The 230332-nt window shown below is 33.2% G+C and overlaps 7 protein-coding genes across 12 annotated transcripts; 5 read left to right on the top strand and 2 right to left on the bottom strand.

Moving 5' to 3' along the window:
- Positions 1-3809: 3809 nt before the first annotated feature.
- LOC124356838 (N-acetylgalactosaminyltransferase 7) lies at positions 3810-29112 on the top strand. The gene is made up of 11 exons (XM_046808079.1): positions 3810-4349; positions 7116-7324; positions 10368-10534; positions 11702-11909; positions 15476-15652; positions 17346-17463; positions 17683-17808; positions 18576-18797; positions 19243-19341; positions 23402-23527; positions 25525-29112. Exons 1-11 carry the CDS (start codon positions 4188-4190, stop codon positions 25666-25668), a joined length of 1758 nt encoding a protein of 585 aa, XP_046664035.1. The 5' UTR covers positions 3810-4187; the 3' UTR covers positions 25669-29112.
- Positions 29113-34176: 5064 nt separating this feature from the next.
- LOC124356837 (serine/threonine-protein phosphatase 2A 65 kDa regulatory subunit A alpha isoform) lies at positions 34177-69263 on the top strand. 2 transcript variants are annotated; one of them, XM_046808078.1, is made up of 12 exons: positions 34177-34487; positions 43577-43768; positions 48803-49022; positions 49966-50126; positions 51576-51731; positions 53340-53611; positions 56291-56408; positions 57086-57251; positions 57820-57974; positions 59430-59572; positions 61055-61155; positions 69042-69263. In XM_046808078.1, exons 1-12 carry the CDS (start codon positions 34404-34406, stop codon positions 69044-69046), a joined length of 1773 nt encoding a protein of 590 aa, XP_046664034.1. In that variant the 5' UTR covers positions 34177-34403; the 3' UTR covers positions 69047-69263. The 2 variants fall into 2 exon arrangements, with proteins under 2 accessions (XP_046664034.1, XP_046664033.1); XM_046808077.1 differs by lacking the exon at positions 69042-69263 and having other exon boundaries at positions 61055-61312.
- Positions 69264-69451: 188 nt separating this feature from the next.
- LOC124358157 (phosphoglycerate kinase-like) lies at positions 69452-69913 on the bottom strand. The gene has a single exon (XM_046810450.1). It carries the CDS (start codon positions 69911-69913, stop codon positions 69452-69454), a length of 462 nt encoding a protein of 153 aa, XP_046666406.1.
- A 2181-nt stretch (positions 69914-72094) lies between these two features.
- Positions 72095-142094, top strand: LOC124356835 (formin-2). Of its 4 annotated transcripts, none has more exons than XM_046808074.1 (19): positions 72095-72218; positions 96246-96324; positions 102038-102217; positions 117860-118038; positions 119483-119642; positions 121674-121828; positions 124281-125406; positions 127446-127557; positions 128998-129127; positions 129440-129527; positions 131185-131246; positions 132726-132935; positions 133955-134102; positions 134242-134418; positions 135586-135678; positions 137044-137095; positions 138044-138199; positions 141259-141334; positions 141855-142094. In XM_046808074.1, exons 1-19 carry the CDS (start codon positions 72132-72134, stop codon positions 141897-141899), a joined length of 3315 nt encoding a protein of 1104 aa, XP_046664030.1. In that variant the 5' UTR covers positions 72095-72131; the 3' UTR covers positions 141900-142094. The 4 variants fall into 4 exon arrangements, with proteins under 4 accessions (XP_046664030.1, XP_046664032.1, XP_046664031.1 ...); XM_046808076.1 differs by lacking the exon at positions 72095-72218 and adding an exon at positions 72288-72350; XM_046808075.1 differs by lacking the exon at positions 72095-72218 and adding an exon at positions 89381-89521.
- Positions 142095-144721: 2627 nt separating this feature from the next.
- LOC124358156 (coiled-coil domain-containing protein 170) lies at positions 144722-154880 on the bottom strand. The gene is made up of 15 exons (XM_046810449.1): positions 154773-154880; positions 154438-154533; positions 154177-154308; positions 153810-154094; positions 153013-153180; positions 152131-152275; positions 151854-152026; positions 151508-151708; positions 151203-151346; positions 150844-150921; positions 150386-150549; positions 149300-149408; positions 148713-148823; positions 146056-146181; positions 144722-145699 (listed from the first exon to the last, which is right to left on the bottom strand). The coding sequence occupies exons 1-15, from the start codon at positions 154878-154880 to the stop codon at positions 145352-145354; spliced, it is 2388 nt and encodes a 795-aa protein (XP_046666405.1). The 3' UTR covers positions 144722-145351.
- A 26272-nt stretch (positions 154881-181152) lies between these two features.
- On the top strand, positions 181153-185633 carry LOC124358634. Of its 2 annotated transcripts, none has more exons than XM_046810935.1 (4): positions 181153-181280; positions 181945-182077; positions 184084-184305; positions 184994-185633. In XM_046810935.1, the coding sequence occupies exons 1-4, from the start codon at positions 181275-181277 to the stop codon at positions 185407-185409; spliced, it is 777 nt and encodes a 258-aa protein (XP_046666891.1). In that variant the 5' UTR covers positions 181153-181274; the 3' UTR covers positions 185410-185633. The 2 variants fall into 2 exon arrangements, with proteins under 2 accessions (XP_046666891.1, XP_046666892.1); XM_046810936.1 differs by having other exon boundaries at positions 181168-181277.
- A 5034-nt stretch (positions 185634-190667) lies between these two features.
- LOC124358155 (sodium-coupled monocarboxylate transporter 2-like) lies at positions 190668-198877 on the top strand. The gene is made up of 8 exons (XM_046810448.1): positions 190668-190754; positions 191893-192098; positions 192325-192484; positions 193088-193153; positions 193336-193387; positions 195970-196037; positions 196403-196557; positions 198727-198877. The coding sequence occupies exons 2-8, from the start codon at positions 191893-191895 to the stop codon at positions 198875-198877; spliced, it is 858 nt and encodes a 285-aa protein (XP_046666404.1). The 5' UTR covers positions 190668-190754.
- The last annotated feature ends 31455 nt before the right edge of the window (positions 198878-230332 follow it).

Raw genomic sequence — 230332 nt, 5'->3', positions numbered from 1 at the left:
TTGATGTAAACTTCTCACTCTAATATCCTGAAACGATGTCATCAAAGTCAAAATTAATAGACTAAACATAACCCCTTTCATTGTATGACATGTGGCCAAACTGGCCAACTGACCTAAAAAACCCGCTGGGTCTACACAAATGTCTTAAAGGAACTTCATTTGTGTGCAACTAGTAAATTACCTATGGCAATGGACGGCCAATTTTTTCTTTTAACTTGCTTATAACACCGTTCTATTGAACAGAGTAACTGTATGTAACAGTAAGTAACTGTCATAACCAATGCTAACTACAAATTCTAAAATTGTTTTCATAAAAGTGTATTCAATGATAAAATTTGCGATATCAACAACTTAACCGAATTTAGGACTCTTTTAACGAAGAAATCGTGATTAAGGTTCATTTATAAGTAAACAATGTTCTGTTATAAGTAATAGTTTTGCTGTAGAGTTTACCATCTATATTTTTGTTGATATGTAATCTATATAAAGTCTCAATGTCATCAAAATAAAGAGTTTTCTACGTTTTTTACTCATCAAAACACGTAGTGCTTTTTTACGCACTGTTATGAACTTTGTACCGTTCTCGGCTTACTTTGCTTCTGTTTACTACAAAAGCCTCATTATTTAACTGTGTACTGATAGATACGTTAGAAATCATAAGACAGTGACAAGCGAGCAGCGGCCGATGTCGACGGCACATAGTGAGGATGTCACCTGCGCTGCGTAGTCAAGCTCCAACAGCTGTTGAGTGATGTGCTCTCTGCTATATACTGTTTTTAAATACTTTTTGTCATATTACATAAATCAAGTGAATATATAGTGACGTATGTCACCGGTAGTGAAATGGTAGATGATAACTATTCTATCTAATGGGCGAATTTCAGTGCATCTAATAAAAACATAGTTTAGGGAAATAATAGTATTTTTCTGGTACTAAGATATGACCGTGGACGACTGATATGAGAGGACGGCACATAAGACATTCTCTTATATAGTAGAAACTATTTCTCATCAGTTGGACCATAATTTTAGCATAAAAATATCATATCATAAAAAATATTTAAAAAATAGGACGAAATTTCAATTATTAGGGACGAATGAAATAAAGCTAGGAAAATGTATTTGTTAATTAACTAAATAAACTAAATTAAGTCGAAAATACTTTTTTTACATAACTTTAAAAATTATAAAAAAAAATATTTTTTGTAGTGTTTTGTAAAATATTCATACAACAATACAGCTATGTAACCTTGAATTACCATTAAAAAACTACATACTCATACAGACATTCCCTAATCGAAAGAATATATGACATATCTTAAAAGAAACTGTTTTGTTGTATTTTGGTAGGGGAAACGAGTTTAGAAATTCAGTCGGTTAAATTCAGGGATCCTGGATAAGTACGCATTTCATGTATGGTCCCATCAAATTAAAACCAACGTTTATGTAAACAGGTTAACAACATGATATGTTAGGTTAATACATACATTTATTACATATTGTAATACATACATTACACCTTTATACATATTGTAATATGTTTAAAGGTACGGAGTCAAATGTGATAGGGATTTGAATATCAACTATTTTCGAATATATCACAAAGAATAAATAATAGAAATAAACAATTTGAATAAAAAGGAAAATAAAACCCTTAGTAAATATTTATTATTGTAAATAGCTAAAATTACATTTGTATTATAATTTATTACTAAAAGGGCTTATTGCCTAATCATGCGTCATTACAACAGTAAATGTTTACCGTGGGGTTTAGTTTTCTTCTCTATACTAATTATAAGGATAACTATTCATTGTAGAATCAATAGTATAACAATACAGAAATCTAATTATATACAATAATAAGTACGGTACTAATAGAGAGGGACGGCCTTGAACGGATCAACCACAAAGAAGCAGTGTGATAGACCGGGTCGTAAGCATCCTTATAAAATCAAACTAGTTTGATTTTTACAAGCATCGCTGTAAACATCATCGCGATTTACTCATGCTGTCCATCCTCGTACATAAACATGTGTTTTATTTACATGGATGTAGAAATCGACCGTGACTCACTTTTTATGTTTGCACCCTAATAAAGCTTAGGCTAAAGTTGACACAGTACGATCTGGGACACTATATCTGTCACATAATGTAGAAAACGTTAGAATTTTCAGTTTAGTTTGAGAGAAAGTAAACGATTATTATTTAGAATATTCGATTGAACACTGCACTGTATTTTTTGTGTATAAGTGTACTTAAAAAAACACAAAACTACGAAAATAAAAAAAATACGTTATTTTATCTTAGTGCGCATACTCAGAATGTTCTGAAACAAATATGAAGGATATGTGTTATGTTAAAAATGCTGATTTAAGGTTTATTTCACTGCCCTTAGGATAGACCACAACATTTCATTCCAAGAAAACTGTTTTTAAATCCTATTTTGAAAAAAAAACTCAAACCTTTAACACCCACAAAGCACAGACTCAAGATCATCGTTTTTATTTCGATCTCTTTTTGGGATTGCAGGTAAAAACCATTTATATGATCTATTCGACTCAAGATCATATTATAAATAATAAGAATTTTACAGTAGTGTTCCAAGGTTTAATTTACAGCTATTAAAACATACGCAGTTCAGAGATTCATATTTTGTTTTTTGTTCATTCCACCCTAATGAGGTGTATCTTCAAGTAGCACATTTATAAGTAAAGCGTTATTCCCAACATTTTTGTAAATGATAGTATCACTGGATACTGCATATAAAAATCTATAAGGTTACAATGGTTTCCGATGCCAAAATACGATTAAAATTAATTAGAACAATATTAACCGATGTCCCATTGTACAAGTTGTTATGAAGTACATTAGTTTCATCTGTATTGTTTTTCTTTGTAACAGTGCGTTAAAATCATAACTGACCTGGAAACTCCAAATGAAAGATCTAGGAATAAGTATTATACTATGAGAAACGATGGAAGCTAAACATGACTATGAATGTGAAATAATATAGTGGGAACTAATTGTAAATCTGTCTCTGAGAGAGAGAACACTGCACATATAATTCAATTTAGTTCAAAACGCCAAATACCTTCACATTACGCAGCAATTACGAGAGTGAGGTTGGTATCTTGAAGGATTGTGACTATTATATTAAAAAATTTTACTCAACCCAAAATCGATGCATCATCTTAACTGTGAAGGCGAGATTACAACAAAATTTTAAGCGAATGGATGTGTAGTCGCGTTTTAAAAAAGGAGTAGAATTTCGAGGGCAAAAATATAAATCGGTAACAGTTTTGTACATTTGTTGATTAATTAAAAAGTTATTGTTATATGAGCAGTCACAGCGTTTATTCAAAGGGCTATGAGACATGCTATTCATCAATGATTAATCATATCTCATGATTTGATCATACATGTCTAAGCCATGTACATATACATGTGTTTAAAGGCAACTAAATCTAAAAGCTTAGATATCGCGTTTTTAATTGTGGCTCCCAAAAGATGTGGCTTAGTACGTTTCTACGCCACTATACACGACGGTAGACTAGAAAGTTACATAGGTTTATATTTATTAAGAATTGACCGTGTTAGAGCCCATAACAAATATTCATTCAGTTTTACATAACAGTTTCACATATTATGATAAAAACTATTATTCTTTGACCCCCAAGCGCCTAAGTTTCGTCTTATTTTGTTCGACGTTAAGCTGAACGTCTAAGTGAAGTGCTGTGCTACAGGAGGAATAAAAAAAGTGAATCAGCTGTTAAAAAGGATCTCGCATTCATGTTGTTGACGTTGACAAGTTATAATTGACATTTTGCTGCTGAGTGTTAATGTTAAAAATATAGTCTGCGTTTGAACTGAGTCGGTACACGTATTCACATACTTGTGGGTGCAGAATAAATGGATTAGTGAATTTGAAAGGCAGTAAGGATTTGTAAGAGTCGAAACACAAATGATTATCAGGCACTAAAAATAAATCAGTCATAGAAAGTTATAAGTGTTTTAATATGTAAATAGACCATGTTAATGTTGCTATAAGTGTGTAATAAAAGCGTTTGGTAAATGATTTTTATATGAACTTTTAGTTTCAGTTGAAATGTTTTACAAAAACATTGTACATTCTTATTTGTAAGTTATTAAGTAATTGTAATTTTTAGTCTGGACAATTTGAAAATAAAATGAGGGTTATGCAAATCAAAAGATATAGGTTGCTCAAATTAATAGCGGTTGTATGCACGATATTACCTTTATTGTATCTTATAATTAGCAGTTATCTCAAGTCAACAGATTATAAATATGATAACTTCATGAGAAGAAGATCGGAAAGAAGAGTTGGCCAGGTATGATATTACTTAATATTGACTTATAATTTTTATAATCAGTGGCTGAAGTATAATAAGTGTCCAACACTCAGAGTGCTCAATTATATCGAATTATCAATTAGAATTATTTAAATGCTGTCAGACATGTTTTGTTTACCCTGGTAAATAATTGTAACTGCCCAAACTTAGTATAAAGAAAGTTGTATTCTTTTATATAATGTAAAATTCATATATTTCTAAGACATATAACACTTTAGTGTCACTAGGCTATAATACAATCTTAAAAGTCTTAACGTAATTCGGTTCAACATTGTTCCAAAGTAATTAAAACAAAGTTAAACCAAGTATGTGGTATATGAGTAATGGCCGCTAGATGGGATGTATTGTTGTTTGTCAATACCTATTACAAAATAACGTGTCTTTACGTTGTTATGACCTGTTACCGTAGTGCATGTTATTATACAAAAATTTTATTTACCCACTACAATGTAACATATACTGATAAACTAATACATTTATAAACGGGTTAATTGAAATTTGAGTATACAACACAATTATTGGCTACTAAGAAGTCCTTATCTACTATTTGTTATTAGGCTACACAGAAGTTCGTATTATAAGTATAAAAAGTTAAAGATAACTTTAACAAGCAATCACGTGATCTGAGCTTGAATTTGGGTACTATCTCAAGGGATGTTTTTGTTTTGTTTTGCCAGAAGTGTGGAGTGGTGGTGCCGCAGCAAAAATTTTTAACAAAGTCCTACTCTCGACACGTCTTACTGCTTTGAATTTATCTTTTATTTCCACAAAGTTTCTTTTTGAAGATAGTGAAAAAAATAAACCCTTTACAATTTCTGACAATAGCCATATTAAAATATTTTACCTCTGATCTAATATTTTGATTCAACGGATTTGTCCTGTATTATTAATTGACTTATAGTTATATTATGCAAGACGTTGCCCCACAAGTAACGATTACCGTTCACATAGTTTCAATATGTCCTGCTAGACTTCAGTAGCACTTTGTGTTCTTCAGTGAATTATTACATATATCACTGTTTATAACAGTTACAGATGTCTTTGCTCGATGCAGACAGCATTGATTTATACATATGTATGTAAAATGTAAAAGAAAGAAAGAGAAATAAAGAAATACAAAAATTTAGTAGTAATAATAGATGAGGTAGTGACAGACATCAGCAATAGGAAAGTTATTATTTTTAGAGACCCTGCTAGTTTTATTATATTCCCTTATAAGTAAAACCAGCTTGGGATGAAGTCACTGCCACCATACCATAACAGCGCTGTGAAGCTTTTAAAATGTGAACACCATGCATCATGTGTGGTAGCTTTGTATTACATATCTAGTATGTACTGGATGTCTAAATGCTGTCTTACTTTGTAGTATGCATTCTAGTTAAGAAGGAGATGATTAAAACCTGAACAAATTGAGTATAATTCTGATCTATCTAGTAAAGTCATCTAACCTGTTAAGGATCCTCCCTGAATTAAAATCACCTGTTAAACTGTGAAGTGCTTTGGTCTGCCATTTATTCTGTAGGTACTTAGTAAGTACTATAGTTGTTCTCTATTAGGTGAATGATCTTTTAATCCATTCAGAACAGGAAACTGCTGTTTTAAACTGATGATTTAAAAAAGCTTTGCAATCTTCCAATCCAATTGGGAGTGCCAATGGCTGAGTGGTCTAAGACGTTGGACTTTGAGTCTGAGTTAGAGATAGCGCAGGTTCGAATCCTGTCTGTGACCGTTGCACTTTTTATCAGTACCATCAACCTTGTACTGTATCGACTCTCTCCCTTATTCTGTTTGATAAGATCCTCGCACAGGCCAGTGGCCCATGAGGACGGGCAGAATAAGGCATAGAAGGAGATTGGCTTATCCTTTTGTAAAAAAAAAAATCATCAAATCAGAGACAGTGAAGTTAAAAAAGAGGCCATGTAGTTATCATCAGACGTTGTAGCATGGAAAAGTCCAATAGGCACATTTATGCACAGCTGCATATCTATACAATTAATAATGTTTCTATGTTAAATGTAGTTAAAATGTTTTTGTGAAACTGCTTGTTGTTATTTATTGTTGCTGATATGTTATATTTTGTCTCGGGATTGTGACAAGTTTAGGGTAACAAGTAGTAGATAGGCATAGGGTAGTCTCCGGATAATACCAAAGTACAAATAAAAGAGTCACTTTCAATAGGCGAAGAAAAAAAGCACAGCAAGAAGAGTTCATTCTAACCCAGAGTGGCCATTTTTAAATATATCTTCAATCATACTTTTCAGAATCAGTGCTAACAATTAACAGAGACAACAAATATTTCCAAATAAGAGTTATCTTTCAATCCTGTTATTAACTTATGTATTCCTATTAACTAGTTTTTCTTAGTTTGAGAAGTAATATTAGTAGCAATAAAAGAAATTCGGTAATTGAAATGGGAATAACTATTCTCCAGGGTTAATTGTTTTAAAAATATCTGAGAATAGACGGAAATTGCTAAGCCTGTGAATTTCAGCAATTTTTAAGATCTTAGGTATTGTATTGAACTATTACAATTAGGCCAAATTGAACTAGACACTACAGGGTGGATTTTATATTTATATTCTATTCACTTTGGAGTTTAAGGACCAAGAGCTCTACTCTCAACATATTCCCAGGACTTCCAATTGCAGAGAAAAGCTCTGAGTGAAGGATAAAAAATCTTGTTCAAACAGTAGATATGGATGAGTAATATATATTTGAGTAAAATCTATGTTTGCTTTTTTACAGTCACCTGTATTCAAACAAGATGGCCAAGGTAATTTTGAACCAAAATCAGAGGAAGGCCGGACAGGACCTGGAGAAGGAGGAAAGCGCCATGAACTGCGACCTGATCAAGAGAATGAGGCATCGCAAGCCCTCAGCGAGTATGGCATGAACATGGCTTGTTCGGATGAAATCAGTCTGGATAGATCGATTCCTGATCTGCGACTGTCCGAGTAAGATTATCAGTGTGCTCTATTAGATTAAGATAGCCTAAAGCTCTTTAATGAATATTTTATCATTTTATTTATTTTCAAGCAAGTGGTATTTTTGTAGAATAAACATAAATAAAAGACACTGTTGTTTAGAAAAAAATGTCATAAGAAAAGCAGATCACAGACTCTTTGATAATCTCAATGTTAATTATGTGATATTGATCACAGCAGTTGATACCAATACTATTAATTAGTATTATTTGTCATTAGCAGTGATTTGTTCTTTGATTTTTAATGTAAAATCAATTAATTAACAGTTTTATAGTTGAATATTTCCTACACATAGTAGATTATTTGCTGATATAATCAGATTTTTGAAATTGCTATACTGAACAAGCAAATCTCATACCTTAATTATTACTCTTCTTCATGAATTAAAAAGATATTCCAAGAATTTACTGGTATTGCCCATCATTATAGTTATAAATATTTGAATGCAGCCTATGATAAGGGAGATCAGGAGAAAGCAAGAGGAAGGATATGAGGGATCAATCACCTTCAAAAAGCCTTTTTCTTAATGAATATCTTCACCGAGATAACCATTTAAAACCATAAAAAATTCTAATAACATGTTAGACCGCACATGTTTACATATTCTTAATAGTTTACAATATATGCTCTCATCCCCCAAATTTCTTGTACCCTCTGAAATAAGTTCTGAGTATGTCTCTGAGAGGGCTAAATGTGTGTGTATGTGTAACTGTTTAATCATAAATTTATAATAATATATTGTATTTTATCCAAAAGCATCTTTTGAAAACTTGTAATCAAGTATTTTTATTCTTCTGGAAAAATTTAAATTTTACCTATAGATATAGATATACCTCACTAGATTTTCTAAAATATTTCCAGTTTTTTTTTTTTTTTTCTATTAGAAATTATCAGTCTAGCAATTATTTTGATATATTTGTTTTAATAATAATCATTTTTTTATTATATCCAAGTTTTGTAAGGTATTTTTACTAAAAAATTTAAATATGACTGAATAATTAAATTTAAATCATAATGCCTCTGACATTGCTTATTAATTATTATTATTTTATTATAATTATTATAAATAATGTGCGAAGGCTTACTGTCAAGGTCTCTGAACTGATCTCAGTTGTCTTTCATTTGTAATATACACACACAATTTTAAATGTAAGAAAAGGCAATTTAGAGGCTAAATTTCACCTCGTACAGGAATGTACTAAATAAAAAATAGACAATACAATATTATGGTTAAGTGAAGTAAACAATACAAATTGAAACATTCCTAAATGTGTGGGAAGCCTTTGGGTAACTGATAGTGTTGTTTTGAATTACAAGTTGGACATTTATTTAATATTTTTTTGTAACAACAAATGTTGTAATATTTGTTATTGTAAAAACAAATATATATATATATATATATTTTTGTTTTCTTTATTACAATAAACCATATCGTAAAGTATTGTTTTATTAATATTTAGTACTATATCCTCATCTGTTAGTAATCAGTCTCCATACATATATATATATATATATATATATATATATATATATATATATATGACTGTATGGAGACTGATTACTAACAGATGAGGATATAGTACTAAATGTTAATAAAACAATACTTTACGATATGGTTTATTTTTTGGACAAGGCCTATCTTAAGATCAGGATCTAGATTTAAAATAAAAATAAAAATCTGGAAGCTCAGCAGATGACTTGTGAAGGGCAGGACAGTTCCAGACGAAGCTGGTAATCATTGTTATCAGACAAGTCTTTGGTGATTTGGAAGTTTTATTTCAAAAATGAGTATTTTCAATTTGGACGGAATAATTCAGACAATTTTGTCAGGTTTTATAATGTATTCGATTGTCTACGGATAGTTAACATGTAGGAATATCGCAATTAAATTTGTGACAGTTTAATGCACTGGCATCAAATATTACCCAACCGAGAAATCAGGAATATAACAGGAATTTAATGCACTGTGAAAAAAACTGGGAATGAGCTTGGAATCTCCCTGTGGAACTCGGAAAATTTCAAAAACAATTTTTCTGTAATGTTTAAAAACATTAAGAATTTATGAAATCAAAAAAATTGATTTTACAGCTTTTTGAATCAGAAATTTATAATCTCGAAACTTTTATTTATTATTTTATTTTATGCGACTTCGTCTGTGAAAGTGTAAATGAAGATTAACATATATGTTTGTGACCTTCACTTGATGCTGATTAATCAAAGATTGGCTTCATATTTTAGTGGAGTTTATCTTGATTAGTTCCACCCCTGTGTAGCGTTAAGTCCTCATACATGTAACGATTGATTGGTCGATTAAAGTTGTCCAACCGATTGCAAAATAACCAAGAAGAACCGTTCTGTGATAAGTAGCATATTAGTTCATTTTAAACACACTTTACAAGTGTATGTTGAAAAAGAATAGTAAAACAGATGTTTGGGTTAAGCCTATTTTCTACCAACTGTAATCAATTTCAAAATGTAATATGTATGATGCAGATGTCACCACTGGGACTATCCCACAGACTTGCCCAAGACTAGTGTGATCATAGTGTTCCACAACAAAGGCTGGAACACTCTGCTGCGCACTGTTCACTAAATCCACCGCAGTGTTTTTAGAGAAGATGTATCTCGCTGATTATTTCAACAGTAAATGTAATATGTATGATGCAGATGTCACCACTGAGACTATCCCACTGACTTGCCCAAGACTAGTGTGATCATAGTGTTCCACAACGAGGGCTGGAGCACTCTGCTGCGCACTGTTCACTAAATCCACCGCAGTTTTTTAGAGAAGATGTAACTCGCTGATTATTTCAACAGTAAATGTAATATGTATGATGCAGATGTCACCACTGGGACTATCCCACTGACTTGCCCAAGACTAGTGTGATCATAGTGTTCCACAACGAGGGCTGGAGCACTCTGCTGCGCACTGTTCACTAAATCCACCGCAGTTTTTTAGAGAAGATGTAACTCGCTGATTATTTCAACAGTAAATGTAATATGTATGATGCAGATGTCACCACTGGGACTATCCCACTGACTTGCCCAAGACTAGTGTGATCATAGTGTTCCACAACGAGGGCTGGAGCACTCTGCTGCGCACTGTCCACTCTGTCATTAACCGGACTCCACCTCAGTTTCTAGAGGAAGTATTGCTTGTTGACGACTTCAGCAGTAAATGTGAGCTATGTCGCTATAGAATATCGCTTCTTTTAAGATCAAAAGTTATTAATTATTAATTTTCTGTTCATTTGAAATAGCAGATTTAGTTATTTTCACAGAAAAGAAAATTGATCATGAATACATGTCTGTTACGTAGCAGATTTAGTTATGTAAGTGTTTAACTATGTACAGTACATGTTTGCCATTTGCAATCATGGAATCTTGTAAACAAGAAACCTACACTATAGGATAATGTTTAGTACTGTTGTGTGAGTTTTGGTTTTCGTTATTCTTCAATTTTAACTACAGGTTCTTAACTTTACATTATTCTAAACATTTTCAAAGCCTAATTCATGAACTGCATGCTGCATAGTAGACTATTGTTATATTTTGTTCCTTTTTTTCTCTCCTTATGGTATTATACTCCTAAAAGATTTCAAATAGAAATTTGTTACATTCCAAATATGTTAATTCCAAAACACAACAATTAAGTTAATTAAAAATAAAACAATAAATTTCATTATAACGAAAAAGGTGAAATGTGTTAATCAACAATAACTGACAAATTGATAGTAAAACGTTTTCAGAGACAATTTATGAGAGAAAACTGGGAATTAGTTGTTTCAATACCTTCACTGCGGAGCTATACTGAGTAATCTTGAGTACTCTTAATCAGATTCTGTACAGTAAGATGTATTCTGCAGTAAACGTGTTAAAATGATGTATGTTCATCTAATAATTTACTTATAATATTTCAGCTGTGTGCCTGACGATCACTAGAGTTCAACTTATAATACTGAGAGAGTCAATTTATTATTATCTGAGTATTATAATGAATTTACAATAAACTGAAACATTAATGAGTGTCAAATGTCACCTGTCTCTGAGATTGTTCTAGTGCTTTTCACTATGCACCTGGAAGTTTAAGAAATATTTTGTCAATGATATAATTTTTTAATATTTATTGTTAAATACATTTTTCAATCAAATTAATTTATAAACACATAATATTAAGTTGCTATTCGACCATTAAGTTTATCTAAGAAAAAAACATTTTTAAAGTAAATACTTTTGATGAACATGTTTGTTTTTATGTATTTTTATAAGAGTCTGATGATTTTATTACTTAAATATTTCTAACCAAATGTGTAATAAAATATGTTAATTGTTGTACATGTTTCACAGCACATCTCAAGGACAAGCTGCAGGACTATATTGAGAGGTTTGAGGGGAAAGTGCGCTTGATAAGGAACAAGGAACGTGAGGGCTTGATAAGGACGAGGTCCCGTGGAGCCAAGGAGGCCAGAGGAGAGGTGATACTGTTCTTAGACGCTCACTGTGAGGTGGGCTACAACTGGTTGCCTCCATTAGTTGCTCCCATATACAAGGATAGGTCAGTTACCAGCATTGGAAAGTTATATATAGTTCTGTAGACATTAATTAAGTAGATACTGTAACACTAAGAAACATGCATAAATTGTTGCAGTCTATCAGGTAGACACTGTATTTTTATGATAAGAATTACATGCATTACACAGTTGCATCAGCTGTGTAACTAGATAACATCAGTTTTTTATGTTTCAAACAATCAGTTAATGGTATTTTAATGTTATTTCCATTATCAATATCTTTAACAGTACTAAAGTAGGGACCACTAAAGAGTGCAGTTGGTGGCAACCAATAGAATGGACAGTTGTTACCACGACATCAGCTTTCCAACTCATAATAAATATGCATAATTGTGTCTGTTTTATGATAGGAAAAATCAAAGTGATTAAATTAAACTCAAAAACATTCAGACAAAGTTTTTTTTATGCTCATATTCAATCTCATATCTGTTATGGTGTATGTGTCTATGGAGCTACTTCTTCTCGAAATCTTAATAGGATTCTCATTTTACAAAAAAAGCCATAAGAATAATGTTCAATTTAAAACAGGACAACTTTGTAAAACAGCATTTTTCAAACCTCCAAATTTTAACAATAATTTATGACATATATTTTTAAAAGTATTCTGTATGCAAAACAATAACACAATTGTTTCAAATGATATGATAAGCCACATCCATACAAAACAAAGAATACATATTATACAGTATTGCTTCGACACAAACTAGAGTTTTTTTTTAACCACGTACTCTTTTAACCACGGAGTAAATTTTGTAAAACATATCTCTAAAAGCATTACTGACATACAAGAAAAACAGAATTGGAAAAGTTTTGAAGGACTATACTGTTAGTAAGGCTTTGTCTTCCTTAGAGGGACTTTGCTGTTAGTAATATTTTAGTATTTTATTTTAATTTATTTTTATATAGTTTTACAATTTTGATAATTGATTATCTATTTCAATCAATTGACACTATTCAATGTACAGAATGTGCAAACATGAATAATAATAAATAAATCGTTAATCAGAGTCGAGGTTCACATGACTTTAAAAAGTAACCAAAAACCAGAAATCAGGAATAATTTAGGAGAGGTTGTTTAATGATCCCTCAGAAGTGTGTAATATTTTCAAAGATTATTTTCTTAATGTGGGTGATAAGTCCAACAAGGTTCCGCCTAATACCTTGAGCTCTGCCTTAGGTCTGCCTTGAGCACATGTCCTCTGAATTCGTTTTTTCTTGTCGCCTACTAATCCTATGGAGATTGCTGAGTCAGTTCGCAGCCTAAAATCAAAGAATTTCCGCTGGTTCAGATGGAATATCATCTGCTTTGTTGAAAAACCATAGTAGTCTTAGAGCTGGCAGAGCCACTCAGTGAATTGATTAATCATTCATTTTCAATGGGTATATTTCCTGACTGTTTGAAACTCGCTATGGGTCACCCCTTTGTACAAGAAAGGCTGCAATCTGGACTGTTCAAATTTACAGGCCGATTTCTGTAGTTTCAACCTTCTCTAAAGTTATAGAGAAAATAGTATTAAAAAGGCTTTGGAGTTTCCTACAGCACAACAAGCTGATGTTTTCAACATCAATATGGGTTCACCCAAGGGAAAAGTACTTGTTGACGCAATGTTCTGTGTCGTGCAGAACATTGTTGATACTACTTGACTCGGGTAACCAGTCTAGTGGCTTATTTTTTTTATTTAACTAAAGCCTTTGATTTAGTTGATCACGTTCTTCTTCTAAATAAATTGTCTATCATGGGGATTAGAGGTGTCGCACTTCAGTGGTTTCAATCATATCTGGTCAAAAGGGCACAGTTTTGTTAAGGTGAGTTCTATTGATGCGTCAAATAACATCTGCAATAGTTTTTTTCCACGAAAGGAACTATCAGCAAGGGGCGTGCCCCAAGGTTCAATTTTGGGCCCTGTCCTTTTTTTAATCTTTATCAACGATCTTTGTAAGGGCTTAACTGTGCCAAACTTGTGCCTATATGCAGATGACACGTCACTAACGTTTTCTAATTCCTCCAGAGATCACCTGGAACTCGACACATTCTTAGAAGGGAATGCACTTGTTAATTGGCTTGAGCAAAACAGTCTTCAGGTAAATGTCTCAAAAACTACACTCATTGAATTTTCAATTAACAGCCATTCAAGCAAAAGTTTGCTCAGTATTCATTTGGGTGATGATGAAGCTGTTTTCTCAGAATGCTCCGTAAAATTTCTTGGCCTTATTATTGACTGCAATTTGTTTTTTTTCCATCTCCACATAGAGCATGTATGTAGGAAGCTGAGTCAGGGTATTTTTGTGCTCAGAAATCTGGCTCGTTTCGCATCAACTGAAATTCTTACTGCTACTTATTATGGCATCATCTATCCATTCATATCTTACGGGGTTTCCATTTGGGGTTCTGAAAGCACCAAAACTAAGTCTGTGTTTAGGCTTCAAAAGAAAGCTTTAAGAATAATTTGTCATGTCCCATCCAGAACCTCATGTGCTAACCTTTTTTCCTCCAACAAACTTTTAACTTTTCCTTCCATTTATATTCTGGAAAACCTTATCATTTCTTCATAAAAACTTTCACCTTTTTAATAGATTTTTTCCGACTCACATCATGTATGGAACAAGAAGTAAACCCAGATGCATTATGAATATCCCGCCACACTCCACCTCATTTTTTGAAAATTATTTAAAATATTCAGCAGTAATTCTTTTTAACAGTCTTCCATTAAGCTTAAGATTAGTCCAAGATTACACGGTTTTTAGAAAAAAATTGAAATGGTTGTTGATCGAGAAGGCTTACTATTCTGTTAAGGACTTTTTAGCTGATAAGATAGTGTAAACTTGAAAAAGTAAAATTATTTTATTGAGAGACATTATTATATTTTGTTATGATTTGTTGACTTAGCATATACATTGTTAACTCTGTCTACAATGCCGAATAAAGAATTTGAATTTGAATTTGAATTTAAAGATTGTTGCCTATTTTCTAAGTTTCCAAAGCTGTGGAACCTAAATGTTTGTACAAATCTGCTCACTTGAAACAAAAACACGATTGGTGATATTTCACTCAACAATCTCTTTCAAGAAAACATAGTTGAATGAATATCATGCAGGTGGTTGTTTACTATATATTGACTACTATACATTATTGACAGTATATCGTACATTGGTTCTGAAATGGTTAAACAAGGATTTAAATAAATGTTATTACTGAGTGTAACAGTTTCACCGTGGAGTATATTTTATATTATTTTGAATTAAGCCTAAGAAATATAAACTGAACAATGAATAAAGGTCTTACCAAAATTAAAGAAGTACAGAGAGGACACATTGAGCAAAACAATGAAGTTTTAACATTACATTATGCACCAATATTTTCAATGCTTATTGACAATTTGTTATTTAAAGTTAAATTTAAATATTATCTAAATTCAAACAATATGAGTTAATAATTAATATTGTGAACACATGATCTCTATGTAATACAATTTTAACTAGAATATCCTAATTACATTTAATTACAATTACAATTAAACTAAAACATGTGTAATATGAATAAACGTTTTAGAACGGTGATGACCGTGCCTGTAATTGATGGGATCGACCACCAAACATTCGAGTACCACGCGGTGTACCAGGAGGGCCACCACTTCCGCGGAATATTTGAGTGGGGAATGTTGTACAAGGAGAATGAGTTACCACAGAAAGAAGCTGATACAAGGGAACACAACAGTGAACCATACAAGTAAGTTACAGTCGCATTTCCAAGCACATTATTATTGTAGTCTATGATATTGTAATCATCAGCTATATATTACTCCAAAGCTAATATGATTTACAAACTTACAAAGATGTTTGCTAATGTTAATTAAGTAGTAATCTAATTTGATAATGTTATGAATTCTAATTCATAATAACAACTTATCAAAAGAATGATTGCTTGATTAAGTACATAAACATAATAGTTTTCTTGTATAAGTAATATTGTTATTTTACAGTGATATAATAAAGGTGTTGAGGTTTGGGTATTGTTAGTAACAGATTAATTATTATTCAAGATTGTTTGTAGTGACAGTTATGACACAACTGTTAATACACAGCTGTTCTTCATTTAGCCATCATGAATGAGTGGAGTAATTACTATGAATAGTCATTAGTGCTTATTTAAACTGTCTACCTAATCTCATTTGTCATATCACTTATATATCGTTTAAGGTACTGAAATTTATAATGAATCAGTATAAACAGTTTGTTATTGAATATAATATATTTTATTTTTAATGATTATTAATTTTTTAAATTTATTTTAAAACAATGTATTGGTTAACCCCTCAATCACTAGGTGTCCTGGCGATAAACTATCAGCCTCAGTAGTTTTTTTCAGATAATATGTAATTATTTATTTCTTTTATTAACCTATAATTGGCATGTTATAGCCTTGAGGTATTTAGGCCTACTGTCAGTGTCTTTTTGAATAATATTTAACCTCAACTAATGTGCTAAATAATGCTACATGTAATACTGTTGCAAAATAACAGAGAAAGGGAGGAACTTAACTGTTTAAATTAGTGATGGGCAAATACAGAATTTTCAAATCTCAAATTGATACTGAACCTTAAAATATCAATTCCTGATTCTTTAATTTCAAAATACTAATAACTGTTTTTTAATGTTGAATTCTTTGTTTGAAGTTTATTATTGATGATATACGATTTGATCGGATAACGGTTTTGCGGACATTTGCCAACGTTAATGTAAACAAAAAATAGAATACTATATTTTGAAGATTGGAATTTAGCCTCCTATATCAGGTGTCAAAAAACCTTAAGGCATACAGTTAAGCATACAGAAATATTAAAAATCTATAAAATGTGCCAAAGAAAGTACTCATGGATAACAACTGAAATAGTTGAACATAAAAACAACTCAAGTATATACTTCAGGGCACAAGGTAATGGAGAATTACCAACCATATCACTGCATAGATCAAGCCACCTGCTCTTCTATTCGTTTCATGATATCCAGATGATCTGCCACAGAAAGTGTCAATATTGATTTTTTTCATTATTAAGTCTCTCAACGTTGCTGGTGGGTTAGCACGTATCATATTACAAAAACATAAAAAATATTGGAACTGGAGATCCATATCCTAACTCAGGATTTTAATTTAGGACCACTAAAAAAATTATTTAAAGTTTATCAATGATCAATAATTAACAGATCTCTTTAGTGAGCCTATAGTTGTCATCCTGTATACTTTACTGCAAGCGCCTTTGTTTGTACCATGTTAAATTATGTATTTGTTTGTTTTTTAATGGATAAACAAATGGAATAGTAACATTTAAACTCAATTACACAATTTAATAGAAGTAATAATAAAGAACGGAAAATATCACGACATTCTAAAAAAATCTAATGAATTTGTTCTTTTGCTTCAGGTCTCCAACACATGCAGGTGGGCTCTTTGCCATTGATAGATCTTACTTTTTGGAAATCGGAGCTTACGATCCTGGTTTGCTGGTATGGGGTGGAGAAAACTTTGAATTGTCATTCAAGGTAAGAGGAATGTTGTGAATATTATGTAAAGTAATAATAAATATTTTTTTATAACTGTGCCTCATTTGATTCCACTATACAGAAATAGGTAATTCAAGCGGTTTATTTAGTCATTTCTTTTCTTCTACCCTAATCACTTTCATACACTTTGGTAAGTTCATGCTTTTAAATCACCAGTGTTGTTCACTTTGAATTATTTAATACTTTTTCTCTTTGCAGATCTGGCAGTGTGGTGGCAGTATTCTATGGGTGCCATGTTCAAGAGTTGGTCATGTCTACCGTAGCTTTATGCCGTATAATTTTGGCAATCTTGCCAAAAAGAAGAAAGGTCCACTGATTACAATTGTAAGCATTTACGTTCATATTCATTGATTGTTTTGAATATTTAAGAATAGTTAGTAAAAAGAAAATCATCTTCTTTGTCATATGTGTTTCACACATCTGCAGGCAGGTGTTGTTTTCTACACCAGTCATCTCCATCAGATCAGTACTCAGGTATTTCTGTGTCCATTTTACTTTGGAACTACTCTCTCTCTCTCTCTCTCACCCCAGTTCTCGTACTCTCTATTCTTACTTCATTGTACTTTCACTCTATTCTCCTTATTTAATCAAATCACATTACCTCATTTACATAGGTTATCTCCTCTCTTCTTCCAATTCTACAGTGTCTCTGATTTTATTCTTTTGTATTTATTGTGTTGTATTCCATACCATATTATTGGAATGTTTTATTCAAAGATTATTTCATTATTGCCACTTTTAATTTTCCCTAATGGGGGTTTTAAGAGAAAGTCCTATTATGCCATTGCTTGTCCATATTACATTCCCTATTATTCTAGCCCATTGTCCAACTACATTTTTAATCCGGTTCATGTACTCAAAGTTAAATTTTGTGCTGTTTTTTTGACCACAAGTCAGCAGTCACTCAGCATGAAGCTTTTTGTTTGACTTAAAAATTAAATATTCAGACAGTACATTTCCTCTCTCACATATGTTTGATTAATAATCGTAATAGCAGGAATGACAGTGAAATAGACATTCCAATCAAAGCTAAATTAAATAATTGATTAAGTGTTTTGTTGAAGAAATATTTTTATCTGTTTCATGATCAGAACTACAAGCGAGTCATTGAGACATGGTTTGATGACAAACACAAGGAGTATTTCTACACACGTGAGCCATTGGCACAGTTCTTGGACATGGGAGACATCTCGGAACAAGTAGCTCTTAAGGAGCGGCTACAGTGCAAGGACTTCCAATGGTTCATGGATAATGTAGCATATGATGTCTATGACAAGTTCCCTGAACTACCACCCAACCTCCACTGGGGCGAGGTAAGTGTTAAAATCTTCCAATTTCAGTTATTTAATCATTTATATATCTTTTGGAATAAAGTTAACAAAGCAAATTTCACTGGATTAAAAGCTTTTAATAATCAGTGGCAATTTGTCTGTTTTAAGGGTTATTCTTCTATAAGAACAACCCTACATCTATGTATAGGAACTTTTGTGTTTCTTTCTAGGTTACTATAGGGCTCAATACATGGATGATCCACAAGCAGATTTTAGACAATAGACAAATTCTTTATTTACATATTTTTTTATTTACATGGCGGGGCCCGCCAAAGCTGTGTACATACAGCTCTGACTAATTGTATCACTTGTTTGTAGAAAATTACTGTAGACATACTCTGCTCTTATTTTGTTGTTTTTTATTCACTGTATGGTTCAGTAGAATAGATGTTGACTATTGTAAGAACCAGAACCTTGCGTGTTGCAGTTGCGCAATGTTGCCAGCCAGTCCTGTATGGATACCATGGGTCACGGTCCACCCACACTGATGGGGATGTCCCACTGTCATGGCTTTGGCAACAATCAGGTGAGTGTCCAAATTTTTCCTTTAAACTTTGTATATAATAAAACCAAAATCTAAGCTTATTTATAAAATTGTATCCTAACTCTTTGAGAACCATTTGTGTGACTTTTGGACAGCAGAATAATATGGAAAAATACCACCCCGGTCGATTTGTATGATTATTATTATTGTTATTATTTTATGTGAAAGATCATCATTTACATTCTTGCAGTTATATTAATTGTTGTTACTTTTCAAAATAGTTCCAAATAACATTTTAATATCTTTTTTTTTCAATTAATATTGATTTCAAATTATTGCCAGTAAAAATATTCTACAATTAATATCATTATTATCTTTGTAATGAAACAAAAACTTAGTTCAGAGGTCATAGGCAATGGCCACCGTTAGTGCCATTATTTTATTTGTCATATAAATAAAAGAATCTTTGTATTCTTACTCATCACGTCATTTAAAAATTTATCTTATGTTAAGTTCATCAGGCTGTCATTATTTTAAAATTTAGTGATTGACCTATTTCTATATTTCTCAATTCTGCAAAATTTGTGTTAGGATCAGAATTAGGTTGATTATAATAATTAACCTAAATTTCAATTTAAAAAAAATTTTCAAAATCTTTTTCTTGGTGTGCCAAAGCATGTGACTTTCAAAGTTTTGATGGGACATGCCAAAGCGGTGGTTAGTAATCCTTATTCTGAGCGGATTAATGGTTTCACTAATATAATCGTTTAGACAATGTTTGCAGCTCAACTGGTACATAACATTGTTTGAATTACAATTAATATTGCTTTCGATTTGATATTCTTCTAACTGCTATGAATAGTTTAGATTCTTCTATAAGTTTACAAGTTCCACATCTTGGTTTTTTTCACTATTGGCATTCAGACGTCCATAACTTTTGAGAGTATTAGTTTTAGGATATAAAGACTATGTTCAGGGTTTAGTGAAAACAGTTTTAGGTGGTTTAGAAACATACATTTCCGAGTTTCTGCTGAACTTTGAAGAATAGAAAAAGCTACTCTCAGGATTTTGTTTATTTTGCGTAGACGTGGAAAATACTGTGTAATAAGTTTGGGGTTATTAGGTACAAATGAATCTATATTATTACTAAGAGAGTTAGTTTGTCTTTCTATAAATTTTTCAGAATATTCTCTTTCATTTACTGCTCTTGAAAGTTTACTTATATATTTTACACCAGATTGTTGGTTGTACATGTTTTTTCTCTAAGAAAAAGATTAATGATAAATTGATAAATGAATCAAGTATGATTAATTTTACATTTTCATTTTTAAACTAATTATATTGGATACTAAACCCACAAATGTATGGAACATTTAAACAAGAAACAATAATGAGTTGGTTTTTAGCAAAGTGTTGACAACACAAACATGAGTAGTTTCTTTTTAATCCCTTAAAATTTTTGGACCTTTGGCATTCTATTTTCCGCCTTTCATATATTTTAGATATCCTCTGAAGATTATGCTGATGACATGGTAAGAAAGTCAGTGTTATGCATGTTGAGATTTTGACTAAACTGGTGGAGTAAATGAAAAAATTAAGTAAGGCTTAAAAATCAGGGGCATCTTTTTTTATCAACCTCTCTTTACTCTGTCATGGTGGTGGGTTGGATACTGTAATATTTACTGTATCTTTGCTATTCTTTCGAAATGGATATTTAACCATTTGAGGTTAATATTGGAAAATAACATGATTGATCTATGGTCAAATGCTGACCCCAAATGGTTAATATCACAGGTCTCCCAAAAAACTGGGATCGTTAATTCTGTGATATTAAAATAATCCAAAGTTGATTCTCACTGTCCGGGACGATTGGCTCCAATACATTTTCCGCACTTGCTATTACTTATATCATCTTATCTGAATGGTAGCAGTCAAAATCACTGGAAATATATTGTAGTATTCTTCATAATCAGGCGAACATATCAGTATATATTATTTTTAATTTCGGTCGGATCATGTATCTATTTTTGGCTTTATAAAAGTAACTAATATCTCCAATAAATATTCATAAAAAAATATAATTTTCTTTCAAATATCAAGGATTTATATTAGTTGGTGATACATTGTAAAATTTGTAATGTATTTGAAAAAGAACTTTGAATGAAATAGTTGAACTCAATGTTTATAAATTCTCCTGAACTATACAGGGTTTAAACCAGATAAATTTGTAATATGTTGTTATGTGAAAATAAAAAGTACTTTTGAAATATAATCACAAGTACTATGTGATAGTAGAAAATACTGAACTATTCATGTTGATATTAGTCACAAGAATGCTTTCTTGCATGCCCCATCACTACACTCGACCACATAAAACTTGTCACTAATATCAGTAATGTATAGATTTAATATTGTTGTGTTTTTTTTCACCAACACCAATTCACCCTTTTGTAGTGAAAATAAAAAGAAGTCTTGAAAATATTCGTTACCCTATTCTTTAAAATATTTTCTTGATTGTGCATCTTTCCCAAAATTGAGAGGATGGGAGATAATTTAAAACATGGCGTATAATGAATTCCCAACATAAATTTAAAATGTTTTAATCAGTCTTACAGACATATGCAACATAAGACAAATAGATTTAGCATAGGTAAATGCGAAGTGAAGACAAGAAAATCATGTGTCTACAACAAGATGGCGGCAGCTTTAGTGTATATTCATAAATGAATTAATTATAAAATCAATAGCTCAAAAAGATTATTATCTTGCAGTAGATGTGTGGTGAAGAGGACGTGCAAATTCCCTTCAACAATTGCATTCATTTGACTCTGATTATTTACCGTCTATCCTTAAGTTTTAATACCTGTTTGTGAACTATACGTCTGATAATTCAAGATTTTAAAATAATTTACCAATTCTTTCTGAAATATACTAACTCTTTGATCATGTTTTAAAAATTGTGTAAACGTTTACAATCTTGTCAATAACCATAACCTAAGAAAGGAAAGTGATCATGAACAAATAAACTGTTCCATGTTGTTTGATCTTTCTCAGAAGCGAATTATATAACACATCTTATCGTAATCATTCCAGCATTGCTTGGTCTAGAAGTAATATGCGGAAGTGAATCGTTCGTTTACTTTTATTAATATAACTTATATTTTAATCACACATTTAGATTGTTTTTGTTTTTTTTTTGCCACTTGTTGCTGTTTGGTTTTATTGCTTCATCTTCATTGTTTGCATTCATATCCAAAGTGGTCAAAGGACTGGAAGGAATGGTTGGTGTGTTGATAGACCTTACTAAGACCTTCAACTCTGTCATCCCAGACTGATTGAGGGCTTGCACACATTGATTTTGCTAACGAGATACTGAGATGGCTACAGTCCTAACTTACAAATAGAAAACAATTTCTAAAATTTACCAACCCATGCTCGAAACTGGCTGGGATTAATTTTGGAGTTCCTAAAGGGTCCATCCTAGGACCCATTTTGATAACCTTTATGTAAAAAATTTGTAAACCTCCATAAACCTTGAAAACGGATGTTTTTGAATTGTAGTACTAAAAAACTTGAAATTAGTAGCAATATAGTTTTATCTCAGGTGTTATTTTTTTGTGAGACGTGTTCTGTTTTTATGTTAAGGTGATAATGTGCTTTTTAATTTTAATATTTTATGTTATAAATTTATAAAATTTTTACCATTATTGTACATTTATTGTATATAATGTATATTATTCTAATTGGACCTTTGCCATACATGTAACATGATAACAACAATAAAAGGTGATTGATTGATTAGTGTTGGAAAATGGGAAAATAAACAAAATGTATAAATATTTAGTTTGTGTAATGTATAAACTCTTAACATGTATATTTAGTTAAAGTCAAAAATTGTATATTTATGTCAGAAAGAGATACACAAAACAAAGTTTGTTTATTCATAATCATAATAAATCATCATAATAAATGGCATGAATGTAAGGTATTGAAAAATGGTGAATAAACAGATTTGTAGGTGATCAGAATGATTAACATCATTCACAGTAAATGTATTTTACAAAAAATGAACTGAACGAGCTGAAACTGTTTGTAAATTTAGCTGGTGAGGCTTAACGCCAAGGGACAACTTGCTATCGGAGAAAGGTGTATTGATGCAGACTCACAAGGCATCAAACTGGTCTTCTGCAAGTTGGGCACTGTCAACGGACCTTGGGAATATGATGAGGTCAGTGTTGCATCAAGTAATTACAGTTACGTACGTTGTGATGCTATACTATAACATTTTACAAAATCCATATTTTATAATTTAACTGAATATTTTGTTGTGTATAAGATGAGTTGTGAATCTTAATAATACAGATGTAGAATACACAAGTCTAGGAAGTGAGTGCCAATTTACATTGCATAAAAATACAACTTAATTTGTATGAAATGTATAAACCATTTCCACTAAAAATCTATCAAACTAGCCTTAGTGGAAATTGAGTTAAAATATCAAATAATACAATTTTTTTAGAGCAGACATAAGTATTTCTTAGCTAGACACACTTATAATCATCTGTCACATAATATGTTTAAAGTACAAATATGAGGGCTGTCCAGAAAGTAACAAACATTTTGAAATTAGTAAAGTGACAATAACAATTTTTATTATTTACATTTTGAAGGTGAACTCTTAGAGGCTATTTTTCTACACAATCGCCATTTAAATTAAGACATTTATCATAATATAATACAAGCTTTTGAATACCTTTTCTGTAGAAATCTGCCACCTTCGAGTTTAACCACTGGTTTACATTGGCATGTAGTTCAGTGTCAATTGGTTGAATGGTTGAGTAGCAAGACACATCTTATTTGCTGGGAACAGGTGGTAGTCACTCAGGGTCAAATCCAGGCTGTACGGCGGATGATTGAAAACTTCCTATCCAAGCTCTTAGGTACGATTGACCGTGTGTGTCATTAAACATTGTGGCGGAGAAACAAAATTTCTTGCTGAGTTTTCCCCAATGCTTGTTTTGAACTGCAAATTTTATGTTTCTAAGTGTTTGGCATTACCTCTCTGAGTTGACAGTTTGGCCACGTTCAAGAAAATCAACGAGAATCACTCCCTCAGCGTCCTAAAACATAGTAGCCATGATTTTGTTTTGCTGACAGCATTATCAGACACTTCCTCAGTATCTTGGGCGAATGTGTGTGTCGCCTTTCCATCGGCTGCCATTTTGTTTCACAGTTGACGTGCTTTACGCAAGTCTCATTGGCAGTTACGATACGATCAATGACTTGGTATCCAATTTTGTCGTAGTCTTCCAAAAAATCAGTGCTGCAGCAAGTCTCTGTTTTTTGTAGTCTTGCGTTAGGATTTTCGGAACCCAACTAGCACAACATTAGTGGTAACCAAGTTTACTAACCACAATTTTATGAACTCTGTACAATTTGGGGGAAATGTTCTGAGAGTTCTGTGATCGTGAAATGATGATTTTCATGGATTGTTTCGATGATTTTTTCCACCAATTCATCACTCACAAGACTAGCCCTACCACTGTGGTCCTCCTTGTAAACACTGGTTCGTCCATTTTTTAAATCAATGCATTACTGCCTCACTCGGCTTTTATTCATTATTCCTCGACCATACACATCACAAGTTTGGTGATAAATTTCAATTGGTTTGTGATTTTTGCTAATAAAAAGCCTTATCAAAGATTGCACTTAACTACTGGCGGGATTTTAAGTTACAGCACTCATTTCAACATTCCACTGTATACAAAGTATACATGCATGATGAATGCATGACGCACAAGCTACTACGATTGGTTGTGTAATGCGTGTAGGAACACTCTGACGCCAAGATGGCGGCTCTAGTACCACCCATTCTCTCTCTTTGTCAAAACATCTGTTACTTTTTGGACAGCACTCGTAATAGATATATCCCCGCAACTTCAGGAAATTGCAGACAACTACCAACAACTACGTTTTGACTATAGCAGATTTTATTCTAAACAAAAATAAGAACCTGTTTCAAACTGTAGAAAAACCCGTTGTACAAAAGTAAACTTGTAAGTGCTAAAAATTATTGGATCAATGAAAAAAAAACTCTCTTATGGCAATGATAGAGTTCCATTAAAGATGGTGAAGCATAGCACAATCAGCAATAGTGTAAGATTTACCCAAACTGGTCATGATGACCACATGTATGTCTAAACAATATGTCTGTTAATGTTGCAGGAGTCACACACTCTACTTCACCACATACACAAGAAGTGTGCTGGCCTGCATCCTCAGACACATCACCTATCCCTTATGCCCTGTGATCCCATCAACACTTACCAGCAGTGGACCTTCAGTGAGATACACCCTAACTGGTCATGACGATCTCGTCAGCCTAAACACTTCGTTGTGTATAAATGACATGATGATGCAACATGGTTGTTTTAGTTACAATCTGATGGACACATTTTATAAGGTTTTGTTATTGTTTCATAGATCTAGAATCAAATTTTATAGTGAAGTTTATAAAAAAAGATCAATTTAAGTATTGTTAAACTTTTATTAAAAATTTACTTATTTTACTTAATTTTTAAATATCAATAAACTATTGATTAGTAAGTAACAACCATGCTCAAATATTGTAGTTTTATAAATGTTTATCAATTTTATTTTTTTAATAGATTTCGCTCAAACAAATTATTACGTGCACATTTAGTAAAAATTAGTTTTAAGTATTTTTAGAGCATAATTCACTATTTAATAAATAAATTTGAATATACCTAGTTTTCTTGCCAATATTTGAAGATACTGTAAGTTTCTTTATATAACATCAATTACATGATAAGCTTTGATATGAGATTATGTTTTTTTCCACTTTGTAAACACGATACTGTTCTACTATTGAACATACACTGGTGATGGATTTGTAGGTTCTAGTTTAATTTCTCTACTTCTGGTTAAAGTTTTAGACCAATACGAATTTTCAGTGCTTGTTACACATACAGAATATTTGTAATGTGTAAACTAACAGAATGAAGATTGAAAAGAAGTATTTTAATCCGTCCAGTTTTCAACACTTGGTTGCACTGAATATTATCAAGATAATTTAACAACCATTATAAGTTCTTATTAAATAGTGATTATTTCAACTTATAGATACAAATTATTCCATTAAATTTATTACTATTTATCTTTTGCTTGAAATAATAAAAATTTAATGACTATAATTCTTAGATCAGTTTTTTAATTTATTGCTATTAATGTTCTAAGTTAATCCCTTTATTTTAATAGGAATTGATTTTAAAATTGTTCTTTATTACCATTAAAATCGTTTTAATATTTATTTTTAGATACAAACTTAATTTTTTAATTTACGAGGCGTGTTTTTAAAGTATGCACTGTTTTGAAATTCCGCCGCTGCAACATTGCAGCCAGGATCCAAAGCTTGCGCACTATCTATCTTTAACAGTTAGTAACCCACAGACGTAATTACGGGAAAAATCTATTGTTTTTTAAATTTGTTAATGTACGTTTTAAATGACCTTGTCAGTTGAGAATCCTGTCGACTGTAAAGTACGTGCTAAAGGCATTAAAGCAGCTGAAATTCACTGTCAGAGTTGGTGAAGTGTATGAACAAAAAATTATGAGTGATGAAATTACATTCAAATGAGTAAGAGCTTTAAAATTAGCTGAATGAATGTTCATGATGAGAAGCCAAGTGGGTGACTTTCAATGATCACTAACGAACGATTTGGTGGAGAATGGGAACATGAAGTGAAAATAAAGAAACATTTCACAATTTCTTCGTTATCATTTTAGTTTCCTCCAGAGGTATTCTTTATGAAATTTTTAATGAATGTTTAAACTATCGAGAAACATCTTTTGCTGTACAATGTCCGGCCACATGCGGTAAAACAAACTTAAGATCTCATCACAGCATTTTGCTTGGACCAATTTGATAACCCCTCAAACAGCCCTAATTCAGTACCCATTGACTAGAATTTGTTTTTTAAGTTAGAAGAAATATCTTGAATAAATAATAATAAGATTAATAGAGTAAATAATCGTGTTGCAGTCCTTATTAAATCAGGCAGCAATCTTCTATGACAGTTTACAGTAGGTTGTTTTTTTAGATATGATAATTTCCTTAATATGGATTGCAACTATGTAAAAAAGTAGATAAAAGTGTGGACTTTCGTATTAAAATAAAATTGCCACAAAAGTTTACTTGTTCTTTTTAAATATCAAAATGGTACTTACTTTAAAAAACAGGCCTTGTATTAACATCAGTAAATGCATTTTTATTTTAGAGTTTGTATTTTAGTGCATGGAGAAAAGTGTTGTGTGCATTTATTTTGTTTATTAATTATGTAATTTCTATCTGTTATCAAAGCAGTGTTTTTAGAAAATGATGTTTCATAATCTCTAAAATTAATTAAGATATATTACATGTTTATTTATTCAAATGGTTTGCTGGGGTTTTTTTTTAGGGTTTAAACTAGTTTTATATAAAAAAAAGACAATAAAAACCTGTAAATAAAGAAACAAAATAATAATATAAATCAAATACAAATCAAATGTTTTCAGATATAAATACACACAAGAAAAAATAAAATTGACATGGAACACTAATCCTGCACTGGTTTGTTTTTGTTACAAAATAAAATTGCATGGAGTGAAGTTTAGTACAATATACAATGCATGCATTTTTTCTTGCAATTATATTTCCTTTTCGAGTGTATAGAACGTACCATTGATATAAAACAATATGTAGATGTTTCATTTGACATGTTGACATTAGCCTTACGAATGCAAAAATGGACCTGAAACATAGCAGTAAAAACCAATTGAATGATTGTCAATGTCAAGGTTCGTTACTAGATAATGTATGGAGGCTAAAAGTAGATATGCCCTTTTTTGTTCTCTTAAGTGCTGAGAAATTGCACTTAGTCCTAAAGTCACTGCGCTGCTTCCAGAGTGAGGGATAATCTGGATGGGTAACGTTGGGGGCAGGGGCCGCCTCCTGTCAAGATCCTTGAGGAAGGATTTTGGACATTAATCTCATTCGAAGATGGGAAAGCCAGCTCTGTATCAGCCTCTCCAGTCAAAGTAGGCAGGGGGTGGCACACCTTTGTCTAGGCTAGCAACAGCTTTTAACAGTCATGTCCGCAGTGGCCTAGAACTATCAATCTAACTTTGCCCTAATATCTCAACATTTGTGGTCAATGATGTGCCTGGAAATCCATAGAGTTACCCAGATTTAAGTGACACATTGGTTTTTGCTGTACCCATTGTAGGTTCAACTGGAAGGTATAAACCAGTCAGAAGTGAACTAAATAGGGGAGTTAGAGATGCCCTTACTTGAGCAGGAGAAAGATTAAATTATGCGGCATATATTATATTAAATTCTAGCATGGAACTCCAATTAAATTAGCAGTTTGCTTTACCTTCTCTGTTGATTTTAATAAACTCCTAACAAATACATAAAGGTTATATTTTTCTGTTGTAACAGTTTTTAAGTACTGAAACTATTCTTTTAATTAAAACATAATTTAAATCAAAAAGATGGTTGAATTTAAGTTTCAAATTGATTAAAAAATCAGTAAATCCCCAAATCAATAACTTATTCATATTATTGGGCTACATTTTCTTGACTGATTTGCTTTACTGGGTACGTAGGTTTAATTTATGGTGCATACTTGTTAATCAATAAGTGGCTTCTTTGTTACATACAGCTTTCTGTATTAATTAAGAACTGTGATCAAATTTGTATTTATACTAGCATACTCTGTAAATAATCTAGCAAATACATTTTTTTTGTAAATGTGTGGTTGTTTTTATTTTCAAAATATCAAGTGTCATACCTAACTATTCTCAAAGCTAGTGTTTCTGTTTCTTGTAAAATGATGGCAATGTTATAAAAGTCATTGTTCCTTTTGAAATCCTCCATTGTAAAAAATAAACTGGGAATAGTTAACAAGAAGAGTCAGACATTGTGAAGATCTAAAGAAACCAGTTGCAGGAGGGGTTGAATTCTCTACAAGAATTATATTGTCGCGGATAGTCTACTATTGCTTTGGATCGTTAAGCGGTTTATGAAGAAAGTGTCTGTCATCTTTGCCAAATTTGCTCTCTATAACATTAGTGTTTAATCATAGTCTCAAGAACTGGAATAGTATAGAGAGCTAAAGGAATGTTTATTCAAAAATTGATCAAAACCATGTCAATATCATACTATGGTATACCACTCCGACAAAGAAGCGACATGATTCTGATTCACAACTGTAATGAAAATAAGTCATTCACTGTAGGGGACCTAGTTGTTATAGGATGAATTGGTCTATCTGTAGCACTACATAACAAAATGATTCTCGGCCTGCATTAAAAATACAAAAAAAGTGTAAATAAGCAGTCCGTTACAATCAATTACTAATGCTATGCAAAACATAAAATTAAAAAATCAATATGAGAGCATGCTAAAGCCAAAAAATTAATAATATACTTAGGTATTAAAAAAGGTTGAGGAGCCAGATCGGGGCAAAACCAAAACTAAAATGATATGTTAGGGCTGTTAGTGAGTCTGAAGGGCCCCTACTATAGAAAATACAAAATGAAACATTTTACGATTTGTTTTATCACCATAGGCCTAATCTTGCTGGGGCTAGATGCAAAATTCAAAGTTTATCATACTTGATACTTGTTATCTGCATCCCTGATCAGGTAGCTAGATCGATGGCGTCTAAAATTTAGCCATGTACAAGACATTTTGTTTAAATTTTAGCTATTTACACAGGCTATAGTGGCAAGATAGTGTCAAACTCGCAACAAAAAAACTCTTCCAGTGAGTAGAATGCTCTCCTCAGCAGCCAAGTCTTGACCCTAGACTTCCAGCCGTAGATGCCTTACTTGTAGAGGCAGTACGTTAAACATTTTCATAGCCAGTACAGGAAAAGAGTTCATCTTTTTACCAAGCCTACAGTAGGGTAAGGAAATGGTGTCCCATCCTCGTAAACTACGAAGGTGAATGTTGGCTCTGGTGGGCAAACTGTGTTCGTTGCTCAAGACGTATAACAAGCTGTTGAGTATGTACTGGCTATAGACAGTCAAGATCCCCAGTCTGGCAAAGATGGATTTACAATGTACTCATTGTACTCAAGGTACTCGGATAAAGAGATAATGCGCACAGCCTTCTGTAACTGAAGCACTTGTGAGCAACAAGGCGCATGACCCCACATCAACAACCAGTAGCTTAGGTGGCTATGGAAGAGTCCATGATATATGGTGATAAGACGTTCCACCGTAAGAAGGAGAGTCAGTTTATGCAGCAAAAATGTCACACGGGCCAACTTCGTACACACGGTCTCAATATGTGCACTCCAAGACAGCTTTTGGTCAAGAGTGAAGCCCAAAAGTTTAGTTGTGTTTGGTCCCCAGCTAGTGGTTCGACTCAAGGTGCACATCATCTCTTGAGTTTTGTCCATATTCAGCTTTAACCTATTTGCTGAGAACCAATCTTCAGCCCTGGCAAAGATGTTGGCAGCTTGGAGAGCAGCAGATTCAGGAGTATCACCGCCAGATAGAATGGTCGTATCATCTGCAAATAACACTAAATCACCAAGCAAGCTGATATCGTTGATTAGGATCAAAAACAGAATTGGCCCAATAACAGATCCTTGTGGAACAACGTGGCACACTTGCAGGGGTTTGGAGTTGGCCACCCTGACTGACATCACCTGCTTACGATTCTGCAGATAGGACTATAGTAGCCGCAGTACCTCCTGTTGAACTCCAGCTTCTGTAATACCATTTCATGTGACACACAATCGAAAGCTTAGCTGAGGTCACCAGGATAAGAGCTGTAGCGCCCCTTTCCTCAAAGACGTTGAGAATCCTCAAGCTAACATGTGAAACCGCAGTCACTGTCGATCTAGCCCCACGAAATTCGTGCTGGGACTCTGAGAACAAGTTGTTGCGTTCAAAGTGGTCGACTAGTTGGATTGTCATGACAGTCTCAGACACTTTCGCCAAAGCAGGAACTAGGGATATAGGCCTGTAGCTTGATATTGACTTGAAAATGGGAATTGTCCGGGAAATCTTGAGTACCTCAGGGAAGACACTTTGGCTCAGACACAAATTTATTACAGCAGACAAGGGATCGGCTATTAATTATAAATAGTTGTACTCGTACCATACAGATCCGGGCTAGGTGAGTTCTTAAATTGTTTAGTTATGCTTATAATCAGGGCTGGTGTTGTAGGGCATCATTTAGAAAATATGGCAAGGTTGTTACGTAGGCCTATTACATTTGATAATTTGTTAAGACTGTCTCTTACAGAATCGTCACTTGGGATCACTGAACTGACAATTTGGTTCACCTCATTGAGAATAAAGTTGTTAAACTCGTCTGGGCTGGTTGTACACTTCATTGCTGGTTTACATTTGTATGTTTGGTTAACCAAGTTCCATGTTGCTTTGCAACGGTTATGAGCATTCTCAATTTTTAACATGTTGGCCTGCTTCTTTGCCAGATTCACCTGTTGCCGATAAATATTTTTAGCTCTGAGGTATAAGGAGTAAAATCTATCACTCTCAGCTCCCACAGCCACCCTCATCCTGTCATGTAAGGCTATCACAATTTTGTTTAGGTTAGCAAGTTGAGGATTGTACCAGGCGTTATTCCTTTGTAACTTTGGACCTTTAGGAGAGTTTTCGTTTTTATTATTGAGTCTTCTCATTCTTACCGGGTAAATTCTATCAAAAATGGCCGTAAGGCAAAAGAAAAAAATCATTGAATGCATCTTCACTGTGTTTTCCGCATATGACCTGAGTCCAATTTACTTCCTGTAGTGCCATCTTAAGCAGATATAAGTTAGCGTCATTGACAGTCCTACTAGTTCTTAAGTAGCTACTGTACCACAGAGATAGGGCAGAATCGTTCATTGAATCTAGTTTCAAATCCACAATTACTGGGGAGTTGTCTGCAATAACTAGTTCTCCAATTGTAACACAGTATTCCCACGAATTTATAAAAGCGAATTTATTCCCACGAAAATATAAAGCCTTAGAAATCTTTCTGGGGTTGAACAAAAAAAGTCTTAAAAGCTTGGGTTTATCACTCTCATTCTCCGCCTTAGTTATATCACGGATATGAAGATTTACGGCATCGACCGGAGTGACACAGTTGAACCAAACCGAATAGAGGGTACTGAAACAAGTACAATTGCTTTTACATCTACCATTTCCTAGCCCTAATACTAGGTCAATTGCAAAAAATGAGTGGTATGTCTTGTCGCATAAAAGTTACAAGTGAGAAATTATTATTAAATAAGTTGAACATTCAATTTAATTAATAGCCAGTAATAACAGTAACGGTATAGTTGGTTGATAGAAAGCTTATAAAGTAGGATAGTTATACAACTAGGTACTAAGTATTTAATATTAGCTGGTAGCTGTCAAAGTAATTAATGAGTAATTAAAATGACATTTTAATTCAACATTATATTTATAATCTTGCTATTTTGAAGGAAATTATATAACAATAATATAGTATGTAATAAAAACATTTCCTACAAAATATTTGATAAATACAGGCATATTATTAGCAAAAGATTTGATAATTGATTTTGTACATTAACTTGAATTAATACGCGCTTTTCTATGTTTAGTTTTCAAAATCTTGAACGGGGTTCTTCTCCTTTAATAATGGCTCATCAGCCAAAATCTCTTTTTCCACTATTATATGGAACCTTACTCAAAGAATAATAGAATACGACATGTAAGTTCAAAGACACTACAGTACACCACTCTACTAAGATGAAGGTTGCCAAGTGAGCTTACCATTCTAAGAACATACAGCCCCTCAGCTAACTTTTCTCTAATCCTTCCATCTGCTCATGCCAGCAGAAGGCGTTGTTAAACCTCACTCCTAAAATATATATGTAGATGTTTGCAGCTATAATTGATGTCCATTTATGGATAGGGCAGGGATGGTGTTAGACCGATAAATTGGGGTGTAGTTGGATTTAAATATAGTTAAACTGTAAAACCCAGTTCTAGTTAAATTTAGCTTCCAAGAATTTTGGGAAACATACAGAACCATGCAATTGTTACCCAGAACCAGACATTGCTGAATGATACGATTTCAAAATACTCATTAGTTCTGCTTTTGTGTGAGGGTGTCCTATCGCCAGCGAATTGGACATTCATATTTTCATTCAGTAAGGAATCACCATTAGTTTATATAATAAAAAAAAGAATAAATCCGAGTTTCGATCCTTGCTGTGCGCTATCAAGGATAAATACCAGTCTTGATTTATTGTAGTACTCGTAATTTTATTGAAGAGAATTTTAGTTGATTTATGTCTATTTTCAGTCAAAGGCCTTGATTAGAATAACAAAACAGTCCATCACTAATTCACTCACTTTTACATATCGATTTATTAATTTATAAATCGAGTAAGTGCCAGTTGTTTCCCGATATAAACCGATACTGATTTCTATTTAAAATCCTGTATAAGAAATGCTGTTATTTGGTCACAGACTAACACCTTTACAATGAATATATGATGATAGGAGTGAAATTGAATCATTGTTACTCTTGCCTTTGTTGACGTGGTAATTTATCTTTTATAAAAATACTGATCAACATTGAACAATTTGTAAAAAAAGGAATTTGATTGAAACATTTCTGAAGCAGTGGTACTATCCCAACAATTGGTTAATCTCCAAGCTGATTCAAAACATTTAGTACACTCTTTGATTTGTTTTAAATTTATCCTCAAAATTACAAGTAATGGTTATACAAAACTAAACCTTAAAGAAAGAATTTAGTTATTGTACTAGGAATACTGAGACATTTCTTGTTGTTTCTATAATTATTGGCACACCTGCATTCACTCTGCCATTTTAGCCAAATGCCAAACTTAAAAACTCGGGGTGGCTTGTTTCAGTTTGACGTAGATAATTATTGATTTTAATTAATTGTAATTGTGATGTATTGATTTGAGTGAACCATTGTTGAAGATTTAAAGCCGTTTATTTAACTGTGGTATATTTATAATTTTGTAAGCTCTATTTTTATTTCTCACATAATTTAAAAGTTAGTCGCCCTTTTCAAAATGGCAGCAAGTGATTCATCTACGGACGACTCGCTCTATCCGATAGCAGTTTTAATTGACGAATTAAAGAACGAGGACGTTCAGGTAATTGTGTACTGATATAATCATACAGTTATCAAAGTACATTGTCTCAATAGTACTATCGTTTATAATATTTGGCTAGTTTCAACATGAGTTTACGGCGCCTACTTTGTAAGCTCTGTTTGTATCAAATTAAGGCACCTTAAGTGTAGGACTAGGTAAAGTTGCTTCCCTAGAGAGTAGGGCAATTACTATCATCGACAAAACTAATGTGAAATTGGTAAATGTTTACTTCATCACATTGTTTGCTTGTTAAAAAAATTCTTATAGCAAGTGAATAGAGCAAAAACAGAAAACTATTAATTTAAGGTGTAAAAAACCTGGGGTAGGGTACAATAAGCGGTCCCGGTTTTTTATATCGAAATTGGCAAACGATATTACTTAATCATAACCATCGATATAATCAATTGATACTGATTAATTGTTTTGAACTATTAACTTAAATAATCTATATCAACAGTTGTAAACACTCTCAAATAATACACGTAGGATAATATTTCAATTTTACAATTAAGTAATTTTCTGATTATTAAAAATGGCAGTCAATTTTAGAAAACTACACCACGTTGCTTTTTCGTGGCTTTAACATGTAGGACTTGTACCGAAAAACCCATTATGTGAAATTTGTGGGAAAGAAACAACTGTAACTGTGAGAGGAGTAAATATGGTCATCTTCAGTTTTCATAATTTTGGTTATAATAATTTGTTTGATCACTGTAAATATTAAATTCATATTTTAATTTAAAACATATGATTGTTATTGAGGACTATACAGTAGGTACTTTTATATCGATTGATAGTCTAGGATTTGAGATGTGAATATTAGGTGTCGATGACTATATTCTTCAATATAAAAAACCGGGTCCGCTTATCGTACCCTACCCTATGTTTGCTTCATCCCATTTCATGTGATGATTTTCAGACCAGGTGTGAAGCTGGATTTAAGTTAAGTTTTAACCAGCAAAGTTAAGCAATTTTAGATTTTTCCACTAGTCCTTTTTTCGTATTGTGTTTATGTTCTTTAATTCTTACATTTAGTGGTATTTTTGCCTCGCCTATGTATTCTCTATTACAAGAATATGTTATACTGTAAAAACAGTTTTTGAGTCCAGTGTGCCATTTTTTGATTTGCTTTTTACGAGACTTTGTCCAAGAGTGTGTGTGTTTTGTGTTCTAAAAGCGGTTCTATTATACTTCGTGCCTTCTCTTTTAATTTTCTCCGATAGTTTTGGCACATAAGGCATTGATGTGTACACATAAATTTTTCTTTGTTTTCATTCTCTGACTCCTGTACTTTTCTATTGTTTCATCTGCACTTATTTGTAACAGAATGAGGGGATCCGTTTTTTAAAAGATCTGATTTCACGTTTGTGATTTTTTTTTTCTTTTAACCCCTCTTTGTCTGAGCACAAGCTCTTTGTTCTGTCAAACAATGAGTATGCTTCTTCAAATACTCAAATATTGAGTATACTTCTTCTTTGACAGATTTTGTATGGTTTGATTGAAAATTTAGATATTGGCCAGTGTGTGTTTTCTTGCAATAAACTGTTGTCTTCAAGGTCAAAGCTAACTAGCCTATCTGTTTCAGCAAGTTTCAAAGTTTTTGACTTCTGAACGAAGTCTTGGGAATTTTTAATAAAGGAGTCAGTTTTTCCTACAAGTGGTGTCAGGATGCCAAAGAGGACTTTATTTCTTTTCATGGTGAATTCCGGGAACTAATTATTGGTTGGAGGGGATGCCAGGTTTGTGGATTTTAGGAAGGCCATACATGTGTGGGACTTTAGAACGATGAAGAGTTAATTTAGATCTGAATTTGTCTGAAAAAAATGGTCTCTGATTATGAAGGATTTTGGCTTTTTTGCACTCCAATGCGTCTGTGGGATCTTTATTTACCATAGTATATTTGCCATTGTTCAAAGTTTCAATAATTTTATCTTTGTACGTTACTGTGTCTAGTACAGTGGCGGTGTGTTACTCTATTAGTTTTGAAAGTTATGTACATGTTTGATTGTGGGTTACATAAGCAGTTAAAACATTATGAAATTAATTTATTCCTTGTTAGTAGGTCATCGTGTTTTTTCAGAATGAGAGTATGAGTTTGTCATGTAATCATAAGTGTTATTTTTAAATCGAGAAAAGCTCTTTTATATGATCAGAAATTACTGCTTGGTATGTAAGTAGAAAGTAGTAGTAGGCTATAAGAAATTAGGAGGTTTCTTATGTTTAGCCTACTTTAGTTTTAGTTTTATTTATTAAATTTGTTTGTTTTTTACATCATTTATTTGTTTGTAGAAAGTTTGATTAAATTTGTTTGCATTATTTTCAAATGTATTTTTATCCACACCGGTAACGAAATTCATGTTATTAACTTATTGCAATTGTCCTCGTGAACAAAATTATATAAGGTTTTGAAGGGATGAAAATAGCAGATCATGAATTTTAGAATATAAATGTGGAACTACTTTTTTTGGAAGATAGTAGGAAGTTGTGGGTAAGTGCATTTAAATATTTGTATGCTTGGTCAAGTTGCGTTTCCTAGCTACCAGTAATGGCTGTAGGCATTCGTTATAAGACCATCTAAATTTTGAACTTTTAGTGATTGTACTATATCGAGGGATATTTTTCGTATTGTACTACTTCGAGGGATATTTTTCGTATGTTGCCATCAGCATGGGGCAGCACTGAAATGGTTAGACCTATGTACCTACCTTATAACCTGTAAGCTTTGTCACAGGAAAGGTGACAAATAAAGTCGGCTAAATAAAAAAAAATTCATTATAATTTACACTTCTAATATTGAAGTAAGCTAGTTTTCAGGTTTATACATGAAACTCTCTTATCGTGCACTTTGATTTGGAAGTTATAGGCCTACATTTAGATTTTAACACAGGATAGTGTTTACTTCAGTCATACGTTACTTAAAATAATCTTAAAAACCATATGTATAACAATTTCTTAAAATTGGTCCTACTCTCATTTCCAGGAAGAATTTTTAGGCACTGATAATTTCTGATTATTTTCTAGATTGTAATATGCTTAACTTTGCTGGAGTTAAACAAAATTCTCCATTTAGACGGTGTAATTAAGTCCTTCCAACTGCCAACACTTTAGGCTAGTTATAGTTCGATCTACAAAATTGGTAAAATTTAATGTTTTACATAGAGCATTAAAGTCCATGATTGGTTAGTTGGTAGAACTCTTCGAACGTGTAGATGGCCTGGCGTGAGAGCAGTTTTCAGAGTTCGAACTTGAAATGTTTCCCTCTCTTCTTTCTTATTTGCGTTGGCAGACAGTTGCTCAGCTTTCTTCCCATGTAGGATGGTTTTTTTTTCTCGTACTGTGCTAAGTGATGAGTGGGAAGTGGATACATCGTTGAGTTGCGGGTATTGTAGTAGTGTAGGTCTTCGAGTCTTGATAGGTTTTCTCAATCAACGTACAGGACAACTTCTTGTATATAGAGAGCTGTCACGGTCAAGATCTTTAATGTTGCAAAGGCCTCTCTGCAGCTCTCCCGGGAATGGAGATTTGCAAGAATTCTAACTGCCTTTTTATTTAAGTGTTCTGAATTCTGGTCATGTTAGCATTTGATGTCCCTCCCCAAACAGCTAGACCGTATCTTAGGTGTGTCTCAAACAGAGCAAAATAGGCAGTATGTGCTGTCGTCAAGTCACTGATTGTTTTAACCTACTTGAGTGCATATAGGCCTATTACAGAGCTGGTTAATGTGAGGAGTCCAGGATAAGCTTGAGTCAATTATGATTCCGAGGAATTTGGTTTGTTCAACGAAGTTGACATCTGGTAGACAGTTAATTTGTCCTGCTCTTCTTCCAAACCCTAGTTGGTTAGTTTTAGAGGGGTTAACCACTAAGTCATTGCCATCACAATATTGATATGCCATGTTGACAGCAATGAAAACATTCAGACTGAGATATTCAGGTGTATTGTCAAAGATTAAAGTTTTATCGTCAGCATACATCAAAGTTTTAGAGTATTCATGTAAGTATTCTGGAAGGTCATTAGTAAAGAGAATGAACAGCACTGGGCCCAGCACAGATCACTGTGGTACACCTCTTTGTATAGGCTGAGGTTGAGATCGGATTGCTTTGGTTAGTCCTCTTCCATTTGATCTTAGTTCAACTACTTGACTTCGGAGGTAGCTTTCAAACCATTTCAGGGCTGTTGCTGTTACACCCAATTCTTTTAGTTTCTTCTGTATAAGGTCATGTCCCAGACAGTCGAAGGTTTTACTTAAGTCCAGAAAGACAGCTGTTGTCAGGTTTCCATTTTCTATGCTATCAGTCACTGATTCCACTAAGTCAATCATTGCTGTTATATTAGACTTGCCTTTGATGAAACCATACTGAGAACTACTCATCAGGTTGTTCACATTACAATGTTCTAGTAGCCTGATGAGGACTATTTTTTCACAAAGTTTCGAAACCGTTTTGAAAGTTACAGAATTGTTTTACATGAATCTTCTCTTAGACATGGAGTGAGTGGTTATGTAACAACACTGTAGATCTTGTGGATTGACTGTAAGCTGTACAGAGATTTTTAAGGACTGGAGATGTTAGAATGAGTGGGAATTTCCGTGATGTCCCAATCAACTAAGTATATTGGGTAGGTCTGTAACAATTGAAACTCAGAATAAATGTTGCCTACTTATACAAGATTGTCCATGACCACCTCAAATGTTCTGGAGAAACTTAATGATGACGTCAGGGGGCCTATTGGAACAAGATTAACAAATCTCTTTTACTTTTGTGTTTAGTCCACACTTAGTAGATATAGTAATCTACCATTGCCTTCATCTTGACAATCGAATTTCATTTGAGGTTGATGCTGATTCCAATGCAAAACTAAAGTCACCAATTTTACTGTCTCAACAATAAGTCTGTGGTGTCTTAACGTTTCCTTTTTATTATTGTTCATTTACTCTATTTTATTGTGGTATATTTATTTACTTTATTGTTGCTTATGTGTAGACATCAAGGTAGTTCTAATTGCAAAACTGGCTTTACTGTTGAAAATAAAAAAAAATATCTTATCAACTTAGCTTGAGAATGTTAACACTTACACTTTCAGCATTTGGTTAAACTTCAGCACGATCTAAACGTTTTAAAAGCCTAGACCTGCTAGGCTTATGTATGTATGTAGTGTAATTGGTTTGGAGATTTGGATTTTGAGAATGAATTACCAAATACCTAATGGGTAATGGCCGATTGGTTCTGTAAAAAAATGAATTTAATGATGAACTCTTCTTTAATGAAGTTTATGGAAATAATCAACAGATGAGAAGTTTGTTTTTCCTAAAGACAATATTTTTCAATCGTTGAGTTATCTGTTTACTTTTTGCTTAGTTTCTTTATCTATCCCACTAAATTACTTTTATAATCACAGTTAGAGTAACCTTACTTAAAAACTCACAAGTTTTTGATTAGTAACCCTTTGGGTACTAACATCAGATATCTGGAAGTTTAGAGAAGTGCCAAGAAACACTAGTCCTGTCAATGGGATACGCCCGTTCAGAAATACAAACTTCTATATTATTTTAATTTTAATTTTCTAGTCAAACTGATTATATTCAGTATTAATCTGATGATGAATAAAATGTAGCTTACTTGATATACAGGGTCATCGAAAAATAATGCCTAGATTTTAAATAACTGTCATAAAAAAACTATTAAAGGTAATTTAAAGGTTGTAGTCTTAAAATGTGCGGAAAGAAATAAATTTTTTTTCATACCTTAGTATGTTTCAATGTGAGCACCGTTCGTTGCCCTGCAGATATCAAGTCTGTAGTCAACTTCCTGCCACGTGCGTCCAATCATATCTGGCGTAACAGTTAAGATTGCGGAAGAAATTCGCTCCCGAAGATGGTCCAAATCCCGAATCTTTTCTGCGTAAACTATATTTTTTATGTACCCCCAGAAAAAGAAATCCAAAGGGGTAAGATCAGGACTTCTAGGAGGCCACGAAATGGGGGCTGCTCTACCAATCCAACCGTTTGGGAAGCGTGCGTTTAGTGCAGCGCGTACCTCGCGATGGTAGTGAGGTGGAGCCCCATTTTGCATAAAAATGATTCGCTGTCCAGTCTGTTGTTCGATATCGTCTAATTGGGGGAACACAAACAGTTCAAGCATGTCCAGGTAAACTAGGCCTGTAATGGTTTTTTCCACAAAAAAGAAAGGTCCAATAACTTTGTCATGAAATAACGCGCACCACACATTGAGTTTGGGAGAATCACGCACATACTCGTGGATTTTGTTTGGCTGTTGCGATCCCCATACACGGCAATTGTGACGATTTACACATCCATTTATGTGAAACGTAGCTTCATCACTAAACAACACTCTCTGTAGAAAATTTGGATTATCATCAATTTCATTTAACATAAAACTTGCAAATTCAGTTCGTTTAGGGCGGTCGGTAGGTTTTATTTGCTGTTTTATCTGAATTTTATACGCATGAAGTCTTAGCCGTTTGTGCAAGGTACATTTTGTATTGTTGTTTTTGGAATGTTTAGTTGAAGACTTCGTCGAGCAATGGATTTTTTTGGGCTCCTAACACAAGATTGCCGGATACGCTCAACATTCTCTTCTGATGTTCTTGGTCAGCCTGGTCTAGATTTTTTGCCGACGGTCTCTGTTTCCCTAAACTGGTTAAACCATCGAACGATAGCTTTGTTATCAGGTGCTGTTTGACCCGGATATGTTCTCCGAAAGAGCCGCTGTACACTGACAATTGACTTTGACTCCGCATACCAAATCACACACTGTGCTTTTTGTTGCACGGTCAACATCGTACTGAGCGGCGGCGCGTCTGTGGCCGGCTGACCTTGACGATTGCGCAGCTTGTCTGCGCATCACAAAGACAGGGAAACACAATCAGACGAACTAAAAACAAAACTTGCGTTCACTAGTTATCGTCCAGTGAAAGAATTACTTATTTAACATGAAAGGTTTTGATGTTATAATTTTATTAAATCAAGGCATTATTTTTCGATGACACTGTATATAGTTATATCTTCTTTGTTGTTTATTTGTTTCAAATGTAGATGACATTGACAACCAGGCATCTGACACACAGTTGCTAGATTTTTAAGTGTTATAACATTATAAAAATGTGTTTTTCAATAAAAATTAATAAAACTTTGTGACGACTGTGTAAAATTTTAGTTATAGTGAAATAAGTAGTTTTATGCTCAATAATTCAGTTGAAGATATGTGCTAATACAAAAATAACAAATATTTTATATCTTTTGAGGTAAGAATATTATGTAATATAGTTTTTTGGGTTTTATTTGTTTCATGTAATATTATAATTTGTGGTACTAAAGAATTTCTTCTAGTACAATAACAAAAATATATAGCCTACATTTTTACCAAAAAACAAGGTAATTACAGGCAATAATTTAAAAAGGTGCACATCAGCTTAAAATGAGTCCGGTATCTGGGAGTAGTCCTTAGGAAAATGTCACTAGACTTTGAATTGGTAACTTACTTAGTTCCATAAAGAGAATACTAAAGAGATGAGTTAGAGAAGTTAAAACCTCATTGTGGCTAAACCGAGACTTTCAAAACTGTTTATTGACTTTCTTGTAAAAACAATGCAATGCCTCTAACCTCACTGGAAGGAATCCAGGACTTTTGAAGGGAATATTATGAGATTGTTACATGACGAACAAGTCATACGGGTGATAACAATATTTTCCAGTGATAATGAACCACCACATATCGCTTCAACAGTATAAGAAGATAGTATGCAGTAATTGTATTACATGATGATAAAATACAAGTTCACTTAAGATGAGATGAGCTGCTTCCTGGATATTACGTCTAATTCTCTGTGGTGATCTACACTTATCTTATTTTCAAACTATCATCTCTTTAAAAATATCACAAGTAATACATTGTTACTTTGGATTTATTTTACCACTTCTTGGCAATATCCTCCTCACAACTAAATAAAAGAATACACAATAAAAATCTAATTAGAAGAGACAATTTTGAAAAACATACACAGCTTATTATTTACAATTGAAATTAGTAAGCCAGAACAATTTTATCAATAAAGCTCCAGTACAATAATCCACAATACCCCACATATTTTTGTAAACCGTAAAAAGATAGCTTACAAAAGTGAAATTATGATTAAGAAGTAAAACGTTTGTTCAAAAATACAGTAAAAGTAATTTGCTAGCTAATTACAAAATAAATGCTAATTAAATACCACGATACTATTCACTATCTACGTAAATTAAAAAACATTAATTCTCAGATGCAGCTTACAAAGTACAGAAGGAATTAGAAAAAACCTGACATAACATAAATCGTGAGATGAACTGGCATGAAAGGATGTTTATGTGGCCAAGTTTCAAAGTTAGAGGTGTCAATATTGTTATACAATTATTTCACTTCACATATGATAACATTGAATCTTGTAGATGCCAATTAATTCTGTACAATTTCAAGAAAACACACAATACACACATCCTAATGTATTAGTAATTAATCACTAAACTTAAAATCTGTAACACTATTTTATTTTCTGAGACCTTTGACAAGCAAGGCTGTCTTCACCGGCTTCTAACGTGTTAAAGAGCCATGTTATTAAAATTATTTAATATTTATTAATTTCTTAAAGTTATTACCGTTTTGTATTGATGTTTATGTTTATTTTGTTCTTATAGCCCTATTTATAATTTCCGGAAGACGGTTTAAGCTGAAATATAGAAATTGTTTAATATCTTCCTATTTCTTATTGAATATTAATATATATAATAAATAAAGTTGGAATGAATAAAGTTTATGAGTCGTAAATCATCAGTTACTCATTTTAATTGGATCATAATAATAGGTCAATTATTAAAAAACTGATTATTTTAAGATAATTTAGTGTGGATAAAAAAATATGAATGTTTATATTTAATTATGAAGATATTTGATTTGAAGCATACAACAAAAACAGTTAATTTATTCATTCATTGTACAAAGTTTACATGTTAAGAATGACATTGGTAAATCTAGAATTATTTGCTGTTATTTAAAATGAAAGTTATTCTGTAGTATTAATACTATTTTTATTTGCAGCTGCGGTTGAACTCTATCAAGAAACTATCAACAATTGCTTTAGCATTGGGTGTGGAGCGGACACGCAGCGAGCTGATCCCATTCCTCACAGAAACAATATACGATGAAGATGAAGTTTTGTTGGCTCTTGCTGAACAATTGGGCACCTTTACACCTCTTGTTGGTGGGCCAGAGTATGTGCAGTATTTGTTGGTCAGTATTGGTGAGTATATACAGATTTTATATATTACTAACTTAAAACATTTTAAGAGCTATCCATATACTAGTATCATAAATCAAGCTTGACCTCAGATGGTAATTTAAAATAATTAGTCTATGTAATTAAAGAGGAATTATTCCAGATTGCTTTATTGGGATATTGGATATACAGTTGTAAAGATTCATTTAACTTAAGCGTTATAAATGTCTGTAGCTTGTTAAAAAGTGTTGTATGAATTGTTTTAATTGTTTATTGTTAAGATTGTTGTGACAAAAGCTGTATAACATAAAAATTTGCTCTAACATTTCAATATTAGTCTTCAATAATATTTTGAGCCACTTTTGTCTGTGTTGGTTTTACACAGCACAGTCAATTAATTGTACTGTGATGTGATCAGATATTATGTTTTGTATAAGTAAATAAATTTGTTTATTTTCTCATTCAAACCATGTAAATACAGTATACATACAACAAAATATAGCTTAAAGAGAAAACTATATCAACCCATAAAAAATCTTTCACTTAGGTAGGAGTCATTATCGGCTTCTTCATTAAACACTAAACAGCAAGCCCAACTACAAGTTTTACAATAATAGTATAAAAATACAAACAAATTTAATTACAAACAAACTGAAATTACTGCTATTAAAATAAACACATATTAATTAGAAAAATCAAATTTTAAATATAAAAACATATATTTATAGAGTGAGAACAAAATATTTTTACTGGTTTTTATATATATATGTATATATATATATATATATATATATATATATATATATATATGTCCAAAACCAATTACTTTGTTACAAGAAATATTATTCAAACCATTATAGGCCTACATGTATATCCTTTTAAAAAATGCTGAAAGCCAGCTCTTTACTGACTCTCTCTCTAAAACCTAATTTAAATTTTTGAATACAATTAATTTTTTTTTTTTTAAACTTAAGAAGAGCATCTTGAACTAATTTTTTCTGACGAAGTAAAGATATTAGAAGATACTTTTCTACTGAAAGCATGTATTCTTTTTTTAAATACAAATATTACGGTAACAATCTTAAGTCTCTCTCTTTGAATAAATTTACTGGTGAATTGTTGTCATCAAGGTTAATATTTAATAAAATGTCAGAAGAATTGTCTCCTGTAGTTTCTTAATCTATTTAAAAGTTGTATTAGTTTCTGAATGCTTTCTGATGTGCTTAATTTGTGTTTTAATATCTGTAAGTGTAATGGGAAATTAAAACAAGGAAATTTGATTTATAAAGGTTAAAAATATGTTGAACAAAGGTGTTTAATATCATTTGGGATATATTGAAATGATTCAACAAGGTTTTTGGGTAGGTTGACAAAATAATTATTAAAGTAGTTAGCAATTTCACAAGTATTAGGTTATAGTCCCAGTCGTATTACCTGATTGAAAAAAATAAATGTTTTCTTACAGCAAACTAATGGCATAAAACAATTTAGTCAAATACATCATATATAAATAAAAAAAACCATTCCGAACCAAAATCGTCTATTAGGGGGTATAGGAGGGTGGTTTTTAGGGGTGAAAATGGTTTTTTTTTGCAATTTGTGAGTAAACAATGCATCCTATTGAAAAAAGTCAAATGTAAAAGTTGTTGGAAATAAAAAAAATCTACAACTTGTGTTGTAATCACATTTTTGCCCTATCCTCAAAAATTTCCCCAAAAAAATTCAAAAAAACCGTTTTTTTTGGTTTTTAATTTTTTTTCTTTTACAAAAATGATTCGATTGAGCGGAAAGTTGATCAAATATACTTTGTCCTATTCTAAAAATACTGTATTTTTTCATTAAGAAATATTCAGCCCGTTATAATAAAATTTCACTTTAAAAAAATATTTTTGATAATTTTTCAATCACCATTTTTGAAACATTTTTTTTAATCAAAAAAGGTTTCTCTGACGGCTCATTATTTTTGCTTTTTTAGTCTATTTTGAAGAAATGAAATAAAAAAACATATGTAGTTTAATTGAAAAAACTGCAGAAAAATTGAAAATAAAACAAAATATTGACATTTTTCATTATACATTGTATTATTTACGTGGAAAAATTTTTATTATTTATTTAAATTCTAATTTTTTTATACCAGTGCTATTTGTAAGCATTAAGCAAAATAATAATGAATCATGCATATTTAAAAATTATGTGGAAATATTTAAATAAATCAAAAAACAGAATTCGAGTCTTAGTAAATTTTTTTTAATTTGTATTTTTTATCAATAATATTTTATATTTCTTTACAATATTTTGTACAATTCTTATTGAAATTGAATCAAGAAACCATTATTTCTTTTCCAAAAGTTTTTTTGAATATTTATGTATTTTTTTTTCAGTGAACTTAAAAATATAAATATCTTTTTTTTCATATTCTATGTCATCTGATCGTGATTCATACCATATTCTACTCAATTCTTTCCTTGATTTTTTAAATGTAATGATTGTATCTCCTTTCATTGAAGGAAACACAAGATCGTTATCAAAACTATAACTCATTTTTTTTAATGTATTTATTTAATGTTGGGATATCACCATCAAAATCTTCTTTAATTTCGTTAAGGGAAAATTGGCACTCGGATGATTTTTTTTTTTAAGTAATACACGCAGTAACTTATGAAATCTTTAGAATCTACACTCGATGTATGTCTACAAGATGTTGAGCTTGTCCCATCATAAAAAGATGACATGCACCTATTATGATAATAAGCTTGAACTTCATCTGATTCTTTGAGAAAAATTCAGTCTAACTAACAAACTTTTATTAAATGATTCTGAAACATCTCATTCCCTTTAAAGTTGATAAAATTTTTCTTTAGTCTCAACCTTCTGCATGCCGCGAAATGCTCTATTTTGGTTACAAGGTTCTTCACAAAAAAACACAATGATGCTCAAAATCAAAATCACATGCTTCTTTCCATAATCTTTCTTCCCAATAGATTTTTTTTCTTGTTTGTTCTTTGGAAGCTGTAACAATTGATCGAGGTCTATTGTATGCCGATCGACAACCATCATTAATGTGTGCTTCAGTTAATTTCTGAAATGTTTTAATACTGCTTGATCATTGCTTTGTTTACTTGACGAAATAAGAGTATCTATCCCTCGACTTTTTATTTTTCACCCAAATCTCCATCGCGGCTTTTACAAATGATACAAGAAGGTACCTTTTCCACCATTTACATTAATCTATAAAATGTAGAAAGCACGATAAAATTAGTATACTGAAAATACGTAAAAATTACTAGATAAATAGCATGCGTAAAATTGTAATGTACAGAGACAAAGTTTTATGATCTGTATTATTTTTAATAATTTTTTATTGAATAATTTGTATAAAATTTTGTTTCGCCAAATTTTAAAGTTTTACTTACGATTTGTATTTTATATGGACAAAAATCTTGTAAATTGCTAATCAAGAGGCTTATTTCACGACACTACTCCAATATAACTTGATTGACGACAAAAGCATCTGCTTATTGAATGCTTAGAAACATACTGAGACCCGTATAAATAGAAGAATAGGATTCACCCCGCCCTTTTGCTTCAAGGACACTATTATATACCTGTACTATATATACCTGTAATCCAACTTTCACACTCAACAATGTTTCTAAACTTTTTCAAAATATTCGAAAATTCTTCAACATAAAAAAAATTAGAATTTAAATAAATAATAACAATTTTTTTTCCACGTAAATAATACAATGTATAATGAAAAATGTCAATATTTTTTGTTTATTTTCAATTTTTCTTTCTGCAGTTTTTTCAATTAAACTACATATTTTTTATTTTATTTCTTCAAAATAGACTAAAAAAAAAAACGAAAATAATGAGCCGTCAGAGAACCTTTTTTGATTAAAAAAAAATGTTTCAAAAATGGTGATTGAAAATTATCAAAATATTTTTTTTAAAGTGAAATTTTATTATAACGGCTGAATATTTCTTAATGAAAAAAAATACAGTATTTTTAGAATAGGACAAAGTATATTTGATCAAACTTTCCGCTCAATTCGAATCATTTTTGTAAAAGAAAAAAATTAAAAACCAAAAAAAAACTGTTTTTTGAATTTTTTGGGGAAATTTTTGAGGATAGGGCAAAAATGATTACAAACACAAGTTGTAGATTTTTTTATTTCCAACAACTTTTACATTTGACTTTTTTCAATAGGATGCATTGTTTACTCACAAATTGCAAAAAACCATTTTCACCACCCCTAAAAAAACCACCCCTCCTATACCCCCTAAATAGACGATTTTTGGTTCGGAATGGTTTTTTTTATTTATATATGATGTATTTGACTAAATTGTGCCATTAGTTTGCTGTAAGAAAACATTTATTTATTTGACCATTTTTTAACTGCTATTTCTCCTGGACTATTATTATTGTTTTGTAGTAATATTTTACTATTACTGGATGAATTTTCTTTTAGAATATCATTGAGTATATGCCACCGTTGTTTTGAATTATGATATTCTTGGAACTTATTTGTGTAATATCTGTGTCAGTAAGATAATATATAAGATCCTTTGGTCAGTAACATTTAGTTCAATCATTGATACTTTATAAGCTTCATAAACTGAGGAGTTAACTATATGTGGTTTATATACGAGGAAGAAATACCCTGCTCTCGAGTATCAAAGTCAGGAATTTGAAATCCAAAATTAGCCATTGAATCCAAATATTCATCACTAATGTTTATTTAATTTATAATAAGCACAGAGCATGCACCGGGCATTTCAAAGGCCTTTTTGTGAACTAAAAGTCTTTCCAAGAGACATAATCTATAATATCAGATATGACTCTAGTGTTAACATTTTGGTCAAGTCTCCATTCTATTATATCCGTCTAAGGCCTGGGAACTGTTAACATTTAAATATTCAGAGATGCTCAAAATAAAATAAACAATAATGTTTGGCTTGTGGCTATTTTCAGCTGATAATTATAGGTTGTTTATGAGCAAAAGTTTATTGTGTACAATATGACTAGTACCGATGTTTGATTACAGCCTCCCCTGGAGTCACTGGCCACGGTAGAGGAGACAGTGGTGCGAGACAAGGCAGTGGAGTCTCTGCGACTCATCAGCTCCCAGCACAGTGCCGGCGACCTAGAGACCCACTTTGTGCCACTGGTGCAGCGACTGGCACTTGGAGATTGGTTTACATCCCGCACCTCCGCCTGCGGACTCTTCTCTGTCTGCTACTCAAGGGTCAGCCTTTCTGTCCGAGGTCAATAAATTTCCATGTATTTAGTTGTCATTTTATGTAGTAAATCATTTTAAATTCTGATCATTGATAATATTTAAATCATGAAGTTAAGTATACAGTTTGTTGAAAATAGTTCATTTATAATTACTTATAAGTGATAATAACCAACTAATAAATTTGGGCTAGTTTACGGTTTGTTACCTCCACTGATACTGTAAATAACTTAACATTTGTCTTAGGTTAACCCTCCATCTGTTAGACAATTAATGATTATTCGCTAAAAAATGTTTCTCCAATGTTGAATGACTAGTCACAAGTCGATTTTACAGTCGTCCATTTAATCAAACTTTTGCTATCGAAAATAAAATTTAAGTAGGACCAAATATTATACCAAATTAATTGGGGTGTTTCACAGATTAATTTTGTGTATAGTTTATTGAATAATAATGTGTTATGAGTATGCACTGAAATTATAAAGTTGCAATACAAATGTTGTTTTGCTGTATATGGTCGTGCACTTTGAGAGAAGTTGAAAAACAGGACTTTTTGCCATGGGAAATTTTGTTTAGGAATGAGTTTGGCTATATCACTGTGTTCAGAATTTCTTTCTCAACAACATCATTTGCTTCAAACGTCTGTTTGTTTATATTTGTTGCGAAGAAAGATCTTCAACACAACCATTGTTGGTTATATAGACATTAAGTAAAACTGTGGCTCATTTACGGCCTTTTTTCAGCTAGTGTTAGATACTACTTCTCTTTAGTCACTATACAATCTTACCATTGATGATTCCAATAGGTGAAGTTGTACTTTGAATCTTGTTATGCATTTAGTATCAAACTCCTGAAATAAATAATAATTGAATTTAAATAAAACCCAAAACTGAATAATATATTATAATGGTTATCTTTTGCTTCAAATTCAAGTTGTACCTAACTTAATTTCTTGTTTTATTGGCTTTCAGCTGACCTTCGCAACCACTTCCGTAACCTGTGTCAAGACGATACTCCAATGGTCCGAAGAGCTGCAGCAAGCAAGCTGGGCGAGTTCGCAAAAGTAGTGGAAGTGGAGTATTTAAAGTCAGATCTCATTCCAATGTTTGTTACTTTGGCACAGGATGAACAGGTATGATATGACTGTGTGCTGTGTTATAGTCTAGAACATATTATTTTTGAGTATAATGTGTAGAGCTTGTTTGAAAAATGGTATCTTTTAAATTTGCAATAATATTTTTATCTCATTTAAAAGCACTGAACTAAATGTTTTTCTTAGTTAAACAATTTCATGACTTATTGCTTATTTGTGAAACACAAAATGCGTGTTCAAAGTCGTGTGATTTATCACCATATAAACCGTTGCAACACATTCTATGTAGAGTAAACTGGAGTACATTGACATTAATATAATGATGGTTTGTGGAGGAAAGAAAAATGCCTGTAGAGATTTGCCCCGGACCATATTTTGGAGAACTCTTTGTGTTACTTTACTTAATAAAGAGTAGATGATACCAACACCAGTCTGAATTAATGTGATTTAAATGTGGATCAAGATGCTTATATTTATCATGTTATTGATGTAAGATAATATTTAAAGCTGTTGGAGTTGTGGACAATTCAAATCTTTTGGAGAAATGAGTGAAAGAGGCTGGAAATATAAAACCAGAATAAAAGAAACAAGACAACGCTCAGAATTGGAAACTAATTTCATTACATTAAAAATAACTCAGAATAATTGTATTGATGATTTAATACTGTTCTTGGCATGGGATGTTAAATTATAAAAATGTCGATACTTTTGAGTCAAACTGAAATGTTTGCTTATTCTACTTGCCTGAATGAAATAAGGTAAAATTTGTACATATTTGTACACTGTTGCACATATTTGCATTAAATTGTAATTCCAGAAACTTTTTGACTGTACCTTGTATATTATTGGTGTACTATATGACAAATATGTGGCATTGGAATCTTTTCTTTCTGCTTAGTCATTAAAAAGAAGTCCCATTCTCCTGCAGCCATACAATTTCCCATGTTACATTTTGAGAGTGCATGTGGAAACTGAAGTTTTGACAATGTAGATTACTAAAGATCTTAATGTTGTGCTGGGTGTCTGAGGTGACTCACATAAATCATTGTCTAATTGTTGTAATTTTAAATAAACTAGTCAAGTGAACTGCAACCGAAATGTACCTGAATCTAGGGGCTGGAAGGTGTTGATCCGACTAGTACAATCTCGAGCATTTCTTAACTCTGAAAAAACAACATTGATCTACCAAAATACATTTAATTGAGTAGCACTAAAATGCAGGCTATACATTTTATGTATTGTTGAGTATCTGTTACTTGTTGTTCAATCCACAACCCAGTTGATTCTATCTTGGTTTGTATCCTAAGAATGGTTTTCAAAAACTGATTTATTAAGCCCTCCTATACCATTCTGAGAGTCAAGAGTCTGCTGAATTGTTAAGTTAAGGTATCTACTAATAGTTATAAAAAAATGAAGATTTGTAAAAATATACATATTATAATGATGCTAATAGAGTTAATGTATTAATATAATCTCACATTGTCACAGGATTCAGTGAGACTGCTGGCCGTTGAGGCATGTGTCAGTATTGCCACCCTTCTGCAGCAAGAGGATGTGGAACAACTAGTGATGCCAACTTTGCGACAGTGTACAGGAGACACTTCATGGCGAGTGAGATACATGGTTGCTGATAAGTTTACTGAGGTAAATATTTGCAATATAAAAATACAAATCGTCTCAACTGTATCTCTAATATTAACATTTTGTAAAACTGGTTTCCCTATTTTGAGGTTTCCTCAACAAAATGCTTGTATTTGAATGAATTGATAGGATACACTATATAAGCTGTAGTGATACTGACATTTGGACGAAAATATAACTCTGAATTGTGTGTTGCTAATAGAGAAATATTTCCTATGAGTTTCTTACTTGGCCTATAGATATGCTGATATCATTTTAATTCAGCACCTCTTTTAAAGGATAAAAAGAGATATAATAAATTTACTTAACAGGGTACAAACCTGAATCCTCTCATTTCAGATATGTTTGATGAGGGTATATTATGAGGAAATGAGTGAGAAAAGTGTACAATAGAAGTACACAAAGACAAGAGATTTTGCTTAAATGTGTTTGAATTTTTACTTATGATGTCCAGATATTTTCTTGAAACAAGTAATGAAAGGAGTGATAGGATGGTACAGGTGGTCACCATAACTGCTGGACATATGACTCAACACAAGTCTGAAATTCCAGATGATCTTAAAGTGGATAGTGAGTTCTTGACACTACATAGGTTTTAAAGAAAGAAATATGAGAGAAAAGCTGAGTAGCGTAGTAAATAACAACTAGGGGGTGTGTGAGCTTTAGTGTGGAAATGGTTGTGATCAGAATGGTTACACACAGAAGTAACATGGTGATGGGAAAGGGTTGATGGCCTTCACATCTGCCATGGCTACAATTGTGGAGCCGGCTTCTAATCACACAACCATGCACCTCTTATCTCTCTCCCTGTGTGGGAGTGACTGTTGGTGGTTCTTGTGGTTGCACTTGGTAACTGTATGTAAGCTGAATGAATGGAGAATGAGAGCTGATAAAGATGGGATAATTTTATTAATTGCCTATTGTATTAAAGATATTTGTGTTAGAGTTCAATCAATATACTAAATTTGTAAATTTAAAACATAAATTTTTATGTTGGATCCTAATTAATTATTAAACGTAATTTAGTTTTACATGCCAGTTATGATATTGTTATAGGAATGATGATATTTTATTTAATTTATTCCTGTTTTGAGGCTAAGTGGAAGAGAGGACTTTTTAGTCCTAACTTCACCTCTATAAATAAAGAGATTTTTCATATAATTTCATTTCTCTTTCTCTGTTAAATGAAATGAAACTTGGCTTTATTAGAGGTGAAGTTAGGACTATACAGTCCTCTCCTACACTTCCTCTGCTACACCAGTCGTAGAACTTAATTGGTTTAATATATAACTCCTCTCTTATTAAAACTTGTTTGAGGAATGATTGATGAAACAGAATGTAGGCTACCTATCTCTGATGCTTTTTTGTCTCTTTGGTTGTTGTATTTTTTTGGAAGTTAATTTACTGTTGCTTTCGCTGACAATGTTCTTAACCATTTCATCACTGCTGGAGAGGATTTTTAGGCAAAAGTTTGCAATGGCAGGATACATATACAATACATTAAGTATTTAAAATTTGAAAAGTTTAGTGTAATTTTTATAAGGAAGATTGATAACTAAATTATCAAGTTGCTTCAATAAAAGGAGTTAAATAAATATGATTGATGAACAGCTGCAGAAAGCGGTAGGGCCGGAGATCACGAAGACGGATCTAGTGCCAGCGTTCCAGTCACTTCTCAAAGACACAGAAGCAGAGGTGAGGGCGGCAGCCGCACACAAGGTCCGAGACTTCTGCCAGAACCTGGATCAGTTCCAGCAGGAGGCCATCATCATGAACTCCATCCTGCCATATGTCAAAGAGCTGGTAGCTGACCCCAACCAGCATGTCAAGAGTGCCCTAGCCTCCGTCATCATGGGCCTGAGTCCCATCCTTGGCAAACTCAAGTAAATACACAGACTTTTATTGATCTTTTAACAACTTTTGCAAAACTCTTTCTAAGATTATTAATGGTTTGAAAATGTTTACCAATGGCTGATTAATTCATGTATTTTGTGTGTGCATGTGTTATGTACAGTATAGTAATTGAGGAGATAAATATAAACAAATACTTAATTGATAATAGACAAATAGAAAAGTGACTTAATGCCTGATGATATGAGTGTCATCTCAAACTACTACTGTAACCTTTGATAGTGAATGTATTAATGGTAATGCTTAAACTAAATGACTTGATACAGAGAGCATTCACCAAAAATTTTCATATATTTTACGTATAAAATCAATGATGGACATAAAGGTTTAACCCTTGAAGTGCGGCATACAGATATATCAGTACCATTGGAATTGCACTAAGCATGGCATATGGGAATATCCATATTGTCTTATTTTAGTTTATTGTGTACATTATAAAGTCATGAAAGTGCCACGAATGTCTAGGATTGCACAAATGTTTAAATTTAAGACAGAAAGCAAATTGGACTGTGTTTTGCTCCAACATATTTATTAACGTTGACAAAATCAGGGTTTAAAAAATCTTAAATGCATGTTAATTGACTTCAGACAAATTTTCTTCAGCGCTTTAAGGGTTAAGAATGAACTGATTATAATATGTATTTGTACTTAGAGAATTACAATTCCTAAATAAATATTAGGATTAACTCTTGTAGTTGATGTTGATCATTAAAAGAAGCTAAACCACAGGGGGTGTTTTGGAATTGTTCTTGAACCAAACTGTTCCATTATTACCATATTCTGGCCTATGTTTTTTTTTACTGATTTCTAGATTTTAATTGAAGTTGTTGTGTGGATAAAAGACTATTGCTTTATCATAGTAAGAATGTTACAAATTATAATAAAAATTGAGTATTGTTACAACATTACGTATTTAATCCTAATGGTGACATGGAGGGAGTTTAACCCTTTTACTGCCGGCCATTTTTTTATTGTACCAGCCAAAATTGCCAAGGAGGAAAATCGCTGTTGTGCATTCATTTACAAAAAATGCTGTATCTTTTTTATTTTTCATTAGATTTGCATGAATTTTTATTTTATTTACTCGTATTTAAATGCTGTTTTTTAAATAATAAAAAGACATTTTAATTTGAAACAAACTCATTATTTAATTTTAAAAATAATGTAAATAAAAAATAAATAAAAAAATAAAAATTGTGTTTGGCATGTGATAATTTATTTTTTAAATTATACTAAAATTATGAGCATGATATCATTATAAACTAGAGCAATTGCTTAGAACATATACCAAATTTGAAGGTGTTACCTTGAAACATAGCTGCACTATAAGGATTTTCCCAAAACTCAACACTCCTCAAATTCTGGACATTGGATGTACACTGCAATGTTTCACACGAAAACACTTTTTTTTATACTTCTGTTCATTCATTAGTTTATAAAAAGCAATAACACACAAAAAAGTATACAAAACCTAAACCTAATTTCTACATATTTACAATATTTAAACGTGCCTGATGTAAGTTTTTAGCACCTGTGCTGTCCAAAGCAGGTGGCATGCACACCTCTTTTGCATGCCACACAAATGGTCCTTGATTTTTTTTCTTGACCCACCACTAGCTGTGCTTATTTTGATACAAACAGAGCAGTTCCTTATTTTACTCATTTTATCCTTGATCAACAAAAGTAACACTTCAAAAAACTTTCGATAACATTGTAAACAACAACAACAACAACAACAACGAACGAAGATTTCAGTAACATAACCCTGGTTTTGACAGCTGTCTAGGTAGTTTGTCAATTCTAGTCAAAGACGACAAAAATAGAAATCCAAAGTTCTTCAAATGGCTTCTTTCATTATCCTTTGCTCCTAAACAACCAAAATACCGAATATTTCGGCATTTGAACATAACAGTAGCCAGTAACAATAAAAAATACAGATGTCCGACATATCGGATGTCGGCAGTAAAAGGGTTAAGAATATAAGATGTATTTTTAAAATAACCATCCACATGGTCTATTATCCTTCAAGTACAAAAAGATAGAAAACAAAATTTTGCTGGTTTTTAATTTGAAGCCTCTGTTTTTATTTCAGCATAGCTCTCATTAAGTTTGTCGTTTTCATTCACTAAATTTATTTATTCACTAAAACATTAAAATCTAAAAATTGTAAAATGCCATAGGAATTTAATCTTTTATTTTACTTACCTTGTAATGTTTTATTTACTTAGGAATGGCAATACATTTAGCGAAATTTCTAGGTTTAAAAATCCAAAACAAATTAAAACTCTTAATTGGTTTCAGATAAAAAAATGTCTCTATCCAAAAACTATCTGAATATTATGATCTAGTTTGTATTTTGGAAACACTCATTTGAAGTTTTAAATGCAGAATAGAAAGTCTTTAACATGTGTTTGTCAATTTAGAATGTTACTCTTTTAAAACTTTATAACAGACCATATAGATGAACATTAAAGATATATTGTGAGATAATACCAAATAGCTCTTTATCACTTTAAAACTGTTGTAAAAACTATTCAAGACATTTGTTATGTATTAAAATTAACATAAGTTTTATTGACTGTGGTGACAATTCTAGTTAGTTTTATTGTTTGGAAAAGAGTAAACCCAGTAACAATCTCTTGTGTTTTCAGCACAATAGAGCACCTACTACCCCTCTTCCTTTCTCAGCTGAAGGATGAGTGCCCTGAAGTTCGGTTGAACATCATTTCCAACCTGGACTGTGTCAATGAAGTCATAGGAATACAACAAGTGAGCTGATTATTGTTTATTTTTGATACTAATATAGAACTCTGTCATGTAGTGTTTAGTGTTAAGAGATGTTGGCCTGCTCAGATATTTATATCTGTGAGAAATAGAAATTCTAGAGATGTATATTTAGTCATAGTAAATAATGACTGTTAAGTCTAGTTAATTATCCTCATTTAATGGTTGTGAGCCTCCTAAGTTCAACTATGAATCATTCCCTTGTTCATTAAGTTGTTCCATAATAAAGTAAATAATGAAAATTAATTTACAAGCTGTTCATGTTATAATCAATAGTTAATATAGGAATATTCAGTTTATCATTCATGTGCACTATTTTACTGTTATATTTTGGAAAATAATTGTGTTGTCATTTTTACTTTTTAATTAAATGTTATGTTTGCTGACATTGGTAAATTTGTTAATATTTCTCATATTGCGACGTGAATCACTCATAAAAGATGCATTATAACAATGCAATATGGTTCACCAGTGAGTCATAAAGAAGTTGGCATCAAATAGTTTAGTGTAGATTAATGCTAGAGTACTGTACGTGAAATTGGATGAACTACCAGAATGAGTTATGATGCCAGTCATTTACTGTAATGCCTTTACTGTAATGCCTATATAGGTAGATAAATTTATTAAGAATGCCAGTAATACTATGTACTGTTCTGTTTTAGTTATCACAGTCCCTGTTACCCGCCATCGTGGACTTAGCGGAAGACTCCAAGTGGAGGGTGCGACTTGCGATCATTGAGTACATGCCCTTGCTGGCAGGCCAGCTGGGAGTTGAGTTCTTCGATGAGAAACTCAATGCACTCTGCATGACCTGGCTTGTCGACCACGGTGAGTTGATTATACCACAGTTCTCTGGCTTCCTTTCTGCACACGTGCTAGCACAAAATAATATAAACATGGATATTGATTCTAAAATAGGTTTTTAAATTATCTCATGATTTATAAACAAATCTAGAGTTTTTAATACCATGAATTGGTCTATTTTAAATCAAGTTATGGACAATGGTGGAGTAAAACTGTATAATCGGTTGTGGTCAATTTACTTGTTTAAGTTCGCTGTTCTTTGAGAAAGTCATTAGCAAATAACAAAATGTCTAAAGACAACAGTGATTAATGATGATGAATCTAGACAAGTATCATAAATTTATGTGAGATATTCAAAACTGGATTGTGCTTTTGTCACCTAAATTAAAAATATTTAAATATCCCATGTCATCCTATGAAGAGGTGTGGATATTACAGGAAGTCTGCTCTATGGCATCTAAATTCAACCTCCCAATAGGCAAAATATGTTTTTTATATTCCTTTGTCGAATGTCTTGTATGCACTTAACTATCAATTTAATAACAATAAAAATTATTTGTTTCTTATATTAATTTGTGAATTTTTGTTCTAGTGTATGCAATCAGAGAAGCTGCAACATTAAACTTGAAGAAATTAGTTGAGAACTTTGGGGCTGAATGGGCTCAAAACACAGTTATACCAAAGGTCCTAGCCATGTCCAGGGACACGAATTACCTCCATCGAATGACCTGCCTCTTCAGCATCAATGTATGTCATATATCACTTTAAATGAAATAGCTAAATAACTTAGTTATTATGTTATTTAACCCTTTGAGTGCCGGAGCATCGCTGTCAGCGATCCCGCATTATATGCAAGAAATGCCAGAATCGCTGTTAGCGACTTCTGCAGTAACGCTTATATTTGATATAGTATTTATCTAAATTGGCTCAATGACTATACATACGCATTCCAAAGGCTTCAACATAACTTTTGATGTAGGTTTTGTTACATTTTGGTTAGATTCTGATTTTTACGGCGGTTGTAAAGTGAGTGCGTCAGTCACGTTTAGAATCGGCCGCTACACGGACGAGCCGTCACGTATTTTGTTTGCGCTGCTGTTTATTTCACAAATGATATTGAAAGTTTTTAAGTGTAAATGGGTTTGTAGTGTTAGTATCTTCAATTATTTCGTTTGTGTATGTTGTTCTAGTCTGTGTGTAAGTAGAACAATGACGGCCGCGAGTTACAGCGATCGTAAGCATCTAGTACTTTACTAAATACGTTTGTATAGTTTTTATGTTTGTTCAGTGATATTTATAAACAATGAGTCGTAAAAACATTGCTGACAATGAAGACCTAGTATTGCAGGCATTAGATTTAAGCATTATTAATGTAGACAATATGTTGACAAATGTTGTTAGGTTAAGTTAGAAAATTTCTAGTATTGTAGTGGTTCATATTTTCATATTTATTTTCCAAACTTTATTTATAAGTATAAAAAAATGTTTATATGTCTTTTTGTAAAGAATTAAATGGTGTATAAGATAGAATAACTAAAAGTGAAAAAATAAAATATTTCAATAATACTAAGTTGTGTCAAAATAAAAAACTAAATGTTATTGCTCATAAAGTTTTTGTTAATGATTTTTTTTATTTGTATAAAAACGTTAAATAAGTGATCAATGTATTATATGTATAAAGAAAATATATTTATCTAAAAAAAAACCCAAGACATTATACCAATAAATAAATTTGTTATGAATTTTTAACCAGACCCTTGCAGAACCAGGCATTTTCGTTCGGCATTTTATGCATACCATATAGCAAAACGCTGCGGCACTCAAAGGGTTAACTAATCAACATGAGTGTTTACTTCTTTTATTTACTAACCCGTTTAGACACAATTAACTAGGCCTGTGCAATATATTTGTGTTCAGTTTCAATACTAACTCTGGCTGTGGGTGTAATATTGTTATGTGGTGAAGTGGTATTATTATGAGAAAAAACATAAAATACACTGATTATTGATCCAACCTGTCCAATACGTTGTATTTCACAACACAAGTGTATACACCTAGTGAGGAATGAGGTTGCCATTTATAATTTGCTGGATTACTCGTTGACAAAGCTTGTCTTGTACAGTTTTACATAAACTTAGATATTAGATTTATGTTAATTAAATAACAGGTATCTGTTTTAATTATTGTGTACTTTCGGAGCAGCTGCTGGCCCCAGCCTGTGGTCCGGACATCACCATCAGAATGATGCTGCCGACGGTCATTGCTATGGCCAATGATTCCGTGCCCAATGTCAGATTCAACGTGGCCAAGACATTACAGAAAATAGGACCTGTCCTAGACCCCAAGTGAGTTCTCTTCTTACTTTTTCATGGTAGAATACTGGATGCTTTTCATTATCTTATCTTATCTAAAATATCCAAAGAGCATATTAGAAATGTGTTTACTTTCAACACTGTTATTAAATGTTCTAGTTTACTTCCAGTAGTAAATAAATTTAGACATTATTTGAAGTGAGTAAACAAAATGAAAACACTGAGGTTTAATTTGACAAATGTAACTTGTTGATTATACACGTTAGGCACTGTAATAGGAAGTAGAAAGTGTGCAGTAGATCTGCTGCACTAAAGTGACTGAGCATCAGATATCTGCAGCAGTGCCACTGTAATATCCTTGATGTTGAGGATCCTTGATTCTTGAAGTTGATGTACTTGTGGGTTGTCTTCTAAAAATACAAATCAATCTATATGATAAAGTAAAAATGTTAGATATTTAAGTATTTTAATGTTTTAGTTGAGTAAACTAATAATTAATCAAAACCTTGGTCTGAAAACAAAATAAGCATGAATCAACGTGTCAGAGCACGACAGTAACCAAGCACATCTCACATTTTTTTTAACTCAAATGAAATTTCAATCTGTATGATGTGATGTAATTAAATGGAATATTGCTACAAAGAATCTCAATCTTCTTTTTTTAGGGTAAAGCTTTTACTCGTTAAAATCAGGTAATCAATTCATTCAATTTTTACATTAAGCTTTTTCCTTAATAGAATATTTATTACTGTGATGATTAGTAATAATTTTTCTTAAATATTTAACAAGTGGAGACTGACTTAAAAACCTTGATTTTAAATAATTAAATGTTTTAAGTAAAAAAGTAAAGCCTTACTGCTGACCTCTGCTACTCGTATTTTGTCCTTCACAGTATTACTTATTGTCTTGTCTTGTTAAAAGTTTACTGCCAGCTAACTGTACTTAATATAATTTTGTAAAGGTTTCAGACGGTTGTTTGTTTATGGTGTAACTATTTTATTACTTTGGTCAAACTCCACCTCGTAATGTGTTTGAATCATAGTAGAGAGTTTTTGCTGGTAGTTTGTTGTCAATGCACTCTGCGAGTAATGTTCCGCTCCGGGAAGATGAGTTATGCACCTCACCATTGCATATGCTGCCAATCATCTGCACTTGTTCATATTAAGTGTGTAGCATTTTGTTTTTGATTAAATTAATTTAAACACTTGAGATGGTTCATAATAAAGTTTAAAATGACTAGCGAGTCAAATTCTCTTCAATCTCAAAGAATCAGGATTTTTAAAATATATTTACCCTTCCAAAAATGATAATATAGGTAGTAGACAAATAGCTTTAGAATAAAATAAAGCAAACTAAATCCTGAGGGATGTAAGATATTTGTTAAGTAGGAAAACAATAGGCTTTACTATTTTATTTCTTACCATGACTGTTGCAAGAGAGTTTGATAATAAAATTGAACAAACCACCCACATTTAATTGATAATTTGGACTGACGCTGTGTGCTTATCTGCGCAGCTGCATCCAGACTCAGGTGAAACCAGTGTTAGACAGACTAAACGTGGACACTGACGTGGACGTCAAGTATTTTGCGTCAGAAGCCATCACCGGCATTGCAGGTATAGAAGATCAAACAGAACCTGTAACCCCTAAGCAGGAAGTTGTCTGAGTGCATGGACGCATGTTTTGCCCCTTTGTACCATAATGTTACAGATACTATGACCTAGCCTAACCTGTTGTAGAGAATCTTTGCTGTCAATAAATTTAATTGTTCTAGCATGTTGTTTTCATTTACCCTTTCCATTTGCTCCATGAAGGTATCAAGGGTCCTGTGAAACTGGAAGGAGTAGTAACTCACTTTAAATTGTAATCTTGACAATAAATATTTATTACATGTTAAACCGTTATGATTAGTAATTTTATTTATTGTTCTGATTCTAACAGTTTCTTTAAACAAATATGTTAACAATTAATTAGGTATTCTTACCTCTGACTGTTGTCAAAAGTTAAATGTTTCAGAAATCATTCTTCCATCAGACACAGGAAAAAAATATAATCCACAGAATGGTTGTTAAAATCAGACAACACATATTACACAACAACAAAAGAACAAACAAGCACTCCTTTTGCAAGAACGTATTAAAAATTTGAAGGCGTACATTTTAATACTTTCTTGCGAAATGAGTGTGTTTGTTTTTTGTTGTGTAATGTGTTATCTGATGAATTGATTACCAAAATGTAACTTTTGACAACACTTCAGTTATTTTTGGAATTGACGGAGGTAAGAATACCTAATTAATTGCCTATTTAATCCAAAGGGAATATTACCAATGAATTTTAAAAAATAATTAATTTTGTATAAAATAGATTAAAAGAAATATTTGTAGTTGATTCATAGAAATCCCAGTTACAAGATCCCTGATAGGTAATTCTGTGTTGGTTTCATTTCCTCCTTGGTGTTGTACCTGTTAGTTTCAATTATTGCATGTTTTGTTTTCAATTTTGAGTGGTGTTCCAATTTAGTTTTGATTGTATTCTATTTGCCCTAGTTCAAACTAATAAACTACATGATTGGTTTATTTTTTTCTGTGTGTACCTATTCCTGTAATTACGTCTGTGTTTTTAAAATACATTTTAGATACTTACATTCTTTTATTAGCATGTTTATATGTATAACAGTGATCGAAAAGCAGGACAATTTGTTGAGAGTATGAAAGAATTAATTAAATACAATTGGTTATAACATTATTCAAAATGTTCAATAGAAATCAAACTGCTTTGAGAGGCGGTGGGAGCTGGCCAATCTGTGGCTAATGCTGTGGGTAGAATTGATACAGGAGACAACAATTTTTAGTGTAGTAATAACAACCAATTTTATATCTAATATGGCACTGTAGTTTTCTGTAATTATACCTATCAAAGGGTACTACAGCTCAGTTTCAACCTCATTAATCTGTTTATAAAGAATTAATCTGAAACGTATTATAAAGAAATTGGATTTCCTGTAGAAGATTGTTGTAATTTTTATAAAAACCAAAAGTTTACTTGGATCACACATTTTCCAATATTAATCTTTATACTAGTGGTTTCAAATTAAAATCCTTCAAATCAACAATCAACAGATGAAACGGTAAACAGCAATTGATTTCGAGAGAATCGACCAGCTTCAAAATCTAACATGTTATATTTGAACGTAACATCAATATAATAGTGTAGACAAATTCCAAAATAATCTATATAGGGAATATTTTTCAACTTAAAAATGACGAACTTGTAGCATGACGGGCAGCACCCTATCTGTAATAATGCCGATGCTATCTGATGACGGATAATGCACCTCAATGGTAGACAAAAGTTATCACCATATTATATAGAATTTAATTCTCGCAGCAAAGCAGCTGAATCAATTCAACCCGTTAGCACTAGAAGTGCACCACACTAATTCAGCTAGGAGAGGGTTAATAAAGTAGTAGTAAAATTGTGGACTGTTACTTTTCGATCACTAATGTTTATAAATTATTAGTGTGTAATAACTTAATTATAATAAAAGTGACACTAGTATGTAAACTTCTGTATTATTACAATATAATTTTAGTCTTGATAAACATGGATACGAAATGTTGTATAAATGAGTTAGTTGTTTTATTTAAATGCTTTGTACAGTAAAACTTAATTCAAATTCATGGAAACAGAATACTGTTAGAATTATGCCATTTTTGGATTAACAAAGTTACTGCTATAAAGCTAAAAAAGTATTTTGCCATTTAATTTTAGAAACAAACTAAAAACGTAATACTTCTTCATTATACCAATACATTTTTGTGATTAAACAATTTTAAAAGAAATACAATTAGTTTTCTCAGTAATCAATTTTAGATTGTAACTATGCTGTATTTTCTACTTTTATAGAAAATAGAATTTCAATTTGTTGTATGGATTTAGCTGAAATTCTGAGGTTTGAATAATCAGAATTCCTGTATTGATTCCTGTGGCACTCCAAATTTTATTCAGGGGAGTAAGGTAACAAATAATACAAGAACATGAGAAAACATCTCTATTGTAAGTTATTTATACATATTATACTGTAGATACCTACACAATTAAAATGAAGTATAAAAATACATGTTTAATTTTAAGAGGGATATTGATGTGGCTATCTATGCTGATTAAACAAAAAATTCATGAAACAAGAAAATGACAAAACTTCTTATGGATTTATAAGATTTCTGTTTTAAATTTAAGGTAGTCTCTTTATGTTAACTACACAGCATTTCCATTTATTCAATAAATATTCTCTTGTATTTGTTTCCTTTATTTTCCATGTCAATATAAGATTTTTTAAATTACTGAAAGGTCATGAACTGTGAAAAATTGAAACCGTACTTCAAATTCAACAATCGCAAAAATAATCCAGTAGCAAATAGCTTCAGTCATAAAAGTTTGCTCAGGACATGTTCTGTTCTCAACATAGAAAAAGCATTGCATAAACAGATTAGAGTGCCCCACAAATTACTGAAGAAGTTATCATTGCTTGTAGCCTCCTCTACACTTTGGATAACTTCCCGCTTCCTCTTGACCATCCTGAATAAAAACCTTGTTATCATTTAATAGAAATTTTCACTGTATGTTACATAATCATCGAAAAATTTAAAAAAGTTTATTCCAATTCCATGCAAAAAGTAACAAGTACCAAAAAGTAAGTCTTTACTTTAAGCCAAGAAATAAGTTATGTAATGGTACGTTATTACTCTTTTATAACGTACCATTTATATACATTATAAAAGATATGTATATATAAATGCATATAAACGCATATTTTTTTCTTTTAGCAACGTAAAAGGTTGCTATTCCCTTCAAAAGTTTAATATTTTAAACATGTAATTTACTTTTACAATCATGACAGTACTAATTAGAATGTGGGTTGACAACATAAAAAAATGATGGAATTTCTCTCGGTAAGATATATATGAAAGAGACTTTCCATCTTGACATTACTTTAACACGTCACTACACACCCATTTTTTGTGCACAAATACATGCCTGTGGCAATTGTGGCTCACACTGGTATAAACGGCCATCGTTCAGTGATACAAAAAAATCAGTACCGCTATGTTTTGAGATCTGTAGTCTTATCTTTTCATCAGGTAAATAACTAACCTAACACATAACTACAATCCAGGTTAAAATAAATAATCAATAGGTGTTTTTATCACTGAATGATGGCAAATGTCTGGACAAAATCATGTTTCTTTCATATTCCTTCCATTGTTAAAAGCAAACTTCAAACAGAGAATTGCATAAATGGCTAGACAAATAGGTAAATCTTCCAAAATGTGAGTAACTTCCTCTGTATGTATATAGTTTTTTAACACATACAGGTTTTTACATGGTATTTCTGATTAAAAAAATTATATATTATCTTTCATATTGCACATGCAATGCTAGTAATTTGCCCCTGACTTATTCTTCTGCCGCTATAACACAAACTAATTAAACATATTGAAGTACAAACAGAATTGCAAGTATAAAATAATAAAGTAAATATATACGTGTTATAAAATCGTACACATTAGTCAAAAACAGTCCGTCATCGTATGGCTGTTAGAAAAATATTCGCACATTAAATTGATGATTGATCAGTACCACACCGAAGACCGCTGCAGACTGGATTTACCCAAAATAAGGTAGTAGTTGTAGGGGATGATGATGCTCCACCCCTACTTTTCCGAAACAAGGAAAATATTAACGAAAATCTGTCTTAGTGGGGGCGTATAACGACGTTTTAAGATTGAACATGACTGACATTTTCATACTCTGTTCACCATAACTCAAATCAATGTGACCTGATATTATAATAACTTTGCTAATATTGGTATACTGACTGAAAACACTGCCAATAACAGAGCATTGGCACTTTAACAGCCATGGGTCTAAATATTTAAGACAGGTTTGGTTATAGGTGATTTGTCAATAAGGACTGTCATTTTGGTGGTCAACCTTCATAATATGAGGAGTGAACATTTTAATTAATTATTTATTGTAAGATCTTCATAAAAATAAATTAACTGCATTATATTTTAATCAGTACATACTTCAAGACTATTTTATTTATATATGCCTTTTAATGTGTAAATGTCCTGTTCCTTGGAAAGCAATGATTGTTACGTTGTTGATGCTCATGCACAGTTTTTTTTACTGTTCTACTATATTTAAAAGAAAGAGAAGTGTTCATTTCTTTTATTTATCAAATTTTTATTTATAGTAGTAGCAGTTACCCGTGGCATTACACGTAATTTTCAAATCGAAGTTCGTATCCTTCTTAATGAAACCACTTATGATGTTATATAATGGATCCCTGTGATATTTTTCAAACCACAAATTAATATACCTACTAAAAACAACCCTAGTCAATAATTAAATTGTTGAAAAATAAATAACTTTCTTTACTATGTTACAACAATAAAACAACAATTACTAAATTTGAGGACCTAAAAGTATACTAAGGTTGTAACTCTACTAATCGGATTTACTTAACTTTAGTTAGAGATTAGTTTTATTTTGGGTTTCATTATTATACTCCACAATGAAGTGTGGTATGAGGCCCACTCGACCAATCAAAGGTGCTGTTCTTTGGGTGCAACCAAAACACGCAGGCTTTCAAATGTAACAGCTATTTACCAAAATACTGATCAAAATTATTTACTTGAAGAGTAATTTGATCTAATCTACATATCTTGCTGTATTGATATGGATACTATATTGATCTAAATATCTTTGGAAATACTAATAACATTTTAAATTTTAAAAGAAAAAATTGGTTATTGTGGGTTGGTAACAGTTTTTAATTAATCTAACCCGTTTGTTTTACGGTGTATGTAAAACATCTAAGTATAATGAGGAACGTATGTAGGCTTCGCAATATTACATAAAAACAAGTATTTCATTGATATAAATTTTTCACCGTGTACCTCAAGAGGTACCTAAAAAAATGCTGCATTTAGACATATAAAATAATTATTAGCAAATAATAACTTTTAGTTTTTATGTTGATTACAACTTAAAAAGTAGAGGTTTATGGTACTTATCAATGAAACTGTAAAAAATTCATAATTCAGAAACTTGTGATCTATTTCAAACAAAAATTTTTTATAAGATAGTTACAAAATTCTAGAATTATATGAGAAAAGTTTATTATTAAATTATTATATTTTAAATGAATTTATTATTGACTAAAGTATCAAGAAATTTAGAACAAACTCGTTATGGAGGTCTTAAAATTATTATCTTTTTCATTGAATTTTTTAAATAACTAATTAAATTTTTAATTATGATTTAATTGCATGTATTTAGTTCACTGCAGCTGTGGATGCATTTTTGAACATGAAAACCACCTGACTGTCCTGGGCAGTGATATAAGTTTACATTTGTATGTAAAGTACATCCTTGTTTATCTGGACTTAATTTATTCAGATCTCTTGCTTATCCGGATCAATCTTTTAGAGTAATGAAAGTAAAACTTTTGAAAAATACAAAATTTTTGTTGAATTTTTAGCTCAGTATATTTGTTTTTAATTTTAGAAAAGGTTAATGTAAGATTTTAATTTTATTATTTGGAGTCCCCTGAATACAGAATTATTGATTTCAAAAGGCCTCTCACAAAATAAAAATTAATATTGGAATATTGTGTGATGAATACTAGTTGTAACATTTCCCAATTGCTCCAAGAATTTTTATTTATTGAGTTTATTTATTTTAACACTAGTAATTAAAATACCCTATGGTTGTTAACAGAGGTATTGATTGAGACACAAACTTCTGGCTTGCAATATTGTTCTTCTTTTACAAGGGCTTTTAAAATGAGAGGTCACTCGATGGTGATATACAATTAAAATTTTAACTTATACCAATACTACATTGAGGGTTATGAGTTAAAAGATCTTACATATCCCAAAAACAATAATTTTGAGTCTATATCAACCAACGTTCTCCTATGGATATTGGTTTGTATATTTCTGTTGAAGTTGAGCTATTGGGATACCTGTTGTATCATGTAGTCTTGAGACTGGCAAATTCAGATTTCTGGTGTGGTTGTAGGATTGTATTCTGAGTGAATGTTGCCCTAAAGCTATGGAATAAGGCTGCTGGTATTTATAAAGTATACCTAAGGGCTCTAAAAGTCTTTGAGATGATCTTTAAAAGTATGTTGGAGTATATACCGGGTGTCCCACGAAGAGATTTAAACGTTTGATTTGATATTACTTGCCCATTTATGCACCAAACATTTTCAAACTCTACACAATTAATTAAATAGGTTTTAAAAATATTCTGTGAGAATTTCAACGCTCTAGCAATTGTTGAAACAAAATGGTAACATTTTGAAAAACTATAGTTTAAAAACAGTAAAAAAGCAGTATTTTTAGTTTTGTAAAATGATTTATGTCACATTCTAGAGAAATAAAGCATTTCAATCATAACATTAGATCATATTGAAAACCTACAATAACAGTCCACAATTATTCAAACTGTAATCCATCCACAGCGAACACACTGATAACAGCGTTTAGCTAATGAATCCTAAATGACAACCTTCATGGCTGTTGGATTGATCGTGGAAGTAACTTTTTAGATTGGCCATCCTGATCTCCAGATTTAACTGTGTGTGATTTCTTTCTATGAGGTTACTTAAAGGAACAAGTGTACACTCAATAATGACGAGGAATTAAAACAAACAATTGAAGAGGAACTTCTCCGGACACAGTAGAATTTCTTTGTAAGAGCTTATAATTAATTTGTTAAGTGCTGTTATCAGGGTTTTACTGTGGATGGATTACAGGGATTACAGTTTGAATAATTGTAGGTTTTTTTAATAGGCTATGTTCTAATTTTCTGATTGAAATGCTTTATTTCTCTAGAATAGGAGTATTTCTTCACATAATTTAAAAAAATAGAACAGAGTAGTATTAACATTAGCTTGATAAGTGTTTTGAAATTTCTTCAGTAAAGCCATTATAAAAAATTCTAGTAAATAAATAATTTATTACATTCAGTACACTTATTTTTAAGGTGTTTCGTAACAAATAAATTAGAATCAATCAAATTTAATAGGACATTTTATTGAATAGTTTACATACAGTATACTGTAGATTATGTAGAGAGCCAGTCTCATGAGTTGTACATTCCATTTACATTCTTTCTAATTTAATCATATCCAATCTTGAATTTTTACTTTTTTACTTAGAGATATTTGCAACTAGTCTTACAACTTTTAATTATAAACACAAGTATGCCTACCTAGGCTATCAGAGGTAATCGAAAGATGAAAATTTCCATGTTCAGGATGAAAGCATTGTTCTTTATTGTATAATTTGATCTAGCAACAAAGTTAAACAATGTGTTCTTTATATTTTCACTAAGCACCCTCCTACATTTGTTTTTTATGATAATTAGTCTGTGTAGTATACCAAATTAAGAATTAGGTTCAGTTATGTTCTAACTTTTGTTTCAGCCTGAACGACTGGAAGTCAGTGCTGAAACCTTCCAATCTACACAGATACTGAAGGCAACTTGACTAAAGTTACGTAATAGGCTCTAAGTATTGTTTAAAAAGTTACTTCTTATATTTCTTGTATGGATTAACATTGTTTGATTTATCTCTCGCAATTGTATTTAAACTTGAATGTTAATTCTTTTTAAGTTATTTATGAAATAAACCAATTGTATCATACAATATGTTGAATTTTGTTACCCAGTGTTGAAATGAAAAGTAGCTTTTATAATTTAATACAATTATGAAATAGCATTGACTAATTTTATGCAACCAAAAAGGTTAGTTCATAAAGTCTTTGCATGATGATAGCTGAGCTTGCAAAGTTAGGTAATCATATTTACTTGAAAGTCAAAAGTAGTAGACCGAATTCAGAGGAGAGCTTGTTGGTTACTGTTTGAAAGAGCTGCTATTCCAGGTACAACTTTTCCTTGCAGAAGATCTTTAGCAGCCACCCCTCCGGTGGAGACATGACTTAGTAAATCTGTTTGATGCCATTGAGTAGCACACGCCACTGTATCATCTCCCAGTACTATAGACGTTGCTCCTCTAGAGGTTGCTGTAACAACGTCAAATAATACACTCTCTGTTCCAGTCCTAAAATTGTCCAGTTCATACGCTCCTGGAGGCCCGTTCCAGATAATCGTCTTGGCTCTCATGATTATCCTCTGGAATATGCTGCAAGTCTCTGGTCCGATATCTAAACCCATCCATCCCTCCTCGATCCCTGTCCGGACAGTCTCAATCTGTATAGCCCCGAGCTTACTGCAAGACATGAAATCCACTGGGAAGTGGATATTGACTCTGTTTTGTTTTGCTTTCTTCGTAATCATCCTGACGACATTACTTCCCTCCACGTCAAAAAAAGAATGACCTACATTCATATGCTTAAGCTTCCTGAGAAAGGGAAAAGCCATAGCTCCTGCGATTATCATTTCTGATACCTTATCCAATAGATTGTCGATCATGTGAAGTTTATCGATAATTTTCATTCCACCTAGAATTGCAAGAAATGGCCTTTCGGGCTTATACATAACTTTCTTGAAATACTTTATTTCTTTATTGAGAAGTACACCTGCAGCTCTTGTTTCAAACCCTTGACCAAGTATAGAGCTGTCTATTCTGTGTGATAAACTAAAAGCATCATTGATGTAAACATCACCCAATCTAGTCAATGACTCTCTGAAAGCTTTTATGGCATCAATAGAAGCATAAATTTTATTTCCTGAAGTATCCTCTCCACATCCCTCCTCCTCAATATGAAATCGTACATTTTCTAGTAGAAATATTGATCCTGGAGGACAATTCTGACTCGCCTCCTCTATCTCAGGACCGGAGCAATCTGAGAGGAACTTAACATTGGGTGAAGTGTGTGAAGCAGAATATAGTTTAAAAACTTGTGAATATTTATTTAGGCTCTTAGGATCCCTGTGAACTTCTTTCATTAATGAATCTAGTTCTTCAGCAATTTGGTTCAGAGAATATCGCATATTTCTTGTTCCCTTAGGCCAGCCGATATGAGATATAATCATTACACTTTTTGCTTCTTTCACCAACGAATACACAATCGAATCCAATCCTGCAATGATTTTGCTGTTGTTGACAATTTTTCCATTATGTAAGGGAACATTAAGGTCAGTTCTAATCAATACTCGTTTTCCAGCAAGTCCTACACATTCTAAACTAAGTTTTCTTGTCCACATTGTAAATAGGTTAGTAATTGTTGATTTATTGAACAACTTATTGGTCTGTAAGTCACAAACACGAAAAATATATTAATTTAACTTAATGTAAATTTTTCCTAACAATAAATTTAGAACTGGTCTGTTATATTCCTCTTCAAAAAGAATTGTTATCATATTTCAAGATAACATTAAGGTTAGTAACATAATGGAATATTTAACAGCTGTTGGATATATTTTATCAGATTATACATATATTTTAACACAGATGGAGAATGTACAGGACTTTAGGATGTTCTTCATTTGCTTCCTCATGGGCAGCATCAGATCTCTTCCTGACAGATGCTTATTTTCTTGGATAGTGGCTATAATTCCAGGTCATAGATGTCATCTAAAGTTGGATTAGAGGAGACATTCTAGATCTGAGGATACCTCAAGATACTCTATTCTGGAGGATAGTCAATAATGAAGACAAAACTGCATTTTGACTATCTTTGCCATCTTTTAGCATTTTGGATAAAGACCTGGTCGACGACTGCTGAAAATGTGATCTGGTAGGACTTCCATTTCACATTCTCAGGATGTGCAATAGGTGCTTGAGGCATAAGTGCTCTGCAATAGACCACTCCCTATAAGAAGAACTCACTATTACTGATAAAATTGTAGCATATAGGGAAAATTACCCTTACTTTTAGTCCAATGCGAAATGTGGCTGTCACTTTTAGTGTGCTGTCAAAATTTCATTGTATACTGTTCAGCTATACAACAGCTATTAGCTGTTAGCTTTTTTAGCTAATACAATATAACGTTTATTTATATTCTCACATAAACAAATGGAATCAAGATGAACTGGCAAGGTTGCAAAACAAAACCTACTTTTGGTCTTTTATGAAATTTACAGCGACATTCTGAGTGTTAAATTCTGATAAGAAATGTCACATGAGAATTTTATATTTTCTGCTGTTCTGCTACTTCATCTTTAGAAATCAAGTCACAACATATAGCTCAATATTCATATGTTCAATTCATGAATTAAAAATAAAAAGTTGGTGGTTTCCTTTGTACTTTTAAAGAAATATTTTAATTCTTATTCAAAAACGATCAGAACCAATTGTTAAACAACCAGCAAATTTTATATAAATTATCTCTTTTTATAGTTGATGAGTTGTTATTAAATAAATAATACAGTTAACATACTCTGAAAATGTGATAGAGCAACTATTTATAATCTGAGATGACTATCACATGGGTATATATTTGTTATGCCAGCTGGTTAGATTCTTAACATTTATTAAAAGTTTATTTTTTGGAATCTTTTTATAGAATAGATTAAATCACACTAAATCCTTGGTCATAAATCAGTACAATTATGGTCCCTGAATCAATGTTATTAATCCCTTCTCTAGTATGGATGGTGACTCTCATTATTACTGTGCTTTCTTATCTTTACTGCCTGGTAAGTCATCGTTTACTCTCTTATCGGCTGACCTAACCTTATGTATTTTTGCAAATATAAATACAATCAATAGCAGACACTGTGATGAGTGGGTTCTTGGATTGGTTTAGAAACTCCATTGAGCTATTTAATGTAAGTGATTTTTTATTGTTTGAAATAATTTTATTCTACATAATGTTGTTGCCAAACTGTGTTCGAGGCATTCAGGAAATGCCTCATGTTTTCCATTGCTTTTTGTGCTTCTGTATGAAAGTTTATGAATAGAATAGATTATGTTATTTATTCAAACTAGAAATTGGTGGAACATTGAAAATTAGTCAGGTCCTGATTTCAGTCTGGTGCCTAGTGCGCTGGGCATATAATCTTTAACCTCCATCCCATCCACTTGCCTTTCTAGGGCTCTCAAACTTAAGAATCGTTTACAAAATTAAGATAACGGTATTCTAAATTGTCGGTTTTATGAGGGTTATCTGGAAAGAAAGGTCCGATTTCTTACAAGAAAAATAAATAACAGACTAAAAACCGTTTTCTAACATCGTTTCCATTCTTTTATAAACATTTTTTATAATGTTCTGTAAGCTTTTGAATGCCGATGTTGTAGATGTCTGCCGCCTGTGAGGATAACCAATCTTAACTGCTACTTTCACCTCGTCATCATTGAAGCACTTACTGCCAAGAAACTCCTTTAGTTAGCGAAACAAGTGAAAGTTGCTCTGTGCCAAATACGGGCTGTAAGGTGGTTGCTTACTCTTTTCAACCAAATGGTTTGTATGGCAGAGTGGAGTCTGGCATTGTCATGATCCAAGAGAACTCCAGATGTCAATAGGCCACGTCTTTTATTCTGCATTTATTAGTCATCCATGTTACATAAACTGGACTAACAATACACCATGTCTATCCCAAAACACGATTGCCATAGCCTTGCGTGTTGAGGTTCTTTGTTTGTCCTTGACCTTAACCGGTGATATTGTGTAATGCCATTCCATTACGGGCGTTTCATCTGAGGATGTAAAAAATCCCATTGCAGTCAACTGGGACAATGTTCTCTAAAAGTGCATCGCATTCTACCCAGCAGGGATCACTTCTGGCTGGTTTATATCTACCAGTTGAACCCACCACTGGGCACAGCAAAAACCGATGTGCCACTTCAATCTGGGCAACCTTATGGATGTCCAGTAGCGGCACATCACTAACCGCAAATGTTGAGATTCTAGGGTTCATGGGCAACTAGTGTTCATGGGGTAGATAGGTCTAGTCTACTGTGGGAGATGACTGTTGGAGTTGGTGGGGTTTGTTCCCTAACCTCGGAGGTTCTTGTTAACCTCAACAAGGGTGTGCCACCCCCTGCCTACTTTGACTGGAGAGGCGGGTTCAGAACTGGCCTCCCCTTCTTCCGGGAAGACATGACTTTGAGATGTAGTGCCCTAATTTTTCCTCATGGATCTCGATAGGAGGCGGCCCCTACTCCCTAACCTTACCTATCCTGAATATCCTGTCACTCCGGAAGCAGCGCAAAGGTTCTTACAGGACTAAGTGCAATTTATAAGCTTCTTGTCCTAAGAGAACAAAAAAAGTGTGTCGCGTTCCACATGATTTTGGACCAAAAACTCAAAAGCATAACCCATTCTTCTCATTTTGTGTTCCTCAGTAAGCAGCCTGGGAACCCAACATGAGCACAATTTGTGAAATTCCAAATGTTCAGAGATAATTTTGTGCAATGTTGTTTTAGTTACGGTCGGAAATTCCAATGCTAATTATGAAATGGTAAATTGCCGATCATCAAAAATCTTTTTATCAATGGCATTGACCAAATCTTCCGTAATCACTGATGGCTGGCCAGAATCACAGTTCATCATTATATTCCTGTCCATCTTTGAAAACTCTAACCGACTTCCACACTTTGCTGTCGCTCATCACATTAGGGCCGTACTCTTCACTTATCTGTCTATGAATATCTGCTGCTAGAATGTTCCAGCAACTCTTTGCTGTCAAAAACCGGATCAATGATCGTATTTGGCAGTTGGCAAGTTGATAAATTGTTTTGAAAATTCTTAATCCGTATAGTAAACAGCACTCTACAATGATTTCACTGCAACCTGTTTGTATTTTTATTTGATAAAAACTTGTTTCAGTTAGATAGTTTGTGTGTATGTAAATAACTTTAAAAATAAGCTATAAATAGATTATTTATTGCAATTTATTTTTATCACATTTACAAATACAATTTTGTATGGAGCAATCAAGATTTTGAAAAAAAGGTAACATAAAGACCTGTACAGAGTGATCAACTCATGGTGGCTATCATTGGGTTCTCAGAAAGTATTAATTTTATAGCAAACTTTAAAATGGGAACTGTAACTCATTTTTAAGCTTACAATGACGTACTTTCCAGGCCACATTTTTTTGTACAGGTCACTTTGAAAACCTATTTAAAGTCATCATAATTAATTATTTTTAATAGTGATTTAAGTACACTTTTTGTATAAAACAAAGTATTTGTAAAATTAAAACATTTTTTAAACATACTATTGATAAAATATAGCACTCTTGAGTTAAATTGTATTGTTTGCAAATGGTTGAACATGCTTCTTTAATAATTGTTCAAAAAAGAATTTCTGGATCTTTCTGTAGTCCTAGCAGCTAAGTGGTTCAGTATATCAAAATAACACAAAGAATAAAAAATCTTAGAACTGCATGAAAAAACCAAAATTTGCTAGAAAAATATAGGGGTTACCAAAAGAAATTTGAAATTTGACTGCCATATTGGAAAATGGCAATCAAATTTACAAAAATAATAACTACGTAATTGTAATAAGCACAAGAAATAGGATATAATTCTCATTTAAAGTTTGCTTTAAAATTAATACTTTCTGAAATCCCAATGGTAGCAACCAGTTGATCACACTATTTATAAACAAAGAAAATTTAGTTTTTACCTCTTTGCTGCAAGTAGAGCAAGTAATAATGAGTATTGTAAATCTAACTTAAATTTGTCAAGAGTCAAAAACATTACATATCTTGTGACCAGTATCAAGTATTAATCCTAAACACTTGTGTCATCTTGTTTTATGTATGTATTTGCATCATTACTACTCTATACAAAAGATTTGTCTTTGATATGTTTGACAAACTCTTGCAAAATTTATGAAAAGTTAGTTTTCAAAATAAAATATTCTTCTGTAAACTAGAAAAGTAATGAAAATAACTTTCGATTTAGAAGAGTTGCTCTCTTAGCACCTTTTCTGCTTAAAACTGGAAATTCCTTTCTGAGGTGCAAGTGGATATAGGTAAGGTAAAAAACATCCTAATTAAAATTTCAAAGTTAGGTAACATACTAATATTGTTTTGTTTAATGTAAGAATACAATTAAGTCTTGGAATCCTTCAAGTTCAACACACATTTGAAAATGAACACATTTATTTACAAAATCAAGACTGATTTCTTCAGTGTACAGCTAGCAAAGTTTCAGTGCAGCGTTTTTCACTTCTGATGAAAAGGTCAGTGGAAGAGGTAACACTTAAAATCTAGAAGCTAATGCTCCAGTGTTTCTTTACTAATTGCCAAGTTTGATAGAACATTATTTTTAAAATTTGTTCTTTCATCTATGTTTGCTTCAATTCCACTGTCTAATCAGTATTTAATCAGTGTTTAATCAGGTATTATCTGGAGGCCACTATGTTTTTAACAGGTTTTGTTACCGAGGACCTACGAAAACCATGTTATTAGAAAGAATAGACTTTATTTGATACTGTCAAATAAAGTCTATAATGATGTACTGTGAAACGTAATCATTATTACGATCGGTTTTTATTTTCTGTTTCCAACCAATATAGGCGAGAAGTAGGCCACTATGCTACCATCTACTTCTTGTGTTATTACGTGATATGACTAGTAGTACAAAAATTACAGATAATGTTTACGAGCTCTCACGTGATCTGAGCTTGAATTTCGGTATTATCTCGAGGGGTGTTTTTCTTTTATCGCTAGAAGTGCGGGTCGCTGAAGCCCGCACTGATGGCAAAGGGCATTTTCGATTGGTACTTTCCTGACTTCATATCATGTCCAACGTTTCCGTCGACAGATCACGTTGGGCGATCTGGCACGTAATCTGAGGTCGGGAAGAATGTAAGATGTCGTTTCAGGAGCGCAGGAAAGCCTTGCGGATATTCAATAGTTTACTGACCGAGGAAAACCTCGCACGATTTTGTCTTGCCAGAGAAAAAGCTCGCGTCATATTTAGAAGATGTCAGTGGAAGAAATTTACTTCTTCGATTAATCGCACCACCCTTCTATCACTAGTGTGAAGGAGACTAAAGGCGATGTGCGTAAAACAGCCTCCTCTTCCCATTATTGTCTTAGGGGTGAATGACATCATTTTAACCGAGCCGAAAGACGCGGCAAACGCCTTGGCCTCGTCCATTTTAACGTGTCTACAGCGATACCCTACAGTCTTCTGTTCCAGCGAAATAAAGTAAAACTTGGAGCACAGCCCATACTCGTATATGACAATAACTATATTAATCTATTAAATATGCTATTTTTCCTTTGACGTACTAGAGTCTGCTCTTTCTACTATTATAAACCCAGCTCCCTGCGCTGATGACACCCACTACGCCAAGTTGAGAAACCTTGCTGTTGAGGTCAAAGCGTCTCTCTTATCTCTTTTTAATAAAGTATTTCAAGGACGCTGCTTTCCATGGCGTAATTATATCACGCTGTGCCATTATATATACCTGGTATATACAAGTTCTTCTACCAGCTACAGGGATATCTTGCGTACCAGTTGTCTTTATAAGAACCATAGGCTGGCATGGATCTAAAACACAATAATCTCCTGTCCCCGTAGCAATGTGGATTCCACCAAGGCCGTTCAACTCAGGACCACCTAGTGTGTCTAAAGTCGTCAATCCTGAATACTTTCCTTGAACAGAGGCAACTTGTTGCTGTTGTTCGATCTAACAAAAGTGAATGATACAGCTTGGCTATGATAACACCCTTTCAAATTGGAGCATTGGCGGTAATATGTTGTATTGTTTTAAAAGTGTTATGGAGTTCCTTTAATCTACACCGCAGAACTAACCGATATCTTGAAATCCTTGACATCATATGTCCAAGAACAAATAGGTTGGTAGTGTGCTCGGACTGTACAGTTGCTTAAATGACTATCAAGGACAAACCTGTCCTGCTTCTAAGATCCGCTACGCTTTGAGCGAAATGACGTCGTGGGGCACCGCATTAGTCTTAGTTTGGGTTCCTGGGCATACCGGAATACCTGGTAACGAGATCGAAAGGGAATTTCTCCGACTCCATGTACTAGGCGACCGGTCGCTTCTGATCTAGAGTCGATTGTAAAGTCACATCTAGAACTTCAGTGGAATCTATCGTGGGTTCAAGTGGCCAATAACAAACTTCGGCAGATTAAAAGTACCATGACGCCTTAGTTCACTGCTTACCGCACCAGCCGGGGAGAGGAGGTTGTTCTGTATCGACTCCGTATCGGACACACTCACCTCTCTCACGGTGATACCCCGCAGTGTGCGGCGTACAACACGTGTTGGTGGACTGCCGCTTGTGGAGAGGATGTTGTGCTGTGTCGACTCCGTATCGGACACACTCACCTCTCTCACGGTGATACCCCGCAGTGTGCGGCGTATAACACGTGTTGGTGGACTGCCGCCTCTAGGCCGTGGAGAGGAGGCTGTTCTGTGTCGACTCCGTATCGGACACACTCACCTCTCTCACGGTGATACCCCGCAGTGTGCGGCGTACAACACGTGTTGGTGGGGTGCGCCTGAATTAGCACCCCCTGGACATAGCACCCCCTCGCTACTGACGTCATTTTGACGTCACGAAAGGGGGTGCTAAATCAGCACAGTGGCCGTGTCCAGGCCCTGAATAAACACCCCCTTGGAATACGGGGGTCCTAATTCAGAGCCTCGACCGTGTTCATGTGCTGATTTAGCACCCCTTCGAATAGGGGGGTCCTAATTCAGGCGCCTTGACCGTGCTCATGTGCTGATTTAGCACCCCCTTGAATCTGGGGCTGCTAAATCAGCGTATTGATGAGATGAATAATTACTCCAACGGAATAGTAATAAACGTTTAAAACCATATTGCGATTTATTTTTTCATAAAATAAAATAATATATATATATAATTATTTATATTATATATATATATATATAATATATATAATATATATATATATATATATATATATATATATTGCAATGAGTATATTTACTGCATTGCTGTGGTTTACTTAAAATTTCAAAAACAAACAGTTCATTACCAATTATAAAAATACTATGCATCAAATATACTTAAGTAAAAAACTAGGTTCTAGGCATTCAAATACAGGTTTATTTTAAAAGTAAAGTTAATTTGAAATCGTGGTACGAACAACGCAGAGGAACTGATATTGCGTAAATCCGGCATGTGTAATAAATATACATGGTCAGAGATTATATCAACCTATTAACCACTTTAAAAACAATTATTTATTTATTTTAATTTTCGAATACCAATCAAAAGCGGGAAAATTAGAACCGTGAAATTGTAATTTTGCTACGGCTAAGAACCAATTATTTTTAAGGACGCATCATAAACTGAATTATACAGAATATGAAATATATTTCAAACACACTTGACAAACAATTTAAATATTATTTATATTAAAATATTTATACATATCAGTAAATCATCATTCATTATATCCATATCAGTTAGTTCAACTATAATTAAAAAAAAAGTTAAAAACAATGTTAAAACACGTAGCAATAAATATACTACCGTATTCAAAAGCGTTATTGCTGTCAAAACATACATTTATATACTGAGTATTAATGGATCTACATTGTTTAATTTCCCCTCTGTCGGTTAGTGTGCTTTTTTTGTTGTTAAAAATGGAATATCTTGGAAAATCTCAACGAGTAGTCACAATACAAAAATCGAGTAAACGGCAGCTCCAGAATATCTTATGCCAATCGTGCTCACATCTTAGTCCCTTCATTTAAAGTACAGGAAATACATTAAAATCTGTTGCCAAGCAACTTTTTTTCTAATAAATTAAAAAACTACTAGAGATATTGCAAATGTATCAACAATGAACGCCTTTATGAACAATGAAGGACAAAAACAAATGTCTTAATTAAACAATAATAAACTGTTGTATTTATCATAAAGCTTCAAATTTATTCACAATATATGTGAAAAAACTAAATAAAGTGACTAGGTTATCTGTTATATATTAAGAATAATAAAGAACAAGAAAATTCGTACAGTAATATTCAGACAATAATGCTTTTATAGATGACAAAATCAAAGATAAGCGGTTTTATTGGAAATACATCTGATTGTCGCTTGACTAAATTTTCGTAAATAAATATGTCCTAAAAACAACAGATATTAAAATAAATTCATTAAACATGAAATATATGATTGTATTCTATCCTTAAGATAGGCCTGAAACATGTATTTCAAATGTTTTGCATAATATATCACAAAAATAAAAATAAATAGGATAAGATACTCTAAAGTTTATATATAATTTATTTTCACGAACCATGTTTTTTTACAGTAAAGATGCTCTTAATGAGTTATTTATTATTAGTTTGAAATAGTATTTGAGTAATTAGATTTGTGATACAATCCACGATCAGATTTATTCTTGTATACCTGCTGGATTTTAAGACATTCAAAGTTAATCAGATTTAATGGCCGCCATTTCGAAAGTATTAATGAATTATGTTTATAACTGGCCTTATTACCACAAATATTTGATACAAATTAGGTAGGATTTGTTTAATTCGTTTTAAGATATTAAAGCGAATTTGTATATAAAAAACACATACAGACTAACGGATAGGAAACTAAGCACCAAAGATCTATTTCCATATTCTGAAATGCGTTTGCCATGACCTGAGCAGTTGCGGTATATAGACTTGTCCTAAGAATTACAGGACACTCTGTACATAAAATTATTATAGAGAGTGTTCCCACAATCTACTACCAATATTTTCAGACATTATTCATGGACCAAATGCAAAAACAATCATATTCACCTTTCTAAAACTCAATAATTACTCTAATAGCCACAATTTTGTTTTGTTTTTGTCTTTTTTACTTTACTATTTATATTTGATGGATTGTTTAGGTTAAAATTATTGTATATACCTTTATAACCCTTTAAGGAAAATCAAAAATTAAAATTTTCTTACAAGCTTTATTTTCAAAATAGTGATTTCTAAAAAGATCTTTAAGCGTAAAATATCTTAAAAGCGATATATGGTAAAAAAATATCTAAATTATTACACAATTTTAATAAAAAATCTAACGATACCAAGTTTTAAAAATTGGTTGTGAAATAAGGGAGATAGTTTGTTTTTTAAAACCAATTACTGTTTTTTAAAACCAATTACTGTTTTTTAAAACCAATTACCAAACAATATCCGCCATTTAATTATATGACTGAATGTGGGCTGCAACAATCAGCTGTTTTGATTTTAGCTGCTCTAATCAAGTGATTTTAACATACATCGCTGAACTGTGGTCATAATATTCTTAATTATTTCTAAACAAAGTTTCTTTTGATTGAGAGGTCAGAAAAAAACACTCTAATACATGTTGATTACCTAGACCAAAAATTAAAAATGTCTTTGTAGTTATTATATGTCTATTTAATATTTTGTTTTTAAATGGAAGACCCTCAGACCTACTTTTGGCTTGTAAATTTATACGGAGTTTGTAGATATGCTATTGATTACGGTGTTAAACGTAGATGCTTAAAATGTACCAGTAAAGATTGCTATTTGTTGCAGTTGTTAAGTTTGTTCTAACCGAGGTTTGAAGATTTTGTTCTACCCGGAAAATTAAAACATTAAAAAATATAAAAGTTTACTGTATACAAAATGAAATATTATGTATATTTGTGTAGTATTGTTTTTATTATTAATGAGTAATATTTATGCTTCTATACATCTGTTTTACTACCTATAGTTTACAAATCAGTTAGAAAAATTACAACGAATTGAAAATTAGAGTGTAACAAAATTCTCTACACTTTCCGATATAAATAGCCTTAAAATAAAAGTTACAGCTAAGCTGAAGTGTAATTTTTAAAATTACCTTTTTATAGACACTTTATTAAAGACTTCACTGAGATTTCACTCTTCTTTTTACAATATTGTAAGAATGTTCATTCTTAAGTTTGACACTTCCAGATACATGGGGTTAGAAGCGCACGTCTGACTAATGTAACACACAATTAGTTAAATATTCTTTAACTGCATACAAAAGGGCGATGATTTTCAGTTTTTGTCCATACATCATTACCGTGTTTCTAGTTTATCTTTTCTCTTTACTCGTGTAAAAGTATCCGTTACCTAGAGAGTATAATATGCTACACCTTGGGCCTGTACACTCAAACATTGTTTGATTTCTTCTTATATTTTTTAGGAAATTTCATCAAACAAATTCACTATACATAATAAGTTATGTATTAATATAGGAATAACAACTGAGAATAACATCGATATTATTACTCAACCACTCGATAACGGCCACATCGGTTTGAAAAGTAGGGTCGGTAGTGCACGCACGGGTTTCGTCAGCTTCGTCAAAATTATGTGTGGACCTACTGTCCTACAATCGATATTTGCAGGTTGATTTTCACTCTGTATATTTCATATTTGGTAGACGGGGCCAATATATAACGAGCAACGATGTTAAGGCAAAAATAACGAGTTTCAAGTTTTTTAAATGTTTACTAGCTGATACCCGCCCCTTCGTACGGAATTTTTCTAGAATAACTGGTACGTCATAGACATCTCCTTCATGTCTTTAAAAAAATGGCATACTACTGATGAAATAAATTATGGTCATTGGAAAATATTCCAATTTTAATGTCAATGCGACATTCCATGATTTTTTGAACTGATGTTCTAAAGTAATATTAAAAATCACGATCCTCCTTTCCTAAAGTATCGTAGGTAATAAAAGATTTATGATCCACATTTGAAAATAGGGTTACTCATGAAAGGAGCAACAAAACATATATGTGGGAATACTTTACATGTAATAGTTTGATATCACTTAATATGAAAGTCCCAATATGAATTCTATTATTCATTCCTCGTAATATTACACTAATTATCATCGATACCGTTAGAAAAAGTAATATAATCGAGGGTATAATCCTTTACCAGAGGGATATATCTGCTAGAAGTAAGATGGACAGAAGTCGACCAAACATTTTTTTTACATTAACTAGTTAGGAAGAAACCTTTGCGGATTAATATACTTCATCCTTAGCTACCAATGCCTCATCCATAAGTTTTTTATATCACAGTGTTAAGTTCATAAACTAATAATGTATCTTCAAGTTGTAGCCTCATGTGAAATGTATTTGATGTTTCTATAATATATTCCTTTAATCATGAAAAATAGTTAGGCATGATTCTATAGAGGATAATTTTACACGTAAGCAATAGTAATACTTATGGGCGTAACCTTGAGATATATTTGTGAGTACCATTCTACGGATTTTTGTGTAGTGTTAAGTCTATGTAGCTGTTCCATTGTGCAGATGATTCACTATACGCCTAATAGTGCATAAGATAAAAAATTATAATCTAGTTTCTTACTGCAGATGGTTACGAGTAATTATTTAAGGGCAGGCACTGAAAAATTATTTCTGTTAATAAATGACAAGTCAAAAACTGTAATTTTCATACTTCATCTGTTTTCAATTCTATAAACCTAATTTTGAAATTTAATTAAAATTAAATATGAAACAAAAATGCCGCAGAGAAAAATTCTATACTGTGTGACAGTGAACTATTTTGCCTAAAATACGAGCCTAAATTGTTTACAAAATTATTTGTTGTAATTGTTTTTTACATTTGAGTTAATTAAACTAAAAAAAGAAGATTCCATTTCCGTGAAGCTATTAAATGAAATAAATACTTTAATTATGGATTCATATACAAATAACATAGTTTTAATTATATGTAGAAACATGTTTCATTGAGTTTCACGATTGGTTAAGTTTGAACTGTTAATGCTCAGTGAATACCCTTAACTAGACTATGAGTAGACTAGATCTTTCATTGGTATGGACACCCAGTACTCAATACCTGTACAATAAAATGACACAGCAAAGATTCTAGACTAATTGTGTATAAAAACCATTATTACATTTTACCTTCCGTAATATTCCAAAAATCGACTCAGAATCGACGAGAATTTTATGTTTTTTTAAATATATATTTAGCAGTGCGTTAATTAAATTTACAAACATATTAACTGAAAAGAATAAACTGAAATAGAATAAATGAAGGATATGATTTAATTTATTATTTTAATAGGTGATATATAGAACAAATTAAGAAAGCAAAGTCAAGAGTGAAAAATTATTACACGAATATGACAATGCGTATGAGAGGGAGGAGTTCTAAGGTCTATTAGCCTTGTTAGTCGGAGCATTATTATGTAATATTAAGTCTATGGTAATTTTTAAGAGAAAGTAGCCATATTTGATTATTATATTATTTAATCGTTCATCGGAAATTGCAAAACAATCGTAGATAGTAGCTTATAAGAGGCAGCGTCACAAAAATCCAGATAACAACTATTATATTTATGATTGAATTGAATAAGTAAAAGATAAATACCCTTTTTTGCTGTTGAATGCTAGGGGTGCTAATTCAGTGACTGAGCCATGTCCATGCGCTGAATAAAGCACCCCCTTGGAACAGGGGGTGTTAATTCAGGGCCTCGACCATGTTCATTGCGCTGATTTAGCACCCCCTTGTAGCCGGGGGTGCTAATTCCGTGCCTGGTCCGTGTCCGTGCGCTGAATTAGCACCCCCCTGCCGTGACGTCAGAGCCCGAGGGGGTGCTTATTCCAGGGGGTGCTAAAGCAGCGTCCCCGTTGGTGGACTGCCGCCTCTAGGCCGTGGAGAGGAGGTTGTTCTGTGTCGACTTCGTATCGAAAACACTCACCCCTCTCACGGTGATACCCCACAGTGTGCGGCGTACAACACCTGTTGGTTGACTGCCACCTCTAGGCCGTGGAGAGGAGAGTGTTCTGTGTCGACTCCGTATCGGACACACTCACCTCTCTCACGGTGATATCCCGCAGTGTGCGGCGTACAACACCTGTTGGTTGACTGCCGCCTCTAGGCCGTGGAGAGGAGGTTGTTCTGTGTCGACTCCGTATCGGACACACTCACCTCTCTCACGGTGATACCCCGCAGTGTGCGGCGTACAACACGTGTTGGTGGACTGCCGCCTCTAGGCCGTGGAGAGGAGGTTGTTCTGTGTCGACTCCGTATCGGACACACTCACCTCTCTCACGGTGATACCCCGCAGTGTGCGGCGTACAACACGTGTTGGTGGACTGCCGCCTCTAGGCTGTGGAGAGGAGGTTGTTCTGTGTCGAATCCGTATCGGACACACTCACCTCTCTCACGGTGATACCCCGCAGTGTGCGGCGTACAACACGTGTTGGTGGACTGCCGCCTCTAGGCCGTGGAGAGGAGGTTGTTCTGTGTCGACTCCGTATCGGACACACTCACCTCTCTCACGGTGATACCCCGCAGTGTGCGGCGTACAACACGTGTTGGTGGGACTGCAGCCTCTAGGCCGTGGAGAGGATGTTGTGCTGTGTCGACTCCGTATCGGACACACTCACCTCTCTCACGGTGATACCCCGCAGTGTGCGGCGTACAACACGTGTTGATGGACTAGTGACCAAGAAGCTGTTTTAGTTATCTCTTAGCTCTTTACTTTTCTGGAGAGCACCAAATTACTGTTCAGAATATAAGCCCTATAGTACTTAGCTAATTAGCTTGTTCATTGTTCACGTATTTAACCACTAGTTTTAGTCAAGGGTGAGCTGCTTTACAGTTCATCCCTGTATTTGTTACTTAGTTTTAAGGATTTTAATCAGCACCATTGCAATCTTAATACTTATTTAAAATTTCTATGATGTGAGTGACACCACTATTTTACCGTGCGTGTCATGTAAGGCGACGGGCATTGATGTCCAACTTGTCTTTTGTCCGCGGCTACGCACGCGGGTTGTAAAATCATTCAGTCGCCTAATTTTTCAAAGAAGCTATGATGGTCCTCTATGATATTTTTCAAACGTAAGTAAGCATGCGACCAGATTCATATTATTTCAGTGTTCATGGTTAGACGGTCAGAGGTTAACTCTTATATCAAGTTTGATGTGTATAGGAGCATTTCTGGTCCAAATTAATTATATTTCCGATGCCACAACTGAGTTTGCCTCGTTGCCCACACCAAGGAAATATACACATAGGTTAAAAAACTTCTTTATACCTCTTATGATCGACTTCTGATCTACCATATTTCTAGTACCATAGTTGATTTTTTTTCTTGTTGTCCCGAAGAAGGAAATAACTTATATATACCTACTGAGGACTGAGAAGCCTTCTTCTGTCAAAAAGTGTCTACTTCCGGGCCTTAAAAATATACTTGTAGTTTAATTTATTTACAATGCTACAGTTGTTTGCCTTATTTACTCGATCAACAAATAGGTGTGTGAGTATGTGTAAATCTAAGAAACCTACTCCTGTTATAAAGCGTTGACTTCCGGTCTAAGGCATTTCCAATGCAATATTAGAATTTCCCACGTTGTCCTGACAAATATAATATAATATGTAAACACGTACAACTGAGAAACCTAGTTCGGCTAAAAACCAAAAAGCGTCTAATTCAGGCTTAAATTAAGGGTCCAATATATTTATGGTGTCAAATGGTGAGTTTGATTTATTGTCCCGACCAAGAAAATATATAAACATGTACATTTCAGAAAACTACTTCAGTCAAAAAGGGCCCTGTTACATGAATTCACAAGCAACGAATCACCAAAACATAGAATTGCCAGTAGTGTAATTCTTAAGAACTGCCTCAATACATATGAGCTATCAATTAAGAAAAAGTACATTTTTGACATTCTGCAATACCTACGAAAAAAAAAAATCGATATGATTTAGATATATATGTTAAGCTATGATAGCTTCCAATCTTTACATTATTGCATTAGCTCTGTGCAATATCTGATTTTGCTACTGACGTTACCCAAGCCACAATCAGTTCAAGAGTTTTAACCAACTGCACATGATAAAGTTATGGTTTTGCAACAGTAAAGTTAACTGTCTTAAAGTTGATTTCTGTCATAAACTTTACCAATTATTTTCGTTTAAGATGATAAATAGGTACCAATGAGTAGAAGACTTTGCATTCGTATATGAAGAACCAAAAATGTATGTGGGGATAAACGTTTTCACAGTTGATCAGTTCATACTGACACTCTTTTCCATCATAAACGGCATTTTAAAAATATTGAATAGTCGTGCATGGGTAATAGTGTCCTACCTATCACTACGAATTAGTTTTAGGTAGCTTAAGAAGCAATGTAGATATACTGGCAACGGTGAAGTTTTCCATATTCAGGTCAGACGAGAATAGTATATTGGCAAGAGAGTATCATGCGACCTATTATAGAATTTCATCGTGGGGAAATAAAATTATGGTGTTATAAAATTAAAATCCTACAAGAAAAATAAAATTGTGTTAAAATCATAAAATATATAACGTAATAAAAACGGAAGGCAATACGAAACATTGCTCTACAAGTGGAAAAATAGAAAAGGAAAAATGATTATAATACATCTGAATTAGACACCAATTATAAGTAATATTTTGTAAATATACAGAGAAACTGAGTAATTTTCTACAATACGTTATTAGTTTTTTGTATGAACAAATAATTCTGTGCAGTTAATCTTTTATCACACTTCAAAACATTTGATATTTTTCAATCATCAGATAAATCTCATAAAACAATTCATATACTTGTATATGCACGAAGACTTCTCCTAATTTGTTTTTTTAATCCACTTCCTTACACCTTTTTTTAACATTTTGTTAATTACTAAATGAAACATGGCGATCAATCAACTAAAAGTAGATTTTTGGTCTAATGTCGTCCCACTAAACTAACATTGTTTATGTCCATGCATTTCTTCTTGTAAAAACTATAAACTAAACATTTTACATGCAGTAGATATAATCAACATAACTTGTTTGTAGCATATTCGCTGCTCCCTTTATACGGAGCATCCAGTATCCATCAGGAAGTGACTAGTGTAGGTTATTATATTCTTTAGTTTAATCAGGCTTACGATTAGGTTTATATGCCTCTGAGCAATCACAATCAGCTGTTTTGTGTAGATTCATTTCGATTGGAATCACAGACCTTTGAACAACAAGCATTTTCATAGTAATGTTTGCTCTTTTTTTCATTCATGTTGACCATTGGTGAATAAAACCGTTTAAGATTGCATTACTTACACTGTAACATGAAATGAATGTTATTTTCATACTGTTGTTGGACTGATGCCGGTTATACAGATCTTACCACACATCTGCCAGTAAACACACCCATGTGCCCAGAGGGACGCTGCCTTAGCACCCCCTGGAATAAGTACCCCCTCGGGCTTTGACGTCACGCCAGGGGGGTACTAATTTAGCTCATGGACGCGGACCAGACAATGAAGTTCAATTTCTTCACAAAACAAACAAATAATTATTGTTTGTTGTAAGTTGTTAATACGTTGATATAATCTCCAAACATATATTTATTACACTAAATCAATCCCTCTGCGATGGTTGTACCTTGGTTTCAATTTAATTTTACTGTAAAATAAGGTTCTATTTGAGTGTTTATTTTTTTTAACGTAAGCATATCCTATGCATAGTATTTTCTTACAACACGCAATTAATAATTTATTTTTAAAATATCAATTACAAGTCATGGCGATACAATAAATACACACCCATTTAAAAATCACAATATAATTAGATATTTATTCGTTTATCTAGTAGGGGATGCTTATTCATCACATCAACAAAGTATAGTTGCTGATTTAGCATCCTTAGATTCAAGGGGTGCTAAGTCAACACATGGTCACGGTCAAGGCGCTGAATTAGGACCCCCTTTCGTGGCGTAAAAATGAAAATAAAAATGATGAAATGTATAGTGAGGGCGTGTTATGTCCAGAGGGTGCTAATTCAGGTGCACCGAGCCCAGACATTTTATTACCATCAAACTTTTTTGATCAAGCCTTGCATATTATCCTTGTATGTTACGATGAGTGATAGACTTTGTGCCACAATAGCCGACTTACAGCGGCATGTGTGAGTGTGATAAGACAATCTTGTTGTCAAGTCGGGAAACAATACTGGCAGTATTGTCTCATTAGTATTAGTACAGAACTAGGGACTGAAGGTAGGTTTTTTTAGATAATGTAGTGGCTAAACAGTGTATTGTGTTTTAAAAAGATTCAATACTTTATTTTTATTTTAATTTTTAAACACGCATTGAATTTAAATTAAACATTTACTTTGTTCTACTGTATGTAAAATTAAAATTATCAATATACTGTGCTAAGGATTTATATAACCTAATATTATGATAAATTTTGTTAAGACAAACCTATATATTTGAAGAAGGTAACTAAACGAGACTTGTTGGTATTTGTTTTTTTTAACCAAAATGGTAATTCCCTTCGTTACCACGATTGAAATTTGACTTAGACTTTGGTTATAAATTAAGGGACAGGTATTATCCGCTGCTTCTCACGTAATTTCCTGCTGACAAAGAGTCATATGTTCATCCTTACTAAATTGCATAGCACTCCTGAGATGAGTGGGTAATGGAAGATATTCCATTTCCTGGTCCACTTTAGAATAATTGGACTTCAAGGTTGAATGACGTTGTTTCGGGACCTTAAATTTGAAACGTAAAATCTTTTTATAATCACCAATGAAATTACTCTAATTCTACGAAACGTATTAACCATTTAAAATTATATTTATTAATAGACTAACTCAAATGTGTAAATACACCAAACAGATTTTAGAATTTGAAGGACTTTATCGAATTATGTAAAAATTAAAATATAATGAACACTGTAAACGTATTAAAAAGCTTAAGTTGATAAAATGCAGGTTTGAACAATTTAAAATGCGCACATACAGAACACAAAGATACAGGGCCGAATGGCTGGATGCGATTGGTTATCAGTGGCTATTGAGCGATAAGTTATCTGCTGTCCACTATGACAGCAGTATTAGCTAACAACTTGGACTACAAGCCCTGCCTCACTTGTACAGTGTACGTGTAGTTCCTGTTTACGATAATGCCACGGATACGCTGGTTCCTACGGGACATCATCTGTGGGGCTAAGGTTAATGACGGTTATGCAGAGGTATGTCTGGTTTACTGAAATTACCGTCTAAACATTTTAAGAGTAGTTTTTAATGAAACGACATGGATGTTTTACCTCATAAGAACGATGTTAAACTTCAACCACTTTTTAGCCCTTACTTTTTGTAGTATAATACAATTTTTAGTAGAATTAGTGCCCCATTTAAAATATGATTAATACGTGTCCAAATGATTTTTCGACTTCCTTATAAAGTATAGGCTATACCTTGTTGAGTATTTCAACGATAACTACAAAAAGGGGACAGAGTTTGTTTAAGTAAAACTCAATAAGTATATAAAAAATGCGTTTAGATGAAAATTTTATTTTATTATTATTGTTATACATTTAAAATCAGACATTCCCATAATTCTACATAAAGAAAGGCCGTAAAAGTGTTCAAGGTTTAACATTGTTATTACAGGGATACAATCAAGATTGCCAGTCTAGTATTAAGAGTAGAAAAGTATCTCTTAAGAGAGAGGGAAGTATAATACCTTATTTTTAGTTAATTCTTAATGTACTTTTATACTGAGCACTAATTTTAATATTAATTCAATTTTGGCGTTTCTTTGAAATTAGTTGTTAATAGTTACTAACTCCTGGCTAAGCAACAGTCAATCAAACACTACCTATCTTTATTTTTTAATCCAGCAAACTTTATAATGTGGCATTTATTTACTAAAACTCAGATTTTTAATAATGTCCTTTGTAAAATGTTTCCTATTTCACTTTTTTAACAAGCTTATTTTTTGTATTTTATCTGGGATAAAAGTATCGCAATAAAACGCACATGAACTTATTTATTGTTGACTACTAGTAGTAAAGTCTACTTGTGGGACCCCCATGTGGATTTAGATGGCAGTGGACGCAATCCGCATTACACTATACAAGAGGCCTACTTACGCTGAGATCTGATGCGATACCATTATCGATACCCAGATTTCATGCAAGGACGTAGCCAGCGAGGGGCTCCAAGGGGGTCCCGGACACACCCCCAAAATTATTAATGTTTTCAATTAATTTTTTAGTAAACGATTATTATTATTTAAATAATTCAGTATTACTGACATGTACTGCTGAAAGATTGTTCTCAACAACGAAACGGGTTAAAAACTTAAGGAACAAAATGCGGCCTTACTCTCTATCCATTATGGGTGAATATCAGTTTTCTGGATACCCACCCCCCACATTTTTTCCTGGCTACGTTCTTGGTTTCATGAAACATATATCGTGGCGAATAGACCAATCACATTGATAAGTGTCAGTGAGGTTGGTGTACAACACGCAGGCAAGTCATGTGTAAAAATGAATATCCAAGAGAAGTTTTGATTGTTTGTGATGGAGCTATTTAAAACAGCAAACGATCTAAGAAGAGCAAACTGTAAAAAATGGTTACTTTACAAGGGACAATTTACTAATAAAACTTTAGTTCGAGAACTCATCCAAGCTTTACTTTCTTTGTAGGGACGTTTCTAAATCGGTAATAAAGTTTTGCAATTCATATTACCACAAATTTGAAACAAATATGTCATCTGCAGAGCTACTTCTTTAAGAATCTAAATATTTTGTTTGTCTCCCGTCGAAAAATGCACTGTAAATCCGCGAATGTTTAAAATAACAAAATCCTTGGTTGCATACGGTATTGCTCTTTACATAAATCCAAAAGCCTTTGCACCGTTCCATATTTGCTGGTTTTCATAATCTTTGCTTATCGTGCTCCACAAGAACGGATATAAATGTGAAGGTTAGTGAAGTCCAAAAATCATTTTTCAGTGCTCTAACTTAGGCACCACACAGCAGTAAAGAACAGTTCTGTGATGCAAACCTGACTGAAGAATTGAAGCGGTTTCGAGACTGCACCACATTGAGGTTTTTTTTCAGGTTTGAAGGCGGTGTTACATCGTCAGCCTGTTTGGTTGTACGAGCAGGGGACGCCTGTGGTAAACTAACAAAACCCGCTCGATTATACTGTATTTGTGTTAAAAACTAAGGGTTTAAAAGGGTAGAAACTTCGGAATGCACAATATCCAGGGCGATTTCAATGTTATGGTGTGAAAGATGAGTGTTTGGGCCCTTTTTGCTCTTTCGCTCTATGGTCAACTGCAGGGAGAGTCACTGGTGGTTACTATATTATTAGTAAATAGGGACTTCGTCTGGGTATAGGTAGCACACGCATCCATACATGCACGCACGCACCTACCCGCGCACGCACGCACGCACCAGCCTCATTCCACCCTGTTAGTTACCTAGTGCACTTCCCCAATAAAACCCAGATTTTTATATTTCGAATGTTAACTCAGATTAATTAATATGTATAGAAATTAAACTTTATACCGAAAAGAATTATACCAAGCAGTGTATAATACAGTGAAATTGTCACAGGGCATTGTTTACTCATCAAATTCAAATTCCTTTAATGTCGTAAGACAACTTTTGTTGTATGACAGAGTCAAGTACATGCTGTATATACATAGCTTATAAAGTAAAACAATAAAAATACAATGGTTATACAACAGTAAATATTATACTAAATTTTTTTTATTAGTCTACATAATTATAATTATTGTAAAAAAAAAACTAAAAATGTAAAACGAGTCACAACTTTACAATTGTTAGTTTATGCCAGATAAAAAAGAAGTTTACAATTCCAACTAATAATGCAAGAAAAACAAAACAATAAAAAAACAAAAACAATATTATACTAGAAACTCTCCCACCGTGTAAAAACAACCCGCCACTAAATGCTCCTTTAGTTTTCTTTTACATTCTTCCTTATTTTGGATGCACTTCAGCGGTTCAGGAAGTCTCCAAAAGCACCTGGCACCGACATTGTGCGGTAAACTCGCTGCCCAAACGGTCTGGTGTGGAGTTTGGCGGAGGTTTACTCGAGCCCGGGTGTTGTGCTCGTGTACTGCGGATCCATCAGTAACTGCTACACTGTTAAATTTCAAACATTTCAAATATATACAATGACGGCAGCGTTAAGAGGTTCAATTCTTTAAAAGCAATGTTGCATGATTCTCGTTTTTTTTTTCAGTCCAGCGAGTACACGAACAGCACGCTTTTGCAACACAAACACTCTATTAATTTGTGCTAGTGTAGCTGAGCCCCAGACCAGCAGGCCATATCTCAAGCGAGACTCAACGAGAGAGATAATGCACTGTCAGTCAGGTATAGTGTGTTTGTAAGGTGCTGGCCCTGAAACGAAAAAGACCCAACATTTTAATTAAAGCGTGTTATACTTTTAAATTTCACAATTATTGCTAATATTGATTATAATTTTAAACCGTATACACTCTACAAAAATAGTCCTCCAACATGAGGCGTTACTCTGTCAATCACATTTGGCACTTTAGTTTACTTAGCTTTTTAGCTAACAATTAGGCTTGTACCGTATTTAAACCTTTGATAAAAAAACCAAATAAAAGATGTCCCATAGGGGGGGGGGGGGTGACCAGACGTCCGGTTTTAGGAGGACGTGTCCTCCTGTACTCCTTTCATATGTAAAATTCATAACTTTTTTGACACACATTAAAATTCTTTTCCAAAGTTCCGAAGATAGGCCATGATGAGTTATTACAGCGCGCACACGCATTTAGTAATGCCATGGCATGTGAACTGCTGTTAGATTTAGTTGTATGTTGAGTGTTGTCTATAGTGTCACTGACTCACTGTTGTTTCTATCCGCTCAGCTGCACTGGCGCTACTACCCTTTGATTTTCTATCTATGTATGGATTATAGGTTAATTTTATTATAATACGTTATATATTTTTCTGTTATAGTCATAATTTTGATATATGTCTTAACTTACTAACTTAACTATAATAATGATAGTTAACTTAACTTATAACTTACTAATAATGTAATGAATCAATGCAATGATTAATTCCAATTATTAAAAAACTTATTTTTAATATCTTTTTAAAAATTTGGGTTCAAATTAGTTAGAAACTTTCTAACAATAATTATTCAATATTACGCTAAATACAAAATAACAGCCTCAAATAATACTTTTATCCATCAATATACAGTTTCATAATATGAATTCCTTTAATTTTACGATTTATAAGTAACAATAAATCCAACTGTGATCTTTATCTTCACTAATAATGTGCTCAAATACAGTACTAATTTATAATGTGCGTTTTTAATACTGTACCAATATTTTTTTTTTTGCACAGTTTATAAGAATATTTAATAATGTCCTTTTTGGTTTAATGTCCTCCTTTTTACCCCCAGTAGTCCTCTTTTTAGGGATTTGCGTCTGGTCACCCTACCCGTAGGCCAACGATATTGTAAGGGATGATAGGTCAGGTAATGCCTAATCCAAACAACAAACATGGTTTTACTAAATGTTGCTTGGTTTCCGAGAAGTAAAAACTTTTTTAATTACCAAAACTTGATACTCTAGATAAATATCTGTTATATGGTATTTCTGTTAAAAAATAATAATTTGTTGTATGTGGTTTAAAATTTGAACCAAAGTCACAATTATTCTGGTGAAAGCTATTACGGGATTCTCCTTATAGTTAACAGTATTTAATAATCTTAAGAAGTTTGACATGATCGTTCTTCTTATTAAAACATCGTGTTGTTTATTGTAAAATCATAAATATTTTGTGGGGATTTAGATTTTGAAAGTCAATTTTACAACCATTAGCTGATCTATCACTTCTTCAAATATTATCGTTGATCTATGCGTGACTCTGTATAATATTGAAATAAAGTTTATTTATTTATTGATAACAATATACTACTCTAATATCAGCAAAAACAAAATTACTAACAAGGTTAGACTTCCAACCACAACAACAGCGCGCGCGTGTAGTTATGTCCAGTTTCCAATAAGTGTTGAGCAAAATTTGATTTAATTGAAAACAAATAACATTTTAAATTTTACTGAAAACTTGGAAACTGACCATAACTACATACATATTGAAAAGAACATTGACATTTTAGACATCGAAAGAAAAGGAGAGAAATTAAACACAAAAGAAGAATTACATATTTATCTAAATTATAAAAAAGATCCTCATAACATTTTAAAATTGTAATCTGAAAAATTAGACAAACCCAATTTTTGAAAAAATTAAAATATTAAATACAGATTACTAATCTAAATTACAGCTGTGTCATAAAATTTAACATATGTTTAAATGGTCCACATGTGTAGTTATGGCCAGTTTCCAATAAGTGTTGAGCTAAATTTGATTTAATTGAAAACATGTTTATAATAAAATCAAATTTTACTGAACACTTATTGGAAACTGACCATAACTACACAAATATTGAAAAGAACACGGACATTTTAGATATCCAAAGAAAAGGAGAGAAATTAAACACAAAAGAAGAATTACATATCAATCTAAATTGTAATAAAGATCCTCATAACATTTTAAATTGTAATCTAAAAAATTAGACAAACCCAATTTTTTTAAAAAATTAAAATATTAAATACAGATTACTAATCTAAATTACAACTGTGTCATAAAATTTAACATATGTTTAAATGGTCCACATGTGTTTATTTGATTGCTTATTATTTATTTAGAGGCTAACGTACACTGATGATGATTGAATACCGAAACCGAAACACGTGTATGGCAATAAAACATTTTGACGTGACAACGTCTTAAATTAGGTTGCGGCTCGGAGTCACTCATGAAAAAGTGTAACGCCCGGTAACGTTACGATGCCCGTCCAGTGGGTCCGCCGCACGGGATCCGCACGGGATAAAGCAGATAACTGTGGGTCCGCCGCACGGGATAAAGCAGATAACTATGTTTATTCGTGAAAATGTGGAGTGCTTAGATTCGTCATTTACAACAACTACAACAATAAAGGTAAATAATTGTACACTGATATTTCATTATCGTAAACTATGATTGATTGATTAATTGTTAGATTGACACAAAAGTTGAAAAACTGAGTTTATAGGTTATGTCATACTATTGACAAATGTTGATAGTGTTAAGTAAATTATTAGTTTAAATCACTCTGCAATCAATCGTAATTCAGTCGATTGAGAAGAAACAGCGCGTATTGCTAGTCAAACATTTAAAATAACAAATTATAACCTCTAACCTGTCATAACAGTGCGACCAAACAAACGAACTAAACCGACCAATCACCACGCGCGGAGTTAGAATTTAACTGTGTTTAGCAAGAATTTCAAATTCCAATTTTAGTAAATGTTTTATTCAACTTTACCATTTACAATAACAAATTTTAATTAATTTCAAATTATGTACAATGTTTTAGTAAACAAAATATATTTCTATAGTTAAAATTTGTGCAATTCTTATTTTCATTCAATTTCTTGTTCCTATTGTGCAATTTAATAATATTCATATCAATAAATATTCTACCGAGAAAAAGACGTTGTCACGTAAAATCTTCGCCCGTAAAACCGACTTTACAGGCAACCATAATTTTTTTAAAAGGTTTTAGTTGACTTTTCATTATACTAATATAAATATAACCCTATAATGTGGAGTTAATAACATATAAGTATATAATATGTTTAATTATTGTTATAGTTGTATATTTAACTTGCTGAATTTGATGATAATGTGTGTTATGTATAGAACAAATTCCGTAAATCATCAGCTGGGCACCTATAATTGATCATGAATGAAAGTAGTGAGCGTAGTGAGAGTGAGGGGTTGGCCGAGGGCGTAGCGACGGCACCGATTGTATTGATCCACATCCGATGTGTTACAGGCGTCCATCCAGCGTCGAGACGCGTGCGCCGCCGCCGCCGCCTGCCAGTTCGGGCTCCCGTCGCCCCTCGATAAGTCAGGTGAGTGTCTCTACCCTCGCCCTCCGGCCATAGGACGATCCTGGACCCTCACCCGTCACCGTCTAGGCAGGCGGACCAGGAGTGCCCGAGGGAAGTGAAGGGAACAGTCTTGTAAGATTGATCATACCGAGTGATCAGTGATGGTCGTTTAGCACTCATTCAGATAACACAAGTGTGAGGTTAACTCTCATTCATAAAGTAATAATTGATCGTACAAGTCTGAAGGGAGTAGATTTTATTCGCTTCTCCATATTTACATGCATTTAGAATATTTACGATATTATAATAGCATAGCATTGATCAGTATGAGAAGTTTAACATTACATTCATTAAAAGTACAATAGAAGTTTTGTTACAGTAGGTATATTATGGACTGGTAATCATGAATCAAATGATGTTTTACAATTATGCGTTATCATCTGTGTAGTGAGCTGTTCTGAAGAATAAATATAAATTTTGTATTATAAAAGATTTCAATGAATTTACAGCAAAGTAATTTATGAGACAAAAATACGAGCACTGAAGCTACAAAGTTTGTAAATACTAGCATAAATGTGAAAGCGAGGATTCATATGGTGATTTTTTTATAGAGATCGAGATGATTGCTTTGGTTAGTTAACGAGCGATAAAACAATAACGCCAAGATGGGCAACTTGCAAGGAAGTGACAAGGGCAAGAACTCCGGGAAGGCGGGGAAGGGCGGTGTGCCAAAGACGAAGAAGTCACCTGTGAAAGATCTGTTCAAACATCAGGTGCCGGGCAGTGGGGCCGCGGTGGGAACGGGGGCGGGGAAGAAGGTTCAGGCACAAAAGCCGGCGGAAGATCCGGTCCCGACGCAGCAGGCCGTGACGGCCAGTGGTGGTGGAGGGGGGAATGACCGAACAACCAGTTGTGCATCTCCCGGCGGTGGCGCTGGAGCGGTGTTTGTGACGGACTCGTGGCGACAAGTGGGCAAGTTGCAGCAGTCGCTGGAGTCGAAGGTCGAGGTCCGGGTGAGTCCTACGGAGGAGACCTCCAGCTCGGACTCGGTGTTCACGGACCCTCTGGTGACGCCGCTGTGCAGCCTAGGAAGCGACTATTCCGACGGCAAGGAGTGCGGGGAGTGTCGCCGCGAAGAGGACGATGTGACTCTGACCATGGAGACCAGTGAGGACGAAGAGTCCACCCCCGTGGCGGGCAAGAGACGCCTCCACTCCCACAGCTTGGACCGCCTGGACGAGGAAGCGGAGACCCCCGGCACCGGCAAAGCCAGGACCTCGGAGACCAAGACCGCCTTCACCGTGGTACGACACCGCAAGGTTGAACTGCCCCCGACCAAACTGAGTGAACAGTGCCTCATCAATGCCGCTGGTAAATAGTCAAATTGGATGGTACTTGTTTTACTGCTGTAATTTCTATCTTGACCATAATAGTATCTCTACATTTTAATTGTCTCTAAAACAAACCTTTTTATGGATTCATCAATTGACCGTTTTGTGGATTTCACATTGCAGTAATTTTCCCCATCGGTTTCAAAGATAATAATAAAGTATGTAATCGACTTTTCGTACTATAGTAGACTTAATAAGTCATTAAATACCTGTCCCAAACTAGAGATATATTCTTTAAAACAATTCATTGCTACTAACTGCTGCGCGAATTTTGACAGAGCAACTTGAAACAGTGTTCTCAAAACTGTATTGTGAGAAAAATGTGAGAGGGTGCGGGACGCGGGGGGAGGGTTACCAAAAGTGAAGGTCATACCACGGTACTATACTGGACAACAATGGAGAGAGGAATGGGGTCTCACAATCATAGGCTTTGTGCTCTGGCAAGACAATTAGTATCAGGGTTTACATACATGCCCGCACGTTCCTCATTATGCTAATGTTATATTCTAGATTAATTACTACAGCCTTAGTGGATGTCATAAAAACATTAACGCAGTTATTTTATGGATCATTAAACACTTTTAACCCATTTAAACCCCAGACCTACAGGGCTTTACATAACACAGGCAACTTTTTGGTGTTTCTGGTGATTATGGAGTTTTGAACACATCGGCTTAGTTCTTAAAATACCATAAAATATAGTAAAAGGCTTTCCTTTGTTCACACGATCAATTTTATGTTGAATAATTTGGGCTTTAATGGACTTACACAAGGTTTAAATCTTTGGGCTGATAAAAATTAATATGGATACAAGTGAGACCAGGTAAAAATTGAATAATTTAATGCTGGTTTATTTGATAAGAACCTATTTGAAATTTTAATAACGCGTTATCTTTTCATACAATGTTTGTAAGTTCATTCAAACTTTAGTTACTTACTTTTTAATAAAAAGCATGTATACTAAGTTTTAACCACTTTTACTTAACCCAGCAACATTTTAAGAAAGCAATGTTGTAAAAGGCAAATTTTGAGATTCAAAACTAAAGAGGGTACAGACCATAACCTTCAAAGTACACAACTAAATTAATGTGAAATTTACTAACGTACAAAAATATAATGTTGATTATTTTCTACGTTAATTTTATAAATTAAATGTTACAGCTTTATGTTATAACAATAGCTGTAACAATAAATTGATACAACGTAATGTCGAAGGATCCAACAGAGCGCAACGAAAGTTTGCCAATTTATCCACCAGTGTACCTTCATCAGGTATTGTGTTAGTATAAAAATGTCATATGACTGTATTCAGTTTGTTTACAAATTTCTTATTTCCTGCGAGTTTCTCGTTGCCATCTTGGTTACTTATAAGACCAATGTAAACATGTTAGAATGTTTTACCTTTAATATATTGTTTTATCCCAAAATCAATAGGTTTTTCTTGGACTAAGAGGAACCTATGTACCAAGTCTAGCCCATAATATTAAAACAATTTTTAATAAAACAGAACTTGTTCCTTATGCAACGAAATAAAGAAAAACACAACGGATTTGCGTTAAATACAATGTTATAAAAATGTCATTAAAATAATAATAACAAGTTGTATAGCTGTCAGGAAATAATAATGTTATGAAATAAATTAAATGCTTAATTTATGTAAAAACACTCCCATAATTAAGAAACTTTATTTTTGTTAATTATTACAAAAACAAACTGAAATTTCATAATTATTGGAGTGATTTTTCATAAATTAAGCATTTCAATTCCAATAAGAAGAAGCTGGTAGAATGTAAATGAATTAAAGTTGAGAAAAATGTAATGTGTTATAGATATTGCAATTTTAGACTTATAAAAGTACTGTAGCTTTGTTTTAGTTTGAAAGTATGCCGATAAAGATTATTATCATTGAATTATTCATTCGGCAATCTAGCACTAGTACACTTCGTCACAAAGCACTGTTAGATTTAGCAGTACTAACTAAGGTATCGAGATATTTGTAAGATATTTATAACGGGCAGCGTTTTTGAGATGTGGACAGAAGATATACGTTGAAAATATTCAGATAACGATGAATGCATCAAGATAGGGTTGAATAAAGAGCTCCTGGTGATATCTTTATAAACTGTAGCTATTAACATGTAGGCTACCATAAAATAGATTGTCCTTTTTTTAACTACAAGATTGGTAAATTACTACTTACTGATTGTGTGTGTACCTAGATAATCTGGAAAATCGTTATTCGTCATTAAATATAACTTTTGAGTTTAGTTTTCTTTTTGTGTATGTATACAAGCACTATTTTTCTGCTTATAAATAATATCTGCACGTCATACATCAAGAGATTATGTCGTGTATGTGTATTGAAAACAACAAAGAGCCAAGAACTTACCCTGTGGTACTCCATTATTTTTATCGAGTCAATTTAAATGTAAACTATTTGGACCAACAATCTTATTTTTTCTATATAGTAGGCCTAAATTATTTTTGAACCAGTTTTATGAGTCTGAGAACTGTAATTAAATACATCTTGGATTACTGAATCAAATGCTTTACTAGAATAATCAAAGCGAACTAGAATGGTGACGTCCCTATACTAGATTGCTTTATGAACACAATCCAATATTTTAAATAAGTTGTTCTGTTGTAGTGAGGATGGAACCTAGACTAAAATGGCCATTGACATTTTGGAGAAAATAATGAATAATTGGGTATAAATAGTCCTAACCTAGAGTTTGAGTAGAACATAGCAAACTTATTGGTCGCTAATCACTTGGACCTGATTGTGTACCTTTCAGTTAAGGATCCAACATTAGCTGATCACCATAGTGATGGAAGTCCACTAGTATGACAAAAAAGTTCAAAATATGATGTATACGTGATATGATAACATAGGCGTTACTTAAAGCGTTAGAATAGATATTTGACCTGTAACCCTGCGAGCAAAATATAGGCTATTAATAGCAGTTGCAGTAACTTTATAGTAGGCCTACACGTGTTTAAAATAACACTTATATAACGAGATAGGTTTATGAAAAGAGAGTTTATATAATGATGATAGTAAAATAGTTTTCAGCGCCAAAGTGAAATTACTTGTATAACATAACATCAAGTTTTTTTTTTTTGTATCCCGTGTGGTTAGCTAGATGCGACCACAACACTAAACGCTAAACAGTACATCTTCACTCAAATCAAGGTTGAGAGGACAGTCCCGGCCATAGCGTGACCAGGGTACAGTCTCTGTAGATATCAACTGGGTACCACGTACAGTCCATAGCAAAACATCTTTCTGAGTATCAAGCTATTCTCAGGCTATCTATTAATAAGAGACATTGAATAAATATAGTATGTATACGTTCCGGTATAATAATCCTAACTAATGAAGCTATAGTGATTTTTCATCATCTCTATCTCAGTTTTTATTGTACCTGTATTCAACTTCCTTCAGCATACTATATATTGTGTAAAACAAACAAATTGGCATTAAGGTAGGATAGTGCACATTTTCAATGGTAAGAAACAATTGAACTATTTGGGTATCCTCATTTCTTTTCAAATCTCTCCGTGATGTGACCTATTTTCACACAATTCACTGACTTTCGACGTCTGTCTCTAATATGCTACTCGAAAAACCCACTCTCAATCGAATGAATATATCTGAGCTGACAATATTTTCAATGATATCTTCCCAAAGTTGTCACTGATTTCATATGTGAGATCCGGGCAGTTATGAAAGCATTAACGTGCTTCACGATATCAGTATGTGCTGAAGTTTAATTTTCATCACTTACACTACTATACGAAGTTACAGTAGGAAGCAAGACATCTGTTTGAAAACTCTTCCAAATCCGGGTCTGATCCAATTTTGTTGCCGGGAAGTATGGAGGCAGTGATTTAATTCGTCATTCCTTCGTCAGTGGTTTAATCGCCCTTTAGACAACGCACGCTCTACATTATGGTTCCCTTATCCTCGATAAGCAAGGCTTAATCTAAGGTCGTCCTTCCAACTACTTTTGTAAACCTGTCCAGTATCTCTGACGTGGATGTACAAAATGGCTTCAGTCGTCATTGATCATTTAAAGGTGTCCTTGAATAGCAAAATGGCTTCACTCATCATTGATCATTTAATGGTACCCTTGAATAGCAAAATGGCTTCACTGATCATTGATCATTTAATGGTGTCCTTGAACAACAAAGTGGCTTCACTCGTCATTGATCATTTAATGGTGTCCTTGAAAAGCAAAATTGCTTCACTCGTCATCGGCGAGTAAAGCTCGAGAAGTAAAGATGATAAATGTTACTGTACTCGACTCCTCTAAGTTACTTCACGACCGACTGTGTTACAGGCAAGGATGCAGGCAGTGATTTCCGTCGCCACTCCTCAGTCAGCGACGTGCCCCTGGACAGCAATGTGCTACGGAAAGTGGCATCTCTCACCCTCGACAAGGCGACACTCGAGCAGAAAATCTCGAAGCCGAAGTTTGTTCCTGAGAAGTTAGACTTCCAACTTTACGAGAAGTTTGAAGGTAATCTCATTTTCTTATGGCTGTACTGAATTTTATTTTAATGGTTTGCTGCTTTCAGTTTTATGCATGTTAAAAGTAATAAAATTACAGATAGTTTTTAAAACAATACTAAGCCAAAAGTGTTAAGTACCTCCTTAGTAAGGAGGCACATCATCCCAATTTTACAGACCAATCTCTGCTTCCTAATTTCCTTGTGTTCAGCATTTCCAGTTTGTTTTGCACTTGCACAGCGATGGGTACTTTTTATATATGTGTGACACAAACGTCTGAGACAATCATACATCAATGTATGATTTTGACCACACTGTAAGAATCTAAAATCTCTGGGTTAACATTTTTTTGAATGAATACAACTCTAAAGTGTTGATTTTCAAAACACTTTTACAACTAAAAAGTAAACAATTAATTAATTAATTCGTAAAATTTTAGGTAACAACGAAAGTAACAGTAAAATCTAAGGGTTAGTTGCTTACAACCTCAAACTTGTCATACACATTTCTTTCTTTTCTGCATGTATTCCAGAATTAGTCCCTTAATGTATATTTTTCTGAGAACTACGAGTACTATACTTCAATCGAATTTGAGATGTATTTAATGTTACTTATACTAAATTAGAGATCGTAAAATGTAATTTAATAGTTCCCTTATTCCATACAATACTTTTCACTTCACATTATTATTAGCTAAAGTTAGTTTCCTTTGGTCGTAAACCATCAACAGCTGCTACTGCGTAGTAATAATGTTCCTAAAGAGGTGTGACATAAGTTAGGAGACAAGTAACAAAATTAGGCCACATTTCGAAAGAAGTTCTTTTCAAAGAAAAACTAGTCGAATTAATTATTAATTTACCCGCCTAATTGTGCGGTATCCCACAGTTTAGAATGTGTTAAATTAACTCCGACCTAAAGGAAAGTACCTTATACAAATTTGAAGGCGCTATACCATCGAGCATGGTCAAGCAACGTTGTCTCAGGCACATAATGAGACATTTCTTTAGTAGTAACCATCGTTGGATTAAATTAACTCGTTGGAAATGTACCGTTTATATAAACGGATATAAAAAACGATACAGTATCTGATTTCGTCATCAACTGGTGGGAGAGGCTCCGCTTAACGCTCACCCAATTTAACTTTTATTTGTAAAATATATAAATAAATTTTAAGGGCATAATTCTATATCCCACATTTAAAATATAAAATGTCCATGTAAATATTCTGTACACAAGTAAAAAGTTCACTTGCGTACTTCTGAAAAAAAAAACACGCAAATTAACAATGACTGCATTATTCAGTGTGGAAGTTAACCTAGAATGTTCGTTTTGTATGGATCCAACCAATCCAACTAAGAAACTTCATCACGTTTTAAAATTAATAAGTTACTGGAAAATTTCATATGTCTTTCGAAATATAGACTACTATGAACTTGTCTTGCAGTTTGTTTTCGATGATGAAAGAATTATTGTGAAGTAAATAGGATTTGCCGGACATTTACCGTCGTTCACTGATAGAAAAAGTCAGTAACAGTACGCTTCGAGATTAAAAGAAGTCTGGACCCCCAAATTTTCAATTTTTTTATTCCTTTTTTTTAGCAAACGATTGTAATCAATTAAATAATTCAGTATTGCTGAAAGATCGTTCTCAACATAGAAACTGACCAAGAACCTTTTAAGGAGCATAGTGGGGAATGAGCGGTTAACTGCACTTGCTTTACTTCTGTCCAATACCGGAAAGTATGTTTCTCTAGAGCGAGTAGGTACTATATACGACAGCTGAGAATCCAAAAAGAATTTTCCTTTTGTAAAACCTCTTTATCAATCCTCAATGTGGATTTGTATACTATGCACTGTGATTTGCAGGCAATAAACGGATCTTTTTTGTAATTACATTACTTCATAAGTCTTTTCAATTTCAATTATTAATTCTACACAACCTACTAAATCAGTGCCTCCACAATTATGAATATCAATCGTCAATACAATCTATTCGGAGGCGTAAAAACTTGTGCAAAATTCACTACTTTGCTTCTTCCAAACATTTGGACGTTTCCAGGGGAGGCCTCAATTTCGTCTTGACCCCCCCCCACACATTTAATCCTGATTACGCTCTTGTCCTCGGGTAAATAAGTAACGTAATACATAACTAGTTTGTAGTTACGTGTTAGGTTAGTTAATTATCCGAAAAAGAGGTCGAAATGCAGACCTAGAAAAGTGGTGTTATTGACTTCTGTATTACGGAACGATGGCAGTGTCCGGAAACAGGATGCCAAGCTGTTTACTAATGTGTTTATTCTGTTTTTCTCGTTGTATCACAGTTAATTTCTTGCCCACTAATATTGAAATCCGAATTAAACAACGTGCTTCATTTTCATTGCCAAAGTTTGTAGGGGTAGTAGAATTAGACTTTCAGCACTAATTATGACTTTCTAGGTCAATTCGTTCACCTTCACAATTAATTGTCGTGCGTACAGACAGACAGAAATCGAATTTCGTCAACAACAACTTGTGGAAAAGGTGTCGCTAAAGACAATACGCATCCAAAAGATTTTTAGTTTTTCTCGTGAAGGGTAGGCTATATAGTTATTTAATATTTAAAAGTGCAACAAGATTTGAGGTTTTGAAACGGAATTCAATAGGTGAGACTTTTGGATGCCAATAAAAAGTAAATACCCGAAGTACGAAGTGATTGTGACTGTTAATTCTACTCTAGAGGCGGGTATTGATTAACAAGAACACGCGCCTTTTGTGAATCACCACGCTCGCTATGAAGCCAGCAAACGTACGGCCAATGACGTACAGGGTATAAATTAATAATAATTCAATATATTACCATATTTTTTATACATATAAGAATGATAAGGACAATAATACTTGTTTTAGCAATATAAAAATGTATGACTCGTTCAGAAAACTGAACTGAATATAGATCAACATTTTACTGATTTACCAGTGGCTTTTTATGCAATCGACAGAGTAAAACATTTTGTACGACAAAATTGGTTTTAGACGAGTTTTAAATTATTATAATTGTTGGAATTTTAGTACTTTCTGATAGCTCATTGGTTCGTGTAACACAAATTTTTTAGTTGATTGATATCTGTGTTCCTGGGTTCGAAACCGAAGTTATCTCTTGATGTTTTTTCATATTAGTGAAAATTCCTTCTGTAGACTAAATAAAATCTTGTTTTGCAACACTACATGATCCCTTCAGAAACATAATAGCAAGACCAATTCAGCAATCCTAAATTGTAACCTAATGGTAACAAGAAAGCACGCACAACTTTCTATTAATCTTTTCGATGGTTTTGCCAGACTTATATTTTGATTTTAACACAACCTCCAACCCCTCCCATTTCACACGAAATGTTTGAGGGTTTATGACATAGACTTTTAAAAATATTTGTAGAAAAAAACTTTGCTACTATGCAACTCAATGTATGTGTGCCTGAGGTACTGAACTAATCAACACGATTCTCTAAAACCAATCGTATGATCAAGGAACATTCTCAGTCATTTTTTTGAGTTCCTTTCCTCTGAAAGAACGTCATCCACAAACACAGTAGGTTTCAATGTACAATGGTTTAGAAATTGAATTCGTGCACCCATACCATATTGAATTGAATGGCATTATAATTATATTTACTAATGCTGCACTTAATTCAACGACACAGTGCAATTGGGTGAAGGATACAAATATTGTTACACAAATGTATTATTTAGTTACTTTATTATCCAGAGCGTCGCGTCAAGTGTGAAGAACGCCTTCAGATTCATATCAGATCTTTGGAGAGCACATCAGAGTTGATAGTGGAAATCCTATTGAAGGAGCGCACTTGTAAAGTCTTTTTTTCAATATCGATTCCTTTTATTTATTGAATACTAGACGTTTCGTGCATTTATTAATGATTATGTATTGAGTATAATGCATCTACACTTAATTCCATCGTCTTCAACAGAATAAATTATTAACGACTCTACAGGTCCTTTTGGAATCGTGTAGTTGTCCTTGCATCTGTGCGATAACTCTTGATGGAAAGGTTCTAAAGAATTGAAAAATAGTTTATTGACTCCCCTTTGTTCAAGGAAAACCCATATTGATTAACGGTAAGAGGTTAAAAGGTTAAAAGCAGTCCGTTCGTATGTCTGTTTGCCCCTCTTTGCGATAATTCTTGTTAAAAAGAGCCTAGAGACTTGAAACTGGGCACTCTTAAATTCCATTTTGGTACTAGCAAGAAGCATATAGATTTTGGGATCAAAAAGGAAATGTAAATCGGTCTGTCTATCTTGTGCGCTAAATCTTTAGTTACTGTATGTCGAGTACTTTGACGCTGCGTTGTTTCGGTTCATTTAAAATGTATTTTAAAGAAGTAAATTTGTTATATGGGGTTGTTTTTTTTGCATGGATGTTACTCAAATTCAAGTTTTAGTTATAGCTAATAGCATTAGTTCAGATTCTTATACCACGTATTTACCTAATTCAACATTAACAAGTGAATGAAACAAAATTTCATCCTCCATAAAGTAGTAAGTTGCTGGAAGAAAAAGTAATTTTAGTATGTTTATATGTTAGGCAATTGGGGATTAATAAAATACCCCGGTTGTTATTGCTGGTTGTATTATTATAATTTGTTAGGATAAATGTTACTAAAATTGGTTTCACTGTAATAAATGGTTAAACCTTCACTATGGCACTAAACGGAATTAGTGCTGACGTGCATCACGCTCTAGTACGTCTGACGTAGACAACTACTATATAATAACTGTGTAGCTATAATACACGTAGTTACACTACTATACAATTATTACAATAACCGTCTACATATATAACACAGTATTAAACACCTGAATATTAATTGCATATATGTAATTAATTAAAAATCCAAAATGTAACACGTATCTGAATTTAGGCTACTAAAGAATGAAGTATGTCTCTCAAGTTATAGGCTATATTATATTCTCGACATCTTTGTAGAACTTCATCCGGCTTCGCCCCTGTTCCAACAATGGTCAAATTTGGTAATTGAGTGCCCCTAAGCACGAAAATATGTGTAGTGCGAAAATAAACTGCACTGGTCAAACATTTTAGAGACTTTAAAATTCGCGTTTGTAAAATAAAAAAGTCTATTATTAGAATATAATCTAGTAACTGTAGCAAATATCTCGAGAAGTACGGAGGTTATTAGCGGGTTGGAAGCAGCTGTGATATGGATGTAATGTGCCTGGGAGATAAGCCACCGCGGCTGAGGTCAAAGGTCAGATGACACGCTGCCCGGAACTGGGATTCATCTGGTGAACGGAGTCGTGAACTGATAGGACGAAGTTTTTGGCTGAGTATACTAGTAATTAATTCATTAAACTTAGCGTTATATGGTAGTAATATAACTTATTACGCGTTAGTTGCATTGCGGCATCGGAGATTTTTGGCACAAAGAATCAATAGATTTACAAATTTGTTATACAGAGTGTTCGGGAAAAGTGTTCTAATACTTTGGGATTTCGTTCTACACATGAAAATGATCAAAACAGTTCATGTGAAGGTATGTCCTAACACCTTTAGTTGTCCTTCCATCTGTCTGTATGTGTTTTTTAATAAAAAAGTCTTTTGAATTGATATCTTTTGAAAAGATAAAGTTATGAAACTTGAGAATTGTATTAACTTTTAGTAGACCTTTATGAAAATAAAATATTAACAAAATTCTTTTACCTGTTTCAAAATGGTGTATGTTAAAGTCAAATAACAAAATACCAGTATAATTATAAAAAATGCATAAGATACCAAATATTTAATTATTTTTATACCAATTCCAAAGGTAATTTTTTCAAAGAAATCCGTCAACGCATAAGCGAGCACGACAACTCTATAGGTATGCTTGCACAAGCCGGAAGCAACTAAGATTTTGTCTTTTGATATGCATCGACTGTTTTAAATAGGTTATACAAATTTTATAACATATTAAATATTTTTAAATTTTTATGACAATTCCAATGGTACTTTTTCCAACGAAATCCATCCACGCATAAGCGAGCACGACCACTTTATAATGATACGTTTGCACAAGCCGGGAGCGCCAAACATGTCCCAGTTGAGAGGTATCAGTTGTTTGTTGCTATTTTAACTGGTTCTAAAGATATAATTAAAAAAAAATAAATAAAAAACATACATACAGATAGACGGAAAAACTAAAGGTTTTAGGACATACCTTCATATGAACTTTTCTGCTAATTTTTATGTGTAAAAAATCCCAAAATATTGGAACACTTTTACTGAACACCCTGTAAAGTTTCTAGCCATAAAAAGTACATAGCTGTAACCTAGTCTTTTTTTCTACTGTTGATCATCTGCTTACTAGGTTAGAAATGAGTAGCAAAATGATATTTTATACAGTTCTGAACATTTGTACATGTTATCATTGCATTTTTAAGTATAGTAATAGCTAGCTGTAAATTATTGAATGAAATTCGGTTAATGTTATACAATTAGATTGCCTTTACATAACTTTGTAAAACAAGTTATACAATAGTACAGTCAGCCTGTATACGGTAACCCGGCCATTGTTGGGTAGTATTTCCTCACCTACAAAAAAGAATGACCATTCATTTCTATCTGACAGTGGTTACAGGTCTGCCACTCTACAGGAGTAAATTTTCCTCGTCCAACATTTTCACTAGTGCAATATATGGGATATTTATAGTCCCTTGTCAAATATATATATATATATATATATATATATATATATATATATATATATCAGTGTGCTCCTTGATTATGCAAATAATTGCAACTCGCAAGCTCTGGTCTGAGAAAGTTGGAATCTCATTCCTATCATTCCACAGGAGACGGTTTGATTACTCCACTGATCGTTGGTCCAACGACCCTCCTGGAAGAAATGTAATTTGTACAGGGGTCGTTGGCCCAACGACCCTATTTGTTTCATTTCTGTAAATTGTAAAAGATAGGGTCGTAGCCCAACGATCAGTGGTGTAATTGACTATGAATTGATATTAAGCAATAATAATTAAAGGGGGTCGTTGGGCCAGCGAACCTAAATGAAATGAATCCTACGATGTTTAAAAGAGGACCGATTACACCACAAGACTTCCATGGGGACAATTCGTACAGACCTCCCTGTATGTATCTGAAAATCATCAGTACAACTCTCGAAGGCCGTGATATGCAAACGAAGCTAATTCTAGTGGAAAATTCAATTGGGACAATGACAATCAATCTATCTAGGCTCAATGAAAGTCCTTGTCAGAATTTTAATCAAAGAGGAGGGAAGTAATAGGGGGGAATTCCCCTCCAGTGGTCACTACTGTCTCTTTACAACGAAGCAGAGGCACAAGCAGTGCTAAGCGTGTTTCACCAGAAGCTAAAGATGCACCTTGTATCCCCTAGCCCGACCTAAGTTTTGTGCTGGTAACTTTTGGATCTCACTTCCTGCAAGGCCTTGTCGATACCGGACAAGGCCAATAATTTAATTAATTAATTAAATAATTAATAATTAATTTCCAATAATTATTCAAGAATGTTTCGATCAAATTAAACATATTTCCGGAGTTGTAAAGTCAGTTCAATTGACAAATCAAGCAGCGCGGCAAAACGGGAACACTGAATTTTGATTTGTAACCAGGCCATAACTTCAAAAAATTAACCATATTTTTGGAACTTAGTGTTTTTGGTAGCTCGGAAGTTGCCAGTTCACTCAGCAACAGGAACGGATTTTTTAACTACGACTCGGGGAAAATAAAGTTATCTGGACAACCATTCTATTTTCCATATGATTTACCAAACATTCTAGCTTAGCTTCAGATATGTCTTTAGACAGATCGGTAGGTTCTCTATGTTTAAGAGTTGATTTAACGGAGTATCAAAACAACACGTTAGTTTTCTGCAGGCTTCAGTACTTTCACTGTTTAATTCATGATACTCTTTCCCATTAAACTTATTCAAAAAAAATATGGGATATGAGCACATAGTTCGTTTTTGATAATTTTGGAAACCTGATCATCGGATCGTACTGCATCCTAAGGGATGTTAAAGGATACCAAAAATTATACGTACCATATTTTCGGTATTTTTATTGCCTTGCAAATGTATCGATGTGAATTTACACTTCTTATTTTCTTTAAAAACAACGACTGCCACTTTAGACATTTTATCACAATTCCACTTTCTATCTGCTTGAACGTCCATTAACTTTGTTTTCCTAGTGAAAATATTTTTCTTTATTAGTGTTCTTGAATGTAGAGACATTTTTATGTACACAAGAACATAGCTAGGAAAAAACTTTGGGGGGGGGGGGGGGGTTCCAGACAACTGATATTTTCACGGAGTGGACAGATAGTAAGGCCCCATTTTGTCCCTTAACATTTTCTTGACCCGCTTCTTTATTGAGAACGATCTTTCAGCAGTACATGTCAGTAATATTGAATTATATGCATAATAATCATTTTGAAATTTGGGGAAGGGGGTCCGGACCCCTTAAATCCCCTCACCGGCTACGTCCTTGTATATACATGAGCTTACAGAGAACCTAAATATTTGAAGTCAAGTGAAAGAGAGATAGTTTTGCAATTTAGTTCAAATAAAAAATACAACTTCGTTATTGACGGATCTGGAGAAAACTTCGGAACACATGACCGTATAACATTTTCTATACTTTTTGTCACAAACAATTTTTTTTTGTATCTCTAACGCTTTTTCAGATATCTATTTCATGTAAATCCAATTGAAATTGGTCAACCGTTAAGAACTGCTGAAAGAAGTGCTAGAACAAGTTCGGACTTGGTACAAAAATTGATCTTAAACAGTCTTATCTCTTATCTTAGTCTAAGTTCGTTGGCCACCTTGGCACACAATTTCGCTCTAATATTGCGGCAGTTGAAACTTTTTAACATCACATTTATATTAAAGCGTTTATAGAACAATTGTTTTTGTATAGGTGCAGTTGGAATCGTGTATTTCTAAAATGAACCATATTGATATTTCAGCTGTCACAAAATCTACCTGCTTCTCCGGAAAAAAATGTCCGAATCAGATGAAAGTTGGAAATTATTTTAGTTCAAGTCAAGGTAGGCAAAGTATTTATACTTGTGCAAGGCTGAACAAACCACGCAGATGTGAAGGGGAAGTTGCAGCACCAGGAAGTCGGTGGGTTTGCATGGTATTGTGTTGTGCCCACACACAGTCGCCTCTCGCTGCTCAGAAGTACAGAGTATGAAAAATATGTCAACTCAAGAGACACACAATTCTGGACATAATCCTCGTTTCCAGCCTCATAAGAGTGTTCTATGGCATATTCGTCATATTTATAGTCCGCTATCTTTCCGAACCTGTAACTCAACTACAATACTGCAGTTGGAAATAATTGCTTTGTTTCCAATTCCAAGAAGATTCTATTATTGCATTGTTTAGAATGCAATAATAGAACCCTATCGTCGTTTAAATAAGTTCTGATTTGTAAAACGCGATGTATAAGCTTCCAAGTTGATTACGTAAAACATCAGTGAAAATTTAATTCGTGTAATTTAATTCCACGTATGTGAAAATAGAGGCATAACATTTATAAAAATTGTTAAGAGAACAGGATCAAAAATATAATTCAACATTGTATTTTAAATATATTTCATCATTAATCTACAGTGAATTCTGAATAAAACATTTGTAGTCCACTTTTATGTGATATCTCTTTCGGTGTCTATATTTTCAATTTCGTTAAAACTTCTCTACATGCTGCTTCGAACACATTTCCCCTTAAACTCACAAATTTGTTATTCTTTACACGTGGAAGAATTTTTAATAACAGACTGTTGTGCTTAGCTTTTATTTTGGTTATGTTTCTCTTATTAAGTCTAAGAGACTTCCGACGTCACCTTTTTGTCTGCTGGAGCAGTCCCTACAGCTGCAGGCCCAACTGCTTCACTACTACTGGAAGGAGCTTGAGTTACAGGTTCGGAAAGAATATGCCATAGAACACTCTTATGAGGCTGGAAACGAGGATTATGTCCAGAATTGTGTGTCTTTTGAGTTGAAATATTTTGCACACTCTGTACTTCTGAGCATCGAGAGGCGACTGTGTGTGGGCACAACACAATACCATACTTTTTCTGGCACAAACTGATGCCTCAAGAGCCTCTTCGAATCCTCCATTTCGTTGCTGAAATCAAAAGTCGCCAGGAATCTTCCTCTCCCTCACCATTTGTTTGTGCAAATTAAAGGAGAGCTTGAGGACACACTTTCCACATTAGGATCATCAGCTACCATTTACTTCCTCAGAAGTCAGTCCACATGGGTGGCTGACTGATTTGTCCAAAAAAAATAAAATCGCTGAATGCCAAGCTGTCGTTGCCTGCTGCAAACATTACAACACTTACAATTTGTTGAATTTGTTTCTTTTACTTCCAGTCTTTATAGAAATTCTACGAATACCATGTGAGAGCACCACATGCCCATGTAAAGTTAGTTATTCACGGTTGGAGTTCACGCATTTTCTCTGGCTCTGTTTGCAACGCACATCCTGGAAAGGTCTATTCCGGTCGTTGGGTGGAAAGCTTCAGATGAGACCTTCAGGATACCACTCTGGCAGCCGCCCTACGCGATGTGACTCCAAGAGGACTGGTACACTACTACCCTTGTACTGAACACAGGAGTAACGGCCAGCCACCACGATGTGCATTTTGGTTCTTTGAATGAAGGGCACCAAATGTAGGCCACAACTAAAATAAATGGAGTACAGCTAAAAAGTCTGGTTGGTGTGGGGGACGGGGGGGATCATCCGAACTTGGGTGACCTATCTATCCTGAACCTCGGAACTATAATCAATGTGCGATTCTCTGGTTTATTTATGTCTCTATTTAAACGCTTAGGAGGCTAGAAGTTTAAGTTTACTCTATGAAATGGACTGCGCAGACAATCCAGTATGTGCGGATTTTTGACGTCATACTAGCGGATAATATCACCTGTACATTCAAAAAGCGTACAACTGAGTAACTGACCAAACGGTACGTACGCGACGTGATCGGTGACAGTGCCGACATCGCCCTACGACACAGACTGACTGACATTCGGTAAACAGAGCCATGTGGTCTGTACTGGTATTCGGTATTGGCACGAGGTGTGGCACTGGCACGGTTCAAGGTGGACAGCCGGTTGTTGTGTAAGGTACCCCATTCATGTTTATGTAACGTGTGTCAGAACGCCGAGATTTACGGCGGATGCGGTCGGTATTCAACTAAATGTTTTGGTCCTGATTTTTTGCGTGACATCTGTCATGAATCGACTGCAAAATACAATACGTTTTTAGGAATGAAAATATGCACTCATACGAAATTAATGTACAACAAGACTAAATTGTGGAGCCAGAAATCGTTTCAAATGTTAGTATCACTTCTGTTCTGGCACAATTAAAACAATCAAAATTTGATTATTGTTTGATCGCAAAATTAGTAGTTTACTAATATACTTCAGTTTTTAAGTATCAGAAGGAATTTCAAGGATTGTAAATAGCATAATTTATTGTAGAGGTTATGTCTACGTAATGAGTGTATAAATAGACTTGAAGAAACCTTATTAGGGTCCGGAGACTCGTCTCGCCGTCTGTGCAGGCACAGGTACAAGGTATACAGGTCTAAACCTTACTAATACAGAGTGTAAACAATGTTATCATTACCGTTCAATCCCTGATAAGGAAGGAACTTCGGAGCTGAACAGCTGGAAGGAGGCAGAGTAGGCGAGAGGCAGGTAGGCTGGGTCGGTATGTAGGAGGTTATGTTCAGTCTCCGTGCCGTGTGTGCCTCACTCAGTACATCATGATGTCGCCTACCCAGGAGGACCCATGGCCCGTTCCCGGACAGTGGGTCTCGTTTCACGGTAATGAAATTGATTTCTTATCTAGGACGTTATTGAGATCCTGCCAGATTGCTTTTGGAAATAGTAGAATTAATTAAAACAGTGGTAGCGTTATCATGTTTTTCTTCCTTTACTTATCTTCCTTGCACATTCCGTAAATTTTTGACTTTTCATGTTTAATAAGCTTATTATTTTATCCCTATGATTACATTATAACATGTAACGATTTTATAAGGATAGTGTATTTAAAATTTGCAATAAGAATAGTGTGGTGTGGTATTTATTGCACGTTTATTCTGCAAATCTGCTAAAATATAAGATAAATAATACATAATATAATTTTTATAGTTCATAGAATGTCAAAAACTTCCAGATCCAATAAAAAAAATCTTTATATGTTTTGGTTCCACTGTGGAGAGGCACCTACAGTCAATAAGTTTTTAACTAAAATTACAGCTATAAATAATTATAAACTTTATTAAATTCACTCTCAACCATACCATTATCTATTACAGTGCAGGATTGTTCCTAGTTTACCAAAATATACTAAAAATAACAACATGCTTAAGGAAATTGATTTACATTTGAGTAAAAGGACTTACATATATTTTACAGTCATTTACAACAATTTCATATGTAAAGAAATAATAGAAACTAATTTAACTGTTACAACCCTAATTATTGGTCTTAAAAAATAATTAAACTTAAAAGTTGACAAATAATTTACCTCTTTTAGAATCATTCAACTCAGTGTATTTTAATAAGTCAATGAACATGTAAATTTTGAACACAGTAGACATTTATTGTTTAAAATATAGTTTATTTCTAAATTGGTTTTTTGTCAAGATATTTTTATAAGCTATGCTTATACATAAATGTTATTTTGAAATAATTTGTTTTCTAATTTCTTAACTAAATTTTGGTAAAAAATGTTTGTAAGTTAAAGTAATTATTTAAGCTATGAGCAGTTTTGTAAAACAAAAATTACTCTTTTCATTAACTCTACATTTTAAATATATATTCTGTGATTGATACTGTTCAAATCAACTGTGTTGAATTTTGTAAACCTTGTATCATAATTTGATATGGTAATACAAAAGTTCTACTAAATTTAGTAATATTGTGATTGTTTTTTAAATTTCTGTAATGAATGTTGATAATAGGCCTACTATTTCAAGTTAGAAATAACTTGTTAGTTGCAAAAAACAATTTTTACACTTTTTTTGTCATACAAGTTTTTTAGCCAGGTGTATTAATTCCAAGTTCCAGTTGGTGTTTGGTTATCTCTGTGTGCTTCAAATACCTAGGCTATATTTGTGCATTATATTTTCCAATTACCATTCATTGTAGACATTGATAGTAGGGGTAGTAGACAGTAGTGTATTGGATCTCAATAATTAAGACATAGTTTTGAATTGGACATAACATGAGGGAATTATCTAAACATAAACATAATTAATTTACAATAAAACTAATTGCAGAAATATGTTAAGCAAGATCAACTACAATAAATACATATTTTCTCTCCTTTCTTAAAGTTCAAACCTTTGGACTCTAGAGAATTAGTGTACATCCATTACAGTGCAATTTTAAGATGTTCTTTTCTTTTAGTGTCTCAAAATGTCATTTCACATTAACTCAAATTATGCCTGAGAGCTACTATGTTCTGAGAATTGCCGGGTTTAGGCAAATGTTTTCAAGGTTAAACAGCAAATTTAGAAGTATTTTAGTCCTATTAGAAGTCAGACAGACTTATTATAAATAATTATCTCTAGAATTCCTGAAAATAACAGGTTTTGAGTGTAAAGTGTACTGGAATTGGTTTTCCTTTATCACATTATAATCACATTCTTACTCTCTCTATTCCCTTGCCCTAGTAGGATGAAAATTGGCCCTAGAAGTGTGTAGCTTATTTGTGAAATGAATTATGAAAAGAGAAAATTCAAACGTAGATGTGGATTTCACCAATTAAAATTTCAATTGATGTGTTATGAAGCTGAATTTGACAGTTTTATAATAATATTCAGGCAATAAGTCGCAAATATAATTTTATAACAGGAGTTCTAGGCGTATTATATTAATGTATATATAATATTTTAAAGTTAATATACTGAAATGAAATGAAATTAAAATGAAAAATGGCTTTATTAAAGACGTGGAGATATGGCTATCAAGCTCTCTCTCTCTCTCTACCACTCAACCTCATATTGCATACAGTAAATTTACAACAGTTTGATTCAATTTAGGTAAATGATTACTTATAATATAAATATAAAATAACAAAATTTCTTGACCTATACAAAAAAAATAAACTTAAATTAAAAATCTACATATTAAAATGAATTAAAAACTTAAAATACAAAAGAAAAATTTATCTATACATATTTTTTGTAATAAATACAAGAAAAATTGAAAATGAAGAACAAGAAGACACATTCAATCACTGTAAAACACCCACTGACCACATGACCGCAACAAGCAGCACCTCTCGTCACCCCCACAGGCCCCCCAGCAGCAAGTCCCTAACCCCTGCCCTGAAGCGTGCACGGTCCTCAATATATCTAATATCATCAGGGGAAAGCGTTCCAAAGACAACAAGCTTCAACAGTAAAGGACCTATTACAATTTGATGATCGATGAATTGGTATTAATAGTAATGTGGCTCCCCTTCTTGTAGGTCGTTCACTAATATAAGAGAAAAAGTTGAAATGTTCGGAAAGATAAACATGATATTTGGTTTTGATGATTAAATGTAGAATAGAAAGTATGTGGAATTCACGTAGTTGATTAAGTTTCATGAGTGACAATTGGTGAAAATATTGTATAATATGCATATGACGTCTGAAATTAAAAATAAATCTAACACAGTAGTTCTGAGCACGCTGGAGTCTGCCTGAATTGTATTAGTTATTAAAATAAATATATAATTATATTAGTATTAACATAAATATTTAATCTGGTGACCTCATCATTTTTATGCATATGTTCCTTTATAGATTGATACCCTTAGCTTCCAGATGGTTAGAATAAAAGCCTTCTATTAAACAGCGTTTGGTTGAAAAAATATAGTTAGTACATAACTTTGTGGAAAAGCTTAATGTAGACATGAATGAAATCTTCATTGTTAGGATGCTATGAGGAACTGTAGAATTATGTAACATAATGAGTGTGTATTTATGAGTTCTGAACTCAGTTCTGTAACTGAACTCTTATTTTCATAAGTACCCTAATATATCTTGGTTTCAAAATTATGAGAAGTTATCTTATTTATCATAACAATCATTAATTCATAATTCATATCAAAGATAAGAAATAGTCTTTTGATGTGTTACAATATATGAGTGCACATTACATACTTTATTTTCATGTGGCCTTCACATGATCAGGATAACACTGTCTGAAATAAAACTACACTTAGTTTTCAGTTCTATATCCAACATTTATTGTACACACGAGTTTAACACATTGATGAATATGCTACTGGGTATTGCTTGTTCTAAAGACATTACATAGTTAATTGAGTTGTAAAGTGCACATGTGTTAAAGATTATAAGAGTAGGTACTAGGACATTTTCTATATTTTCAGTGGTCGGAAATTGGGAAAACAGTTTTACTAAAATAGTTCACTCAATTCCTATACCGGTAACTTCTTGACTAATTTATTATCATAATTTGTACTACTTTTTGTACAAGCCAAGTGTAGAAAACTTCAAACATACAATATAAATTTCTTATCAACACTGTAGTTCTTAATGTGTTTTTCCTTTTTGATGTTCATAACATGTTGGTTTCTTGCAGGCCAAATGCTGATCAACTGGTTTGTGTCTGCGTTTGCTGAGGACCACTACCTGCGCCAGAACCTGAAGACGTCAGACCTGAGACTGCTGGCTGCCCAGTTCTGTACTCACCTGCTAGCAGCCGGTGTGCTCCGACAACTGCCTGACAAGGATGTGCCTCAAGCCGAAGCTCTCTTCCGGGTGAGCTTGGCTTTTTTTTGTCAGTGGCTTATCTCGAGTCCATCACAGGAAGAGTTTATAAAAAGAATGACAGAAAATGGCTCTGGCATCCTTGAAGAATACAAAGTAAAGAATTACTGTCATAAACAACAACTGAATTAGTTCCTTCCAGTGGATTCTTGACCGGTTTTTACCTGAATCAGTGATGGATAGTTATCCAGAGTTAAAGTAGTCCGGCCAAGACAAATCTTTTATTTTCTTGTTCCCTGATTAGTTGCGATTAATTTTATGTATAACATCACAATATGTACTACTTACAAGATGCTTTTATTTTATATTAAATACATGGATACCACGTTGGTGAAAGCTAAACATTTCTGCCATACTTCACTGACTAAGGTGTTTGTTATTACATATATATCATGTATAGAGTAATAGAGGAAGCTTGAAGAGGGTATGTAGAAACAGGCCCTTCATTAGTTAGTGAAGTTTACTAACATAGAAGTAGGTACACTTCAAATGCTTTTAACCAAAACCAGTTATATTCATTAATGTATGCACTCTAAACAAAAACTATATGGTAATTTTGAATATTTACCATTTACCATGTGTTCTTATAATAGTATCAGAAATATTAACAGGAGGAATAAAAAATGTATGCTTAAAATTAGAGTTATATAAATAATTATTTATAGCATTCTATAAAAGTGTATAATTCTATTAAGAGAATGATAAATAAGATTCTAAAAGAAATAAAATAAAATCCTAGAGCTAAAAGCCATAACAACACATTTGAGATAAATTGCAAAGAAATTGTACGTTTACATATTAAACAGTTTATGTATATTAGGAATATAAACTAAAAAAGTAATATGCGTTAGATAGCCCTGGCTGGACTCCCTTAACGTGATAAAATTTTATCGTTTATTACTCTCCAATTCTTCTTGGTCGGTTAAGCGTACTCTATTGGGTTTGCTTCATAGTCTTAATTATGTGAATAAACTCTTAGAGGGCCAATATGTCAACAGGAGGATGGCTTGTTACGATTGACAGGAAAGTTTTTGACAAACTATAACCTGTGATTTGGTGGTATCAAGCTATTGAAAGCTTTTACTTTTGCTGCAATCCTTTGAGCCGGATGTGGAGGGTATCATACGATCAGAAAAAGAACTCCTGTATTGCTGATGGAAAGATTATTTCAAGTACATTGTGATGTAGGCAACATTCATTGATAGTCTCTGACCCACCTTTTCTATTATAATATTTCCTGTCTGCCTCAGATGGTGAGAATGCTCAATATTTATCAGTTGGGGAACTTATCAGGTGACTGTAAAGGATGTCCTATTTCAGAGACATGCTTATGAAATAATGCTGGGCCTCCTAATTCTCCGCAATAAAACGTTTAATTAACTTGTAGTTTATATAAGAAAAATAGGTTTAATTCATAGATGTTGTATCATTTCAGCCTGATTTAATCTACTTCTGGTCTCACACGGAGGCAGTAAATGCTGCTCCTCCCACGCCAGGTCGCCTGACCTCTGTGGCATGGCCTCCACCACTCTCCCCCTCGTCATTGCAAGGACAGGACATCGAGATACAGTACAATGGCAAGTCTACCACCCTTGGTAAGTTACAATGTTGAATTTTAATTCCTTTTACAGAAAAGTTTTTGAGCTATTTATTAACTTATAAACTAATATTATTTTCTGTTGTAGAAAAGTGTTTAGACTATAACAAAAAAGAAAGTGGAACCTAAAAGTATAAGAGTAGGTAAGGTTAAGATTTCTCAATTAAAAAAACTAAAACCTTTTTAAATATCTCAGCATCATAGTGCTATAGATTATTCCCAATTTCGTGATAGTTATCGCCCTGTTTCATCAACTTGGTGTGAAAGGACAATCATGAGTGATTTGACTCCTCTACCTTTTGTTATAAGCCTTATAGTATAGCCTGGGGCATTTATGATAGTGTTATTTTAAACCTTTCAAATTTCCCTCCCATTAATAAAATAGATAAAGGTTGTTTATATATTTAAAGGAGAAAGGTAGTATTTCTCCTGTATGTTACACAATTATGCAAATTATGTACATAACCGATGTTTGTTTGTACAGATAAATTTACACAACCAAAACAAAGCTACCTAAGTGTTTTATTCTGATATTGACCGTATATAAAGGCTAGCTAGAGTCCTTCAGGGTTCCGTCCTGGGCCCACTCTTGTTCCTTGTCTTTGTTAACGACATTGCTAAACATGCTCCCAGTGAAATATTAATGGTTTATGCTGATGACACAATTATAATAAATATTAATAGGTCTACCTTACTGTTATAAATCTACACATATATCTTGGTCAATCAGATTTTTAGTTATTTCCAAAATATTAACATGGTAACTCCTTCAAACACCAAATATATACATTTTGAATTAAAACAATCAAATCTCTGATAACTTTGACTATAATATGGGTGATATTGAACTAGAGGAAGTTAATGATACTAAATTTCAGGTTGTTAAGGTAGATTCTCTTCTGAAATGGAAGAACGTAAACTATATCTCATCCAAATTATCAACCGGACTTTTCATAATAAAAAAATATCTTCTCTAGCAAATAAACAATTTTTATCAAATTGTTGTTACACTTTCCTCTATTCACACATTCAATCATACTATGGGGTTCCTCTTCAAAAGGAAATTTAAAAAGAAATTTTATTTTAGAAAAAAAGAGCGATTAGGTATATCGGACATTGAAAGTTAATGAATCATGCAGATATGCTTTCTGGTTAAACAAATTTCAAACTTTTCTATCAATTTACATACCTGAAACCATTCTTTATGATCTCGACAATAGGCTATTAGCATCAAATATCAGGTAACATAATTAGAACACTCGCTATAGAAACACATTTTCTGAAACACACTGTACCAAGATTATTTTCTGAAAAACTCCCTCAGTTCCTGAAGAACTTAGCTCATACAACCAGTTTTAAAGCTAAACTTAATAAATGGCTGGTCATTCAGTGTTATTGCAACTTCGAGGAGCTGCTGTTATCTTGAGGGGTGGTCGGTGCTGTCAAACAGCCTATGGATTGGGAAATGTAATAGGTTTTTGATTTATACTACAAGTGCATTTTGTTATACTAGCTTTAGTTTGTAAACTTACATGATGTTTATTAATTAATTTGTGAAAATTCTAATTGTGTTATGACAACCTTTATACCCTAAAATAGAGTTTGTATAAGAGAATGAAATAAATAAGGTCAGAAAAGTGGAAGAGGTATAAGATTGTTCATGTGGAGCTACAATCAAGATGGCTGTACATATTGAATATAGAAATTGTGTGTTTTAACACTCTAATGAAAATATACACATATTCATTAGCGAATTCTTGTAAAGAGTATGAACTGTTGCTTTCAACATCGTAGTGATACCCAAGCACTGGAGAGTGAAATTAAGTTCAATACTAATGTCTAGAACAAGTTTTTAGTGGTTTTAAAGACTTTATAATATGTAGTATAAAATGTTTGGGAATTTATTCTAATCACATGTTAATCAGAGCTATGAGACTACTTATTAACTCTCTTGTATATCTACTAGTAATTTAATTTGTGTAAGTTTATAATTAAAAATTAAAATTCACCCAAAATTTGATATTTTCAGGAACAGATGAAAAACAACGTGAAAGTGAAAAACGTCTCATCACGGAGCTTGCTCGCACTGTACAAGAGCAAAAACAACAAATTGAAGATCTAGAGGCTAAGATTGACAGATTGATGCAGGAAAAAGAGAGGACAAAAACATTAGCAGACATTCAGGTAAATAAACATTACACAATCGTGTGAAATGGTTCATTGTTGTAAGCCTGGTATCTTGTTTAAATTTGGTGTTTCTATACAAGGAAGAAGTATGTCATACAATGTGTCAGGTAACAGGCTTTGCTAAGGTTTAACGTAAAACTTTGTCTTTAGCTCATTTCATTATTGACATATAGTAAGATAGACAATCTTACAACAAAGAAATTGTTATTTTACCAGCCAAACAAAAGAGATATTGTATTAGCCTGCTGAGGTATAGGCTTCAATGACGCTCAGCCAAATTCCATGGTTGTATATGCAACATAATAGAAATCATACTTGTATGGAGAAATGAAGTTTCATTTTAGTGTGCATGTGCACGTACGTGTACATGTGTGTAAGAAATATCACTGAAGGAAGTTACATAATTCTACACACCACATAAACAATTTAATTCCTCTTAAATGTAACCATTATGTACAAAAAGTAATGTGAAGCGGGTTGAAAGCCCTGGATATCAGTGGACATTTAAATCTGAGAGCACCAGATTTTTTTGCATATATCTCACTAAAGTGCCAGAGATAATATGTTTTTTTATAATTTTACTAAACATTTCATAAAAGTTTGAAAACTTGAAAGTTATAATTTTTGTTTTATATTGCTACAAAATGTATACTCTATATAAATAATTACAAAATATAAATAGGAAAATTCGTTTATCAGATATTACAAACATATTGAACTCAGAGTTGCTGTCTGGATGTTCATGAGTGAAGATCACTTATCAGTGAACTCCCTTATCTAGTTCCAGGGCAACATGTTTGCTTAATTAATAATCTGTTCATGTTCAGTATTTATTATATGCCTTATGCATTACTGTATATCGCAATTTGAATATATTGTTTTGTTGAAATTGTGATCTGTATATGTTTTCAATGTGGGGTAAGTGCCATTTAAATAATTAAGCGCTACATGTAGAAAACTGTAGCATGGATTTCAACAAAGTACTCCTAGGCATGGAAGCTGCATTGCAAAAAAAAGAAACAAATAAAAATGTACCTATTAAACTGTAAAAAATGTAACTGTGATCAAAATATTTTCTATTTTTTCAGTAATTTTAAAATACTATGTGTGTTTATATTAAGAAGTTAATTATAAAAAAAACTTATTGCACCATCTTAGGTTTTTTTAAGACAGGAAAAATAACAACACACTTTTAATCAATAATGAGTTACTAATCAATGAACATTTAAATTAGTATTTTTTATACAACTTTTAAACAACAAGACATATTACAACCATATCTGGCATACCATTACTGGTAACAGTAATCTACTTTCCTAGGTACATGGTGATCAGATGTCACCTTTGGGGGACAGCCTATTGGGGTTAAGAAGAAAATCTTTAGTGACATCCTATGTTGAGTTGTACATCATTTTAAAGGTCTACTTGAACTGAAAATAATGCCACAAACTGGACTTCAAAAGGTTGATCCAGTCGGAAGAAATTATTATTTAAAGTTTTATAAATGTTCAATACATTGTACATAAGAAATAACTAGTACTGTACCTGTTACAAGCTGAAGGGAATATTTATTTGAGTTTACTAATTTCAAAGTATGTTACCCTCCGGCAGTCTGGCAATGTGCGAAGCGTAATAAGAAATACTTGCTGCTAAAAGAAGTACATTGTTGGATGAAAGAAGTGGGCCTGTTAGGGTTTCTCTTCAATTTTCCATAAAATATGTATTCCCTTCAATTTGTAACAGGTCCATTTTTTGTTATTACGTATGTACAACGCATTAAAAACTTTTTTTAAACTTTAATCAGCACTTTCTTCTAACTGGTCATCATTTTTAAGTCTGGTTTGTGACATTGTTTTCAGTTCAGCTAGACCTTTACAATGATGTTCAACTCAACATAGGTTGTCACTAAAGATTTTCTTTTTACCCCCAATAGACTGTCCCCCAAAGTTGACATCTGATCACCATGTACCTAGGAAAGTAGATTACTGTTACCATTAATAGTATGCCAGATATGGTTGTAATATCTCTTGTTGTTTAAAAGTTATAAGGTGTCCTAAGACTTAATTATCACACAAAAAAGTTAATTTCTTTAGTTTTGACCATTTCTAGTTTTGACCATTTCTTTATAGGTCTAGTTCAAAATAGCCATACTACTACTTCTTTAAAATCCTGAAATTCTGTGTGGAATGATAAAAAAGTGATGTTTTTCCTGTTTTCAGAGGAGGCATATGTAGCCTATAGAGTTTGTCAGTGAAATTAGAAACAATTGCCCTCCAAAATCTATTTCATCATTTTAAGAATAACAATTATATCTTTGTGTTCTTATTAAATAATAAAAAAAAACTATAAGAAAACTATTTTTATCTATTAAAATTTCATAGTTTTGTCCATGATATTGCAAAAAGTTACTTTTAAATCCACATATCTAACTCCAACTTTATTTTTACAGTCACTTGTTGAGGGTGTTAAAGCTGATTTTGAATCTCCTACTAGAGAAAAAACACTGTCTTCCACATCACCAAAAAATGGAGAATCTCCAAGACATAAGCAGACTCAAAATGGCCACTACAGCATAAGTTCTACTACTTCACGACTTGAGAGCAAAATCATTTCCTCAAGCAAAGATCCCAACTCAGAAGGGAAGTTTACTTCTATTCTAATAACTGAAAGAGTTGAGCCAGATAGGTCAAGAGCTGACCCAAGCACTCCCCTATCGCCTTCCTCCATATCAGTCTCTCTGCGGTCTCCTGATAAGAAGTCTCCAGTTGAAAACAAATCACCTCAAACTGCTACTTCAAGATCACCTGTGAAGACATTTTCAGAAAACAAAATTCATGCTACAGATGCTGATGTTTCTCTAAATGGTTCCAAGCATTTAGATTTAGAAGTTCTCTCTTCTCCCTCATTAGTCACAGCCAATGCTTCATCTGCTACCTCCCTAACAAGTCCTAATGTCGCTGCATCATCTATATCTAACGATACGCCTTCATCTCCTACGTCTGAACTAGTGTCTGTTCCCCCTCCTATTCCAGATTTAATCCCCTCATCACCTTCTCTTTTAGTATCAGAAAAAGTTCATACATCATCCTCACCAGTAATACCTTCCCCTCCCCCATTACTATCAGGAATACCCCCTCCTCCTCCTATTCCAGGTATAGCCCCTCCTCCCCCTCCCCCTCCCATGCCAGGGATGGCTCCACCTCCCCCTCCTTTACCAGGAGTTACGATTCCTCCTCCCCCTCCTATGTCAGGAATAGCTCCCCCTCCCCCTCCAATACCTGGAATGATACCTCCTCCTCCCCCTCCTCCAATTCCTGGAATGATACCACCACCTCCTCCACCCATACCTGGTATGATACCACCCCCTCCTCCTCCCATACCTGGTATGATACCACCCCCTCCTCCTCCCATACCTGGAATGGGCCCTCCCCCTCCTCCTGGACCTCCACCACCACTAGCTCCTTTGTCAATGGGGATACCACCTCCCCCTCCAACTCCTGGAGGATTAGGCCCTCCTCCATCTCCTGCTCCATTCCCATCTCCCCCTGTTGGAGGATGGAATGCTCAAAGAGCAAGTAAGTTAATAACATAAACATATTTTAATTAGTATTTAAGGTTTAAAAGGAAAGTCACTTGGAGTAGAAAGAAAGCATATGATATTTCACACCCCAGTGTTTTATTATTTTCAATTTCAAAACAAATGAACTAGTATAATCAATTTCTTTGCAATGATGCAAGAAATGTTAATGGTAAATAGTATAAAAACTTCCAACAGTACTTATCCCATGAAATTGTCATAGTGTTATTAATTGGAATCACATTGGATTTGCACAAATTTGAATTTAAACTTACAAAACCTCTGAAAAATGTTCAATAAATTGTAGTGGCAATAGAATTATGTAGAGTACGAATTTAAAAATGAATTATCATTAAATATAGTCAAATGAATTAAAATAGATTTTTGCAAAATGTTTTTACAATATTATTCAAGACATATTTCTTTTTCATTATATATTTAATACTTTTATTCCCAGACATATACAAATTACCTAAAATAAGCTACAGTTAATTACATTTCTCTAATTATATTTTGCCCTTTTGTTTTGAATACCACAATATCGTGCACAATATTTGTACTCTTCATGTGCATAAACTAAGTAATCCCACTTCTTAAGTCTACAATGATGAACTAAAGCTTATATTAAAATTAAAAACACCAGTACTAAAATTTGTTAAAGATTGCATAATGCATGAAAAGTGAAGCATACATTGAAATGCATAATAAATTGCAAGCACAAGAGATAGTGTGAAGGTAGTTTGCTCACTTTCACTATTTTATAAGTTTTCAATACTGTTTTTATACATAGTATTCTAAAAATATATATAAATGGTAGCCATTCTAATTTTGTGTTTCATTATTTCTTAAAATAAATACCTTTTATACAACTTTTTTTATATAAAACGGTATTTAAATAATTGTATAGTTATGAATTTACACTACCAGTATACAGAAAGTCACATGTGATCAAACTGGCATTCTTTTGAGCTAATAATTTTAAGCTTTTGAATAAAATAATTGTCTATAAATGATGTTAACCCTTTGTGACTGGGAGGCTTGAAATGTGGCCAAAACTTATTTCTCGCTCAGTTTGGATTTAGTCTCAGGTGGTTGTCCTCTCAGCTTGCATAGTGCCCGGTTGTGTTCTGTGTCACCACTCAATGCTAGTATAACTATGTACTACGTCACTTTTACTCGGATTTAAATAGCAGTATTTGACTTTTCCTCTTTAAATGACTGAGATTTAAATGAAATCCTAAAATAATTTACAAAGTGTAGTAGCTTCAAGGTTGGAACTATAAAGTGGTTATTTATTATTTGCTTTTAAATGAACCAAGTAATGTGTTTTTTAATATGGAATCTATGTTATAGATTAATCTGCTTTAAAAGTATTTTTATTTTCAGAGTAAAAACAAAATCCGTCCCAATTAGGTCTCTAGTATCAACATAATATAAACTCGTATCCATATTTGGAGCTTTTTCTTCATCAAATACACTAGTAATTTAATAAGGGTGGTGGGGGGCAAGGTGGACATGTCCTCCCAATATTTGGCGAAATTAAAAATATTATTTTGTATAATATATTATTGTATATGTATTTTGATATTTATTAATTGTAGCGATGAATATTATATAAGATATGCGGATATGAGAGGAAAATCATATGGATTTAATGCCGATCCCAAAGGGTTAAGATTGTGTGCGGGTATGGTGAAATAAAGTAAGCATGCAAGCTGTCACCATAGCAAGAATAAGTATTGGGGGAAACTGCAATGGGTGCAACCAACACCTGTTAATTTATAAATGACAAAATATATTTGTATTAAAGCATTTGGTTGTCTGTATATGGTATATAGATTTGTGGTAATTGAAACAAAATACTTCATCTTCCAACATCATCAGCCGACACTTAAAAATGTTTTTAATTAATCATAACTTTCTGAAGGAGTTTTAGAGAGAGGAGACACTATTTTAATAGCGATTTCTTGATTGCTTTAATTGAACCATTTAGGCGTGTTATAAACACCTTGGTACTCACAGTAATTTTGGTTACAGCATTCCGTAAACAGCCTCTGAACCCTCCAGTGCCGATGAAACCTTTGTATTGGACAAGAGTGGTCGTGCCACCTCCTGTTGTGGAGGAGAGTCAGGCTCCTCAGAACCGAAGGTGATTTTTACGATTAGTCTTACAGCTATAGAATAACTCTCCTGACATGTAAATCCTTTATTTACTTTTATGGGTATGACTTTTTCTTACTGAAAAACAAATTATATAAATAACATTCCGAGGAAAAACTTTTCAAGACGGCAGTCATTCGTATTTGGGCTAACTTTTTATCTCAAGTAGTCTATTTATTAAGGTAAATTAAAATTAACACTTCATAACATTTTCAAGTAATTCCAAGCAATATATAATCTTACTTATATTTCAGTAACTTTTAAGCTTTCAAGATGGTGGCCGTTTAAAGTAATAGAAGTATACCATTGAAGAATTATAAGTGATATGTTTACAGATTAATTATAACTAAACCAAGTCCACGTTTTTACAAAGACATTTATATAGTTATATCAAATTTTTTCTTTTTTTAACTTTAAGAATTAAGGTCTAATTTTATAGTTTCAAGATTATTGTCTTTTTAAATGTTATGATTACATTAACATGCAAATATTAAGGGTTATTCTCCCATCAGTGTTGTCCGAATCAAATATCTAAAATAATAATGCATCTTCAGTTTGACGTTTCAAGATGACAGCCTTAAGTGAAATCTACCTATTTTCTGACTGAGCCGGAAGGGATATTTACCTTATTTTCAACTTATAACCTGTTTTACTTTCATGATGAATCCTGTTATATAGTTATTTGGGTCTCTATTAAATTTGAAATGTGTAGGAGACTAGTTTATATCATATGTGCCGATACTCAGAATTATAATTATGGTAGGTTTATGGTCGACCCAACCGACATAGCAAAACGCGCTGAAGTTTAGTTTCTATTGTCATTACGATAAGCCAAGGGGAAACCCAGTTTGTCCACCATGTTAGGGTAGATGATCTGAGCAACTATGATTACTTAAGTTATTCAGACCAAATATCAATGGTAAGTTTTCAGTGACAAACCTTTTGAGTTTAAATCAAAGATTTTCCCTGTTTTTCCCAGTATATCTACTAATAGCAATGAAATGAAATCCAGTGCAGATTGACTACTTCTAGGAGACTACAGATATTTTCCAAACATAACTTTTTTAGAGACTAAAAGTAGTTCAGGAGCTCTAAAAAACAAGCATTACACTGAAAAAAAATAACTGTCTCCATACTTTTTCTCATATTAAAGTGGAAGGAAAAAGTGGTCACAAAGTTAGTGAAATGATATTTTCTCACTATTTCTTCAAACATTTCAGTTTATAAATCTATTGCCTTAAACATTTTTAGTAAGTTATTTTACAATTAATTAATTATTTGATTAATTTACTTAGTTATTTAACTGATTAATTTAGTTATTATTTTAAAGATTACTTAAAAAAGTGTATTTATATTTGTTCTCTGTAATGTACATGTTCATCTAATTTTCTCATGAAACTATAATCTAACTTTAAATCTCCATTTTTAGTGTCCCTCTGTGGGGAGAACTGGAGGAGGTTAAAGTAGATAATATCGATGAGTTTGCTCAACTGTTCTCCCGTCAAGTTATTGACAAGAAAAGCACGAAAAAGAAAGTGGTGAAACCAACAAAAGCACAGGTACGTAAAATTGGAGTTAGAGAGAATATATTTAATGATATTTAATCAAATTTTACATAAGAATCCACTTGGCACCATGTTGTTACAATAATAAACGCTTGTTGTTTATGCTGATGATTATAAAAGCATAGCTTCTAGCTTTGGTATTAGAACTTGACTGGCCAACTGGAACATTACTTCCTCTTCTTAGTGTAGTGAATGGATTGTATACAATGAAAAGAACTAAAAGATACATCTTACACTCTATAAAATATAATATTTTTTAATAATGTTATCAAAAAGTACATCACAATATGTTATACTTATTTTCAGGTAGCCAAAATTCTGGATAGCAAGAGATCTCAAAATGTTGGAATTTTGTCTCAGAGCCTACATGTGGACTTCTCTGAAATTGAAAATGGTATGAAAAATATAAATAATAACTATAAATGCTAACCAAAACTATTTATAACCTTTTGATTTGGTTAAATCATGAAGCCAAGGTATATTTAACATAAACAACCCTTTTTTCTAATCAGAGCTTTCTTTTCCTTTTAGTCAGATAGAAAATGTTCATCATTAAAGATTTGAGAACATTAAACATAAGCATTGAATCTTATTTTCAAGTATGTAATTAACTATTATAGTAGAAGTCATCACAACATAAAATAATTTGAATGTAACCAGAATGTTTAATTTTTATAAAGATTCCTAACAAATAGTGGAGTGCTAGTCATGCACTTATAGGTATCTTGACAAGAAACAAGTGAAATATCTTGCGTGTTTAGTAAAAAATCCTGTATTCTTTCCTCGGTGTTTAGAATCCTTTCTTCCTTTGAAGAGTTATTGGCTGTATTAACATATCTTTTGTACTATATTGAAGCATAAGAATAATTTTTCTACATAAAAGAAATTAGGTATAAAATTGTATAATTAATATTGGCATCAGAATAGTATTTCAAATTCATAAATTGGATTGGTATTGAAATAAATAATAACAATTCTCCAAATCTTATTTGCTAAGCTTATGTGACCGGTTCATAACAATATTTAAGTTTCATGGTTCATACTGCTTTAAAACATTGCTTACACAAGTCATTATTGAAATATTTTGGCATCAGTGTGGAAAATCATCTTCAGTGAAAAGATATTAAACTGAAACTGCCAATATTTTATCTGTACAGGTGTGTTGAAAAGTTCACAGCTTTATTAACAATAGCTTAATCTATCAATGATCAATGTGATCAACTTTGTACTTTTGTTTTGACTAATTGTATTACATCTTTGGTTTTGAATCTGTTTCCTTATCCGGACATTTTGTATCCCTAATGTGTTTCACTCATTCGTGTAGATATTATATGTTCTGTTTTCTTAATGTAGATTGAACTGCAACTACAATATGGAATTTCATAGACTGTAGCATACACAATGAAATCGTATACTTCACTGGTCTTAAATTTTTGAGGTGGCTTTAATACAGTTTTGGTCTGTTGATAACAATAAGCATTTGCGGCCTGCACACAGAAACAATTGCCGTAGTGTACCACAATTCCAAAACCAAAAAAACAATGGAATTTGACAAAACAAAAGTACTTAAAAATTTCTTTACTCTTACCCAAGGGTGATAAGGAAGACTGTTGAAATACTCAGTAGAAGTTAGCGTTAAAGAACACATTGTTAAATTGTTGATAACCTGGCAGCCCATAATAATGAAGGCATCACAATTTTTTCTTATTTTATTCAATTATACCGTGATTGATTAAGCTTCAGCCAATCATTTTAATTCTTCTGTACAGATGGATGCATATTATTAACAGTTGCAGTTTAACATCTCTTGACTGAAGGTATCTCTCCACAATGATGCCGAAATATTTCAAATATTTCACTGTGTAAGCAATGATTCGATACTGTGTGAACTGCAAAACTGAATGATATATCTATGGAAAAATAATATATAAACTTGGAATATAGAGATTTAACTAGAGAAAAATATGTTGCAATGTTACTAAAGGTACATTTTATAACAGGGCTTATGGTAACACGTACAATTTTGCAAATAAAGGTGTTTTTATTTTCAGCTATTTATAATTTCGACACTTCTACAGTGAGCTTAGAAGCTTTACAGCAAATTTATGATGTGGTGAGTATAACAGTTTTTATACACTTAGAATTATACATTAAAAATTAACTAATTAACTTTTTAAGAGCAACTGTGCAATTTATCGGCGGTGGACTTTTATAATTTTTCGTAATATATATTCATGATTTACAAGTCACAACAGTATTATTTTTGTATTCTATATGTATCCTTTACTTGTTTATTTCATCTGAAAGTCAGTCTTATATTCAAGCAGATATGTTTAAGCTTTGTTTCCTATGTAGCCTACAAGATTTTGTCTGTAATCATGATAAAAACTTTTTTTTTGCAAATATACATAATTGGATTATGTATTCATATATTATATATTTGAAATACTAGAGCTTTAAAATTTGTAAATTTATACAAAATTACATGTAAAATCAAAATATAACATTTCCCATGTGTACAATTTTTTAATATACTCAATGGTTTTTCATGATCAAACTTAAATTTTCAGACATAAAATTTATTTTTTCTATATACATACATACGTACATATATAAACATATTTTTAAGTAGAATATAATATACGTAAAAGACAATACCTATTAATAATAACCAGAGTTTTTGAATAAGTAATTATATAGATATGATTATTTTCCCAAAAGCATACGAAATCACTCATTTTTTATGTACACAGGTTTCCAAATTTTCCAATGAATCAGTATGCCTTTTTTTTAACCGTCACCCATATTCTGAAGAGTTTCATAAAAAAATAAGAAACATAAACACATCTTTTGCTCTAGCACCCTTTAATGAAGAAGATGACAGAACAATAAATAGCTATGTCATTTATAGTTTTATTGTTTGTGGACAAGTATATCATACAATGAATCCCGAAACAAAATTTACCAGAAAAAATACCGAGCAAAGCTCGGTTTCCTGATATTAAATGTTGGATAACCAAGTTGAAACACCTGTAGATTATTGTATACACTTGAAACAGAGCCACCTAGCAATCCAATCTTAAGACAAAAAGAGATAATAAATTGAAAATTTTTTCCAAAAGCCATAGGCTTTAGAAATGCTTTTGGACTTTTCAGCATATATTAGTCATGGACACTGTTATTGGGGATGAGGGAGAGGGGGAAAGCGAAGTGGATGCGTCCACCCAATATTTGGTGAAATTTAAATTGTTGTCCGTATTTTTACAAATTTAATACCCCAAAATGGAGAGAACAACAATGTAGTGAATACTTATATTTTGATGCATATTAATTGTAGCAATGAATATTATATAATATATATGCTTTTAATAAGTAATCATTATAGTTCATTCAAAAATTCCCAAATATTGTTGTTATTAACCTTTTTAGCTAGTTTCAGAAAATGTATAGGTTGTTGTACTGCATCAAACATTTCAATTAAGCATCAATATTCACGTTCAAATTTCAATAAAGTTTCATACAAATGTGTGGATCCTCACAGAATTTAGTTGTTCAATGCGTTTAGTCCAGTATAAGAGTGTATGTGTGACAGAGAGCAACGGATGAGGAGTTGGCTCTCCTGAGGAACCATGTGGCTTCCGGCTCGGACCAGCCACTAGACAAACCGGAACAATTCCTCCTGGAGCTGGCCGATATCCCACACTTCACCGAACGCATTGCCTGCTTCATGTTCCAGACTGAGTTTTCAGATAGCATCTCTGGCATTGGAAGCAAACTCAATAATATCAAGTCTACATGTCAGGTTAGTATATTCTGTGTTGTATGGTAACGATTCAGATGTGGAGAGTTTCAACACAACACAACAACACAATTTCTTATAATCCAATAATCCAAACAATATGTTGGGTGAGTCAATAGCTGCAAGATATAATGCATTGGAATTCAGGTCTGGAAATTTAACTTTCTTCAACTTTATTGAGTTTGATATGAGTAACATAATTTGTAAAACATATTTGCAATTTTACCTTATTAACTATATGAGTGTAGATAGTGATTTTTGGACTTTTAAGAAAATCAATACACGTTCTTTAAGTTCTGGATATATAGTTAAGTATCACTGATGAGTACCCCAGTAGGGTTTACATCTGGCTGGATAATATCTACAGCTAAATCCAATATCACTTATGTATAGGAACTCATTGGATGTTAGAAGCAGCACATTATTAATAGCAAATGTTGATATATTGGATGTTCTGAATCGAATACTCTAGATTATTGTGAATGATGATGATTGGAATGAGGTTCTTTTGGTATTAAAAGCTTAGTTTTAGGGCTCTTATGTGAGGGAAGGCTTCTTACTTTTCCTCTTTGTGTGGTAGAGACTGTAACTGATCTACATGTATTATCCCCTTCTTCCATGATGTCTGAGATCAAGAGTGACCTTGATATGCTGTCACTCCAGAAGCTACACAGGAGGTGTTTTGATTTAAGTGCTGCAAAGGTTTCTTCAGTTTGTCATAGAGAAACAATATCACTATTTGTCGTCTCCAAATTTAATGTGCAATGCACTAACAAGGAAAGAATAATTCAGATATAATAAATATGATGTGTAAAGAAATCAAAATAATTTTAATTATGTTCGAATGACAAAATAAATTGTATTAAATACAACTTTGACAGACAAGTAAGGTGTAGCATATTTTTTTTAAATAGATTTACACACTAGGCATAAACATAATATTTAAAAATTTTAATTTTGTAAAAGTTTTTAATAAGAAATTTTTAAATTAATTAAAAACTTAAAAACCATTACAATTACAGTTTCTAATGAGCTCTGAGAGCTTGAAGACTGTCCTGGGGATAATACTGGCTCTGGGAAACTTCATGAACGGAGGCAACATGCAGAGGGGACAGGCTGACGGCTTTGGCCTGGAGATATTGTCCAAACTGAAGGACGTCAAGAGCAAGGGTGAGATTATCCTCAACTTAAGTTTAAAATTTGTAATTACAAACTAATTATATTTCATTCAGTGTTAATGTTTATCTGATTAAGTCAACAATGAATAGTGATGTTCTGAAAACAAAAACACTGCATGTTTTGATTATAGACAATTCAGTGACCCTTCTACACTTCATCGTCGTCTCATTCATGAAAAAATGTGGTGATGCTGTGGCTGCAGAGGGCAAGTTGCCAGTGCCAGAACCCAGTGATATTGACAAGGCTGCTTCGGTGCAGTTTGACGACATCGAAACTCAACTCAAGAACCTCGACAAAAAATTAAACGGTAACACCAAACGTATTTCTAAAGACAGAGTTATTATAAGAAATGTGTTTCCTTGAGAAATATGGTATTAGGAATTTAATTGGAATAAATTAAATAAAAACATGTGTTGTCCAGAATAAAAGAAACATTAAAAAACCTATTTATAGAGTGTTTGAAAATAATGCACTGCCTGCAGTGTGGCTAGTCTCTGGGGTTGTGACCAGTAGAGGAAAGAAACCAATGGTCCATGTGGACTGCGTTAATTTTCAAAATGTTGGTGAGACAAGTTTACAGCTCGTTACTTTTAGGAAAAGTGAGCCTCTGACATGGTGGAAGAGGTTGATGCTTATTCAGGGGTTATTAAAAATGACCCACCAGTCATATCAGTGATGAAATGTTTACTAACAGTATAGAGGCTCAAGCAGTTGTATTAGCACTGCTGCTGACGATATGTGAACCTACCCATCACATGCCAAGGCAGTGGTGGGCAGCACATCACTCTCAACACTCAGTGAATTGGCTATAAAATTAAAATAGATAATTGCTAAATTGTTTAAACCATAATTAAAAAAAATTATGTTTTCCTGTAGATAATAATTATTTTACTTTTCACTCATCGAAATTAGTTTATTTTCAGTGTAATATAAAATAGAAATTTAAAATCTATTTGAACTTCCTGTGGTACTATCTTAGGTTTTGTACAATTTGCATGGGTGGTGATACGCAAGTTACGACACATGTGTTAACAGTTTTATTTGAGCTAATTATATTCTTTTCCTGCTTGTAAATGTATGTATGGCAAGTTAATAGCTCTTATTAAATTAGTGATCCTTATAAAGTTTTCTTGTTGGCTCAGGATGAGTTTTTCTTAAATAACAAGAGCATGTGGCATGTGTAAAGAGCATGTGACTTGTACTTTTTATCATTATGTAATAGAAAAACTAAACGTGTTCATCCATTAGATTTGCGACTCTTCCAGAAATTATCAATATTAACTCATTATTATGTTCAAAAGAATTAACTTGATTGTTTGTTAAATCCATTGGGTTTATTTAACAATTGGTATCGGTTTTCTGCTTCAGATGGAAAAGAGGATGGAGGGAACATATAATGCATAGTTCTTTTAATGTCTCTTCATTTTTTTATAACAATAGTAAATGATATTATTTTATAATTCTTTTTTCACAGGATGTCAGACGAAAATGGAGACTGTGATTTCTAAATCCTTAGAAGAAAATGTGCAGCCATTCAAAGATAAAATGGAGTCATTTTTAAGCGCAGGTAAAGACATTTCACTCGATTATGTCATTGATGTATCATGACTAACTTTATGTTAGAATTACCCATGGTCTTAAACTATTAATTTATAATCAGATGGTTTATAAAAAAAACCAATGTCATTGTAGTATTATTTAACTTTAAAATGATAAAACTTTCTTGGATGTCAAGAATCATACAAGGACTATTTTGGCTTGTGTCTGTACAAAATTGTATCACCATTGCAACTGAAATTACGAATAATTCAATTAAATAATTAAAACCTTATAATATACCCAATTATAAAAAAGTAATCTACTTAAAAATAACTGTATAGTAATAATAATATCTCAGAGTCTACAAGCTTATTGTTAACACACAGTATTGTGATGCAATGAACTTAAAATAATAATAAGCATCATAGTATGTAATATGAAAACTAATCAAGTTTGATAAAGTAGAGTTTATCAAATTTAAGAAAAACTAGGTCATATCAAATTGGTACATTTAAGAAATTTTTTTTTGTGTTGGGAAATTAGCTGGAGAAATGATATTAAGCCAGAGTGATAAGTTAATCTACATTGAAAAGCCAACTTATATGGTATTATAGCCCTTGAAATTTTCAACCTTCTTCTCAACTTTTATGATTCTCCTTGTAATCACTATAACACTTAAAAGTAACTTACAACTAGTAGTAGAACTTTATTTGTTTTTAAATATCAATAGCACGGATTTACTTCCTATTAAGCCCAAAACTCTGTCCCTCTATAGGAAGTATTTTTGCAAAACAGAACCTTCATAGTATGAGTTTAGGATCAGTAATAAATCGTTCACGTATTAGAAACACTATAGCCAGAGTTCACCCTTTCGCAGTGCAAATTTCCTATGGTCAGTTATGTATTTTGAGGGAACAAAGTCTTGGGGACAGACCTAGCTAAGCATGAAACTCTTCTCTCCCCAGCAGTGAACTATAGTCTGTAGCACCAGTTACTACTCGCAGTTGCTTATCTTTTGTCAAATCTGTGCAGTTTTCATTTAAAACTAAATATTTGCATCTAGTAGACTATGCAATTTTGTTTAACTAATTGGTCCATAGTAATAATTGTTTTCAATAATTAAATTATTTGTATTACAAAATTGTTGTTGAATATCAAATTTGGGAAATTTGTATAGGAGTATAAAAATAATAAATGTAAAAATAACACAGGTGTTATATATTTTGAAAAATATATTGAAAGCAAATGTCTGAAATCCTATTATCTATCCTTTTAAACCATTGTCAATAACAAACTTATAAAATAAAGAAACTAATTTTATTTCATATTTGTTAGACTTTACAATAATGGTACAATATCTATCTTTTACAGTGAGATTTATTGTTTTTTACAGCAAAAAAGCAACTGGCAGAAGAATTTGAAAACTGTGAGGAGTGCAAGAGAAAGTAAGTAAATAACAAGTTAGAAATCAGAAATATAATTAATTAAGCTATTACATTTACAAACATACAGATAGGTAGTTTGGCAGCTATATTTTTTTCATTTATCAAGCGTAGTTTTACATATTGAATTAGTAATAAAATCATAATTTAAGTGTGGGAATTATAATAACATGGGTATGTAGCTTACTAAAGTTTATGAATTTTATACAACACAGTTAGTAAGAAAAATAAAAAAAAATCTTTGCGGTTTCTTAGTGGTTAATTTCTTTGTAATGTAGCTAGTTTGATATAGTTGCCATAAGACAGTACAACTTATGATATATTTGCTAAAAGTTGGGTTCTTGTTATTCTAATCAATCAAAAAATGAAAATAAGTAAAGACAAAATGAAATGAAATGCCGTTATGTTTAGGCTGTTTTAGCCTTCCCTTCCACTGAACCTCAATTGAAGCAAATAAATAAGTTTGAGACAAAAACAGTTGTACACAGGCTTTAATGAAATAATAATAGATTCAATCAAACACGTAATGAACAAAATTTAGGAAATTTTTAGTCAAATGTCTCAGAGCCATCCTTAGAAAATGTAAGGCTCGAAGCAAAAGTTTTTTGAGAGGCCTTCTTGAGCAATGATTACTGTAAGGATTCAGGGATATGGATACTCCCCAGGGGTGCCGGAGGTCCGTGGATTGTAATATTCAACAATACTCAAATTTAAAATAAAAAAAATGTTCCATCATCATGGTTTTGTTGGACGTGTAAAAGAATTGTATTAATTATAATATGAGATTTGAAATTAAAAAAAAAATTAAGGTGTCATTCATCGAATTATTATCAAACAATTATTTATTACACAAATTTCAAGTTTTGAAATACAAACTTTTGAGTTAGAGTTTGCTGTATAATCTCACTGATTCAGCATTGTAATTTCATTGAATCTCTTCCATTGTTTCAGATTCTACATCACATTAAAATTTTACCAGTTCCAGCCAAAGGGAGGGATGAAAGAAGAGGAAGTTGCGCCCAAAGACTTTTTTCCACTTTGGACACCCTTCTGTTCAGACTTCAAAGATCTCTGGCAGAAAGAACAACAGAGAATCATAAAAGAAAAGTAAGTGCTGAATTTTATGTTCCTAAATTTATCTTATATTAGAAGTCTGATTATCGCAAAGCGTGTTTAAAAATTTATGAGGTTTTATTATATTTTACATATTTTCAATTCAATCTCTGATTTCTTGTTTGAACAAGGATACCTAATGGGTATCAAGTGCCAGGGGAAATCCGAGTGTTAAACTTAAATTGAATCAAACTTTATAGTTCATAAAATTTGTTGAATTAGTTTTATTGTAGTTAATACTGAAACAATGTAACTTCATTATATTGTTAAACTTTGTGCCCAAATTAAGTACAAGGTAATCAGTAAATAGGTAGCAATGTGTAACTATATTATACAGTGTGTAAAACTCTTGTATAGATAACAAAATCCTAAATGTTACAAAAGGGTAATGACATTATGACCACAATCTATCAATGTAATGTTATAATCAGCTGATTAAAGCAGCTAAAATTAAAACAGCTGATTTTTGTAGTTCACTTGCAGTGCAGTAACATAATGACACTTAAAATTGTTTAGAATCAGCTTTAAAAAAAGAGAATTATCTCCCTTATTTTTAATTTGATTTTCTTAACCTTGGTATCATTGGATTATCATGTATTTTTTTAACCCGGGATTACTCGCGCCCGTAAAACTCCCACGATCGCTCGCGCCTAACATTTGACATTCTTCTACAAATTGATGTATATGTTGTATATACACATAGTATAGGAAATAAATAAATTGTTAACACATCTCAAATCACACATTAACATGTTTTATTTTAATTTTTAACTTATTTGTTTATAAAAAAATGCATTTATGAACAAAAATTTCCAAACTTTTACTTTTTCCAAATCACCTTATTTTAAACATTAAACAATATAGAATATAAAAATTTAGTATAATATAGAAATAATGTAGAATTAATAATTGTTAACACATCTCAAATCACACATTAACATGTTTTATTTTAATTTTTAACTTATTTGTTTATAAAAAATGCATTTATGAACAAAAATTGCTTTCTTTGGCCTCTGGTGATTTTATCATCAAATCGGATAGCTTGCACTAACATGTGGAAACGTCGTTTTGACATAGTACATATATAAATATCACCAGCAGTTCCATCGGTGGCCCACAGTTCATCAGTGTTAACGTGGTTTCCTTTTTTTAACACCGATTAGATAAAGTAGACCGAAAAATGCTTGCATTTCTATAACATCGGTATTGTTACAGTCACGTTGTCGTACATAGTTTTGACGCATTTTTTCTAGCCGCTGATTTGTAAATCGAACAATGTCAGTAACCATATCATCAGGAAAAAATATCCTCCAGCAGTCTACAGGTTCTTTAATGTCCCGAAATTCTCTTGCAACAGAAGGCATTTTTTTAACAATATTTTGTTTAGCAGTTTTTCGTGGTTGTGGCTTATGGATATTCCAATTAGTGATGCCGTCTTTAGATGTATAGTACGCACGTACCTGATCAACAGGTCGTTTTCTTTGCTGAGGTTGTACTTGATCTACAACTGGAAGAACAGGCTGTGCATCCTCTTCATCCGATTGTTCTGTATCCGTATTATGAGCATTGTGCTCAGATTCACAATCAGTGTCCGATGAATTGTCTTGCAGGTCTACATTATTATCATCAATATCATCCAACCAACAACGAATATCATCGTCATTACTCGTTACCTGAGCCATATTGAACAAAACACATCCACGCGTCAGAAACACAATCACCACACGGACAGTTCCGCGATCACTCGCGCCGTTAGATCTGGGCTAACACTAGCAGTCACATGAACGCTCGCGCAGTTAGGCGGACACTAACAAAGCGGAGCACGCTCCTTCCCCCCTCCACTGCTACCATCCCCAACACACTAAAATTCCCCAACTACTGTGGTGGTTGGTTAGGCTACTAACGAAACCATTATTCAACGCTCAGTCACATATATTCATAATTAAAAAAAATTTCTTCAGAGGAACTAAAAATGTTAGATTCAATCTAATAGCGCGAGTAATCCCGGGTTAAAGTTATTTACACTTAAAGTTTTTAAGAAACCACCATTTTGAAAATGATGTTGTAACAATTGTTATTTTTTCTTAAATTGGGCCTTTAAAATATAAAGTTGTATACGAAATTTCAATTTGTTGCAACAAGCCATTCAAAAATTATAAATAGTTAAATGAAAAATACAAAATGGCGGCTGTACAGGTAATATTTGAGTTTTGGAAATGTTAAATATGATGTTTTGGTTTGTATTTGGTTCATAAATAATATCTCAAAAGTTTGGTAGAGTGTTCTGAGACACACTGTATATACATATATCTATTCTATATTATGAGGCTTGTGGAAATGATCATTCTCCCAAAAAAGCCCAAAATAGTTGAAACTTAGTACAAAAATTGATTTTATAAATACCTTGGTTGAGTTCCGTGCTATTTCGTTTGAATAAGGTGGCTGTTCTTTACAAACTTTAAAAAAATTCTTCAAACTTTGTGATATATAAACTCAGAGAAAACAAAAGGTATTTTGAACGCTTATATATTTTGGGATTAATAATTTTTTGATAACTCATTCAGTTTTAAAGATATAAATGATATGTAACATTCATAAGAATTTTTTATCACCAAAAACTGGTGATAGGAATGCTGAAACCGGTTCAAATTTGGTAAAAAGTTGATCATATAAATATCTTGACTAAATTCATTGGCCAGCATGGGAACATCATATTATTCCATTATGGCGGTTGTTTGATCCTTAAAGAAATTCAAAATTCCATTATTTGTGAGGAATACAAGTGTTTTGGAATGCTTATAACATTCGATACACATTTCACTACAAAAATTTTTTTTATATCTCAAACGGTGTTTAATTACATGTAATCCCATGAGAATAAATTAATAAGATTTCCGTTGTCTCAGAATCTACTTACTCCTTCCGACTAAGCCGAGAGGACTATTTTACGTGGTCTCATATTTACAAATTCTTAAAAAGTACAGTAACAACCTCCTGTAGATTTGTTATTATTATTGTATAGACAACTCTCTATACAGCTCTAAAATTTTCAGACTGAAGGAGGCAAAGAAAAAACAAGATGAAAGGAAACAAGAAATAAAGAAAGGAAAACGAGATGCAGGTGGACTGGTAAGTGTATTTTGTTGTGAAATTTCCAGTAGTCTTATCTGTAAAATAAAATGTATGTAAACTTTTGTAATAACAATTTTGATAAATTACAAATAAGAAATAGTTGGGTTTCTATAATTTTTTAAAATAATATAGACAGTTATCCTGAACAAAAACACTGACTGTGTAGCTGATTACAAAACACTGGAAAAAAACGTTTATATACATAATTGTATTAAGTAAAGTGGCAACATTACTTAAAGATAAAAAAAAAACTATGAACAATTTAGAACATTAAAAAATATTTTCCTATTACAAAGATACAATGGCCATTGTTAAGAGTACTTTATTACTTTTGGCAAACACTCACAATAAGTTTAATCGAAACATGTTTTTTATAAAGTATTGATATGATAAGAGGATATATAGTATTTGATAGTTGTGTTAAATAATGACGAGTAATTTATAACATTACATTAATTTACAGTCTCTGATGATTTTTATCCATCCACTAAAAGAGTTTGCTTGTTGTTGATTCTAGAAGTCACAGCTGAAGAAACTGGAGGGAAAGCTAATGAAAACATAAGTAACTGGAAACTTCACTGAGGCTGTGAGACGAGAAAGACTGCTGTGAGCACTCTAGTCACTAAAAATACTTTGCTTTGTTAATTTTAAAGCATTTATATACTAATTTTTATACATTGTTATGCACAAGTTGCAAATATTTTTACAAAACGTTGTACTTGTACAGACAATATATTTCAGTTATTATTTTTTTAAATATAGCTGATTTAGTAGCATTGGGTTTTATTTCCTCCTGTCCACCTGTTTGTTATTTTTGTTTCCCAAAACCAAACCATTTATTAGGTCTTTGCCTGAATGTAACATAAATCAATTTTCAATGAAGAAATATATCTTTATCCCTTTGTGATCGGTTAGTGTCTTAGTATGGCCCAAACTTATCTTTTGCTCAACTCAAATCTCATACGTAGTGGCCGGCTGGGTTCTGTGTCACCACTTGGCGCTTGCGTAACCATGTATGTTTCTTTGACTTGGATTTAAATGGCAGTATTTTAACTTCGGCTTTTTAAATCACTGAGATTTAAATTCAATTCTGAAATAATTTATAAAATTTGTTAACTTCATGGTTATAACTTTATCAATTACTTATTTATTATTTGCTTTTAAACAAACCAAGTGATATGTAATTTAAGTTATAAGTTGTTTGAAAAGTATTTTTATTTACAGAATAAAAATACAATCAGTCTCATGTAGTTCTCTAAGTATCAACAGAATATAATCTGGTTTCCATATTTTCAGAGTCGTCTCCTTCAAATGCATTAAGTATTTTAATACATTGATAATATACACAATATCAGCTACAGTGACAGAAACCCGGATAAAAAAAACAATTCTATATGATGTCTATTATGGTATGTGCTGCAAATAGAGAAATATTAATTTAGTTACTTATTTGTCCGAGAGATAGCAGCACTTTCCAACCACAACTGGATAAGGATCGAAATCTCTAACTACATGATACAAGTAGTGGCCTGACGAACTGAACAGCCCAGCGAGGGTGCCACTAGGTGTGGCCCTCTGAGCTGAGGGACAGGATGTGGTCGTAAATCAATGATCGGACGCAGAGAACAGCCATGGCCACCCGTAGTGGCCCAGCGATCTGAGGGGACAATATTGCAAGTTCAGTGCTGATGAGAAAGGGTTAATTCAATGTCATTCTATGTACGTTTTTAATTTTGTCTGATTGGGCTGGTCCATGTTCTTGGTCCATGTTCTAGTTTTATTCAGTTAATTTTCAATTGCTTCTTAAAGGGTTTAAGAGAGTATACTTTGTGTGTAAAGGAGATGAGCCGTAGGATGGAACGACTCACAATCTTAGCCATTTTAGAATTGCCTTGATGAACAAGATTTAATAGTTGGAAATTACATATAAATCTACCTATTACTCTCATGGTAGATTTTATTTGTATTTTTAAGGTTTAAGTTAAGCAAAAATTTGGAATTTGGAAGTTGTATCAATTATTAAGTGTTTTAGAACAAAACATAGAAGTATCTAAGAACTCTCAAGTAGCTTGCAATAATATTTGCTCCTATGTATATTTCTTTTATCTTGTAAGGTTTTAAGATAGCGGCTATATAAAGTATTTTGAGTTATTAGTAACATTGTCGAAATAGGGATGAATATGATAGTTTCTTAATGATGGTGTTCGAAAGGTTTGAAAATTATTTAAATTATTATGCACCATAGAGCAAGACAGAAAAGTGTTTTTAAATTCTCAGGTATACAACAATGTTACAATATTGTTTCTGATATTTTGTAACGTTTTGTGTATTTGTGATAATTTGTGGTCTGTTTTTCTGTACGTTTTACATGTATTTTTTATTTTAGTACAGCTGCAAGAGTACTCCGCACACTAACAATTATAAACTATGTAGGATTTAGAGGAAATAAAAAACAAAATACCGGAAGAAAGAACAATGAGAACTAGTTTATTACATTCAGTATTGTATAGAACACAAATGGTGAACACATTTTGATTTGCATATTGCCTAATTCATATGTTTTTCTACCAGTTATTGGTGGCAAGAGTAATACTGATTCTCTTAATGGAGTAGTAACATAATGAAGATCAAAGTTCTATGTTGTATTTCTTTGTTGTGCTTCACAAAATTAACTACTAACTTGCCTTGATTCTGTTTTAAAATCTAATTAATTATAATTATGATTAAATTTGATTACTTCTGATTTACTTATTTGTTATGGTAGTCTACTTAAATATGTTTTTCTTGATGGATAATTTTTGTTTATGTTCAGATTTAAACCTTCCTGAATGCACAATTTATGTTGATACTGTAACCAAACTTAATTTTCAACATTAATGTGTAAGTTTTTGAACTTCCCTATGCTCATTACTAATATTCCTTCCAACCAATTAAAAACAAAGTGGTGATACCAGTCATGATAACTTTTAACTTTTACGCCTCTAAACTATTTCTCCTATTACTGTTGCTGTTGTAGCAGCAGAACTAGTAGTTTGTTATGAAATATTTAAGGAAGTTTTGATAAAAATATCATATTTGAGCAAAATTTGTGGGAAATATAATTTAATTTTAATGTTGATCAGACTTGATTAAGATTTTGTACTAAAATAATTTATGTTGTATGTACATACGTAGATACATATTAGTAGGTAAAACACATTATTACAATAAAAATACGCAATACCGGTATTGTAAACATGTTTTTTAGTGAATTTATTTTATTTGCACATCTTATTTATAAATAAGACTAAAATATGAGTAAGTTTATAGCGACAATCAGCTCAAGCAGTTACATTGTGGAAGATATAAAGTTGTTCAGCTTCAAAAGTTAGGCAAGTAACTTTCCTAATTGATGACTTTCAAGCTAAAATGTTCAGCTTGATATATAGAAAAAAACTATTGACCATTATCTGGAATTTGAAGAGGATTGTCAAGTAATTAAGTGTGTAATAAATCTTCTCAAAGGCTTTTATATTTTGAAACACTAGCTTAAGATAGTTTATGGCCTTTGAACAAGAAATATTTTGTAGACTAAACGTGTTTAATTCATGTTTAATGCTGAAAACCTGATTGATTATGAGTTATGGATTTATTTATTAAAATTTCATTATGTACAGACAATGAAGCCACAAATATATTATCCATTTCTTCATCAAGTCACATATGTGATACAAGACAGAGCTGTAAGTTTTAATGTTGAATCAAAAGCTGAAGACCTCACATGTTGTTATGTTCAGGAGATAAATAAAGTAATGTCTAAAAAGGTCATTTGCATCTAAGTTGTGAAAACTATATTATAGCCACCTCAAAACAGGATTAATATATTGTTGATAAATAATTAAATTAATTAAAAAGAAAAATGGTTTGTTTAAAGAACTTAGCTGTTTTGCAAATCTGCAGTATATCGCATTCACTTGAAATATTCTGTCTTACTACCATAAAAAGTAATAGAACACCTTAACAAAACTTGATTGGTCACGAAGATCTATATGGTCTTTTGTTGTAGATACTGTTGAGGTCTGAATCACAGTCATCGATGATAGGGTCTAGGAAACCGGAGTCATCACAGCGAGGGGTCTTGTGGTCAGGAGAGAAGCGAGGGGTGCGGCGGGGGCTGTGAGATGTCCGGCGAGGGCTGTGATGAGGGGTCCGGTGAGGGCTGATGTGGACGTGGGGCAGTACAGGGTCGTCATAACGCCTTGACACAGAAGAGAACTCTCTGTAAGCGTTCATCACCTTGGTGAGGCGACCTATGACCTCGTAGTCTGGGCAGGTAGTCTCCAACCCTAGCAGACTCACTACAGACGTCCGGAAACTGTTCAGCTGTACAGTAAAAACATGTCTTGATGTACAATTCTGCATTCATTGTGTATGAAATCAGTTTAAATTGTCAACAGGTAAAGCTGAACATTAATATCTGTTTTACATTTCCCAAATTGGGTATTATATTTAACGCAATCTTCCAATGTTCATTAAAAAATTCTAAGTAAGCTATCCTTTATAATTAAATGTTAGAATAATCGAATAATTATTTTTCTTTAAAACTGTGAATTATGCTAAAAATTTGGTATATAATGTAGTAAAGAGGTTTCGAGGCTTAGATAATTCAGGTGATATAAAACAACCTAAATAACTGAATTATAATGAAATAAAAACTATAAAACGTAATCATGACTTACAGTGCTCTCCCGACGAAGAGTGTCAGCCAGATTGGCTTTAGTAGCTGCCAGATCATCTCTCAACACTGACATGGAATGGTCACACATAGACCTCTCCTGCTCTACCGTCTCAGATGTTGTCTTCACCTGTCACCAGTGTTTTTGTCAATTGAGAAAGGCATTTGAGAATAATTACAACAAGTAGTACTTGAAGTTATTAAGGATTGCTCCATATAGATACAATTTAGATTGAGTGTATTGTTATAGGACTTTTTGAGAATGAAATATTTTTAATATGAAATGTTTTAAACACACTTATCATTATTTAACCTGCTGTTGTACTTTATATGGTGACTATATAATAAGCTGGACCCTAATTTGGAGAGATACTATTTTTTGTGATAGATAATCAATTTGATGAATTACAATTATAAAATTCATCTTCGAAGTGTTTAATTGATACCAAATTTTCATCAAGAACGTAGCCAATACAAAATTTTTAGGGGGGGGTTCAGACAACTGATATTTTCTCGTAGTACACAGAAAGTAAGGCCCCATTTTGTTCTTTAAAAAGTTCTTGTCCCGTTTCTTTGTTGAGAACGATTTTTCAGCAGTACATGTCAGTAATACTGAATGATTAAATAATAATAATTGTTTACTAAAAAAGTAATTAAAAATTAGGGGGGGGATCGGACCCCTTGGACCTGTCTACATCCTTCATTTTCGTATGAATTTGTCCTGATATAAATCCAAATCTCTAAATGTCCAATGTTAACATCTTAGTTAATTATGTTCTTTAGAATTTAAGAACTTAATTTAGGTAGTCTTAATTTAGGCAGTTGTACCACTAGCACAGTTCTTAAAAAGCTACGAACGAATGAGTTGGCCGTGGGCACCAACTGCTATTGCTTCATTTGGGAGATGACAGTGAAATAACATTCCTATAAAGCTTCTCTGTGTCACCGTAGTTCTGCCTCAGTATTTAACAGAAGACTGCCATTATTGTAAGTAGGTACTTTGATGATATCTGTCGGTCGACTCCTTATAGTGTAAGTGGAAAGCTTACAATAGCTTCTCAGCCAAACCAAGTCTTCCGAGCACTAATGTATGTTACATTGGTTCACCAGTGCGACGGGTTGCATCCCAGCTTGTGCAAGGGTTTCACACTGGTGAGACATGGGGTTGTACAAATTGCCATTTAGTCAGTAATAAGAATTCTGATTTATCAATTAATATAAATAATTTAATATAAATTGAAGATTGGAAAAATATATGTTAATCTTGATTTAGTGCAGTTTTTAAAGGTTTTAGACAGTCATTAAAGACAATGGACATTGTTGGTTCTTATTTTTTTAATTACAGAAATTCTAGTTTATACCACCAGGTTAAATTAAGTACTGTCCCAGAAAAATAGTACATTTCTGTAAAATAAATTTAAGACAAATTCCTCATAATAGTAGCTTTAATGAGATTAATTGTATTAAAGGAAGGAAATAGTGTTTCAGATACAAATATAGACTGGGTTCCTTTAGTAAAAAGGCCCAGGATCACAAGGTTTTAGGATTTTTTGGGATGCAAACAAAAAATTATATTGTAACGCACGGTGTAATGATAAAAACGAGTGACGATCAACAGCTCAATCTAACCCACAATTTTTTTTTATGTAAAACTAGCCATTGTAAGTTTTAAGTACAAAAAGTGACTGCATGGTTGGGTTTTATATGACAAAGACACATGTCATCTTTTGAATAATAATATTCATAGTTTTTGAGCACTTTTTACACCTAGCGTAAAATGTAGTACAGAGCCCCTCTGCTTATTGGCTGTATGATTCAGAAGCAAGCTAAAGTCAATCTTAACAAATCACAGCAATTTTGGCTCTCAATTGTAGGTAATGCTTAGAAATACAGTCATAATAGACAGGCACACATAAAGTGACTAAAAATTCCGGAATCTGTTCAATAATTTTGTAAAGGTTGAATAAAAAAATTTCAATTCTGCACAATGCATTGGGCCTAAGAGAGTAGTTTGTTATCAGTAACTTTTCCTTATCCTGTGGCGAGTCAATGAAGTCTTTAAAGTATGCAAACAAATTATGTATACAGTACTTTGAAAGGTCTTAATGAGACGAAACAATGAAATTTTGAAAACTCTGAGCAAATGACTGCCTTTTAATGTTTTTGAACATTGGATATTAAAAAATCAAGTAATTTTCCGCAAGAGAATATTAAAAAAGAACAGAACATTAATTTATTATAAGGAAAACTGAAAATTGATATTTTACAAATGCAACATATGTATTAATTATTTTTTAAGTTTCAGCGCCATTTATTTATTTTTGTTTAGGAGGTCACCTTGTCCTAATTACATTTTTGAATCCATCCTTACATTACACCCACTGTATTTAGATAAAGATGCTCTATCTAAATCTTAGTCTTAATTGGAGCCTATAAACTTCCCTGACTGGTTTATCTCGACTGCAGATCTTGAAACGGAATGTTACTCATTATAATGAATCACAGAATGAGTTATTCTTATTTTCTTTTTAATACTTTATCCTTCACAATAACAAAATATAATTAAAATCTCTAAATGCGTAATATAATGCATTTTTAATTAAATATAAAAATAAATAAATAAAAGTATTTAAATTTATAGGAGTAATACATAAAATATACCTGGTCTTTTAACAAGTTGACCTTACGAGTACAGCGAGTTCTAAGCACTTCTGAGTCTAGTAGCCTTTTCTGTAATTCATCAATTTTTCGGGCTCTCTCCAAAGCAGTTGTCTGCAATATGTAGCCAAGGTTATTATAAGGTAAAATAGTGAGTGTAACTGACAGAGTAGACTTAGCATATTACTAAATAACACATACAATATTTACCTTTAACCTTCATAATATGAAAACAAAGGAAGATCTACAATTTATGTTAATTGACAATTTCGTTTTTTTGCATTATTGGTAAGTTGCTATGTCCAGTATACAGGATAGGTTTCCTAGCATAATCTTCCATCAGTAAGAACACATCTCTAGATTTCAAAGGATTATTATAGCTGCAAGGACTAGAAATCAAAATCCTGTACCTCTTGGTCTCAAACCATTTTGAAAAATTTTCCTCCATATAGAGGGTCTGCTACTTAGTCCCACACGTTCAATTTGTGTTGAATTTAAGGTTTCAAACATTTTGTGGTATGCTCCATAGAAGTTTGAAACTGCTCTAAATTGTCTTTGAATATACAATTTCACATACAACTGTAACATACCTTGTAGTCCCCAGCTTCACTGAGTTGAAGCTTCAGATCTCTCACTTCTGCTCGTGCTTCGTTAAGACTCAGCTGCAGTTGGTCAGCTTGCTTCACCAGCTTCTTCACTCTGACATAAAATTAAGCAAAAAAGAGTTAGTATTGTTATACAAATTTTGGTATTCCAGTCGATGAAGGCAACAGTTACGCACTTCACTAATCACTAGTACATAAAATAATTTTTAGACCTTTTATTTTCATGACTTGTGAAATCTCCATTTCATTCAGTGACACATATAACATTAGAATTTGGGAGAGTATAAAATAGAAAGTGTTTGGAACATTTAGACCATAACTTTGGGAAGTTTGTAAAAGGCTATTATCCTGAAATTACACTAAACAAAACGCTTCTTCTGCCACTATATCCTCATCTCCTCTTAATAAAGTGCATTTAATGTGTCAATCTACTATTATCTATACTGTTGTCTCTAAAAATACTTCAGGATTGGACTGTACCTGTAATGAAAATCCCATACTTAAACACGTTCAAGGTACCAATATATCAGGTACCAAGCAGGTAATAAATAATGCAAGATTTAAATTTATGTACAATTTTATTCATTCAGACTTCATAAACTTGCTTGTAACAAAACAATGATCTAATCAGGTAACTAAACGTATGAGCTAAATTATGACTGTCCTGATTAGCTTCAAGTGTCACAATTAGGCGTTTATGCCTGATCGCAGTTTCGTCCAATCTTAGACTTGAATTTTGACCAGAAACAATAACATTAATTAAAAGTTAGTGTATACTATCGGTACAAGTAGACTAAATATAGACACAACACATTCGGTACACACGTTTTGGATTTTCAGGACATAAAACAGTCAGGTCCATATCAAAATTTACTTATTTGTCTTTTAAATAATTGAATCGTGATGAACCAATCCTTGTCCCAGATTCTGATGATGAAACTGTACCAAAATAAATTTAAAAGCACCAACGTTTTGTGAGACCGAGTATACTGCTAACAAAGATGAAATGCATTTGATTGTTTTGTATCGTGCTTTTTTACAGAACTTCAAACAGAAAGATAGACAGCCTACCTTTGATTGGCTTCGTCCCGCTCAGCCTCCAGCAGAGAGCGAACTCTGCAGTGGTCCTCGTGAAGTGTCAGCTTTCTCCGCAGCAAGTCCAGGTGCAGATCCCTACGCTGTAGCTGGTCCCGCAGCGTCCGAACTCTCCTCTGTAGCTGGTACACCACGGCCGACTGCAACACAGAACAGCATGAGACCATTCCATAGCTTATCTATATCCTTCTCTTAAAGCATGCATTAGGTGTTTTTAAGGCACTGGATCTATAATTATACTTGGTACACCATCTATTTCAATAAGCGCATACAATACACAAGAAAGAGAGATGTTAAAAGAAGAAACAAGAGGATTAAATAGAACTGGTAGGAACTAACATGTAAGTCTATCAAAAGCATTGTGAATTTTATAAATTTTAGAACACAGTAAGTATCTAAAGGATAAAAAAAAACAATCAAATTACTAAGCTTACTTCACACCGTGGGTAGCAACATGAGCGCTCTCGTTTGAGCCGAGGAATCGTAGTGCAGTATGGATAACTCAACAACAACTGCGCATGCAACAACAACATTATAGCTGTGTTAACAACACTCAAACATCGAAATACAATGTGATATACCATTAAGTACAGTGTAACAAAATTACAAATACGGTTGTAACAAGATCGGTTGATTACGAACATTCTTCTAAAGAGGTCCTGTGTAAAATAAGGAACTATAGGCTTACATTTCGCAAGAAGAAATGTTCAAGAGATAATTGTCATAAACTGAATATGTGAAATATAGGAAGGTAAAAGTATTTTAAATAACTTAAAATGATAATTTTCCATACCTTGTCAATGAGCTTGTCACTCTCAAGACGAGTGAGCTGTTCTGCTCTCATCAGCAAAGATTCAGTCTGCAAGTCCACTCCAACCTCTTTTGATATTTCATCCATATTAAGAGCTCGAGCCAAACGATCCAAGAATGTTACAAACTGCAACAATAAGTGGCACCAAGACTGACTAATCACACTCATCTGAAGATATTTTCATGAAATTACATACACAAAGTTTCGTTCTTATGAACATTTACTTCATTTTGTAGATACTAAAAGATAATAATTAATTTATCTATGAAGTAATAAAGAAATCTTACAATGACTTTGTCTCTACGCAAATTCTCCTTGACAGCTTCACAAGAACTCAGCTGGGCTTCAGTGCTGTGCAAACGTGTATCAAGTGCATTCTTATCCTCCTCCAAATTGCGTGCTCTTGCATTTGCTAGATCCAAGGACTCCTGTACTCGATGGAGTTGTGATGACAACGCTGCCACTTTATCTCTCAGGTGGTCCACTTGCTGCAATCATTGCTGATGTAGTCTACAAAATGATTGATAAAAGATTATCTATGAAAGATTACAAAGAGTATCTTTCATCAAAAGGTCTATTTGACAATTATAACTTAAAACGTTATTCATACTTGGTGAATAAAGCGAATCTTACAGAAGACTTATCCTTATTGTCACTCAGCAACTCTCGAATTCTATCCTTAACAGCGCATTCCTGAGACTCCACGAAACGACATGGAGTGCTAAGCATGATTGCCAGAGATTCCAGTAGATGACGCAACTCATTCTGAAGTCTCTGCCCCTTCTCTTCCCTCTGCTTCAGGTCATCTGGGTCATAATGTATTTACTGAAGCTTATTTTTAGAAGGAAACATTGAAGAATCTAACTATTCGGATTAAATGTAACTGAGGGATAAGATCCCAGGAGCCTACCTCTAAGATTGCAGATGGTAACCTCCTTGGCGGCAATGTCTCCAGTGGCTGACCCCAGCTGCCTGCTCACAGAGTTCAGTCTTTCTCTTAGTTCATGCAAGTCCTGCTCCAAAGTGTGTTTCTGTAACTCCAGTGTTTCTTTTTCCTGTAACAGATCTATGAGTTGTACTGGACTTTTCCTACAGGATGATTACACTTAGGCGGTTAGATTTTACAGTGTAAAGAGACTGAGTTGATTTAACGGTCAGATTCCGTTATATGCCCCCAACGCATAAACTTTTGTCATTGAACTTAGAACGTTATAAAACGATGTAGTTGAGTAACAGAACCAACATTCCATCAATCAACAAGCATTTCCAGGTATTGCGGTCAGGTGCGCTGATGGCCGGAGGCACTCGCATTTTGGGTGGCGGAGTGTGATCGAGAATAAAAACAGTTTTGTGTGTTTTTTTTCAATAAAGAGTTTAGTTTTTGTTTGATAATGTTTGTTTTTGTTGAATTTTTGTGTTTGGAGAAATGTAGGGGTGTGGTCGATATATAATACGTAAGTACCCTTTTTTCTTAGCTAGTAACCAATTGTAATTCATTATAATCATCCGTAAATGAAAAATTAGCGTTGGGGGCACAATATTAGTTCTGTTACTCAACTACATCGTTTTATAACGTTCTAAGTTCATTGAAAGAAGTTTAGGCATTGGAGGCATATAACGGAATCTGACCGATTTAACTAGTCATAGTATAATCAATTCAAGTAAAACTTATCCCAGCTTCCTATATTTTATGTTAGATACTTATGGACTCTGCTTATTAACCTTCTTTGAGATACATTGGTTTTCGTTGTCGAAGTTATCAATATGTAGTTGTTAAACACGTGTGACTTGCCTGTCTGAGCCTGTCGATCTCCGCAGTGTGACAGGCAGCTTGTCGCTGCAACTCGTCTCTGTCAGCCATCGCTCTCTCCAGGGCATCTCGGCAACTTCGAAGCTCTACTTCTACGCTGGATAATGTGTCTGACAGGTTCGAAGACCGATTGCGGAGGCGGCAGGTTTCCTGCACAACAATGTATTAAATTATATGATTAAAATATTACTTGGTACTTTGGTATTATCCTAAGTCCACTCTGTCCCTATCTAATATTTGTTGTTACGCGATATAAGTAGGTTTAGATTAAGTTAATATGAGTATACTACTAGTAGTGCCAAAGTTAAAGTTATCCTTTACGAGCGCTCACGTGATCTGAGCTTGAATTTTGCTATTTTTCGGATGTTTTTTCTTTTTTTCCCAGTGGTTCGGGGTGGTGTCGAACGAAGCTCGCACTGACGGCAAGGGACATTTCCGGTCGGTACTTTCCCGACGTCAGATCACGTGCCAGAGTGTCCAAAGTGATCAGACGTCGGAAAAGTTGGATGATCAGTGCGAGCTTCTTTCGGTGCCATCCCGCACTACTGTTGAAGAAAGACAAACATCCCTTGAGGTAGTACATAAATTTATTCAAGCTCAGATAACGTGAGCGCTCGTTAATTGTAACTTTAACTCTTCCTATTTATAATACGTACTTATGTATTTAGCTACTTATATAACCTAATAACAAATAGTAAGCCTCCGAATAATACCAAAGTACCAAAATTTCGTTCAGTTAAATATGCTTGCTACTAACTGTATTTGAGGTTATTTTGTACCTGCACCAATTCAGAAGCCTTATGGATGAGCCCCTCCTGGCTGGTCGGTTCTGGACTCTCTGCCCCAAGAGCTGTGGACAGACGACGCACAAAGTCTCCCAGATTGTGTCGCGCCGCGGTCTTCTCTCGTTCCTCATTGTGACACTCCAACTCGAGACGTGCCACTTGTCGTTCAAGTTCCCTCGCACGGTCCTCGTGGTGCCTCGACTCTCTGTGCAGAGTTGTCAGCGCACTCTCAGATCGCCCGCAGGTTAGAGTTAGGTTTCTTTCCTTCTCTTCCAACTCCTTATGGGAAATTAAATACATATTGTAAGCGCCTGTGGAATAAACACAAGATTTCAAATTTCCAAGCTAAACATCATCTTGCCTGAATGCGCCGACGCAGTGACGCTATGATGGCGTTCTGACGAGCTGCTTGCTCCTTGAGCTGCTCTGTCTCCACCAACAGTTCCTGGGCACGTTGGTCGCGGCTGCGTAGCTGCCCCTTCATGTCTTGCAGCTGCACATTAGAAAATGTTACTACTCTACTGTCCTTTAATTCATCGTTCAAGAAGTCACAATAGCAAAATTTGTTATTTGGCTTTGAATTATTAAAATTGTTATTTGTGAGGGTAATATTTAGAGTTACCTCGGAGAGCAGCCGGTCTCTCTTGTACTGCAGAGCAGCTAGTTCACTGCGCAAGGTCGTCGTCATGTCGTGGCCGGTCATCTCGTCCTCGGCCATCTGCAACAACAGTTTATTTAGTTTTATCTACAAAAGTTGGATGAGATGGATATTTTGCGTTTATTACAGCGTTTTTACAGTTTTAAAAGTGATCTAAAAACTTAGAGTTAGCACACTTCAGATTTGTGTTGAGACAACATAGAAGGATTTCTTTTTACATTTTACAAGAATGTAACATTGCGAAAAATCATGCGATACTTATAATAAGTAATTGTGAGAATAAATCACAAAGCCATAACCAGTGGGTGTAGTGCCGAATTTAGCTGTGCCGGAGCGACCATGGTGTAAGTATAATAGGTGTTGCTACCGCGCAGATTCCCCCCGCCACCCTCGCTCAGGTCTGGCATTGTGTCGCTTATTTCTTCGCTTAAGCTAGCGGTAAACATGTCTCTTCTTTAAGTTGCTGATTACACTAGAAATTCAACTGCTCACCATTAAATGATACGATTTTAGGGTTTAACTTTACAGAAGCTAAACAGCCTTCCCTCATGGCGACTTGTGCCTCCAGAACTCTTTTCCCCAGGTTTTTTCTTTCAAAGATTTCAGATATCGGATTGATCTATTAAGTTTTTCTGCAAATACAAGGGACGTACTTCTGTTTTACAGACTTTCAGACAACAAAGACGATTCAGCAAGAATTGTCATACATAAATGCTAAGTTTTAACAAAAACTTATGAAGAAGTCAGCTTCTTCAATAAAAGCATTATATTTGCATCTATCAGTGGATGTTCTCTCAGGATCATCCATTGCTTTAGAGAATTGACTGGCTTAAGGCTTGATAACCAAACCACACGGGCTGAAACAGTACGTACGAAAACTGCTTGCTACCCACCTCGTGCTTAAAATTCTGCCGATTTTATTCATTTGAATATCGAGCTCTTGTGCACATTCTTTTAACTCTCGCTTATTCTTTGGAGATGTGCTGTACAATGAATAAAGTTTATCCATGAATGACTGGAAATGGTTAACCCCCGGCTACTTTACTTATGGCATCCCCAATAGACCAATTCCAGTCTGTGATTCATACAGTGCCATATGATAATTAGGGTAAAACGGATAAAAATCTCCTTGCTACAACCTGAGTGCTTTTCTCAACATGGCGTTCGCCCCGTCGCTTGTAAACGAACCAAGTTTCGTTTTAAGTACTCGCCATTAAAAACCATATCCTTCAAGACACTGGTGAACACTGTTAAAAACTGTCTCAGCTTTTTGATCATAAAGTCGACTAAGTCCAAAAATAAAGTACTTGGTGGTTTGTATCCTTGCTAAATTCACATTTTAAATATACAATGAGGACGGATTTAGAACTAATGCTTTGTGCATTCATCAATGATTATTGACAGTTTTCCAGAAATTTCCTTTACCTTGTTTCAAAATGCGCATTTTTCATTTCCTTTGAAATATGATCTATTATTTCGACCGCGCTATAACCTTGAATGAAGGCCTTACGCCGACATCTAACCCATTTAGTTTTTGTAGCTCAAGCAATCCGAAATGGTCGCTGTTACGGACGGTCGTTTTGAGCAATAAAATGTGCCGATCTAAACATTAGCCTTCAGTTGAATCGAGCTGAGCTTGATTCATTTGTATCAATTACTTGTGCATCGAATGTTTGTTCGATTTGTCAATAATTGTTTGAGCGGTTTTGGTGAGCTTTCGACTGTTTATGTTCAATAATCTTTTTCCCTCAAAGATTTGAGTTGATTTGTTCTATTTGAGCCATAAAAACAAACTTTGGTACGAACGCCACTCATAAGAAAGCGAAACATGTTCTTTTTTGTAGGCTCCCCAAGATTACCGACTTCAAAACAAATTTTACACCCTAATTTACCTTCCCTTTGAGTCTATCCAAGGAAAAGCCGCCTTCTTTCTATCCCACATATCTTCTGTCCAAATTTCAGGCCACTGCGTTCTGTGTGGTGGGGGGGGGGGGTAATCTGCTCGAACTTTCTTTTCATTAGGCTCAGGCTCAGCGAGGTTAGTTATTTTATTTTTAGCTTTTGGATTTGATGTTCCAGGAACTGGATTTGAATCAGTCATATTAGGGGCAACTAAAAAATGACGTTATATATTTTTGTTTTAGGTTTTGGTTTCATCACTTCACAAAATTCACAAACTAATAATTAAAAAATAGTAATAGGCTTTTCACAAATGTATTATAGAGGACTCAACTCAAACAAAACTAACAGTATATATGGTACGCTGTTTGAACTCAACCACTATGACTAAGACTTTCGACGATAACAGCTTAATACAAAGCACTCACAACAACATAGAGACCTGGGAACGCGAATAACAAGTTTCGACCTTTCTGTGTAAGTATACGTACACTTCCTGCAGTTAGTAGTAGGAGATGGACGAGCGGTGTGGTGTGGTGTGGCACACCTGTCATGGTTGGGGTAGAGGAGAGTGAGAGAGCATCCTGATTTTATGAAGGCGCTAGTTGCGTAGTTGTCTATTTGCACAGCGCCTACAATTACCTTGATACCACTCAAACGGACATATTAAGTGATGCGGGTTTGTTCTGGCCTTTTTATTATCCAACGACTCGTCACCCGCCTACCACTTTTTACAGGCGGGTGGCGCTCCAGTTCACAGCTCCGGCTCTAGATGCTATGGCCGGAGCGACGCATCCGCTTCTTAAATAGCTGTGCCGGGAGCGCCGCTCCGGCCCCACTACACCACTGGCCATAACTCACATGCATTTTTGTGTTCCTGTGTGCTATTCCAGGTTTTTGAGCATCTTGCGTTCCAAATACCTTTTTATTCTCTTTAAGCCTCAACGTTAGCTATGTCGGCTTCGATGTACTTTGGTATTTATTAGCAAAAGTACACTATTTATCATGTCCATGATACATATAAATATATTAAAATTTTTAATATCTAGTTTATCATTAGTATATATCAAAGTAGTGTAATCTTTTTTTAATTTAGTGAAAAATTGCCCTTTCTTCAAAATAACTAAAAAACTATCAGTGGTACCTACGCCAAAGATATAAAAAAAATTTATATGAGCTTATACGTAGCTTTAAAAAAAACCTACAAAATAAATGTTTTTTTGAAGGCCTTGAATGCTTAAAAACTAAACAAAATAATATTTTTTTAGAATTTAGAACATGTATATTAATAACATTTGTATATATATATACAATTATACATTATACAATTATATACAATTAATATATATACTATTATATATATATATTATATATATAATATATATAATACTATAATGACCTATCCTATAATTGGCAACTTCGACTGTAATTCTAAAAATCTAATATACCAAATTAATTGCAAATTTTGCTCCAAACAAAATATTGGCCAAACATCTAACCATTTAAGAATCCGTATGACAGGGCATAGGTTTGACGTGTTCTATAAAGATAAATAAAACCCATTGGCAAGACATTGTCTAGAACATAAACAAGACAAAATTGAGGAGTGTTTTACATTAAAAGGAATACACCTACCACCACCATGCCCTGATGGAAATTACAACACAAATTACAATACATTAAAATTAAAGCACATGGAGCAAGCTCATCAAACCACGTTGAAGAAAAAAAATCCATTTGGTCTAAATTTAAGATAACTTTTGAAATAATTTTTATAGATTTAAAAATTGTAAAAAATTACTAGATTTATCCCATCGTTTATAAAAATCAACTGTTGCAAAAAGATTAAATTAGAAAAATTTCACGCCATCTGGACTTTATCAAATGTTATGCACTGTGTTTACACTTATGTTTTCTTGATTCTTGTTTACGTTTAACAGTTTTGTATTAATTTATATTTACAACTTCCTGAAGAAGGGGGTATTATATGTCAGTAGGTGTCAGCAGCTACTGGACCGAGTAATACTTAAGGAATGTCCAGCTTAACCATACATCCTACTTACGCTTAAGTTCGATCAAATTAAAAGTTGTTTATCATATAAATAATTTTCTTATATAATATACGAAACTATGTATTTCTTGAGTTATAACATGTAATTAAATAGATTTAAAAGAAATTTAATCATAATTCATTTAATAAGTATCATTATATAAGTAATATAAATTAATTATTTAACAAAACAGATCTTTTTTGTTTAAATCATATAATAAAATAGATAAAAAATTATCTTTATTAAATAATTTGATATTTCTCATGATATAATTTACAGTATTGTGTAATCACGACTGCGATTTTATCGCTGTTAGTCCCTAAACTAAAGTAGCAGGTAATAAATCGCGGAAGCTGATAGGCTAGCAGTGATCTTGAACCGCGGCTGCGATCTTTTCGCTATTACTAACTGAACGACATATCAGGTAAGAAATTACATTGTTTGATGTACGAGTATTTTATCTGTTCTCTTAGAGTCAATAAGTCATTTTAATAATGAAATGAAATATGCCTTCATTTAAGAGGCGGAGTTAGGGCTATTTGGCCCTCTCTACCACTCAACCTCACATAATATACAGATATATATATATATTATATATATATATATATATATATATATATATATATATATGTGTATATTGAATGTTGACCCAAATAACAAATTGAATTTTAAATTTAAAAAATACTTAAAAATCAACCAAAATATATACATACTATGTAACAATTAAATGTCAAATTTATCAGCTCAATATGTAGAAACATTACACACAAAGATAAATTAAAACTTAATTTAACAGTTTAATTTTTAAAGAATTTATCGTTATTTCTACATTCATTCTCCCAAGCACACAGCCTGACCACAAACAAGCACGCCACGAGCACCGCCACCCGTCACTCCTACAGACCGCCCAGCAACCTAATAAATGAACACGTATTCATTTATGTTAACAGTTGTGGTTAAATAAACTGTGTAACTGATCCTGATTGTTAAATTAATGCATGTAAATGAAATGAACTTATAACGTTTTTTGCATACAAAATGTGGTTATAGGTTTTCCAAGACTGAACTTCATCGTTAATAATATACCATGAAAAATAGCATTATAGCTTCGAAATATTTTCGCTCAATTTAGTTTGAAAGTGTGAATTATGATTATAAAATAAAAACGCACTTTTAAGATTATTCAAATTAGAATGGAAAGTAAATACACAAAACTAGCAGACATACGCCTATACATACACGGGTAGGCCTTTAAATACATATATAAGTTGTCTACAATTCTGCGAGTTTAGTATTTATTTTAATTTCAATAATTTTAGAAGTACGACTTTTTTGATAAATCGCTTTTCAAATTGTATTTACATATAAAAATTATATATTACGAAACAAGAACCTCTATTCATTTTACATTTGCGTAGTTCATAATTGATCCAAGAAGTCAATTCGCGAAATCGCAGATAAAATGCAAATTGACAATATGAATCAGGAACACTTGTACCTGCTACTGGAAGGCAGCTGGTAAACTCATCACTGACAATGTAACAATCATGTGTCCAAGACGAGCTGCAACTCAGCATTTTGGTTAAAATGACCGAATGCAGCTTCCAAATAATTAATGAGGGAAGAATTTCTCTTACCCTGACTTGGCGGTATTACGTAAAGGATTAAATTCAATCTTTCTCCAGGAGTACTGATACTTAAAGAAACTACATTTAAGTCTGCAAGCGGGAGGGTAATGAAATAAGGTCAATACTTTTACTGAGTGTCAATTATTTACAATCTATATTGTACAATATAAAACATATTCTTGTAAATTGTTTAAATTTTATTCGCACACACATATAATTATATTTATCATAGTTCTTTATTTTCAATTTGAATTAAAATAATCATTCAACTATTTAAAATAAAACAACAACAACGCGGCACCTAGCGGATCGAGTAAAAACTAACTCCCATCTGCAACCTGGTAGCCAAGAACTGAACTAATAATAATATAGATCACGTGTTATCTAACGACGAGAGAAGAAACTATGTTAAAAATTGGTTAAAACTGGGATTGGGACCAAGATGTAATATGTAATGTAAATACTTACATTTTTATGTGCTGAATTGCAGTGGTTTTCTACAGGCTGAATATCGTAGTAACGTTCCGATACCTGTTTATCACAATGTTGTACTTAAGTTGCACCTTTCCTCTGCGACTCCCAAGGATGTAAAGTATGGTCTCTTTCTATCCAAATTACAGATAAAAATTTGTCCAGAAATTTGTGTGGCAAGGCACTCTTCTATATTGCTGAATCTAATAGGCTAGCAGTTATCGTGAAACGCGACTGCGCCGATATAACGCTATTACTAACTGAACGACATACTGTATCAAGTAAGAAATTAATTGATGCACGAGTATTTGATCTGTTCTCTTAGTGTCAATAAGACATTTTAATAAATGAAGACGTATTAATTTATGTTAACAGTTGCGGTTAATTATACTGTGTAACTGATCCTGATTATAAAATTAATGCTTGTAAATGAAATGAACTTATAAGTGTTTGTGCACATAAAATGTGTTTATAGGTTTTCCAAGACTGAACTTCGTCGTTAACAATATACTCTGAAAATAACATTCTAGCTACGTAGTAATTGCTTAGTGTAGTTTGAAAGTGTGAATTACGATTAATAAAATAAAATCGTACTTGTATCGTTATTGAAATTAAAATAAAAAGTAAATACACAAATAGTAGGCATACACCTAAAACACACACACACACACACACACACACACACACACACACACACACACACACACACGTATATGTATGTTGTCTACCATATGCAGAAGCAACAACCTTTATTCATTTTACATTTCAATGGTTCATAATAGATCCAACAAATCAATTCACAAAATAGCAAAAAAAATCCCTATTATTTAAAAGAATCGGGAACATTTGTACCTGCTACTGGAAGGTAGCTGGTAAGCTCATCACTGAGTATGACAAATGTAACAACATGTGTCCAAATCGAGCTGCAACTCAGCATTTAGGCTAAAATGACCGAATCCAGCTTCCAAATAATTAATGAGGGAAGAATTTTTCTTACCCTCAATTTTCAGGTACTACAACTGTTACATGTCATGGAGGGATTAAATTCAAACTTTATCCAGGAGTACTGATACTTAAAGAAACTACATTTAAGTCTGCAAGCGGGAGGATAATGAAATAAAGGCAGTACTTTTCCTGTGTTCGTATTTATATTGTACAATTTACACAACATATTCTTATAAATGATTTAAATTAAATTTAAACAAATATAATTATATTTATCATAGTTCTTCATTTTTATTTAGAATCAAAATAAATTATTCAATTATTTAAAATAAAACAACAACAACACTGCAACTAGCGGATCAAGTAAAAACCAACTCGACCTTTAACCTGGTGGCCAAGAACTGAAAAACGGTATTAATACAGATCAACTGATATCCAATGACAAGAGAAACTCTGTTACTAATTGATTATTACTGAGATTGGAACCAAGATCCCAATACATAAATGTCTTATGAACTGAATTTCAGTGATTGTTTACGGGCTTAACATCGTAGAACTCTTCCGATACCTGTCTATCACAATGTTGTACTTAGGTTGTACCTTTCCTCTACGACTTCAAACGATGTAAAGTATGGTTTTATCCTTCCAAATTACAAATACAAATATGTTCATGATATTTTAGTGGTTAGGAAATATTCTCTATTATTGACTGAGCGGTGACATGTCTATCACTGGGAGGACTGTAATAGATCCATTTCTGTCTGTGTGTCTGTCCGCACGATATCCCGAGATAAATTTTAAAATGATCCGTGAAGCTTTACTCCTATAATTATAGGCAACCTACGCAAGATCGAGTACGATTTTGGTACACGTTATATTCCTTAATATCTGATATTTCTCCAGTGTTTGTGCCATTGTATAATGGAATATATTGACAGGAGAGTTTCCTTTCAATTTGAAGACTACGGTAAGCCAACTGTTGAACTCTCTAAAAGAATGTCTTCCTAATTTTAGATTGACGTTCTTTGGCTTCTTTGTAATCTCTTCATATAAAAGTCAAAGCCCTTCCTCACTCACTCACTTATTATCGCTAATTATCAAACTTCTCGATATTTCAGAAACTTAAAAATTTAACACAGTATGCCTCATAAAGTATCCATTTTCACGAAGATCAAATATCCATTGGATCTGAAATAGGGCTGCAACCCTAAGAAGAACAATATATTTTAGTTTTATAGCTTTCCAATATTCGAGAAAGTTGAAATTTGAAACGAACGAGTCTTTACTTCAATAGATGAATTCAAGACTTTTCATAAACAATAGGATTGCAACTCCCTAAAGAACTATTTATTTGTTTTTCAATTGCCCAATGTCCTAGAAAGATTAAATTGACACACATGTACCTTGATTTTAATAAACAAAGTAAAGTCTTTTCATAAACAATAGGATTGCAACTTCCTTAAGAACTATATTTTTTGCTTTGCAGCTTACCAATGAAATTCACGCACATGTGCCTTCATTCCAATCTGATATAAGAGCCAATAACAATTTCGCTGAACCTCTATAATCCTTTTAACCATGAACACTGAAATAATACGTACCAGATATATGTCAACTTCTGTTTAAAAAACATCAGAGGGTTCCCTGACATTGCATTATAAGTGCTTTCACTTCAAGGTCATAGACGTCGATTATGAAAAGTGCGCGTGAATGTAAGAATAAATCCAAGAGTAAAACAAATTCTGTAGTACGTGTCGTAGCAAAGATATTCGAAAACGTACTTACCGCAGTTATGTTAACACTTGTAACTTTTCATGGGAAATTGAACTGTATGTCATAATTATGCAACGTTTATAAAATTTTACAAATGATTTATCACATCTATGGTTGTTTGAAGTAAAACTTAATCAAAGTCAGTCGTTGTTAGCATATTGAAAAAAATAAATTGTACAAACCAATTTGAGTAACTTAATTGAACATTCTTTAAAGCAGCTTAGTATTTTCTAGACACATACATTTGGCAAGACGGAATTTAAAGCAAGTCCAGTTGGTACGTTATAAATAGGGGACGAGTATGTAATGCACTCAAAAAAAGGTTGATACGCAGTTATTACATTTTTAAGGAGGAGAAAGGATTGATTCAGAATATTATTAGAGGGGATGGTAGTATAAAATATACAGTGAATCGTTGAGTCACACCACGAAAATACACATTTTACACAATTTTTATAAACAATAATGGAATCAATAAAAATTGTTTGAATCTAACTTATTCTTCAGTCTAACTAATTTTCATAATTTCTGGCGTTTGTTCCCCCACGTTCTATCTCCTCTGATGGGCCTAATTTGTAAAAGATTTAATGAATTTAATTTAATGCACACTAAGCGTTGTTGGCTGCATTTACGGATCGTTTGTTCGGAAGTTTATTAGCGTTTTAAAACCATTCTAAAAAAAAGAAAAGTAACTAAGAATCCTGTAGGCAATAGATTGAGGGCGAAGTAAAGGTAAATATACCAAATTGTAGGACTAATTAAGGACATGAAATATTTGTATACATTTCGATAAAGCAGCACTTCTATTGTACTCACACAATCATAATGCGTGGATCGAACAGGCGAAGGAACGCCTGGTAGGATGTGTGTTATCCTCGTGGTGGTTGCTCCCGGCCCGAGAACGCACAATTTACTGGCGGTCCTGTCCCCGAATCCTGTCACCCCCCACCCCACCATCGCCATGTAGGGAGGTTTGTCATTGTTCCAATCTCTGCCCAAGTCATGACGTCACCTGAGCACGAATATCCCATCGATCCCGTCGTGCATTTGGAGTTTTAGAAACAATAACCGATGTTGTTGAGAGCATAACCAATGTCGTTTATGTTCTATGACATGTTTAATATTTCTGTTCCCACCATTTAGGAACAATAGGACGCTTATATACACAAGGAAGACTGACGTTAGTGACACTTCCAGGTTTGGATTGCCTCTGCAGTAGTGTGCGAATCGCCTTTGCAATAGTATACTGTATAAATCGCAAGCAAATAAATATATGATTTTTACAGGTGGATTTGGCTAAATTTATCTATATTTTTAAGATATTTGATGTTGGAGTTATGGTTGATTTCAATAATGGCGAGATAACAGAGAAACTGATCACAACAATACCGTTTGGTTCGACTATTCGATTAAAATGAGTTTGAATGTGCTATTAAAACACATTGCTCCCATGAACAACTCGATTTATATTTTATTTATTTTTTTGAAGAAAGTGTCACACAGACTGTTACTATTATCTTAGATCTAAGTTACTATATAACATCAGTTTTATATTTTATTTTATCAGATGAACTCCTTAAGTTTCTTTTTTAGAAAATCACAGAACCATAGATTAATTACATTGATTGATAAATATGGCATTTTTTACAATTTACTTGATAAAATTGAGTAATCATAGCGTGGGTTCTAAGTTCCCATTCTGCACTGCAGTTCCCATTTGACCTGGCGGCAGGAATTTCATGGAATAAGTGGTGACCCTTACCTCGGACATAATTTAAAATTAACACTTAAATATTAAAATATCTTTAAATATCACAGTTTAACATCAATATGCGGACTGTTATTTGGAACTTATGTAGGTGAGACTCGGATTTTACACAAGTATGAGACTCGGATTTTTTTTCAGAGTCTGAACGTTAGGAAAATCCACATTTTGTGTTGTACGCAACAGAAATTTACAAAAGGCAAAAATGTTCTATTTATTTATTTTGAGAAAACAACAGAAACAGTCGCTGTTTAAATTGTGGTACGTATGTTGACTTTATAAACACATACAACACACGAAATTTAGGGATTGCTAACTGAACGCTCTGGAATAAAACATGCGATGAGATTAACTCTTTGCATTTAAATCGATATCGTTTTAGGAATTTTCACTGAAAAAGCCTTTAGATTTCGTTGAAGTAAAAACCTATGGTTACCCAATCCAAAGATGTAAATATTTTTCAATATTTGTGGAAGTATTAACCCTAGAACTGGCGGTCATTTCATCCTGTAGTGTCGGGCTGTTTTGGAGCTTCGCGCAAGGTTTTTTTAAAAAAATTATTAAAAATATAAAATAAAAGCAATATAAATAAGAGTATATATTTTTGTGTTCAGAATTAAACGTAGAATTGCACTATATTGTAAAATTAACCATCAAAAATTTTCTAATAAACACTTTTTTTAATCAAATATAAAATTTACGAAAAATATTTCTTAAATTTGGGGGGGACCATACCTAGCAAATGAAGTTATAGTGAGAAATATTTATAAGTGAGATAGCCATTCTGTGTCAAATTTTATCTAGTTTCAGAAAAACATAAACATTATACACATTTATGAAAGCATCATAAATCTATAGAACAAAAAGCAGCGATGCGTATAAATTCTGAAAATCGGGTGTACACGTAAGACTTTGGTAAAACAAGTTTTGCTAATACATTTATCTATGAATACATGTTATTTTGCATATTTTATTACTTAGAATAAAATAGAATATACAGTAGTAATGAAATAATTACCATAAATTATTTTTTTGAAAAGTAAAAAAAGTTAAATTTTGATATTATTCAAAAATTTTGCGAAAAATTGTCATTCAGCAAAATATAAAATAGTTTCTAAAGCTTGTACTATATCAAAATTTATAAATTTATGGTTTATAAGTAATAGGAAATATTATGTAGTTAGAAAACTATAAATATAACTAAAGATATTGAAAAAATATAGAATAACCCAAACAGTTATTATATATAACCAAAGAAATTACAGGAAATATATATTTTATTGTGAAAACTATCTATTTACCAAAAATAAATAGTTACTTCAGAGCTAAAAGAGTGCTATAAATAACGTTTAGTAAGTGAAAACAATAACAAACTATGTGAAATGAATTTTAGCCAAGTCATTTTGCCATAGCCTACACAAAGCCGGTAATTTCTCAAACATATTTCAGTAAATAGAAATTGATTTATTCTAAAATATATATGTTTACACTACTACGACATCAAACAACACACTACACATTAAATACGACACTAAAACACGCGTAAAACTATTAAAACTTACAAATATCCACAGCTCGGCACGAAAGTGATACAGAACGGCAGCGGCAATATGGCGGTCACAACAAACGGCGTCGCGTTTTCTTTTACGTTCAAAATAACAAGCTTGCTACGTCATAACCATAATACAAAGAGGAATAAAACTCATCTGTTCCTTAGCATTTTTCTTCCCGAATCCAATGGTGCATGAATTATATCGATACGTTACCGGAGTATATTATAAAAAGTAATTATACGAGGGAATGTTTGATCGACAAAATTTTGACGGTTAACACCACAAAAGCGGCATTAACCGACATAATTATGTCGATTAACAGTTCTAGGGTTAAGACATTTTAAATCATTTTTGGAATCAGGCACAGCAGTAAATATTATGATAATTCTAATTTAAACTGTCAATTTACAAGCAATAATTTTGGAATGCCAAATAAGATATATTTTCAACAATCTTTAATTTAATATTTAAAACTGCCCATAAATGAGTATCAGGTTAATGGTTTTCAACTTAGCTGGATGACGCACTTATGATTTGTAGCAGTAAACAATTTTGACTATTAAGGGCCCAAAACATAATATACCAAATATGTTAAGGTTTCGGTAAGATCGGAAAATAAATAGGTAAGGTTAGACATATTTTCCTTTGGAATTGAGAAATAGCTTAGAGGTTTAAACATTTATGAGTTTAGTTGAGAGGAATTTAAAACATATAAAAGCATGACCAGTATTTTTTATCACATTTAATTGTTTTGAATATGCTTTAATCAGAGTTATTTCCTTTATGAGACAAGAAAGTTCTTAGTTAAAAACCACCCACAATGATTGTTTTTTAGCGTAACTTTTCAATAAAACTTTGACAAACCGTTGTTTCGTACTGGATTGAGATAGAGACCTCTAGTCTGTGGCATTGTTCTTCTTTTATAAAGACCTTTAAAATGAAGTGTCATTTGATGGGGGTTTGCATTTAAAGATTTTGACTTGACCCCCCAACTCCCCATTTTAGGTTGAGGGGCTAAGTTCTCATGTAGCGCAAAAATCATCATTTACCATTATATAACTATCCCCCAAAGGATATGGTCTGTTTAATTCCGTAAAAATTAAAAGGGGTGGGACATTTGGGACACGCGGTAGATACTTTATACGTTTATCGCTGTTCATCGTACAAAGTATTCGAACTTGTTTAGCAGTAACAGTAATTGGAACATGTACCTGTACAATTTTAGAAGTACTCTGTAACGAATGATTCTTTAATCAGTACGAGGACATTTTGCACTCGGTTACTGAATGTACCGGATACATAGAGCCACCAAAAAATAGAACTAACCTTACTTTCGCAGTTTCTGAGTAACGGTGGAATTCATATATTCGGCGTATTGAACAAAATTGAGTAATTATATGTGTAGTGCACGTATTTCATCAATTCAAATAGTTATAAAGTTGGAATTTATATATTAGATTATGATTTGTTTCTAAGTTCCAACATAAATTTTATTTTTAGTTGAATATAAAACAAGCTAGTAACTATCCAATAGAAGTTAAATCTACGTACATAACATTTTAGTACTAGTTCAAATACTTGCTAAGTACTTGTCCTATTAATTCTGCTAAATAATAGGAAGTTGTGGTTAACTACTTGGCTGTCCGTATTAGGCGATGGATCATTTAGAAACAAGAAGCTCTTGGGGGGACAGGTCCCATTCGTAACCCCCCTCACCGTCAGTGCACCCCTAATTATGTGCTCCGGATTGTAAGGTCCTTTCTTCTTCCATTCCGTTTATGTTGATGTAAAAATAATTATGTATGTGTTTTTATGAGTGAACTTGCTTGAAAGAACCCACCAAATACGAGACCTTTAGAGGTTTCTTGCTCCTTTCAAAACCCTAAACACGTCATCCAAGCAAATCCACTGCACGCCAGTTTTGAATATTGTTCCATTTCACTCATTAACCAAAATCAAGGAATATTGTTTATAATTGTTATGAATTTAAATTAATTATTACTTTAGTATTTATAACATCCGTTCGTCTTGTTAAGGGTTTAAAGGTTGCGTTCGTTCATATACAAACTTTTACACATACTGAATCTAGGCACGAATATTTACTCAACCCCACTGTATATTACAAGGAGGTTACCCAAAGCAAACATTCCAAAGAGACTAAAATCCATTTTTTTAGACTTTCTTAGTACTTTGTTAACTTTTTAAGACGCTTAGACGCCACTCCCGTCGTTGGAGCGAGTCTAAATAGCCGGGAGGGGAGTTCCATCGCCAAAAATCACTCTGACAAATGTTATTAAACAGATGTTACCATGCCAACAGATGTGAGAAAAACAGTCCAGGATACCCTTAATTCTGCAAACCCTCTATTCTAAACAAACATCTCTTCGTGTGCTTTAAAACTAAACGAGATACCTAGTTTCCCAGTTATACCTGTAATGTTACACTTTTAATTCTGGGTTCGTAAACTGTATTTGAGAGTAATTATTATGTCGGGTCTCTGCACTGAACCACTCACTGTCTCTCCCCTCTTATATAATATCCATTGTATCGTGCACCCTTGGCCACTATGATTCCGTGACAGTTCACTTCCCTTCTGTGGCTATTTGATTATCGTCAGGGGAAAATGCCTCCTTCCTGTCTCCTCCTCCTTCCTACCCTTCCATCCAATCAATTAAGTAATAAAAAATGTGACGTCCAATAAACCACCACAAAGTAATAAAAATCCTTCGCCATACACCATAATTATCTATCCAAAGCCATGATAAGATTCAAATAATTATTACGTAAAATTATGTTTAATTATTATTTGTAGATGAAAAATTGCAGTGTGTTTATTTATTTTCCTGCTTGTAATTAATTTTTTTGTGCTTTATACAGAAACACACTTTTTGTGCTTTATTCACATTGTCAGGTATTGTGGTAATTTCTCAAAAGTTCCGTGACCTTTTAAAACCTCAGCCAATATTTTACCAGCTGTAACTGAGTAAATTATCTACGTCAAGGAATGTTCCACCTTACATTTGCAAGCCCAATTTAAAGTTGTATTACTAACTAACTTTTTTATAATATTAAAACACGATTTGCAAACACTTTTCATTTTCCTCACTTTCCAAGGAATTCCAAGGAAGGAATCAATGTGGCCTCAGATTTAGTACAGTAGTTAGCTATTTTTATGCAGATACTTTGTAAACTTCTGTGTCAAGCAGTGGCCTTGGCCCAACGACGGATCACTACCTGGTACCAACGCACCAGAACGGTATGTCTATTGATTTCGCATGTCTTCGCTTCCCCACATTTCCTCTCTTGCGTTCTACTTTCCCCAGTTAGACATTTGCCCTTTCTATACTTTTTAACATGACAGGTAAGGCTGAAATTCAAACTCTGTAAAGGACAAATCTTGGATCTCTACAGGATAACAAGATGAAGTGTACAAAATGAAAATGTGATGTCCACTAATGTTTAGTGCTACCTAAACTTCATTCAATGTTTCAGGATTGTGCCAAAACAGATGTTTCAAGAAGCAGTGGTAAACAACGGATAGGATAATTACAACGATCCCTTTTAATTTAGTTCATGTTGGAAATGTCAAGGGTCAGGTTTAGACCAAAGTGGTGATTACAAAAATTTACTCAAGTTATTATTCGTGTTTACTGTCAGGACTAAAATTGTTCTATAATAGCTAAGTCAAGGGACTTTCTCAACACAACTTGTATTTGAACAGTAATAGGGGGAAGCCACTAGACTTCATGATTGATACAAGTATTAATAACAATAACAATGTTATTATAAACCTTTGGACAGCTTTTGTTGTTTTAAGAAATATGTGTGTAGATTAGGATCCAAACACAAACAAATTCCTGTTAGAGTACCCTGCACGAAAGTAGTCCTATGGCGACTGGTGCGTCGGATTCCCCTCTGCTCCCCGCGCCCACTCTGTTATAAATTATAAGTGTATGTAAAATTGCTTCTCTTTTAAGCCACAGCTTCAGCTTGTAGGCTTCGATGTACACTGGTTTATTTTCAAAGTACACACACTGTTTCGTGTCTATACCTGATTGGACCTTCCCGGGATTTGAACCCGTGATCTCTCAGTTAGAGAGCCGAGACTAATACCATTAGTCTACGGAGGATGACAAGTAAAATTGCTGATTCATCTCAATATCTGTTGCAATAAACAAACATTATCATTTGTTACCGTAAACAAAATATATGTACATTAGGTTTCCTTAATTTGTTCCGCAGACAACATGTAAATCAAGCAAACAGTAGGTGGCCATAGCCAAGTCACAGCGAAACTGTAGGTGGGCATCAGCAGTTTGGTAACACGGCCTCAAATATCATCGGATTATTTTGGTACAGTCTTCACTAGTAGTCAGATTGGTAGTATAGATCAGTTGGTTTAAACATGTATGAACAATAACGGAATCCTTACCAATAAACTACTGAAATCATCAGAAATGTGTATGAAAGTACAAGTTGAATGTTATCGAAAGTCATACAATTTTCTGATGACATAAAACTTTTCAATTTATCCAGTTCCAATCATTTCCTATTTTTAATAATTAAATAATTACGTCACTTTGTAGACCATACAAATAAGGTTAATCTTGAATAAATGTGTCGACTGATATGCAATCATCACTTTTGAAAACGTCATTCTTGATCGAAAATGATTTGATAACAAGAATGAAATTATTAGTAGGATTGTTTCAAAGAATACCTTATTTTATATTTATTGCCTTATAATTTTTTACAGTAATATTTATTTTATTGGCTTTTCGGTAATTTCGCCCAAAATTATCATCAGTTTTTATATTGTTTTGAAGACATCTCTTATATTCTTAGGTGTAGTAATTTTTTTTAATTTATAGCGGCTAAAAATTGTATACTGCGACATATTTTAAATGCATGCTTACTAAACCTGGTTTGACTGATTAAATAGATTAAATAAGCATATTGCTTATTTTCAATACATATTTTTGCTTTATAGAATAATAAACTATATATTAAAAACGTTCTATGTTAAATATTAAGATAGATCGTTACTATCGGCTATTGGTATTATTATTTACACGAATGTTTAGTTTTAAAAATCTGTTACAAAATCTTGTCGCTGTTAAGTACACGTGTACCCTTATACTCCTACTAACACCATTGTCAAAGCACAATTCGTTCTGCTTTCAATCAGCACAACCTCCTCATTTTTCATATCGGTCTCAGTTATTGATTCGTTACTCTTTTCACTTTCGTAGCGCGTGCGATGATCTGCAGAAATATCTATATTCAGTTTTAAAAAATTATCTTTAATTAGTAATATATTAAAATCTCAAAACATTCAACGTGTTATAGTTTTTAGTTTCGTTATATGCTGTTATATACCGCTATAATAAATAAATTATATGTTATAATAATTTAATTTGCTTGTGTAAATTTTGATGTTATGAGAAGAATATACTAAATACAAATATGTGAATTTTACGAATTTTCAATTTTGCATTTAAGTAATTAGAAGTTTCAACGTTTTCTTCAAATCTAAGGGCATTGCAAAATTATAATATAGGATATTGGTCTTTTAATTCCGTTCAAAAGTTAGAAGGGGAGTGGGACTTTTGGGACACCCGGTATATCGTCCCTGTAGTAACAGTAGCCTGTACCGTGTACTTTCTGTTTGCGGACAGACGAGTACCAGGTATAAGTATCTGTTACGGTAAATTAACAAAGTCTACTCAATTTAATCCGAAACAACACGCTCAACATAATGACTATGAGCTCTATAACATAGTGATCAATGCCAATGTTGCTGTACCACCAGGTCAAGAATAAAAGTTAAGATAGTGATTTATTAACAATTTTATATTCATGATATTCTGACATTCTGACATTACCTATTCAATAACAGTACACTTTTATACGTTTTATACAAACATTTGATTGTAATCGGATCACAAGTTTACGAGCTGAATTTTAAAAATTGCAGTTTGATTGAAAAGCGCAAAAACCGATATTTCCGTTGTTATATATTTTAAAATATGGTAGTTATTGTTAGTAAACAGTTTTGTATGTCTAAATAGTTAGATAACATTTAAAGATAACTCCCATTATTTTAACTTTATTAGTTAGCTTGTGGTCAACTTTCAAACTCGCATATCAATACTTTTTGATCCGAGAGTAGACATTAAGATTTAGCTTAGGTCTTGATTTGTGATTTAAAATTAACAATTTTGTTAATATTTTGATTCAATTTCGTTTTAGTTAAATAAACTTAATATGAACTACTTTTTGCAGAAAATTGTAATTATCCCTGTATAAGCTTCCTGGTGATTGGTGATAGAGTGGTTTTAGCATAAAATTTATCCATTCTGACCTATGAACTGCCCTCTTTTTATTAGTTCAGGAGTACTATAAAATAACGATTTTAGGACTTAAAATTCAAAACGATTCCTGGGGGGAGGGCCGCCGGACTCCCTACTAATTTTGAGGCTTTTCCATATCCTCTACTTTCCGGTGTTCTGGACATCCCCCCGAGCAGATTTCTGGGTACGCCACTGCATATAATAAAATAACTTTGATTATTTAAACTCTGATGTAGCAATAGAATGGTGCAAGCACTGTCAAATTATAGAGACAAATTTAGAGACATCTAAAGTACCAACATGGAACTGACTTGAATTTATCCGTCCCGATAAGAATGCAACGTTCTTACATTGGCCAACATCAAAACAACAATAGCACAAATTGATTTCTTCCAACTAGCTGTAGTGATGAACCAAGATATTTTGAATAAAATTGAAGATCTTTATGATCAATGGCGTGCTTGATGACCAATGCAGTGATACTGATCGGTCGGAAATTGGCTTGCTTTACAAAGTTAAAGGTTTTAACATTGAAGTTTGTCTTACTAACCAAAATATTTTCCGGGTAGCAACCAAAGGCATTCTGAAAGTACATCCCTCCTAGCTGTCATGAGAAGAGAAAAATCTTAAAAATCTTAAAAATCGAAAGTCTTCATGATTTGTTGGATCTCATAGAAAGAACACACCACGCTTTCAACCAACGGTTAATGAGGCAGATCACGATATTTAGCCAACAGAAGACCTCAATTTTTCCAAATCACAGTTACATGATGAATTTCCATGTATTCGTTGAGACGATCAAAGCTGGGAATCAATCAGTAATTATAAGTACAAATAAAAGTTAAATATATAGGGTGACATCTTGGGAAAAAGCAACGTATGCCGTGGTTGTTAACGAGTGGTCTGATTTTTGTGAAATACACAATACTGTAGATCAAACTTGTGAACAGTTCCAAACGCTTATTTCTTTTTAATTTTGCAGAGTTTTTAATTAATTCAATTAAATCCTCTTTGTTAGTAATCGAAACTTAAGCTTTGGGTTTATTTTAAGAGCTGGAGGCAGTTTTATTAACTGACGAGGTTGCGTGCACAATGCTGTGTAGGCCTAAATCCGCCGTGTCAGGCACATCGACCGGTGCGTGCCGAGCCCCGTCGCCGCCACCGCTACGCACAACTTTGCCTCTACTTGAATTGACTTTACTTGAATTTCACAGCTCGTATAGGAAATCACGACACTGCTCGCAATACAATGGGAAGTGTTGCTTGAAATACAATACTTAAATGGATTGACCAGATCTCAAGTACTATTTAGTGTTTTAGTTGAGTTCTAAAATATCCTTGATTCAAGCATTGAATTGTTTACAACACAAATAAATATTCTAGATCCTGTTTCATAAACACTATTTATTCTTAGTATACGAGGTCTGCAAATAAATTAATGAGACTTTTTGGGTAAAATCTGGCAGTACTGCAACTCTGACAAGTAGTCATGTGTTTAGCCATAAGGCTGATCAACATTGAGTATTAATTTCATTAGTCTATTATTGTCATGTGAGATACAAACAAACTTCAAGCAAAACAAGTTTTTGCTGTGTGTTTCAAAAATGAGAAAGAAAACAGAATGGAAGTTTATGAGATCGTTTGGAAGGAATTAAAAGAGATGCAGATTTTCTAAAACATGTCATCATCGATGACGAGTATTTGAGTATGACCCAGAAACAAAACGTCAGGGTAAAGAATGACGCACTTCCAATTCACCTCATCCCAAAAAAGGCAAGAATGAGCAAATCCCAAGTCAAAACCAGAATGAGTATTTGCATGCAAGACACTGTAAATCAATACATTTGTCGTGAAATTCTTGAAAGGCTTTTTCATGGCAATGCACCTTGTCACACTGCACTCTCAAATACAGAAAGAACATTCTTTTCGTCCCTCAACCATCTTAAACTCTTCTGTCTTATTCTTGTGACTTTTTCCTGTTCCCTAAGCTACAGGGCCACCTCAAAGGACATCAATTTGGAAAAATAGAAAACAACACAAAATGTGACCGACGACCTGAAGGACAGCGGTTTCGGACTTTCAGCAGTGCTATGAGAAGTGGGAAACCCAAATGAAGTGGTATGTGGCTTCCAAAGGAAATTACTTAGGGGATAGAGTTCATACGTAAAAATACTGTAAATAAAACGTACTATTGAACCAGTCTCGTTACTTTATTTATAGACCTCATGTACGTTGGCTATTAGCTGTTGGAAAGTAGCATAAAATCAAATTGAAAGGCCCTTGCACTTTTGGCCAAAATGGTAAGTATTTTAAAGCTAATACTAGTTCCAGGGTTGCTTAGTAAGATGTGTGTAACTGATATGAATGAGTGACGTATATATGACTAGCTGACTATAGCGCATGTTTCCATAACAAATGCTATGCAGTAGTACTAGTAGTAACGCAATAATTTTGGGTAACTACAAATAAGGTACAGTTCGATAGTTATACGTGAAGATTTGACCTTGGTTTAGTAATAAGCTGTTATCTGCAGTCAATTCACCAGCGTAGAGTTCCATTTTCTGACCTCGCTAATACAGGTACAAAGCCCATATTATCCAGTAGGTTAGTACGAACATTAGATAAACAATCGACTTCACTATACGCTAGCCTCCATCATCGTATTACCGAATAGGTTAGTACGAACGCTAGATAAACAATCGATTTCCGTATATACTACCAACACGCATTGTATTACCGAATAGGTTAGATAAACAATTACACGAACGTTAGATAAACAATCGACTTCAGTATTCGCTATACTCCATTATCGTATTAACGAATAGGTTAGTACGAACGCTAGATAAACACTCGACTTCCGTATATACTACCAACACTCATTGTATTACCGAGTAGGTTAGATAAACAATTAGACGAACATTAGATAAACAATCGACTTCACTATACGCTAGCCTCCATCATCGTATTAACGAATAGGTTAGTACGAACGCTAGATAAACACTCGACTTCCGTATATACTACCAACACTCATTGTATTACCGAGTAGGTTAGATAAACAACTAGACGAACATTAGATAAACAATCGTCTTCACTATACGCTAGCCTCCATCATTGTATTACCGAGTTGGTTAGATAAACAATCGAATTCAGTATTCGCTACACTCCATTATCCAGTAGTAATTATCCAGTAGGTTAGAACGAACATTAGATAAAAAATCGACTTAAGTATACGCTAACCTCAATCATAGAAGTTCGGGCATTATGTTCTGGCTTACAAATCTCTCTAAGTACTAGACAGTAAATAGGTCGAAATATTCGAATTTTGTGAAGTAAACTCAGATTCTTACGGTTTGATGATATCCAGGTTCTGTCAAGATTCTAAATATCTCCCAGTCCTCTTCCGTGTTTCCTTCGCTGTCAGCCATCCAAGAGACACTATAGACATTATTTTGTCTTGTGGTCCATTTCTAATACTGTCATCTGGAACAAGAAATACAAATCTGAGATAAAAACCACACACTCCCTCCCCCCCCCCTCTCTCTCTATGTATATAGATATACATAGCCTATCTCTTGTCACGATATCCATTTACGCTAATCTCCGAAAGAATTGAAGCGATTTCTATACAATTACACACATAGAGTATATATATATATTGAGTGGTTTTTATCTCGATTAATCAACACAACCATTTAGTAGATCAACTGTTCTGTGTAAGCATAGTTTTATGACAGTACCACATTTTAAATTAATTTAACCACAATTTTCAATTTGTTTACATTTATACTCTTGAAATCATAGATTTTAAGCTTGATGGTAACGTCACTTCTTACGTCAAACGTTTCTGCTATCGTGGTTGAGTAAGAAAATATACAGATAAGATAATTAAAAGTTTATAAAAAATACTCTTTTTACAGTCAGTACTGTATAATGTAGACATAAAAGAAATAGTTACTATCTAACTTTTACTATAAACTTGAAATCTGTTATAAAATATATTAGTTGTATTTTGACAGAAGTTGCGCGATGACTTCCGTACGTAATTAAGGTCGTCCATATTTGTTCATTACATTTACATGTTATCCAAAATGGAAGGAAATACTCTGCTATTACCAGGCCAACAATCAATCGTCTTTTATATTCCTTACTTAATGTTTACTGTATTTGAATGTAATGCAATCCATAATAATGCATAATTTTTACATGATATTAATTGTATAGTAACCAAGCCGCATCGAAGCGTAGCCGGATCAGCTGGTATATATATAAAAATATTCCGGCCACGTCAGCGGAACCCGGAAAATATATATATAGCGTTGAATCCATATGATGCTTTGTTCAAACAACACCTATTACCAATCCGTTATTGGAATTAATAATGCAATTTGATTACAAATCTTGCAATTCTTTGTAGTTTTATATTGTGATTTACTGCCCACCATTTGCAAGCAGATATGTAATTGATGTAGGGACAGATTTTTATCTTTGTAAATTTCATGAAAAATATCGTACCATTTTGAAGTGCTTTAAACATTAATTTACAACGAGATCATGCTCATGGTGTTCCCATAAAAATTTTGGAATAACGGAATAAAATGTTTCAAATTATTTGCAGTCTATATATCTTTATAATTTATATTACTAGCAGTTACCGGCGGTTTCTTACGCAATTTCCAACTGAAAAACAGGGATATCATAGGAATATTCCTTTTAAATGACAACCTAAACTCTTAAGATAAATGATAGTCTTTGTAAGGTATTCCCCATAATCTGTTTTAGATTTAAGTTTAAAGAACACAGTGTTGAGGTCGTCAAGTCGGAGAGTTAAATCGTTTTTAGTGCCTGTAAAAATAACGTGAATTTCTCTCCTATATCCCATGATGATTGATTTACTATCTCCAATGATTTCAGTTACAACTGAACTATTTTAGGACATTGTAGAGGAAACCTAAAGACGAAGTCTTTAGCTTTGCAGCTAACAAACTTGTGACGTAATAGATGGTGAAGCTTTATATAATTTTGTAACAGAAGTAGGCATATTTTAAGTTCATATCATTGCGCAGTGTTCCTGATTAAGAGCTTCAGATGTATGGGGATATAGTGAATGGTTTATATTTTCATCTGTAAGAGCACTTCTGATTCGAATGACTTGTATTTCCAACAACATAGTTGAGTTTGCCTCGTTTTGCCGATCAAGAATATATGTATATATATATATATATATATATATATATATATATATATATATATATATATATATATATATACAGGGTGAGTGGCTCTTGGTGTGACAAATTTTTTTGGGTTATAATGCAATGTAAATGTGATACAATGGCGGTTATAAAAAAATCTAACTCCAAAAATTAGGTCTGAAATGAATTATTTTCAGTTTTTCTAAAAAACCCGTGTTTTTGTACGTAAATGTGATATTTCTCAGCAACGTATAGACATATGTGAGCAAACTACAACATTTGTAGATTAAATGTCCAACATGAAAAAGTGATCGGTTTGAACGGTAAGAAAAGAAAATTAAGCTTCAAGTCGATTCAAATGGCAAAGTTGCTAAGTTTAAGAAAAACTGAAATATCATTGAACCCCATCTTTTTGCCACACCCTGTACACAAGAATGTGTCAAGTGATATTAAAAACTTTGCCATTCAGACCTAATTTTTGGAGTTAGACCTTTTATAACCACCATTGTTATCACATTTACTTTGCATTATAACCTAAACAATTTTGTCACACCAAGAGCCACTCACCCTGTATATCGCGACCGGTATGGAAAGTCTACATCGGTGAAAACATCATACTTACGGCCATTGCAATTTACTTCCGCTTTAAGGCATTTCTGGTTCCGTAGTGTAGTATGCTTCGTTGCCCCGATTGAGAAAATGTATATTAACATACGCAGTTCTGAGAAACCTACCTCTGTCTAAAAAAAAACTAAGATGGGTTTTATAGTCTTTAAATATGTAATCAAAGTTAGACAGTAACCTAGTCTTTCATATCTATACTACACCAATGCCAAGTATTGCATACTTAATATTTGCTAAAATTGTCATTTAAAAGTATAATTTTAGTACATTTTCCAAATTTTATTATCTTTTAAATAAATTTGAGCAAAACTACGACTTTTAAATAACATCAAAATAGTTGTTTCATTTTACTGCACAAACAACAGCTGGTTGTGATACTTAAAAATGGTCGATATAATGATTGTTTGTTCCTACCTTACAACAAAGTTTCGGGCTGGCGCACTGAAAAACTTAAATCGTGCGCCACCTGACTTTTTAGAAATCTATTTTAAGGCAACGATACACAACCACTTTCTATACCAAGTTAGGTATCAAATACAGCCGTTTATTTGTGAAGTATGAGAAAAACTACTATTATTATACAAGTCGCAAGCAAAAAATATTTTAAATGATTTCTAATGTTTCATTGTTTTACATTGGTAAAAATGAAATATCAACAGTATAGATGGACAAAATGTTATACTACTATTGTGTTACCATTAGCAATACTTAAGCTCAGGAGTACTTAAGTGCATTACTTAAGTGCAGATCATAGGTTCTAGAACACGATTGATTAAATTTTCATAGATTTATAAATCGGACAGTTTACATCACTCATTTCAACGATTTTGTACATACTGGGCATAAACTCTTACAGAGTGATAGTCCAATATGTTGGATAATGTCTCTAACCGACAAATTCTTCTTAACAGTATTTGGGGACATTTAATTTTTTAAATTTAATATTTTTATATATTTTGATTGCAACAGTGTAGTTCTGAAAGCTAAATAAATAAAATTTAATGTTAGGGCTTCAACTTATATCTAAATGAAATTGTTTTTAATAAATTGACACATTTTTAATCTGATAAGAAACCATAAATGCACGCATTAGTTTCTTCTCGTTTTATTACAGTTGGTTCTATAAGTATTTTATATAAGATAGCACATTGGTGTTAGTCATTAAATACTGTATTATCTGTACTCTTCTATAACTAAGCGGACTATTACATTCATATAATAGAATACTAGTGAAGAATCTTACCGTCACATGTTGCCACCGCGCTTGTTGCCAGCTGCCAGGCGACTGAACCAAAACACAGCTGAGGGGGATAATGTAGGCCACATCGATCTCTGCCTTCTCTATACTCCTCGCCGTAGTGTGGATTTGTATGGTAAATAATGCACCTACATAAACTACAAGTATAAACTATATCGAGCTATGAACTACTGAAAAGGAGAATTATAATTTTGTATGCGTTGTACAATGATTGATGGTTACAAATATTTTGTTATGTATCATTTAAATTTACAAAGTTATTCTATTAGTTTTCTGAGAAGCTTCTAATTATAAAACATATCCTTACATATAAGCAGTGGGAGAGTTATTAATCCAGTTAATGAGTAGTGCTAGCTGTTACCCGCGGCTCTGCAACAGCATTACAGGAACAATGAAGGCAATCTCATTTAAAAATCATTCAAAACATTTCTGTGATAATTAGTTGTTCTTGGAAAATATTCCCTTCTTGGTTATAACTTCTAGATTTAAATTAATCAATGACAGACCACTTTAGAAGGAGTACCTCTGAATGGCCAACCAAAGAAGGTATGTAGTGGATCTGTGCAAGTGTGTTCAGTACAGTAAATATTTACAATAACTCGTATTTTAAAATATTTTGCAACTTTGGCACAAATTATACATCAGAATATTATAAATATAGAGTGGAAAGTCCATATATCCGATTTTTTTCATCTAAACTTCCATTCATTGCCATGCAGTGTAGTTTCAGTAAGATAGGGGGACTGTAGCAAATTACTTAAAGTGTAATAGAATCACGCGATTTATAATACAAGAAATAATAACATGAATATAATTATGGCCGATTTTTTCATCTGAACTTTCGTTCATTGCCATGCAATATGGTTTCAGTAAGATAGAGAGACTGTAGCAATCTACATATTTAATACTATCATGTAATTTACAATACAAGACATAAAAAACGTAAATAATTATAGCAGTGTAAATAAATCACATTCATAACGGTTTAGTAATGGAAAATGTAAAAAAAAACTATTAATAGTATTAATTAATTAAACTCTGGTGGTACGTTTACGTTGAATATTCACCAGCTAATTCAAAAAGAGGTGCCTTAAGTAGCACTACATTTGATGTATCCAGCTAGCGCACAAAAGTATAAGTTATGTGATTATCAATATTAAAACTCAGCTGTTGTCTGGGACAGCTGAAGTAAGTTATGGTGCTTTAAGAATTAAGTATAATTATTTATCAAGTGTTGTTCACCAAAATAAAGAAGTAGTTCTGTTAATCGTGAATACTACGTTCGAAAGATGGTAGTAAGTAATTACGTTTTAAGTTAGTGCTTATTGTGTAGTGTTTTATATTACATTGGAAATTATACGGGCATTACTTGATCGTCATGTGTAACTTGCAATGAAGGTTGCATCCTACACATCGAACGAATAGGCTGAGTGGAGTAATATAAGAAATTGGACTTACCGGGAGAGCGCCCCACTCCGGAACTACAGAGTCCTACCACGCTGTTGAACGACCTCTTAGGAAACGTCACAAACCGGACACCACTGGTCCAACGACCACCCACCCACTTGGATATGCACCAGTAATTCCCTCTTGAAACACATTTAAAAGGTTACTCCTCCTCACCTGTCCTACTGCACAACAGCTCAAGAGTAAGCTAGGAGCATTAGGTTCAGAGGCCATTGGGGGTATTACCCAAAAACTGCCTTAAGAGGGAATCAACATCCCCGTCAACCTGTTTGGAGCCTTCAGTGAAATAATTGAAATTTTTACAATATGAAAGAAAGCGTAACTCACATTTAAAGCAAACAAATTTAAATTATTTTTTTTTTTAACTAAACAAGGCAATATTGTTGACATTTTTAAAAAATACATATTTTCAATGATAATACACTAAATTGTTTACTTAAACACATTTTATACTCATACTTGTCATTCTTATAATACATTTTTGTGTTGCAGGAGCCCATCATAAATCAAGATATATTTATACAATACAGGTACAATCTGTATAATAAATACCTTGGAAGCCGAGTAAGAGTCAACGTCAGAAATCGCAAAAAGAGGACAAAAACGTTTATCGGAAAACTGCAAGGTAAAGTCATAAAGGTCAAAAAATAATTTGTAAGGTCATTCCGAAATTGTAATATATCGGATTGGTAAGTATAATTTGCAAGATATAACAATGGTGGCTCGTGGTTACAAAGTAATGAGTGTTGAAATGTTGTCTTCCAATTGGCGGATATTGTTTCCATTAGTATCCCTGATTGGGGTCATGTCCAGGTATTCGTGTATGAATTAATTGCTTTAAAATATATAAGTAATAACCGGCAATTAGATGTTTTCTTGCCACATATTGCCTGGTAGCCATAATAAACGACATTATACTGTATGTGAAAGTTGGCTGCGATTGTGTCGATTCTGGATAGACTGTGGAACAAGGCAAATAATTGTTCTACACTGTCGAAGGAAGTTCTAGGATCTATTAATATTGCTAATTGTGTTTCTGCAAAGTATGTTTATACGGCGTGTTTCATAGCTCCTAATACCATAGCACCTAATATTTCTTGCACCCCGCCAGCTAATATCTCTCCACTTTGCGTGTCGGAGTTGTGGTATTAAATTTGTGTAGGTGCTATGTTACTCACGGACCATTCTGTTGGAAGCTCGGCATTTGGAGCTATAATAATAGGTGCAGTGGTACTTTTAAAGTGAATTGTCCATTATGTGAAACCAAAATAAAGTTGTCGGTGCTGTTGTGTTAGAAGCTAGGAAACACCACCACATGTTGAGGCTGGCTCTGTCCTAAAGGTATCATAATAAGACTAATAACTTCTATTTTTACGTTGTGCATTTTGCTTAGTGTCAAATTTTGTTGTCTCAGAGTGCAAAGTTTTGTAAGGCGATTATTTGGAAATAACCCAGCACATTTATGATCTTTGTTTTTATTTTCGCCACATTCTCTGTTCATGATGATAACATGTTTTAGAGCGTGAATACTCTCTTAAAAAGCTTACAATTTCAAAAAGTTTAGAATAGTATTTATTTTCTTTTAAATTTAAAAACGAAATACATCCAGCTCTGAGTCTGGATAAAATGTGAAGGTAAAGAGTGGACGACTAAATACATATCGTATGTTGTTCAAATTATGCATAAAATTCATAAAATATAGAAACAATTATGCAGGGATAATTATGTGAACTACAACGTCAGAATTAAATATATTTATAATTTTCTTAGTACACTACACCTGTTTTGATCAATCACAACTAGGTAATTCATCTAATTCAGTCAACACATTACTTCAGCCAAGATCATAAGGTACTATGTAAAACAGGATAGCCAGTGGAGCTGCAAGAGTTCGATAAATTAAAATGAGTAAATACAGTTGTGGTAATAACGCCCATCATCGTCTATCTGTTCTATTAGTATTCGTTTCTTATATATAATATCTAACAAATGGATATGGGCATTCCTAATCTAAGGATGTGATCCATAATCCAGGAGAATACACTTCTGATTGGCTTATACCTTCCAATTGAACCTTCACTAGGAACAGCAAAAACAGATGTATCACTTAAATCTGGGTAACCTATGGATGGAGCGGTACATCACTAACCGCAAATGTCGAGATATTGGGGTGCAAGGGTACATCGATAGGTTTAGTCTTCTGTGGAGGATGACTGTTGGAGTTAGTAGGGCTCCCTAAGTGTTAAAGGCAGTTGCTAGCCTTAACATTATTGCATACCGTCCCCTGCCCGCTTTTATTTCAGAAGCTGGTACAAAGCTGGCCTCTACTTCCTCCAAGGAAAAATTTCTGAGATTAATGCCCAAAATCTTTCCTCATGGATTTCCTCTTTCCCTATCGCCAATATTACCCGTCCAAAATATTCAGTCACTCCGGAAGCAGCGAAACATTCCTTTTAGAAATAAGTACAATATTTAAGCTTCTTGTCCTAAGGGAACAAAACAATTATCCATATACTTTTAAGCAGTATTAGTGACCCTATTCCACGTAGTTCTCATCTTCATTGAGGTGGGCCAACGGGAAAGTTATGACGAGCTGCTGGTGGTATTTGGAGTTTACTTTGAATTCTATAGGATACGACTTGCACCTGAATGTGGTGCTGGCGGACGTCTACCGTGTCATCCTGTACAACACGGAGGAGCAACGTCAGGACGTGGATGGATTGATGGTAATTCGAGGAGTCAATGTGCAATCCATCAGGCTCGCGTGTCCAGAGCCGCACTTGCTTCCTTGGCCTACCAAGCCCACCAAGCTCACTAAAGCTGCATCCAAGTCCCCCGCCCGCTCAAAAGAAGGTGAGAATTAGAACGATGACATCAAGTGGACATATTACAGTTAAGTTGTCTGTAATTTCTTTATACTAAGTGACGTAAAGATTATTTTATTTGCTGAGTGCCCTTTGTTTGAATTACGAATAGTGAAAATACTTCCTCTCGTTTCTAATGCTCTTTTGAATGTTGAAATTTTAGGAATTTAGCGGTTTGAAAAACTTTGGCTACTCATTAGTAAAACGAGTGGAATTTAAACTGTAAAGAATTAGTAAGTATGGAATTTATAAGTTACTTTTCTGCACAGTACTAAACATTCAGACTGTTACTTTTGTATTTAGAAAGTTTTCATATTCATATTAAATACCTTGGCTGTTATATAGATACCTAAAATTATATTTCAAATATATTTTTTATATTTAAAAAAGAATAGTTGCCACACCGTACACAATTGGGTGTTGTAAACACCATATAAACTTTCTCACAAGGATACCCAGAAGAAGAATCAATATTAATAGTTTGGACTTATATATTACAATTCAAGACCTGCTAAAAAAAACACGATTAAAATTTTAATTTTAACATGTAATTTAGAATCAGTATTATAAGTGAGTATAAGGTCCCTAGTATTTAGTAGATTAAACAATTGTATAGTCGACAGTGAGAGTATTATTTATGTCATTATATTTATACGTGTCATATTGCAATGTTGCAGAACCACCAAAACCACCAACACCAGCAAGGCCGTTAAAACTGAAACGTGCCTGGCTCACATCTCCAAGTCCGTCCGGCGATTTTACACCGAGTAGACAGAGGAAGGAAACATCCGAGACACCTAGTACTGACAAAGCTGCGAATGAAGGAGAAAAAGGAGAAGAAAAGAGAATTCCTGAAGAAGTGAAAAAAGAGACTCCGAAATCAGAAAATATAACATCTCCAACGGATGCAGATGAAAAAGCCTCTGTTCTACAGAGAAACGCAGAGGAAGAGGTCATTATAAAACGTGAACCTGAAGATGATTCTTTAACGTTTGAAGAATTTATTCTGGCCAATAATGACATAGGGGAAGATTACGTAGTAAAAAGTGAGGTCCAGGATTCAGATGAAGGTGATATGCCTGAGAACTCGTAAATGTTATAGTATTTCATGACGTGTGTTTGTTACGGGTTTTTGCAATTTATTAAACAAGTACTAATTACATTAAAATAATAATTTGTTTGGTTATTGATTTGAAAATGTTTATTTTTTTTAACTATTTTGGCAAATGGTGATTTTCAATGTTCGTAGAGATAACGTTCATTACTTCGCTAACAAACTCTCTCGACGTGTATTCAAATACATTTATTTTTCTAGAAGTTTGACTGTGTTATTTGTTGTAAAAGTATGAATTAATCTTACAAGAGGACTCATGATACCTTATGAATTAAGCAGATAATAATAATAGATATGGTAAAACCATCCATTGGAATATTGCCTTTCTGTCTGTGCTCTGGCTTTAATTAGGTAAGTAAGTTCCACACAAGGTCATATATGACACACACACACACACACACACACACACACACACACACACACACACACACACACACACACACACACACACACACACACACACACACACACACACACACATTGTGGGATTTGCAGTTTTATCTCATCAGGTGGATTAGACTCGCAACACAAAAGAATCTGACAGGAAACTAAACGACTTATGTAGATGATTTTAGACAAGACTGTACATAAAACTAAGCATGTAAATTGTGTATCAAAGACTAAAATCTGTTTATTTTCTAACCTATGAATAGCATATTATACTAACTCAAATACCACGTAAGTAGTGGAGTAAGTACATTCTTAGTCTCCGGTCACTCATGGGCAAAGGTCATTGGTACGATTTGTATAACTATTTTGACTGTGTGCTATTATTATGCATTGTTTTTGCCCATTTAAGTCTTCCACATTATAAGTATTTAATTGATTTACTATAACGTGGTATTTACGTTTATACACAGTTGATTGAAAAAGTAATGAAAATCATGTTATCAATTCAAATTCTCCTTCAGAGAAATAAATTTAAAATAAAGTAAGGAAATATTATACAAAACAATGTTGAATTATGTTTGAATAAACCGTCCATCTGAAAATGAAAAATAACACTTAAAATGATGAATTATATGTTCTGCCCAGTGTGAATAAACACTGATTTAGTGCGGCTGTTCTGGAATATCACATCTATTACATAAACAGTTTTAAGGCTTATTTATCAGTATGACTATTATGATTTGGACTTTTTGAAATCAAATTTAAATTTGGGTCGATATTGAAACTTTTAAATATGTCAAATACTGGTAATGCAGTTTATTGCGAACTAAAAAAGTTATGAAACATTTTGAAATTCATAAAAAAATTATTTATTTCATGCATACTAAATAAAAAGAAACATATAACCGTTTTATTTTTAAGGGACTCTACTCATTTAGAGGGATGCTTCCAGTTTTGTATTTGAAGGCTACAGATTAAGTATATCCTTTTACAAAATGTCAAACATCTTGTAGAATAATTATAAAATTTCAATTCTCTTGTTCTTTTTTTGAAGGAAAAATACAAAGATTACTATTTAGTTTTAAATATAAAGCTTATTTTATATTATAGGTTTTAGTTCACATGAAATACATTCTATTTTTTTACGAAGATTATAGCATATAAAAAAGGTAAAGTACACCTTCTGACCGACAAAAGAATACACCTAAGGTTTCATTTACCCAGAAAAATATTTAGCACCGATTATATATTTTCATAATTTCCAAAACGTTTGAATGGTTTATTCCATAACAACCTGAATACTTTTTAGAACGTAAAAACCAAAATAACACATGTTATATTGGTTATTTGAGAAGTCTTCATTGCCTGATGGGAACTGTAAAATACTACATAAAAATCCAGAAAACTCTATATTTTATTTCCTAAGAAATAAACTGTTCTGGGTAACTGTAGTAGGTAACCATTTCACTATTGAAGTAAATGCCGTTGGTGAAAATGTTCCAGTTTGTTGCTAATTGTAAAAGAAAATGTTTATATCAAAACACACAAAATACATTCGCTTGCTCCAAAATTGTCGCCAATTTGAATGTAATTAAAAAACGTTTATGGAAAAATATGTTTTATTGGATCCAATTCGGTTAATGATGGAAGCCATTCCGTATTTGATCAGCTGGTTATCGAAGTAGTTTTCCGAGTACTCACGTGTGAACAAACTTACAGAATAGCAAGTGTGATCAAACTGTTATTTAATAATAATAATAACAACTGTACGATGAACAATGCAATTATACAGTTGGCGCAACTTTTATAATTCTTTCCTAGGTATAATTCTTTGCGCCCAATGAGTCATGGTGAGGTATGGAATACAGGGAATTTTCTGAAAATTGGGTATTAAGTGACACTTTTTTTTAAGATTATTGAAGAGGCAATTTATAAATTTTCATTTTGTCACCAACAAAATGTTTGTATGTTTTGCATACGTTTTAATGGGTTAAAACAATTTTGTTCTTTGCCACTACAAATTTTGAACATGCCACTCGACGTGGCGTAAAATCTGGTTATAATAAAATGACAAACGGCGAAGTGATCGAATAGTTCGTACAGCCTTGCCGATTAAAAAGAGATGTAGCAAATTATATTACACAGCTACTGCTTATTCATTTTTCACAACTTAATTGAAGTTTATATTTTATATTAAAAACGTAGTTTCTTTAATCAAAAGAAATCTTGACGGTATTTCCTCATCAGCAAAAAAATTACAAACTGTCTTATTAATACAGGATTTAAATGTCCAAACCGAGTATGTACAGTATTTAGCAGTTTAACAGCTAATTTTTCACTCATAGCAGTTATATTTCTCTCAAGAATGGATGTTATCAACAAAACATGGTTCATTTTCATCTGCTCTTAAAATTCGTCAAAAGTTGCTTTAAAATGATACTGAACCATAAGCATTGCCTTCAATGTTTTGAATTTCAGCTGGGATTTGTTTTCAATCCACAAGTTATTTATAAGAATAAAAATGGTCTTTCATCTGAAGCATTTGTTCCAGGACGACAACTGGAAAAGAAAAACTCAGCATTCAGCCTTAAGTTAACATTTTGTAATGACATCATAATTTATCCCACAAAATATGTACTTAATGTTTGCTGAAAACAAGCATGAATCAGTCCTCAAAACAAGCATCAATCCTTATTTTACTCTTTTCTGTATTCACTGTTCCAGATAATAAAGTTGGAATTGTTATTAAACATATACTTTTAGCTGTAAATCTCTTATGTTTGATCTTATCAGTTCTTGATAGTGTAATGCAGGTATTAAAGATCAAGTTACTATCTAAAGAAATCTAATAGCGGTTTTAATAAACGAAACAATGACACATTTGTTATATAAAAGCACACTAAATTATCCATGGAAACTTTAGCAGACCAGGCGCCGCACTAGCTCCATGGCCTTTTATGACGATTTGACATGTTAACAGTTTCTTGTGAGAGATACATTTTGGTGTTTCCTAACCACAGACTTCCTGTCTTCCGGCTTCTTATCACAACCCAGACTTCCTGTTTGTCACACACCTCGTTATCTCAACACTGACAACCAAACGGTCCAGGCATGCCCCATGTCGACGTATTCTGCTCTCCGCCTTTGGAGTACCGGAGCGCCCGAAGGCCTGCACCCGTATTTTTAACGGCCCTCGTCAGGTTTTCACACATCCGAATGTCTCCTATTCCACCTCTCTGGTTCCAATCAAAGTCATTGGAAGTATCCATTGCACTTTTGGGCAGCAGAAATGAAGTAAATGCTTGTGGGCTGAGTTGAGACTGTGATAAAGGATTGTGATAAGAGGATTTAGATTCAAATTCCATAGGAACTAGGGAATTGTAGGTTTTTGATAAACCCCAAAAGGGTTTATTGGAATAAGTCCATCAAAGTGCCTGTATTAAAATGTTCAGAGAACTCTTTGACTCCTTGTGCAGGATCCCCGTTAATAACACCATCTTGATTTACCATATACTCAAAAGGAATATCTCTTCCACAGACATAAGATCAAAAATTGATCCGTATGTAAAATTTCTAGGCATATCTGTTGCATAGCATGGTAAGAAGTGCTGGACTGTAGTTTGTTTAGTCATGGGCTGAAACCTTTACCAATTGTCGGTCACGTTGAGCACTATGTCAGCGCGAATTCGGCTTGCTATTCTGATAACTCCAAGTATGAGATATAACCTGTTTATACGAAAAACTTTTCTGTATTGTTAAATTACAAAATACAATCAAGGAGAACGACTGAAATAGAGTTGCAAAGACAGAAATAGCAAGAGAAAATTGAGATTTGAGAAAAAGGTTTGTAACAATAATATTGAAATAATATAATGCCTCTTGAAATAGGCTATACCTGATTTAGAGCACTGCGATTTAATCTAGCCGAGGGCTGTACCAAGAAATCTATGTGTTAAGAAAAGAATAGAGAATAGATAACAACACAAATAAAATCTGAAAATGAGTAAGCTACAGATGTTGGCAGTATTTCCAGCTTATCTTAACAACACTGGAGTTAAATATAAAGTGGGGTTAAACAGACGCATACTGCCATTGTTGGTAAAGTTTTTAATTTTGGAAAATGGGGGGGGGGCTGATAAGAGCCGTGAGCAGGACCATGAGCTCTGCTTATCAGTTCTTAAGGACCTGCACTTGGACGGTTTAGTGCCTTTCTATATGTCACAACAGGTCATTCTGTAATAGAGATATTTTTATTTTTTAAATATGCGGTGTCAAACAAAAAGAGATAATTTACAACACAAACAAACATTAGGTTGGGGAATTGTTAACACTTTTATCCCAAGACCCAAAGGGTCTCCTTATAATCCCGAGACTAAACTTAAAGTTCTAAATTTCAGGTACAGTATCTAACATTTGCAAATATTCGTGATAAGTTGATATGTGAGTGTATAATCAAGTTTTTTCAATTTGTTATGCAAAATTCTCGCCTTGAGCATATCTCTTGAAAGAATGTGGGATCCTAATTGTAAAACAATTTTATTGTTATTCAAAGTATTACAGTTTTTTTGCAGATTTTCGCTATTATTTTTAAACTTTCTATTACTGTGGAAAACGCGACGTAAATTTACAATGATCATACGTAGGAGGAAACATTTAGTGTAAAATTCTAATAGTATATAATTGTTTAAATTTAATTTACCATTAATAATTGAAACTTAATTGGCTGCAGTCGGTGATATGTATAGATAGTTCCACGAAACTCCTCAATTAGTAGGTAAAGGTTTTGAACTAGATAAGCGGATAGAGATAATTCATTACCCTTGAAAATATTTATCAACAACATATACTGTATGCATACTGTAGTTTCACACGCCAACTCAAAATAGTGGTCGCAACGAGCAGAAACTTCAAACTTGAGTTAGAAACCTGAAAAGGTAAGAAATACCGAATATCTAAACTTCTTTTCCGCTCTATATAACACCAAACGGATAAAATCTTCTAGTAATATAACAATATTCTCTAGTTTTTAGTTTATTATTTTTCAAAGATCGCTATAGTGTGTTTCTTGGTTTGTATCATATTGCTCTCGTACTAACATATTTTTGTTGGCAATGGGACACCACATCTTTGCTAAACATTTAATAATAGTATAATAGTTGATTGCTATTTCACTGATAAAATTGTTAGTACTACTCTTAGATTAAATTTGAATACTATTTCATTGGTGATAGTTAATTGTTCTTACGTTTATTAGATTTTAGGTAGTTACTGTTTTACTGCTAAATAATTAATACTATGGATCTTAGAATGTTGTTCGTTTGATATTTCAATGCTGAAAGTTAATTGTACGTGTCTTAGCTGGTTGCTATTTCACTGCTGAAAGGTAATTGTACGTCTCTTAAATTGTAGTTACTTGCTTCTTTACTGCCTTACAGTTAGTACTATGGATTTCGAATAGTAATTGGTTGTTAAGTTTACTGCTGTAAGTAACGGGTAACTGCTAGTAATTTAATAAATCAAATATAATATTGCAACGTTGGTAGATTTGTTGAAGGAAATGGTGGTGGAATTAATTACTATTAATGATACACTCATTTTTGTTTACACTCACTACTAACACTTATATTATAATATAGCACACACAATTTCTTTTGTCAGTTTAAATTAAATGAAAACTGTATTGAGAGGTAGTCAACCCAGAAATAGCTATGCTTATGTAATGCTTACATTGACATACAAAATAGTCTTTTATGAATGAAACGACCAGTTTTTAATACTTGGTGAGTACTTGGTGATAGCTTGGCATAAAAAAAAAAAAATCAATATCAAAAGTTGTAGAAATGTGCGTCTGGATATCATTGTGAGTGTACTGCAATTTACAGTGGAAATTATCCTAAATGAAGTTATTATGACTTTATACTACACTTTGGACTACTGATTCTAAAAAAAAAACATGTAATTAGCGATGAAAATATGTTTAAGATGAATGGGACAAAAGCTCCCAGTTTTGTGTAACATTTTGGACCACTGATTCTAAAAAAGCATGTAATTAACAATGTTAATATATTCAAGATGAATGGGACGGAAGCTCCCAGTTTTGCTTCAGCAGCGCTGATGTTCAACTCGGTAGAGTACTCTGTACTCTGTTCCATGCTGCTGCTCTCTCTGCTGGTCGGAGTGTACTACGGTTGGTGTGAGAAACAGGACACGGTGGCTGAGTACTTGCTGGGAGGGAAGAAAATGTCCGCTTTTCCTGTTGCAATGTCCCTTACCTTCAGGTACGTTTAACATAGCAACTAATAGTACAAGAAAATTACTTACGATTAGCTACTGCCAGTGAAGATTTTAACCATAAAGTAAGGTTTTCCGTAATGAAATTATTAATAAAACTTTCAGATCCTCTTTTTTACCTATATTAGCCATTAGCACAGTGTTACAATAAAGTTTATAGTACATTTTGCACCAAATTCGTCTAATAATTGTGTAATGCAATGTTACTTTTAGTCACGTTTCTGGCGTTAGTCTGATCGGGATACCAGCAGAAATTTACTCCTACGGGACTCAATATTTCATCATGAGTGTCACCTTCGGGATCATGTACTTCATAGTGGTAAACAGCTTCCTTCCGGTGTTTTTCCATCTCCAGCTCAATTCGATATACGAGGTAAGTGCTTTACGATCAAGGAATGCTTTTCTGACTATTTAAAAATATTTAACACAGGAAAGGTGAAAATAGAGTTTGTTGAAATCAGAGTTTTTTTGTGCTATGAGAAATAAATTGTTAAATGTATTCTAACTAATAGAACCAGAGATGGAACTTTATGGAACTCGGAGATTTGATGACAAAACCTGCAACGGACAATATTCCGACCAATACGTGCTTGCCTTTCCAGATGCTGATTACCCCATTTCTTCAAATCAAATAAATAAATAAATATATTTAATTTTTTTAAGAATCTCTCTATTTTTCCTCTTGTTATTGAAAACAAACTGAAAATTAAAAATTGCATGGGTTCTATAAAAGTGCCAAATTTGTGCACAATTTATCCGAAAAAAAGATTAACGGATTAATAAGAGAAATACTGCAATCGACATTGTTAAATCAGTTGTTTACCTATACTCAGAGGAATATTGATTACAAGTATCTAATCTTCAAAGCTTACTTTATTAATTTGATTCTATTGTAACAATAAAAGGTAAAGCTTTTAACTTATTCTATTTTCTCAACTTACATACAAAATATGAATGCTCTTCTTTATGATTTCAGTATTTGGAACTTCGATTCAGTAAAGGAACGAGGACTTTAGCTTCTTTATTATTTGCGCTGTCCTTGGTGAGTCTTGTCTTTTAGCCTGTATAGAGATTCACATATAATACATGATTAAATCTTTAAATATTATTCTTATTTTATATGCGAACAAATCATTCTGCTCTAGTTGTAAAGCTTCGAGATTATTATGCAGCTAAATTATAAACATTAATTTAGTTAATTAACAATCGGATATCTACTTACAGATATTATTCATGCCTGTTGTTATCTACTTCCCGGTGATGGCTTTTAATCAAGGTATTGTATAACGGATAATTAGCGTTTATGAGACAAATGTAAATAAGTTAAGTCGAAGTATTGCTACCAACTTAAAAGTAATTTGCCAAATTAATCGGTTTACTGAGATTTCTTATTGGTTTGATAATGAACAACAAATATAGAAATCATTTTAATGGTCTAATAGTTTATTTTTTATGACGCACACACATTTTAAAATTAACAGTTAAGATTTTTCCTTGAAGAAATCACCTCTGAGGTTAAAGGGCCATGTGAAAAATATCGTCGTAGCTTGGGGGCAATGTTGCGGGATCTCTAGCCAAGAGTTCAAGGTTTCGATTCTTGGGAAGGTCAACACATATTTGCAAATGGGTTTTGGTTGTTTGCTCTTACAAACGGTTACGATTACTGTACATTTTAAATGCTATTGGCTTTCATGGAATCCTCTAAAACTATTGGAAAAATCCAGATATGCCTTTTACAATAAATAGAATAAGCTTTTCTTCTAGTGAATTGATGTTAACAAATCTTTTTCTTGACTTTATGTTTACGCTAAAGCCTGTTCCAACTTCAAATGTTAGGTTCTTTCACCTTTTTTCTCTCTCTACATTTTGTCGGCTCGAGTTTTCGATGTAAAATTATTATGGAGTATTCTTAAAAATGACATTCTCTTCACGTGTTTTTTCAATTTTTCTCTATAATCTTCTATATTTCCTTATATACTGTCTGAGTTAATTTGTATTTCTGTCCAATCTGTCGAGTTTTGTGCTACCTTGATTGTTCTTTTTTTGTTGTTCAGTTTTTACTTGCATGCGTCCAAACTTGGACGTTGAACTTTGGAGTTTTGGATTTGTAAAATGTGTGTTCCAAGGATGGACAATTGGCCACATTGGAGGAATTTGAGATATACCTTCTCTTCAAAAGTGACGGAACAACAAACTACGAGCTGGATGAGAAGTTAAACTTCAAGTTACACTCTATCTTAGACGCTATAATCCAAGGGTAGAAAATCCTATCTTGATCAACTAATCCTTGCCCAGCTGATAGTGGGAATACAGGCCGTGACGAAGTTACCTAACCCTACTGATTAAGCCTTGTACCTGTCCACAGCCGAGCCACACCGGTAGGCCTACTGAACATTTTTGAAAATTTTAAAATACTAGAATTCCGTTTAAAATATTGGTTTTATTTAAAACTAGCTGTTATCCGTGGCTTCGCAAGTAATTTTTAAAATCGAAGTTTTTATAATATTTTTTAAAACTCCTATCATGTATGTGAAGGACTCCTTTAAAGTTTACCAAACGCAAGTAAACATACATCAGGTACATGTTATTGCAGTGTTCATGGTTAAGAGGATCAGAGTTTTATATGACTCTTATATTACATTTTGAACAAGTAGGAGAATTTGTTTGTTTCTGGTTCGAATTAATTATACAGTATTTCCAGCGCAATAGCTAGGTTTGCCTTCTTGCCCCGATGAAGAAAATACAAATATAGGTCTCGGAAACCAACTTCGGTTTACTTCTAGCCTTTGTCGTATACTTCAGGCCTGATATTCCCGGTTCCGTAGTTTAATTTTCTTGTAGTCCCGACGAAGTAAATATAATATACATACATGGGAATGAGAAGACTGTTCCTGTAAAAAGGTGTCTACTTCAGGCTGTTATAATTTACTAACGTTGCTATACCTGAGGTTACTTTATTGTCCCGATCAAACATCTATATACATATGTCAGCGCTCTGAAGTCTACTTCGGTCAATCCTGCTCTTGTAATTTACTGCCAGTCCCACTGAAAAAATAAGTGTACATAAGGAGGACTGAGAAACCTATTAAGATCTAGGGGAAAACCCCATCGACTTCCGTTTAAGGGAGGAATCCTGCAACAAGCCTTGGACTACTGTCTAGGAAAGAAGTCCTTCAAGCATTTTAGTATTCATTTTCTGCTTTTCCCTAAGTCCCTCTTAAAATGCCCTAAGAATCCACCAGTTTCGAATATGTTTAATGAAAACATTCACAATTTTTAAGTTTGTTTTTAAGATAGTATTAAATGGCGCAATCCGGAGTAAAAGTTAGATATTAACTTATTTTTTTGCAATCAGCATCACCAAGCACTTTTCTAAAATTTCAATTGTAAACAAATATTTCTGCCTCCTTTATAAACTTCAACTTAAATTGTCAGCAGCTATTAAGTGTCAGTTGAATTTGGACTATGAACCTTAAATATTACTACTTTGTTACAAAATAGTTTCGAAACCATGTTATATTATTTTAATTATTATATGTTACGAAGATAATTAATTATCCAAATTGGTCTAGATGTTTTTTAGATTACTGCTTAACAACACATTTTAGGATCATTTCTATTTTTAAGATATAACATCAGGTATAAGATATAACAGCAGATCCACATGAAGTGCTGAAACATTGGCGATTTTAGTACAGCTTTAATAATCATGTAACATCGAAACGCTTAGGCGTTATATTGCTTTTTGGATTAAGATATAAAAAAGTCTATACTGACTATTACAATCTAGGGGCTAAGTAATGAATGTTATTTATATTTACTCTGTGGAGATTATGAAATATTGCATTATGTTTGCAGTGACGGGGGTCTCAATATACATAATGACGCCCATCATATGCATCATCTGTGCTTTCTACACTTCTATTGTGAGTTGATTGTTATATAGTATAAATATTAATTATTCTTATTGTTAGGTTATTCTTTACAGTTTCTATTGCGTATCTATTTTTATATTGTTAGCTTTTGTACTATTAGTACAATTATTTGGGTTTTAGTTTTGGCAACTTTTCTTGCTTATATACTTGTTATAGCATTTAAATTTGTTATTATTTTGCACATTTTGTGATTGTGCCATGTCGTAGTTTATAATTATCAAAATAGTAAAAAGACTTCCCCGTTTTCTAGTAATAAATAATTAACGTCTGAATAAATCTTTTGTCTTAGGTCATTCAAATAGTTAATACATTATACGTATTTTATTAAGTAAAATAATTGAATTGAACTTTCCCAGGGTGGCCTGAAGGCGGTGGTATGGACAGACCTGTTACAAAGTGCCTTCACAGTTTTATCCATTATCTTCATCATGGTCCTGGGATTTCTGAAGATTGGCAGCATATCAGAGGTGATCAGGATCAATGAAGAAGGGCACAGGCTGGAGTTATTCAAGTAAGCAGGTCCAAAAAATAGTCCAAAACCCTACATAATATGTACTTTTCTTATTAAAGCTTGATTGTTAGCGTGTTTCTATTACATTTTATTTGTTTTTGTGGTCACAATAATGAATATTTCTTGTAACTTAAGGACTAGGTTGAAAAAGGTACTAGAATGGGGGAAAATGAGTTAAAAATGGGGTAAGTAATTTAAGTATTCATATAAATGAGTTTCATTCTGAGAAAATGTGAGAGTGGTTTTCTGATTTACAAGAGAAGTAAAAATAGGTTGTAAAAATAGACAATGAAAGTGTATTCTGATAGCTTGACAAGGTACTGCTTGATACAGCTTGACTAAGCATGATAGGCACTTTAAGTAATTCCATTGAATATTTGCGTTGTTACATTCCGATTGAAATTTGTATAAAATTAATCTTAGGAATAAAAATGAATCGCGAGAAACGATGAATGACATGAGATCTTGCTAGAAAACTTGTTGAATATGAGATAGCGTCAAATAATCGTTTGAAAAGTCTGAATAAGTCGAGAATAAAAAATAAAACCTAAAAGTAGTGGTAGTGAAAGAAAAATTGTACACGATTCAGAAGAAACTACTTAGAAAACTATTTGTATCGTGTATCCATCATCTAATCATAAACAAGGTACTAACTTTTATTAGGATCCCTAATTTTATTTCGTGGTATTTATAATGTGTGAGAAATAGCGTTTTTCGTGAGTTAGTCACGATTGAGGCTGAATTTTTAAAAACCATTTCTTAGTGAGCACACCCAAGAGGAAGGCATGTTCCAAATTTCATTACGATACATTTTGTGGTTTTTGAAATTTTGTGATGAGTGAGTGAGTTAATCCAAATTTTATGCACGCTGAAGAGATCTTGGAAACAATAAGAAATACAGCAAAGATTAAACGGACAAAGTTTTGCGTAATAACAAGAACAATAATTAACTGTGGTTAAGTTAATTATTAGTTGCGTCGTTCACTCGCTGCGCTAAAAGAACTGTGTTTAGTAATTGTAAAACTGTCACTCCCTATATCTGTATTATTAGTAAAGGTGTACGAAATTTGTTATAGTTTTTAAATACAATGAACAATTTTAAAGGCCAGCAACAGGTAGCGTAGGGTTCAAGTAATTTTTTTAAACACATTAACCCATTTTGTAGTTAATAAAAAGACAGCTGATTTTATACAGATTTCAAAAATACCATATGTTTTACTTTCCATGTGGGTTTCATCATATAGTTCATGAAACCTCGTTTATTGTATGATCGTTTGAAGGAAGTTTTATTATACTGTTGATAAACCTGTCTGATAGTTGACTGCACATAGTGGAATCATATGTTTAGACAAACACAGTATATGACAATATCAGTCTAAAAATTACTGTTACTAACATTTTTGTAACTGATTAGCACAATAGCATGTTAGTTTCAAAATTTTTTAATATTTTGTAATGTTAAAGAAAATAAATCATATAAAAATAATTAAACAACTTACCCAATTAAATGACTTAACACACACACACACACACACACACACACACACACACACACACACACACACACACACACACACACACACACACACACACACACACACACACACACACACACACACACACACACACACACACACACACACACACATATATATATATATATTATTAGGCGTAGGTTAATGGGAGATGTCTAGTTTTAAAGATATAGATAATGCGCATTCAAACGATTTATCAATATGTTATAAGTCTATTGAGAAAAATTCGTAGTTTAAATTGTCACAAAGAATGCACTCTGAAAAGAAAACTAAAGAGGGTTGAGATGCATATTAATTGAATATATAATATGATAAACATCCTATAAATCTACAATAAAAAATAAGAACATAAGAGTGTACAAGGTTTAACATTATACTTATGAGGAAGAACTCAAGGTTTTTCACCTTCACCGGTTCTTGAATCACTGCACAAAGCACCACAAGCGGTATACTCAAAAAATACGAACGGAGACTGCTTTTGACACGAAGAAGATGGCAGATTCTAATTATTGTAACTTAATGTTCTATATTTGCCATTTAACGATGGAAAATTTATTACGATGGTAATATCAAATATCAGTAATCTGATATTATGCTCATGACTGAGTAATTTACTACAGTTTAATGCTTCTAGCATGGATTTGAGTCCTTTTGCACGTAACACGTTCTGGTCCATTTGCTTTGGATCCGTATTCAACTGGTTAAGTCACGTGGGTGTTCACCCCGGCACTTCTCAGAGATTTGTCGCCGTATCAACTGTCAAGGAGGCCAGATCGTACGTATAATACTATTTAAATAATTTGGAGCATTATATTAATTTACAATAATATGTTTTCTGAGGGTTCTCAGCAGGCAAATGTATGATTATGGATTGTTACTATTAGAGTACAGTTTAACATACAATATATGAGTACACTCACGATTTTAAAAACGTATCATATTTTAGTGCAACCATGCATTTTACAACAATACATTTTTGAATCAAAGACGTAATATGTTTGTGAGTGGAATTAATATGCTAGTAACATTTCAGAGTGATAGTAAATGTTTTAAGGTTAGATGAAAGATAGAGATATTCAAATTCTTATAGGGTATTGAAGTAGAATGTCGAGGTTATACCAAGGGATCATTTTACTAGATTAAATATTGTGAGAGTGAAGCCTAAACAATGAAATTAATACGCATGTTTATGTAACTGATTGTATTGACAAGTTGCCAATATTGAACATGCCAGCTGATATTAACATTGTACACATAGGCTAGTTTTCCAGGAAAGTGAGAAATCCAGGTTCAACCTCAGTTGGAACAGGTAATTATACTTAATATATTTTAATTGGGATTAATTTAGGCTATTACCATGTATAAATATTACGATTACATATTAGTTTAATTTGCCTTAATACGAGTACATAAACACATGGATACATTTATTAAGTCTACACCAAGCACTGCTTATATGTTTACAAAAGACACAATTGAATAATTTTCTAAAAGAAACACCTGATTTTTGTTTTAGTTGGTATTTATAATTAAAGTACTAAATACTAGATTAAATTGACTGCAAAAATGACTACCTTTAATTAGTTGTGCGAGGCTAAGACAACATTTTACACTTCCTAAAAGTACAGTACGCCAAAACCGCTGTAAAAATGTTTACCTTCAAAATAATTCTGACTTAAACAATAGATATGATGTATATTGAGTACACCTAACAGATCACTTCCACCTAACAGAGATTGCAGTAGATTAATAGTCTAGTCAAAACATTACCAAATGAGGGGTCTAGAAGGAAAGTCAATGACTGAAAATCCCATAGTTGATTTTTCAGCTTATTGATTTTCCTTATAGAATCATTCATAGTTGACTGGTCTATAATGTAAGATAAGATTTTTTTGTTCTCTTAGGATAAGAAGCTTAGAAATTGGATTTAGCCATAAAAGGACCTTTGCGCTGCTGCCGGAGTCACAGGATATTCTGGATGGGTAAGGTTGGGCCTAGGTATCGTCTGCTATCGAGATCTACAAGAATTTTAAGCATTAATCTCAGTAATGGAAGAGGGATAGGAGCTCTGTTCCAGCCTCTCCAGTCAAAGCATGCAGGGAGTGGCATGCCTTCATGTTTAGGCTAACACCTGCCTTTAACACTTACAGAACCTTACCAACTCCAACAGTTATTCCCCACAGTAGACTAGACCTTAGAGATCTATCCTTAGACTCTAAAATCTCGACAGCTACGATTAGTGATGTGCCGACCCTTGACATCCATAGGTTTCTCGAAATTTAAGAGACACATAGGTTTTTCCTGTATCCAGTGTTGGTTCAACTAGAAGGTATAAACCCTCTCAGGAGTAAGATAAGTTAAATTAATAACCATGGTCTACTATTTGTTTATTATTTTCTATTATCTAGGACGTATCAAACTTCACTCTAAATAATAAGCTGCTGGCTTGTTTCTATTTTCACGTGTCACAAACATTCAAGTTCGAGGCATTACTCAAGATAAGGGGTTTAAATCTATTCGACCTCAAAATTAATAAAAGTTATTTGAATTTCATTACACGTACTTCAGAGTTACTATTATGAAAAATATATAATCAATATTCACAAATAAGTTATACGATGATAATCCTTGCAATGCCATACATCAATATTACTGTTATGTATATAAGTTAGTCTAGCCCGAGACATATTCCTATCAAAAGGTTATAAGAATATCATACCTTATATCAATTTTACTCGCCATTGAGGTTTTAAATTATTCTTAATGAAGTATTAAAATGTATAAGAATCTAAACGTACAAACAAATATCTTAAATTTATTAGACGTAATTTATTTTATAATAATTAATTTATTAATTTGACAAGAAGTGCGATGCACTTGGGTGTAAAAGTTGCAAAAAAAGTTTTGACAGTGAAGATAATTGATTTTTTGGTTATTGGTGATTAAAAGAGTACTTCTAGAATATCACCCGAGACAAATATTCTGGATACCATCATATTATTTATTAATATCTGAGTTTAATGTAAATGATTTCTAACCAGTAGTCATCAGTATTAGATTATCAGACATTTTGGTAAGACATTTTTAATTATTTGTTTCTAAAGTAGTATAGTTAGCTATGTAATTAGTAATTGTTTACTCATAATTATTCGCGTGGACTACTTAAATTCATGGCCATAACGATTTTTATTCATTGCGATTTAGTACACATTAATTGTGGTAAATCATTAAAAAAACCAATGCTGTTAACATCAGAAACATTTATCCATATGTTTAAGGCGATTTTAAAGCAAGAGAGGCACCAATTCAATTTCTCTATTTAGTCAATAATTACCAACTCGAGACCACATATCAAAAAACATATTTTAATACGAATACAAAAAATAATGTAATTGAAGATAACAATAACAAATATTTTATTGATTTATAACAACATTAAGTTGTTATGGCAATGTCAGTATTGAATACAAATATAGCTGATGGCACACTTGATTCAAGTAATAATTTGAAAATCGACAACAACCAAGACAAATTTACCTAGCTATAGTTAAAAAATGTAATCAAAATTTTCTTTAAATGTTCTTATCCACAGTGCTATACCTGTGTCTAAGTTTCTTTGTGCTGTGTTACAAATTGGGATTAGTAACTGATAATGTTTATTTGTTTTTAATACATATAAATATATTTATTATTATTTAAAGAGTGAAGAGCTTGTTAAAATGTGGTTTTAATTTATAACCACAACAAAATTAGATAATGTTGAGGCAAAGAAACAATTCTTTAAAGTTTAAATTTGGTAATGTTAAATTGAAAAAGTGTTGAGTGTTAGCTTATTGGTATACATTCTTATCGAATCAGTGCTTCTCAGTTCCATAATAATTATGTTCCCAATTAAATTTATGTCAGATAAATTATAGGCCTAACGTCAGATAGATTGATTGAGATGTACCGAACGTAAAGAACAAAACAAAACGAGAAACTTCATGAATTCCGAAGAGAGGAGATAAGTTCTATTTGTCTGTGTCGAAGATATTTTTCCTAGGAAACGTAAAAGGGCATGGAAAATGTTAGCGTGAGTATTTTGTTGTGGTTCCTGTCATAAAAATATACTCTGACACCTTAAAATGAACAGTTATAATGTATGGCAGTATTATAAATACGTTAATCTTATTTAATTCAGGAGTTCCAATACTTCGAGGTATTGTGCAATGCTTTGCGGAATTTATCACAACACAATATAAAACTGCATATAACAAAAATAATGATAAAAATAACTTTAAAAATAATACAATACTTTTGGATTTATAAAAGTACGGACTAATTATAATTCATAATTCTAGGATTATATATATTCTTTAATATAGAAAGAATTAAAGTATTTGGATATAAGTATGCTGCATGATTTAATCGTCTCCTATATGAAGTGCGAACAAAGATTGAGAAAGGAAAACCATGATCAACAACGCACTGAGATTATATTCTGACAAGTGCTGCGCTCCTTGTCTTTTCTTGGAACTAATTCGAATTACTGTTAGACATAGGACAATGTTCTGATTATTATACGTTTTTAGGTATTTATTTCTTGTCTGCAATAAACATTATACTCAACTTTCCGAACTCTTTTTTCGTGTTTGCCGATCACGTCTTGAGACCTTAAAACTACCAGTTGGTCTTTTCAAAACTCGATGTGTGTCTGTACATAACTTTTGAACACACCGGCTCTACCCTGGGCGGGCTTATGAACATTGCAACTACCGTAATTTATAACTGATTCAAACTAAACTTAGTACATAAATAGCACTTACACGTGGACCAGTTCATTAGCCAGCTACAGTCAACGCAAATTTTTAAGATGTCGCCGTTCGTATTTTTAAGAACCTGGAAACGTTTGTGCTTACGTCTTTTTTGATATCTTGTAAAGTGTTAAGGTAGTAATGTCAAAGCTATTAAACAATGTAGAGCAAAACAGCGGTTTTATAATTATTTTCAAGATCCTTCGTTAGTAAAACGTTTTTACATCACATAAGAAGTGGTAAATAGTTTGTGATGTTTTCGATGACGCTCAGCAATACGCGTGAATACGTTTACGGCTTAAGGCTATCTATTCAATTAAACGTTTCAGAATGAAAATTTCTTGGTATATAAGCATGTATTGTATATGTGTGAAAAACGGCATGATTAGTTTACATGATATACCATGTACATTAATAATATTTTTCAATTTCACATAACATTTTTATCTCCATCAGAGTCCCTAAGACAAAAAGAAAGTGTTCAAAACTAAATGTTTAGAAACCACTAAATGCTTGTACTTACAAGCATTACTCGATTTTTAGTCCTAGAGGTGGTGTAACTGTAACCTCCCAGAAGAAAGAGGCTCCAATCCATCGCTGGGAAAATTTTGAACAGTTAGGTATCATAAGAGTGTATATTGGGTTACTGAAGTACAGGAAAAAATTTGTCGAAAAAAAAAAACAACCTTAATATTTCAGAAAGAGGTAAACAAATCCCTTTCCTGCGCATTCTGCCTTCAAGTATTTACATATGTTGAGGCTTGAATATGGATGGTGGAGATTATAAAATTCTGTATTAACATGCTGGATTTAATACATATAATATAAATAGTTTTTTAAGCTGTTTAAGAGTTGATGAGTTATATTATTGTACCTTTATCTAATCTAACATATGTTGAAACTACTCAAAAAGCAACAATTTATAACATAAAACACTTTTTACACAAATTATAAACCTAACCATAACGTTTTAAACCGTATGCAGTTAGGTAAAAGATTTTGCTAATGCGTATCGGACGTACTGAATGCGTAAGGGAGCAGTTTAATTAACTAATAATCGATTCATGGAGCTTCCCTCATAATTTAACTTTCACGGATGAACTTCTTCATTAGTAACTATTTCTGTTGTAATGTATTAATGCATCGTGCTGAGTGTGCAAAAAGTGAATGTATTTTACTAACACAGATTTTTTATGCTGATTCATTATTTTATTTAACTCTAACGACATTGTAAATTAAAAACATATGTTTCCAGAGATGGTGTCATTATGTCTATTGTAGTTAAACTAAAAGAAATAAAAAATAAGCAAACTAAGACTAATTGTTTGATTAGTGGCAATGAACCTTATTTAACTAGTGTACTACTAATGAATTGGATATACGGAAAGTACTAGTACTCGTAGTAAGCAGAACAATTTGGACAGCTTACATAGAGTACACGGGTTGACATTAAGCCTTTCAAAGCCTGACTAATATACTGTGCCTCCTTCTGGGTCAGGGGATATCTACGTTGTCATTTGTCCAGTACAGTACTATTAGTAACAAGAGAAAAGCACGACAGTTTATACAGCTTACATATAGAGGGACCCCAGTTTGACCACCTGATTAAGTTTTAAATGTTTTATTATATGTTGTGGTGATTTCAATATTGATTTTTTGAATGTAAACTCTTCCAATGTTCGTGGTTTCTAAGATCAGTGGACTGTAAATTGACTATAAATACTCCCACAAGAGGCAATGCTTGCCTAGACAATATTGTGACTAATCGGGATGATAAATTACTTTCAAGTTAAGGTCTTAAATGAGTGTCTGTCCGACCACAACATGATTGAAATTTCTTTCGTTCCTGAACCCCAGACTAAGAAGAATTGTCAGGAGAAGAAGCAAATCGAGGTGAGTTGTTTTAGCTCCTAGCAATATTGAAAACTTAATCTCTCATCTGACATTGATTGATTGGCCAACCATTCTTGCAGTAATAATAACAAGGAAAACAATATTATTTGACATTTTTTTGGACAGATTTTTAAATATTTTTTGATCTATGTTGCCCTGTTTAAAACAAAAAATCTTAAAATCGTTAGCAACTCTAAGTTGAAAAGCGTTAAACTCAACTGGTATACCGACCATTTAAGGGATCTTAAGAAACATCTAATGGCAATTTATACAGTTTACTGTCATACCAAGTCTGAACCTTCACGAAGGGCCTACGTCGGTGAAAGAAACAAGTATAAAAATGAATACTGAAGAAGGCAAAGCTTAAAGCAAATGAGAGGTTAATCAGCTCTGCGTCTAATCCTTGTAAAACTGCATGGTCCATTATTGCTGCAGTAAGGAGCCCTACCCCTCCATCCAGTCCAGATATTTCGCCGGAGGCTTTCTCCGACTTCTTCGTTGAGACAGTGAAAGAGGTACGACAAAAGCATATCTCCCAGTAACGTGTCTGCTGAGGATCTCCTGGGTCAAGCTCCACGTACTCCTAACACCTTTAAAATGGAAAGCCAGTGTCTTGTGATGAGGTTTTGCAAGTGGTGAAAGATATGAAATCTTCAAATAGTAAAGATATCTATGGCCTGTCTAGTGTTCTTTTAAAGAGAATCTGTTTTCTCTATCATATTGGTCGGAGCTTTGGTGAGATCGATTTTTCGATGGTTTTTGAATCTAAAGCTGCCACCTTGGCGACTCTTTTCGATCTTACCAGGGCTTTTGATTGTGTCCCGAGAGAAAATCCTGCTCTCTAAATTATATTTTTATGGCATAAAACAACCTGAATTGGCGCTTTTAAAATCATACCTGGCTGAGCGTGGGCAGAGAGTTTGTGTTGGTGGTGTTCTTTCTGCCTATCGCTCGGTGGAGTTTGGCGTGCCGCAGGGATCGGTACTCGGACCCTTGTTATTCTTAATTGTTATTAATGATCTCCCTTGTAATGTTAAGGCCAACGCCATTCTGTATGCTGATGATTCTACTCTGTTTAGCTCTGACAAAAAAACCATTAACTTATGTAAGTTTATTGACGAGGCTTGCCTCGAGGCTAAGACATGGTTTCAGGCTAATGAACTTGCTCTGAAAGAATGTAAGACACAACAAAATATTATTTGCACTACAACCCGATCAGTGCACTTTTTTACCTAATGTCAAACTGTTGGGAATTGTCTTAGATAAGTAAACTAACATGGTCAGATCACATTAGCAAAGTTTGTTCTAGATTATCTAGAGTTGTATTTTTGTTAAGACAGCTAAAACACTTTGTACCTAAAGAATACTTAAAACACTCTTATTTTGCCTTTTTTTAACAGCATACTCTTATACGGCTTACTTTTTTGGGGAAACGGAGTTGGAATTGATAGAGTTCTTCTAATACAAAAGAAAGCAATTAGGATTTTAACAAACTCAGACAGAAGTGCTAGTTGTAGACCTTTATTTATACAAGAATCCATTCTTACAGTAATAAATCTTTATATATACACCTGTCTTGTTTATGGTAAGAAGAATTTCAAATGATCTTGTCCATAGGAGTGATGTGCACTCTCACAATACTAGAAATAGGCATTTACTAGACAAAGATTACTGTAGATTAAGCAAAACTCAAAAGAACTTTGGTTATTTATCCATTACCTTTTTTAATAATAAACTCGGCCGTATGGCAAAATTCTGTAGACTTAAAGAAATTCAAACAGGTTATTTTCATTTGGCTTGTAAAAAAACCCTTTCTATTCAATCAATGAGTACCTGACTTGTAAAAATGAAGATTGTAGTTTTTAACTTAAAAAAAGTCCACATTTTTATTTATCTACTAAATTTTTATCTCGTTTGATTCTATCTTGTTGATTTTGTCTTGTTAAATTTTATATTTTAGGATTTTATCTTGTTATCAATTTTATAGATTTTTTATATTTTTTGTTATTGACTTGTTGATTATTTGTTTTCTTGTTGACTCAACATTGTTGGTGTTTAGTTTATAACTTACTCTAGTATATAATATTATGCTGACTGATTAATTGTAAGATGACTGCGTCCATTGCTCACAAGGCCTAAACACATGAAATAAATTCAATTCAATTCAATTCAATTCAATTCAATTAGTAACAAGAGAAAAGCAGGACAGTTTATACAGCTTACATAGAGTACACGGGTTGACATTAAGGCTTTCAGAGCCTGACTAATATAGTGTGCCTCCTCCTGGGTCAGGGAATATCTACGTTGTCATTTGTCCAGTGCAGTACTATTAGTAACAACAGAAAAGCAGGACAGTTTTACAGCTTATATATAGAGTAAAAGGGTTGACATTAAACCTTCCAGAGCCTGACTAATATAGTGTGCCTCCTTCTGAGGCAGGGAATATCTACGTTGTCATTTGACCGGTCAAGTACCATTAGTAACAAGAGAAAAGCAGGACAGTTTATACAGCTTACATAGAGTACACGGGTTGACATTAAGCCTTTCAGAGCCTGACTAATATAGTGTGCCTCCTTCTGGATAAGGTATATCTACGTTGTCATTTGTCCGGTGAAGTACTATTAGTAACAAGAGAAAAGCAGAACAATTTGGACAGCTTACATATAGAGTACACGGGTTGACATTAAGCCTTTCAAAGCCTGACTAATATAGTGTGCCTCCTCCTGGGTCAGGGAATATCTACGTTGTCATTTGTCCGGTCAAGTACTATTAGTAACAAGAAAAAAGCAGGACAGTTTGGACAGCTTACATATAGAGTACGCGGGTTGACATTATGCCTTTCAGAGCGTGAGTAATATAGTGTGCCTCCTTCTGGGTAAGGTAATATCTACGTTGTCATTTGTCCGGTGAAGTACTATTAGTAACAAGAGAAAAGCAGAACAATTTGGACACCTTACATATAGAATACACGGGTTGACATTAAGCCTTTCAGAGCGTGAGTAATATAGTGTGCCTCCTTCTGGGTAAGGTAATATCTACGTTGTCATTTGTCCGGTGAAGTACTATTAGTAACAAGAGAAAAGCAGAACAATTTGGACATCTTACATATAGAATACACGGGTTGACATTATGCCTTTCAGAGCCTGACTAATATAGTGTGCCTCCTCCTGGGTCAGGGAATATCTACGTTGTCATTTGTCCAGTGCAGTACTATTAGTAACAACAGAAAAGCAGGACAGTTTTACAGCTTATATATAGAGTAAAAGGGTTGACATTAAACCTTCCAGAGCCTGACTAATATAGTGTGCCTCCTTCTGAGGCAGGGAATATCTACGTTGTCATTTGACCGGTCAAGTACCATTAGTAACAAGAGAAAAGCAGGACAGTTTATACAGCTTACATAGAGTACACGGGTTGACATTAAGCCTTTCAGAGCCTGACTAATATAGTGTGCCTCCTTCTGGATAAGGTATATCTACGTTGTCATTTGTCCGGTGAAGTACTATTAGTAACAAGAGAAAAGCAGAACAATTTGGACAGCTTACATATAGAGTACACGGGTTGACATTAAGCCTTTCAAAGCCTGACTAATATAGTGTGCCTCCTCCTGGGTCAGGGAATATCTACGTTGTCATTTGTCCGGTCAAGTACTATTAGTAACAAGAAAAAAGCAGGACAGTTTGGACAGCTTACATATAGAGTACGCGGGTTGACATTATGCCTTTCAGAGCGTGAGTAATATAGTGTGCCTCCTTCTGGGTAAGGTAATATCTACGTTGTCATTTGTCCGGTGAAGTACTATTAGTAACAAGAGAAAAGCAGAACAATTTGGACACCTTACATATAGAATACACGGGTTGACATTAAGCCTTTCAGAGCGTGAGTAATATAGTGTGCCTCCTTCTGGGTAAGGTAATATCTACGTTGTCATTTGTCCGGTCAAGTACTATTAGTAACAAGAGAAAAGCAGAACAATTTGGACATCTTACATATAGAATACACGGGTTGACATTATGCCTTTCAGAGTCTGAGTAATATACTGTGCCTCCTTCTGGGTAAGGTAATATCTACGTTGTCATTTGTCCGGTGAAGTACTATTAGTAACAAGAGAAAAGCAGAACAATTTGGACACCTTACATATAGAATACACGGGTTGACATTAAGCCTTTCAGAGCGTGAGTAATATAGTGTGCCTCCTTCTGGGTAAGGTAATATCTACGTTGTCATTTGTCCGGTGAAGTACTATTAGTAACAAGAGAAAAGCAGAACAATTTGGACATCTTACATATAGAATACACGGGTTGACATTATGCCTTTCAGAGTCTGACTAATATACTGTGCCTCCTTCTGGGTAAGGTAATATCTACGTTGTCATTTGTCCGGTCAAGTACTATTAGTAACAAGAGAAAAGCAGAACAATTTGGACACCTTACATATAGAATACACGGGTTGACATTAAGCCTTTCAGAGCGTGAGTAATATAGTGTGCCTCCTTCTGGGTAAGGTAATATCTACGTTGTCATTTGTCCGGTGAAGTACTATTAGTAACAAGAGAAAAGCAGAACAATTTGGACATCTTACATATAGAATACACGGGTTGACATTAAGCCTTTCAGAGCCTGAATAATATACTGTGCATCCTTCTGGGTGAGGTAATATCTACGTTGTCATTTGTCCGGTCAAGTACTATTAATAACAAGAGAAAAGCAGGACAGTTTGGACAGCTTACATAGAGTACACGGGTTGACATTAAGCCTTTCAGAGCCTGACTAATATAGTGTGCCTCCTTCTGGGTCAGGGAATATCTACGTTGTCATTTGTCCGGTCAAGTACTATTAATAACAAGAGAAAAGCAGGACAGTTTGGACAGCTTACATATAGAGTACGCGGGTTGACATTAAGCCTTTCAGAGCCTGACTAATATAGTGTGCCTCCTTCTGGGTCAGGGAATATCTACGTTGTCATTTGTCCGGTCAAGTACTATTAATAACAAGAGAAAAGCAGGACAGTTTGGACAGCTTACATATAGAATACACGGGTTGACATTAAGCCTTTCAGAGCGTGAGTAATATAGTGTGCCTCCTTCTGGGTAAGGTAATATCTACGTTGTCATTTGTCCGGTGAAGTACTATTAGTAACAAGAGAAAAGCAGAACAATTTGGACATCTTACATATAGAATACACGGGTTGACATTATGCCTTTCAGAGCGTGAGTAATATACTGTGCCTCCTTCTGGGTAAGGTAATATCTACGTTGTCATTTGTCCGGTCAAGTACTATTAGTAACAAGAGAAAAGCAGGACAGTTTGGACAGCTTACATAGAGTACACGGGTTGACATTAAGCCTTTCAGAGCGTGAGTAATATAGTGTGCCTCCTTCTGGGTAAGGTAATATCTACGTTGTCATTTGTCCGGTCAAGTACTATTAGTAACAAGAGAAAAGCAGGACAGTTTGGACAGCTTACATAGAGTACACGGGTTGACATTAAGCCTTTCAGAGCCTGAATAATATACTGTGCCTCCTTCTGGGTGAGGTAATATCTACGTTGTCATTTGTCCGGTCAAGTACTATTAATAACAAGAGAAAAGCAGGACAGTTTGGACAGCTTACATATAGAGTACGCGGGTTGACATTAAGCCTTTCAGAGCCTGACTAATATAGTGTGCCTCCTTCTGGGTCAGGGAATATCTACGTTGTCATTTGTCCGGTCAAGTAACATTAGTAACAAAAGATAGGCAGGACAGTTTGGACAGCTTACATATAGAGAACACAGGTTGACATCTCATGCTTTGATACGCTAAGTCGTCCTACACGAAACTTATATTTCTTGTTTTTTTTTTTAAACTTAGCATCATTGAGCAGTATCAACGGAAAATAAAGAATCAGATAAACAACCATAATAAAATATTCTAACTGAGGGCATTTTAACACTTTTTACCAACATTTATATCAAACGTTTAAATGCTTCATACAGCTTGTGATACTCATACTCAGTTTGTTTTAAGACTACGGTTCTGAAGCACTTGATTGACCCAGATATACTATTTAACCAGTTAACGTATTACTGATCATCATTTGGGTAAAACAGTGAAGTGCCAAGTTTACTTTCCAAACTTGACAATCACATTACGTACAGTAGTTTAGTTCTTGTCTACTTTGTAACTCGAGCTGTCAAACTGACCGCAATCCAAGATTGTTATTAGGAAAGTCATAATTGGAACAAAATTATTAATCCTTTGTCCGAAATTGTACTTCTCTACCAAAGCTGATATGTTTTTAGATTGATTTATTTGATTATTGTTCCAACACAAAATAGCACTTTAATAGAACTTTCAACTTACAATTTTTATAACAGAAACTTGTGTTTTGGCAGTTACAAGCAAGTTGAGTGAAAGAAATGTAATTTATAAAACATGTATTACTTAGCATATTCAACCCTTGCCATACACTCCCATTTTAAACCCACATAGACGAGCGTGGCTGACGAAAATTTGAAATAGTCTTATTTTGCTTGTTACACAATTATTACTGTCTTATTTGGAGTTTTAAAAAATCAGACACGCTCTCCCGTGGGCTCCATTTTAAAATTAATAAATGTTTTGGGATTGATGGGTAAGGGCACCCCATTTTAAAGTTAGTACGAAATTATAATTTTAGGAAACGAATATAAATTTGAAGAGATTTAACCGCTCCCAACGCGTGACATTCTTGGTTTGAATACCTTGCGAAATGTTTTAAGCGGCTTAAGCTTGATAATTATAATACACGTCAGTAGAAAGCAAGTAGCTACTTAAACACTAAAGGCAAGCGTATTCTAATTTAATTATGGCAAGCGATATCTTAATTACTGTGATAAAGTTAAAAATCACAATAAAAGTCATGCGAACACTTAACTGCTGAGAGTCACAGACACAACTCATGGCTGTTTCCACTCAACAAAAGCCAGGAAGTTCTCCGTTCGGGTTGAAAAGATCCATTGTGATGTTAATGAGTTGCATTCTTTAATAAAACTACAGTATTCAATGCGTCATTGTTCGTAAATTAATTGAACGTTTTGTATACTTTCCTCGGGTACTGTTAAAATTCACAATTCGTTATAATAGCTTCAATGGAATATAGTTGTTACAAAAGTTAATTTTGAGATTAAACAGCTAATTCAATTTTCGGATTTGTGTTACTAGTCATCACAGATTAGGTGAGATGGATGATGAAATTGGTAATACTTTATATAGATAGTTCTGGACTGATTACCATAAGTAAAACCCAGGTACTGATTACAGTATGTCCAATTCTAACGCTAATTTTATATCTAGATTTTACGTACTTATGCAACACTTTCCGTAGTAAGAAACATTATGTCAGTGCATAAGTTATGGTTATAAAATCTCATTCATCTTTTGGTATAGACATGTTTTGAAAAATAACATTGATTTATTAATTTCCAATATGTCAGATTGCACGTAAAGTTTAGAATAGTTTAAGAATATAAAATCTCTAAAACATGCACTTATTAAATACAAAACACAAGTTAGAGTCGGTGTCCACGGAGTTGACATACGACATGGTTGTTGTGAATCCTGACGTATGCGTGGCACAATTCTCTGGTATGAATTGTATATTTTAACTTAGATTCTAGTTATGTGTTAGGTTGGTTAGTTACCTGAGCAACAGATAAGAATGCAGATCTCGAAATGTAGTATTACTGATTTTTTGTATCACTGAACAATGGCAAATATCAGGAAAAAAATCCTGTTTCCTTCACAATCGTTCTTTCGTCGAAAACAAACTTCAAACAAAGAAGGCTTAATGGTCGACATTTTTCCACAGCAAAAGTATTGAACCATTTCGATTGAAATATTGTTACAATCGTTACATGATTACAGTAGAATCGTGTTACATGATTACAGACATTGTACGGTCTCATGTATAGCATTGTAAAAAATTGAATTTTAAGTACATGAACATTCACAGATATTTCCCTAGAGCACTAAGAAGGCTTCCAGTGTTATGCAATTCACATACCGACCTAATTATAAAATACAATCTAATTCAAAAATTAAAAAAATCGTTATCACCGCAAAAAGATAAGAACAAAAAATCCTCAGCCTTCTATAGCTGAATGGGAATAACCCTAACCACTTCCCCGTAAGCCCATGTATCCTGTAATTAGACAGGTCTAATTAGGAGAAGGCTTGTAGGTAGCAGAACTAACATGGCCTGATGTTATGTATCAATAGATGTGCTAGGATCCGAGATTGTTGTTGTATTAATAGGTCTATGTGAATGACATGGTTTCTGTGGTCGTTGTTGGCTTTCATAATTTGTATCGTAATGAAAAAATTTACTATAATTAGTTACTGCCTGCATATTCGGGGCGAAACAAGAATTAGTTTCAACCCTAGAAATCATAGTTTATGCTACTAAACTATTGGTTTAATAAGAATCAATCCATTAAGCTTAGTTCTGTGGGTTCATTCACTTGCCTTATTTTTATATCATTGTATCTTGACTAACTCGAGACAAATATCTCGTATTACTATACATAAGAAAAATTGTACACACTTCCAATCTAAAGTAATTTAGAATTGTCGAAAAGATACGCCCTAAATCTGGTAGCTCTTAGTCTATTTAAACTTCTTGAGTATATCGTGAAGTGGAAGCCTTCCATCTATAAAAAACCCAATTCTAAGAATGCTTGTTCTTAGAGAATGAACTACCAGCTTCTGGAGATTACAACCACTGGGAAGTTTCCACCACATGAAGGATTCAGCCTCTGAAAGATCCTGGCTCAAACACATTCTATCCTGTAGAGTTTCCGGGTCCTGACTGTGTTCTATATTAATGGAGTTGGTAGTTTCTATCGCCGTTTGCCTCACAGTTTTGTATTCTAATGATAAAACCTGCATATTCGGACCAGTTTATAAAAGTACACCTTTTGCAACGCCAAGTTAAAAAATAAATCATATCGTTTGATTCAGGTTAATAAATAGTTTTTTTACACTGTTCTAAAACTCGAAATTCAGACAGGTAGATGAGCCGGCATGTCCGTGCGTTTATTTCGGCACTTGGGCCCGAACATACCGAAGTCCACAAAGTTATAGAAGACGCTGATGTCTTCCTAATGTACATATTCCTAAGTGTATTGAGCTCTAGAGGTCGGTAGCTCTCAGTACAAATGAGCTCACAAATGCTGAGAGCATCTTAATGCCCGGTCCTTCTATAGGCAGAAACATTCTTGGGGTTACAAGCTACAATGACCGTTAACTCAATATACTCAAGGGTCTGGAATATCTCAGAGCTTCGAAACTTCTAGTGACAGAAAGGTCCCTAAATCCAAGGCATTTTGTACATTATGATCACTTGGAGGCTAGGAGCTTTCCGACACTGAATGATTTCAAACGAGGAAACGTTTTACATGCCAGATTTCGGATGCTTCTAGAAGCTAGAGTTTTACCAGCAGCAACCAGAACAAGTTACGTCGTGTTGGATAGAACGATAACATGTCAGAAAACATTTAGAAAAAGTTCGAGGCTGCAGATGCTTCCAAAGATCGTAAAATTCTTGTGGCGGGAAATTCCAGTCATGGCTCCCAGATAAGCTGAAATGGACAGGAGGCTCATAAGCTAAAATGTGCCTCGGCCAGGATCTTCCAGAGGCTGAATGATTCTTATGGTGGAAATATCTCAGTGTCGAAATCTCTCGAAGCTGGCAGCACACTCCCTAAGAACGTGCTTTGTAACAATTCGGGTTCTTATAAAGATGGGAATATTTCGAGATTTCCGGGATTCAGGTTGTTCAAGAATTTATTTACGCTGCACTCAAAAGGGTTTCAGGTGTAGGATGGTTAATTACCAGAAAATTTTAAAAGTAGTTTTAAGGCAAAAAGATGTTGATATTCAAGCTAGTTTTTAAAACAACGGTATTCTGTATAGAAGCCATATGAAAATGAGTAGATTTATGTTTATAAAAGTGAGTTTCATATAAAATTATAAACCGATTTTTTCCCTACTAAGTGAACAAAGTTTTAGGCAACAATACATTATATGAAATATGCAAAGCAGTTTGGAGTCTACAAAAAACGTATTGGTAATGTAATGGTACAGTTAAATATTTCTAAAATATAAAATTATAATACGGAGAAAATGTTCCAAATTACATTATATTTACAGAATTGACACTCAATATGTGTTTTTTATGTATACTCATGGCCCAAAGCGGTTTGAAGTATTGGCTTAGCTCTTTAATAGTATTAGTAGAGTTTGTTCTGATTAGAGTATATAAAGAAATCAAGAGTTATAACTATATCCTTGCCTTTTTATAGTATGTGGGATATTAGGGAGATGAATGGTCCACGTTAAGCGTGCTTCATAAAAAACAAACTAAAAACATATTTCGTAAAGATGTACAAAATGTGATTCCAAGTTTCCACAACAAGATTTATAGCAATTCAAGCACAATAAATAATGAAAAAATATAAAATGTAACAACATTCGGGACTCACGATACATATTTTGGACTATGTAAAATAGAATTTATACGTTTAAACTCTTATTAGTTAATTTATTCAGACCACATGTTCTTAAATTAGACCAGATAAATAAATTCAGACAAGGACTCTATGACATAAAATCCCCCAATTAACTGAGCGGAATGTCTCGTTGCACAACACAATAATCTTTTCTTTGTGTACAGAGGTTGAAATGTTTAAATATGACTTCTGAATCAATATCCGGGGAGGGGGTTTGGTTACAAGGACAGGGTTAGCAGTCATTGATTCAGGGGATGTAGCTTACATTGATTATAATATACTAGTTATAACCCATACAATCACCGGACAAGATGTATGGCAATATTATACTAGTAATTCTTGTGAAACACACTTTAAGTGAATTTTTGTGCGAAGTAGTGTTAGATTATACAAAAAATGCTGGTGAATCATACTTTACGTGACGTTTCAAGTGAAGTAATGCGTTAGCTTATACAATAAATGCTGGTGAATCATACTGAACGTGACATTTCAAGTGAAGTAATGTTAGATTATACTTGCAATGCTGTTGAATCACACTTTACGTGACGTTTCAAGTGAAGTAATGTTAGATTATACTTGCAATGCTGTTGAATCACACTTTACGTGACGTTTCAAGTGAAGTAATGCGTTAGCTTATACAATAAATGCTGGTGAATCATACTGAACGTGACTTTTTAAGTGAAGTAATGTTAGATTATATTTGCAATGCTGACGCATCACACTTTACGTGACGTTTCAAGAGAAGTAATGTGTTAGCTTATACTATAAATTAATGCTGGTGAATCATATTGAACGAGACTTTTCAAGTGAAGTAATATTACTTTATGCTGTCGAATTACACTTTACGTGACGTTTCAAGCGAAATAATGTGTTAGCTTATACTATAAATGCTGGTGAATCAGATTTAATGTGACTTTTTGAGCGAACAATGGTTGCTTAATGCTGGTAAATTGTCTTTAACGTGACATTTCAAACATACAGTTTTAGAATATACTCGAGTATTCGTAAATTACACTTTTTCTGAGCACGGAATTTCAAGAAATCTAAAGCAAATTTTAAGCTTTGACGAAAATAAGTTGTTTGTGAAATTTAGTTAACGATTTGCTATTTTAATTAAAGTTAATTCAGATTCGAGTAAGAAGAATGTTCCTGCTATGCAACAGGATGAGACAGGCGACAGTTCCGTCTGCAGCGGTAACTCAGCTCCGCTTAGCCTAGTCACTGCTTTACTGAGTTTATAATTTATCGAGCACGGCTCTATCAGTTCATTTGCAAATCTATTCTAGTTGCAACTAATCATAAACTCATAAATGTCTTATTATACTACATTTTACAGAACTTTTCACTATGCATATTCCGTTCGGTGACATTGAAATATTTTACGTTTATATAAATAACATAGGGCAACAACAAGATTATGGGTATATTTATTACATTCTCATGACATATATAAAATACTCAATCATGATAGTATAATAATTTACATGAAATGTATGACATGTATGAAAAGTAACATACTTGGTATAATATCTACATTTGACAATTCCGTAAATTTTTTTAAACTAGTAAGTTTTTGTCACACACTATGTAAAGAAAATTTGTCTAACTATGTCTTTAAATATACAAAAGATTAAACGCTAGCTTAGGATATCCCCATTATATTTATAACAAAAAATAAAACGTTTCAATACCTTGATATCGTACTATTACCATTAGTCTTACAGTATTGTAGTGGAACATTTAAACAAGGACTGGGTTACGCTACATTACGCTTTAATGTTAGATGAATACGGGTGGTTCTGCGATAGGAGGCTATTATATGCTATACTACATTCTAAGTTCTAAATGTTGCGTTGAATGGCACTCGTCTAATACTGTAATGGAATTTGAGTGCTGAGCGAGAGCATGTGAAGCAAAGTCTGGCACTAGGATTTGTAACAAAGCTCTAGTCTCGTAGCACTACTCGGATATTGACACTGACAATAGACATTGACAACGCTCTGGGAGTTGTGGAGATGTAGGGATCGATACAGTCCCTGAGGTAGATTTAAAAGCAGATGCATTCCTTGCTTGGGGATGAGAATAAATTCATCTGAAATATATATGTATAATAAAATGTCATTTATGTAAGAACTGCTTAGTACAGAAGGCCTAATTTAATGTATATTATTTAAATATCATAAAACACTACATAAAGTTTTAATATAATGCGGTATACAACTAACAATTCTTTCATACAATATATAAAACTGTGTCTGTTAATGCAACGCTACATCGTACGCGTGTTTTTTTACCAGTTTGACAAAATCATCGGGGGTTACTTAACACAGTGTTGTAAAAAGATAGATTTACCTTTATTGTAAAAGTTAACAAGTGTAAGACAAATTTTCGTAGTTCTGTTATCACTTCAATCATTCATCGCCAATAACGAACTATAAACAAATATCGAGGATTTAAAATTGCCTCTAGTACAATTGCAATCAAACGTATATGACAACCAGAATTGCAAAGGGATCTAAGTGCCATCTTTTAGCGCAATGGGTTTTTCACTGCAAACCGATCTATGTCCACATGCCAATGCCCTGCAATGTGATCTGTGTTCATAAAAAACTCCTAGTAGTTGTTATAGGATGCAACAGAATGCGCTGGTAGTATGTCGGGGCGGGCTTGCAATGCAAAGGGATCTAAGTGCCGTCACGTTGTCGTCCGCCCCACCACTATTCCCGCCACTCCTGTTGATACAGGCGTGCTCTACCCGTCATTGCCTTTGCCTGTGTTTTTCATATTGCTTATTTTAAGTTATAAAGTTTTCTTACAATCATGGCTGACGACACCAACAATTTGAATAACAGTGCTTTTGGTGAAGATGTCAGTGAAAAGAAGCTGGCGTTTAGAGAAAAACAGAAGAAAGCAAGACTAAGTGGGAAGTCTTATATGACACTAAACAAACACACTAGGAAGGAGATAGCAGCGAAACCATTGCCTGCTGTAGAGGTAAGTGTGATAACTTTACCGGTAGTAATGGAATTAGAAAAAGTATTCCCTTTGCCTAAATTGACACATTGCAATATGTATTATTTACGCCAACTCACCTGCTACAATTTCAATGTCCATAGCACCAACGCTAATGATGCTATAATTTGTATGTTGCACGAGGGGCAGTCAGGTAGAGGAGGGAATCAGGTAGCGTCTTGCATTACTCAGGCTATAAACTCTGGTTTACTCCCAAATCACAAGAAACATTTGGTTGTTTGGAGCGACAACTGTGCCGGCCAACTAAAAAATCGAATGCTTATTTTTCTATACCTATACATGGTAGTTAAGGGTATTTTTGAGTCTGTTCAACACAAATTTCTGCTCTCCGGCCACAGTTTTTCTGTTGCCGATAGAGACTTCGCTATTATCGAAAAAAAGTGTCGGTCAGCTAGAATGCAAGTGATGGAAGATCTACAGAAAGTTATCGAGGAAGCTAAACCCTCAAAGCCTTTCAAAGTTTTGAAAATTGCTGACCACTTTTTTGACTTTGACAAAGCAGCTTCTAGTTGCATTGATACAAAAAAAAAACTAGGCATCAGTCAGATTTCCGTGATCAAAGTGGATAAAATTGAACCTGTTTTTGTATACAAAAATTTAACGATCTATGTCCATGGGAAAGAAAGGCAAGACAATAACAGATATTGAAAATGTATTGCACAATGATTCCATACTTGGATGAAAACAACAGAAACTTCTATCGTGAGCTGTGTTAGTAAAATGAACTCTTTTTAAGGCACTTACATCCTTTTGCACTGTTAGGTAGTTTGGACTTAGGACCTTCTGCCGAAAGGAATTTATAAACTTTTTATTCAAGTAAATAGCTTTATAAAACTTGATAATAATTTTAAACATAATGTAAACAATGTATCTCAATAATTACAAAATATAAATACAATTTTTTTTGAAAATGTAAAGTTTTTTTCATTTCCTGAAAAGTTTTGTTTTTGGCACTTAGATCCCTTTGCAATTCTGGTCGTCATATACTAAGTAAAAAGTGCCTTATATATTAACTATCAAGAATATTACTAGAAACATATCTAACTTCATACAACAGTGTTATAACAGGTATGTTATAAGTTGTACAGATGTACAGTATTCATTTTTAATGAAGTAATAACAGTATTATCTTTGACTTATTTAAGTTGTACTCCCTTAAAAAATCACTCAAGGAAACTTACGCAGAGAATATACGCTGTTTAATTAATGGACTCCGAAAGAGCCATTAATCAACTATAGCGTCGCTGTACTCGTCTCCGCCTCAAAACTCGACTACGACACACAATAGCGCACTAAACAATAACGTGTTGAAAACTTGGCAATACTTTCAAAGGTGAGAGCTGTGGCTCATTAACAGACAATGGCTCTTTCTCCAGCCGCAAAGACAACTTCCTTACTTGGAACACAGCCTTAAGTCATCGGCCCTTTGTGAGCGACTCTTTTACCACGTATTTCAGAAAAATGTCTTGAAAGCTGGAACCTTTACATTATTTTTGAGGTTTAAACGCTATCTAAGGAATCTTTTAAATTTTTGTTAATACCCTTATTACATTTAATATGAATAAATTTAATTGATACACAGATCCATATCTATCGCATGAGAGAACATTTAAATACACAATTTTAAGAGCAAATTAGAACTAAAATCCCAAAGTTGTTGGCAAGCCACGGCCACAAAATTTAATATAAAATCAATGAATGTTCTGTGATCTATCATGAGAAACTTGCGTGGTATCGACGTACAGGCCGTAATCGATACCAGCCTGTGGGTAGGTTTTCACAATCTGTACTGTCTTGCCTTCGGATAAAAATGAAAAAAGCGTGACTTTAAATTTTATTGTGTAAAATTGAAAAGTTGGCCCTCACCATGACAACATATGACTAAAGTATTATACCTTACAAAAGGTCTGGTAGTTTTAAAATGTTATGTACTCGTAGGGTTGCAACAGTGTATATAGTGTCAAAACTATATGTTTTGGAGAAATAGTTATAGTTACTCCGCTAGATATCTGTACGTGTATCATAATAATTGTGTAAAAAGATATGTATCGCATTACTTGCAATATACTTGAAATATTTTACTTTGAAACAACTATAGTGCTTTTTGTTTGCACAAAACATAAAAAATGCCTCAATTAACAGTATTTTTGACATTTTGATACTGCGTGGCACAGTCCAATGAGTTGGATTTTCACTGCTTGGCACAATCCAATGAGTTGGATTTTTGACATGGTAACACTGCGTGGCACAGTCCAATGAGTTGGATTTTTGACATGGTGACACTGCGTTGCACAATCCAATGAGTTGGATTTTTGACATGGTGACACTGCGTGGCACAATCCAATGAGTTGGATTTTTGACATGGTGACACTGCGTGGCACAGTCCAATGAGTTGGATTTTTCATCTCTGTTTCAACGCTAGTCACGATTAAAATCCAAAACTACAAAACTGCTTGTTTAAGGTGTCATAATGTCTGCCTTAATAAGGCAGTTAATCAAGAGCAATACAATACGAAGATTTTGCAAAAACGATACAGAAACTTTTAAGTTCCGCACTTTCCTCTAATTTGAAGCAAATGCTATTCATATTTGCAAAATTAAATTTTTTCTAATAGCAGCAACGAGCATGGCAGCAAGCAGAACACTGTAGTGAAATGTGTTGTTCTACGTCTCTAGGGATAATAATAAAACACATTTAAAAAGGAAACTCCAGGTTTCGTATTACAAATTATTGTTTAAAGAACTGAAGTATTATCTCTAACTGCCAGTAGCTAATATCTAAGAGTAAGTAAGAGAAAGGCATAATTTACTCAAGAATTTTCTTTCTTTATTAAATCCTGCCACAGTACTTCGCTAATGAGTTGTCCACAATTAGGTCCTCCAAGCCTGAAATATTTTAAAAAGAAATTAAAATTACTACTAGCAATTTTTTTAATTGGAAAGAACTAACTTTTATAGTTGGCTAAGTGTTAGCAATTATACAAAAAATGGTAAAATTAAAAGTTGTATTAAGATTTATTGGCAGTCAGATCCATTAAGAAAATCTTAAAAAACATGATTGATACAATAGGAGAATAATTGCGAACAAGATATTAATAATTTTGTTACAATAATAATCTTTCCTACTTTTTTTTACAATTTTAGATTTTCTCCAGTTTTTCAGCTCTATCACAAGATGACAAGACAAAACTTACTGTACGTAATTTGATTTTCAGAATTTGGCTGACTGTTTTGAAGCTTATCACCCAGTAGGCTAAAGCAATTTCTCTTTTGTCTGCCGGGGATGTAAAATTTCTTTCACGTTTGATTGTATGTCCATCTGCCAATAATGAAATGAGATATAACACCTCGTTTTAAGCTTGTTTTACCCTTATACTTAACTGAAGAAGTATTGGATAGTATTCTATTTCGATGATGAGGTATTAAAATATAAATTTCTCTCTTAGATTTCTACTTGCAGGTTGCTACTTACAGGAGCACCAGACAGGAAGTATCTAATTCCGTTATGAAGTACATCTTCAACAAGTTACAGAACAGAAGCACAAACTCATCGTCCTGAGTTTGTTAATTACAGCTAGTTTCAGCCAATTAAAACTTACCCTGTTCATTATCAATTTAAAAAGGTAATAAAAAAGGTAATATGGAGTCATGACATTGTAGATACCATGATGTTACCTTAATTTCATGTCTGATTTACAGAACAGATTAATCTATTGTAATGAAACAACAACTTCATTATAGTTTTTAACACCTAATTAAAATTAAAAATCAAAATCAAAGGATGAAGATTTACAAAGACGCTCTAGGGAATATTTTTAAAGGATACTCTCTCTGACAGTTTAAAAAATTCCGATGCAAGAAATATGGAAAGAAGCTGATAAGTAAATTTGTTCACGTACATGCAATTTTAATAGTAAAAGTTAACAAAAAAATTACATACCAATGTGTTCATAGATCAATTTTCTGGCGTTAAAGGGTATATGACAATCTCACATAGTCCGTTATTGTTATTATTTTCTGACGTCAGTCTTTCTCTTACCACCTGTCCTGTTGTAGGTTAGACGTTGATGCAGCTGAAATTTACTGCTTCAACACAATTAGTTCTAATTTGTAAAACGATATATACGTTCATGATCTAAAAACTTTAAAAATAATACGTGAGTCAAAAATATTTTAAATTTGAGCAGGTAGAATAATATTTGTATAGAAGTACTTTGATTTACAGTGTGCATGTAATTTCGAACGGGTAACACTTTAAGCCCTAATATTTCTGCTATTGATGTGTTTCTAACATTATTATATTACTATGCTCAATACAACAGAACTTTTATTATTTAAACAATACCTGGAAATGTAACTGAATGAAAAAATGTAAATATATGATACGTGATATCTCGAGAAAGATCCCATCTGAAGAATTCAAACTTTGCATAGTGTTATTTCTACATACACTAAAATGAATTCTATCTTAATTGCATGTACAGTCGTGAAATTTGTTAGAGCGTCCTTTGATATATATCACTCAGTAAGGTGACACAATTTCTCTTTTATCTACCGAGGGTAATAACATTTCTTTTGTGTATTATTGTTTGTCTGGACATCAGTTTGCAGGACAACCCAAAAATTAAATGAGCCATAAATTTGAATTTTTTCAGGCAACCTGCTCGAAGACACTTACGCGACACGTGGTGTGGCGTACTCATATTTTGTATTAAATAAGTAGTGTACATATCTTACAATTCTTCAGCGGGGAACTTATGTTCATGTTAAACGGTATGCACATGATATTATTGTAGTTATACCAATAGCCAAGTTGATGACTATCGAATTAACAAGAAACCCATCTAAGACACATTTTCTCATAAAATTATACAACATATCTCTTAAAATAGTTTTTTCCTTTGACGTAATTATGAATAGTACGATCAAGAGTTAGTATATCTTGGACGTGTGTTTTGGTTTTCTGATAGAATCCGTTGATCTCCAAAACTGTTTGTTCAAAAGTTACAGGAACTTGGATTTTATTTTTGAATTGCTCAATTTACAAACAGTATTTGAAAGTTTATATAGACTCTTCACAAAGTTGGGTTTAAATTCTACTGCAGAACTTGTACATATCACACTGATATGAAAGCAAATAAATAATATCGTTAAAAAGAGAGAAAATTGTACACATAATTTTAAAAGATATTTTAAAACTGACTACCTCTTTTTCTTTGTTTGAAGGTTATTTTTGACGATGGAAGGATTATGAAGAAAACAGGATTTTTTCGGACATTTGCCATCGTTCAGTGAATAGTTTATAGAATTTGTAATAAACCAATGCGGAGTCACAATATGGTTTTAAGAAGTTCATCTCGCATGAACCAATAATAACGAAAGGGCCCATTCCTGTCCCCCTTCCCTTGTATTTCCGCCATCTTGTTTTTAGCCAGCCGTCACGATTACCATTGGCTAGTCCCTATGGTCAGTCGTAGGTGGTTAGTAGACGAGTGAAGACGTATTGTGACCTGTATTCCGTAGTTTAGTTTTAATGATTAGTGTTTTGTATTAAGTGCATGTCTATAGAGTTAGTGAAGTTGACAAACAACATGTAGGTTGTGATTCCTGACTTAGGCGTGCCACAACGCTTTAGTAAGATTTGTTTATTTTAACCTAGTTTGTAATTATGTATTAGGTTAGTTCTTTACCTGAAGAAGAGATCAGATTGCAGATCTCGAAACGTAGTGTTTACTGTTTTCTTGTTTCACTGAACGATGGCAAATGTCCGAAAAAATCCTGTTTACCTCTTTTTCTCTTCATCAGTGCAAAAGGAGCATAAACTAAGTCGTCGTACATTCAACTTATTTTTCTTGTTTTTCTTCCTATTCAGTTATGCATATTTGTTGCAGTATTTGCGAAAAATGGTATCGTCTATGACTTAAGAGCTATACTCCTGCTTGTACCTACGTCAAAGTACCACGTCCAATATCAGATCTGATATCAGAAATAACAAATTCCTTGAACTGGGGACATATAAAACCTTTTACCAATATTTATACCAAACGTTAAAATGCTACGTAAAGGCTTAGGATAATTATTCTCAGAAACTCCGCTTTTTTAAGATTTCGGTTTTCAAGACCTTGTTTGATCCGCAGTGCTAGTTTAGACCCTTGATATTGTATAGATAATACTGCTCAATAGCCAATTGCCATCTACTTAGAAAATAACAAAGCAATATAATCTTTACATCATACTTAACATCATACTGAGCATCAGGAGATGTGTCAGTCAAGTATAACATTGAAGTGCCAAGTTTACCGTCGACATTTGACAATAAAATTACGTAAAAGTATTTTAGGTCTTGTAAACTTTGTAACTCAAACTGTCTAACTGGCAACAATCCAAAATTGTTATAAAAAAGTAGGAGAGTATTGAATCAAAATAATCAACCTCTTTTCGACAAATATTCCGCTATTTTATCTTTGGTATTTTTGAGATTTATGTATTGGATCTGGTTGCCAATAAATCTTAATAAAACTTTTAATTTTGACTTTTTAGTAAAGTTCTATTGAGAAAATGAAGTATTGTTGTAAATTTTATATTGATATCCATAGTCTGGGAGCCGAACACCAATCTACATTGTTTAGCACTCAAAATAGTTTATGTGAAATAGATAGAGAGAGGAATCGAGTCAATGTATGAGAATCAGTCGTGCTTGATGTTTTAAAATTTTAAATAATCTTTTTTGTTTGTTACACGATTATTTTGGCTAATTTTAGGTTAAAATTAACCGGAAGGGCATCCCTATGGACTCGATTTTAAAATTCGACAGCTATAACGAATGTCTTTGAATAAACATTTTGTGACATCTCATTTTAAACTTCGCACGAGGCTATAATATTAGGAAAACAATTATAAATTTGAAGATATTTAAATTTCCAAACTACTGATATCCATGGAAATAAATTGTAAAAAATTTAAATTTTTGTAAAAAAATAGTGAAATAAATTTATGTTTTACTCAACTCAATCTTCGTATGTTAAAAATTTAGCAATCGATATAAGAATAAATCTGATGAAGGCTCCCCCTTAGAATTTATTTTAATATTTATAAACAATAACTAATATCTTGCGATTGAAGTCTTGTAACACCCTTTTTTGAGTTAGTGTGAAACTATATTATTAGACAAACAAATATACATTTGAAGAGATTAACCGTTCCCAAGTAAAAAATCCTTGGTTCAAATTAATTGTTAAAAAGGTTTTAAATTATGTTTTTTAATAAAAAGCATTTAAAAGTTTTGTACACGTCAGTAGGAGGTAACTGATTACTCAAATGCCTAAGACAAGCATCTTCCTATTTAAATGTGACAAGCGATATAAGAATTACCCTGATAAAGTTTAAGATTACAATATCATTCATGGAAACACTTAGCTGTTGAGAGACACAGACTAAATTCATGGCTGTTCCACTCAACAAAAGCCAGGAAGTTCTCCGTTCGCGTTGAAAAGATCCATTGTGATGTTAATGAGTTGCATTCTTTAATAAAACTACAGTATTGAATGCGTCATTGTTCGTAAATTAATTGAATATATTGTATACTTCCCTCGGGTACTTTTAAAATTCACAATACATCAGATTAGCTTCAATGAAATTATCATTATTGGCAAGTTGTATGTGAAGATTCAACTGGTAGTTTATTTCAATGATTTGTGTTACCAGTTGTCATAAATAAGGTGAGATGGATGATGAAATTGTTAATACTTTAGATAGATAGTTCTGGACTGATTACCATTCAAGTTACAAAACATAAGTTCTGAATACAGTAAGCCCAACTCTAAAGCAAGTTCAATATATCATGTAGTAAGAGCAATTATGTAAATACAAGAGTTATAGTACAAAATCTCATTCACCTTTGGGCGTAGGCAAGTGATGTAAAGTAAAACTTTTGAACTGCGCTTGAAATCTTCACTGACTGTAAATAAATTTCTATTGAGTTTATTGAGAACAATATTGTTTCAGTCATTTCCAGTATATTAGATTGAAATATAAATTTTATAATAAGTTAAGAATACTAAAACTCTAAGAAATGCACTTAATAACAACAAAACACAAGTTAGAGTAAGTGCCCATTTATTTTTCTTTTGTTCTCTTAGGACAAGAAGCTTATAAATTCCACTTAGTCCTGTAAGAACCTTAGCGCTGCTTCTTGAGTGATAGGATATTCAGGATGGGTAAGGTTAGAGGGTAGGGGCCGCCTCCTATCGAGATCCATGAGGAAGAATTAGGGCACTAATCTCAAAGCCATGTCCCCCCGGAAGAAAGGGAAGGCCAACTCTGAACCAGCCTCTCCAGTCAAAGCAGTCATGTGGTGGCACACCCTTGTTGAGGCTAGCAAGAACCTCTGAGGTTAGGGAACAAACCTCAACTCCAACAGTCATCTCCCACAGTAGACTAGACCTATCGAATCGGCCATGAACCCCAGAAATCTCGACATTTGCGGTTAATGATGTATCGCTGCTGGATATCTATAAGGTTGCGCAGATTTAAATGACACATAGGTTTTTGCTGTGCCTAGTGGTAGGTTCAACTGGAAGGTATAACCAGCCAGAAGTGATGGTATGTTGATACAAAACATGGTTATAGTGGTCCCTGACTTATACTTATCACAACACTCTGGTTTGTTATGTTTACTGTAAAATTGATTGTAGTCATATGTTTGTGTATGTATTTACCTGAGAAAGTGGTTAGTCTCAGATCTTGAATTGTAATGTTACTGATTGTATTGTCCGATGGCAAATGTCCGAAAAATCATGTTTCCTTCACAATCCTTCCTTTCGTCAAAAACAAGCTTTAAACATAAAAGTCTTAAAAATGTTGCAAATTCGATAGGTATTTTTTAATTGTAAAATTATTCAGCCATGTGTATTAAGACATTGTAGTTGTTCGGGTCAAACTTTTAGAAAAATAAAACGGTAGACGTGTCAGCATGTCCGCACGTTGACCGGTCCTAGACTTCAACACTTGGGCATGATCATATCGCATCCGGAAATTTATAGACGCTGGTATCTTCCTATTGTACATCTTCTTAAGTGTATTGAGAGATTCGTAGCTTCTAGAGGTCGGTAGCTCTCAATGTCTACGAGACCACAGAGGCTGAAAACTCTTAATGCCAGATTATTCTATAGATCTGGCATGAACTCTAAGTTGCTGTATACTCTGGGAGTCTGTAATGTTCCAGAACTTATAAAGTACCATTTACTGGAACCTTTCAAAAGTAAGGACCTTTAGGACGCCTTTTGTATGTATTCATGATACAACGTTCGTTTGAAGTGCTGAATTAGTAGTTTGTTATTTTGTTTAGATTAGTTAGAGAAATCAAGAGTTACAATTATATCCTTACCTTTTCATAGTCTGAGGAGTTACATGGTGCAACGTGTTCCACGTTATGTGCGCTTCATAAAAGAGCGAATAAAATACCAGTACTATTTAAATAAGATTTGTAGCAATTCAAGCACAGTAAATTATGAAAGAAAGGATATAAGTATGTAAAAATATTTGGAATTACGATACATATTTTGGCGTTAAAAAATAAATATACTTCTAAACTGTTATTTGTTAATTTATTGAGACCACATTTTCTACAAATTTCTATTGAATAAATTCTCTTAATTAACTGAGCGGTTTGTATCATTGCAGATCAGGAATACCTTTTCTTTAGGTACAGAGCATTAAAGGTTTAAATACAACTTCCGAATCAATAGCCGAGGACGGGGTTTGCTACAAAGACAGGGTTAGCAATAATTAATTCAGAGTATGTAGCTTACAGAGATTAACTTGTATTAACCCCTATATTCAACACCAGACAAGATGTATGACGAAATTATACTAGTAATTCTTGTAAATTACCCTTAAAGGGACTTTTCAAGAAGTGTTAGATTATTCTAGCAATGTTGGTGAATCACACTTAAATGCTTGTGAATAAAAATTAACGTAACTTTTCAAACAAAACTGTGTTAGCTTATAGTATCAATGCTTGTGAACCTCTCAATTAAAGTAACTTTAGTACAGGAAAACTGTGTTAAATTATGCTAACAATGCATTTAACGTAACATTTTACGCATATCAGTGCTAGTATATACTAGATGTATTCGCAAATGACACTTAACACTACTTTTCAAGAATTCAAGGGCGTTTTATTACTTGAAGAATATTAGTTGTTTGTGAAATGTGTTTCATTATTTGTCATTTTAATTAAAGATAAAGTGTCGAGTACGAGGGATATTGCAGCAGGATGCGGAAGGCGAAAATCCCGTTTGCAGCGTTAATTCAACTCAGCTCAGCCTGAAGTCACTGCTCACTGGGTGCTGTTTATAATTTATCGAGCAAGTGCCCGGTTTCATCAAACTGTTTCATCGCAACTACTTCAGCTTCCTCACTTAGCGTTATTTAAGTTTAGCTTTCGTATATCCAAACAATGTTACGTCAAACAAAAATGGACTAGGAGACATCTCAGCCTTTTCATAATTTTAGAGGGCCTATCATAATAAAAAAATAAACATTTTAATAGGTTGATATCATACTATGACTATTATTTTAAATGTATTTTAGTGGAATATTTCTAACTAGAATACTGGTTTACGACACAAAAAGTCTTACTATTCGATGATGGTTTGAATCAGAAAGCTAGTAGGTGCCATACATTCAAGTTCCAAACGTAAAGGATTGTGATTGCTGAGCGAGAGCATGAATGTAAAGCGAAGACTAGCAGCAGGAATTGTGACAAAGCTCTAGTCTCGTAGCACTATTCGGATATTGACATTGACAATAGACATTGACAACGCTCTGAGAGTTGTGGAGATGTAGAGATCGATACAGTCCCTGAGGTAGATTTAAAGCAGATACATCCCTCTCACGGGGATGCGAAGAAATTCACCTTAAATGCTTTTTTATAAATGTCACTTAAGTTTCAATATGTAGTACATAATGCTTACATTCAAAGTAAATTTACATTGTATTATTTTAATATGCTCACTACATAACTTTTTTTATAAAACAGTTCATAACTATTTATTATACCACTGTTACCATGTTTCTTCAAAACAATATTAAAATTATTTCTGTTACTACGCGCGGTTATAATCTTCTTAACAAAATGATATTTTTTACTAGTTTGACACCAGTAGTGTTATCTATCTATATTTTATTTATTTACTTTTGTAAAATTTTGTTTGCTGTGTTGTTTAATTTTTATTATACCTTTTTGAAAACGGTAAAAGCCGAAATATTAAAGGAACGTTATATCAAGAAGTCTAATAATTGATATAATAGAGCAATTCTGCTTTTATACAACCCGAAGTGAATATATATATATATATATATATATAATATATAATATATATATATATATATATATATATATAAATGAATGTTTGCGTGTTTGTCCTTTATGGAATCGCAAAACATTAGACAGGCCATTATGAAAATTTGTGTGTATACGTATTTTTCCACGGAGAAGGTTTATAAGCGATACCCATTGATGTAACTCACCACCAAGCGGCGCTGCAGAAGATAAAAGGTTTCAAAGCGCTTACACACTATAAACTGCAATGACGAGACAGTTTTCGTATATTACATAGCCAAACACTATTTGCAGGCGCTAAGTTATTATGTATATTTTGTCTTTAATATACATTTCTGATTGAACTTAAAGTTTGAGTGTTAGACCACTTTATAATAAAGTACATGTACGTGCACGATGGCTATAAACATAAACATATTTTCTTGATCGTGGCAACAAGGCAAACTCTACATCGGCGTTGTAAATATAATTAAATTAAACCAGAAGTTCACATACACGGGCAAAGCTTACGAAAAGCGTGCAAAGCCGGGGAAACAGCTAGTTTCTTATAAGTTTCAGTAGTGGCCATCTTGAGATCCTATAATTCATGAATCTCAGTGATGTTACCATATGGGAATCCTACTCACTATAACACTCATCCTCCGACAT

The sequence above is a fragment of the Homalodisca vitripennis genome, chromosome 3 (assembly GCF_021130785.1).
Source record: "Homalodisca vitripennis isolate AUS2020 chromosome 3, UT_GWSS_2.1, whole genome shotgun sequence".
Classification (NCBI taxonomy): Eukaryota; Metazoa; Arthropoda; class Insecta; order Hemiptera; family Cicadellidae; genus Homalodisca; species Homalodisca vitripennis.
This window is presented reverse-complemented; position numbering and strand designations above follow the sequence as displayed.

What these genes read in the sequence shown, in the direction of transcription:
- LOC124358157 (XM_046810450.1), bottom strand. Translation starts at nt 69,913, where the DNA reads ATGATTACGAAGAAAGCAAAACAAAACAGAGTCAATATCCACTTCCCA.
- LOC124358634 (XM_046810935.1), top strand. An exon ending in GTTTATCGGAAAACTGCAAG is followed by an intron (nt 182,078 to 184,083) that starts GTAAAGTCATAA and finishes TGAATTCTATAG; the next exon opens with GATACGACTTGCACCTGAAT. An exon ending in CCCCGCCCGCTCAAAAGAAG is followed by an intron (nt 184,306 to 184,993) that starts GTGAGAATTAGA and finishes GCAATGTTGCAG; the next exon opens with AACCACCAAAACCACCAACA.
- LOC124358156 (XM_046810449.1), bottom strand. Translation starts at nt 154,880, where the DNA reads ATGCCAGACCTGAGCGAGGGTGGCGGGGGGAATCTGCGCGGTAGCAAC. An exon ending in AGGCTTCTGAATTGGTGCAG is followed by an intron (nt 153,181 to 153,809) that starts GTACAAAATAAC and finishes ATTGTTGTGCAG; the next exon opens with GAAACCTGCCGCCTCCGCAA. An exon ending in ACAATAAGGATAAGTCTTCT is followed by an intron (nt 151,709 to 151,853) that starts GTAAGATTCGCT and finishes CAATGATTGCAG; the next exon opens with CAAGTGGACCACCTGAGAGA.
- LOC124356837 (XM_046808077.1), top strand. Translation starts at nt 34,404, where the DNA reads ATGGCAGCAAGTGATTCATCTACGGACGACTCGCTCTATCCGATAGCA. An exon ending in GGTCAGCCTTTCTGTCCGAG is followed by an intron (nt 49,023 to 49,965) that starts GTCAATAAATTT and finishes ATTGGCTTTCAG; the next exon opens with CTGACCTTCGCAACCACTTC. An exon ending in CCTGCCTCTTCAGCATCAAT is followed by an intron (nt 57,975 to 59,429) that starts GTATGTCATATA and finishes CTTTCGGAGCAG; the next exon opens with CTGCTGGCCCCAGCCTGTGG.
- LOC124358155 (XM_046810448.1), top strand. Translation starts at nt 191,893, where the DNA reads ATGAATGGGACGGAAGCTCCCAGTTTTGCTTCAGCAGCGCTGATGTTC. An exon ending in GCAATGTCCCTTACCTTCAG is followed by an intron (nt 192,099 to 192,324) that starts GTACGTTTAACA and finishes TGTTACTTTTAG; the next exon opens with TCACGTTTCTGGCGTTAGTC. An exon ending in GGTGATGGCTTTTAATCAAG is followed by an intron (nt 193,388 to 195,969) that starts GTATTGTATAAC and finishes TTATGTTTGCAG; the next exon opens with TGACGGGGGTCTCAATATAC.
- LOC124356838 (XM_046808079.1), top strand. Translation starts at nt 4,188, where the DNA reads ATGAGGGTTATGCAAATCAAAAGATATAGGTTGCTCAAATTAATAGCG. An exon ending in CGGAAAGAAGAGTTGGCCAG is followed by an intron (nt 4,350 to 7,115) that starts GTATGATATTAC and finishes GCTTTTTTACAG; the next exon opens with TCACCTGTATTCAAACAAGA. An exon ending in ATGGCTTTGGCAACAATCAG is followed by an intron (nt 19,342 to 23,401) that starts GTGAGTGTCCAA and finishes TTGTAAATTTAG; the next exon opens with CTGGTGAGGCTTAACGCCAA.
- LOC124356835 (XM_046808073.1), top strand. Translation starts at nt 96,969, where the DNA reads ATGGGCAACTTGCAAGGAAGTGACAAGGGCAAGAACTCCGGGAAGGCG. An exon ending in ATGGAATGCTCAAAGAGCAA is followed by an intron (nt 125,407 to 127,445) that starts GTAAGTTAATAA and finishes TTTTGGTTACAG; the next exon opens with CATTCCGTAAACAGCCTCTG. An exon ending in GGAGTCATTTTTAAGCGCAG is followed by an intron (nt 135,679 to 137,043) that starts GTAAAGACATTT and finishes TGTTTTTTACAG; the next exon opens with CAAAAAAGCAACTGGCAGAA.